At 37.2% G+C, this 268,407-nt stretch overlaps 1 protein-coding gene and 1 long non-coding RNA gene across 8 annotated transcripts in view; one reads left to right on the top strand and one right to left on the bottom strand.

Annotated features, from left to right (window-relative positions):
• LOC121233682 overlaps window positions 1-3,423 on the top strand; it is an 11,456-nt gene extending 8,033 nt beyond the window's left edge. Inside the window, exon 3 of the long non-coding RNA XR_005933637.1 lies at window positions 3,412-3,423. This is a non-coding gene — a long non-coding RNA (uncharacterized LOC121233682). The remainder of the gene's footprint in view (window positions 1-3,411) is intronic.
• Window positions 3,424-25,320: 21,897 nt separating this feature from the next.
• On the bottom strand, window positions 25,321-189,555 carry COL11A1 (collagen type XI alpha 1 chain). 7 transcript variants are annotated; one of them, XM_030033746.1, is made up of 68 exons: window positions 189,036-189,555; window positions 171,999-172,166; window positions 167,586-167,799; window positions 164,977-165,139; window positions 151,893-152,021; window positions 136,726-136,842; window positions 136,302-136,454; window positions 136,024-136,119; window positions 133,553-133,798; window positions 130,897-130,959; window positions 129,285-129,326; window positions 128,860-128,922; window positions 125,973-126,047; window positions 123,491-123,574; window positions 123,181-123,237; window positions 119,037-119,090; window positions 117,577-117,630; window positions 117,409-117,462; window positions 116,761-116,814; window positions 112,923-112,976; window positions 112,766-112,810; window positions 111,352-111,405; window positions 111,219-111,263; window positions 110,725-110,778; window positions 110,215-110,259; window positions 108,781-108,834; window positions 105,510-105,554; window positions 103,835-103,888; window positions 103,709-103,753; window positions 100,335-100,388; window positions 99,265-99,372; window positions 95,645-95,698; window positions 92,512-92,565; window positions 90,351-90,395; window positions 90,168-90,221; window positions 90,028-90,072; window positions 85,963-86,016; window positions 85,042-85,095; window positions 79,000-79,053; window positions 77,971-78,078; window positions 77,099-77,188; window positions 76,757-76,810; window positions 68,604-68,711; window positions 68,018-68,125; window positions 66,921-66,974; window positions 62,754-62,807; window positions 61,909-62,016; window positions 58,282-58,335; window positions 57,289-57,342; window positions 57,151-57,204; window positions 51,139-51,192; window positions 50,542-50,649; window positions 50,301-50,354; window positions 49,953-50,006; window positions 48,695-48,748; window positions 40,174-40,227; window positions 39,639-39,746; window positions 39,505-39,558; window positions 35,941-35,994; window positions 34,929-35,036; window positions 34,284-34,337; window positions 34,159-34,194; window positions 33,996-34,049; window positions 32,928-33,177; window positions 30,633-30,745; window positions 29,743-29,811; window positions 28,815-29,048; window positions 25,321-27,065 (listed from the first exon to the last, which is right to left on the bottom strand). In XM_030033746.1, exons 1-68 carry the CDS (start codon window positions 189,148-189,150, stop codon window positions 26,919-26,921), a joined length of 5,577 nt encoding a protein of 1,858 aa, XP_029889606.1. In that variant the 5' UTR covers window positions 189,151-189,555; the 3' UTR covers window positions 25,321-26,918. The 7 variants fall into 7 exon arrangements, with proteins under 7 accessions (XP_029889606.1, XP_029889607.1, XP_029889608.1 ...); XM_030033747.2 differs by having other exon boundaries at window positions 136,308-136,454; XM_030033748.2 differs by lacking the exon at window positions 136,726-136,842.
• Between the last annotated feature and the right edge of the window lie 78,852 nt (window positions 189,556-268,407).

Raw genomic sequence — 268,407 nt, 5'->3', positions numbered from 1 at the left:
AGGTCCGTTAGCATCAGAAACATAGACTATAAGAGCTTAGTTACTGTACAAGGACATAGATGTATCCTCTACTGGACAATGCTTCTTACTAACAAAATCACAATTCATGGTTGTTGTAGCTGGGACTAGTCTCTCTTGCTGGTTGGGAACTAGTTGTGATTTGACCCAGGTAATGGATTGAGGCATTCTGAGTTTGGGTAGCGTCGCTCTTGTTACTCCTCTCTGTATCTGCGATCATCTCCATGTACAGATATGTGACTGCTATGCCAGTGAACGATGACTAATTTCTAGCCTACCCGCAGCTTAGGCATGTTCTATGAAGTTCACTTTGAGCATCTTATTAACTCCCCTGTGGTTAATGTGGAAGGAGATTAAGGCATACAGAAGGGAAAGGAGTGCATATAGGCATCCATTCTTAATGAAGATGTTTCTTACCCGGTAGACATTTTTAGTCTTAAATGTATTTCAGAGAAAATGAAAATGACAAGTGTCTCTAAAACACACCTGCCTCTGATCTGATCTCACCAGGTCCTTAGCTTCTTCAAGCCCATCTGCTGCTGCACAGTGACAAATCACTTTGCTTCCAAAAGAGCATTAACTGTATTATCTATGCACAGACCCCATGAACTCATTGTATATGAGAGCTGAGGAACAACCTGGAGATGCTGATAAATGTTGATTCTTTAGTTAAGTGAGCAGTATTGAGTCAAATTAACATATTTCATTGAGCATGCATTTTTAAACTTTAAAAGGCAAAACTATCCTCTCCCATTCATACTCTTAGGCCTCAGTTACATTTCTTCTATTACCAAAGGTTGGAAGCCAAGGACTGGTAGTAAAAGAAGAATGTAATGTCAGAAGCAGCCCTGGAAATGTTGAGCATGATAAGTACTGGGGATAAATTTAACATACGGACTTTGTAATGCTGTACAGGATTAGTCTAGTCTAGGATCCTGACTCCTCAATTATCAGCACAAGCTGATTCAGAGGATAAACACAGCAGCTGGTACTTATATGAGACAGTATCTTCAAGAAAAGTTTTCTTTTTAGGCACAGTAGCTAGAGACTGTAGAGGTGCTTCAAATGGCCTTCTGTTTAAAGGCTCTGTTGCATCTTTGTGAGAACTTAGTATCTTGAACCTCTGCTAGATATTCAAAAGTGATTCAGATGTCGTCTGTAGAGAGGAAAACTAGCAAGGTTTTATAAATATGATCAGCTCCTACAATAATAACTGAACATCAGTGCCAGCATTAACGAGAAAAACAGAAGGTGTTAAAATGAGCTAGAAAGCTTTTAGGCATATTAGTCTCTCTGCCAAATGAACAGCTTTAACACACAAGCTTTTAGGATGCTTCTGCAGTTAACCCAGTATGTTTTATAATGCTTGTCTTGTCAGTGAAAGATAATGATTTTATTATAATAGAACCACTTTTAATGAAAATATCTGCTATTTCCTGATTGCTTAACTATTCTGATTTCTTCTGATTTTCAACCCCATAACAAGAATTACAAGTGGAGGAGAATTCCTATGCAGCTGCTTCAGAAATGGTTTGCCTGCAATGGCACATTTGTTTTCTATCTGAGTGTTCACTTAAATTGCATTTCATCCCTGGTTTACATTTCTCATCTATATGATAACATCACGCACGCTGTTTCTCCTGCCATCATCCACATGACTCTTTCTGATTTCATTTGACACTGTATTAAGGTAGACCACGTTCTTGTTAACAGTAATAAGCACCAAGGTGGTTGAGTGCTGCTTTGAATGAAGACAAATGAATGGAGGGAAATGTAATGACTATACACACTGCAAAGCAAAAAGGCTGTCTTAATGGGCCGAAATCAGTTTATGAGGATAAAATGACTTCACTAACATAGTCAAGATGGACTTGACTGATTCAGCCAACAGCTTGCTTAAGGTACCATATTATTACCATATCACCAAGATCTACATCGTAAAGGTTTCCCTGAGTCTGATAGCTCTGGTAGCACTCATGCCTGTAAAACCTGATTTTAGTCCTGGGTAGGTACCTAGTCTAATTTATTTCACTAACATATGCTTATTGCAGAGAATATATTTGGGCATAACATTTGTTCCTTAAGTACTTCGAAATAAAAAAAACCCAAAGCTACCAGAATGTCCTGTGAGAACAGATGTCATAAAGAGAGCGGCCAGTTCAGAGAATTGTTTTCAATGAAACTGTCTGTGAAATCACAGTAAGATTTTCTCTAGTCTAATCTTTATGCATTGCATAACTTAAACTGTCAGCTGCTAGATGGCACAATATGCTTCCAGTTGCAACAAGCATTCATACAAATGCTATATTATGCACAAAGAAAAAAATCATGAGAATGACTTTATCATAGTTAATGGAGCAGTAGAGTTCAACATGGTGGTACAGCATGTCTGCACAAAGGGTTTGTTTTTTTAAACTTGCTAAGACAGTTAATTTGGAAGGAATACTAGTAGGAAATAAGCTTTAATACTTGAGAGGTGGTTGAAATAAAAATACTTTAAATCCAAGACAGCATTAAAAAAAACAGTTGGGAGTTCTCTGATCTTTATTTTGTACTTCTACTGCTAACATACAAAACCATCACTGACTTTATATTTCCAAAGATATTTTTCTTATTATATCATTACTTTGTTGTGTATTCTAGCAAGTGACATCACTGGGAGTAGATCTATGTATGTATATTGACAATTTTTTCAATATTTTTCTCAAAAGTCTTGATAAGATGAAGCATAAATGTAGCAAGGATGTCTATTTTGTATCCCAAGAACTTTCCTAAGAAAGATGGGACACCTGTTTTCCAAGAATTCTGTGGAGAGACAGGACTTTATTGTGACTTTAATTTTTGACAGTGAATTGTATATGTTGGGCAAGCATTGATTCAGCCAAGGAGCAGACTTTAAGCAAAGCCTGATCTTTTAGCAAATATAAGACATACTGAAAACCACTCCTTTGTGTATCTTTGAGGATGGGCAAATAATTCAAGGCAACAAATCTATAGGAAATACATTGGACCACTTTCTGTGGCACATTGACTGTACTTGCTATTCATTTTAAATGGCTTCTTGTATTGTGTATAAAGTGCAAAAATTAGAAGTGGTAAGACCCTTGTAACCATGACTGGAACTTTCTGTCAGTTTGGCAGTGAACATGGAATGTTATTCAGATCCTGAGAATGTCAATCATTTAAAACAAATGGCATTAAAGATGTAATGTGAACTCCTTTTTTCATCCAGTCACGAATATTAACTTCTAGGATTGCTATGGTAGTGAAGCCCAATGAAGTGGATACACACTGCTAGAATTAGTGTTACCTGTGACTAGCAGTCATAAGACCCTATTGGTCTGAAGCAACTTGTGTGCTATGTTTTACGCAAAGATAAAGCACTTTATTAAGAGAGAAGTGCAGTAATGGATCAGTAGTACTGAACAAGGAACTCTTGTCTGGTCTGAAAATAAAGACGTATAAAAAGTAGAAGCACACTTGAGAAGGAGCAGAGAGGAATGGCATACGCATGTGGCAACAGACCGTGGAAATATTAAGTCACAAGGTTAATTGCAACTGATCAGTTTAGAACTTAAGGACAATGAGATTTTTTTTTTTTTTTAATAACTCCATTCAAAAGGAAAGAGGAAAACAGAAAATACAGATCTGATGCTGATTGGATAAATAGAGGAATAGCAGTTAACAGGGAGTAGGCACATGCATTCAATGCATTTTTATATCATTCTTCATAAAGGTTAATTATGAGAGATTGGTTATTCATTTTATTTAACAAGAGAAAAGCAGACCAGAAGTGGAAAGCATTTGTTTGTTTGTTTTTGGTACATTATCAGCATGCAGAAGATAATAAGATAGTAAGGAACAGGCAACACTGGCTTTACCTGACTTGCTCTTGACAAGTCTAGCCAATCTTTTACTTCAATGGTGCAGCTACTTCAGTGGATAGTCCAAGCAATGGCTGTTACATCTTGACTGTGCTGAGGCTTTTGATACTGTCCACTACTACTTTCTCATATGCCAGCCATGGAAACTTGCTCCAGAAAAATGCCATAAGTGGGTGCACAGTGGCTGAAAGGTCCTATTTGAAACAGCTTTCAGTGGTTCATTCTCCAAGGGCATGATGCTTAGATGAATGCTAGCTGGGCCTTAGATTTTTCTAGGCAAATTCCTAGTGCCATCTCCTGTGTTGTTAAAGAAAACACTGCTTAGAGCCAGATTTACTGTGTGTGTGGCACTAAGTTGGGAGAAGTAAGAAGGAAGACAGAAAGCGCTCAGAGTTCAAAATCAACTAGATAGAGGGATGAATTCGGTCTGAAGGCTGCAAGACAGAACTCAGCAATAAGTGCAAAAGTCCTATGTGTGGAAAAAGAAATTAAATGTGCAATACAGGTGGTGGCATCATCCGTGCATCAGCAAGGTAGAAAAGGATTGGAGCTTATAATGAGTCATAGACTGAATACAGGGTTAGAATGTGAGGCTGTTGCAAGAAAGAGACTGTCATAGATAAAGCCTAGGAAGTAAGTTTTCCTCTCCGTTCAGTACAGGTGAGGTCTCAGCTAGCTAATTCTGGCACCATATTATTTTTAAAAAAGACTAATTAAATGGACTAATTAAAGAGAATCCAGAAGAGAACAGTGAGAACTGTAAGAAGATTAGGAACAATTCCTATGAGGAAATCCTAAAGTGATTTCAATTGGTTTCATATTGTTTCAGGGAAGTGAAATCTCTGGATATTGCATAAGTTAATACCAAGTTTAAGCCATACTTGCCATGGTTGGATAGCATTCATAGAGACTGAAAGAAATATCCTTTTTGACATTAGTGGACATTCAAACCTCAGAGGAAAAAAGCATCACTAGCTAATGGACATAAGTAGTTTTGAAAATGGGGAACTTGCTGCAAGTTATAATAATGCCAACATGCAACAAGCTTTACAGAGAAAACCTGCACATGCACGTACAACACACACACAGAGATTAATTCTAGCTCTGAGAATGCCTCTTAATTGCTCTGTTCTCTGTTCTTACTGTCAAAGATTAGAGAGCAACATTCTGCATCTACAAAGGACAAATATGATCCAAGCAAAGCTTTAAAAAAAGACTTACTTGATAAATGAAAATATTATGTTAGCTTCCATTGCAGAGAGAGAAAAATACATACGCAGTCTTAAACCTAGTAGAGAGCAGCTGGATCTGACATGTTGTCAGAACAACGACCACAGATACAGCCTGTAGTAATGACTGAACACTCTGGTCAGACTGTGAATAACAAATAAGCATGACAAGCTCTAGGCCACTGAGGACTTCACAGTGATTGTCACTGTGCTGCACAACACGGACAACAAACTTCACAGAGGCAGTAGGAAAAGAGCTCACGTCCGCACCCCCCACAAGGATTTCACTGCTGTAGCACATGCTTCATCGGCACTCATGTTGGCAGTGTGTCAGCCCCTGCCCTAGGATAAGAAGGAAAATCTCTGGTTAAATGCAGAGATGCAGGCAAGCAGGCAATTCTCTGTCCGTTCTCAGCATAGGCCCACAATACAATGACATAAATTCCTATCCTGCAAATTGCTGTTAAGAAGGTATTTACAGAACCTCTGTCTTCCCTCTCGACTATATCCAGATTAACAGGCTTTGCTCACACCCTCATACATCCCCTTTGCTACCAGTCAGGAGAACAGGCTAAACGTGTGGACAGAGGGAGAAGAAGAAAAAGGTGCCTGCATGCCAAAATGGGCCTGCTAAAGGAGACAGAAATCTCTATGAAACCAGCACTGCTATAGTCCCAGCAGCCTCTTCAGACCTGAGATTTTTGGACTTCATCCATCTTTATTTCTGACTTTCTCTGTAGTTAATATCTTCAAATTTTTTCCCCCATGTATTTTGAGGTATCGTCTACTCCCTTTTCCAAGCTCTCCATAAAAATGAGAAAAGTAAGCTCACATAGATGAAATTTCCTTAGAAAGAATAATAAAAATGTGCATTTTTTGGCTGTAAAATCAATCACAATGCTAGTCAGAAAATCAGAATCTCTGGAAACCCTTACAAGTTTTATTCTCTGACAGATGAGAATTCATATCATAAACTTATTTATTGTAGCAACAATTTTTTTAAAATACGTTCCCTATTTCTGTAGAGTTGTGTTCTAATTTTTATTGACCCTTATTCACATAAATCTAGTAGAAAAGTTTCAGCCACCAATGAGGACATTTTCATATGAAATTCTTGTTGCTTCTAATCAAAAGTAATAAACTGCTATATTTCATAGCTAACACCTTATATACAGCAACTTACTGATAAATTGATGCAAAAGAAAATCAATAGCAGCTAGATAGGGACATACAATTTAATGAAGGTTTTGCATACACATCAATAAATGGAAGATATTCAAATTGGTTTTCTTACTGATGTAGATTTGAGAGTGGGAAATCTCATTCGCACAATCAGTACTGGTTTGTGTCACAGTAAAAATAAGTGAGCTTTGAAAAATATTTCATGTACATTTTGTTATTTTTACTGTGTTTATTCATGACATGCTACTGCAAATGCATTAAAAAAATGGTCCATGTGACATATTACATTCAGAGTCTTATCGAGAAAGTAACTGCCACACTACTTCAAACTTTGCTAAATATTCCCCTGTTCCTGCTACTGATCCCAAGCAAACAGGCTGCTTTACCCAGAGCATAACTATCAGAGACCATAGCTACGAATGCTGCTTTGCTGTTTATGATTTGGAATGACTTTTTCCCTACGACCACAGTCTTTGAAAATTTATTCTCCTTATTCTACTCTCAAATCCCTAAATAAAACAGGCAAAGTGAGGAGCTGCCAGCTGATTCTCCTGTGGTGGATAGTATTGCTTTATGTGCTGAACATGTCTGAAATGCTGACCCACTATTTTGGAACTTACTTTTTTTAGCATACTTTCTTCTCCAAAATCTTAGGCCAATAAGGAGCAAGCAATGGAGTTAAATAAATAGGTACTTGACTAGCCAGAAAGTGCAGCTACTGGCCTGTTTGCTAGGGATGATTTTACATTTCCCAGCATGCATCCATTTTGAAAGTTATTGAGGGGGGTGTGGACTTCCAGGCCACTGCAGAATGATCACTGAAGAGTCATTTGCTGGAGACAATCACTATTATTATGGCCCTGACTCCACATCCTTTGAAGGCACTGAAGGATTGGTATTCATTTTTGAGTAGCATTTGTAAAGGGCCTGTGCACCTGACAGCAACTGGACCATATCATTAGACTATCTAAGCGATTTTTCATCAAATATATTTCTAAAGGTAACGCTAATAGAAGAACTCTTAACCTCTGAATCAGAAGATGGATGTGTAAGAGGGGTTAGTATTTTAGAGGAAAGAACTTCAAGAAAACAGCTGCTAAAAGGCTGTTTGAAGTTATGGATCACAAGCTAATCCTTGATTTATGAAGGTAGCATAGTAAGAGTTTTCTAATTAATTAATCTGATTGTTCTCAAGGGTGTTGGATTCGTAATATTCATAGGAGTCAATGAATAGCAAAAACATATTTCTTGTCTCAAAAACAAAGTGGACCATCAGCAAAAAGAATGTAACAGCTGCTTGGCCACACTCATTGCACCTGTGGCAGCTGGTAACGCAGCATGTCAAGTCCCATGCTCACAGACTGACTCACCCAACCTTCTCCTCTGACATAGTCCTTCTTCTGTTGTATCTGCATTTTAAATACTCCTAGCACAGCTCTGAAACTCCCTGGCTCTGATGACAGTGGGAACGCAGGGCCACAGGCAGAGCGAGCTACCCACTCCACAAGCAATGCTGCAGCTGTGTGTATGACCCTTTCCCATCATGTAGTGTGAGAAACTTTCTGAATGTGCTGCAGAACAGTTCCTGGGATTTTGTAATGGGATTTTAGAATCAGGTCAGATTGAGCTAACTGAGATTTAGGTGAGATTACAGTAAATTTCACCTCTCTTTAGTTGAGCACTGATAGCACCTCAGCCAGAGAGAGAGTCTGTCACTATTTTGCTAGCAAGAACAGATTTCCACCCCCAAGTTACAAATAAAATTTTAAAAGGTTAACTTGGAAACAATGGTATCTATATCTGCCAAGCAAAGACTAAATTTATTTACTGCAAGGAGCTAGAATTTAAAAATCAAATTTTCTTTTTCTAAATTTTTCTTTTAAAAAAATCAAGCACACAACTTCAGCTTTGTCTTTTGCCTTTGATTACTTTTAATCTCAGGTTCTCATGCAACCTAACTTACTGTTGCAATAAGCAGAATACAAACAAGAATGCTAGTTTTTTGGAAAGAAAGTGCATATTTCCATGGTTCTACACTCAGAATCAAATGAAAACATGAGGAAATTAGTCTTCAGTTTTAGGACTTTCTTACTACAGTCTGGTAGTTATCTTGACCACCATCTTAACTATTAAGTTTACCCAAATACCAGTCAGGTATTACTGTAATTGTTACTGACAAAATGCTTATGAATAACTTCTCCAAATTTTTGAAATTTATTAGCAAGTGAGAAATATGAACTTCAGCCAATGCACTTTTACCTTCGTGAGTCTGGAAATGCCCTTCCGAAGGACATAGATTTTTTCCAGAAGCTTGGCTTTAAGAAGTCAAAAAGCTTTTGAAAATACTTACTTAAAACACAAAACTTTGCATGTGTTTTCCTTGTAAATAAAAGATAATGTAGCACAGAAGAAGCTTATTTAAACTACACATACAAATATGCATGAATGCCAATTGGATTCAATTTATCCTGACTTAATTTGAATTAACTTGATGGGTCTTTTGATACAAGCTGTACTGACTAATTGTTGCTTATTTGGGTGCGCTCTATCAGTGAGCATGGCAATCAAAAGCTCAGCCAGATGTTCATATTTTCTTTGATTGCCCACAGCCTTAGGTTTGAAGAAAAGTCAATCAGCAAAATGATTCCTAGCATCTGTCAAGGTACTGATCGCATTACCGCAATAGCAGTCAGAAAAGCAGAATGGCGCTGATTCCTCTTTCACTTACCCTGGTATCAGCCTTCAGTAGCTCTCTGCAGTCTTGGTTTGATATCATCACAAAACATGGAAATGATGTGAAATTAGACCAGAAGTCTGTATAAGTAGTTGATATCAGCACAGTGAAGAGTGAATGTATTTTTATCTTCATATGAACTTACATTTATGTGAGTCACTTCTATAAAAGTATTGTTTGTATGTTTTATACTGGCATATGTTTATGATGAGTTATTGACTGAAGGGATATTTTTTCCAAATATCATCTAAAAGCTTTTAAGAAGCTGAAAAATGAAATGTATTGCACCTGTGTGCAGGAAACCTAAGCTTACTGAAATAGTTTCTTTGGATTTATTTTAAAACTTTTGGAGACCTGTAAGATACATCAAACTTTATACTTACTGCACAAGCAATGTTTTTCAATTCAATGGTCTCTTCATGAAAGCATACACAGAAAATTAAGGTGGTTTTTTTTTTTCTTTTTGTGTATTTTTTTCAGAAGTTCTGAAAGCATCTAACAGATGGAGAATTTGCATTTATTTTCAGGAGGGATACAGCTGAAAACTCTCTTAACCTTTCTCTCCTTTGATCCCTAGGTGTTTGAAATGTGTCCTTGCATTTCCTGCATAACTGGATCCTAGCTCATTAAGGGTAAGACTTCTTTTTTTGCAATCCAGATGGGAACAGTAGCAGCAAGGGAGGAAGCACGGTTTGCAACTGTGTTAGTTTAAGAATTACCATGGTCTGGAGTTCTCTCCTGCTCAGAAACAGGAACATTTTAACTTAGAATCCCCACCTGCCTGTCTGGCAGCTGAATACTCTGAGAAAGAATTACCATTCCACTTCTTTTCCTAGGATACCCTCAGACTAAGACATTTCACAGCTAAGGAGAACTGAGGGGAAGAGAGCCTAGTCTAGACCATGACTCTTTATTTGCTGCTTGTCTATGTGTAGGACTGGTGCAGGTCTCTGTTGCACGTGTTACATAGAAACATCCTAAAACTGTGAATGTGGAAGAATCCTTGCCATGGTCCTTAAAGGTGGTGAACTGTGGAAGAAAGGATTCCTTATTTTCAACTGTTTATCTTAAAGGTGATGAAATGTCCTTTATATTTCAGCAAGTGCACTTGGACAGTAACAGCACTGTGTACTGCTTCTCCCTTTTGAGTTATGAAGCTTGTACTTACACTGTTTAATGGGTGTTGTGTCAAAAAGATGAATTTAACCTGACAGAGGAAGATAATAGGGGAAAGATTCTGGAAATATTATTATGGGTGATGAGCTCCGGCACCAGTGAATTCAGGAATGAGTTTACTGAGGGAAGCTCCCAGGCTCAACCACAAAACCCTGAATGTGGCTTAGTTTTCAATCAAAGCTTTCAGAAGAAGAGATTACATGAAAGAGGAGCTACCACATCTACTGCAAAGCTGCTTAATATGACTCATGTCTCAATGCAAGAGTTTTCAGTGTAAAAACTCTTTAAATGGTGTTTCAAAACTAATGACGCACATCCCTAGTTAGTTTGTGGAGTTGTTTAAATATTATGTTTGCATACCTGCTGTCAGAAGTCCCACAGCTACTCAGGTTTTGCAGAAGTGTGCAGCCCTTTCTATCACAGAAACGCCTAGGTAAAGAAAACAAATAACCCCTTTTCTTCCCTTTACTCTTTAAAAAGGTTTCTCGCCTTAGGTTGCATACATCCAGCTCTTCGGAGAAAAATCATCAGATTGGTGCTAGCGCATGGGAACCGTTTGCATGGCACGACAAGAGAAAACACAAGTGAGTGGGAGGTGGCACTGACCTCTGTACACCATGGACAGGGAGTCAGAGGACATGCAATGGGTTCATGTGTGTGAAGGAGAAGGTGGCAATGTTCGTATTTTGTGGGTTTTTTTACCTGGCCTATGCTCCTGCAGAGGTAATAACTAAACTTGAATCCATCTCTTCCACATGCAGAGATATAAAAATCTGTGGCTCTGCGACTCGTATGTTCTTAATGGCGTGATTTTAGGAGAAATGAGAATTGAAGGGAGAAAAAAACTGACGAAAAGAAAAAAGCAGGATTTTTTGTTGGCTAGAGATAAGTGAACGTACATCTCTTGTACGCACACACATGCAGATTCAGAAGTCACCCTACGAGCCTTCAAGCAGTCGCCCTTGAGCTGAGCTCAGCCCCCTCCCAGGAAGCGAAACACGACGGGCCCACAGGCCCTGTCGCTGGGCAGACAGGTGCCGCGGCTAACGGTCCTAACGGTCGCGGCTAACGCCCCCCCGCCGCAGCTGCCGGGCCGGTGCTGAGGGAAAAGGGGTTGCCCAGAACCCGCGCTCCCGTCGGTTGCCTGCGGGCGCCTGCCTGCCTGCCGGGTGGGAGCGACCGGTGTCGTTGGGTTCGGGGTGTTCTCCACGCACAGAGAATTCCGCAGGCGTTCACCCCAGTCATTTCAGGCTTGCTGTCCTCTTAGCTGCGGGCTCATCAGAGCCCTCTGCACGCCCTCAGCGGTGCCGAGCACCGCCCCGTCCCGGGGCACAGGCCCTTGCAGACGGCTGCGAGCCGCCCGGGCGGCCAGCCTTAAGGGCTGCCTCTCCCCTCCTGCCGGAGCCCAGCCAAGGTGACTGGCTGCTTGGCCCACCACAAACCCTTTCTACCAGTTTCAGCGCAAACTCCCTCCTTGGTGGAGGTGGAAGTTTCGCTCAGAAAAGCCATCCATCCAAACAAGTGTTGTTACTACCACCTGTTAAAAGAGGGCTTTAGTGTGTGAATGTTTCATCAACTGTACTTGGTCATATTTCTCTTCCTTTGTAATCCTCTCTTGTCATGTATGTGTGTAGTATTTGCAGGCCCTGGGCTTTACCCTTTTCTGCTTTTTGCCTTGTTACAGCCTTGTCCTCTGTGTGTGTGAGTTAGCCCACATTTATTTACAGAAGTTTGAAAGTGTCCATCAAGCTCTGTATTCCTGCACTGTGTTTAAATAGAAAAGGGCTGAATGTTACCTGGCTATTGCTACCGATGTCATGAAAATATTCTAGTGTTGCAAAAGCAAGAGAGCTCTAAGGTACTTTGGTGTTTTTGCTTCCTTTGAGTTATGCATCTCATTAGAGTTAAATGTATCATTTCATACATCATCACAGCTGAGTTCCACTTGGGTGACATGTATCCAAATTTGCTGTATATCCATATGAAGTATTTATTGTTGTGCATATTAAGAGGGTATTAAGTAACTGTGCTTGCATATGTTTCAGCCCTTAGTTGGCTTTCAAATTTGTGATTTTGCTTTCATCTTAGTTTTATAGTAGATAATTCTAACTTACTCATTAAATTCAATGAGTAATCACACTAGCTAGCTGCTGTTTCTACATGGTACACTTGTGCATACAGTACAGTGATTATGCAAAACATGAGAAATGAATGCACACATGCAAAACTGGATAATGTCTTGAAATAGTCAAGAATCATTTAATCAGGAAATTTTTCAGGTATCATCAGTTCATGTGTGCTGTCCTTTTTTTTTTTTTTTTTTTTTTTAGTTTTTTTTGTTGCTTTCTCCAGGAAAATTGTCATGGAAAGATGCAACGCTAGTTCAAATGTGGTTCCTCAAGATACTATGGCTTTGTTTTGAGGTTAATGTGTTTAGAAAATGAAATAGACCAACTTTGATGTGCAGAGGGAGGTTTCACACAGTCATCAATGTGAACTGATCTCCCTATTGTTTTCATCTGACTTTTGTTGCAGAGATGGTCCTCAGGAGGACTCTAGTACTGCCTGACCTCTCTGCTTCTCTGTGCTAGGAAAAGGACGCAGAAATTGAGCAGCCCTTGTCATTGCCTATTCCTAATCCGGATGTCTGGATAGCCCAGACAGACTACGTTTTGTAAGTCTGGCAGCATGTTAGCGTGGCTGTATATTGATTTCCCAGCCTGCTCACCTTCCCTCATCATCCTTTCTCCCTCCTTCAAGTACCTGAACTCAAAAGTTAAGCCTCTTATCCCCCTTTTCAGATGTCCTATACTTTTCAGTGCCACAATAAAATATGGCTGCTCCAGGAGAACAGAGCTCCTGCAGAGGAGGCAACTTCAGGAATGTCTGTTTAAGACAGAGGTGTGCTTGGGAAGGGAGGGGAGGGAGGCCAAAGGACAGGGACATGGCTGCAGCCAGTACTGTGGGTATTAGTGGCACAGTGTTTCCCACAGAGGCCGGCAGTCTTTGCTGCTCTTTTTAGGTACAGTTTTTGTAAACCAGTTTTGCTGCTGCCTTCTAACTAAGGGGGCTGGTGCACCCCCCACTTTGCAATGACTGTGAGAAAAAACCCTTGACTGCTGCTGTATACCAGCAATCACATGGGATGCTCCCAGACTGGGCCACAAGGTTTCTCACTCTCCTGCCCTAGGTTGAGGAGACGAGGGAACCAAGTCCTGCTCCCATCATCCTTTTCCCATGTATTTCCCCACTGCTTCCTTATTTCCTTTTTTTTGCCTACATTTTTCTCCTTTCTGTTGTACACGGAGAACTATTTCCGCTTGGTTTTATTGTGCCTTTCTTTTACACAGATGCCTTTATTCAACTGTCAGTATTGTACTTGGCTCTTGTCCCCCAGCACACGGGGCAAAAATCTCAGTGTGGATACCAGTGCACTTCTTCCTAACAGTCAGATATTTTCAGTCCGTTTGAAGACAAACGGCTTATAATTTCACATGGAAACGTCACAATTCAAAAAAAGAGGAGAGGTGGGCAGGTGAACCATACTTTTTTCTCTTCAGAAATGGGAGTGCTGTGGAAATTTTTTACAAATTAAAATTCCATTTTTGGCCCTTTCTGACAGTAAAGAGCTTTGATCTTAATATCTGTGCATTGAGCAAGTCTGCAGGCCTAGAGCAAAGTGGATATTTCTAAAATCCTTCTGAGGAATAACAAAGGGATAAGTGATCCCTATACATCCAAATCAGAAAGTTACTGAATAGTGAATGTTATGAAGATTATATATTTATGCATTCTCCAGAGCCTGAGCCTTCACATCGTTCTGTGTTATCTTGTGAGCCAATTTGGGCAACAGGACCACAAAGCAGAGCTACTTTCTCACCTGAGCTGCCATTGAGATGATATTCTAATAAAAAAAGGCATAGGCTCAAGAGAGTGTATGAATATAAAACATTACCTATTTTTTTTGTTAATATTTGACAGAAAGAAGCTTTTATGTCAATAAAATCTCTCCACTTCTCATTCACTTAACGTACTTTACGTGCTGTAATGAACAGTGCCTGCTCTAGAAGTCATTCAGGTCGGTGATAGTACCCTAACTGACTTCACTGGGCTTTCTGTGTAAGATTCCAAGTAAACTAACAGATAACAAATTAGTATCTCCTTTTCAAAACACTTAATTGTATTGGAATGTTGTTATTTGTTAGTCGCATCCTGACTTTAGTTCACAATTTAACATTTAGTTAATATTTTCCATTTAAAATCTCAGGTTTATGGCTCTGCTATGTTTACTTTTTACTTGTGCTAGGGAACTACAGAGATTGCAGGCTGGGCCTCTGGAGGCCACACAACACTATGGCCTTGTGTTGCTGCAGTGCATGGTGTGCTGTGGCCATTTTCAAGATCTCTGGCTATGAGATGATTTTAGGGTGAGATGGGAACTGAGTGGGGGGCTTCTGAGTTCATTCCTGGTCATTAGGCTGACCTTGGGACTCTGGACAGCCTTGTTGTCCCAGCCCTGTGGACTCAGAAAGGTTCTTTTAATTATGCATTACATCCTTACTATAGTGAAAACATAGCAGAAGATCCAGTTTAGAGAACTCCTGGGGCTAGAGAAGAATTAATTTGGTTTTCTTTTTGCAAATAATTTTACTGACAACCATTTAAGGCATAAAGCAAAGGCCAGAGCACAAAACTAGAAGATGGCTTTGCAAGCTGTTAAAGAACTCTGACAGGTACTTACATCCAATCTTCTTTAATGTACACAGAAGAAGAAATGGTGGTAAATGTTCCATCAGCTATTCTTCTTACGGTATCATTTGGGAAGTGATTAATTTCCCACTTTCTTGTTATCTGTTGAGGACTTATTGATGCTGTTTGTGGCAGATGTTTTTTGTTTTAAAATCATGAAGGAGGTTGAGTGGTTATCCTTGCTGAGCCTTGTGTTGCTCTGAAAATACCAGCTGAATATGAGAAAAAGCAATAACGTTTAGTCACTTGGGTGTAGAATGGCTGACAATCAGGAAATTGAAAACTACTGCTACTATTAGATTGTAATAGCTCATGAAATGTATACTAGACATTGAAAGGCAATCAAGTAGTCAACATCATCCACCAAAATGCAAATTACCAAATGGTGATGAAAGGAAATCAGATAATAGGTTTTTCCTGGGGAGTAAACTCTGGACATGAACAGAACGAGTGGCACCATCAAGAAGAGAAAGAGAAAACAGATGGATTGACTTCTTATGTGTGGATTTTATTATAACCCACTGACTGAGCCCTTGGTCATCTCCTATTTATATAAGTTGTGTTTTAGTAGTGTATAATGTAATGGCAGCGTATTGGATGGACTGAATTTTAATTTTCATCCATATTTTAATCACTATGTAAGCTGCATTTCTTTTATGTTTCAGCGAGATTTAGCTACAATGTCTTTTTGATGTTAAAAAAAAAATAATTCCTTAGATCATACCAGGGAGCAGAGAAGACACTTAGATCCCAGCCCCGCTGCTGAATTCTGAACAACTCCTGTCTGTCTTACTGAAGTTAGATGTGTTTTGATGGACATCACTTCTCTACCCTTGAGAAACTGGAAACAAAGCCAAGGTCTGGCAAAGCTCTTGAGAGAACTTAGACAAAACATGTGCATGGTAGCATTGTAGGCTTTGGCTCCATCCTCCCTCATTAGAACAGAGCCTTTATTCACATAGCTGATAAAAAAAACAAGCCCAATTTTGGCTAGAGCAGCATATCTGAATATCTCTATGCTTGCAACCTTCCTCACTGTAATGATCTTTGGTGTCCTTATTGAAAACAAAACGAATAAATAGCTTTAGAGCAGTCTACTCCTTTGCAATAATCTTGGCATTGCTTTTTACTGAATTAACAATGAGCCTCTTTGATAATTCATACGCCTAGAAAAGGAACACAAATAAGACACCTTTCCAGGTATATATAATAGACATGACACTTAATATCCTGTCTTTGTCATTCTCAAATTATTTTTGGTGCATGTACACTAGAAGATGTTCATTCACAGAAGAATGAGTGTGCCTGTAATAGAAAATCAATTATTATTAAGGCATCTCCTACCAGCCATTAGCATGTGAAGCTTCGTTTTAAAATTAACAAAGCTGTTCCCAAGGGGAAGAATATTAAGCAAATAACTGGTGCTTATTTTTTGAAACAAATGGTAGCTTTTTGTGTCACAAGGTGACTGTTGATGTTAGCTGTAATGGCTGCCCACTTAGACTGAAAAAATATCTTCATTACATTTTACGAAGTTTTCTAAGAGATGTGCCAATCATAATGAGTGGATATTGCCCTGTCCTGGATTAGAAAGAGGAAAGGGGCAGGGGGAGAGAGGGAGAAGAAACTCTACACCTACACACAGGACAGTTTATGTCTCTATAGTTGTAGGTTGTCATTTAACTCTCTATCATATGTCCATGTTAATTCTGGACAGGACATTGCCTTAATCTGTAATATTTGTTGGCTTGTGTTTGCTGTGTGCCTACTTACTCCATTTCCATGCAACATGACAGCAACATCTGTATTTGCAGTGAAGAAACTGTATACCATCTCCAGTATGGCCTTTCTCTGTTTAGAGAGAGGCTTGAAGCAAACTTTCAAGAAAAACTGCCTGGTCTGCCCTGAGATAGGGTAAAACCTCAAGATCCCAGAACATCTAGGTTCTGTTTTGTCAGTTTCTAGAGGTAAAATCCAGATGTCATGTAGCAATTTCAATCTTTTTGTGATTACACAGGTTTTTAATTTGTGGTGTGGAAAATACTGATCCTTCTTTTCTTATGGTCTTGGTTGAGTAAGGAATTTAGCTTGTATAGTTTTGGAGTTTTGTGGTGTGGTGTGTGGTTTTCTTGTTTGTTTGCATATGATGAATCTGAGGTTTTATGTTTTTATGGCTAGTAGGACTTCATAGAATCATTTAGGTTGGAAAAGACCTTTAGATCATTGAGTCCAACCATCAGCCATGCCCTCTAAACCATGTTCTGAAGTGCCTTGTCTATGTGCTTTTTGAATACCTCCAGGGGATGGTGTATTGGGTCTGGCTGAGATGGAGTTTATACTCCCCATAGTAGCCCTCATAGCGCTGTGCTCTGCATCAGTAGCTAGAAAGGTGTTGATAACACACCAGTGTTTTGGCTACTGCTGAGCAGTGCTGGCACAGCATCAAGGCTGTCTCCCCAACATTTTTGCCCCCCCCCCCCCAGTGGCAGGCTGGGGCAGGACAAGATCTTGGGAGGGGACATAACCAGGACAGCTGACCTAAACTAACCAAACGGATCTTCCATACCATACGACGTCAGCTCGGATACAAAAGCTAAGTAAAGGGAGATGGAAGGGGGGCATTTTTGTCTTCCGGAGCAACCACTATGCGTACTGAAGCCCTGCTTCCCAGGAAGTGGCTAGACATCGCCTGCTGATGGGAAGTAGAGAATAACATCATTTGTTTTTCTTTGCTTTCGCGCGCGACCTTTGCTTTCACTTTATTAAACTGTCCTTATCTTGACGACGAGCCTTTCGTTATATTTTCTCCCCCCTGTCCAGCTGAGGAGGGGGAGTGATAGAGCGGCTTTGGTGGGCACCTGGCATCCAGCCAGGGTCAACCCACCACAGTCCTTTTTGGCGCCCAACGTGGGGCACGACAACGGCACTTTTGTATTAAGCGTGCTATAGCTAGTTATTAAGTGGCAAGCTCCGGAGCTTGTTGGCTGCTTGCTTATCTCTATCTTGCTGAGTTTGGGAACATGGTAATGCAAATAATGGCTGTGTGCTTTGCCCTGGCACTGATGGCTTTGTTGTGCTGTGGGAGCTATCTTGTGGGGAGAATGAAGGAACTTGGGAACATGCTAATACAAATAATCTCTATGTGCTTTGTCCTGGCACTGATGGCTTTGCTGTGTTGTGGGAGCTATCTTGTGGAGGAGATGAGGGAACACATCTCCCTCTCCCTGTCGGGCATTGATGTGAATGGTTTTATTATGCAGGCTCCCAAGGTCCTTGTTCACCCTTATGTGAGTTGTTCAATACTAATAATTAATACTGGTGGTATATTATGGGTATTGTGGAATCTGGTCTTATCCTGGTATAAGAGAAGACAAGTTTCGGGTGAGGCAATACTGAAATGTGCCCTCAAGCGACCGGTCCCTGGGTGGCAGGGTATATGGAAGGATTTGGGCAGATTCCTAGGACGGTTATCACCTCCCATAATCTGGGACTTTACACCCAAACAGGCAAGTAACCCTGGCAAACTGACGCGCCACCTGGTAGAAGTGTGCCTTGCCTATCCCAATGAAAAACCAGCAGCTTCTCGCACTGTACTGGGGCCTGGCCTATGCCTACCGAGCCATAGTTCAACACTCTCAGAGGACCACGGTTGAGGCAGGGACCCAGACTGCATCTGAGGACACCATGCTCGAGATAGGGACCCAAACAACAACAACTACAGTAATTGCCCCAATAGTGAAAAAGAAACAGTGGACAAGGAGATCAACAGGTCCATACCATCGATTAGTGAGGGAAGAAGAAGAAGAGGAAAGGTTTAATCTAGAAGCTGGTCCTTTGATAAAGAAATTGGAGGAAGGAGTAAGGGAACTTAAACAGGAAGCGGAAACTACCCGGTCCCTGACGTCCTCAGAACTTCGGGACTTGGGGAAAGACTACAGCCACCAGCCAGGTGAGCGGATTGCTGCCTGGCTGCTCCGATGCTGGGATAACGGGGCCGACAGTCAGCAACTAGAAGGCAAGGAAGCCCAACAGCTGGGATCCCTCGCTAGAAACTGGGGAATTGAAAGAGGAATTGGAAAAGAGGCAGCAATTTGCAGTCTCTGGAGCTGGCTCCTCTCAAGTGTGAGGGCAAGATATCCATTCAAGGAAGATCTTGTGAATTCCTCAGAAAAGTGGACTACCGCAGATGAAGGCATCCAGTACCTGAGAGAGTTAGCAGTGGTGGAAGTCATCTACAGTGATCTAGACAATGAGGAAGTCTCCAAAGATCCAGAGGATGTCCTGTGCACGCAGGCCACGTGGAGAAAGGTGATTCAAGGTGCCCCAGCGTCGTATTCTAACAGCTTGGCAGCAATGTATTGCCCAGATATGGAAACACCAACTGTGGAGAAAGTGTTGTCTTGGCTCCAAAACTTTGAGGAAAATCTCTGTGTCTCCTCATCCCTACAGGACAGTGCCTTGGCTTTTAGGGACGCTCCAAGAAATCAGTCCTCTCCTGCCCCGGTCAGAGGGAAAGGGAGCCCAAGGCGTATGCCATGTGGTACACTCTGGTTCTTCCTGCGTGACCAAGGGGAGGACATGAGGAAGTGGGATGGTGAACCCACCTTTAAGCTGGAAGCCCGCGTACGTGAACTGAGAGGGAAGACAGCTGTTAAGAAGGGGTCACCCAAGAAGAAGGCTGTCAGTGGCATTGCTGGAGAGGCCCAAGAAAGCAATCAGCGATGCTCCAGGCATAGAAGAACTGAGACCACCTCCCTTGATTCTGGTGAGGGGACTTCTGATCTGGCACCGCAAGGGTCAGGCAGTGAATACTCTGATAAGGAACAGCAATAGAGGGTCCCTGCCTTTGGCCAGGAGGAGGAAAGGGATCACCGGATATACTGGACTGTGTGGATTCGATGGCCTGGCACATCAGACCCACAGAAGTATAAGGCTTTGGTAGACACTGGTGCACAGTGTACGCTGGTGCCATCAGGGTACAGGGGCACAGAACCCATCTGGATCTCTGGAGTGACAGGGGGATGCCAAGAAGTGACTATATTGGAGGCTGAGGTGAGCTTGACAGGGGACAAGTGGGAAAAGCACCCCATTGTGACCGGCCCAGAGGCCCCTTGTATCCTTGGCATAGACTACCTCAAGAGAGGGTACTTCAAGGACCCAAAGGAGTACCGAGGGGCTTTTGGTGTAGCCACTGTAAACACAGAGAAGATCAAACAGCTATCTACCCTGCCTGGCCTCTCAGAAGATCCCTTCATTGTGGGATTGCTGCAAGTTGAAGAACAGCAGGTGCCAATCGCTACCAGGACGGTGCACCGCCGGCAATATTGGACAAACCGAGACTCCCTGGCTCCCATCCATGAGCTGATTCATCAACTAGAGAGCCAAGGAGTCATCAGCAAGACTCATTCAGCTTTTAATAGTCCTATATGGCCAGTGCAAAAGTCTGATGGAGGGTGGAGGTTAACAGTAGATTATCGTGGCCTGAATGAAGTGACACCGCCATTGCTGCTGTACCCGACATGTTAGAGCTCCAGTATGAACTGGCATCAAAGGCAGCCATGTGGTACGCTACAATTGATATTGCCAATGCATTTTTCTCCATTCCTTTGGCAGCAGAGCGCAGGCCACGGTTTGCTTTCACGTGGAGAGGTGTTCAATACACCTGGAATTGACTGCCCCAGGGGTGGAAGCACAGCCCTACCATTTGTCACGGACTAATCCAAACTGCACTGGAACAAGGCGATGCCCCTGAACATTTACAATACATAGACGACATTATCGTGTGCGGCAACGAGGCAGAAGAAGTGTTTGAGAAGGGAAAAAGAATAATTCAGATTCTTCTGAAAGCTGGTTTTGCCATAAAGAAAAGCAAGGTCAAGGGACGTGCACAGGAGATTCAGTTCTTGGGAATAAAATGGCAGGATGGACGCCGTCATGTCCCTATGGATGTGGTTAACAAGATAGCAACTATGTCTCCACCAGCTAACAAGAAAGAAACACAAGCTTTCCTAGGCCTCGTGGGGTTCTGGAGTATGCATATTCCAGGTTAGAGTCAGCTTGTGAGCCCTCTCTATCGAGTAACCCGGAAAAAGAACTATTTTGAATGGGGCCCTGAACAACAACAAACCTTTGAGCATATCAGACAGGAAATAGCTCGTGCAGTAGCACTTGAGCCTGTCAGGACAGGACTAGATGTACAAAATGTACTCTACACTGCAGCTGGGGAGCATGGTCTCAACTGGAGCCTCTGGCAGAAAACACCAGGAGAAACCCAAGGTTGACCATTACGGTTTTGGAGCCGGGGGTACCGAGGATCAGAAGCCCACTACACCTCGACTGAAATAGAGATACTAGCAGCATATGAGGGGGTTCGAGCTGCTTCAGAAGTTGTTGGTACAGAAGCATATCTCCTCTTGGCACCACAATTGCCTGTGCTACACTGTATGTTCAAAGGAAACATCCCCTCTACACATCATGCAACCAGTGCTACATGGAGTAAGTGGATAGCATTGATCACGCAACGGGCTCCACTGGGGAAATCTAACCGCCCAGGAATTCTGGAAGAGATCATGGACTGGCCAGAAGGCAGAGATTCTGGAGCATCGCCTGAGGAGGTGGCTTGTGCCCAAGAGGCACCACCATATAATGAGTTATCAGAAGACAAAAGGCGTTATGCTTTGTTTACTGATGGATCCTGTCGTGTGGTAGGGAACCATCGGAAGTGGAAAGCTGCTGTTTGGAGTCCCACACGACAAGTTGTTGAGGCCACTGAAGGAGAAGGCGAGTCAAGTCTGTTTGCAGAAGTGAAAGCCATCCAACTAGCCCTAGACATTGCTGAACGGGAAAAGTGGCCAGTACTCTACCTCTATACCGACTCCTGGATGGTGGCTAATGCCCTATGGGGGTGGCTACAGCAGTGGAAGAAGACCAATTGGCAACGCAGGGGTAAACCCATCTGGGCAGCAGCATTGTGGCAGGACATTGCTGCCCGTGTAGAACACATGACTCTAAAGGTACGTCATGTAGATGCTCACATGCCCAAAAGCCGTGCCACTGAAGAACATCGAAATAATGAACAGGTAGACAAGGCTGCCAAAATAGAAGTAGCTCAGGTGGACCTGGACTGGGAGCGTAAGGGTGAGCTATTTGTAGCTCGATGGGCCCATGAGACATCGGGACATCTAGGGAGAGATGCAACATATAGGTGGGCTCATGATCGAGGGGTGGACCTGACCATGGAGGCCATCACACAGGTCACTCATGAATGTGAAACATGTGCTGCAATCAAACGAGCCACCAGAGTAAAGTCTCCCTGGAACAGAGGGCGGTGGCTGGGCTTCCGATATGGCGAGGCCTGGCAAATTGACTACATTGGACCACTGCCACGAACACGCCAAGGCAAGTGCTATATACTCACGATGGTGGAAGCAACTACTGGTTGGCTAGAAACATATCCTGTAAACCATGCCACTGCCTGAAACACCATCTTAGGCCCCGAAAGGCAAATTTCATGGCGACATGGTACCCCAGAAAGAATTGAATCAGACAATGGGACTCATTTCCAAAATAACCTCATAAGCTCCTGGGCAAAGAAACACTGCATTGAGTGGGTGTACCACATACCCTATCACCCGCAAGCATCTGGAAAAATTGAGAGATATAATGGACTGTTGAAGACTGTTGAGAGCGCTAGGCAACAGGACACGGAAGCATTGGGATACAAATTTAGCAGAAGCCACTTGGCTAGTTAACACCAGAGGATCTGCTAACCGTCCTGGTCCTGCCCAAACAAAACCCCTACATACTGTGGGAGGAGATAAGGTCCCCGTAGTGCACATGGGGAAGTGGCTGGGGAAGGCAGTGTGGATTTCTCCTCCCATGGGAAAAGGCAAACCCATTCGTGGGATCGTCTTTGCTCAGGGACCTGGGTGTACTTGGTGGGTAATGTGGAAGGATGGGGAGACCCAGTGTGTGCCTCAAGGACGTTTAACCTTGGGGGAAAAATAATCTCTGATGTGAGTTGTATGTTGTAGGAAGTAATGTAGCAGGAATGACCTGAACTGCAGAGGAGTGAACTTCGCAAGGAACCAGACAAGTGCATCGGTGACCCAAACCAAGCCGCTGTTGGTGCCCAACGATCAAACATACTGCTTCTGTCCTGACCCCTCATCTTGACGGATGGGGCCCAAGTCATAACCTGTGTGTGAACACCTGGAGGAGTGGAAGAAGCCCATGGAATATCTATCTCTTAAAGGACAGGGGATAGTAATTAATAAGAATGTATAAATCTGTATGTTGGGTATAAAAGTGGTTTAAGTATGCAGTTTCAGTTGTAAGTGTTGGTAAGAAGGGATTTCAGTAATGAGAATTAAATACAATGGCATGGTTAGAAGATATCTGTATTAAATTATGTGGGACCTGAGCATGACGCAAATGGTATGGAATAAGGGGTGGAGATTATATTGGGTCTGGCTGAGATGGAGTTAATACTCCCCACAGCAGCCCTCATAGCGCTGTGCTCTGCATTAGTAGCTAGAAAGGTGTTGATAACACACCAGTGTTTTGGCTACTGCTGAGCAGTGCTGGCACAGCATCAAGGCTGTCTCCCCAACATTTTTGCCCCCTCCCTCAATGGCAGGCTGGGGCAGGGCAAGATCTTGGGAGGGGACATAACCAGGACAGCTGACCTAAACTAACCAAACGGATCTTCCATACCATACGACGTCAGCTCAGATATAAAAGCTAAGTAAAGGGAGATGGAAGGGGGGCATTTTTGTCTTCCGGAGCAACCACCACGCGTACTGAAGCCCTGCTTCCCAGGAAGTGGCCAGACATCACCTGCTGATGGGAAGTAGAGGATAACATCATTTGTTTTTCTTTGCTTTCGCGCGCGACCTTTGCTTTCACTTTATTAAACTGTCCTTATCTTGACCCACGAGCCTTTCGTTATATTTTCTCCCCCCTGTCCAGCTGAGGAGGGGGAGTGATAGAGCGGCTTTGGTGGGCACCTGGCATCCAGCCACAGATGGTGACTCAACCACTTCCCTGGGCAGCCTGTTCGAATGCCTGACAACCCTTTCAGTAAAGAAATTTTTCATAATACCCAATCTAATTTGACTACAGAATCTGAAGTCTATTTCATAGAAAGACTAATGTGTGAGTTTTGATGTGAAATTTCTTTCTGTTATGAAGAGTGCTTTTTGGTGGTTGTTTTGTTGGTTTTTTTTTTAAGGACTGCTAGTACGAGATGTCTGTCAAGGGAAAAAATATATAGCATAATTTTTGCTTCAAGGCAAGAATATATAATGGCAATTTTCCCCCTTTAATCAGAAACTTGGAGAGAACAAGAACAGCATGCTGAAACAGAGAATGGACAAAGAGGAGTTAGAGTAACTAGCAGTGGTGAGATGTTTTCATGACAAGGATAAATAGTAAGGTACCTGGCTAAGGCCTTAAGAAGGGCTAAAGAATAAACCTGATGAATCCTTGCCTGAGAGGTGTAGAAGACTCAAGTTCATTTCGTCCTTTGGGATGTTGCCAACATGAACCTTGGCAAGATACTTTGACTAATTCTGGAAAAGGTCTGGGTTCATTTGGCTTCTTGCACTCTTAGAAACACTGTTTGGCTGCAGCCTAATCCTGACTCTGCCAAATCACCCTAAAGCACCTGACCCAGAAGTGTTGGGTTTTTTTAGATAGGGTTGAACAGCTCAGCTGGAAGTACTTGCTCTTCTGCCAAACTTATTTGAGCTGCTTTCACAGCTATTGTGGATCTAACGAGCATTTATAAAGAACAGTTAGCAGATTAAAAAAATAGAAACCATTTTGGAGGAGGCCCCAGGTGACATATGTCATATCTCTAGCTCAGACCCAACACTAGTTCTGGTTCCACTATCTAAAACAAAGCACTGGAAATTTTGTGTTCCAGTAGTTTCTAGGTCTTGGTCTGGTTCTTGTCTTCCGTTTCCTATCAATAAACAGGGTCATTTGCCTACCTCATGGGATCCTACAAGGATAAGCATGAGCCTGTGAAGCACTCAGACATTGTAGGTTGTAAGAGAGTGGCTAGGGAAAGAATATTGGGTTCCTATCTTGTGTTTGATAGTATTATGTGGACTGCTGCAGCTACAAATCCATACAAACTAAATGTGACATTATCAGCCTTGCTGCATACTGCCAATGGCCAGATCAGCGTCTTTTAACACTTCTCTTCCCAGTGCTGTTGCCCAGTGCTTGCCAGGACATGTAGTAAGATTACTTTTTTTTGGATGGTCTGGAGCAGAGTGAAATTAGAGTAATGACAGTGGGTGAGTTTTAGACATTGAAAAAAGAAAGTGACCAATCCAGGTAGACAAGACTTGATTTTATTAATAAAATTTGTATTTTCCTCTTTGAGGTGACAGTTACAAACTTTGGTTCAAAAATAAAAGAAAATATGAACAGCAAGAAGTTGACTTTTGAAATCTCACTTTTACATGTATAAACGTGCATAAGAAAATACCAGTTGGAAATGAGCCAGCAGAAACTAGTACTATTTAATTTAACAATTTATAAGAAATAGAAACAAACATTTCTTTTCAAGTCTTACATATATTATGAAAAATAATTACAAAAGGATTTGTGTTGTAAAGCTAAAATGTAACTTCTACTTCCAACTACCTGAATAAAATGTTCAGAGGTAAGGGCAAACCAACATTTTTTTTGTGAGATTTGAACAGCAAATTTTAACAGTTTGGGTCAAAGACAGCTCTGTAGGAAGCAGTCCCCTCATATGTTGCTTAGCAACTATGTAGAATCACATGACCTAGACATATTGCATCCCTGGCCTTCAGGTGAAATAACAGGAAAAAAATAATTCATATTAATGGGATGGGCAAATATTGTATAGGACCATTCTGTGGAACTTTTAGTATCCAGTTCAGGAAGCAATCATCCATCATTGCTTACATAAAAATCTAAGTAAACACTGCAAAAATCCATAAATAACTGTTTAGGATCCAGTTTTAATATTTATGCAGACCAAATAAGCACGATGGAAACAAATTCAGGTGAGATTTAAAAAAAAAAAAAAAAAAAAAAAGGAAAGCTGTATGACTAACTTATTTCACGCAGATTTTTAACAGATGTCTTACACAAGTTGTTTTTTTTTTCTTACATATTTTCCCCACCCAGAAATATAAACTTGTTTATTTTAGGTATATACAGGTATCTTATGAAATTATGGAATTAGAAAAGAAAATAAAAAGTCTGAGGTATAGCACCATGGAACACAGCACCTTTGAAGGTGCTTTCATTATTGAAATTCATCATCACAGAGTGATATCAGCAGAAGAGAGTTGTTTGAGTGTGCTGCTCAAGATCTTCCAGTTTTGCCACCTTAAGTTTTGTTGGCAACTTCAATTAACAAAGCTCTTCAACAACAATATATACAAAGGGATTTTATTATTAATCAGAATTGGAATTGGCTTCACTGGCACTTACAGCTTTATTTTTTCAGAATACATACACAGTATTGACAATGTAGTTTTGTAATTATAAAATAAGAGCCAGATGCAATTCAGAGACACATGCAAGTTTTGGAAATGGACAGAGGAATAACAGTATAGTACTGTACATAGAATAATTACAGTTTATTAAACACTTTCTTAACATCTCTGTTGCAATGGAAGGAGCACCATGTTTGGTTTTTTACAGCACCAAAGGAATCCAAAGGGGGGTGTTCCTAAAGTGAGCCCTATGATGTCTATCTGTGCCACAGCATCTTTGCAAAATAAGTTTAAGTCATGTGATTCTGGCCCTACAAGGGCAACAATTACTTTCTAGATAAGACACATACACAGCAAGACATATTTTCTATGCCATCCTTATTCAAAACTTGCATGTGGCATGAAGTGGGTTGGTAGCACCAAAGTGCAACATTTTTGTTGATCTGATTTTGTCTTACGCTTAACCAAGGAAGCAGACAGGACCGACCTCAAATCCAAACTTCTGGTTCTGATCACCAAAGTCATTGATCATCACATCAACTATAGGCACTTGGTCTATTTTGGGTGTGTTGATTTCGATCACTGTCTTTGCATAGCCCTTTCTTGACTGTTAAAAAAGAAGCAAAAGAAAGCAAACATGGTTATACATCAGAGCAGTCAGCATGTGCTGTAGATCTTCATAGGTTACCTCTGAAGTGTAGAATTTATAAATTATTGCCCCCTCATGCATGAGATATTAGAAACTCTAAAGTTTATGTTTTCTTAGGATTTTATTTTAAAAATGTGACATGGAGTGTTTTTTATTTTAGAAAGAGATTGTCCCATGGCTTTTTGACTTACTAAAATAGGCCTACAAATGAAAAATGATCTAAGACATTAAATGTTTGTTTGAGAATTCTGAGCTCACATCTATACTATTTAATAAATAATAACAATATTCTCATAGCAGTGCGCACATCTTCCATGTGAAAAAAAATCACTACTTAGTTCTGAAAGACAGAAGATCCACTTCTAAGGAGAAAGACTGTAACCGTCTCACAAAATATTACAGCAGCTGTTTGGACATGAAAGAAAGTAATAGTCTGACACGACTGCCAATCGATGCACTTAGAAACCAGGTTTGAAGGGGCACCCTTACTTCCTAACAAAGGCTCTCTATCTTCTCTAAATATCATCCACCCAAGTCATCATATTAGTTATCAGGACTGCACTTTGTTCAGATGATCTCTTATATCTTGCTGAGACATCTTTCAGCTATGCCAGGGTCTTGGAGTTTAGATGAGCATCCAAGTTGGTAGATCTGAGTGTTCTCAGTTTAGTGATGGAGCTACACCCTAAATCACTTCCAGCTCTCTCTGGAGCTCTACACTCAACCACTGTGGATAACAAAAGCAAAATAAATATACAGGACATACAGAAAGGCTCACATGAAGCAGTTAGTTATGTATTAGAATCTCATTACTGAGGGGAGGAGACACTGCATCTACCTGAGCTGCGTCTCTGTCTCAGAGTCAGGTATGTATCCTGGCACTTTCAGGTCTCTGATTCTTTATCACTGACATCTCAGGAACTGCCTTCAAAATGCTCCCATATCAAAACCCAAAATAATTAATGAGGCTTCAACTGTCACTTGCTCCATTGTTGTCTTTGTTTCAAAGTGTTCAGTACAAACCATTCTGTTTCTGAAAAGAGGTAACAGTTGCTATGCCTACAAAGACCCTGCTGGAGAGGTGGTCAGAGAGCTGATGCATGTCTGAACAGCTCTGGGGGTTTTAGCTGAGCTAAGAGACAATTCTGAAAGGTACAATCCACAAACTTCACCTGGCTTGGGCTACCAAAAAATGAGAAAATGAAATACAAAGTCACATATCAAACTATGCAATTAATTCACTATGTTTGGGTACATACATATGGCTTAGTTCATACATGTTTTTACTGTATTCACTAAATACTCTGTCTGCATATGCCTTGATTTTGAGTATAAATATATTCTACTGATGGGCTGCTGCCCCTGTTTATGCATTTTTGCTTCTGTTCTTCTGTGTATGTGTTCTGATACTGTGCTCATACTAGCAGATAGTCTAGTTTCAGCACATTGGTGCTGACAGCCAGTATCCATGCCACGTTTATTCTGTTTCTGTCACTTGGCTTATGGTTATTTTTTTTTTGGTACATAAAGGAAAATTAAATAAGAGAATAGTGTACTGTAGTTAAAAATCTACTAAAAGGCAGTCTATTAAAAATAAAGTGTTTAGAAAGCTTTTCTCAGAAGAAAGCTATGAAAGAATGAAATTGTTTTATTTCTACTTTAATTGACAGGTTGGTTTCATAAAGACTCTTCTGAACCTGTACTTACTGCACAGCCATCATGAAGAGCTTTGATGTAAGGATTGTTGTCATAAGACATTTCTTCATCATTTGATCCTAAGAACCTTAGCGCTTTGTCATAGCTGTCAGATGATGCATCATGCCAGGCTACAGACTGATGACAGTTGTAAGTGAAATTTTGTCTGGCAGAGGCACTCAGTAGTTTAAGGAATGTCATTTGGACCATATTAATGGAATTGCCTTCAACATCCAAATACGAAAGCTGGAAAATATGGAAAATATAAGAAGTTACATGAATATTTATCTATTATTTCCTTTGTCAAAATGCAAACCAAAATTATTGTTGACAAAAGAACCACATAACTGTCCTTAATAAATAAAAAAAAAAGTCAACCAACATATAACATTTTATGGATTTTTAAAGTTCAATAATGCTATGACTCAGTAAATAGATTTTCATGTTGTAGCAATATATTTAGGATGAAGAACTACGTATTTTAGCTTCATTCTGATGGGAAAGAGAGAATTACTCCTACCATATAGTGTAAACCAGCAGAATCTCTTTGGGAATCTGTTTTTAGTTAATTATAAAGTTATATAAGCCTGCAGTCTCATCTTTGCATACTCGGTACATTTCAGGTTACCTAGAATGGGGCAGGGGATCTGTGCTCCAGCTGCTTTACTAAGGTTCAGTGGTGATGTGTGGTCTGCCAGAATCCAGATCCTCACCATCAGCTGTGCAAGTGACCATTGGGATCATTGTGGGACAATGCAGAGCAGGCTCCTGCTGTCCAGTGGCAAAAGGCCGTATAGCTGCTCTAATATTTAGGGCAAAAAGGCTGGGGCTGAAAAGTCTTTTCATTATCTAAATATTTATAAAATTCCTTGGGATCTGTTGATCACTGATAACATGTACTTGATTTGTGAATAACCATTATGTTGCAGTGACAACTTACAAGTTTGCCTCGCTTAAATTCACTAAACCAAGATCCTGGATTCTCCTTTGGCCATGATGAAATTCTAACCTGTGTGGTAAAACAGCAGAGGTAGAAGTATTTAAAACATACGTTAACAGATATGAAGGTTTTACATTACCTGGGACAAGTTAAACATCAGATAGTAAAGAATGGTTGGTTCTTCTTTCTGAGATCTCAGCCTCTTTAAAGCTCTAAAATAGGATGTTTTTCTTCTACAGAATGCCTTCAAATTAGTGACTTTAAATGGAATCCAAGGTGATAGCTTATAAAGTGAGCTAGTTCTATTTAAGGGAAACTGTTGTCATCTAAGATTCAGGTAAACTGCTGGTATAAATTGTTCCTGTGAAGAGTGGCTAAATTAGAGTTTTCACTGATGTTGATGCAGATAGATCTCTCTCATTGAGGCAAGGTTTTAGAAAGCCTTCCTCTACACCATGTGCCCCATCAGAGGTAATTTATAACAATGAGTGAGGACACTGTTACTATATAGTGGTTTACATCTACTTTGCATAGGTATAAATTAATAGATATAAATGAACCCACAAGAGAAACACAGTAAGAGTTCAGCTTTAGGTGTCAAATGCTAGATTATGCACTTTGACTGACTGCACAGCTATGTTGCATTCTGAAATGCAGTGAAAGGTTAGCAAGCAGGTGCATAGATTCCCTATCTAAGCAAAAGAATGAAAATGCTGTTTGCTAACTCTATGTACCATTTTACCACTTTATTCAGATTTATGCAAATTTCAATGTAATCAGTAAGACAGATATATGAAGATGTGACGGTGTAATTATCCTGTTTAGTTCAACATTGCAACAGCATAGTAGGATCTGTCAACAGCTAACTGAAAACACAGATTGGTACTTACTCCTTCAGATTTCTTATCTGGGTAGATGCAAGTTTCCCCACCTGCTGTGAAATTGCAGTATACTTTGAAGGAGTCTCCAGAACAGCCCTGGTTAGGATCAATCCAATATTCCCCTAAAACAGATGAGGAAATATTTTCCTTATATAGTGGAAATGGTATTTGGAAGATCCAGGTTTTACTGCTACCTAATGGTCCTCCAAAGTTTGTAGGAAATTTGTTTTATCTCAATGATGAGAAAGCAACTCTTTCTTTTCTGCCTTGTGATTTGTTGCTGCTGTTGTTGTTTATGAAAGATAACACCAGGATCCAAGTCTATTTTTATCTGCGTCCTTTTGTTTTTGTCTAATTTTACTTCAAACCATGACTATTGCAGGATACTGCTGAGGTTTTGGAGGAACTGCAGAGACCTCAGTCTAGGGGAAGAAGGACATTATGTGTGAAACACACATTGCAGGTCCCAGCAATTTGGCCATTTCAGTATTTCAGCTAGAAGGATAATTTGTACCTGTGGTGGTAGCACTCTCAAAAACAGAGCGGAGGCAGCCTTAGGCAGAAATAAGCTATGGCTTAGGTCAGAGAGCAAAATCTAGAGTCATTTTCACACCTATCTACATAAAAAGGTGGCCACACAGGGCTTGGTGAGGTTGTAGCTGGCACAAATACCCAAAGCTTCCCCTGAGAGAGTATACCTCAAGCAAAGGTGTTTTTTACTGCTGGGTTATGAAGCTGCAACACTAGTGAAACTTCAGGCTGCTTTAGCTGATAAAAACACCTTAACTAAAGCTTGGTTAGGTGACATGGTGGGACAGACAGTTAAAACTTGCAGGAGGCTTCCCACAGTTTCTGCAGTCCTACCAGACTGGCATGATTGAGAATTCAGGCCCTACAATGCCAGGGTGAATGAAGGCTGGGCATGAAAGAGAGCCAAGGTCAATCCAAGGCCCATTAAAAATCAGCGCATTTTAAAATCTACCATTCTAATTACAGTGATTTCTGTCATGTGGGTCCTTATCTCCAGCTAGTTTCACAGCAGGACAGCAAATGATTTTCTGACACTACTGTTCTAATCCAGTTTCAAGCAAATACTGGAGGTTTCAAAGAGGAATACCAAATCTCTATTGTTTCAGGCTGTATTTATTGAAAACAGTCCTTCCTACCTGTAAGTCTTATCCCTTGAGATTTTGGATTTTAATGAATGCATTTACTTTTATTTTAACCAAAATAAGATTACTTTGATATGAAGAAAGCTCCAAATAATAAGCAAATACTGGTAAATTAAGAAGGTGAATGTGTTCTATTAAAAACATTCATTATTATGGAGGGTACTGAATTGTAAAATATGTACTTTTCATATAGCACATACACTGCTTAACTATTCCTCAAGGCAACCATCTGTTTTTATCTATCTAGAGTGAAAGCAATAAAAAATTATTAAACTGTCAAAATCTATTTTTCCTCCCATTTTAAAACAGAAACATACTTCTTTGAACTGGGAAAAATATCCATTGGAATAAAAAAAAAAAAAAAAAAAAGAAAGAATGAAAACTCTGTGAAGATTGGCTTTCATTTATAACCTTTCCAGAGGGGTAAACTCAGTTGGAAAAAAAGAAGAAAACAACAAAGAATAATTAAATCAAGATAGTTCTTCAGAACAGTGTGTTGTTCATAGTACTCTGCATTTTATTAAACTAGTACTTAGTAGCATTAAACAGTATCAGAGAAACTTGCATGTCTATTTGCTGAATGATATCGAACAAACAGTGGTCATGCAGTAGAACAAAATATTGTTTCTAAGGGTAAAAGAATAGTAATTTTTTTAAGTCATAATAATAAATCTCATATAATATCAATGCTATTTTATATTATCATGCTAAGCTAAAGTGTACAGCTACTAAAATAATTCTCATTTCTTTTAAAAAAAGCTAATAGCTATCCCAGCATGCTGACATTTGTGATTTTTACTTTCTGTTGATCTAAATAGCATCAATCTTTCATCCTTCTCCTATTTAGATAGTTCTGGAAATGCAAGGCCCACCTTTCAAAACAAGCACTTTATTTAGCACTTTAAAAAAAACAACAGATCAGGTTATGTATTTAAAGAATTTTGGCTTTTACCACGAGAACACATCTTACTCACATTTTATAAAGTTTTATAACTGCAAAAAAGGATTTAATGAGACTGTATCTGTTGAGCGACTATATTAACCATCTACCAGTAATTAATTATTCTGCCAAAGTATCTTAGCAGATCATAACTTCAGCCTTGTTTGCCTTTGTCATGCAATATTAACATACCATCTGGGAAGTCTGGATGGCAGAGTTGCAAGTCTTTGCAAGTTCGGGCTGGGTTATTCTGAGTGCCCATTGGATACTTCATATGCTCAATGTCTTGCTTCAGTGAATTCAATGACCCAAAGATCTCTTCCATGCCATCAGAATAATCCAGAATATTATCACCAGCATCAGATAACATGTAATCAGGAGATCTTCTTGTCTTTTTGGGTGACTGGATTGGCAGCGGCTGGATTACCTCACCTGGAGGACCCTGAGTGGAAAACAACATACCTGGTTACCTCTTCTGTTTGTTTTTCAGCTGCATAAATATGAAGCCACAGAATGTGGCTTGGAGATGCTTTGAATAGGCTTTCTTCAAAATCTTTATTTCACTTATTTCCTTCAGATTTATGCCTGTGTGCTTTGACTTGCAGAAAAAGATGACTGTAGAAAGGCCAAACCATTGTTGTACTCTAAGCTCTTCTCACTGCGTTGCTGTTTGGGGAAGAGTGTGCTGCCCTCACGTAAGTTAAGTGTGCAGAACTGACTTGCGATTGCCTCTTTATCCCTGGCAATTCCCTCAAGCACAAGCATAGCCTATGACAAATGAAAACTGTGGATGTTTCCTATGATAAAACTTTAAAATTCCACTTGGGGTCTATAAAGCAATATTTCATTTCAAGAAATTGAAACACTTCATTCAGTTTTGGACTGTTTTCATTTTAGATTGTTATGATATGAAAAAGAAATAGTGGAAACAGAAGAGTGTCAACAGAGGTAAACCAATATAATTCTATTTTCTGTGCTTCAATATAACACATTAAATAATTATTGCAAGTGCATTTTTTTGTTTGGGGCAGTTTTTGTGGGTTTTGTTGTCTTTTTAAGTTTCTAATGGCTTTTTCAGTGCAGAAAATACATTGTATTTCTGTGTCTGGTGGATCTGTGTTGCCTGAAAAATGAATTTTCAAACAATCATTAATATATTCCTTATCTGCAAGTTCACAAATGCTGTTTTCTACCTTTGTCAAAACAGGGTCATCGTGTCAGTGTAATGTGCATGCATATCAGATAAGAGTTCTTACTTACTGGAGGACCAGGTGGACCAGGTAATCCACTGTCACCCTTTTGACCAGCAGGACCCTATAAAGCAATGAAAGAAATGCAGTGTTGACCATGCTACAGAATGCTAAAAAATAACACACACAAAAGTTATGTAAAAGAACAAAAAATATGGAGGAGAATTACTCACGCTGGATCCTTTGGAACCTTTTGGACCTTGGGGACCCTACGGGCAAGAACATATAACTATAATTGGAGTGTATTCCATATAACACAGGAGTGTTTTGAACAGGAGGACTGGATGGAATTACTTACAGGTAGACCAGGAGGACCAGGGGGTCCAAGTGGACCAGCAGGACCAGAAATTCCCTAAGAAAGAGTAAGAAAGTAAGTACAGAACTAAAATATTCTACATACTGGACTGGATTAAAAAAATGCGTATCTGTGAAAAAGGTAGTCCTACTAAGCATCCAACCCTGATGAGTTTTGATTTAGGCCATTTGCTAAGGTCCAAAACAGTTTGTAAGTTTAAAATATTATCTCACAGTTTGAGTTTCTTGTAGTTGTTCTTACACTGCAGTACTTATAGTCACGACTGTGTTCCCCCTTGAGCCTGGCTTGGAAACCTCACTTTTTACATAGTGCCTTAAAACATGGCTTAATAACTAGGAGAAAGGAAGCTGTAGTGCAGTTAATAAACATGATGAGATTGGTGCTGCTAGTTTTATCTTGTCCCTAACTTGTGTATGCATTTCCTTCATCTTCTGAAACACTCTATGATCTTGTTTTACGCTGTTTAACTTCACTGTGTTTGTATAATGCCTAGAAGAGTTTTAACCTCTAGCAGGGGGTTCCGGGTGTTAAATGTTTATGGCAACTTTACATCTCTCAAAAGAAAGACTGGAATATGTACTCTGCTTGCACACAACTTGAATGAAAACACAAGTATGTTTTACTCACTGCATCACCCTTGGCTCCAGGAGATCCCTGTGGGCCAGGAAGACCCCTATCACCCTTTTCACCCTGTTCTCCTGGAGGTCCAATCAGGCCAATCAAACCAGGATGTCCCTAAACAAGACAGAAGAAAATATAGTTAAAACTCAAAATATATACAGTAAATGTGCTTTGCAAACACAGAAATTAGAGCTTTCAAATGTCAGCACTGTTGCTAGTCAACAGTTAACCCAAACCCAAATTATTCTGAAAGCATATTCATTATTGTTAGTTAGCCTTTTACACTTCGAGATTATTTTCAAGTTGTGACTGCTTATTCAGTGAAAGAGATCTAAGTGGAACATAGTTCTTACTGGAACAGATACAGAAATAACAATGCCTGTGGGTACAAATTTCATACTAACTTTCACATTTAGGTGCTATAAGCATATTATAGAGTTGCACATTTGTTTCTGCATGTAATATAGCTGTATAAACAGCTGATCCGAGCACATAAACAAAACTGAAATTCACAAGATATAATCATATTCATATCCCTTTCTCTATATAGTTTTTCTCTGATACACAAGCAATCAATAAGTTGTTGGGACTCCATTAGAAAATGCTATCCTATCCTGGATGTCTCGATCCATTATTTCAAAAGAAAGTAGTATAGCTGTTACATATTTATTTTGTTGTTTTAAAATAAAAATCTCAAATACTTTTTATGTCTACTTTGTTTTTGTAAAACCAACAGTTCTCTTTACATCCATATCTTTGGGATTTTCACTGCAGGGAGGAATCACATGGTCAACAGGTTATAACACAGGCAGTAGTCTTTTTCTTTCTGTATATCCAGGATATCAGATGTCGCTTAAAACTTCACAATTACTATTAAGGCTATGGGAAGCTGATTGATAGACATGGTAAATTGTCTTGCTTTCTGATACAAAACCCCTAGTGTTTCTTTCTGCTAATTTTATACAGACCTTTAGACTGGGTCAAAATTACAAAGGCACAAACAATGAATAAAGTATACCTTCTCTCCTTTGGAACCTGGATCTCCTTTCAGGCCAGGCAAGCCAGGTGGACCCTAAATAAATCAAGGGAACTAATGTTAAAATAAGTTTTAACATACTGCACAGATCATGTTTTCTTGAAATATTACTAAAAGCGGTGTAAGTCCAAGTACACAGTCATTCAGTGGTTGATGGTTGTGATTGATGGCATGTGATTTAGGGCCCAAAATAAAGTTGAAATGCATATTTAAAAAAGCATAATAATGCTACTGTAGCATTTAAATTACTTTATAATTAGAAATCTATAAAGTGTTGTATGATTAGAAATCTGTGAAGCAGAGGGTCAACTAAATTCTTAAAGAGCACTGAAAGCATCCAGTGAAGCAAGTAATATTAAAAAAAATATTCAAATAATTTTTGGTTGATTAGCCTAATTTTGTTTGTGGTTACATTATATGCTTTCAATTATTACTTCTACCTTAATTCCTGTACCTTATTTTAGTTGCTTATTTTAGCCCTTTCTTTCATAAGACAGTGGAAAGTATCCTCTTAATTTGTTTTCTCCCAGTTTACTACAGCTTAGTAAGATTTTTGTGGAATATAAATCAAGTTGCTTATAATAACTGCTCCTCAACATTGTTTTGTTGGAGAGCTACTTCATATTTTGTTTCAGCAAGGTGTTACCTTGGGATTATGGTTTCCTTGACTTGCCACCTGAAATTCCTGTATGACCATGAATAATGCATTTAAATCTATATTTTCTAAATATTCAAGTCTTTCTACTCAACATTGCCAGCTTACTTAATGTGATCTAGGTGTGCTAGCTCCACTGACGTGTACAAGCTTATGGCCCTTCGTCACTTTTGTAAATGTGGTTAGTTACACAAATTACTTAGGTTTTGCAATACTAGTCTGGGCAATCCTAAATGCTTCTACGAACAGCCTTAGTGTCTTTGAGCCTCCACTCCTCATTTGTTGGATAGGGATAATAGCCCTACCTTACAGAGGTGTTAAACTGATACATTTTTGGGTACTTACATGGTTCATGTCATATGAGCAGCTTACAATTTTTAAATTGTATTTACAAGCCATCCTTTCTGCAGCACAGTAAAGACATGTTACTTTATGAAACTGAGTAAGAAATGCTCTCCTAAGTTTTATCTGCAGTTGTCCCTAAACATTACTCCATGCAGCTACATTTCTGTAAACAGAAATATGCTAGGGCAGGACACAGAGCTGTGAACAATGAACACAGGGTCAACAGAACCATTCTACAAGCCCTTCCACATTTCTGGGATGGGCATGGGGAGGGGACAACCCAAAACACTGATTTTTTTATAGGTGGTTCCAATGTAAGCTGATGCTTAGAGAATCTATTGGAAAACTCCATTGTAGTCTTGCTACCTGGGAAACCACTGTGGAGAATAAACACATTCACATTGATAGGTCTTACTTTCTGAATATCCCATGCAAAAACCACTGAATAATCTTGTTCTTATAACTTGACACAAGCTTCTTTTCCCTGACAGTGCTTTTTTGATCTTTACTGGGATCATAAGAGCAATCCATTAAAGATACTGTTTTGCCAATAGTCAAAAATATAGCTGGATAGATGGCACAGAAAAAGGTTATATATGAAGCTTGTTAAAATCTCCTTGGTTTGTTCTTTCTCCATCTTTTAAAAATTATTTTAATCCTTATTTATAATTTTAGAAGAATTTTGAGGGATTTGAGAAATCTGAGGTTCATAAGAATGGCAATGCTGGTTTTGTGTAATTTGTACAGAATGAGGTGAAAAATTTCAGGCCATGCAGTGCATATGCAAGCACAGAAAAGGCATTCATTTCTCAGAGGCTATTAATCTCACACTGAACATGTATGCATTAGGCATAGAGCTTCTAGACTAAGTCGGTATCTCATCACTGCTGGTCTCCTGCTGGCAGTGGACATCTGTGAAGTTATGATATGCATAGCAGTAATAAGTGACCTTTTCAACCTGGCACAGATTCAGAAGTACCATAACACTTGATGTACAAAATATTATTCAGTGCGTATCCTTTCCATCTCTACTTCAGGTTATCATTAGATGCAAAAGCCTAGTGAAATACATAATTCATGAATGAAAAGTGAAATTTTTAAGCTTTTGGAATACAGAATCAGCCATTTTCACCTGCAGTGTGTTGTGCTCTACTGCAAATCTGCTTTCATATTCTTCTCCTGATAGCAATCTATTGTAGAGAGAGGGAGGGGAAGGAGGGAGACCTAACCTCAGCAACTTTTACATATAAACTTAAACTTTATTTTGGATTTTAAGAAAGTAAAGTTGCAGCAGTGCATCTAAAAAAAGTTATTGTTGAGCTGACAGGAAGCCTGGGCATTTGGGAGTATATAGTTCATTAATACACTCAGCTTCAGGTTTGAATTGAATATTTCATTTCTTAAATGTTGGAAGAGAGATATTTTGAGGATGTATTTGGAGGCTTCTAGTGACTGACATGTGGGAAAGGGATGCTTATTATTGCTGGATAATTGTTCATTGTCTTTTAGATTTCAGCACAGAACTGTAACTGGGGAGACCAGTTTTCAGTTGTCTGATTTGTCCCCCATGCATTTTATTTGTAAATTGGGCACATCATTTAAAAACTATGGTGGTGGCCCCATCATAAACTTTGGGGAGAAGAGGTTTTTATTATGGGCTTAGCATAGGGTAGTCCTTTTCCTTGCAGCTTCTCATTCATTGTTCCCAACCTCTGACTGACTTACAAGCAATATGTTATCCCTGAGACTTTAGACAAAATTAGAATGTTAAAATGAAGACAACAAAGAGCTGTAGTGTAAGGTTTCCTCAGTACATTATTTGCTCATTATTGTTTTCTAAGGGACAGAGAAAAATGAAATTATATGTAGGAGCCTTCCTTTTCTTCCCTTGCTTTAATCATATTATTAACACATAGCAGAACTGTGGTATGCCCTAGATGCCCTAGAAACTGGGAGCTTGGTTCATTCAGACCCTTTTAAACACTTTGGTCATGGATTATATTTCCTGGGACTGCCACAATGAACAACAGACATGATGCTGCTGTTCATTTTTATAAAACTAGCATGTTTTCTTCTTTGGTAGAAGTCCCTTTTTGGCCCTCCTTCTGATCTAATTTTTTCTTTCTCTAAGGAATAGACATGATCTAAACTTTTACCCTATGAATAATGTTTTCCTAAACTAGCAGTCATTAAAGTCAATGGATGTACAAAATTTGCCACTGCTAAGGAAACAAAATGATTTAAGGTATTAAGCTTTGCTGATGTGGGGACAGAAGTCGATTCTATTCAGGGGATTTCAAGGATTTGGTTTTATACTGCCTTATTCCACTTTTTACCTGCTATAACTCAGCAACGTTCAGCAGAGCTGCCTATTAAAGTGGAGCAGTAAAATTAGCAGGCAGTTGAGTATCAGATTTTACCAGCACAGAAGAACTTTGTGCTAAGAACTGACTTCCACATTCATTGTTCTGTAAATGCACAGACACATTAATGATATATTTTAAAGGGTGTTTTTCTGTTCTGGCACTGAAAGGAAGGGTACTCACCAGAGGCCCAGGAGGGCCATCCTGACCTGGTGCTCCAGGAAGACCTTGTTCTCCCTAGAAAAAACATAAAGTTTGCTTTACCAGAGGATATACAAGAAATGCAACATTTATTATTATATGCTCCACTTACTTACCACAGGGCCAGGAATGCCCCGGAGACCCTCTGGGCCAGGTTTTCCTGCAGGTCCCTGTGGACCAACTGGACCCGTTTTTCCAGGAGCCCCTTCTGCACCAGGTTCACCCTAAGAAGAACATAAGCAACACGTCAAAGAGGAAGAGCTGACTAAGCTTGGCACTGTAGGGATATACAAGTTGCAAAGTGAGAGCAAAGTTTCCTCACTCCATTTTCCAAAAGCTATTCTAAAATAGTGTTCTGCACAGGATGGTTTTCTGAACAAAATTTTGATAGCTTCACATAAAGATGGGGTGCCAGCAAAGCATACTCATTTTGCTTTTCCGCAGGGGTGAACTAAGTTGGGCCTGTACTGGTGAGAGTCTACCATGTACTCCATTATGTATTGCTACTAATTCTGGGTCTTAATTTGGATTTTACAGTTTACCTATTATTACTTTGATAAGTTTCGCACTCAGTGCATGATAAGCAATTTACTTTTAATTTATATACAGTTTACATTTCCATGCTCCTAAAAAAAATCTTGAATGTATTACCTTTGCACCTTTTTCACCTTGTCTGCCTTCAGCACCAGTTGCTCCAGGAGGTCCCTGTAAAACATGGAGACTGAGCTCATAATCTCGGTTTTCTAAAATATTACGAGTGAAAAAATTCCGAGAGTGCAATTTCCACTGTATTAATAAATAGTAAATGCTAACAGAAGAACTTTAAATTTCCTTCTTGACACTTTATTCACGGGATAAGAATTCCAATCTGTCATATCAGCCATTTTTCCCTTCATAAAATTTTCTGGGTTTTTAGAATATCTAAAAGAATATACATCATCTAACACCTCTGATATGATGAGGTTAAAAACAAAGAAATAGCTTGGAAAAAATTAAAAAGGATAGAAAAGGAAAAGAACAATACTAATTTACACATACAATAACAGTTTTAAACTTGCTTTGCATTGGCTTCTATCTATTCACTGTAGTTTAGCCACTGATTCCAAAAGGGCCTGTCATTCTACAGTGCACAGAATGGCATATACTTCTTTATTCTCTTAAGCAAGGATTGGGCTCAGTGAGCCTTTTGATTACATTTGGACAGCCAAAAATTGATACATGCCTTAATATTATCCAGTAAATATGAAAAGGAAAAAAAAACAATTGCATGACTAAAGATTGTAAGGAATGAAATAAAAACACTGAGTACAAATAGCTCTTGGTATCAGGTTTCATGCTATTGCTCCACAAAAGCTCTGTTTCACTAAGAAGATAGAACTCGGTACTGCAGGAGGATGTACAGATGGGATAAGATTCAGGTGAAGGCCACAAAACAGGAGTTGCAGTCATCTGGCAGCACTGTGACTACCTATTGCGGATGTCACCCATCTTTCATTTTCTTATGGTTTCAGTGAAAAATAAAAAGACATTTTTGTCCTCCAAGACAAAGGCTGATTTTCAGGTCAGGGAATTAATAGCCATAGCTTCAGTTATGAACAGAAGAATTATCTAGAATCTAATGTACTCTTCTGAAAATGGTTCTCTTACATAAACTTAGTTTAGAAAAGATGCGCTCAAGATAATAGACCAACTGTTTTCCTACAAGGTTAATTTTTAGCCTGGGAAATGTCTTTATTACAAGTAGCTATTTCTTGCCAACCAATGAGCAGCTTAAATCAAAAGGAAAGAAAAGTGACCATGATCAAATACAAGGTGATTTTCTGAATCTATAAAACTTACTTCCTAAGACTCATCTGTTCATTAATGCAACAAGCAGTTTGTTATGTAGAAATTAAAAAAATGTTCTAAGGATCAGGAACAAGAAAAATTCAACCGTTTCCATTTATTTACTGCTTTTACTACATAACAACAGCCAAAAAAATGAAGGCCCCTAAAAGTAAAGCACTAAAACACATTCTTAATTTTACAGACAAGAACTGTTCTTCCAGTCAAGCATCTACTGGTATGCTCTGTGAGCTCAGGGCTTTAGACCAGAGTTTGACCTAATAGCAATTTTTTATACTACAGTTGAATTTAACCAAAACTTTTTATAGCCTGATGTATTTCACCATCCACTACTATTGGCACATACCTTGAGCAATTCCACTGGTTTTAAGTTAATTCCTGGAAATTTATACTCATTTTATAACTATTTACATAGAAGTATATTAAGATAATTCACTTGCTTCTGAAGTTAAGCTTTTTCCAGTTCAGGCTTTCCATCAGACATAATGCAAAATGAATTGAATTACCCACAGTAGACTTTGGTCACTTGTGGGTATCAACAGGTTGTTCTCTTTGGTATTTTTAAGAGCTGTAAGTGGTAAAGGACTTAGTTTTAGCTTTCAAAATACAGAGAAGCTAAAAAGTCCTGGGCAGTGTGGTCCAATTGCTGACTTTAAAACAGGAAGAATAATTCAAATCACTACTGTTCCAATAATAATCTCTGATGCATATACCCCTTTGTGTAGGTTGTAATTCATTGGGTGGATTGCAGTTTGCAGTGATAACAAGAAAAATGATGAGCAGGTATATAAATAAACCCAGGAACACTTTAGACACAGGACTTTTTTTTCCCTTACATGAATTAATTTACATAGCCATTGTCTTTACTGCTTGAAAATTCCTTGCACTCAAGTTCCCATATGGATTATAATCTCCCCTTCCTAAGAAATTGAAAAGGGTTGAGTGTGGTAGTTTGTATTTGAGAAATATGGTCTCTGCATAATCTAGAAATGCAGCTGCAACATGAATTAGCAGGGCTAAAACCACTGTGATCGCTAAGTTACAAATACAATGAATCATGATCGCTAAACAAAGAGCGTGCATTTATTATCAAACAGTGCCAATGCTGCACCAAGCACAAAGCAGCTACATGAACTGCTTTTTCTAACAGGCTGTGATTGCTGGCATGGCATAGATGCAATCTACATTTTTCTACAATTTCTCTACAGAGAAAGACTGATAATTATTATTTATCTTACCTTCCTATACTTGAGTTGTTGGAGTGTCTGGTAAATTTTAACTGACAGAAAAGATCTCAATAACAATAATTTTAAATTAATGCATGGCTCCCCACCCTTACCACCCCAGCTACCATGGTGATTTTTATGATCATTACACTTTAAGTTTGGACATACTGTCTGATACATTTTATGTAGAAATGAGAAGACAAAAGAACCCATACAGAAACAAACATCCTCAATTTTTGTTACATGAACCTGTTGGACATTTTTGTCTGCTCTTCCATATTTCATTAAAATATTTTAAACTGTTGTTTATAGCTGTCATCCGACTAAAACCATGATTTCCAGCACAGAAAACCATTACCACATTTCATCCGTCTGTTAAGATATGAACCTGGCGTATTGTTAGGTGTTCTGTGCGTTTGCAATCAAGAGAGAAAATCAGCTTAATTTTTAAGTGGTGTGTGCACCCTGCTGAGGCAGCATGATGCTGTAGCCAAAATGGAAGAAATCTCCTTCATAGAAACACTTCCTTTTTTTCTAAGTCATTCAACTTTTTATATAAAGGCAACTAACCAAATAAACTTTTGCTTCTCAAAATTTAGAGACTGGCTTTGCTGCAGTATCGACATCTGTTCTTTTATTGAAAGCAGGCAGTATGCCCTCCAGTTGAGAACAAAAATGTATATTAGTCTTGCACTTTAAATTCTAACATTTTTAGATTGATATATGGAGCTTTATGTGTATGTGATCTAGACATCTAACTGACTAATAAAGAAAACAGCCAAACAGCAGAAAACAGCTGAAGAGCCTAGCACACTGAAAGTTTGAGGAACATAAGCAAGAAGTACTACATGTATTGATTTTTATTGACTGTATATGGTTTTTTTTTTAAGAATTAATGTTGTTTGATGGTGTCTCTTCCTCATGCTATTTTTAACATTTATCAGATAGAAATCAATGAATTCAAACTAGAGATGCTACCCAGTACTCTGTGGCAAAACAAAACAAAAAAAAGTCCCAAAAGTACGTGCGAAGAATTAAGTTTCAGAAAATAATAGTAACAACGTAGAGTGGTTCAGTCTTTGTATCTACATGTCCAGATAAGCAGGCTTTGGATCAGGAGGCCTTTTGAGATGTTCCATTTGTCATTGATCACAACTCCCTTATCTATCTCCTACATTAGAAGGAGAAGCTGGAAAACATTACACCTCGTCAGAAACACAGTCTTCACACAGTATGCTGTTGGTCAGTGCTGATGCTATTCTGAGCAACAGGAAAGCTGTAGAGCTGAGAACTCTCACTGACAAGCCCATAGGAATCTGCGAACTCCTTGGTTGTCTTAGATTGCTCCAACAATAAAGTTAACTTTATAACGCAGCTTTTGTCTCCAGAACATTTAAGAAAACTTCAGAAGCCACATCCTTCTGTGAGGTTAGCAAATTTCATTCTTCTCTTTTCTGCACATAGATAAATTCAGACAGCAATATTACAAATGTTTAACATGCATGTAATGGAAAAAGGATTAGAAAAGGGATTCCTAGTCCCAAAGATGTACCAGACTACTTGTCTGTTCAGCTTGGAGTGTAGTGTACATACATGTAATGCCTCAAGTTTTCCAAAGAACCTGGGCTGGTTTCCATCAGTGGAGAACGTGTCAAGGGATTTGATGATGTGCTGATGAAGAGCAGCCATTCTCAAATCAAACAGAACTGGTAAGGCTAGAATTGGGTCCTGGGTAGCTGAGAAGTCAAGTCAGCGATCTGCTGTGGACTACCTCTACCAAAAAGCCTATTGTGCTGGATATTTTTATAAAAGTAAAGTAAATATGACAGCTGATGAAGTGGTAGCCATTGTGTCTAGCCTCTGAGGTCTTGATCTGGCAAGATGCTTAAAAGGGCACTGAAATCTGCAAACTGAAACAAATGTATGTGTCCTACCAAGCTTGTGTGCTATGTTGAATCAGGAATACTAGGAAAGTTGATCAATTTTTCAAGCAGCTATAACAGATTTCTTTAAATAGTATAAGTTTACTTTAAAAGATCTTTCATTTTGTACTGGCTTCAGCTGCGATAGAGTTAACTGTCTTCCTAGTAGCTGGTAGGGTGCTATGTTTTGAGTTCAGTATGCGAAGAATGTTGATAACACTGATGTTTTCAGTTGTTGCTAAGTAGTGTTTAGTCTAAAGTCAAGGATTTTTCAGCTTCTCATGCCCAGCCAGTGAGAAAGCTGGAGGGGCACAAGAAGTTGGCACAGGACACAGCCAGGGCAGCTGACCCAAAGTGGCCAACGGGGTATTCCATTCCATGTGATGTCCCATTTAGTATAGGAACTGGGGGAAGTCGGGGGGGCGGGGATCGCCGCTCGGGGACTAACTGGGTGTCGGTCGGCGGGTGGTGAGCAATTGCACTGTGCATCATTTGTACATTCCAATCCTTCTATTATTGCTGTTGTCATTTTATTAGTGTTATCATTATCATTATTAGTTTCTTCTTTTCTAGAACGGTTCTATTAAACCGTTCTTATCTCAACCCACGAGTTTTACTTTTCCCGATTTTCTCCCCCATCCCACTGGGTGAGGGGGGGAGTGAGTGAGTGGCTGCGTGGTGTTTAGTTGCTGGCTGGGGTTAAACCACAACACATTTGCATCATAAGGGTTTGATGACAACATAAAAATATAATTTTTGGAAACACTGTATTTAACTGCTGCTGAGCATTCTTCAGAAAGATGATACAAAACTATTAGCATTGGCTGGCTAGAATGCTAACTTTAGCATTAAAATATTGTAGTTTAATTGCTCAAGTTTTTCCATCTGTATTTATGAAAGAACATACATATATATAAAATGCATATTATGCAATTGATATTGCATAATGATATTTCTGTTTGACTTCAATAACAGTTATGACATGCTTTTACTTCTACACTACTCTTATTCACATTCTGCTATCAGTATTCCATTAGCTGACTATTTCTGCCTAAGAAAGAGTAGGAAATGCTTCTGACTACATTCCTTTTATTTTAGAACTATTTTGGGCGGTTATCAAGTATAAGACAACTTTTTTAAATCAAGGGAAATATGTTTTCCCCAAATACTTCCAACATGTAATCCTAAATTTTTATCGTTACTATCATCTGTTATTAAAAGTTATAAACCAAGATAGAATTTGTATGGAATAAAAACCTGTCTTGACTATCTAAGTAAAGCAAGGTATATTTGTATTCTTGTATATAGGAAATATTGAGCATAGTCTTTTACTTCATTGACAAGATACTCTTTAAAAGAATTACTTTTTTTTTAAATTCATGACAGGGCATTTTATCATTTAATTAAAAAATAGAATTTAGTCAATACTAAACAAGTCCCTGAAAGCCTGATCCAATGAAAATGTATTTTTAAAACAGCAGTTGGTGTTTTGGGCATTGATCCTCTCTTGCATTGAACTAGAGAATTTGGCCTTCCATTTGTTAATGATAAAATCACTTTGGCTATATGTTTCCCTTGATAGATTTCATAGCTCTAATTTTCTAAACAGTATGTGCACAAATCCATGCTAGATTTGCACACATGACTACTTGCACCATAACTACATAGATGTATAAAGCCTTCTGAGCACGCATTTATCCGATCTGGTACACACACAGATCATTTCAGAAGTCAGGATCTGTAAAATATTAATTATGATTTAATGAAAAAAAAATCAAAATATATGTAATCACTTTGAGAGACTTTATCAATAAATATGTCACAAGGTTTGCCCTTCATAGATTATTGTTTTGGCCTATAAATATATATATTTAATCTAGTCATTCATCTGAACATAGGATTTTGTTCTGAAGATACTTTCAGTTTTATAAGGGAGAGACCAGTGTATCTGTGGTATTAGGACTTTCTGAATGACAGTGCTGAAAATATTTTTTGGAAGAGCAATTGTTAGGTCTGAAAAGTAATATATTAATTAGGATACACATTTTGTGAATGCTTTAATGATCCATTTTTGTTTCATCCACAGATTTAACCTTTTATTTTGATTTAGACGTGAGCTAAGTGGTCACTAGCATGCTAGTCAATTTTACCTCTTCAGAGTAGGAATCTGGAACAGGCTTATTGTTCTGACATGTACTTCCTAAGTGGTATTTCTTAAAAGAAATTCACCATGCTGCTTGTCCGTTGAGACCCTTGCTCAGTCTGCAAGGCTCTGGTACTTTAGAGCACCACAGTAAAACAGTTTTGGTATTTGCTTATCTCACCAACTAGTAGTAATCCTGTTACTGTTATCCATCAATAACTAGGAAAAATAGTTTATTCTTGGCCTTCACTTGATAGTTGAATGTCACTAGTAAGTATGCATCTGTAGCTGAAGTCTCTTAGATCCAATGGGAAAACTGTATTTATGTCCATGTCTTTCACTAGAATTTGCTTCCCAGGGAAAGCTGTGGGAAACTCTTTGTAACCGGCAATACTAAACACAGATTGCTCAAAACTCTGCAACTTGGTAATAAACATAATTTCAGAAGACTGGGCAGTGAAACTGAGTTCAGGTTGGTTCCAAAATAGAGGGGAAGAGGGGAATGAAAATGAGTAACACAATAAATAAGGAGACTGTACAGTTGAGGAGTTCAAGGGACTACATTTAAAAGTATGAAACCTGGGCTCTGCCAGCTTGTTGTTTCAGAGGCAGAAAAACAAAAATCAGAGTGGAATGTGGCTTTCTAGTAGTATAGCCAGAGCTGCACCTCCATAGGCAGCAGTATTACTGCTGAAATGGTATGTCCTTCTTAATCTGGATGAAAGGGCACTTGTTAGGGCTTTTTGCTGAAATTTATTCTACCAGACAACTGATGAAAACTAGCAAATAGCATTTTTTGTGTTCATTCTGCCAGCAAAGTATGAAGCTTTCAATCCTTCACTGTTTCCCTCTGGTATTACATCAATACAATAGACTCTCCACAAGCTTGAGACATTCAGGTACTAAAGTAATGTAGAATCTGATTCTACAAAATGTTTTCTTCAGCATTCAGGAATGGGATTACTTGGCAATATTTAGCCATACATTCTCCCTAAATTGGAAATGTGTCAAACCACAGGTGATGTGGTATTTGTGTTTCTAAAGTGTTTTTCGTCTAGCTACAAATCAGATGCAATATATCCCATCTCTTTGGAATGAGCTACTGCCTTTCTATATAATAAAGTAGGAAGTTCTAATCTGATGTCAAACAAACATACTAATTGCTAATATTCAATCGAGCCGTATCTCAGTTCTAGTGATAAGGTTGCTAATGCTTCCATAATCATTTACAGTATTATAAGTGTTTTGCAAGCTGGTGGAGCAAATAGATTATTGTGTAAAATAGATAAAACTAATTAGGCATGTCAGTTCACTCAAGCCTATTAAATAGAGCAATTTAACACATTTTGTTAAATAGCTCTTAGCTTATGTTTAATGATGCCCCCTCCCTTGTTTTTTACAGTGTAAAAACTGCATCTAATTTCTCTCTGAAGCAGACCTAAAGGTTGATGCATCTACTACACTTCTGTAAGTGTAACATTATTTACTGGTTTTGATTAGCTATATTTGTAAAGCCTGTGAAGCTTCAAAGACTTTAGAAATAATGGAATGGCTTCATAAGTTACAGAAATGTCTGCTTGTTAATTTTGTATGCAGAGGGGATGACATAGGTTTGCACAAAAGCTGCATTGAAATTATTTTATTTCAGAGGCTAAGGACACCAAAGCAGACACATTCTTCCTGCTCCCTGCCAGCAGTCCTGTGCCTAAGGATGATGTCTTGTATTACTCTCATAATCACTCACTCCTATTAGCAGACTAATCCAACAGACACTGAATTCACTTGGGTGAAAAGAAAAAGTGCATTTATAGATAAGGAATACATTCTTCCCTATGTATTTTTGTTCCTATGTTCCATGTAACCCACCTTAAAGGGTTTTCTCTGCTGTTTCTATTTTTTCATTTCTCCCATTACATTAAAGAAACTTCAAACATCAATATATGAGTGTCACCACATGGAAAACAAGTAGCTGAAATTCTCTAGAACATAGTGTCTCAGAAAGAGATATGTACAAGAGAAAATGAGAAATTACTTACTCTTTTTCCAGGTGGACCAGGTGGGCCAGCTTCACCTGAAGGACCTGGTGGACCCTGCAATGGAAAATGATACACTCAGTGGTAACAAAGTATAAAGTTATTATCTTTATTAAATGCAACAAACATCTGCAATATGTTGGCCCCTTTCAATGGACAGCAAATAAGTACCATAAATACACAGAGAGAAGTATACCTGCTTATTCAAAAAATCCTTTCTTAGGGTGGTGGTTTGAAATTTTTAACAGCTTTTGTTACTGTACAAAGTGCAGTCATTTTTTTTTTCCTCTTCCTCTTTGCAACAAAATGTTTCAAACCCGAAAGTGGCTGCACAGAAGTAACATATGGTCTTAGCCTACTATCTTAACTCCATTAAGAAGTTTCTTGCTTTCTCAGGTGCTGTAGTTGTTACTTTTGCTAAAATTTTTCACTAACATCTGTGAGTTAGCTACCATGGGTGGCTTTGTCTTGAAAAATCTTTTGTGCACTGATAGCCATTTGGCTACTCCATCTTGGTAGGCTGCGATACTCAAATATTTCAGGGTTACCGAACAGCTTTTCTTCGGGAACACAACACTCTAAAAGTACTTACTGTTAAGACATACAGATACTAATTTCCTGAAGTTTGCAAGTAAACCCCAGTTTATAATTTACTTCCAACCATATGTTCAATGTACTAGCATTTTTTATTTTCGCACTGCACTGTATAGGATAATTCCCTGATAATCAGAACTTACAAAGCTAGAAAGAGACTTTCCAAAATGGAAACCCTATCTTTTTCCAATAAAAAAAATTAATATAATGATGTTTTAATATGGGTATCTACAGAAATATAAGAACTTCGATGCTTAATATGGGTGTTGCTCAGATACTTCTTAACTTTCTTAAAGCAGAAACATCAAGATTTTGCTTCATGTCATCAGGTCAGCTAATGAAGACTATTTGGCTGCAGCATTCCTTTCTTATGCTCAGAGTTGCTCTATTTTTAGTGGTCCTCAGCAGCTCCAGCACAAATCCTTAACACATCATTTGTTTCTACTTCTAAAAGAAATTGAGCTCTTGCTTCTGGTTGTTACTATAATATAGGCAGTTCTATCTCTGCAAGGAAATAAATAGATATTTTTCAGTATAATAGAAAAAGCATTCACTTAGAAAATATTTTTAAGAGCATGAATGTATAGAAACCACTAATTCAGCAAAAGATACTTTCTTAGCATAGGAGAGAACATGTAGCTAAAATAAAATGACAGAAACAACTCACAGGTTGACCAGGATCACCATCTTCACCCTTTTCTCCACCAATGCCATCTTGACCCTACAGAATTCATGGGAAAATGAACAAAACAGAAAATTCAGCTAAATTCAGTAACATATTTTCATATATGAATATAAGAGCACTATTTTTCTACAGAGCATTTTCCTAAGGATGCTAGTTTTCAAAACTTTTTAAAGATTTCTAAACCTTTTTTAAGCCTTAAGAAATATATGAACAGAAAAGCAACAGAGCTTACAGGCAAGACCTCATCCCCAGACAAGGATGAAGCAGGGTTAATCAGGATTTAGTGCAAACCAAGTCTAGGACCTAAAAGTGTTTTTTAAGTATACTTACAGCTGGACCAGGTTCCCCAGGGGGACCAGGATCTCCAGGAAAACCAACTGGGCCCTAGATAAATCAGGAAAAAAACAAGGAATGTGTCATCCATTGACAAGCAGGTAGCAATCATCACAAATATTTTATGAAGCATAAAATGAATTTAGTTCAAATGTAGCAAATTAATACAGTTCTGTATATAGCACAACTTCAGCAGTACTTCACAGTGCTTTGTGTTAAAATTATTAAGCTCACTTACTGGGTTACCCTTAGGCCCATCATCACCTGGAGGTCCTTTAGCACCTGGTGGTCCAGCTGCTCCAGGTGGACCAGCCTCACCTTTTTCTCCCCTTTCACCTTTTGGACCCTGTAGCAAACATATGAACACAAAAATACCATCTGGAAATTGAATGGCTAAAAAATTATTACAATGGCAAAACTGTTTTTCAGACCTGGGCAATGTTACTTGTCAATAAATGCTGGCATGTGAATGGGATATTAGGACCTCAGCCTCAGATTGGAAAACCTGTGAATCTCAGGTCAAGTGCCAACATCTGCACCCAGTTTGCATCAATGAACTGTCTTCAGAGAGAAAAACATACATGTCAAAGTTAATACTTTTGGAAAAAAAATAGGTAGTCTCTTAGGAAGTCTTCAGCTTTGTCCTCTAGCTGTTAGTACAAGATGTGGCTATAATTATATGGAAACAAATTGCATTTTAAAGGTATAACTTCTTCACTGAAAATTTAAAGAAAACATACACAAGTAATCTGATTAAATGCTTTCTAAAGTAAACACTACCAGATACCTTAGTTCACAGTAATAAAAGTTAGTAAGACAAAACCAAAATACTCACAGATGTTCCAGATTCTCCAGGAGGTCCAGGGTTACCAGCTTCTCCAGGTTCACCCTGTAAATATGTGAGGATAAATTGATGAGTCATTAGGGAGAATATTTCTATGAATTTGCTTCTGTTGTTACTGTTATTACATATTCTTCTCATGCTTATTCATGTGAACAGCTTAAAAGAACTGTCTTTTCTTGGATCTACCTAAAAGGGGTTGAATTACATATGGTTTTGCAGAACTGGAATCTGAAATTTTAAGAGAGAATATATCAAACTAAGCTTTTTGTGAGTCAGGGAGACTAACCTTTCCTTTGGGCTTTGGAAGATCTTCCCCTTTATTTTCGCATATATTGCAAATTTCCTGTTTGTCATCTTTCTTTCTAGTCACAGAAAAGCCAAAGAAGTATACTGACTGTGTATATTTTTTTTCTCTAGAAGATACATTTTGCCTGGATGCAAGTTTCAACAAGTAACAGAATACTAATTGGAAATGAATGTCAATGCAGTGAAGGTATTATTGCTATAGTTACTGTTAGAATAAAAAATTATATAAAGAAAAACATAAGGATAAAATAATAGCATAACAGTTAGTAAAACTTTCACCACAGGCCACAAAGGTATACGCTATGTATTTACTGGTGATGGAAATTGTTTAGTAAAGCAGATGGCTTTGAGGGAGACACCATATGAAAAGAATCTGTGCAAGTCAAAGATTATACATTATTAAATGAACGTTTAAGTTAATTCAGTCTCTTTTTGAGCTAATACACAGCATTAGCTCAAGGACTGTCTTTGCAATTGTTAATTTTAAAGTTTAGTTATGACTGATTATTTTCTAGCTCAGTGGTCTGATAAATAAACCTTTATAGAAAACTACTCTGTTAGTAGAATGTTTAGCTATTAGCATCACAGACACACAGATCTGTCAAAGGATAACAGAGTCTGCTTTGTGATTGTCATGGAGTGCTGAGATAAGAACTATATATTTTTATTCCAAAGGATTTCTCAATGTAACTGCTAATGGGGGGATTTTTTCCCCCTCATATATATTCTTTTTCCAAACCAAATGAACCTTGCCAATAATTATGCCTATAAAGAAGAGTACTTCAGTGCTGAAAATGCATTTCACCCAATCCCCTCTACTGAACTCAATACAGGTTTGGAATAAATTTGTGTATCCTTAATATCCTGTATGACCTGCACGCCACTCTTCATTCCATGACAATTCAATTAATACAACACGCATGCCTGTCATTTCCACGTGGACAGTATAAAAGTATAAATCATAAACTACGAATTTTCAACAAATGTTATGGTGTAGATACTGAACTTTTTTGTCATAGAAGTTAATGGCAGCATGATGACCTCACTGGGACCAGAATTTGGCCCAATGTAAATATTACGTCAGATGAATGGAAGAAGATTGGAGTACCCAATTGAATTCCAGAATAGGATAATTAACAGATAACCACAATTTTAGGAGCAATATTAAGATGTCCTTTAGAAAGGGCACTTTTAAAGGGTGAGTTTGCCTTTAGAAACTGTGGGATGTTTTATTAGACATACTTAAACTTGCAGTAATCTTAAAAATTAATGATCCCTTTTAGTACTTTAATATTCATTTGCTTCTGTGATACAGCATTCATTGTTTAAAAAAAAAAATCTAGTGCATACTTAAGGTCAATAAGCATTAAGTATGTTTTCTAGGAAAATTCATAATCTTCATTTCCTTATCCTTTGCATGGGGTTTACTAAATCTGCAGCATCATTAGTATTGTTTTTTTGTCCATGTCTACTATCAATCAAATTAGATTTTTGTAGCAACAGAGAATGAGGTCTGGAATTAGCAAGCAAATTGATGTTATTCAAGTTAGTAGGTATATTAAATCTAACAGAGTCCACAATATAGACCCTTTCAACAGGTGTCCCCATTGCAGGACTAACTAACTGAGTGACATGAGAGCGCTAATTGTGCCAAGTCTTGCCTGACAAGCACTTGTGCCAGTATAATCCCCTTCTAAGCTTCGCAGAGAGCAAGTTCTTTTTCTGTCTTTCTGCCAAATGATACTGTAATTTATGATGATTCACGTTTGATTTGTAATCCACTCTTTACTCTTCCCATTGACAAACACATCTTCATTTTATGCTATCATGCAACAAGAGAAAAGAGTCTTTCTCTGACATAATGACCTATATTTGGGGACAGTGTGAGAACACTGTGCTCCTGGGATCTCAGGGGTCCCTGCTATAGCACACATATTGAAATTGGCAGATGCAGGCAGCCTATATGAGCTCTGGGCATAGTAACTCCCCAATAAGCAGCAGTGTGGAAGATGACAAAATTGGAAGGGCTAGAAAATGTCAAGATGCTCCCCTTAAAGGGCATCTGTGAAAGATGAGACCTGTTAATGTGTCATCTCACATTAATACTTCTAAATCATTGCTCTATTAAGAAATGTGACTCTTCCCTGTATGCAGTCCTTTTTTTTTCTGACACTGATTTTTATATTCCAACTATTAGGTACTATGAAAGGTTACACTTGTTTTAGACAGCTGTTAAAGGAGTTAAACAACGTTTTGACAGAGAAAATTGTAGCTGATATATATTTATAGAGTGCATATTTATAGCTACTAAAAGCTGTCCAATCTGTAGGTTATTGTTTGCCTTTGTATTTCTTTGCACTTTTGGTAAGGATGGTATTAATTCAAAATCTGGTGCACCTTCTCTATGGAAAATATCTCATATTATTTTGGGAAATAGATTTTATGATCTAATGATAGATTTATTCCACCTCTGGAATATTTTTCCTCTTTTGTTATCAGGTCAGATCTTTTAAAAGTTAGTGTGGTCTTTCTTAGGCAAAGCCTTCCTCTGACAGAATTTCAACAGGCAAAGACAGACTTTCTAAACTACAAAGAATCATGTCATTTCATGGACATGTTTAAATCTGAAAACCTCCTTCGATTAAGCAAGCAGAATGATTTCTATCAGGCTAAGGACAGTAGTTTAAAAGTCCTTTGTTTTCCTTATTATGACTGGTTGTAGAGAACTGTCCATACAAAGCCCAGACAGATAGTGGACGGAAGGCTGCCACCTTTTGGTTAAATTCTACGACGTGGTGATTTATTTTGCAAGAATGAGAGGCAACTTTGCAACTGACTGGGTTGTGAAAAGGATTCAGTTACACTTTTGCTCCTTTTTGCCATCCTCACAAAATAGAAAAAAGAAAGAGAAAAGTTGTCACTCTAGAAGACAATCCCTTTTCACATAGGTATGCATATGTGACTGTGTTATATATATTATGTCTCTGTGGAGGGCTAAATTAATCAAGAGGGAAATTCTAAAGCTGTGCTATATTTCCTGGGAGGGCTTACATTTACAAGCATGTTAGAGAGATGGAGAAGGATGAGAAGAGATCACAGTCAGTGAAGTCATGTAAAGTTATTACAAGTAATTTGTTAGGACAGATATTTAGCATAAACTGTCATAGACACATCTTGATTAAGTACCGTAGCAATTGTCTGCGTGCAGGTGTGTAGAAGAATGATATGCACACATAAAGATGCCTGTACAAATTTATCAGACATGTTTTTAAACTTAAGGCCAGAATACTCAATTGCTTTTGTCCTCTCACTTCCATCTGTGGTATAAATCAATGACAGATTAAGCATGTAAGCTATTGATTTCACTTGTTTACTGTGTTGGACTCCTTATTACTGTACTATTTTTAAATTATTTTAGAATTATGTAATAGGAAGGAGTATAAACCCAGATGACTGTAGTGGTTTTCTAACATCGGACTCTTTGATACAGTAAAACAGATCTAAACTCTGAGAGGTTACAGAAAGAATGCTTTGCTTAGGTTCTGCAGACATTCATTTGCATTACTTATTGACTCTGCCAGTTTAACACATGCTGTGAAAGGAAGAAAGGGTGGAAGAATGGCACAGTACTCAGTGCAGTTATCACAGATTAACCTAAATTAGGAAGGCAAATTTATTTTATTAGGCTTTGTGGAAGAGAAGTGTGAGGTTAATGTTACTTGTTCTGTTTCCTGTCTGTGTTGTAAATTCTTACATAATGTAAACCATCTAAGGTCCAGTTTTGAGAGGTCGTGAGAAACTTACTGGGTATTTAGAATATCTGCATGTTAGGCCTTTGATATTAAATTAGAGATAAGCATGTGTTGGTACATTTTGTTTTTCCACTTTTTCTTAATTATAAGCACAACAAAGAGAATAATCTCTGGGTGGAAGCTGGATTTAAGTGGTTCTAGTCGAGTGTAAGTCTCAGGACTTCTAGACTGCTCCATGGAGGCTATAGGCATTAATAATGCAAGGCTACATGCACATTTGTACTGCAGATGTCTTTGAACATTTAGGCCTTTGTGTGTACAGCAGAGGAAACAACAAGCTAGTTAAAAATTCATGGCACTAAGTGTGACAAAAATTGTTTATAATTTGCCAGAAGGGGGCTTTGAAACCCCGGTATTAATGGCAAAATATCTCCTAGTCTAACTATTCAAATATGAAAGTGAGCAAATCTATTTCACTCCCCAACAGTGACAGGGAGGATACCAAAATGTTTTTCAACACTCTACAATTAGCACTGCATTGCACTATCTGTAGTATGAGATGTCTTTCCTGAAAGGGATGCGTGCTGATGTAATAAGAAAAACATTGGGGAAAAAATATGTGAGAAGAAAAGGAAAAGCGAAAATGCATGTTTTGTTTAAAAGCATGAACTGTCCTCCTATTGTGGGAACTCTTCCTGACAAAAAACCTTTTTATGATTTCTAAGCTTGCAGAACTCATTAAATGGAATTGAAATTAAGGAGGAAGGTATCCTAACTAGGAAAAAACCTGGCATGTATTAAAACTTGAGGAGGAGGAAAGTAATTAGAATAAATAAAAACTTCCAAAATAATATACTTGGAAGCTTCTCTGTGTGAATGCAGAGAATATGGGAAATAAGCAAGAGGAAATAAAAATGACAATTGGTGATAAACAGTCTGAATTTCATGTTCTTGAATTAAATTTGGTGGGCTGATTACCACAAATAGAGATTCTAAATCACACAGAAGAGTCACAGGGAGAAACAAAGGAGTAAGGAGTTCAATATAAGTCAATGTTTTTACAAAATGACTGGAATATAATTTGATCATGGAACAGTAAAAATTAAAGAGGTGATTGAAACCAATGGCAAAATTCCTGTTGAACTTCAGTGGGCCACAATAGTATACAAGGTGTTTTTTTTTAAAGCAGTGAATATAATGGGTGCTACCCTGGATGTAGTCTTCTCATAATAAACATTTTTCTCAGTACCCTAATCATCACAGGAAGAATTTTTCTCCCCACAGTGCCCATTTTTCCCCGCCCTGTATTCCACTGACATTTCTGACTAGAGAACTTAAAATAGCAATGAAAATAATTTTGATGAATGAATGTCATACAGCATCAGTCTTAAGTCAGGTTTTCAATTAGCACAAATCATCCTCAAACCTTTGACTTTATTGGAACTGTATCTATCTGTATGAGGAACAGATACATATTGATGCTTCAGGTCTGCCTCAGTTCACAGATATGTTTACCACTGATACATTAGATAATAGCTTATATTCTTAATGTTGCAGAAGGAGGGCTATATGATATTCTAAGCTACACCAGTATAAAATGAAAAACACTTGAAGCCAATAATGTTATTGTAGGCATCAAACTATGTAGTTAAGGAAATAACCATAACCTTACTTTTAACCATATTCCTTCACCTGAAAACTACCTCTTCTGCTCCAAAACTCTTTCCTCTGGTTGTTAAATATTTTTGTGATGTGAAATAAAAGGACCAACCGTGGTAAGTCAGCCATTAGGAGTGTAGCTAGATCACTGTTAAAAATTACTAGGTCAATGAAGGATATTTGGGAACTGTAATATATCTATACAGCTCTGAAGAAGAATCAAAATGTATATTCATATTCCTATTCCAATGTTTTCTCTTTCTAGGAGGTTATTATCAACACTCACCTTTTCACCAACACCTCCAACAGAGCCGATTGAGCCTGGGGGGCCTTGAGGACCCTACAATGATGAAAGATGTTAGTTATCCCAAATATAGTGCTTATTACTAAATTACTGAGAGAAAAAAAATAGGTTAATTCTTACATCAGCTCCATTAGGACCCTGCGGACCTCTTGGACCTGGAGGGCCAGGTGGACCCTGTATCAAAGAGACAATTTGATATAGTTACAATCATAAAGCATAAGTCCAGTGGGGCTTTTTTGGCCAATGAAAAAAATATACTCAATCTGTAAAGGGTTTTTAATCTTAGCAGTGCTACAGAAACAGCAGGGCCAGATTGCTGCCCATTGCATGAATTCACAAGGTGACAGAGGATCCAGACTACGTTATACAGTACCTGAGCTGGAAATGATCTAATGCTTAGGACTCCTGAGGATTGGTTTCCTGCATTGTATTTTCCCTTCAGGTTACCTGCATACCCATTCCACTGTGCAAAGACCCTGGCGTAGCTTATGTGTCTGGTAACAGCCACATGACAGTACTCTGCACTATGGTGCCTACAGATGGGCAATAATAAAGCATCCAGGCTTGGCATGGGGTGTTGGAGGCAAATGTATACTGTAGATAGCTTGCATTTCAGTCAGGACCAGCCCAGAAGGCATTCTGTCAACAGTAGAAACAGTTGGAAAATGTAGTCTCAAGATCACCCAGAGAAACATGGTAAACATAGCCAAATAGTGTTTACCATCTTCTGGCCTGCAATTACCTGAAGCTAAGGTACAATGCCCTGAATTTCAGAAAAGCAGCTCCAAACTCGCTGGTGCAGTGGTCTCTCCATTTTCTCTTTCTTTCCTGAACCTGCTTGCCACTGTCCTGTCTCAGACACACATAGCATCTGCTTTGCTACCTACTCTTCAGGGTATTTCCTTAAGTTACATAAATCTTGATATTAAAGATGAGGAGATAGATGTGAGGAAGCAAAGTAGATCCCAGAGAGAGTTTATGTTACACAAGATGTTTCCTACTCAGGTGCCAAATTCAGCAGTAGCTTATCAAATTGTGAGCTACAGAGAAAAGACAATAATACACGGATGATCTTTATGTCCTCCAGAGTGACCAATGGGGAAGAAGCCTTACCATTGGCCCCACATCACCATTTTCACCCTTTTCACCTGGTGGGCCAGGCAGACCCTAAAGCATGTGGAAGAGAAAATAAAACTATTAGTAGGGTACCTGGAATGATGAGTTATAAATCAATATGAAACAATATAAATCAGATCTACATGTGAAAGTTGGGAACTTGGGGGGGAGGGCGGTGGCGGACAAGAAAACAAAACTTATTTACATTAAAAAAAAAAAAAGAAGGATTTTTTTTGTATTACAGCGAATGTATAGGTAGTCCTAGGATGCTTAAACTAGGTGAGGCAGAAATTTTTTAAAAAAAAACAGACACAGAAATGCTAGAGTGGCTGTCTTTAAAAACACTGCCATTGTTATCCAGAATCCAGCAGGGCATCTGGATAATTTGATTTATGCTGTGATACATATATATGTAAAGAAAACTTGATCAGTGCAGCACAATGAAGTGGTATGCAAAGATGTCTAAGCTACCTGAGTACTGGAAGCTGTATAACTGCTTTAATAAGGTGTCCAGTGGAGGTAATAAAGCCTGCTGAGAGGCATTGCATTGGGTTATACCAACATATCCTTAGAAGCAAAGTGTCCAGGTTTGACTAGTAACAAACACCATGAGAAGGAAACTGTAGCTGATGCTCATACTGATATCCAGTATAATGTTACCACAGCTAGAAGCACTGTCACCACTAAGCTGGGCATTCCTAAATGTAGGATCAAAGCTTGGCTTCTGTAGAGAGCAGATCCCCTGGATCTGGAGTCAATAGCATTATGTTGATTTATGTTACATTAAGATCTGGTTCTAAGTTTCACCTCCTGGATTCTGGTACTTTCAAAGTATGTTATCAAACTATAGCTAACCAGATTGGAAAGCACAATTTGCCATCTTTGCTACAAAGTTGTATAAAAAAGTGTGAAGTATAAACTTAGTCAACACTATATCCATTCCTCAGCTGCCCTCCTACTATGACACAATCTGAACAGTAGAAAGACTTCCCCAGGTTTAGAGATATACCTATTCTAAAAATGATATATGTCTCTGTTGTCTACTACTGTGAAAACTTGGCTGACGTGTCAGTGCATTGTGGTTGTGAAAGCCTGTTTACTATTAGATAATCAGCATGAAAAAAGCCAGCTTTAAGTCATGTGATGACACAGTGATTTTTCTATATAATCCTTGCTTATCTTAAAAAATACTAGACTATATTCTATTAAAATGGAAGCCCATAGCTGATAATACAATCTTCAGTAACACATATTGATTACAGTACATGCTGAGTAGTAATGCCAGGGTTATGATAACAGGTAGTTTTATTACTTTCTAACTCTCTTCATGTTTACTTCTTGTAACCTTGTAATAGTTCAACAAATGACATTTGAATTGACTTTAACTTTTTCCTTCACTGTGAGGTGTTTTAAATAACAATATTGTAGCTAATTGTTCTAAAGAGTGATTAAAGCAGAAGCCTAGGCTTGGACTAGTCTTTAGAGAGCTGATATTCAGAGAGAAGGATCCCACCTTGAATAAACTAGATCTTCGAGTTGCCAACAGTCCACTCAGTTCTACCCCGTGAACATAAAAAGACATTTAGCTTAAAAAGTTGAATGCCTTATCCATTATGACTCATGGTCACGGTAAACATAAACAGCTCATTCAACTGCTTGTAGAGGAGGTATTTATAAAACTTTGAAGGCAATTAAACATTTACTTGATATTTCTGTCTTTGAAAAGACTTTCCAAAGCCATTTGGTGAACTCCTGATTCAACACTGAAATAATCCCACTGATTTCACTGAATCAATATTTCATGCATTATTGGACATAGTATTTTGGGAGTACTTTCAGTTCTTTTTGGCAAGAAGTAACTGAGGTGTTTGTCATTTAATATTTCAAAATTTAAGTAAAATTGCCATAAATTGACTATAAGATAACCTTGATAGGCCCATAGAGTTTTTCAGATTTTCTTTACTTTCAACTCCTTTTGTTAGAAACTTCCTTATTTTTAAAAATACTATCAAAATTAAATAGCAAGGAAATTCACAATTAAGGTAATAAATATTCAAAATTACCAATGTTCATTTTTATGAACATTTTTACTTAATATCCAATGTAAGAAATATCAGTAGAATTTAACTGAATAAGTGTGATGTAGTTACCATGGAATATTATATATGAGACAGAGAAAGTTGTTACTCCCCAACAGTTCATAATTACCATGAGAACTGCATTACTGAATAAAAGAAACTCCTGATTTCCCAATGGTACTTCAATACCATTAGCAAATATGGGATCTCAGTCCATGGACCAACATATTCAATTAAAATCTTAATCAGAGAAATAAAATTCCTCATTTGAAATATTTCATTTGCGTAAGTCAACCTAATTGATTTTTATATTTATGTAGCTTAGTGCTCATTAAACTTAAAAAGTGAAGGTGGACTTTACTGAAAAACATCAGTTGAAACAGTATCCTAGATCTGAGAAAAATAACAAGGATAATTTTATTTCACTCTCTTTAAAACAGTAAAAAACTTAACAATTCATAATAAAATTTAGGAATAATTTTTTCTGAGTTATTGTTTCTGAAAATAAAGTTGTTTTCAGTTTCAAAGGCAATATGAATCTACAAAAGACATATGTGTTGGTGCAGTAAGGAACTGTTTATCTTCCATGGAGGTTTGCAATACATTATAAAATCCATTGTAAGTTTTGTGAACCGCATTATGTAATAGAATTTAAAAAATGATAGGTACAGGTTAAGGTTCGGCTTACTGAAAGAGATTAGTCAGTTCACACATGGTGGATAGAAAGGAGACATACTGTTTAATATATTCAAACACTATTGCTATAATTTTCCATTTTTTTAAAAGAGAGTATATATGATTCATATTACAGCTTAATGCATGGATTAGAAATAGTTTAAAAGTGCTCTGTGCTCTGATGTTAATTACATGGAAATGAATCAAAGGTCCTAAACTTCTTGTTCTTTGTTTTGTTATATTTAAGCAAATTGAATTTTTGAAAAAGCAGGATTTTTCAACTGTAATTCTCTGAATGCAGCAGTGAGAAGCCTACATTTTACTGTATGCTTGCTTTGTCTTTTTTGACTCATAACAATTTTAAGAGGAAGACACATGAAACTATAGGAACCTGCCAGTGATGCCAGCAGTGTATAAGCATCATGGAGTTCTGCTAATCTGTCAGAATGCAAGTAGTGTCTGTGATGGTATCACTGAGAAACACACTATGTTGCCAAAACCTATTGTGAAAATACAGTAAATAACTAGGACATGTTAAATATGCCTCCAGGTTGAATCTTTTCTTTAAAATATGTATCTCCAGTAAAAAGAAGTGCTCTTGTTAAAACAGAAATTGTTGGACTCTATAAATGAATGAATTACTGAATGAAATTCTAAAGCTTATGGTAGCCAGAAGTTCAGTTTCAGAGATTCCTACCAATCTCCTTCAGCATTACATCTGCTATTTATGCATGAACTCTATGAATATGGGATCTTTCAGTTCTTATTAACTGATGCTGTCATTTATTTAATAGAAGACAGTATTCATTCAGTTTCTGCCACAAAAATCAGGGTTCTTACAGGTGGAGGGTAAAATAATAAAGGAATTTACCTGTAAGCCAATAGGGCCTGGAGGGCCAGGGAAGCCTCGAGGACCTTCATCACCTTTTTGCCCAAACATCCCTTGCTGACCTCTTGGGCCTGGCTCCCCATCACCTCCCTATTTGGAAACAGTGAAAAGCAAAAATATTACAGGTCTGATAAAACTAGAAAAAGCTCCATAGAAATGACTGGAAAACAACTACAAGAGGGCTCAGAATCACTCCTAATGTCTTTAAGAATGCATGTACACCACCTTGATTGAATGAAATCTGTTATGCAAATAGAATACCAACATATGCCCTGGTTTAATGTAGGTCAAATAATACTGCATGTCTCACAAAAATTTTCCCTGAATAGCTCTTCTTTTTCATATCTGCATAAACATTCTAGCTGTTGAATACCTATATATTGGTAAATATGAGTAGCATATAGTTCTACCAGTCTTCATGGTAGAAGAATTCAAAGCCTTCTAAATAAAAATTAAAATCAATCACCTGTTATCAGGTGGATTTTAAAAAAAGATACTCTTAAATGCATCTGGTACCAAGCCGATTTTACCACTGACTGTCATATGAACCATCAAACAAGTTCAGTGAAAGTATGGGCCCCATTCACTATTTACACTATTTCATTTTTAATAATTCCTTCAAATTATTGCCCTGCTGTAAATCTTCAATAAAATAACACCTATGCAGGCTTGTTTACAATAAAAAAACTGCATGTAAGGGGACAATGATAGAACTGTTAATAGTGATTTGAAATATATTCCTGAGTAAGAAGCATGCAGTTCAAAGAACTTCTAAGTATCAGATGAGTTACGGCAAGATTGGAGTTTGCTCTGAATAAGCTACTTACAGCTATACCAGGGGCACCAACAGGACCCTGGAGACCTGGTGGACCCGGAGGACCCTGCAACAAACAAACATCCAAAAGGAAAAGTTAGTGATTATGGCATCTGGAATGAGATTAAAAGCAAGTACAGAGACAACCCTATTTGCACAATCAAGGTCTATTAAGCATTTCTACATTTCTCCATAGAGAATGTAGCATTATTCACAAGTCTTTTCCATTCAGTACCAACAATCACTATTTGTTTATCTCTCAAAAACTCAGATTTGCACATCTATAATAGACTTAATACTGGCATTTATTAAAAGCACACTTGTAATGTTTCAGAATATTTAAAATAGATTCCCATGCAAACATGACTCAAAATGAATTTTTGTTTTTAAATATCAGACCTTTCAATGAGATTTGTGCAGAAAACTTCAACCTTTAAAGCATCATCTAACAACCTATCTTTAAATGGAATTCTTCTTATTTGGGTTAGTTTTTTATGAAATTGCAACAGCACAAAGCTTATTTTGACCTCCAGGAGACATGAAAAAGTCTAAGTTCTTGTTGAGCACTGGGAGTCACATTCTCTTTGATATTAAGTCTCTCTTCAACAGAATGGCAAAAAATGTGTCTCTGAGAGGAACTTCTTAATTTTTTTCAGTCTCCTTACAGAATAACTTTCTAAGTTATATTGCACATAATTTAGAAGTCAGTTATGCAGATGTGATGTAATGAAGATATCTAATAGAGTATGGGAGTACAAGATACTAGTTTATGGTGGGGTTAAAATTATGTGGTAGGTTGAATCTGTTTTTTGCACCAGCTAGAGAGACTAGACTGATAAAGAGTGAAGCTAAGAAAGTATAAAACCTTACACCTGGCAATGGCTGAGTTCTAGTCTGCTATTTCAGATGGCAAGGAAGTTGTCTGCAGTTTCTAGGCTGGGAATTCTAATTTAGTGCAGAATAGTGCTTTGATTTAAAGACCTTACTAGGGCTAAAATTAGATTATTCTGCCCTTTATAGGGAGATTAGGAAAAGGGACTTCTTAAGCCTTGTAGTCTCTTTCTTTGGGTTCTATGTATATTTTAGAGTATCTTATCTTCTAGGGAGTTTGAAGTGTCAAGCTATGTATTTCTTCTCTTTTATAATTTTCTTTTCATCACAGACCTGATGGCAATAGGTGAAGCAAAGCTTTTTAGCCTTTATGGTGACATATCTAAATAAAAGGACTCCTAGGAATGCTCCTATGGACTGGGAAGGTTACCATGAGAAAGGGAATTAGCATGCATGATTTTTTTTTTTTAAAATCATATTGGAACAGATTCCTTCTACACTCTGCAGGATGCTTCTACCTGCTCCTTCATTTTACAGGGCCCAGAATGAGATCTACACATTTTTAATCTCATGTAAATACTCATTTTGATATAAAGTATTGTTGGAAAGTACTTTGCAATTGATTACTGAGAAGTTATTTGGTCACACAGCCAGACTCTTTTTTCCATTGCTCTGGAGGGCAAAGGTGGAGAGACTGATCAGAATCATCAGGAGAGAATCTTCAGTTAATAAAGGCAGCTGTGGTAGCTGTGGAGGTTTTGAAGCTCAGGAGAGGATGTACATCAACAATAAAATCGTGCTGTCCCTAGCTAGGATATGGCAACATAGTATTTTTTGTTAGGCACAGCATAATTAAACCCCCAAACATAAATCCTTGTTAGTTTCAATGGGGAATTGGAAGATGTTTCCAGCTTTTCTTAAACAGGAAAGAGGGATTAATTCTGCTTTGCTCAGGGTCCTTGCTGTGATTGGGCTCTAAATGCCCACCAAGGCTTTTGTGGGTGTCTAGGTATTGTGAGTATCTATTCTTTATGTCCTGTGATTTCAGAACTAGGTACTTACTTCCTCTTCAGAATCTTTCAGAGGTGACCAACAAGGCCTTTCCTCCCTGCCCCAATATACATCTGTCAACATGTTGAAAGGAAAGCAGATTTGAAATAAACACATTCTGAAATTGTCAGGGTTGAATGACTGCAATTGAGGGCAAATAGGATTCAATACACTTGACTTCAAATGGGGTAACATTCATTTCAACTGAGCAGGCCCCAACACTGAATCCTGTATTTCAAGGAAAACATATTATATTCCCAAATGCCTTAAACCTTGAGACTGAGAGTACAGGATAAGTTCTCAAATGATTATGCTGCTGACACTTCATTTGTAAAGCAGGTCTGCTGGAACATGCCCAGATACTCACTATGGGAACTGTGGTCACAGTCTAATGCTCAGCATAACTAGTTATGCTAAAATGATCTGAAATAGAAAAGTGCAGCATGTGTTTTTTTCTGAATTTCTCTGATGCAGAAGCATCTCTAATGAAGAGGCATGTCAAAGGGGAAAACAGAAGGGTATGCATGTGATCACATGCAAAGCCCAAAGTGGAGATGGACCACGACCTTCTTCATATGCTTCCTCTGCCCTTTCCTTTAAACGTCAGATTTTTCTGTGTACACAGGGCCTGTACTGTTACAAACCTCTTTAGGTGGACAAAGAGGACCAGCATATATCTCTATGTATCCCACAGCTGGTTTACAAATACAACAGCAAATAGATGAGGATTGATTTTCACTTAGCTCGGAACAAGTCCATAGTTTTAAAACTGACTTTAAAAAATGTTTCAGTTTGATGCATTAATTGTACCAAGTTAACCAAAGCATTCAGCTCAGATTATGCAGGAGTAATTTTAGTCTGAAGCAGAATTGATGTACAGCTTGGTTACATATAAGTTTCTTGGTAAACTGGGGTTTGTAATAGAAGTGCTCTCTCATTCATATGTGTAATATTACATTTCTTGTGTTAACAGGGAATTACAAATAGTTTATTATAGCACTTGTGATTTGATCTAATAAAATAAGATTGTGATAAGTATGTGTTTTCTGCACTGGAAACTGCAGAAGTCTTTGTCACATAAATAATTGAAAAGGACAAGCTTATCTTTAAAAAAAAAACCCTTGTCATTTTTTTGCACATGTTGTTGTCACATTTTTTTTTCTATGAAATTATCATAAAACTGTGATTTGCTTGAATTTGTAGGTATCGTTCTACAAAACATCATATGATTATGTGTAAGCCATAAACTTGGTGTAATTTTTAGAGGCAATCTACTTTTATGGTGCTCTATAAGTTGTTAATCATAAAAAGCACACAGTGTTTTCAACATAGTAAATATGCTTAATTATGAATACCCCTATGTTGAGTTCTGAGCTTTGCTAACTGTGAAAATTGATGAAATATAATAATAATAATAATAATAAACTTTCTGCAATTACTTGTCCATTTTTTCTTAAGGAAAATTATTCAACTAAAATGCCAGTTTATCTTGAAATTGAACAGAAGTGAAAACAAACCTTTTCTGAATTTTTGGGAAAGAAACCAAAACCAAACAGGAAAAAAATGCTAGTTTTATTCTTTCTAGCTTCAAGTTTTACAGTGGAAAAAGCTTATTTTTATATTTCTGGCCTCAATCAAAAGAGGAAGTGCTTGAACTTTAGAAACAATTTTGAAGACAAAAACATTTCAAATTAAATCAGTAGAGGCCTGAGTAGTCCTAAGTTCACTAACAGGCCTAGTGATAATATTTGAAAACTTGTATAAGCCATTTCATCTGATGTCTTCGCTGTTCTGAAAAGTTGCAATCAGTGAAATGTGCTCTCCAAGAATTAGATATTCTTTAAAAATTTTAAAACTATATTAGTACATTTCTCTACTGAGTCTTCATATTCTTCATCATTATGGCTAAGAAGCTAAAGCTGGGTATGTTCACACAATCCAGTCAGTGAAGTTAACTTAAACACAGTATGAGAATGTATGTATATTCTTGGTCTCTCTCAGTTCAAGTGTAGAATGGATGAATTAAAATTATATAGGAAGCGTGCTTAGGAATGTAGTTTACCTATGTATTTTTTAATGATTCTGTAAGCTCAAAGAATATGAGAAATACTAAATATATGCATGGCTCTATAAATACAAACCTCTAGTGTTGCGTTAAAACTCAACATTATTTTGAAGAAACATTTTTGAAGTGTGTCTTTGTTTCTGTTCATTGATGTAGCAAGGCTATCTGCATACTTCATGCATGAATACTTTTTATTTATGAAGAACGTAATGGACAAAGAATTTTACTACTCACGTTTTCTCCCTTGTCGCCTTTACTACCTTTCTGACCCGGTTCACCAATTTCACCCTGTAATTGAAAGTTGAAAGTTAAACTTCTTTTTTAAAATGGTTTCCTTCACACTTAGCTGAAGTCAGTATCACAGTATCTTTAAAAGTTCCCTTTGATATGATTATTCTGTGTTTTATGCTGCTGCTTCAAGTGTGAAGGCCTAAATGGGGCAATTCTGTATCGATCAATAGTATGTCATATTAATCCAGATATTGATTGCTATACTGCAAAGGGCAACAAGACCTGGCTTTGAAGTATAGTGCAACTGAGGTCTAAATAAAGGAAATTGTGTTCCTCATGTCATCTTCAGTATGAACTTATAATGAAAGCACCCTGATTTACAGACTCATCTAACTGTATGTGACCGAACTACTGCTTCTCACTGTATTGTACAATATTTCAAAACTTCAAAATTATTCAAATCACCAGGAAACCATGTCAGAAAAAAATGTTTTCTTTATACAATAAGAAAACACAATTAAATCACAGAAAATACTCTCTGTGGGATAAATAACACTCATGCATCGTAAAAATGAACCTCAAAGTTTTTACCTTTACCCTATGCTAACAGAACAGTGCTGGATCAAGCAAACATGCAAGATGATCCTGAAAGGTGTTGTGTCCTAAATTCTGCCAGAAGTCAGCAGAATACCTCTGCTGCTAACATATTGTTTTGACACTCTCAACATATCAACAGTGGTTCCAAATCACTATACCTTACTGAGAATATTTTCTCTTAGTCATTCAGCAAACCACATTTCTGAAATAGGCAAAAATCAATTTTTACATCATCTGCCTTGATTTATTTTGCCACACTTTCACCCTTGTTTCTTTGCCAGGATAAATGTTAGTCTACTAGTTCTTGAACACAAATCCCAATGTCCCATGGCATCAGATTATAGAAGGGTTCTTTAGGTTTTTTGCAGTGGACGGAGGCAGTTTGGTGGAGGCAGGGGTAAGAGTTACTTCGTCGCCGCATTTATTGCGAGGAAAGCTACAACCAGAGAACTGTACTGACAGATTTTCTCACAGATGCACTAATACCAATTATAATGACTCACCTTGTCACCATCTTCTCCGGGAGAACCACTAGGACCAGCAGGACCAGGAAGTCCTACAGGACCCTGTACTCCATCACGTCCAGCTGGACCTTGAGGACCTTTTTCACCCTGGTTTTGAAGAAAAGGAAGTGATCCACATTATCACAGGAGACTAATGAAGATTTTGGTACAGGGAGTCACATTACCAATACAAAATTAAAAAAAAAAAAAAAAACAACAGAAAGGAAACCATAAAGGGAAGAGAATGTATTGGGAAATTATACTAAGTAATAATGAAAGCCGATGACAAATACGCTTGTACTCTAATGCAGAGTGGCTGGGTACAAAGTTTTAATGAAAGACTGGTTTGACAAACTTTTTTATTATATTCACTCCCTGCTGTGATAATAATGGATTTAACCCTTCTTGGGTGTTAGAGGGTATGACAACAAATGTATTACTATTTACTTAATTGTAAATATAAAAGTATTAGGTCAGGTATTCTGAGGATATGTTTAACAGGCAAATACTAGAGTGGGAAAAAGTAACATTCTGGAATAAAAAAATCTGTGCTGTGATAATTTTATGTGACTCTCTGATTACTTACAGGAGCACCCTTCTCCCCTGCGGGGCCTGGAGGACCCTGAGGTCCAGGACGACCTGGTAGACCAATTGGGCCAGCAGTGCCTGCTGCTCCACGTTCCCCTGGTGAACCCTGGAAAGAAATAAAAAAGTATAAGAGAATTCTGATATAGCCCTGATAACTGTTGGTGGTTTTCATGACCCAGGTCAACAGAGAAGATACCTGCTATTCAGTGAGATTCCAGCTGGTAGAAAGGTATACATTCAGCATGTGTGCAAGTAAAGAAAAAGACTGAAAGAACTAACCTGAAGTTCATACTCAATAGTTCTTATTCAGTACTAATTTTATTTTTTTTTCCTAAATACCCCCTCCTGTATTTTTTCTTTATAATAGGAGTGTGCTTCAGCCTGTTTTCAAGAACTTTTTTCCCTGTGTTTCCAAAATACATTAACATACTACTTTGATGAAAGAATATTCACAATATTAAAATACAGAACTAACCCACACCACAACCCAAAGTTAATAATCTAATATTGCAAATTAAAGGGGAAAAAGACAGGTGCTGTATGTGGAAAACACACTGGAATTGTGTATTCTGGAATATATTTTTACAGACAATAATAGCAGAGAGGAATAATTTTTACTCTAATGTCAATAAGCCTCACTTTTAAATGAGTCATATCATTGTCATTACTGTATTCCTTTAATTGTCTAAATAAGTTTGGGGTTTTTTTTTCTATCTGAAACTACCAAAGCCTCCATAAGTGAAAATTTAGTTTCTACCTTCCCTGTCGGTTCTTTGTTTTGAAGCAGTGTAGGGCTTATGGCTGTTCCATAAAAAGCCAACCTTTCTTTTAAATACGTCAATCTGCCACAGAGCCAAGCTCCATAACCTTTCAATCTGCTGAATTGAGCTGACTAGACAAAATGGAGGGAATGACTAGGTATGTAAAAATCTGCAGTGCTCTAAAAACTAAGAGGCACCTAGGGTGGACTAACTTTTTCCTGTCTTATTTATTGCGCTTTCTAAGAATACAGATGGCATATACTTTTAAGTAGTGCTGAAGGGGAAAAAGGAAAGGAAACAAGGTGTTCTGGTACTAAAAAACCTTCCTAAAAGGATACAAGGGAATAGATAACAGCATAGATTAGAACTTCTGCTCAAATAAATGGAATTTCAGAATCAAAATGTTAAATTTTGGTCTATCCATATTTGTTCATCATTTAGTCAAAAGCCACAATGTGGAGTACTGATTTTAAATCCTTTCTGCAAGTTGGGTTGATTTCCAAACAGTGATCTATAACCAAAGTTCTCTGTAACTCATAAGCAAAGAAATGGACACCTGTTTGGAGGCACACCACAGCAAGAAATGACAGGGAGCAAAAGACATTTACACTCAAATTCCTAATATCTCCTTGATCACACAGACAGATTCTGACCAGGTATTCTTTCTGTATTTGTGAAATGGATTCATGATAGCACGGGGGAAAACTTCCTGGGTCTTGATACAGAGGTTAACTGCCATCTAAGCTGCTGCTTCCTCTCTCCACAAGAGCCAGCATGTGCAGGGAGACAGAAGCATATTGCTCTCCTGTGTGCAGGCAGTGTGGAGAATGGTAGAGCTTCTTTGTGCTTTTTTGTACCATCACTGGCTGAGAACTCTGACAGGAAATCCAGCTTTGCCAGTCCTGATACTTCCTGAGGATTCGAGATGCTGTACATCCTTCCTGTGGATAGGGCAGCATGGGAACAAAGACAATGGAGTATTCTGTTCCATTATATACTACGTATGAGCTAGTCTTGTGCTTACAAGTCTGATGGGAAGAACTATTTCACTAATAGCAACACAGTTAACCTTGACATTTGTGGACTCACTGGAAACTGAGAAGCAAAGCAAGCTGTCCTCTCCCTCTAAATTTCTATATTTTCGCACTTTTGCAGCATCTTTGTTTTCTGTCTTTTAAATAATTTACATTTTTTGTATCAATAGAGCACTGTTAAATGTTTGTTTGCTATACAGTAATATTCCCCCAGCTTTTCAGCTTAAATAGTTTGTAACACTTCAAATTTACTGATAATTTCACTTTTCCAACTGAAATACTGGAAGAGGGGTGATACATTATGGAATGGCTTGAATTAAGGAATGGAGTTGAGTATGGCTTGAAGGTTTGCTTGACATAACTAGGCCGCTCTTAGCATAAGTATGAGTTAGCAAATACTGTGAGTTCTTGGGGTTTTTTTTTAAGATGTTTTAACTTGGCTAACCATAAACAGTGGCCTACCCCTCTGCAGAGGTATGATATGCTGCCTTTAGGCACATATGCCTTGCTATCTAGGAAACCATAAAACTAGTTACAATAGACAAAATAGAGCACTAAAGTTTTGTAACCACAAACTGTTTGTTTATTGGGGGATTAACCACAAAATGTATGGAATGTTTGATAAAAATGCTATATAAGCTGACTGAAATTTTACCTCGGTGGAGGTGCATTTTGTAGGGTGCAGACCCTATGCTCTCCCTGTCGGTGAAAATAAAGGTGCTTTGGCCTACAGTTCGTCTGTGAGTCGATTCCTTTGAATCAGGCTAAGTAATGTGTTGTAGCCTGAGGTTCTGAATAGCCAGTTTTTTTCCATGTTTAAGCAAGATCAAATTTGCTGGCTCTTAGAACATTGGAATTTTAAGCTACTTTCACCCATGAGGGACCAATTTTTTGCTTTTATTCATGACATACTTTTCCTGGACTGACCTCATCAGCATAACTAGTACTAATTACATAATAAGGTGCTTTTCCCTCCAGATAACTGTGGCAAAAGAGAATGCTGAACGGTTGCTCCACATATTTTTGCAAATTATCTCAGTAAGACTTAATTTTGCATGAGTGTTCAAAAAAGATATTTGTGCAGGACTCATAGATGACTTTATCCTTCCAGATGTTGGTTGGTTTTTTTTAAGTCAGGGTAGATGCCTAAGTTTCAGTCTTATTTCTGTTATTTTAGTTTCTAAGACTCAGTGAATTCAACAAGAAAAATTCACTACCCTGCAGCCATACTACCATGGTCTCTGATCTTGTCAGCTCTCATAAGCTAAACAATTTTAGGTCATCTCATCAGTAGGATGCAAGAATAGAGAGGAAAAAATTCTAGATAACTCATAGATCTTTCCTACATCAGACAGCAGACACTAACAGTGGCCAGAATTTCTAGTAGTTCTTTTTACTCAGCCAACTTGTTAGGTTTATCTTTGTATCATTTTTATTTGTTATACTTAAATTTCACATGAGTTATGAACAGGAAGTACACCTTCTGATTTCAAGGATCCTCTCATTTCTCTGTGAGAATGGCCTCTGATCAAAGCAGAACACATTAAATTATAGTCACAACTCAGAAAAGCATTTTAGGCAGCTTCTTCAGTCTGTTCTCTCTTTCTATGTTCATTATCTTTCTTTGTCGCTCTGTCCCACTATGAAACAATCCCCTTATTTTACTAAACTCCTTGTTAACCTGTGGTCTTGCAGAGGTACTCACATCCTGGAATCTTTTTATTAATTTATGGGGGTTTCTAAGAACTTTTCTACAGAATGGAATTGTCATGCTTTGTCTTGTATTTCTCTTATACAGACTATAAACTCATTAGTAACCCATTTTTATCTCACTTTCTGCGGAGAGATATGTAATTACAGGTATCATATAGATCACATAGTAGTAGCAATACTTTTTACTGATGTTTAACAAAATGCTCAACAAGTGAAGATCCCCATGACTGAAAAATGTTATCAGATAGAGGAAGATAGTTCTAGATAGCTCAGTATTGATAATTGGGTAGCCTACAGCTGGCTTATTCTGAGTCCAATTTGGGCATCCTTTTCCCAAATAAGCTAATGAAAAATGACTGCTTGACATTCCAAAGAGCTTTCTTTCATCTGCATTCAGCATTCCACACAGTAGTATGAGAAGGGAAGAAAACAAACAGAAGATAAAGATAGCAGATAAAAGAGAACTGTTAAAGAAAAAAAAAAAAAAAAAAACAAACCACAAAAACCACAACAAAAAAACTTGCTCTGGAGTGCATTCATGCATCTCTTTCTTTTGTCCAAATCCCTCTAAGCACAGTAATTGGCATTCACAGTATTTGGAGCAGTCATTTGTTTGGTATGCACTAGCCAAATAAAGCTTATAATTGACTGTATATGCTAGTTAGAAGCAATTGGTATTGGCAGGGAATTGGAGGAAAATCATCCAGTGGCATGAATTCTCTTCCTATTATAAATGGCATATGAAGACTCCATTATAATTACACTTCTGTGTGTAGCCTCTGTTGTCTAAAAATAGATGGGAAAATATTTTAGGACTATTTGATGCTCATAGTCTGCTATGAGCTACTGTGAAAAAAAGCAAACTATTGTGGTTTAATTGTGGTCCTTGCAGATGCACAGAAACCCAGTATTAAGAGCACCTATGCATCTTTTTTCACTGAAAAACACTTTGAAGATAACAAGTTAGTAATTAAAGATGAAATAGAAAGAAAATCCCACTAAGAACTTCTGGAATGCTCTCGGGTCAGCTTGGTGCTGTTTGTGCCTTAAGTGGCCTTCTTGCACTACAGTGAACTCAAAGTATATTTAAAAAAAAAAAAGTTTACCCTTCAAACTCTCTTTCCTCTCTGCTCACAATTCCTGCTACACCTACATCTATTTCTCAAAGATCAGAAAAACAATATGCAAAAAATTCTGAGCTTCCTAAGTGATTCTTTCAATGACTATGTTTACCTTAGCAGGAAGTATAGCCACAACAGGAATGGATTTATAAAGTGAAGAAGCAGTTGGTAATGTGCTCCGGACACCCATACTCTGTATATTTCTGGACTATACTTCATGATAATTCTAGTCTGGCACTGAACTCCCATTAGCTGGTGGGTATTAGAAGTGCTCCTGGAATTTCTCTTCCAATTTAGTTTCACATGAAAGCAATACTGTTCATGAGCTCCAAGAGAGCTCCATGATTTGAAACAAAGGATGGTAAATGAGGATGATTGAGACATTAACCTCAAAAAGGTTCTGATGTTTTGAACTAAAACACTAACGTATACACAACCTATAAGAATTAGAAAAACATGGATCATCTGAATTTAAATTCAAACACATGTATTTCAGAATATGGACAACCATCACTAAACAAGATATACGCTTTTGCCTCACAACCTTACGTGGTGCATATTTATGAGAAACTATGATACTAGCAGCACAGCTACTGTGTGGGCATCCTGTCTGGGAAAGTGGGGTGTGTTAAATGTCAGGTATGCTTGTGCTGTCCAGTTTGTCCATGCTCAGAAGAGTTCTGGTTCATTGCACCTGAACTAATTATCTGCTTGAGAGGTTAGTGCAGCCTTAGGGCCTCCTTTAAAAAAAAAACCAAGATATGACCTTGAGATTGAAGAGACTATTCTGGTCTATGCTTTCTTGATTTTGATTCATCTTTTCTTCTAACAGTTCAGGTTCTTCAGATGGGGTGGGATGGTATCCCTTTTGACTCTCCCTACTAGCTTTCATTCCATTCCATTCCATTCCATTCCATTCCATTCCATTCCATTCCATTCCATTCCATTCCATTCCATTCCATTCCCAGCTACCTTGTTTTGGTGCCTTTTGGGAATGTATATGTACTGCATGGTGTAAAGAAGAACTGTAAATCACAAATGCAAGTTCTTGACTTAAAGAATAGACTCTTAAGGGCATTAAGAATTTGATAATTAATTTTAAGAATTCAAGTACCAAGTATTAAGAAATCAAGAAGTAAATCTGAAAAGTGTGCTATAGCAGATCTTTTCCAATAATGTAGAAATAATCCAAAAGCAAGAACCTTTATATTAAGGTTTTTTTCCCTCCTTGTTTAATGTATTCTAATCTTAATATGAATTGCAGCAACATAAGAGAGCTTTATTGTTGAAATACATAGAATTTCAGCTCCTCCATTACTTTTTTATGTAGCGGGAATAGCTGTGCTGATTTTTTTTTTTTTACTTCAGTTGCACTGAATGAAAGAAATAAGTTGACAAGATGACTGTCAAAATCTACACAATTCACATTTGGGAATAACTGTACCATGTTTTCAACACCAGTGCATCCTTGTAGAACTTCCTTGCATAAAAAATGACAACAGAGAATAAGTAAGTTTAAGCCTATCGTACTTCAAATAATACCTTTCAGTGGATAACTGCCAGAAACTGACGTGAAAGAAGCAGCAGAGGTATAAATAGTAGAAGTCCAAACATGAAACAAAATTCTAAATGTAAACAACTGTTGAGCACAGGACCATCCAGAAAAAGCCCAGTCACACTACTGAAGGGAGAATTATTTACTGGTTTTGAGGAATGAGTACGTATCACTGCTTTTCTCTCTATCATAATCATAAAGAAAAAAACAACTACAACGACACAAAAAGTTGGCAAAGAGATTTTTATGCCTATGTTGAGCTTAAAATATTGAGAAGGAATATTACTGCATGACATGATTTACATAGCTCTTATTAGCCAGGCAAACATAATTTGTAAGAGTTTCATTGATCATGCATGTATAGGCATGCTCCACACAAGAAGTACAGTAAAGATAAAGTCTTCAAAGTAATGGATGGTTTTAATCATCTTATCTTCTGAAATTCTTATGTAATTGTATAATGCATCATTTCTTTACATATTCATAAAATGGTGTTGTTAATAAGCCATTCTGATATTCTTGCATGATCTATTTTCCCTTGGATTTCAATGGGAGATTTCAAGTTGCATGTTACTATTTTCCAAAATAAGATTCTTTTTTACAATGATCATCATACTTTCTCAAAGTTCTTAATCTTGCTCTACAGTTTTTCCCTTTTCCTACAGAATCTAAACTAATTGAAAAATATTTTTTTCAATGTAGATACTGTGGCAAAAAAAAATATGTACAATGCCTGCTACTATATCATTCTCTGTTCCAATTTCAAAGCACTTCAAAACAGGATTAAGATGTGTTCTCTTCTTTAACTATGTTGACGTCTCCTAACTCTGAGTGAAAAATCTCAATAGAGTCTGAGGACTGTCTTCAAACTTTTTTTTTTTTTTTTAAGATGATAGCAAATAAATAAAAGATTGTAAAATAGTGGTGGAAAGAAATAGGCTTTGTGACATTTCCCAACTATACAGAAATTACTGAAGATGAGTAGAATATTTATCAGTTTCATTCTTTATGGATGAAACATTCTGCTACCCAATGTAAACAGAAAGAATCTGTTTCACAATGGGTTAAAATGAATCAAAACTTACACATAGGCCGGTATATGGTTCAAAATATTAGGTACAGTAATAAGGGCACAAAAGTAGTGATGCCACATATTTAAAAGCTAGCTTAGGCTATGCAGAACACCAGCAGTATTTTTAACATTATGTGGGTCAACTGTATGAGTGAACTGCTGTTGTACAAAGGGGACGCAGCTGTATTGGGTTTGTGTGGCAAGGTTTTGGTAGTGGGGGGTGCTGCAGAGTTGTCTTCTGTGAGAAGATGCCAGAAGCTTCCCCTATGTCCCACAGAGCCAATGCCAGCCGGCTCTAAGATGGACCTGCCACTGCCCAAGTCCAAGCCCATCAGCAACAGTGGTAGCGCCTCTGTGATAACAGATTTAGGAAGGGGAAAAAAAAGTTACTGTGGCACAGAAACTGCAGCTGGAGAGCGGAGTGAGAACATGTGAGAGAAACAGCCCTGCAGACCCCCAGGTCAGTGAAGAAGGAGGGGGAGGAGATGCTCCAGGCGCCGGAGCAGAGATTCCCCTGCAGCCCGTGGGGAAGACCATGGTGAGGCAGGCTGTCCCCCTGCAGTCCATGGAGGTCCACGGTGGAGCAGATATCCACCTGCAGCCCGTGGAGGACCCCACACCAGAGCAGGTAGATGTGCCTGAAAGAGGCCGTGAAGTCATGGAAAGCCCGCGCTGGAGCAGGCTCCTGGCAGGACCTGTGGACCGGTGGAAAGAGGAGCCCATGCTGGAGCAGGTTTTCTGGCAGGACTTGGGACCCCGCGGGGGATTCACACTGGAGCAGTGTGCTCCTGAAGGACTGCACACCGTGGAAAGGACCCATGCTGGAGCAGTTCATGAAGAACTGCAGCCCGTGTAATACTGTTTATATTTCCATAAAATTATTATGTTTACTTACAACTGGGCCAGGTGGGCCTTGTGGGCCTTCCCCTCCTTTCAGACCAGCTGGACCCTAAAAAATTAAAAAAAAAAAAGCTTATTTCTTACACTGGAAAGTTCCAGAGTTATTTTTACAACACATGTAATAGGAAGAATGTAAAAATCCAAAGACAAAAAACTGAAAAAAATTCCTTTTTGCTTATATTGCCAACGATATTCAACAATGTTGGATGCTTGATGTCTGTTCTCCTATTGCATTCATTTTTAAGCACAGTAGAAGGTTCCATGAAATAAAAGACTTAATCCATTGTTTCTTGCATTTAGAAACATCATGACAATTGTTCTAGTGCTTGTATCATACCTGAGCACCTGGAAGGCCTCTCTCTCCAGGGAAACCACGAAGACCTGCTGGTCCATCTTTCCCAGGAATGCCTTGAGGGCCTGGGTCACCCTTGGAAACATATTACATTTTGATTAAAAAAAAGATGTTTAAAATGCTTATGTTAGTTATTAAATAAGTGCCGAAAATGAAATACCAGATCCCAGTTATAGTAATGACAAAAAAGATTATGCCCCCACCTATTCAACCACTAATTCTTTTAATATTTTCAGTACAATAGTCTATCAATATGGTTAAATTTATAACAAGCTTTGACAAAATACAGTATTAGTTATAGAATATAAATAGTGAAAAACACAGCAAGCCATAAAAATATGTTTAAAGATACATTCATTAAAAATTTACAATGCCCATTTAAAATGGAAGGTTGAACAGAATTACATAGTAACTAGATAAGGAATATTTTTCTTGTCCCCCAATGGTGGCCAAAAAGTAAGCAAAGAGTTAAATGTGGTCAGTGAAATTCCGCCTTGTAGCCAGTACTACACATCCTACTGTAAATGCCAATGTACAATTTTCCACTTTGGTGTGAACATGTCATTACTATGTATTTCCATAGTGAATGTGTGGTATATGTAAACTGTTTTTTTTATTTTTTATTATAAAAAACTAATTATTGGCTCACGAGAATTCTCATTATTTCAATGGAAGCAGAACAGCTCTAAAATTGGAATATTTCAGTCTTCAAAATCCTTCTGGGTGAAATGTGCCAATTGTGATTTTACATTGTATGTTCTGATTTTATCCTGCATGTTCTGCCTGATGATTTGAAATGTGAGACTGTCAGCAATTTATCTGTCCCCTCCAATTTGTTCCCCAAAGCCACATCATACCTTAGCACCTTCTTTTCCTGCAGCACCTGGGAGGCCTTGTTCACCTGGTGGACCAGGAGGACCTGGATGACCTCTTTCACCAATTGGGCCTGTCTCACCAGTAGGACCCTGAGCACAAAAATAAAACTTCAGTCATCTCAAGGTATTTAATGTCTTGTGGCGGGGGGGGAGGAACAACAGATTCTTAATATTCAGCTGTTATGAATAGCTGTTACAAAACAATATTACCATGGGTTAGCATACATTCCTCACCTTCCCTCCAGGCAAAGCTGACTTACTTACAAAATATCTTTGTCCTATAAAATAAATCTTGCATTGCATTCTGCCTGCAGACATGTCTGTACAGCTTTCAAAGAGTGAAATCCTGACCTTGCTCCTTAAGCAATGAAACTTTAAAACACAGCGTGTATCCACGTATGGGAGGAGATTACGAAAAGGACGTGGGAGGGAAATCCATGTACTAAGCTTGTCTTGAAACACTGTCTGTACTGTTGTTTTTCTGAATAATATGAAGTGGAAGGTAGAAGAGTTGAAAGATATCTCTTCAGATTCATTAGCAGAGAATTTTCACTGAGGGAATTATCTAAAAAATGCTCATGCAATCCAAATGCTCTATTTTGTTGCAAATAAGTAAGATTAGATCAAATGAAATGTTGACAGTTAATCTCTTCATAATCTAAAAGTGACTGAAATTTGGCCTCTGACAAGAAAGTCACATGTTGTTCTTTCTAAACTATTTCATGGTAGAGAACTCTGCCGCCTTGACTTCTGTAAACCACCAACTTCATAATCACATGAGGAAAGCACACAAAAAAGGAAGTGGAAAGGTAACCCCAACATTTGCATATTTTGTGGAATCACTGATGAATACTAAGTACACGTTTCTAAAATTGTTATGCATAATTTGTTACAAAAGTTAATATAACTATCAGTATAGTCCTTTTAATACAACAAAAGCAACTGCCTCAGCCATAATGTGACCATTAAACATTGGTCTTATGAAGTTAAGCATGAAATTAAATGGTGTACCTGAGGGCCAACAACACCACCAGGACCAGGGGGACCAGTTTTTCCTTGAAAACCCTGTGAAATAATTATAGAATACTGCATTACCGAGGACAAGATATAGAAGAGCAAAATTAATATCTGTGTTGAAGAGGAGAAAAAGAAATTCCATGTCACACATTCCTTCTCTTCAGGAAATAAAAATGAGGAATTCTTTTTTCGTCTGTATACTTAGAAGTGAAATACTGATTAATCTTTCTTATCTCTATCAGTTCCAATCTCTCCGAGGTGGTACAGCAGTAAAAATTCCGGTAAATTTTACAGATTTCTCTAGGTGAACTTGATTAGGTGAGTCTGAATGTGTAAATGATGCAGCTAAAAGACAGCTGAAAATACATTTTTACATATATACATTATGAATCATAAAGCCAGACATACAAATGCTTTTTAAAGAAAGACACAGATGGTGGATTAAGTTGGAGGAGCATTAAAGATAAAGAGGAGGTTAGACAGAAAGAAAATGAAAAGAAAGAGAGATCCAGTGAAGATGAATTTTATCTAGAGACGGTAAAAAAGGCAGCATGAGTGCCACAAAAAGAATGAAGTTAATGAGAAATTGATATGATGACAAAAACTGGGAAGCAGAGAATAGAATGGAAATGGTTTGGGGACGGTTTTTCAGAACACTGGCAAATTTTACAGAATTTTCATTTTCTAATCAGTAGCCCCAGACTTCTGTCCAAAATTAGCCAATAAGCTGAATGAAAACCTCACTTAATAGTAGCACTGTTTAATGTATCTTTGAAATGTGCTAAATTGTTTCTTTCAAATATTGGAAGTGTGTTGCTGCATAAAGTTAGGAGAAGGCGTTCACTGCTGCATCACATGTAGGATTCCACATAGTATCCCCTGCCTAACAGCCTCTGTCTGCCTCCTACTCTGCTCACCTGTGTAACAACAAAGGTGTCATCTGGCCCATATTTCTTCCAAACATTAGGCCCCGCTCAGCATTCCTCTGGGCACAGTCTCATTGACAGTTGCCCCATTCCATCAGACACGGTTTCAGCTTTTTTTTACCTTCCTCAACCTGATTCTCTTCTTGCTGCCAGCCAGATGTTATCATGGTTCAGTTTGGCGCATAACTGTTTACGCACTCTCTCTCAGACCTCTGAAATGATCCACATTAAAAACAAATACAGAAGTACCCCTTTGCTCTAGTGACTGAAAATCAGAACTGCTACAGATGGAATCATTCATGGGCCCCTTCCTTTACACACTCAAAGCTTCTTCTGAAGCCTATTGTAAGGAAAGACAAAGGAATGTTGAGTATTACCCATTTACTGAAAGTACCTTGAGAAGACCTGCTATTCCCAGGTTTGCAGAATGCATTGATGCTTTGCAGTATATTCAATGATTCTTGATGCTAATGATGATTTTACTACTCTGCTTTCTCTCTTATGTCACCAGCTTAGCTATTCCTACAGATTCAGATTTGTAAAAGAAGCAATAAGCAAAGATTTCAGCAGCAAATACTCAAGATGACCTGAACATCCCATGGTTTCATCTACAATATTTAGTACTAAAAAATTTATGCTAATGTCTCATGCATGTGTTTTTAAGTGCCTAATTAGCCTCCATTTTTTTTTTGTTTTCTGTGAAAGACAATTTATTAAAACTGAGTTTACTGTAGTAAGAAGGTCCTTGATTAATTCTAATAGATGAAACAGCTAGTGTATTTCTATTTTATCCTTTCACAGGCATGAAACACCAAATTCTTGCATAACCAGACAATCTAACAATCTCTGCAGATAATGCCTCCTGCCAACCTGAGACTGATATCACTGAAATTGATAACCACTTCTAAAGAGGAACTAACTTAATACTGGTTTTCAGTACCTAGTTTATTCCTACATTTATATTCCAAATTATTTATCATGATATTACTGTTCCCATGTATAGAATTCCAGCAAACAATGGCAGTTCTTCAAAGTGCATATGGCTTAGTGGGCGAAAAAGCTGTAGCTTTTTCTCCACTAATACTTACCTCAGTTGCTGTCAACATATGCTTATTATTCCATAAGCAAGCTCCAGAGTGCAATCTGGGAATCTGGCTCTAATTTGTTAAGCTTGAGTATGTCTCTTAGCCTAATTCCCTAATTGCTGTAATGCCCACATGTGCAACTGAACTTTAATGAGATATATGCCTAAATAAAAAAGAATTCTTAAGACTCTGATTTACCAGTGAGCGCAATGAAAGTTTTCTGATTTATAAATTTTTAAAAAATCTGAAATGGAAATGTTCATCGGATAAAAAGTCAACAAGTCTACTTTTTGCTTTTAAAAAAATCTGTTTTTCTACAAAAACATATGCATGAGAACCCATGGGGGAAAAATATTTTTAAAATAGTTCTGGCCCAAGTATACATATACACAGGGCAGAAAACAATGCTAATGAAAAGCTGTATTTGCTCCTAAGTTACTCAAGTTTTATATCAGTCTAAACCTACTAAACCCAAAGGAGATACAAAATTAGAGAACCATAGTATTGATTGAACCCAGAGGGACCTGGTCCAAACATCACACAGTAGCAGTGTCCATAGTTTCATTGTATTTTGCATCTTTCATTTCTAGTCATGAGTGAAATCAAGCAATCATAGAATCATAGAATGGTTGAGGTTAGAAGGGGCCTCTGGAGGTTATTTGGTCCAACTGCCCTGCTCAAGCAGGGCCACTGAGACATGGCTGCCCAGGATTATGTCCAGCTGGCTTTTGAATATCTCCAAGGATGGAGGCTCTGCAACGTTTCTGGGTAATCTGTTCCAGTGCTCAGTCACCCTCACAGTGAAAAAGTGTTTCCTTGTATTGGGTTTGCGTGGCAAGGTTTTGGGGCGGGGGGGGGGGGGGGCAGTTACAGGGGTGGCTTCTGTGAGAAGCTGCTAGAAGCTTCCCCTATGTCCCACAGAGCCAATGCCAGCCGGCTCTAAGACGGACCCGCCACTGGCCAAGGCCGAGCCTATCAGCGATAGTGGTAGCGCCTCTGTGATAACTTATTTAAGAAGGAAAAAAAAGCTGCAGGGCACACAGAAACAGCAGCTGGAGAGCGGAGTGAGACCATGTAAGAGAAACAGCCCTGCAGACCCCAAGGTCAGTGAAGAAGGAGGGGGAGGAGATGCTCCAGGCGCCGGAGCAGAGATTCCCCTGCAGCCCGTGGGGAAGACCATGGTGAGGCAGGCTGTCCCCCTGCAGTCCATGGAGGTCCACGGTGGAGCAGATATCCACCTGCAGCCCGTGGAGGACCCCACACCGGAGCAGGTAGATGTGCCTGAAAGAGGCCGTGAAGTCATGGAAAGCCCGCGCTGGAGCAGGCTCCTGGCAGGACCTGTGGCCCCGTGGAGAGAGGAGCCCATGCTGGAGCAGGTTTTCTGGCAGGACTTGGGACCCTGTGGGGGACCCACGCTGGAGCAGTGTGCTCCTGAAGGACTGCATGCCATGGAAAGGACCCATGCTGGAGCAGTTCGTGAAGAACTGCAGCCCGTGGGAAGGACCCACATTGGAGAAGTTCGTGGAGGACTGTTTCCCCTGGGAGGGAAGCCACACTGGAGCAGGGGAAGAGTGGGATGAGTCCTGCCCCTGAGGAGGAAGGAGTGGCAGAGACAATGTGTGATGAACTGACCGTAAACCCCATTCCTCATCCCCCTGTGCCGCTGGGGGGGGGGGGTTAGGTAGAGAATCCGGGAGTGAAGCTGTGCCCGGGAAGAAGGGAGGGGTGGAAGGAAGGTGTTTTGAGATTTCATTTTATTTCTCATTACCCTGCTCTGGTTGATTGGCAATAAATTAAGTTAATTTTCCCCAAGTTGAGTCTGTTTTGCCTGTGACGGTAATTGGTTGAGTGATCTCTCCCTGTCCTTATCTCAACCCACAAGCCCTTTGTTATATTTTCTCTCCCCTGTCCAGTAGGGGGGCAGGGGCGGAGTGATAGAATCGCTTTGGTGGGCACCTGGCATCCAGCCAGGGTCAACCCACCACACTCATGTTCAGATGGAACCTCCTGTGTTTCAGTTCATGCCCACTGCCTCTTGTCCTGTCACTGGGCACCACTGAAAAGAGCCTGGCTCCATCTTCTTTACACCTTTCAGGTATTTATACACTTTGATAAGATTTGACCTAGGCCTTCTCTTCTCTAGGCTAAACAGTCCCAGCTTTATCAGTCTTTACTCATAGGAGAGATGCTCCAGTCCCTTTATCATCTTAGTGTCCCTTTGCTGGCCTCTCTCCAGTAGCTCTCTGTCTCTTGTACTGAGGAGCCCAGAACTGGACACAATACTCCTGGTGTCACCAGGGCTGAACAGAAGGGAAAGATCACCCTACTGCAGCCCAGGATACTATTAGCATTCTTCACCGTAATGGCACATTACTGGCTCATGTTCAAATAAATAAGAATAAAGGGAAAATAGTAACTGTGCTTTTTCTTATCAGACTAAAGAACAATTTTGAGCTTCCTGCATTTTAAACAATGATTCAAATTCATTCTTATGGTACACAAGACTAGTCTTTGCATCATCGCAAAGAAAAAGAACAAAGTAGTAGTCAATAATGTTTCTCTCACACACAAAAAAGCCACTACCATTGCAAAGAATTACAATGCTACAGTACTAGCAGAAGAAAATACAGTTTTTCAGAATGATGTGTTACTCCAAGCCTCTGTGCTACCCCTTCTAGTAGTAGAAGTGACTCAGCAGTCACTAACAGATTTCCAGTGAAGTTGGAGCCCAAAACACGTTCTACATACTGAGAAAATTTCTCTCTAAATTCATTTATGGATTTCTCTAGCTCTGAAAAATCTGAGTAAGAATTTTATTTTATTTCAGTGTGTCCTGGTTTCGGCTGGAATAGAGTTAATTTTCTTCCTAGGAGCTGCTACAGTGCTGTGTTTTGGATTTAGTATGAGAATAAGGTTGGTAGCACGCTGATGTTTTACTTGTTGTTAGGTAGTGCTTATCCTAAGTCAAGGACTTTTCAGTTTCCCATGCTCTACCAGTGAGGAGGTGCACAAAAAGCTGGGAGGGAGCACAGCCGGTACAGCTTACCTGAACTAGCTAAATGGATATTTCATAACATAGAACATCATGCTCAGCATACAAACTGGGGGAGTTGACTGGGGGGGGCGCACCGATCACTGCTCAGGGACTGGCTGGGCATCAGTCAGTGGGTGGTGAGCAATTGCATTGTGATCACTTGTCTTTCCTGGGTTTTCTTTCTTTCTTTTTTTGTTATCTTCCTTTTCATCATTATTATTATTGTTGTTGTTGTTGTTGTTATTTTGTTTCAATTATTAAACTGTTCTTATCTCAACCCACGGATTTTTTTTCCTGATTTCTCCTCCCCATTCCACCAGCACCGGGGAGGAGTGAGCGAGCGGCTGCAGGGTGCTTAGTCGCCAGCTGGGGTTGAACCACCATACAGTGGGATATGAGTAAGGTTTTGGCACTACAGAAGTAGAGAGGTTTTTTAAATAAGTCCATTAAAACTGTTACATGTTAATTTCTTCATTTTGCTGCCAGAATTAAGTCATTGTGATTCTTGGGAGGATTACATAGGATAAAGTTTCAAAATTTAAAGTTTTTTTCACAGGTTGAATCATTCCTGGTCCTACTTTCCAAAGGTGTTGGCTTTTGAGTTTCCTACCTGCTTACCATTAGTAAGACTTTTTATTGTTATCTATGTTACATGGCATTCAGTGAGAAAAGAACCATAGAGTAATTGTGTGACAAATCTTTATTAAAATTGAGATCTGAGTATTAATTTCTGTTACTTCTATTGACTATTTAAGCTCATTGTGATGTTACTAACCAGGCATAGCAAAGAATAACCTCACTCTTGTAGCATGGAAACAAAACAAAGCTTTCTCATGCCTACCCTACCAACCATAAGAAAACTACAGTTATATAACCTCTTCATCCCAGCCTCTTCCCCTTTTCTCTGTTGTCTCTATTTCTTTAGTTTTGATCACACAATCATGACCTTTGGAGGTTTACAACACTAACACAATAGAGTACATTTACTTACAGTCTCACCCCGCTGTCCTGGGTGCCCAGGCAAGCCATCTTTTCCAGGTGGCCCCTGAAATTGTAAAATACATAAATCAAAACATTTCTTAGCCATCCTTAATTCTGAAAAAAGGTGTGCTGTTAGCTGTAAGAATCTCTGATCTCTTTGTTTTTTCTAGACCAGTATTCAGCACAGCTTAAATGCTCCTATATCAGCTAACTATGATTATAATAATACATTTTCCTTGGGTCCTCCCTGGTGTGCATTAGTAATTGCTTGGAGAGTGACTGTTAGGTTGTTAAGTGCATGCATGTTCAAAATGGATTTCTGTAAATTCAGAAATCATGGAAAGTCCCTATACTTACCATCCATTTTTCTTTGCTTAATGACTCAGTTAACACAAAACTAAACATTACAGGAGTACTTGATGAAATTTCAGGTTTTGGCATTGGAAACAAAAATAACAAATGCATGGGTGAAAAAAATCACAGGTGGTTTGATGCTTTTGTACTTCCTCCACATGAGCAGAAACACAGTGGAAGACCAGTATAACTAGTTCAGGCTGCAGCTCAAATGTGCTATTACTTCTATACATTTCTGCTATTAATGAGTGTCTCCTTCCTCTGAATTTTTTCCTCAATGAATCAATTGTTAAAGGAAAATATACACCGGCAAAGTAATATTTTGCCTAAACTCAGTCTGTCACTGGACATTGCAATCAGCATACTAGAAAATTTGCAGTTTAGTATATTACGCTGAATGTCATATGAGCTGCAGCAATGATCATTTCAAATATGTGAGTTCTTGCCTTAGCCTTGAAGCTCAATAAGCATATTTGTAATCCATCCCTTAAATAAATCTTTAAATATTTTTTTCAGAAACACTTTATGAAAAATAACATTCCTGTTGTTGCACATACTTAATTAAGAAGATACTTACTGGAGGTCCCTTTGGTCCGGGGAATCCGACAGGTCCCTGAGGCCCTTGTGGTCCCTAGTATAAAGGCAACCAAACAAGTAAAATTTTACTCTTAACTGCCATGACACTGGACTGAAAAGTTTGTTTCAATTATAAAATATACGAGCTTCAGTTATAAAATATATGAACTCTGTAGATAATGTCTGCTTATAAGTATAAAGCCTCAGCTCCACTGCCATAAATATTGGTAGTAACAATTCACATGCATAGACATTGGAGGGGATTTCCTAAAAGCAATACTGCCTGTGTTGGAATGCAGTAAGAAAAAAGAAAAACTACTTATATAAAGTATGTCTGTGTCTGACCCCGAAACGGTGCATAATAAAGTAGGAATCAACTGTGAGTAAGAAACATTGTTTTCTATGTTGCATAAAACATAGGAATTAATTAATAGTCTGGTGGTCTTTTTAACTTTCAGTCCAACATTCACCTTTGGTAGTTCTTACACTCTGACAATATTTCAAGCCAGTACAACAGTACAAACTTCCAAACAGACTAAGCTTTCCAGAGTTACCAGGGACTCAATACAACATTCTTGCTATCATGTAAAATAGTTGAGATAGCTGTAAAAAACCCCATGATGCATGAACATTTTATTTATATAGTTCTGTCTATACACATATATATGGAGAGAGAAAATTTTCATGCAGCACGGTTTTACAAATTTAGTTAGATGATCATGTGAGTTAGTGCATTGTGTATGTACATGTACAAATATATACATATACATGTGTACATACATGTATGCCCACATGCATCTGTACACATAGATATTTACACAAAGTACTAGCTTACATGACTGTTTCTAAAGTTGTCACCAAATAAAAAAGAGGCAAGCTTTTAAAATTTATTGCTGATATGCTGACTACGTCAACTTATTAAAAGAATTTGTCCTGTTTAGTTTTTAGTGTGCTAAGTCAAAGAGTAGCAACCTGAAAAAACTTATTTATTCTACATGGTCCCATAGCAGAGCAATGTACCCTAGTCATATAGTGCAAGACTTTATCCTATTCTACTTGGTATATGATGTGTAGTTTTGCTGAGACATCAGCTGTCAAAATATGTTAGAAATGTTGGTTTGATGTGAAAGACTTGAAGCAGGAGGTCATATCTCCCAAATTATGCTACCCTTTTGCTCCTCTGATAAAGTACCAACTGCTTCCAAGTTCCATAAGCCTCGTTCAATAGAGCCCAGGCTCACTTCCAGAGCATGGCTGCCTCCTGCAGTAGGCAAAGCAGCGTGCAAATGTAGCTGTGGGAGAGGATCCCTTGTGCACAACCTGGGAGAACATGCCCTTAAGTGACTCTTATTCCAGAGCAGACCTTGGTTATACTGTAATACTAAATCTGAGTCAACTAAGAAGTGCTAGGCAAAGGAAGAAATCTTTGTGATCTTACTGCACTATCCGTCATTTTTATTTTCTTTTCCAAAACAGGTGTGGGGTTATTTCTGAAACCTCTATAACACACGAATATGTTCCGTATGAGGATTTAGGTTTTTTTTAATTCTGCTGTCTCTGTCAACAAATGACCTTTCCTCATTTGCTTCTGGGTATAACATAAAGCATAAAGTCTCCAAAAAAATGGAGGAGTTTTACAGAGGAAAACTATTAAAATTGACTCAGCTACTGTACAAAATATATGAAAGAAATTGGTCCCTCTCAGGAAATGGGTTATAAGAGCACAACTCAAAGTTTTACTGTTAGTTGCACCTTCTTTCTCATAAATTCCCACTGTACTTTGATCCTTATGTCTTGAGGCTTTTTAAGGAAAGAAGATTTGCATTTTTTTTATTTACAATATGGCTTGCAGATTTCAAGGCACTGGACTGATGGATTGTGAGAAAAAGCACTAGAATACTAACAGCATGTTATCAAAATTACATTTTCTTTTTTGTCATTAAATTTCATTTTAACAGTAGCTACACAGGACAGATTATTTAATGTTTGCATGTCTGGTACCTGAAAAAGTCTCAACGGGGTAGAAATGACAGTTTTATTTTTTGACTGACATTCACCCCTATTGGGAAGCAAATAGATACCTCACACTTATATTACACAAGTAATATGAGATGTGGTGCTCTGTGATTCTTCATTTCTTTGCTCTAATCAATTTCTCTCCAGGGATGCCTTCATCTTGCATTGATCTGCTCATTGTTTTCAGCCCCCTCAGCTTCTCTTCCTCATAACCTCTTGGAGCTGCCAGCAAACTCCTCCTTCACGAGGCTCTGCTATTCAACTTTTGGGAGTCTGCCTCTGATGTTCCTTCTCGGTGTAAAACAACCTACGGTTCCTTTCTTGGACTACGCCTAGTTCTTTACATCCAACATCCTAGTTAACTCATTCCTCTCTTGAATCCCAGCTTCCTGCCCCTGTGTCTCTCTTACTCGCCATGTCATTCCTGTTTCACTCAAACTTTCCACTTATTCCTGCTGTCCATGTTCCACTTAGTACATTGTCTTTCGCTTGATATCAAGGTACTTTCAATTTCTTACTGCAGCCTTCCTTGGAGTGCTGCCTTCCATATGTACTGGCTACAGTCTAGTCCTCCAGTCCTCAACTTTCCTTCTGTTCTATCCTACTTCTCCTCCTTACTGCAAGAACCACTATCCTGCTCCACTAACCAGTCTCTTGGAAAGTTAAGTAATATTCTGCTTCAGGAATGAAAGAGCTAAAATGATGTGTATGAAAGGTTTTTAGTAAACTAAAACTTTTGTTTCCAGTGTACTTGATATTAATTTTTTTGGCACATGCTTTAATGGCTTTCAGTCAAAAGGAAAGGAATCCTTTTCTTAAGCAGAAAAATGTCACCTTAAATATGCAGGTATGTGCATTCCTTTGCATGTTTATAGTAGACAGATGGTTATTAATATGGTACTTGCAACTGCTAAGGATAATCCAAACAAAATTAACCTTAATTGCTTTCTGCAGACACACAAACTGAAAATTTGAGATTTCTAGAACACACCCACGCTATACCTTTGTTATTAGCTTTATGGATGTCCTTATCTCCAGTAATCAACTCAATCAAACCATGTGGTCTGATCCTATGGCCTTTTTCTTTTTCAGTTTGCTTAGTCATTCTAGCAAAACCAGTTTGCTGTTGTTCTGCCACGATTGTTACACCAAGTGTGCATGTGTTCAGCAAGGAAATAGTGTAACAAAGCAACATTATGGAGCAGGGGAAAATGCACAAGGAGCTCCCTCCTGAAGCGTAAGACTTCTGGAGATCACTGGGACTTGGGGGTGGGTACTGGGAAAGGATTTATAGATTCTCTACATGGAAAAGGTTTGCAGTTTAATGAAATATGACTACAAAAGAAAAGTTTCCTAAGCTTTGCAAAAATACTTTGGCAGAGAGCATGTCTGCTTAAACTATCTGAGTTGGTTTTCAAGTGCTGCTATTACAAATCTGATTTATTAATATTGTTTTTCTATATACTGCTGTGTAATGGACTGACTGTATATTGGATTTGTGTATTGATTCGTAAGATAATAGCAAGCAGAAAATTTTATTTTAGCAAGCACAATAGGATTTCTCAATCATGCAGAAAGTAGGTTGAAGGGAATTCTTAGCTGATCAGAATGAAAAAAATCAGCTGCTTCAACAAAGAAGCATCTGAAGGTGGCTTGAGTGATTTGCAAATCCAATAAACAAGCAGTAAGCTGCAGTAAATAGGGAATTCTTAAGAGCATAAGCTGGTAAGTACAACTGTAATTTACACGGTAATTTACAGGGATATATACAAAGTGCATGGATATAATACAAAGTGTGTATGTATTCTTTGTGTTCTTTGTGTACAGAACTGAGCTACAGATAGGAGAAGCTTTTAGCAAACTTCAGCTACTCCATTCATAACTTTGTGAAAAGCATCACTGGAATTGAGGTTTTGTTCATTCTGGTTACTCTGGACAAAGAAGGGTAAAGACGTGAGAGGGAGAACTAAAAATAAAACAACCCTCCCACCCTCAAATCACACTCTTACATAGTGGGAAAAACAACATTACATAAATAGCATTCACATACCCTTTCACCCGGTGGGCCAGGAGGACCATCATTGCCTGCAGTACCCTAGAAAGGGAAGACAATATGTTCAAAGATTAGACCTCTATTTTATTTAAAAGAAACAGCCTGCAGCCAATCTATACAGCGTGCTTGACAATTACCTTTGGACCTGGTTTGCCAGTGGGACCTCTGGGACCTCTTGAGCCTCTTGGACCCTGTCAATTTAACACAGATGCACTTGATGATAATTATTGGATACTATAATAAAACTGAATAATTCTTCACAGTATAGTGGAGGTAATTAATCTAGGAAAGCCTCTAAATTGCAAAGCAAAAGTACATACTGTTGGTCCTCGCTGTCCTCTGGGGCCTGGTTTGCCATGTAATCCCTGTGGAGAAAAGTTCACAGAAATCATCTTAGCAGACACTGTATTTGTGAGATAAAGTTTTTTTACTGAACTGGAGGCAGAACGCAACTCCCTTAAGTTTAAATGTTATTTTATCTTTAAGTATCTACTTTGCATTTCAATTTACAGAATCATGGTCCTTACTAAAATTTATTATCTTTCTGAATTCACTGGGACTTCTAGCTAAATGCACTAAATTTGCCTCAGAGTCAGCTTCTGTCATAGGCATTAGAACATCTTAAACTACGTTAAAATAGTAGTGAAGATGTTGCACAACAAGCAGAGTCCCTCTGCAGTAGTTTAAAGGACTTGGCATCTTTTCCAATGTAATAATAGCCTTGAAGAAAAAGTCCCCAGGTTCCTATGGACAGTTTCACAGGTTAATAGAGAAAAGAAAGGGCAAGCCTGTCTTTTTTTTTATAACAGAAATAGGGACTGTAGTACCTACCAGGATTGTGCACACTTGCACAGAGATATAGAACTTGCCAGAATACTAGCCCTTAATTTTTTGCTTCAATATATCTCCTAATCATACTCAACAGATTTCTTTCCTTAGACTCTGCATTAGTATTGGATTCTAATACAAAGAAGCTTAAAATTCAAGAGAGTAGAAAAAGAAACCTGATGACTGGTACTTTCTAATCTCTGAGGTAAACACAACAGCAACAGATATCAGCAGAGATTCTTTAGCGTAAGGCTTGCTTTCATTGGAAACCAACTAAATGCACACACCTGTTTTCTTGAGGGTTTTCTTGTGTCTTTTTTTTAAATATTGATTTTATTTCACTTATCAAAAAAAATTATGTGTTGTTCTTAAAATGCTACACAGCTTGTGCACTTCTCAGGGACAATGACTGTCTTTCCTAGTACCAGTACGCGACGTAGCATAAAACACAATGATATCCCTTTAGGCAAGATTAATAGTAATACCTGATTCACATTACAAAACCAGCAGTTATTGTCTCATTGACGATCAGCATAATACTTAAGTATACATGCAGTTTGATGGTATTAATTATGTGGTTAGTACTCTAGCTGAATTGAAAGCTTTATGAAGGCCTAATAATGGATTGATATAATTAGATTTTCATAATTTTAAGTCTGCTCTTTGATGTTATCATTTTGCTTGGTTTTTTAATCTGACATCTTTATTAGCAGTCATGTCTCATTTTTCCCAACAAGGATGAACTGAACATTGTTTTATTGCTTGTGTCTGTCCATAACAACATACTTTACCTTAGCTAAAATAATACAAGAACAATTTAAACCATACATAAGCAACACAAATGCAATTGGATTTCATATATTTCATCTTAAAATCATGAATTTCTGCTTGTTTTCATGCTGCAAATTAAAATGGATTCTTAAGAACAATGATATACATTACTTCCGTTTGACTTTACGTTGCTATCATCTATGAATTCAGACTCATGCTCTTAATTTCATCATCCTTCTAACAACACATTCTGCTATGTTCAACTGAGCTTTAGAGATAACAGCACAGTGACCTTTCTAACCTATATTTCTTTTTTATAGCTTGAAGAATATGCATAACAGATTTTCCCTCACCTGCTTCAAGTAAACAAAGCAGCAAAACCTGTCATTTTACATCTATTTTTTAATGTATGTAGTAGTACATGTTCTTCATCTTGTCTGGTATATTTTGCGTTTTCGAAGCTTGTGGCAAATCAGAATACTTATGAAATACAAGTTGAATTTCCTTGAGGGTAAATTGCATGGTAGCAGGGTAATTCATGGGATACAGGAAAATAGTCCTTGCCAACTCACTCAGCTATACTGTCAAAAAATATGCTTCATCAAGGGCGGTTTCTTTTCTCTTTTTCAAATATATAATTATGTTAGCATGCGCAGTGAAAAAGTGTCCAAGTTCCTGTATATTTAGATTAATACCTTAAAGAATGAGAACTAGTGTCTCAGTATGCCCTGTTTTACATAACTGTAGCGCTTCATCTTAAGTGTGAAAAGCCATTTTTTATAGTTCTTTAGATAGTAGCTTGTATCCTTAGGTTTCAGTGACTTCCCATAGCACTGAGTTCCAAAACTTAATTAAGTGTCATGCAAGCATGAATTATCATACCCTTGCACCTTTCTCTCCATTGGCACCTGGAAATCCTGGGAAACCAGTTGATCCCTACGTAAGAAATCAATGCAAATATCAGAGGATATCAATAGCAAAACAGTAGTATAGCCAACATTTAATTTAGATGTAAAGCACACCTCCAAAGTCATGTACATTGTAAACGTCAAACTTGCAAGCATGACAGCTCTGATGAATAGCTGTAAATTAACTTACCATAATTCCTCAAGTCCAGAATGCATTAAAAAAATCAATGTATAGAATGGACATTATTTGTCATCTTATTAAAGTATTCATTAAATCTGCACCATTTTGAAAAGTAGGAAAGAAATTATCAGTAACAGCCCACTAGAAACAACTGTTTTGTAATGAAGAGGAACAAACAAGGCCTTGTTACCACACAGTATAATAATTCTTTTACAAAATAACTTCATTCAAAATAATTGTGAGGTATTGCCACATCTGAACAGTGTTGTGGTCCTCTACTTACTTTACTGAGCTGTAAACTACTTCAGGTGCTTTATTCACTGTAAGCTGACTACTGGCCAGTTTAATTTAACTGATACATGCAATTTGTACATGTGCTTATATGCTAATCTCATAAGCAGAATTTATGAGGAGATTATCTGACTTGAAACCGCTTCCAGGCAACATTCCTTTCTCCTTTTTTCTCCCCTTTCCTTCTGCTAATTGCCCAGTCTAATCTGAACAGTACTATTTTCTTTATTTCTGGTATATAGGTCCAGAGGGACAGCAGGCTTGTTACCTGTGAAGGTGTTAATTTGTCATAAGGGACTTGGGGTCAAAGAGGTGACAGACTTGATAAAATATACTTTTAAGTGACTGGAGATGAAAATCAAAGCAGTGTTTGGTTTGGTCAGCCAATAGAACTACTGGCAAGACTCCCTGCTGTGATAATGCTTCTATATCTGTGCAGCTTGCTATTAGTATTTTAGTGGCAAATAAAAAGCATATAACAAAAACTTAAAATAGAATTTCTTGGTGCTCTTTTTTGAAAAGTCAATAAGTATTTTTTCCTTTTTTTTCTCTTGTTCTTACTTATGTTTTCCCTTTAATGATTCTTGTTTTACACAATCATTCCAATTATCCATTAATAACTTAGGGGCACTATAAGTTCACTGACACCGATTCTAATGAAACCCTGACTGATATTCACTGGTGGGAGAAAAGTAAGAGATTTTCTTTTCTTTCTTCCTTTGTTCCTTTCTTTTTTAATTCCTTTAAAATTCTTCACCAGTTATAACTTAAAATGTGAATAAAACTGTGAAAATTCTACTCTTCGAAGCCCGAGCATGTTCTTCATAATTAAAAGGCCAGAGGAAAAAACAATCTCTAATGACCGGGTATTAATAGGCATGACTTGGTTGTAAGTATCTTGTATATACGGTACTTTTTGCAATTGTGTTAATCAAGAGGGACTGAACAGGATTAAAAAACATGGTGAAAATTATCAGATAATGGCAGTACTCTAAGAACAATTCTCAGAAGAAAAATAATGAAAAGCAAGTAAGCAACAACAAAAAGAATGCTGCGAACCTTCTTGACAATAGTGGCAAAAGATTTCTTATTTGCTTTACACAGCTAATATGTTTTTCTGCTGCTTCTTTTTTTCTCCCTCCCTTATGTTCATTTGAACTGGACTGTGAATTCAAAACAAGTCTATAGTGAGTTGACATATTGTAGCTGTCATTACTCTTTCTTGGAAGTTTAAGCAACAAATTAGAAGGGCAAACAGTGAATGCAGCTTGAGAACTATTTTCAATTTTAATGTGATAAAAATTTAATGTAATGAAATTCTTGATCAAGTCTTTGCTGAAAAAAGAATCAACTTTTATTTGAAGTGTTACATCATTTTTGTTCTTAGAACTGAATAATGTAAGACCTCTTTGATCTTAGACTTTTCAAAAGACAGTTCGAAAGGAGAACAAAAAGAGAGACTGAAATCTCAGACATATGAGTTAAGAAACAGAAGCAAAACCCCATGTCTCTCAAGGTGAATAGTTTTCATGCATACTTTCCATAGATGGTTTTGATATTTTTCACTAACACAGAGAGTTCAATGAATAAGCATTCTTCAGATAGTTCATTCACTTGACTGAAAAGGGCCAAAGTATAGGCCAGAGTCAGAAAAACACTTTGCTTAGCCAGCCAGGAAGTTGTATTTCTTCCAAAAAAAGCATAATTTCAAATTTGAAAATAAAAATAGATCCCAAAGTAGAGTAAAGTTGAGGATTTTACTGCAGGTTGATTGTTCATTTGTGTAGAAGGGGTAAGGGATTCTTTTACTTGTGAAATTTCCCTAGATGACTCATCTTTGAGACAGTCTGGAGATGCAATGTCTCCCTAATGGCCTCCTCTACTCTAGGAGATGTCTGTAACATTATTTTTCTTTCTTGCTAATCTTAGAAAAGAGAACTTGCAATTAATTTAGCATGCCCATTTCCTAAAGCTGTGTTAGGATGGCCTTTTTAAAAATATGTTTCATAAAAATGTTTTGAAAATATAAGCCTTCACTCAAACCGGAAGCCACCTATATGGTTTTCTTTGCAATCAAAACATAAAAGATAGCTGAAGGATAGATGTAGGCACATAAATCAACTAAGGGTTGGGTTTTGTCAGGTTTGTCTTAACAGAAGCAAAAGGAAAACATGATGAAAATTGTAAATTATATGTTTCAAAGAAATATGGCTTATTCTATGGAAGAAGCAGTGATGACACAAACGGAATCCTCATACCACATGGAAAATTCCCATCACTATCAGCATCCATTTAGCGGTCAATATAGTGCTCATTGTCTTTCAAGTGTATCAGCAGTTCCTTTGTTTTCAAATGCCAGTCTGCTGCTTGCACAAAAACACAACTCATGAGAGGATGGCAAAGGTTTGAGGGCAGTATAGTTAAGAATAGGAAAGATAGTGCTCCTTAAAGAGCCTGCCTTACAGAATCCAACGTTTTTAAAGATTTTACTTTAGAACATGATTGTCAAGAAAGAAAAAGTGAAAAATGGACCTTGCTTTGATGCCCACACCCTGCTTCCCCAAACACACTAATAAAATAACTGCCATTGCAACTAATGTCAAAGCACAAGATATACAGCTCATTTACAGCTCACCTTTGGGCCTTGTCTTCCTGGATATCCTGGCAATCCAGGTACACCAAGCTTACCCTGCAATAAGAAGGCAGTGTTAAATTTTATTTTATCCTCCTTAGTGGTTCAGCAAACTTTTATAGAAAACACTTTTTCCACAACTTAGTGATGATACTTCATGGAATATAATATTCAATTAAATCAATTTCTCATTTTTCCTATTAATCACCAGTGGGCTTAGTTCCCCAAACTTGAATAAAAATCCCACTCCAATGAATGAGTTCAGCAAAGCCAATACCTCAGTGTCTTCTTTTTTTCCCCATGAAGTGCTGTGTACTGATGTGGGGCTGAGGTCATTAAATTATTAATATTCTCTAAGAAATCAGGGTGTTAATGGGTTTAAGTGAGAAGAAATAGTTTCTAATTTATACTGTGTGATGGCTGCTTTGTTTTCCACAGATTTTTCATTGACAGGCATTTGAAGATTCAATTATTTTCTTGAATAGTTCTAAACTGTTTGAGACTATGATACATCATACCTCACTGACTATTTGCTGACAATAGTTTTGTCAACAAATATTACCAAATTGCTACGTTAAGAAAGGACAACAGGATGAACAGTCTGATCAACACTGACATTAACCATTCCTAGAAAATAAATACAGTACCGTATGTCATTGAGTTGGACTCTTCAGACCTCTAGAGGATGAGTGATGGTTTGCTACTTTCAAAGGCAAGGGAAAGCAGTTTCAGTTTTTGAAAGATGGGAACTCTGGGGAAGAATTTGTGTATTTGCCTATGTTCCAGTCTATCACATTTTGGAGAAGATCTCAATGAAAAAGGTACGATTATACAATATAAGATGGTACTCTGCAGTAAACTTAGATAATGAAAAAGAGGAAGGAGAGACCTGTATGGGAAAGGAAATCTGCCAAAATAAACATGTCTATTCGTAAAAAAAGCAGCACATGAACAAAGATGTTGTGTATTATCATATTCATGTAAGTGTATGTGTCTGGCTGAGACATTATTAAAGAAGAATTCTTCGATTTATGAAAATAATTACAATGCTGCCAGTTATGTGCCACACTGAAACAAGCTGCACGCGTTGCAATGATTGAAATGTTTTGCAGCATGACAGTGCATCAAATTCTTGCCAAATTCAGTGAAAGTTTTGTCCCTGATTTTATGATTAAGCAAGCCCATTTGCCTATGTTTCGAGTGTGGATTCAGATGGTTTTTTGATTATAAGCTCTTTTCTGATATGTTCCTCATTGTTTTGGCACCATACTTGGCATTTCCTTTACTAAGCAAATCCAGCCCTAGACCTACTTGGGAAAGAGAGTTTTCTTATCACACGATCAGGTGAATGTAGAGAATAAGAGACTACTCTGGTACTTTCATTACTATGGAAGAGTAGTACCTTTGCATTAAATAAGTCATAGGAATGACAAAGGAATAGGACATTGATAACTGGTCTTACAGACACTTCCCTAATATTGTGGGGAGATCTAAGAGTTCACAGAGATTATTCTAGTCTTTGCACTAAAATAAATATCACAGGACCAACATCACAGAATTCTTCGCTGACCCACTCCGTTCTGGCCAAGTATCCACAGAATATTCGCAGATGCTTGACTTTCAACAGGTAAGAAAAGGCATAAAAATTTGTAGAAAAGGGAAAACTTCGGGTCTAAAATTCCAAGCCCAGCTAACAGTGTTATCAACACCAATAATTTTTTCAAATATCTTCTGATATTTAGGGCTTCAGATTCTGGACTTGTGAGACTTTGAGAGTCCCATATATGTCATAGTGAAGAAGAAATGCTTGAAAACATGAACCTATATTCACATTGAGCAATGTGAATAAGAATTAGAAATAACTCAAATTCATATTTAAAAACTAACAACTATAAAACAAAGTTTGTTTTGGCTTGGTTTGGTTCACTTTGGTTTTTTATTTAGGTTATAAAGACTTGAGAAAGATGAACTATTTTGTAGATGTCCTCTGTCAATTAATTGTTCTGCAGATATCATGATAACAATATAAATTTTTGTAAGATCCCTAATATTCTTACATTTTTGTCAGGTCAGCGATACTGAAAACAACCATTGCCATGAAACATACAGTTGTTTCTGGAGAATACAAATATATTGTGGGTGGAGATTATATGCCCCTTATTATACCAGATTTTTTTGCTGATCTAGTTAAAACTGAGCACACTGGCTTTCTGGTGTGAACTCAGCTTGCATTCATGTAGGACAATAGTTTTGAGTTTCTTTTTTTATATGTTTTTTGATTCATGACCTAATGAATCAATTCAATGGTCTAATGGCTGGTATCTTGCAAAATTGTGGAGAACATTAATTCATAAATAATTCCCAATACTGAAGTAAACCTGAGGATAAACCTTTTTTGTAATGAATGAACTGGTTTTGGATATATACTTTTCTAAGAGTTTATGAATGACATTATGCTCAAATTTTAACCCTAACATCTTTCTGAAGTTCTACTAATGATGTACTTGCAAAAAGTAGCAACTTTTGATGAAAAGAGAGTTTGTTCCCATGTTTGCTGAATACATTTTTTCTTCCTGGCAAAACTCTTAGCTGTGAACCTTGTTACCTTTTTAGTAGTACCACATACTTACTAAGAATTCAATGTATATTTCAAAGACTGTATATAGATAAAAAGACAGATAGAATAATTAATCATGCTGTCAGATGGGGTGTTGCTGGAAAATACTGTTCCTATTTCAAAGACAGTGAAACTGAGAAAGAAATATAAAATGCACCTGCTGTCCTATTCTTTTCAAGGCAGAACTAGCATTAAAGCCACAGTTCACCAAAAAATGTGAAGGGAAATACTTTCATCAGCATCTCCTCACTTTAGTGAAATATAGTATACCCATTTCTGAACTATCATTTTTATTTTATTTTCTCATTCTTTCCCAGTTATCCAAAATGCCACTGCTGAAATCACATTTCTTTTCTGATGCTGTCACCCAGTGAACTATGGTACCCGCACAGGCATTCCTCAGCCTCCTTTCCTCCTCTATATCAATCTATCTCAGGTGTTTTTTGTTGAGGTCAGGATTCTACAGAGATTCTACAGAGATTTGTACTTATCTTTGTGCTTGTTCTCTCCTGTATTTCATGCCACCATCCTTTTTTTCAGTCCTCCCTTTTAACAGCACCTTTCACTTTTGCTAACCCTATTTTGGATTTTTATTAGGGATATGTCTTCTGTTTAAAAAATCTTCATGTCACAGTTTGTCATAATATGACTGAATATTAATTCAATCTCCAGCAGCACCTTTATCCTCCTTTATGCCCAACTATTTTCTTTGCATCATATTTTCCTTAGCTGGCATTCACTGCATGTAATTTGGGATAAGAATTTAGCTGCCTTATGTGCCGATGAAGTACTATAATGCCTTTTTGTATACTTACAAAATAATGATTCCCACTACTTGTTCAAAGGTGAACTCCAGTGGTCTGCTGTAGTAGTGTCTCATAAAAGCTACTGTTAGGTAGCTAAAGATTTTGCAGATCTAGAGGCTTGGTTTTTTAGTGATGAAGGTCATGGGCTCCATCTATGTTATGAGGCAATGACATGTTTATGTTGATATCTGGCTACTGACCTTTTCCCCAGCTGGACCAGCAGCACCCGGGTCCCCAGATGGACCTGCTCGACCTTTTGGACCTTCTGGACCGTCTTCTCCTCGTGGACCTGGCTGACCAATTTCTCCCTAAAATACATCACCTTATAAATACGGAACAATAGCCTCTGTGCATATATTAGAGAGACTACCTACAATTACTTGAAAATAAGTTTTCAGTAAATGTAAATAGAAATTAGAATCATAGAATCATGGAATCATATAATCATAGAATGCTTTGGGTTGGAAGGAACCTTTAAAGGTCATCTATTCCAAACCCCCTGCAATGCACAGGGACATCTTCAACTAGATCAGGTTGCTCAAAGCCCCATCCAATTTCCAATTAGGAAAATACCACTGCTTATGTTCATTATCTAAATGCAAATACATATAAATTAGGCACTGAATATTACTTTCACAAGTGTAAGAGCCCAGTTGCCTTGCCTGAAAAGAGCTGCATTTGGAAACTGTGTATTCTTATTCTTCCTTCTGTAAAGTCTTGTGAAGGCACTCTGGCAGTCCATAGAAAGAAAAATGTCTGTACCTAAGTACTTATATGGATACCATCTTCACAGTTATTTATGTATACAGGCAACAGATACAGGCCAGGAGCCTCTTGTGATAAGTTTTTTTAGACCCTCCACACTTCTTATGAAAGGAAGTAAGCTCCCATTGGGCTAAATAAACGACATTTTGGCAGAGATTTGCAAGATGCTAGGTTGAAATCGAAACGTCTTAATCCTGGATAGAGTAATTTTCCTCAGGCAAATACTGGGGATCTTGGAATCTGGAAGAGGAGATTCCCTAGAAAGAAGCTTAATGAAAAGGATATCCAAGACTGACATTCTCTGCCTCTTTATAACTGTGCCGTTGTTGATTCACAAGAACCAAATTTTTGGCTCAAATCTGTGCACGCACAAGAAATCGAAATAATTTAAGCTAGTAGTTTTTATTTTATTTTTGGTTTAAATTTATTTGTTCACTTCATTGATTATTTCAAAATAATAACACTTAAGCTTTTTAAGAACATATGGCCTATGATAAATGCTTACCCGGTCACCTTTAAGGCCCATGTCACCTTTAAATCCTGGAAAACCGTCTTCACCCTAAAAAAGGCAGAAATGCATGTAACGAATTCTAGTAATAGAGAGGATTTTTTTTTCTGCAGATGGAATAAGAAAATACATACAGTACATTAAAATAATTTGCATAGATAAAGTGAGAACTTCAGACACCAGAAAATCTAACAGGGCTATTGCTATTTTAGAGAAAGTATATCAGTGCACTATACAAAATTACTTTTGTCAAAATGAACTGAAAGTTCCTAATAACAGCTGTTTAAAGCTGTTTAAAATCTGTTTAGAGACAATGTAATTCTTCTTTTTTATTATGAATTATCTTGCAAAGTCCTTTCTTAATTCCTAAACTTTTTTTGATTATCACTCTTTTTAATAAGGTCATCCATTCAATTACCTAAAAAATTGGTGGCAAATTATTCAGTGTTGTTCTTTTTGATAGCAGAACCTTCCTTTTAACTAATTTTTCTTTTAAATTAGTGTCTATAGTACCATGAAAGGAATTAAAAAATTGGCTGGTTGTGACATCTCAATAAAATAAAAAAAAGACATATTAATATTCATAACCCAAAAGAAGAAGTAGTCATCTCTATATAGTAGTTCGATGTCCGGCAATACTCAGCCCTGCCTACTCTCATTGGCTGACATGATTGAAAGAAAGTAGAAAAAACAATGGACATTAAGATTGAATCCATATACAGTGGCAAAACAGGTGCACATTATTGTTATTCTTAGTGAGAATTACTTATTTACTGCCTAGTAAATTCTGGCAGAGAATTACTCCAAGCATTTTAATAAGTCTCCATGCTGAAGTACAAGCAGACAGTACTCAGACATGTTTCATTTACACCTGTATGATTTAGTTCAGAAACAAACAGAAATCTCCAGAGTTGTTCAGTGGAGTTGTTCATGACTTGCTCTAGCATAACGGATCAGCTTTTGGTTCCCGCTTTCTTCAACTAACTCATCATACATCTACTGTTCCAATATCCAGACAACAAAGATTATTGACTGCATTTCTATCTGATGCTTAGTTATATCCTGGAGCAAAGGTCTTTGTGATGAATAGGCACATAGTAAAATGTTTTACTATGATGCTGTTAATTTTTTTATTTGTGGAAGTAATATTGCTGACTTAGAATCTGAGTAATATTTGGACAGTCAATAAGGCCAGGAAAGAGCGATACCGTGCTCCATGTTGCTGAAAAAAAAAACAAGAAAGGTTTTATATTTCATCCTCACTTTGAAAAAGAAGTTTGCATTTTGCATTCCTGGGGCCACAAAGGCTTTATCTTCTCCCTGATCAGTAACTGAGACAGATTGCAAGGCTAAAGCCATTTTGACTGTTCAGAAGTAGTCATACTGCATGCAACAAATAACCCTAGAAAGGATGATAGAAATAGGTTTGCTAGTGGTAAACAGCTCAAAATAGCTGAGGAGACATTAAAATTACAAAAAAAAAAAAAAATCAAACAAGCAAATATCGTTTCTCAATAGTATGTGTTCATGTAAAAAAAGATGAGGTAACCCATTGTGATTCATTGAAAAAAATATACTAAAAACCATTCTAAAAGCAGGTTTCCCATGTTTTCTAGATGGTGAAACTAAGCTTCATATGGTCATCTTATATTGCATATATTAAAATGTCAAGGTGGTCTTTCTTAAAATATAGAGAGAGGTGAAAAAGGCAGAGTGCAGAATACATGAAAAAAGCTTTAGTTGTAAAAGTTGCTCAGTTATGGCCGTGGACAGTAATAATTATATGAGAAAACTTTGCAACACATCAGCAAGGACTGACCATGTGCCAGCTACTGACCAAATGGCTGCCAAATGAACTGAAACACTTCTTCAGCTTTCACAGTGAGGTTCCAGCTATTAAGATCTACAAGAGGTTGAATTTATTCCATGTAGGAGGAGAGAGCTGGATGCTCTATTTCCTCTTCTGCTGTTAACAAAAAATAAAATAGCTAAAGAGTTCTAGTCACGTTTACTGGTTAGTGCAGAGATGGACCTCCTGTGCTGTCTCTGGGACCATTCCAGATCTACAGCAGCTTTCCTGAATGATCAGTTTATTTCTGTCTCTTACAGTGCTTTCCCCCATGTAATGGCATCTGAATAATTTCAGTAAAAAAGGTCTATGTAACAGACCTTTAAAGCACTGTGAGGACAATCTATGAAATATCTTTGTGTTACATTTTGAGGTATTCAGTAGAGTTCAGTGTCTTACTGCAACTGAGAGATCAGTTTTTAGGAACACAGAAATATTGTGGAGTATATGCTAATTAGTGTTCATTGATACACACATATATTAAGTTTATTTATACGTGAGTCCTGTATTTTGTCCTAGCTGGATATTAATCACTCAATAAGGCACAAGAAAAAGCTGGTTTTTTGAGCTGTCCAGTCTCTACAGGTCTTAAACACACTCTTTTTCAGCTTAAATCTAATGAGCAACTCTAAAATGAGTATGCAGACTAGACAAACTGTGGTTTAGGAAAGCCTGAAAATGTACAGCAGCTCTTGGCACCTGAACCTGAAAGACAGATCTCTAGTGCTGAAATCAACACTTTTTTGCAAGACTGAGTCTTCTGCTTTAGAAATAGGTACAAATATATACACAGTAGCCACCAGAGCCACAAGGTTGAATTTACCTGTGTGGTCAGGTGATATGACTGATGGTGTTTGTTATCTGTCTCTCATTCCGAGAGCTGAGGAAAGTGGGAATTTAAACCAATACTGGCTGTAGTTTCAGCCACTGCAGACCATCAGAACTCAGTAGAGATTGCAGTAGTTAGTGTTTGCTCTAGTAAGAGCTCTAGGTACATAATTAATGGTATCAGGTGGATGTAAAAGCTTTCTTCATGTTCATATATATGCATCTGACTGGGGCTGTCCATCACTTTGGCAAAGCCAAAGATCTGGGACAAAAATACCTGGAACCTAGAAAAAATACAAAATCTAGCCTACAGCTCTATCAAAACAGATAAAATAACTATTGTCACCACAAAACTCTCTGATGCACAAGCTTCTCAGTATCCACTCTAGTATCTATTAACAAGAGAGGGGATGTCTAATTGTCTCCTTAAGAGCACCTAAGAGAGAAGTTACTTTAACTGGTGCGAAGAGGATCCAAAACCATTCTAATAACTGAAGAGTTTGTATTCACTTTGTACCAGTGTAAAAAACCATGAAGGTCACTGTTTTATGAATTGGGCTTGGTATGTCCTTAGGGTAAGGCAAAAATAAACCCACTGCTGCGAGAAAACACACTGCAGTGAAGGAGACAGAAGATGTTGCAGTGAAACAGGAACACAGAAAAAGGGAATGGAATTAAATGCAGTCAAATTTACCTTTTCACCTTTGGATCCCTTGAGACCACGGACACCATCAGCTCCCTAAAGAAAGAATATAAAGAATTACCCAGATGTATATATTCAAAAAGGAATGGGGGAAGGAATCCAGTAGTTAAATCTTACCTTTACACCACGAGGACCTGGATAGCCAATTGGACCCTGAGGACCTGGAGGCCCCTAAAATATATTGGAGTAAAGAACCTTTGTTTGTACAGTACTTGGTTAGCAAGCAGCTCTCTTCTGAATCTAATCCTCATTCTTTCATTATAATGCAGCAGTCTTGTGTGAGACATCAAAATAACAGTGGGCTGCCTGCCACTAAGAAAAGTCATGGCATCACAAAGCACCCTTCAATGTCACTATAAAACTGTTAATAGAATTATGAACTTGGTTCTACTTGTGTATTTGGGAAACATCTATCCACAGTACAAATTATCTGAAACAATGGTAATTGGAAAACGTAACAAACAAACAAACAAACAAAAAGATGCCAATTAGAAACCAGTGGTGTCTTACTGGAGAAAATTTATGAGTTAATTATGATGATGATGCAAGTCAAAAGTAGAGACTAAAATAATGATAATAATAAAAATCATAGTCTTTAAAAAAAAAAGAGATTCCAAACCTGAAAGCTAAAAGGCTCATGGTGCTATCAATACTGACTGGTGTCTGGATGCTGTTATTTATGGTTTGCTGAGCATTTTAAAGATGCTTAACTTCGATACTATGCAATCTGATGGTAGTGTCTAAAGAAACTGAGTTCTGTAAACAGTGGAAGTAAGGAAGCCTGGAAACATACATATCTGTGTCTGAGGCTGAGCTGCTTTATTGATACTCCTATGCCTGAGATGGACAGATAACAAAATCTTTCCCTAATGGGTCCATTGATAAGGTCTTTTTCCCCTTTCTGTCTTTTCACAAAATCTTTAGACTGTTAACATCTCTGAGAAATAAAATTTTCAATCAAATTTGGCTGAAATTGATCAGTAAATTTAAAAGACATAAGGAAAAACTGACAGATGGTCACACACCTGTACATTAAAAAACATAAATGCTCTGTGTAAACTTTATTTTCTTAAGAATTCAAGATAAAATCTACAAGCCTCTAACAGATAAGAACATTTTGGACAAATAGTAATATGCTGCTGTCAGTGGAATTGTACTTTCTGAAATGTCCTATTCATTCATTCATTCATTCATTCATCCTACTTATTCAGAATACAACCTTTTAGTATTGCTACTGAAATCAGTACCACAACTGAAACTGATTTCAGGTGCTATAAAGGGTGATATTCTAGATAAATAAGGGTCAATATTGAGCAAGCAGAACACTTTAAAGAGCCCCAAGACCCTTCATTTCTTCATAAAGAAATAAAGAAATTACTTTTCACTGTCACTGACTTGAAGGTGACCTAGAAAATACAAGGTATATGCATGCATTTGTAAATCTTAAAAAAACGAGGTTCTGAAGAACCCTAGTGGGTACTTTATACAATGGAATTGTAAACTCAAACTATTTGCAAGTTACTTTTATGAAATGTATGCAACTTTTATTGATTGCCATTCTGTCAACTCCACAATCAGTTTTACTTTAAAAGAGTAATCTCTATATTGTTTAGAATCTCTATAATATTTAGAATATAATATGTTTGTCTGCACACAGAGGCTTTGAAAGTGTGATGGGTTTTCTATTATCTTCCTAAATAGTTCTTGGAGAAACAAATGTGTCATAAAGCTGAAAAACTGCCAAAGGTTTTCTTGAAAGCTATGTAAATAAATGGAAAGTTTTAAAACTCACCAATGCACCTTTATCTCCAGACTGACCCTCTTTGCCAGGATGACCCTGATTTAAGAGAAATGTATCCGATTTGGAAAATACTCATTGTAGTGACATTGTATTATAAAAGCACAATTATTTAAACACTTGAATTTCAGGTCACTAATCACCCTTCTTCTGTGTTAGGGCACACACACACAAAACTTTGAGGAAAGATTTTCTTTTCAATACAAAGGAAAACCTGGACAATAGTTATGTTAATATTCATGTTTTCAGGAATATCCTGATTACCCTTTCTGTTAATGTTTCAGCAGTAAGAGGTTTTTCATGCAAAACACTCTCAAATTTGATTTTGAAACAAGCAGGGTGATTAATATTGCAGCATGAAGACATTCCTAAAATTATTTAAAATATTATGGAATTTATTGCAAAAGCCAACAGAAGGCTGATATAGTTTTAACATTCTATGTCTTTGTTTTAAACTGTGACTTGCTTTTAAAACAAAATATATTTACGTCTTAGTGTTTGTTCTATATCACTGATGTTAATACTGCAGCGCTCAAAACATTAACCGATCCATTGTTTTTCTTTCTTAGAAAATTTACACTAAAATGCTGCAAAATGTAAAGGCAATTTAATGAACTAAAGATTAATAGAAGATTATTGCTTATGTGAATCAGTCAGGAATCCTTTTTCTATTTATGTTCATCACTCTTATTAGAGGAGCACAGTAAATCTCTAGTTTTGCCAAGCATGTGGTCCCAAATATCATGTAGTCAGTTACTAAAACCATTAATGTGTAGGTGTCATTGACATCCCAAAATGTTTTCAGTGTGTCAAATATGATATGACTTTGATGTGGCTGTTATATGACAAAACCCTGGAGCTTATATTCAATCTTCTGGTCTTGGAAAACAGTTTAAAATATGTTCTCTATTAAAAGAATGATTAAAATAAAAAGTATTTGATACTTCCTTACCAGTGATTGTTAATTCTCCTTTAAAGAGTTTGTCTTATTAACATTGAATATTTGTTATTTGGTTTTTAAAACATATGTATGTCAGTTGTTTAGTCCTAATCTGCCAGAATATGCTTTCTTGTGCACAAAATTTTAAATCTCCATCCAGTATCAGAGGTCTCTATAACATTAAATGACTTCAAAAATGCTGCTATTAAAGAGCATATTTGTATCCCTTTAGATTTCCACTAATTCCAGTATAATATACCACTTTTAAAAATGTCTCACCTTCAAAATAGAAGGACATTTCCCCACATAGAAGTGAAATGAAATAGCTAGCAAGAATTTTCCTGATCTCCTGAAAAAATGGTCTTGAGCTTGCACTTGATCTTAACACAGATATCATAGGAGCAGTTACAAAGCTCATTGCAGTCAGGAAGGTACTGCTCATTACCTTCAATCACTAGTGTAATTCTGTGGTTGTAAATAGGTCTTGTCAATTCGAATGGACTTAGTTTAACCTGCCTCTCCTGCCCTTCTTCTGAACAAATCTACCTGTGCATGAGAGAGATAATTTTGGGTAGGTGTACTGGGTCTGGCTGGGGTGGAGTTAATTTTCTTCATAGCAGCCCATATGGTGCTGTGTTTTGGATTTGTGACTAAAACTGTGTTGGTAACACACCAGTGTTTTTGCTATTACTGAGCAGTGCTTGTACAGCATGGAGGTTTTCTCTTTGTCCCATTCTAACCCCTCAGTGAGTAGGCTGGGGGTGAGCAAGAAGCTGGGAGGGGACACAGCTGGGACAGCTGTCCCAAATTGACCAGAGGGATATTCCAGACCATATGATGTCATAGTCAGCAATAAAAGCTCAGGGAAAGGAGAAGGAAGGAGGGGACATTCACGGTTATGGTGTTTGTCTTCCCAAGTAAACCTTATGCGTGCTGAAGCCCAACTTTCCAGCAAGTGGCTAGCCATCTGCCTGCAGATTGGGGGTAGTGAATGAATTCCTTATTTTGCTCTGCTTGCGTGCGTAGCTTTGCTCCACTTATTAAGCTGTTGTTACCTCAACCAGTGAGTTTTCTTGCTTTTGATCTTCTGATTCTCTCCCCATCCCACTGTGGGAGGAGTGAGTGAGTGATGGGGTAGGTGCTTAGCTGCTGACTGGGATCAACCCACCACAGTAGGGATGTATATCAGCTACAGAGTTGTGCTAACACCTGATTATCTCTTACAGCATTTCCCCCCTGCTTTTAAGGTTTAACAAGATGCAAATTTTAAAATAATGTTTATGTTTAGAAATTAATATGCAGAAAAGGATAAGAGGGAAAGTTCAAATGTTTAGACAATGATTCAAGACATAGACTTCCAGCTGGACTATCATTGCATATTTAACGTTCTCCTTGAAAATGGTACTTTGGTGGGTAAAAGAGAGATTGTGAGAGCCCTGGGTACAGTTCTGTATTTGTAATATAAGCATCTATGCAGTGAAACCCCTGCAGTCAGTTCTGTTGTTCTTATCCTAGCAAAACCCTGCTGAAGGTCAGGTTTAAGAAATGCAGATTTAACCTAAAAGAAAAATTGCAAGGGAAAATGGCATGGGGAAGAGAGACATGGTCTGAGAACACACACTGACTGTCTAATGGCTCTTCATGGTGTAAAAAGATGATGGTTTTGATGCAAGAAAACTAGTGTATATGCATGTCATATTATGAACAATGATTTCATTTAAGTTTAATGCCTGAACTGTAAACAATGCTACTCAGGTGGTTATACTCTCTGTTCACGTGAGTGAATGCACCCTCAGAGCTAAGCTGAATTCCTTAGTGATCACAGGATTCTAAACCTTGGCTTAGGTCTGTCCCAGTGTAGACAATGAAAGAAGCAGCCCAAGTGTGTAATATGCATCTTAGGTCAGGAAGCAGAGAAAGATCTAGTCTATTCTATGTTTCCTCAGAGAACAAGTGGTGAGCATTTTTACAGATGATTTGCTTTACTATACTGACTTATTAGGACTACAGTGAAACAGCATCTGTCCCTTTGTGTGTCATTTAGGTTATTTACACATCCCTGCAGATGTTTCAGATGCATTTCATCACCTGGGACCACATTTTAAAAGCGCACAGCCATTTTTAGCAGCTGCTTCAAAAATGTAATACTCTTAGTTTTAACAGCTCAAATGATACAGGGGTTTTAGATGGATTTTATGTTGTTGCCAGCTAGGACTACCAGTGCTTTTACTCTCCGTTTTCTTTTTGCAATACAAGTATCCAGAAATATTTATTACTTGATAAAAGTATTTAAACATTCAAGGGATGAAATATTTGGTTACTTACAGGAGGCCCATCAGAACCAGGAAGGCCGGGAAGGCCAGGCTTGCCTTGAGGTCCCTAAATGCAGTAACAGAGTCACATCTTAAGAACAATAATGAACATTCTATCATTTGCTAGGATGATGGAGGATCATTCTTTCTGAGAACTATTATGCCTTAAACCAGGAAACTACCTTAAACCTTTTTAGTATTTTAAAACAACTGGCGAACCCACCCCAGGTGTAGAGTAGCTATAAGGAAAATAATAATAATTAAAAAAAAACCAGGAAAGAAAAAATAAAAAAAACCCCACCCATATCCAATACATTTGACTCTAAGAGCTAAGGATATAAAATGTAGTTATACCTAAATCCCTTGATATGGATATCAGGGATAAATCAAAAATATAACAAAACTAAACTAACAAAGATACTGTCGTACAATATGTAGTAAGCTCAAGGCCAGTTCTTACAATCTTTAGTCAACACAAATCACACATATTTTTCAATGAGATGCTTGCCTGAGAACAGGCTTCAGGAATTACCCCCTGAACATGCACACACACAACACAAGGTGGGGGACAATTCTCCAGCATACAAAATTACCTATTAATTAGAATTTCAGGAATAAAAGGATTCACCATATGAAAGAAACCAACAAGATCAAGAGGCAAAGAGTACGGGTTACAGAACTCCAGCACTCATAGCTGAAAGGCATGGTACATCTTTGTGAAAGCCTCTGGAATGTGCATATTGTGGACTTAGCCCATTTTGCTGGAATACTTCTGAGGCACACAGACAGGTAAAAAGCATGTATATTGTTAGCTAAAATCTCCTTCAATTTCTCCTAAAGTATATACTAAACAGTGAAGAGGAGCAAAATCAAAGAAGAATCAATAGAGCAGGAATTCAGCAAAAAGGGTAGAAAAGTAAAATTAGTGTAAAATTCAATAATGACATTTTTTAAAATTAACAGAGGACATGTTTCAAACCACAAGAATGTGTACAAACAGATCAGGAAAAAACCACCAAGTGACGCTACAGTATGCCAATTACACTGCAGAGTTATGTCAAAATATAATCCTTGAAAAAAGACCACAGAATCAGACTTGAGTAGGTAAAACACTGTTATAAAAAAGAGATTAATAAAAATAATTTTCACAGCTTGCTGTGAAATTAATTAACATACAGGTACACACTGCTTAATATTGTAGATGGGATTTTGAAGCTCATAACAGAAAAATAATCCAAAATAAAGGGAGGAAATTATGTTTGTGAAAAAGTGTATAAGAGAGGAAAGCCAGGCCTCCATTGGTTATTCATTTACTTGATGATTTCAGGAAAATCTGCTAATTTTTACATCTTAGGTTACTATTCTGTAAAACATAGCAACGCCGTTAAGCACATAAGCAAGGTTGTTGCACAGAACTGTGAAATACCAGAATAATGCTGTAACTTACTTTTTCACCAGGAGGTCCAATAGGACCTTGCGGACCAGGAAGCCCCTATTAAAAAGAAACCAGTGTGAGAAACCAGGGAGAACAATATACATACATTCACCCTACTAAAGGTCCCTCATTAATCTGTTTAAACACACTGGTAAACATAAGTGGCCTTTTTTCCCTCCTTACGAGTTAGATCAGGAGTTTTGTGTGAGCCTTTTGCACAAGCCACTATTCTGGCAGTAGGTCTGTAACAAGATCCTATTCAGAAACCTCCTCCAGGTGTGGCCGTTCCTGCTGCATTCCAGGAACACTGAATGAGTCATTTTTCTCCTGAATGAAAAATCCCTCTGAAAGCTTACTTGAAAACTCTGCTCCCACTGCCCTCGGCACATTTGCAGCATTATTTATAAAATCCTTGAAGCTTTATCAGTTTTGCACATGAAAAGCTAACCTTTTAGTAATTTCCATTTATTCAACATTTGCTGCACATTGCATCGTATTTATTGGGAGTTATTTTACACTTACTTGTGGGCCTGGAATTCCTTGCTGACCAGGAGGTCCTGGTTCCCCTTGAGGACCCTACCATGCAAAAAAATACCAGCGCATTAGGTTTGCATTTCTGCACCACAGATCTTCATTGTCAGGACTAAAAGGAATACAAACTCATCTTTGTTCCTCCCTCTTTAAAGGTTACTACCAACTTTCTATCCAGTATGATATTTTTTCATGTTAATGAATATCATGGCCTTTTATTTAATACACAATAACAGCCCACACATAGGACCTAAGCACTGGAGTCCATGGTGCTAAAGGAGCTTGAGAGAAAGCATGATTAGGCCTTTTGGCTGAAGACTATGTAACAGAAGGCTTCTCTTTTCTATGTAAAATCATGACGAATCTGAATATTTTGACAGAAAAGTTTAATTAAATGGAAGGGATGGCATAGTGGCAGGGATAAGAGAATGTGGAAAGGATTCTTAGAATCCACTCCCTTTTTAATTCCCCGCTCACTTACTCACCATGTTTCCTTTTGGGCCTGAAGGTCCATCAACACCTGCAATGCCCTACAACAAACAATATAAACATGAGCAACTTTCAGTGGACTTCCATTTTTCTTCTGGAAACTGCAAATACAAAACAGTTCATACGTACAGGTTGTCCAGGGGGACCAGGTGTACCTCTGGGGCCCAGTAATCCCCGTGGACCCTGTAAGAGAAGCAACACTTATTAACACCTGCATGATTATTTCTGGACAGAGAGGCCCAGGAGCAGGACTGGGCAAGGAATGTAATAAGGAGTAGGAAGGATGAAGGGAAGACAGGATGGAGGTTGAGGGAGAAAGAAAGAAAGGAAGAAAGGAAAAAATTCACTGATAACAGATTCTCCTGAAGGCCACCATACATCTGAACAGGATGTCAGTGGAACGGCAAGCTTTGATTTAGCCGCTGTATAGTCATTTCAGAGAAAGGTAGGAGATAACTAGTTATATTTCCTGGTGCAGAACATTGGCACAGCATCTTCCACTAAAGTTTCAGCTGTGTCTTGCCTGAAGGTCTGACCTGAGTAGTAGCATACATGTTTGTATTCCTGTCTTTAGAAAACATGATGGTCTGTCATACTCTATATTACTATTCTAAGTGTAAAACAGTGCTTTTATCTGTAGTAAAGATCTAATAAAGAATTAAAAATTACTAATACTTTTTTTTATAATAAATGCAAGGCATTCTGGAAACCAAAATCAGGTTTGTTCCTCTTGCCCCTAAAAAATTCCACAAAAGACCAAGGGCTATTGTCCTAAATAAGGCAAGCAAGATTTGGTCTATAACATAATCTTTTGGATTTATACTATGTAAATGAATATTAGTTTTCATCATGTGTGTCATCATTCATGTCATGCTGCTAAAGTAGGCAGGACTGAGTCTCCAGTCTCCTCATGTATGATACAGTCACAAATCACTAAGACTCTGATGCTGTAGCAACTTCTTCCCACTTTGTGAATAGGCAGCAGTATATCATACATTTAGGGTAAAACTCCCCTTTCTGAGGCTTGATTTCTTGCCTGCAATGCAGAACTCTGCTCTGCAGTGACAGCACCTGCAGAATTCCAACTGACAGCAGTGGAAATTCTGTATGTGAAACAAGTGTAAAAATACACAATGAAGCACAGTAGTGTGGAAAAAGAGGAGAAGCCAGGCCTCATTTTCTAATAAATAACTGTTTCGAAAACATTTTCAAAGCAACATGGACTTGGTTATATTCTTATGTATCAAGGACTGCAGTGACTGATTTTACACAATAAGATAAGAAATAGCCTTTGTGTTTCTGGAAGTTGTGTATATTTGGCTGGATTTGTCCCTGACTTAATTCTAATGCTGTAATTAGTGTTTCACCCCTAACAAAACTGTTCATTTGTTTGCTTTTCAGCCAGAATCATGCTTTTCTCTATATACACACACATGCAGTAATTTGTATACCTGGAATTCAGAACAGTTCAAGAGAAAGGAAAAAAATCTGAGAGTGACTTTTGTTTGTAACAGAAACAGAAAAATAAGAAAGCATTGCTTACAGCTTCACCTGGGAGACCTCTTGGTCCAACTTCCCCATCTTCTCCCTGTTTTTGTACAAAGGGAATAGAAGTTTTAGAAAAAAAGAACATGTATCATGACCATATTCCCATTACATGAGGATTGACTCCAGATTTTACTGTGTAAATAGCAACTTACTCTTGATCCATCTTCACCAGGTAAGCCAGGAGGTCCCTGTGGGCCACGGTCTCCCTGTAGAATGAGGGAAGTCATTAAAATAATACATCTGTTGCTGGAAATAATAATGGACGGGAAGGGAAATGAAAACAAATGTGTTAGCTGATGTCTGATGTGTCAAAACATGTCTTGACACAATAATACAAATCTGTAGGTTATAGTACTCAGTAAAGGCTTTTATAACATTGGTATCAAAACAAATGAACATTATTGAAACAATGAACTATTTGTGTTCGTAAAATTTCACTCTGTAACTGTTCTTGGCCCCAGAACATGCACAAACTACTGCTACAAAAGGCAGTTACCCACATTTTCTTTTGTCTCATTGGCACCTTCCCCCTCCCCCTACACAATGTATTACTGTCACTAAAATAAGGCATGTGTACTGCGGTCAGAAGTAAATAAACCAATTGCTGGGCCCTGGAAAACACATAGTGAAGTTCACTAACCACCTTTCAGAACCACGCACCCTGGCACCAGTCATTGAGAGCCTTGGGACTGATTTGTCTGAGGCTTTGGAAGGCAGCCAGACTTCTACACTTCCCCTCAGACCTTGGGGCTTTTCAAGTCTATATATGCAGATCCTCAGTAGATTCTGGACCACACTTTTAGGATTTATTTTTCTTTCCCCATTTCTAAAGAGAACTAGTGAGCTACATAGCTCAAACACCACTGACTGACCTCTTTCTGGGCAGCAGGTTTTTAGACTGTAGCTTCCTTCTGGCATTGGACAACAACCAAGTATTCATGCTGTTTTCCTTAATTTTATCAGTGTCGCCAAGGAGCCTGACCACTGCTGTGGATCCTAGCAGAGATATATGGAGTCAGTCTTTAGTGGCTCCATTCTTTACTCTTTTCAAACTTTCCTAGGGAATTTTAGGTAACTTGCTTTCTTACTCCAGATATCTAATATTAGGGATGTCAGGATTTTATTCTACTGCCTTTCTGTTCTCTGTAAGTTGGAGTTGTCATAGGAGAGAAAATGAAATGCTATGAACTGCACTTTCATACCTGTAAGATGAATTAATACAGCGGTTTCTATATTTTGCTAAGTTTTGGAACTACTCAACGTGATCTGCTGCTAGAGCATGTGTTTTTCTACATGCTAAATGACACTCCTGAAAGATGACATATAAGACACATGATCTATGCTCTGGCTTCCAATTAATATCCAGGTGAAGACTGACTTAAGCTTTCAAATATTGAAATAGTTCATCCCCTCAAGGGCTACTCTTCTTGTCTTGCAATCACATGGCACATGGAGTTAGATTAGGAGCTTGTCTTCAGTGTGCTGGTATTGTCATGCAGTAAGAACAAAACTTCCTATCATTATCAGCATTCTCAGTTCTTCAATTCTCTAATACTTTCCTTCAAATGTTCTGTTAAAGCCTGATTTTTTTCCCTTAGTGTCATGGTTTAACCCCAGCCAGCAACTAAGCACCGTGCAGCCACTCACTCGCTTCCCCCCCACCCAGTGGGACAGGGGAGAGAATCAGGAAAAAAAGGTAAGACTCGTGGGCTGAGATAAGAACAGTTTAATTGAACAGAAAGGAAGAAAATAATAATGATAATAATAATAACAATAATAAAATGGCAATAATAATAATAAAAGGATTGTAATATACAAAACAAGTGATGCACAATGCAACTGCTCACCACTTGCTGACCAATGCCTAGTCAGTTCCCGAGCAGCAATTCTCCCCACCCTGCCCCTCCCCTTTCCCCAGCCAATTTCCCCCTGGTTTATATACTAGGCATGACATCACATGGTATGGAATATTCCTTTGGCCATTTTGGGTCAGCTGTCCTGGCTGCGTCCCTGCCCAGCTTCTTGTGCCCCTCCAGCCTTCTTGCTGGCTGGGCATGAGAAGCTGAAAAATCCTTGACTTAGTATAAACACTACTTAGCAATGACTAAAAAGATAAGTGTGTTATCAACATTCTTCTCATATTAAATCCAAAACATAACACTATACCAGCTACTAGACAGAAAATTAACTCTATCCCAGCCCAAACCAGGACACTTAGACCTTTTGTTTTAGTGTATACTGTCTTGCTTTTATACTGGAGAAGGGTTATGCATCTAGTAAATCTAAATAAGAAAAGTTCAAAATTTTTGATGGAGGCATAATCTCAGAGAGACATCCAACTTGCCACTCATAGTTCAAATATGACTAATTCTAAAAGTAGTCCTAAAGCTTCTACTCTAAAGTTATGGGTTTTCAACATCAATTATCTTACAGTTGAAACATAACTACCACAGAAAAAGTGTTTCTTTTGTCTTTCTGTGCTCTTTATTGCAAGCCAAAGAGAACTGACTATTTGCATTATATGCTGTCAGTATATATGAATCTGAAAAGCTACAGCTATCTGATCTGGCTTTGAATTGAGCTGCTTTCAGAAAGATCATAGTTTGTACTTTTACAGAAGATTTCCCTATGGAAAACACGAGAATGCAGTGATTTTTAAATAGTGGGATGAAAGAAATGATGAAAAGAAGTCATTATTTTCATTACTATTTTGCAAATTTCAACCCAAACTGATTCTTCTATTTTAGCTTTTTAAAATTTGTTTAGGAAATATGAAACAAATAGAATATTTGAAAAAAAAAAAAAATTTAACTTCTTCATGACTTGGAAGGTCCCACAGACAGACAATTCTAGTATTCCAGGTTGGAAAGCAGACACACATTCCCTGACTGAACCAATTTCTACTCAGCCTTCAACAAGTGTAGTGGCAAGAGCTTAATGTCTAGCCCCCTCTGCTGGTCACCTGCCAATCAAGCTGGATTTCAATTACGTGATGCACTGATTGCTTTACACTCTAAGAAAAAGGGGATGATGAAAGAGGATCAAGACATTTCTGTATGACACTAGAAGTTCTTTTCCTACTGCAAACAGAACTCAAAAGAGTATCCTTAGATGCTATTACAAAGAACTACATCACAGGCCAGTAGCCAACACAGTTGAGATTTTCTGGGAAGCAGAAGGGTGAAAGCTATAATCATTCCTTGGTCATCAAGCTTTAGTACATATGGGAATGGTTCTGCTGACATTCCCACACACTGTTTCTTTTGTTGGTGCATTGCACTTACCAGGACAACAATAAAGGGGGGTACATTCAGTAGAGTATGTTGTTACTAGCATCTACATTAGGGGTATAATTTCAAGCAGAAATCCCCTGCTGTGATTATTTCTACACTTTGTAGGGAAAGATGCAGTCTCATCCTATAGATTGGTATGACATAAGGAGCAAGAACATTAGTTGTTTTAAATATTAATTCGTTTTCCTAACTTATCTGACCTGACTCTGATCTTTCTTTAAGCTGCAGTTGTTGGAATAAGCCATACTAAACAATTCAGTTTGCAATTCAAATATTCAAATGCATTTTTTGAGCGAGCTTTTCAGCAGGTTAAAATCTGTGATGCTCCTGACACAGAAACTTCAAGCAAATTTCCTTTTCCTGTTACTATTTCCTTTAACAATCACTTTAAATCCAACAGGCAAATTCCTTAAATAAGAAAAATTAGAGGAAAACCTAGCTGAAGATGTGAACTGAATTGTGAAAATATATTTAAATCATTAATATATATATATGAATTGCTGTCTGTTGATTGATATTACTAAAATGTTTCATGAGGAATATATTACCAGCCAATACAGATATTACTCTGTTGCATGAAAAGCTGACATTCTCTTTTAACTTTCCCCATAGTCCTTAGTGCTATTCTTAATGAATAGTGCATTATTTCTGTGTCAGTATCAATTTGTTGTTGTATAAATATACATGTTTTTCTTACCCTGTTACCTTTGTCACCAGGGAGTCCAGGAAGACCATCAAATCCTCTGTCACCCTAGGAAAGAAGAAATCACAGCTTTAGTAAATGACTATTACATTCTGTATTACTCTGAATAAACTGTGCTTTGCCTCTGAAAGTTAATTTCTACCCTTCCTTATATGTACACTTTTGTTATTGAATGAAACACATGAAGGGGAGCACATAGATCAAATTCACAAAATTTGTTTCTATGCATTAAAGCAAGAGAAGATGCCACACCAACTTTTTCACTGTGCTGCAGTTATGCTATTTATAAAAAGAAGTCTACATTGAAATGAAAAGCTTTATTCTAGCTGCACTTTGCTGTTGCAAAACTGACTTTACTATTACTGATACTCTGTAACTAGAAACTGACTCAGAGAGATAGGAATCATGCCCCAAGAATCAAGTTACTTCAATGTCAGACTACTAGCCATTACCATTAATTACCATATTTTAAATGGATGATTCATTCTCAGCTCTTGCATCTGACCGAGCTATCTGAAACCTCAGTATTTTCACTTGAAAGAAGAATTTTGGGTTGGCCTGGAAGAAACTGTGGTACCTACATAAAATCTGTCTAGCCCATTCCAAGACTGAAATAAAGCCTTAGGTCTCATTATTATTTACCTTTGCTCCAGGTTCTCCTGGCATTCCTCTGGCACCATCGGCTCCAGGACGTCCCTGAAAAAACCCAAAGGGGCAAACATTTTAAAATGCAGTGGAATCAGTTAATATTTACAAATATTTAAATAGAAACTATTTACCCAGAGCAGGATTGATCCATATGCTACCTACCCTTTTGCCAGCTTTTCCACTTGGACCAGGTGCACCTTGAACACCACGAGGACCCTGAATTTAAAGAGTGTAATTCTTAGAATCACATGTATGTCAGCAAAAAGCTAGTTAAACATCTCAGCTCAAGAACCAGATAATATTTTTTTTTAACACAAAGCTGCATTTTTTCCCAGGAGATGGATTCTGGTTTCCAAATTCCCATTAGTTTTAAGAGAACATGGGCATCCAAACTGGCCTTAGCACTACCAATTTTAATGCTAGTTTTCATGAGATGACACTATACATGGCATAAGTGGTCCTTTTAACATAAAAGCTTCTTACATTATTTTCATGGCTTTGAAGACCTCAGTCTTGTGGTTTGAAAACCCTTCTTCCTCTCATGCCAAAATTATTTTAGTCACATAATAATTATTTGATGAAAACTAAAGAGTGCTTATTTCAGATCCCTAATTCATACACAAACGTGAGTTGTGCTGGTAAACACCTCACATGCTGTCTTCGCTTTACACAGCACAGTTTTAACTAGAGGGAGACCAAATTACCCCAAACTGCAAAGCCTAATTCCACTTTTCAAACACATGTAACTTTCACTGACAACTGCATGGGCATATGTGTCTGTGGAGGCTTTTTCATCCCCCATCCAAATGCATCTTCTTCAGGTGAAAATAGCAATGGTAAGGACTAGCCATCCAAAAATACTGAGTAGGAAGAGACAAAATACTAAAAATGTAAGTAAGCAAACTGGAAGACTGACTAGCTGTTCAGAGTGCTTTTTTGTTTAATTGCTTTATTTTTCTTCTGCAAATATCCATGTGGAGTTTTAAAACAGGCACTTAATAATGTAGCAAATCCATGATACCACTTGAGATCTGGCAAAAGCATTGTTCCAGAGACTCCTATCATGATTTCTCATGATTTCTTTAAGAATCCCCCATTACTTTTAGGTTTAAGCTGAAAGATTTCAATGGGTTTCAGTGCTCTTTAACATCACTGCACAGGAGCTGATATAATAGTAAGCTGAGAAGAAAAGCATGCACTGATTCCTAAAGAGTTATTCTTGCTATGTCACGTCTTTCCTGAAAATATCCTGTTTAATTACCAACTAAATTCAACCTCTCTCACCTTATGAGATTTGATAAGATCAGAGCCCAAGGTCATACAATTGCAGACTGATGTATGATTATTTAACAGAGAAAAGAGCCTGAAGTGACAATATTAAAACAAGTTTTCAAGTGATGACACTCTACATGTGATAATTATTCTTTGTTATATAAAAATTGTTACTTTCATATTTCAGAATGAACAATCAAGCTATTGCATTTAATGAGGATAGTACTGTAAAAGCTATTTTTCTTCAATTGCACATGGAAAGCATATCATTGATTGATTTCTTCTAAGTGATATGAATGGATTTTCTTAAAGATAAACTCATTCAAACATAACAGGCAATATTATTGTACCTGGGGACCTGGTTCACCACTTTCACCCTTAGCACCTGCTGCTCCAGGTCCACCCTTGATGAAAAAAAGCAAAACATATTGTTTAAATAAGCAAAAAACTCTTTAAATGAATAAGTTATTTTCTATTTCTATACAGTAATTACAGGGATAAAAAACAAACAATCCCCTCTTTATTAAGGTGTGTGAATTCACCATTTGAATCTGCAGATATACCCTGATATATCATTGTCTAGACACTGGGCCTAACTATGCCAAAAATCTTTCTATTAGCAAAGAAAACTCCAATTGATTTGCATGGGATCAAATATAACCCTTTGTTCTATATTAATATTTGAGAGCTAAAGATGAGCACAGTAAGAACATAAGCAAGGAAAACAGGAGTGCATCCGCTGTAGGGAAGGCAACAGAAATGAAAGCCACCTCTTTTTACGTTTATCTATTTCTGTTGTACAGAAAATAACGGTCTCAGAGTTCAGTCAAAAAATGACTACAGTCAATGAAAAATACGCTGTCTAATCTTGTCATGAACTTCAGCAATGTTTTAATCAAGTTTTTTGTGCATCTGGCCCTGAAGAAGTGGGAAAATCTATGTAACTGCATCTCTTTACTGTCATTAAATGATGAAGCAGATTTTCAGAGTAAGTTTTACTCATAAACAGACCTAAACCAGATCTTCATCCAGGGTAAGATACTGTACATGGAATCTGGGCAGAACTAGTCAAAGTAAGTTTGTGTTTTATTAATAGTGGTCTCACAAAAATAGACAAAACAAAACAGAAAATCTCAACATGCTCACATAGAATACAGGCTCAGGGAAGGAACATACTGGAGTTTACTATTATGAGCAAAAGAATTTTTGCATTTCTGATGTCTGAAACAGGTTGTGACCAAATGTATGTATTTAATATGAAACAAATCTTGCAGGCCTTAGAAAACTGATAATCCTCCTATATTCACCATAGTGACCATTCAAAGAAAGAAGTGGTCTCTTGGCTTGGCTTAGTGCTGAGTCTGGCATCCTGGAGTGGAAAGATTCCTACTGACCTTGCAGGTATTGTATCAAGTCCTAAGCAAATTGAAAATCAGATCCTGAGCTGGTACCAACAGTGGAGATAACAGTGGCTTTGGTAGGTGGTGACTGTCTGTTTGGGTTTCCCTGATGTAAGCTCTGCTTTTAATTAATATAAGTGATTACACTTAATATCTGTAGGCAGAAATTTATTTTTTATGCTATGTTAATTAAGCATGTGAACTCCAGACTCAGCTGAAGCTAGACTAGGGCTTTGACACTGCTATGTTTAAGACTTTTAATAACTGATATGTTTCTAAATGTGTCTTATTGGCTACTAACTTAATTTAACAAAATACAATTCATATTAAGAGTAAAAGCTCCGACTATTTCATTCTTAAAATAAGCTGGGCACACAAACAATTGACAGACCAAGAATCTGTAGCTGCTTCTGGAACTGTAGGCTGAAAATGTTGCCAGGTCAGAGAGCTGGATTTCTAGAGCCTCCTAGTGGCTTAGAAGCAAAAGAACTATTAATATTCATTTGGTGGACTTTGCATACAGAAATTCATGAAGGCTTTTAAAACATGAAAGCATGAGTATAAGGCCAGGTTATACCTCAGCTAAAGGTACACAGCCCAAATTATAGGTCATATTATACCAGTCTTTACAGATGTATTCCTTGCTTACAGCAGTTCTACAGTTATTTTGTCTGTACAGACTGAATCTTATCCTGCAGGTCTCTTGGTTCAAATACACTGCTGGAAATAGTGTATTAGTTTGTTCAATAGACCCAACATGTTTGACTCTTTGTAAGTATTGCATACCTAATCATGATCAATCAGGAGTCTGTGAGCCAAACTGCTTGGTAGCAACTATTTACTTTGGAAGAATCACTCTAGAAAAGAATTGCTTTTGTACAGGTCTGCTTAAAAATACAAGTCCAGTAATTTCAGTTTCTAAGGTCCAAGTGAGATTCTGGTGTGATATTTAGCTAAAATTCACCTGAGAACAGTAAATTTCATCTAGATAAAAAGACTGGGTTAATGAGACTAGCCACTTTGGAGCACAGCATAATCTGGAACAGATTTTTTGATGCTATATGAAGATGAGGCAAAGCACTACCAAGCCAACCGAGAATACAACTTACAACAGCTTTAGTATCACATAGCTTTCAAGAGTCACTGAAGAGAATGTTAAGCTGCTAGGATAAGGGAAGAACATGATCCAGAGTATTCCTTATGCTCCCTAAAATATTCCTTCCACAGTATGAAATTATCTTATGTTGCCCCGGGTTTTCTTTGTTAATAAAAGTGGTCACTGGAGTGAATAGCAACGAGAGTCATTGAGGCAACCTTTCAGTTGCATTGTACTGCTGTAGTTATACACAATGAAATGGACAGTAACCTGGCCAGTATTTTCTGTTGGTAATAGTAGGATGCTATACTCATGTTTGTCCATCTGCCTCTCCTGCTTTCCAACTAACAGACACTGTACATTAAGGAGGATGAGGATGAGAGGGAAAAAGAGGAGTTTGGAAGGGGAGGAATTGTTTGTTACTGTTCAGCTATGGGCTGTTGCTGAAGCATCAAATTAAAGAAGGAAAGAAGCGCAGAAGGGAAAGGAAACATATTTCTTATACTACAGTCCTACCACTTCTAAGTTATGACCAAATCTCCACATCTGGAATGAGTGGAAGGAAACTACTTTGGAGGAAAATGCTATTGCATTCTGAGGCAAGGAGAAAACTAGGTGGCCTCCAGCAACTTCTGTTCCTGTCTTCTATGTAGGCTGCTATAGTTGTGACTGGCATATCTCTGCAGTTACTTTTTCTTCACACAATAAACCAATAGGAACTTGCTTCATCCTTTTCTTCTGGTTACCCAGCAATCACTTGTTTTCACTTCTCAATAGCACAATTGTATTCTTGTCTCTGTTTTACAACTAGATGCTTGTCTGATCTAATGAAAAATGCTAACATCACTCTTTGCATTCATCACCATAATGACAATATAAATAAAAATTATGGCAGACATAGATCAAAATTTAAGAGGCCAAATATTTGCCAACCTAGCTGTGCCATCACAGTAGACAAAATAACAGTTTCCAAATTAAGTGGATCTTTCAAATATAGATGCTGTACTAACTGTAGAAGAGAATTTCACTCTACATCAGAAGATAAATACAATCACCTGGGAGAAAGTTAGAAAAGACTAGCCTTCTACAAAGCTTACAGTCTTGGCTGCAGCATTTTTTTATTTTGTATCATGGTACAGATGCTTTATAATAGCTTTTTGAAAGATGGTGAATGCTAAATTATGCCATTTAGTAGACTATTGAGTCTGAAAAGTATCCACTTCCTAAAAGAGGAAATTGCAATTGCAAGATTGTTCAGGTGGTTTTGGCTTGCTGAGATTCCTACCTGGTTTTATTCTTTCATTGTGAGTATTGTCCTTTTAAAGTGTTTGTAAGGATTACAGAAGCAAATGTATTTGTGATCAAAAAGTTGTTTCGCATGTCATTAGAAAAACTGTTTTGTTCTATGTATAGACTTTGTACAAATATTAAGCTTTTTTAACATCCACAGGGCCATTTTCCAGATCATTCGGTATTAGCAGTCAAGACAAATTCAGGACTTTTCAGGATTTTTTCAGGATTTTTTGTAAAAAAGTACAATTCTTTTAGAAATCTGTATGGCTTTTAATTGCTTATAGGAATGCCTCTTAAGAACTTTCCACACTCAGCTTAAATAGTGAGCCAAGGTCAGTCTTCACACTCTTGCTTTAGTATCTCCTTCTGTAGAGTTTCATATTTACCACAAGAAATTTTATAAATATTATTATGGAGATGACTGACTGTAGAGGCATATGTAATTATTTATGTAAAACTATTCTCTAGTTTTGTAAGTCTACCAGTGTGCTCTATCCAAACACCCCAAAATCTACAATAAAAAATGATTTAGTATTCAGGTTGCATTGCAGACCTTGAATAAGAATATACACTATGGCTTTAACTGTATCAGTTTCTTTTCAAGTAAAATAAGTACAAATACAGAGGTGTAGGCAAGGCCATAATGAGATCCATGGACTTGCGTTACTGTGTTCTTAAACCTGTGCCCCTGTTTTGTTTACATACCACAGGACCTGGTCTTCCAGTGAGTCCCATGGGACCAGGTGGACCTCTCATCGCAATCTGAGAAAACAAACAGAACAAAACAACAGGTATCAGGAAAAAGCTGCCAGCCAGCATACAAATTCTATATTAATACAATTTCATAATGCATTAGCAAATAGCCCCTATCATTGATTCAGTTGTCAATAAGGATAAGTACTGTGATGAGATGATGCTTAGAGCTCTTTACTTCACATCCTGCATGATATAAAATGGAAATTTTTTTGGATCTGTACCCGTGTGGCAGTTTTGTTTGCAGGCTCCTTGTGCTCACCCTAGCTTGCTGAAGAATAGCTTGTGCTTGAGCTTCCTGGGCTGAGATTGTTGGGCCCTTCTCACCATCTCCACCAAAGCGGAACTGCAAGTATCAAAACAAGAAAAGGATTCAGAATTTATCAAATTAAAATTATACTTGTTATTTGCTGCAACTGTGTAAACCACTTCAAAGACACAGGGTCTCAGTCTTTAGTTCATTCCATGAAGTTCAGAAGACTGCTGCATTGAGGCCACTGGATCCAGCATGAATACTAAATAATTGGTAATAGTTTAGAACTGAAGTGCAAATCTAATCCCTTATGAGCAAACATTTTCTTGATTTCATAGGATTTTGGTTTTCATTTTGTTTGCTGCTTTGTTTGTTTCAAAAAGAGGCCAAAATAGACTCTAATTGTCTGCAAAACCTCATTAAAAATATGTATCAAAATTAATTAATTCTCCCTCCATTAGTAGCTACACACAGAAAAATGCAATTCAATTTAAGGCAGACTTCAATTTGAAAAATGTTTGGTATCTAAAATGAAACAGTTTTGTGTCGTTTCTGACAATTTCAAAATAAATGACAGAATAAATTTAAGTACTCGTTCCTGCACTCCTGGACTGTTATTGTTCATGAAACTGCTAGCAGAAGTTTTGCAACGTTGCAGAGACACTAAGCTGCAACAAGAAGCATGGCTTTCCAAAGGTATGGCATAGGCACACTGGATATCAGGGCCATGAATCTTTCACTGCCCACAACAGTTTGTACAGTTTGCCTACTCCCAGAGTTGGCACGATAACTGAGGTCTTTCTCCTGCAGTCATATTATTATCAGAATGGAAGGACTTTTTTGGAAAGTGATGGAAAACTTACTCCTTTAAGCCCCCACAAATGAGCACCTGACTTTTTCTAAAATGAGAACTATCAAGTCTTCTATCATTTGAAAGGAGGCCAGGTGGTTTGTAGGGATCTGCATAATGTGGAATCAACCACATTTTCAAAATATTTTTCCAAGGAACAATGCCTAAATTCATTATCTTGCATCTATTGAAAGGGTGAATGCATTTTGATGAATTCATGATGATGAAGAGCCACACATCCCACAAAAGGTGTCTCCCACATGTTACTTGGTGTTTTGAATGTATCTCCATGACAAGGCAGTTTGGCATTGCTAGATTCAATTCCACGTTTACTCCTTTATACCAGGATGGCTCTCAAGCTAGTGAGTAGGTCATCTGTTATAAAGGATAATGGCTTCTCACTGGGGTTTATAACTGTGGAAAAGAAGTCTGGATGGTGGTTAAACTATTAGGCTGGAATTCAGGAGACCTGAAACCAATTTCTTCCTTCCTGAGAAATTTCTGGTTTGACTTGGTAAATCGCTTGTGGTGAGACTCATTAACATCTAAATATAAAGCTAGCGAGATTTTCTAAAGTGACTGATAGGTTAAGTATTAGTCCACACTTACTGCCTTTAATGAAGCAAACTGATAAATTTTCCTCTGCTGGCACAGCAGTTACAGAAGGAAAAATGATTTGGGAATAATTCCCCTGAGGAGTAGTGGCATTTTTCCATCAACTAATTACTGGTAAACAAATATTTCTGCTATACAGCCAGCTATGATAATAGAACTTGGTGCAAACATGAGGTCAAAAACATTAGCTTATTTTAATAAACTTCCATTGATTGTTTCATAAATAGAAAATAAACTTCCCCAAATCATGCTTTCTTCATTGATACTGATGGAGTCCTGCCTCCTGTATCAGAACTGCAGCAATTACAGCTCTGAGACTTTTTACTTACTTTGCTTTACTTACCAAAAATACTGCCTCTTCATTTACAGATGGTTTATCAGTTCTCTGGGATGGTAGTACTTATCAGGTCTTTCACATACACACATACACTTAGGAATAATGAATTCCATGCACATAGTACTTTTCATACCACAAAGCTGCGAGATACTTTAACAGCTTTGGGCTTGTTCCTCCACCTGCTAAAACAGATGGTGTTTTGCTTTGACTCCAGTGGGAGCAGACCTGGCTATGTGCATATATTTCTATTCAAAGGATGCACTGACTCTTCAAAGACGACACTGAAGTCCAATTTTAAGCATGGAATGCTTAAAATTCTCCATGTCAAAGAGCCCTGAAAGCACACACGCCTACTGGGAGTACATGCCCTTTGTGCAACAGCAAACTCCTTGTTTAGGACATATAGTAGCAAGTAATAGTTGCTGTTGAAAACATAAGGAGGATTTCAGTGAGTGTAATACGTTCACATAGGTTCCAATCTGGCAGCCAAGCAGGAGATAAAGTGTATGTTTTGTTTGAGGCAAAAGAGGTACCATATGATCTTCAAATGCTTGCACCATACAAGAACCTCTGTATCATCTCTCATTCCAAAGACAAAATCAGATGAAAAAAGAAAACACCTATACATTTCTTGAAACACACTTCCTCTTTTTGGAGGCTGGTTACCCTGTAATCATAATACAACTTACCGGCAACATTAACATGGTACCTGGGGGACCTGCTAAACCATCAGCACCAGGGAGACCAGGGCGACCCGGTGGACCCTAAGAGAACAAAGGGATGAGAGGAAAAGGGATGAGAACAAAAAGATAGTTATATAAGATAAACCTCTTGAGTCACTCGCACACACTTACACTTGTATTCATAATGATGCACTTGGAGGTCTAATATTCTCTTTGCAAATGATTTGGGAATGTTATTCATTATTAGTAAGGTAATTAAAGAACTGAGTTTGGGGAAGACATTCAGCAACAGGAAAGCAAGCTATTCTCTTCAATTATTTTACTTACAAATTATATTAAAAATGGAGTATGGAGTACCTAATTATGGAGCCTTTGCTCATGATTTCATAGGTTGGGCTGAGCTATTTGCATTGTGTTCCAGTGTTTGCTTTATTTGATATAGAGAATTAACACTGCTGATACTCTTTAGACCCTTTGAGTAGGCTTAATTTTCAAAGGTTACATAAGTTCTGCAGCTATGATGTGAAATCTGTTTTTTATGAAATCTAATTCTCCCTGACAGTTTAAAAAGAGCTAAACTTTTTGTGTAAGCTGGAGTTGAAGAAATGTACCAATGTGTGTGTGTACATGATGCTCATGAGTATTGACACAACGTGCTGCATAGATAAATATTGCTGTTGTGACAACAGTTAGATTTATAATTGCACCTTTCCTCCCAGCAATTTGCATCCTGCATTTTTACTATCTGAAGCTGTCAAGGGCAGGAAGGCCCTGCATCAGGAGAGCTCATTTGCCTGCTGCATGTCTGCCAAACAAAGTACTCATTCACCAGAATGACCCTCTGCAGGGCTGCAACAACAGACCAACAAACATCAGACTGTCCTAACTGGTTCCTTCTGCTGCTCAGGAGCTGAAAAAAACAATGGGAAAGCTGATCTGAAAAATTTTGGTATTTTTTCCCTTCTTCAAGAATTAAGATCAGTAGTCTGTTATTGAGTCTGAGCTCTCTTTTTCAAAAAAGCCTGAAGCATCAAAAAATAATTTCCTACCAATAACACAATACAGATAAATCTTAAATTGAGAAGAATTTCTAATTCAGATATAAATATAGAATAAAATGTTGTAATTGTTAAAAAGAACCATTATATATCAGACAGTTTTGAGTTAAGGTTAAAAAATAGAAAAATAGTTAAATGCACTTGCAAGGCACCCAAAGAACATTCACTCTGACCTGCAGTGACTTTATGCCATATGACTGTGAGTCTTTGTGAAGATTAGAACTGAAAGATTAGATCAGAAGATGAAGATTAGATTACTGAAGATTAAATTGAAGATTAGATCAGTTTTTCAATTTCTTCTTCCATTGCACCATTTTATATGAGTGAAATTCATCCCTACAGTAAGTAAAAGTGGGATCACTTTTGGTCCTCTCCAGAAGAGTATGTTCCTTCCTTTCTCAATTGTCTTATACCCGTTATTAGGATTAGAATGGTATAATAATTTAGTACAAAAGCTGAAGCACGATGGGCAACTACAAAAAGTGGTGGATTTCACAATTAATTGTTCTGTAGTTCTGTGTTTGAACAACATTCTCAATTATTCTAGGTATTAATGCAGGATTTTAAAAATTAAGCAATGTGCTTTTCTTGAGTGGTAATTTTCTCAGAATGTTACTTTTCTAAATTTTTTACCTAAGATGAAAAGTAGTCAGAATAGCTATAGCAAGAGCTAGAGCCTTTATTCATCTACACTGATTGCTGTTTAAATAAAAAAACAAACCTGTCCACATATGTTTAAAATTTAAAGTAAGACATGTTATTTCATTAGGATGGAATCTGACAGCAGAATCTGGTTGCAGAAATCTCTATTGTTCTCCCGAGTTTGTTAAGTCATTTCTACAATTATTTTTTTGTGTAATGTGTCCTTTTTTATATAAAAGTTGAAGTCTGCTCCATGACAGACACATGATGTGTTTAGTCAAGAATTTCCTTATGATGAATTCAGTAAGCAGTTAGTTAAAAAGCTGAGTACTATCAGTAGTTATTCCATTACAATGTGTTAAAATTCCCATTTAATACATTTAAATTCCAAAATATGTTGTTTAGTTGATCTACAGGAAAGAAATATGAAAGAAGTGTGGATGCCAACTTACTATCAAGGCGAAGCGTTGTTGGGATTTTAACATTATCTCATTATTCAGTGAAGTAATAGCATCTTCTCAACATCTTGTATACACAAATACAGCATGAACATGCTAGACTCACCAGTAAACTATCACTCATAAAACTCAGGAAAGTTTTTTTGGTAGCATATTTTCCTCAAATAAATATATTTAGGCTGTTATAAAATTGTGTTAGTTGTAGCAGTAAGAAAAGGTTTGTGAGAACATTTAAGACTGAAATAATAGCTTAAATTTCATTTATATTCATGACTGGATTGGGTTCTCATGCAGTATGTTATTTGATATGGCCAATAAATTCTGCCTAGATCATCTAAATATTATCCATCACTTTCAATATTTCCATGTGTATTTTGATTCTGCAGAACTTGTTTTTTTCTTTATCTCTACATGCTATAGCTGAGGTCATACTGATTTTTTTAAACCTCATTCAAATCCATATGAAATGTTTGTGCCTATTACTTTATTATACTTTAAATAATTCACATCAAAACAGAGAAACAAATAGGAACTTAACATTTTTCCTGTATTTACAGTACATATTTCTACTACTAAGGAAGTGTTTATCCAGATTCTTATAGATCAGCCTCAGTTCCACTTAAGTTTCTTAACCTATGTGTATATATTTCAGATCAGGATCTAACCCACTTACTCTCATAGCAATTAGTGCAAGACATGCCACGAATACTCAGGATAATCTGTCTGTTGACTTACCCTTTCACCAGGGTCACCTGGAGGACCAACAGGACCTTGTAGACCTGGGGGACCTGTAAGGCCCTATGGAAAATGAATGACATTATTATGCTGAATGCTTGCAGCATTTTTTAACTATTTTTCCTCTGGAAAGTTATGTTGAACACATATTTGGATAAAATAATTTATAAGGCGGCATACTTTTTTTCTTACACAGATTTATAGTCAACGTTCAAAAGTTTGATTTTCATGTGCACTCAGCTTGTAGCATGCTGTCCCTGAAAATGCTGGACGTGACCCTTCTTTACTCCCTTCTAAAAATGCTAAGTCCAATATACTATTTGGGAATTATGATAAGACCAATATTAATTGTGTTAACTCATGAATACCAAAGCACAGGGGATAAATCAAATGCCATAAAAGGAAATTGTGATTAATCTACTTACAGCGGGTCCTCTTGGTCCCGGTGGTCCTTCAATGAGCATACCCTAGTGGGGAATGAAACAATATACTAAATTCCTCATGTCTTGGAGAAAAGTATAAAACATCTTTTTAGCTGAACTACTGAAGTTAACATTTCTTAGTGTTTTGATAAACTTTTCTGTGGATCTTCTCTCCACAGTTACTAGAATTGGAATCTGAATTGTGTGGCTTTAAAAATGAAAAAGACTTCTAGGCTGGAGGGATCTCTTAGTACTTGAGTCAAAATAACTTTTTTTCTTTTTTTAAAATGCTGTTAAAGAATTTGATGTGAGTAACTCTGGTTATTTCTATGTTGTGGGTCTTATAGCACCTCCTAGTTCCTTTCTTTTTTTTGAGTGCAGTTGCTAGTCCAAATTCCAGGTCATGGTAAGACCTATGAATCTATGATCCTCACTTGTACTTGGCTTTCCGTACGAAGGAGGACTGGACAAACAAGCATGAAGTTAGCTGTAGTGAACTCCAACAATGTTGGAGATTGGCAGTGGATACCTCTTCATTATTATGTGTGTAAACTAAATGTATCTTGCAATGGTTTAAAAAAGCCATGCATTTTATGAGCTTCTTCACAGATCATGACTGAGACGTCACAGTCTTGACTTGTAACTTGTTCATTATTATTGTCCTTTAACTTTGGTGATCAGTAACTTAACAAAATGCTAATCCTGGGATAGGAATATAGAATTAAGAGGGAGATTTTGGAATACAGAATTCAGACCTTTGATATTTAGGCAACAGTGACACATCATAGTATTTTATCAGTCTTCAACTTAAGCTAATTTTTTCCCTTGATACTTCTGTACCTAATTTTCTATGAAATAAAAACCAGATTAAACTTTAATTTCTATTTGGGTCAAATACATATTTGAAAGCAGTCCTTGAAAACTCTAGAAGAGTAAACCACACTGGCATTCAACTTCTGCTAGACATTATAAAATGATTATTTTTGTATAATCTGTGTCTTTTTAAAAATTCAGTTACATTTTAGTTTCTAACCATCAAACATGACGTCCTACTGTAAAAGCCACTTAGCTACTATACTACTACTTAAAGATGAGAAAAATTCTGTCAGCTACTGATCTATTAATGTGCTTATGACCAAGTTTTGTAACCTCTGAAGAAAGTATTTAATTAAACTTTTAGCAGTTTGATTGCACCAGCACAGTTTAAACATACAAGCATTTATTTAACCTCTCAGAGGGACTTCCTTGCCCTTGCTGAAACCTGTAGTTACAGTGTTACCTGTGCTTAAGCTGGAAGCTATCTCCGTAGGTCTGTCCAAGCTGTAGTTACTAAATGGCCTGAAGAGCAGATCTATGCTCTGTTTTTCTCTGCATAAGAAGATTCTCCTTGTTTTAAGGAACATGTGGTTAGTCCTTTGTGTAACCAAAAGAGAAGGCTGAACACGCTACTGTCTGTTATCAGTTTTATACTGTCCACACTGCAGATGATTGTTTCAGAGATAATGGATAAGGTAACTGTCATCCTATCATGAACAACGTGGTCTGATAATGATGTATCAACAGTTTACATATGTTATACAATGCTAAAGAAAAACTCACCCACATCTGTACTTACAGGTTCAATTACAGCTGGTTCTCCCTTTTGGCCTTTTTCTCCATAAGCCCCATGTCCAGTCACCTGGCCAGTAAAAACAGCCCCCAAAATGAAAATAAGTAGAACGTCTAAGGACCTGGTACAATAAGGAACTGTAGCAACCTGTAACTGAAAGCTAAAGCTGGAATTGATCTGTGCTCTGAAAAATACATCACAGGCACAAACCATAGCAGTCAAAAATATTTAATATATGAGAAATGGAAAATGCAAAAACTGCATGCATACTTTTGAAATTATTGGATATTGTCAATTTGCAGTTTTCGAATGAGATGCAGTAGTTTGCATCCCATGGTTTTCATTAGTACTTTGGACTTAGAATCTGAAACTTCTGTGTGCAAGTCACAAAGTTGTTTCTTTTCTTATTTGAATGGACATATTCTTGGCAATTAACAATGATTCTTCATGGCTTTCTGAGTTAAGCAGGCCTAAAGTAAGCTGGAAAGAAAGATCCCTTGGTCCCATGTGGACAGTACCCTTCAAGCTCCTAATTTCATTCATTAGACATCCACAACACGTAAATTAGTCTGACAAGAGTCTACGACTTCATGGCATAAATGGGAAAGGAGTTAAGTGGCATTGTAAACTTTAAATGATATTTCATGGATAGCCAGTTATGCCTCCTAACTATATGAATTAGCATCAATGGCAAAATTATTTTAGGATCAGGTCTGTGGGAAGTTTAGGGTTCAGGATTAAGGTAACAGAAGTACCTAAAACAATAGGTCAATAACACATGCTAATGGAAGAACACAGACAGATTCAAGTTTCAAACAAAGAAAAAGAAACTGAATTTTTTTTCAAACCATGAGATATATATTTTTCTTCAGAAGTACCTCTCTTGATTGCTAACATATCCACTAGAAATTAAATTCAGCTCTGATCAGATGAAAATTTGAAATGCTTTTTTTTTAATTTCAGTAGAGTGATTCCACATTTACACTAAAATAGCTGGGGATTTGAAAATGTTAAGGATAATGTTACAGTATTTCAATATGAAATATTTTAGAAAGGAAAAAACAAAGATATAGATTCATGGCTTGTGCATTTTGTATTGATTTATAAAGGCACAGATCTCACTAGTAATGATGCAATAGTTCACAAAAATCAAATGGCAAGAGGTATAGATAATTATGTTTTATTATATTAATGAAAATTGGTTGTAAAAAATGACATGAAGTCTCCATCTTTGGAAATATTGCCCCTTTTTTGAAAGTTTCCAGGTACTGAGTACTTTTCATCTTGCCCTTTTTATCAAAGGTAGAACTTCACTTGTTCTAAATACATCCATATGTCAAAGGAAAATTATATGATATCTCTGGTTCAGCAGATGAGAGTTGTAATAAAGCTGGCACAGGTCAGACCCTGGGTTCCAATTCAAGCTTCCCAACTCCTTCAGTTTTGTAGCAAGGCATTTGAAGTTGAAATTTATACCAGGGGATAGAGTCTACACAGTCATTTGCTTAAAGCAGGCACAAATGGTGCCTTATGGGCTCTTTGCTTTGCAGATAATCTGACCTTTTCTGTGTCATTCTGCCACAGTGTCCCCATCTGGGCTAGGAGGAAAAAAGTGAGTTTGTATCACATTGCATAGATAAGTATCATTAAAAAATACAATGACCCCAACAGGGTTTAGAAAGGAGTGATAAATGAAATACAGAAGTATGGGTTTCAAGGTTGGCAGAGAAAAGCAACTTCACGGCATTCACTGTTATTTCTTGGATCCTTTGTAAACTGAAGTTTTGAATTTGTAAGGAGCAAATAAAGATAAGACTGAGCAAATCCTGCAAGCAAAATTCTCCTTTCCTACTATATTCAGGGCCTTCCCAACTAAAAGTCCAAATGGCAATTAATTTTGCTTCCAGTCTTAGTCATATTAGTTTTCTTTGCAGCTTCGACAGTCCTTTTAAACTGGTAAATGAGGATCTTGGCACAACTAAAGGAAAATTAAAGCCTTGATGTTAAGCCTGTGATTAAGTCAGAGCAAAAGAGAGAGCTATAAAACACACAAAAAAGAGCATGATCCACAGGATTCGCCATGTCATCCTATCTTCCTTTATATATACTGAGCTGTTAAATCACTCCTGCAAGGTCATAAACCTGTCACCATTGACTAAGCTTATTTTCATGAAAGGGTTCAGACCTTCACCTTCCCAGTCATGAATTTTCTCATTGGAAAGTAGCAGAAGCCGTAGGATTCTAGACACTTATATGCATTTCAACTTCTTAAGGTAATCATATAAAAATATTAATTACAGTACTATCACCTGCATTAGAACTTACATTCTTTCCAGCTTTAGCTCTAGTTTAGAAAGATTTTTAAAACTGTTCATTTCATCATTTGTTTTTGGAATTCCACCTCTTCTTTCCTTTCCCTCCCATCTTCAGCCCTCCCTTAGTCACTTCACCAAAAGAGACAAAACCCTTGCATTTAATAAAAATAAAAAGTTCAGGATTACTAAAACAAGAGGATAGGCTTGATCCAAAGCCTATCAAAAGTGAGACTATATCTAATATGTACAAGGAGCTCTGGATCAGGGTCTGTAAAGTTCTGAGACTGTATAACTATAGAAGAATCGCTAAATTAACTTAATCTTCATTATGCCTCCAATCAACTTACGCTCGTTTCAGTGATATCGGTCTCTGCAGGAACACCTGGACCAAACTCCTCATTAGTGGAATCAGTTGGCTTCTCTTCATATTCTTTATATTCATAAAAATCATATTCGCCTAAATCTCCATCTACCAGCAGATCAGATTCACTGAGGTCTACTCCTCTGCTTCCATATTCAGTTTCCTCAGTTTTTTTATCATAATCCTCTCCAGTTATGTATTCTTCAGCAAATACTTCTTCAGCAGGATTTTGCTATTCATAACAGTAGCAAAGGTTTGGAAATAGGAGGAATACGTGGGTTATTGTTAGTAAAGCAATGTAAGCATATGCTGATCCACCATAATGACTTGTCAAAAGAAGAAAGAACAGTAGAACTACAGCATATTGTCTTTTAATTAGAGTCTGAAGGAATGGAAGTCCAGCCTTTCAGAGTAATTAAAAGATCTTTGTATAAGTAGTACAAAGAAGTAATGCTTTCATAAGCTTTTTTTTTTAATTATTTCCAAAAACATTGAATTCAATATATCCAGTACACTGTGTGTACTGCTTACTTAATGTTACTTTAGTGCCAAATATAGCTAAATTTCCCTGCTTGGTTTCACACTTACAAGCATTCATGAATGAACATATGCACTGCAATCAGCAGTGAATAAATTCAGGCCTTTTTACAGTAACAATGTACAGGAAGTGCAAGCAAGCATCACTTTAGTTAAGCCCAGCCTTCTTCGTTATTTTGTGCCTATAAATACCAATGCTGAGCTAAATGTTTCAACTTCTTTTCTCTTGTTAATGATTTTGCAGTTTATTTATCACTCTGAAAGTCATGGTTCATGTCTGTCATGGCAAATTATGTATTTTTTGTGAGTCAAATTCCACCTGCAAAACTCAGATTAATTTTAACATTTCTGAAATCTAAGCCTTCATCTTCAAGTATGTAAACTGTCAAACCAAGCAACCAACTTACAAGCACCAAAGCAGTTTAAAGGAATGCTGTATTTGAGATGTACAAAACCACTTGGGAAAAAAAAGAGGATTGCTTTATTCTGTTACAGAGGTCTCTCGAGAGGATAATTTTGAAAGAAATCAAAGTTCAGATATTGCTAATATGAGTTGGACTTTCTAGATGGTCAGACAAGATGAGCTAGTATGATCTTAAAAAATATATTAAGAAGCTAATCAGCATCCAGAGTAATTAATAATATCTTGATCAAATCAAGATATCGAAATATATTGCAATTAAAATAGAAGGTCAGATTCTGATTTAACAGTTGCCTAATTCCATTAGCTACAGGACTATGACTTTTACCTTACAGCTAGAGTAAATGCAGATCTGAACAAATTCTAAGTCAAATTTTGCCGTTATGCAAAACTGTTCTCACTAAGGAGAGCATTTAGCACTTAGGATCAACCTCATTAAAACTGTACTATTTTACAATTGGCCTAAAATTGCCCAAGAAACAGAATGACTTAAATATGCCTCCGTCAATCAACTTGTGAGAAATAAACATGAAATTTAACACAAGAATAGTTTACAGTAGAATAAGTAAAATATACCTTAATTCACTTTCACCTTCCAACATACGTAGGAGGAAAACAACAAAAAAAAAGGGGGACTCTTTTTCTCTTTTCAAATGTTCAAGGGGGGGCAGGGAGCAGTTTTGTACATCTTTTAAGCAACATAACTTCATTTTGAAAGGAAAATGTAAAAGAAAAACAAAACCAATATTACTTATAATCAGCCATCATTTTTCTAAAACTAGCATTAATTAATATCCAGACATATTAATCAACACTGGCTTAGGTGTAGTAATCTTAACAAAATAATGTTTCAGCTTGTCATTGTGGCTTTCTAAAAAGGTGGTTTCTAACATAAGTCAAAATAATAATTTTATCTTTTTTGACAGTTCAAAATACTATGTCTCATTTGAATAGAACCTCAGTGAAAAGCAAATAATTTGGTTTTGTTAGTTGAAGAACTATTAAAAAGAAATGATGGCTTCTGACTCAACTTCAATATGCTGCTACGGCTGCAGCCATTCTTTGTCTTGTGTTAGGCTTGTTTTATGCTGCATCTTAAGAATTACAGGAAAAATTAAAGACTTCCCTTCTTGTTAGATCAGGAGGACTATGCCTATTATTTAACCCAGTTTATACTAGATAAAGCTCCATTCACATCCACACTGAATGCAACAATCCTGCATTCCCACAGCATATATCACTGAATGATTTCCAGAATCATGAACTCTGCAGCCTAAAGTTTCAGCAGATCTCTAAAGAATTAATGGGAGTTCTGCCCAAGAAAATAGTAGGTTCTGATATTGGCTGAGAAAGCATAAAATCGCATTAACTGGTGTTATAGATATGTATATTTACACAGACGGACATTCATCCTTTTAAAATATGTTTGTGCTTTTTTAATCATTGGCACCTGGTGGGCAAGTATTTTTGCTTATCATTTTCTTAAGAGTCCTTATTACCTCATTTGCTTCAGTAGTTCTGGAGGGAGCTTCCGTCTGGGGCCCATAGTCATTTTCAGCTATGCTATACTCTTGAAAACCGTCAACAATGTTTACCTAGTATTAAAGAAAAATATTGTTAAAAAAAATCCTGTAGGAAAAACTCAAAAGCTATCACTTTTATTCAGGTTATGGTATTAGCCAGATGTAATCATCTAGTGGGGTTAGGTAAATTTTTTCTTATTATCAGAGATCTTCCAGTCTTGGCCTGGGAAAGATCTTGATTATTTCTTGGCTACCTTTACCCCTAGTTTGCCTTTTGTTGCTGCTTGATAACTTTTCTTCTTCTTCGATGCATATTTTTCATATTTTTTTGTTATGGCCTTTTGGGGTTTGTCCTTTGAGCTAGCGGCCACTGTCCTCTTCCTCTTTTTGACCATGCCTTTCTTTTTCTGCAAACGTTATGAAAGATGGAATGGGAAAACATAAATAAAAGGAAAAGAAAATTCAGAAAGCATGAATGAAAGAAGGGTAACCAAATGTGAGATGAATGCTGTCAGCCGTGAGACCTTCCATCTCTAACTGAAAGCAAGTGTTACAGCTACAGAATAAAGAAACAAGTGAAAGGAAAACATTAAGCTTATATACAGAAGACACAAATTGACAAACCATATGGTAGGGGACAGCTGGACACCACATGACAAACAGATCAGATTCTATTACCTCTGTTTGTGCTATTGTCTCTTCGAACAGTGGGGGTCCCTCTGTTACAGAATCAGTTTCTTTATAATCTGCATCCCCATACTCATAGTCATATTCGATAAAATCTTCTGGTGTGTACTACATTGCAAATGGAAAAATATCAGGCATTCCCATGTTAGTGGTAGCAAACTAGATTAGCAATACTGGAAAGCATCTTAACCTTTATTGGGAGTAAGCTTAAGAAAATTAAGGTAGTATGAACAATTCAATATAGTTATTCATTTTGGGGGAAAAATACAATTTCTTATTTCTTTCAAAGCACAACACAAAAGTAATAAAAAAGCAAGTAGTAGTGCCAGGAAAAAACTATCTTTTATTGGACTGCACAGAAGAATCAACTATAATTTGGATTACTGGGAGCACCAACTGATTTTTGTGAAATCATATATTTGTTTAATCTTTAAATTGCAAATAATGCCTCTTTTACTTATACTCTTTTACCTGTGTTTTTTTCAGGTGACCAGAAGAGCAGAGAGATGCCAATATCTGACATGAATAGGGTAAACAATTTCAGATACAGGGAAGAGGCCATAACTCACAAATAACCATGGCTATCCTCCTCTTGTTTGCTAGAGAGTTCTTAAAACCAGGGCAGCTCCATAGTACACATTGCCTGAGCAAATGCTTCACTGGCATAATTTCATTTAAAGGTCAGATCCTCAGCTGCTTTAAATTGCTCTATAGCTCTGTATCTATAATAACTAGTATCAAACGAAGATTTGGCCCACAAAACTTTTACAAGAGAAAATGGGTTTAGAATTGGCTTGTGTAATGTTGTGAACGTGATCTAGGGAGCCAGGAACTCCTGAGCTGTAATCTTGGCTGTGCCATGAAGATACTGGTCTAGGTATTACGTGCACCAAGTACTACTCATCATGGCTGAGAAGAAAGGGCAGCTTTAAACTATCTTACCAATCCTGTCATGCTTGAAGCTACAGGAACTGGTTGGTCCTGTAAATTAAAGCAGTTTCATGGCTGCTACCAATTCTCTTTATGTCCCCAGGGAGCCAAAGGAAGGTGGAATTGTGGCCAGAATCTGGCCAAGTGTCTGCTTTCCCTTGTTTAGGAAGAAACATTCTAATGTGCCTCATGTGAACTAGCCACTTCTGAAATCTCCTTTCTCCTGTTACAAGTCACCATCATGTCTGTAAAATGAAGACAATATCTGTTTGTTTCATTAGATTGCTGAGAGGATTAGTACATTACACTTCCAAATGACTCTGAGGATTCATAGAAGTCATAAATATCATCAGCATCAGAAAGAGATTGACATTTTAGAAGAAATTATAAATGAGATTAAAACAGATCTCCATATTCCAAAATATATTCTACTATGTGACCAAATTACTGGTTTAATGATTTTCTCTGGTGAAGCCTTTTGATACAATTCTTGTACTTATGATTTTAGTGTGCAGAAAATATGGAGAAGTTGATTTCCTCAGGAAGTATGAGAGTAACACGGAAAGGCCTTAATCACTTCAAAATCCTTTACGTGGGTTTCTGCTACTTCACTCCTGTGACTCCTCAGAGTTGTACTATGTACTATGACCAACAGCTTTTCTTGAAGATACAGATTTTTTTATGATATCAAATGCTTTTTGTTTGATAGTCCTTTTGATTATTTCTACACCAATGCACATATAACCTGGTTAGTCATGAGATTTGATAAACATATAGAAAGAATGTAACATACTTTTGGTAATTGTCTAAAACTATATTGCACATTAATAAGAAAACTTCAAACTACAAATTACAAAACATTTATCATTTTAGGTGGAGAATATCCTCTCTGTGAAGTACATTGGTGCTTCATATCTGCCTGTTATATAATGTAAGCGATGCTTTGATTTCATCAGTAGTGTCATTGGCATTACAGAAATAAGCTGATTCTATTTATACTTTTCAAAACCAGCAGCATTTCAGACTTAAAACTGGTAAGTAATATGTGATTATTCTCTCCCTGTTCAGTAAATTGAGATTCAGTCCTAATCCCAGTGAAGTCAATGAAACATCTTTGACTTGTAAATAGTTTTGTCCAAGGGCCTCATGGGCAGTGACGATACATTTTTACAGGTATGTAAATTTATAAAAAGATGTCTTCTGGCTTGTGCATTTCTGGAAATGCAACTAAATACAACTTGTTTCTAATGAAGAATGCCACTGACATCCGAAAAAGAAAACTCAGTGACAAGTTTCTAGGAGACCATAAGCAGCCACATAAAGGAAGTAAAGAAAAGAAATAACCACATGGATAAAAACAGCCCTTTTGAAATAGTTACAGAATAGCATTGAAATTGCTGTATTTCTTTGGAAATCATAAAAATGTGTGCAAATGCATAAAATCTCATTTACTTATCTTCTGTCAAGAAATCTGTGCAAACTAGGTTGATCTACAAGAAAAAAAAAGTCTTTAGTGGAATATACCTCTTCAAATTCAGTCATTCCGCCCTAGCAGTGACAACCCATTACATGTTTTTAAATGCTTCCTCAGCCAAACAACACGAATCAAACACTCTGCTGTGTCATTTTTATTGGTACCAAAACAATAGACACTACCCATGTTAAATATTATCCGGTATCTTAAGGGATAAGTGGAGGAACATTTTGGAGAGAATCACTGTTTCATTAGCTGGATTTATGCTGCTAAAAGTTTGTTTCAGTAACTCCCAGACATGTAGATTCCCTTTTAGTAAGCATTGTAGACCTATTCTAAAACTGGAAGCGTTCATGCGAGCATTTATTTTGACCAATAACAATTAAAATAAAACTCTGTGTTGCTCAGTATTATAACTGTTTTTCAAATCTCAGTAGTATGGCTTCCCTTAAGGTAGGCTGAATGGCTGTGCTGAATTGTGCCAACTATGCAACTAATAAAATTACAACAGTGGGTTACAAAAAGTTCTTCAGAGGCCATAAACTAAACATAAATCTTGTTTGGAAAAAAAAGAAAGGAAAAATGTCTTTGCCAAGTATGTTAATATTAAAAAAGAAAGTGGTGAATAAATTGATATTTATGCTAAGATCTGCCAGAGGCATAGTTTGGAAAGCCAGACATTTATGAATGAGAACTAGAAAACACTCATACAAAAAAGCATGAGTATGTGGAGAGATCTATTGCATCATGCATAATCACACAGGAAATATTTTACTTTTGGGTACTGTGCTTCAATCATTTCTATTAAAGAAAATTAAACTTTCTTGACATATGCAAAATATTATTACAAATACATTTGGGTTACAATGATACACAGGCACACAGACAAAAAGAACAGGAATGGATGAGAAGTGGGGAATGCCAGTTTCCATGCTGGAATCAGATTACTGCCAAGCAAGTGAAGATCTTCTCCATGGACTTTTTTTATTCCTTTTTAAGAGCACAGTATCAGAGGGGTATTATGGAAATTCTTGAACCTACAAGCTAGGACATGTGGCCACCATGCTGAAACCATATTCAAGTAGTTTCTAATTTGCAGTACTTTGTAGTCCCCCTGGTACAAGGGGGACAAGTGGGAATATGCGGTAGCCCTACACTTCCTACATAGAAAGACCTTATTCTTAGCAATTCTTCCTTTCCAGACATTTCTTTCTGAAAGACCAGCAACCTTAGTCTTTCACACCAGCCAATAAACAGAGAGAATATGTTTTGTACTGTACTGCACAGGTCCTGTTGCAATCAGTGAAATATAGATGCAAAATCTTCCAGGTGTATTTCCTGAGGCACAATCTGTCCAGATGGAGGAATGCATCTCTACACCCCTAACTGGTATAAAGATCTACTTTAGAAATATGATTTACTTCACAGCATGATTTTATCAACTCAACCTGATAAAGGCTATTCCCCATTTTTAAGATGAGACAACAGGACTGGTGAAGGACTGGCCACTTAAATGAGGACTAAATTTACAAACACCAGGAACAGATTTAATGGAGTGAATAATGGGGCTTTAGTCACCTGCTGTGAAGTTGGCAACTCATACTTACCCTGCCATTAACAGTCAAGATTGGATATGTGGCACAAATCCCTTCTTTTTCTGAAGCTACACAACTACAAGGTCACCTTTATCCGATGACCAGAGACAGCGGTATGACCCACTCAGTCTGAGGACTCAACAAACCTTGAGAAAAGTGCCTTTACATTTTGGATGCTAACATTTCTGAGTGCAAAACCCATGCTATCTCAGGCCTTTCTATTAGTTCACAGAAGTTGGGGAGTTCACAGAAATCTGTCATGGTTGCACTGCTAATCAAAGGAAAGAGAACAAGTAGACTTTTGAAAATATAGGAGAAAGGACCTAGAATTTCAAAATTAATTAATGCTAATGGAAAAGTATCTTCTGCCACCTTCTGAATTTAGTCAAGACTACTAATGCTAGCAAGAAATCAAAGCAGGGAATGAAAGCAAGTATGACAGATATGAAGAGTGTAGTTGAAGAGAGCATCATTTGTTTTGTTATATACCAAAGGAAGATACTACTGGCCAGGAATGCAGCCAGAGAATCAAGAAGCCGGAATGGGATTTAAAGGGCCATTCAGCCTGTGGATCATTCTGATGATCCTTCTACGGGTCAACTTAGCCAAGTGCAAAATATACCTACCACAGCTGTGCACCGTTACTTCAATCCTGCTCAAGAGATCTGTCTATGAAAGTTTACCTAAACCTCAATACTGAAAGATAATGGGATAGTAAAGATCTGAGACAACAGAGATAAGATTCACCATGTGCTCATAGTAATAGCAAAAGATATACAACTGTATTAACTTTCCCAGTGATTTACCATGAATATAAAAAAAGACTGACTCAAAATTTTATCTTCAACTTGGACAATAGCTGGAACCTGGTGAGAGATTTTGGCTAAGAGACATCAGGTAACACATACTTCAGATGTGATGCAATTTTCTGTTGTTTTTCTTTCTTTTCTTGTAAGACCACCAATAGTTACAGAACAGCCATTCTTGTAATGAATATTTCATATGACTGTTTTCTTACAAATGAAAGGAAGAATAAAACTTGCTGTTCCTTGATGGGACAAAATCTTTCCACTATGACCTCATGCTTTCTTTACCAGAGTGATTATATTACACTACCAGATCATCATGCAATTCCAATTAAAGAGATGAACTGTTTTCTTCATCAGATGAATTTTAGAAGCAGAAGATCAGCAGCATGCAAGGCCTATTTCAACTGTGGAATGACTTAAATATTCTGAAGACAGCCTTACTTTGAAAATGGATTCTTCTGCTATCCCTACTCTAAAAACCCACCCCCCCCCCCCATTCCAAGATGTAGATTTTAGCAATTTTTGCTTTATCTTTCCAAATTACAAGGAACTAACAATCTAAATACTAAACCAAAGAACTGTCATAAGCTCAATTTTTCCATTGCCTAAAGATTATGCTAAATCATCTAGCTAGCTAAAGAGGCAAAGATGACTTTGAAACATTCTAGGCCCCCCTAACACTTTACAAAATGCAATAAAATAAAGGATGCCAAGCAAAATGAGAGTTTTAAAAACCAGATGCAGTAATATAAATAATTGAATGGTAGTAGATTTCAATCTTAGGGCAGAAAGAAAGTTAAAAAATTTAAAAGACTGCCTCTTCTACTACATAGTCCTTTTATTGTTCATAAAAGTGATAAAAGCAAGGAGATAAAAGGAGATAAGAACAAAATCTTCAACTTCCAAAGACAGCCTCTGTCAAAAGGACAACAAGACACTTAAGGTTCTTTATGTTAATTGCTTAAAGAAAAACATCTACATACCTATACAAGGAAAAAGAGAGCTAGGAAGATCACTTTAACAGCTGCTAAGTCAGCTAACTGCAGTTCTAAACATGGCATTAAACATGAAATTAAACATGAAAATAATTATCTTTCTGTATTCTTCAGAAAACTTGTCTTTCTGATCAGTCAAACACCTGAAAGGACACTAAATTAACATGATCTGAAAGGATGCCTGAAGCCTCCAAGTTGACATATTTGGGGGCCATTGGCACCTTTACTTTACGAAGTTCATTTCATTAAAGGCAAACATTTGATTTCTTCAAGTAATGCATTAGTTTGGGATAGGTCCAAAATAAATGAAGCAGAGTTCCTTTGGGGAGCAATTCCTTCAGCAGAAGTCAGACAGTGTGATTTATTGCATTGCAGAAGAATCTTCCAAGAGAAGATTTGAAAGCCTGATAGCTGGGTCCATTGAAAACTAGACCTGATGACACTCCAGGAAATATACTGCCCAACATCAAGGAAGATGAAGACTGGCTAGGTCTTTCCCTGCTCTAATTTCTGTGAGCTGGCCAAGCATATGTGATTGAACTGGAACAGAATTTAATACATTTCCATTTATAGTAGAAAAGGTTTTGAAAACAAAACAGAGGCCAGACTATTCACAAGGTATTTATAAGAAAATCATAGGTGCATATCTTCCTTAGGAAAAGTAATCTTGAAAATTTTAAAATACAATTTCATCCCCATATTTGATCCTTAAAACCTAATTATACATTCAGCATGAAACAAACAAACAAAAAAAAACCACCCCAGCAGAATAGAGCAAAAAGCTTAAATAAAATCAACAAAATAAAAGACCCTTTTCTCCCAAAGACACTATTCAGCCAACTGGCCAATTTGCCACTATGTTCATGAAACCTGCAATATATCTGAATGGCTAGCACCAGTGGCTCCATAGTAATTCATCCTATCATTTAATTCTAGCATTCAAAGAGTTACTATGGAGCCACTGGTGCTATCCATTCAGATACATTGCATGGTTTGTAAAGATGCCATGTCCTAATGATCAGACTTCGTTCTGTAAAATTCTATGATGGACGGTTAACAATGTACCACAAAAAACTCACATTTCTCACTCATTTCCTCTCCCTACTTCCTACTAGTTTACTTGTTTGCAGCTCTTTGCCCCTTAGTTTGTCTGCTTTCTCTATGTAAAAATCTTCCAAAATTTGCAGACCATAGGAAGATTTTGCATGGTCAAATGACTGTGACACTAGACTGAAATCATGCTAAAGCACTATTCTAATTACTTTCTAAAGTTCTTGGCCAGTTTGTTCTCCACTTAATTCTCTTTATCCAAAAGCTATTTAATTGCACCAAACATTCTGAACTCTCTGGCAATGCTCTTCTGACATAAGACAATAACATGCAATACTTAATGAATATATTTCAGGATACAATACATTCCTTAAAAGATCTGGCAACGTCCTCCCTGTTGTAAATCAAACACAGTGACTTTTCTTTGCTTGGAATTTCTGAGAACTGAGAGTTGTGCTTATGAAGTAATAATTTAGTTTGGGAAGTACTCTCTCTCCCTTGCTGTGTTCAAATTTGAACATTATCTATAATCAGATACCCTTCCTTTTTCCTCCAGAAGCAACCACAGATTCAGCACAATTTTTTAAGCAACTTCTAGGCAACACCTTTTTGGTGTAGTGAGAGCTGCTGAGGTCATCACTCTGTACTTGACAAGTTATGGAGATTCATATCTAGCTATTCACAAGCAAGAAGAACAGGGACAACTGATGTATACTTCAGTTAAAGCATGGAAATAAATGATAATAAACAACAGAGTAAAGTGTGTGGATATTACTATTAATCTATTGCTTTCCCATCTTCAAATTTCAGACTGAATGACACTTAGGTCTGATGAAGTTGGAACAAAACACAGAGGTATAAAAGCATGCTGTACAGGAATGTCATTCACATGCATCTCTATTTTAATGGCTTAGCCTGAACTGCCCACGGAAAGCCCCACAGTTCTCGCAAACAGCCAAGTTCAACATATTTTGCAGAGCCTGTACACAAAAGGTTTAACCAGTTAAATAAACCTTGTTTAGATGTATATCAGTCACTTGGATCCATAAAGGGACTGACATAATTAAAATGGAAGTGAAAATACAGCATCCAGGTCCAAAGCTTATATCTTGAAGTCCTTAGGTCATGCCTACTTAACCCCCTATAGGAAGGGAGAGGTGATGGAAAAGGATGCAGGAGGTTGACCTTGGTTGGGTAGGAGAATGGTACAGGGATCAGGATAGCACAGCTGAGTAAGTGTATTGGGTTTGCATGGCAAGGTTTGGGTAGCAGGGGGCCTACAGGGGTGGCTTCTGTGAGAAGCTGCTGGAAGCTTCCCCTATGTCCGACAGAGCCAATGGCAGCTGGCTCCAAGGTGGACCCACCACTGGCCAAGGCCGAGCCAATCAGCAACGGTGGTAGCGCCTCTGGGATAACAGATTTAAGAAGGGGAAAAAAGTTGCTGCGGGACAGAAACTGCAGCCAGAGAGAGGAGTGAGAACATGCAACAGGAACAACCCTGCAGACACCAAGGTCAGTGAAGAAGGAGGGGGAGGAGATGCTCCAGGTGCTGGAGCAGAGATTCCCCTGCAGCCTGTGGGGAAGACCATGGTGAGGCAGGCTGTCCCCCTGCAGCCCATGGAGGCCCACAGTGGAGCAGATATCCACCTGCAGCCCGTGGAGGACCCCACGCTGGAGCAGGTGGGTGCCCGAAGGAGGCTGTGACCGTGTGGGAAGCCCACACTGGAGCAGGCTCCTGGCAGGACCTGTGGACCCGTGCAGAGAGGAGCCCACACTGGAGCAGGTTTTCTGGGAGGACTTGTGACCCCATGGGGGACCCACCTTAGATCAATCTGTTCCTGAAGGACTGCACCCCATGGAAGGGACCCACGCTGGAGCAGTTTGTGAAGAACCATAGCCCGTGGGAAGGACTCACGGTGGAGAAGTTCATGGAGAACTATCTCCTGTGGGAGAGACCACACGGTGGAGCAGGGGAATAGTGTGAGGAGTCCTCCCCATGAGGAGGAAGGAGCAGCAGAGACAACATGTGATGAACTGACTGCAACCCCCATTCCCTGTCCCCCTGCGCCGCTGGGGGGGGTAGGTAGAGAATCCAGGAGTGAAGCTGTGCCTGGAAGAAGGGAGGGGTGGGGGAAGGTATTTTAAGATTTGGATTTATTTCCCATTATCCTACTCTGGTTTGATTGGTAAGAAATTAGTTTAATTTTCCTTGAGTCGAGTCTGTTTTGCCCATGACTGTAATTGGTGAGTGATCTCTCCCTGTCCTTATCTTGACCCATGAGCCTTTCATTATATTTTCTCTCCCCTGTCCAGCTGAAGAGGGGGAGTGATAGAGCGGCTTTGGTGGGCACCTGGCATCCAGCCAGTGTCAACCCAAGAGTCAGCCCACCACAGTAAGCCTGTAGAGAAGGGTAGAACTTAAGATATGTCCTCCCTTTGTAGGCTGGCTAGGTCCATGTCTTTTTTCACAGCTTGCTGGTTTTGTGAATCCCATTATGAGATGCTTGATTCTTCCTGAGTTTTATTTAGGGTGACCTTAATTTAGGGTGACCTTAATTCAGGGATGAAGGGACCCTGCAAGTAAAAAGTAGGCATTGAAATCCTCTCTGTTGCATCACCCAAATTGCAATTTGAATCTGATGCTAAGGTAAAAAGAAAATGCAAGAAAAAAAGAGAAAATCTCAGTGCAGCACTTAAGGTATCATCAGTAAAGACACTGTGATTACAAATCAGTGTCCAGTAAACCTACATATGAGAGCAAAGTTAAGGTTTAAGGTCTTGAGACAAAACCAAACATTTTAAAAAGGAAATATTGCACTCCTGATGTTGCAATGATGTGACATGCTTCCGCAAGCTCATTTAATGGAAGATCACTACAATATATTCCATCATTTTTCCCATTTTATGGTTGGTAAATTATTTTTAGTCTCGATGAAGTCTCAGACTGTTGTGGTCTAACCCCAGCCAGCAACTAAGCACCACATGGCCGCTCATTCACTTCCCCCCACCCAGTGGGATGGGGGAGAGAATCAGAAGGAAAAAGGTAAAACTCATGTGTTGAGATAAGAACTGTTTAATAGGACAAAAAGGAAGAAACTAATAATGATAAGAATAACAATAATAAAATGATAATTATAATAAATGGATTGGAATATACAAAACAAGTGATGCACAATGCAGCTGCTCACCACTCTCCAACTGATGTCCAGTTAGTTCCCAAGCAGCGATCCCCCCAGGCCAACTCCCCCCAGTTTAAATACTAGGCATGATGTCACATGGTATGGAATACCCCTTTGGCCAGTTTGGGTCAGCTCTGGCTGTGTTCCCTCCCGACTTCTTGAGCCCCTCCAGCCTTCTTGCTGGCTGGGCATGAGAAGATGAAAAATCCTTGACTTAGTCTAAACACTACTTAGCAATGACTGAAAACATCAGTGTGTAATCAACATTCTTCTCATACTGAATCCAAAACATAGCACTATACTAGCTACTAGAAAGAAAATTAACTCTATCCCAGCCAAAACAAGGACACAGACCTTGCCCCCAACAAACATAAACAATTCTACCAGCTGAACTGGAAAGATGGCATTGGGTGGAAATGAGTACAGAAAAGGAAAGGACTCATTTAAGCCAGCAGTGCTATTGAAAGAAATGCCCCAAAAACTACAATGTTTGGTATTTGATTGTTTGCTCCTTTGCAGAAGGAAACACTGTCTAGAGCAATGAAGATTACACTCAGTTAAGCAAAGTACTTTTGCCTTTAAACCTACATCAACTTAGCCAAATCTTTCTCTTTAGATGTTTCTTTAGTGGCCTAAAAATCATCCAACTTTTCAGAATAACTCCATTCCCAGGCTGTGAACTTGCCAGGAGACTACAAAAGTGTGCGATATCAAAAGAAATACTATTCAGCTTCCTAGGTGTAACTCCACAAACATAATTTACTATTTCACTGACAAAAGTCAAACACTTCCTTTGGGTTTTGTAGTCAATGCTGGAAACACACACTAATAGGCTCTGCAATCACATAACTTGTCTCTTTCCTCTAAGCCAAGTATCAGTTTCTTATGCTGGTCTGCAATAATTCAAAGGCTCAGAGATGTAAAGCCAGAAGGGACTATTAGATCACCTTGACTAACTCTTGTATACTTTCAGACTTCAAAACTTCTTACAGTCACCCTGTAACTGAGCCTACTAAAGTATAAATTATATTTCCCCAAACTTTTAGAAAGGTATCTATCCTTGGCTTGAAGATATCTAGAGATACACCATTTTGGTAACTTGTTGTTTCATTCCTAAAAATTTTAGTAGATCTTTTCCTAACTGAAGTTATCTCACTTTCTTTTCTCCCCACCCTCCATTCGTCTGCAGCCAGCATTTTCTTTTTGTGAAGGTTCTTTGCATATGCTGAGCAAAATTTCAAGCTTTTGTCATTATTGTGGACAAGTCAAACACATTAAGTTTCCCAGTTCCCAAAGTCACAACAATTATGTAGCTTTTATTTGAATCATTTCCATTTTTACAATATTTGTTTTAGTGACTAAACACCAAGACCATATGTGATGTTCCAGTATATGTTTCAACCAACAGCATACAGACAAGTAATATCACATCTGTATTCTTATTCCTTTGTTTACAAACCAAGACATGCACTGCATTTTTTTGCCAGTTTTGCTTTGAGTGCTCATGTACAAACTGTTTCCCTACTTTAATAACCAGAACCTTTTGAGGCTACTGTCCAACAAATATTCAGCTTCTGCTGGCTTAAGCCAAAGCTGACACTGAAAGACACAATCCTGCCTAGCCTTTAGCCCAGTGTTCTCTCTTCCCTCTTTCTATTACAAGAGTTTGTGTGAAAACATGGGAGATCAAACCTGGAAATCAATCAAGCTAAACAGTAATCTTTTCATGTTGGCTTTCAGTTTGATTAGTATTTCAGTCTGGTAAATCATGTACCCCCAAAACTGCTTTCACTGATACAGCAGCAGATGAAGCCCACAGATGGGGACAGGTTCTTTTGTTAACACAAGCAAGCAGGCTGTATTGCAGTGTATATTTCCTAGTTCTTTATGTTTGCCCTGCATCTCTTCTTTCTTGTATGTGCGTAACATTGCCTTTAGTTGTGTTATCATCGTTTACTTCTCTGCAATATCATGACTCTGACAAATTTTAATAGCATCCATTTTATACTCATTTCTATATTGCTAGCACAATTCCTAAGAAACTCTACTAAAAAGTTAATTCAGCAATAGCTCTCTATATATAGTAATTTCTGAAATAAGGCAGCCAGATTTGAATCTGCTTGTCAGGTAATTTATCTTTACCAAACAATGCCTTTTTTTTTCATTCAAATATCTTATGTTGACATATCAGAAGCTTTACGAAGGTCTAAGTATATAAATTCTATCAGATATCACTATCAAACTTGTAATCTCAAAACACACAATCAGGCATTCTGAAGTAATTGTTTTCCATATAGACTGGCTGTAATTGTATTTTTATCTTTTAACACCTTATTTAATTTTGCAATCAACAGTTTAAAAAAATCAGCATTGCTATCTTTTATGACTTCTTCCAGTACTTAAGTAAGACTTGTTTCATTTATTTCCTTAAGATGAATTATCTATGTGATTTGATAGACTGCGTCTCAAAAGATAACAAAGTAGCCTGCTTTAACAACCTGCTTTTTTATCATTTAGCAGACAATTCTATAATTCTGGGCAATTCAGCCAACCATTTATTCTATTGCATATTCATCACATTGGTAGCATGGCTGATGTAATTATTTCAGATTACTATTACACAACATGTTAAAGAGATCCATTGACTTCACTGGGAATATTCATACAAAGTTACACATATAAACTCATGGATAGCAATGAGGAAATAGCTCAGAAAGCAAAATAATTCAATCACCACTTAGAGCAATAAATAGAAGCAAACAGCAATGGCAGTTCTCCAGTTTTAATCTTTTAGCTCTTTTCAAATTTTTTCAAATTCATTTTAAAATGTTGCATTACAAATTAAGATCTTTGATTTTACTTTTTTCTGTGCAGGTACTCCCACAAACTATATGTGTTATCACAGGGCAAAAAAATAGACCTTAGAAAAACACATTAAAAACCCACTAACCCCAAGAGCATTTTTGCAATGGCTGCTGAATTTAATGATATTTGCTGACTCCAGTGGCAGTTGCATTAGGCTATAGATGATCTCCACTCAAGATGCTGGAGGAGAACAGCACCAATTGTTAGATTTTACAGTTGCCTTTCTTTATTTGGTACCCACAGACTGTTTTCAATAGATGTGCAGTATGTAACTGGGAATTCTATATGATGAGCATATAACTATATATGTGCACATAGTTTTTATAATTATGAGGCTTATTTTTCTTTTGATCTACAAAGGAGTGCTCTCAACTGATGCTAGTGTTAAACAGCTTTGTTATAGTATAAACATAATATTTGACAGCAAGAGATTTAGCTAGTCATCCATTATGGAGGGAATGTAAACCCTCAGCTTTTTTATTCATATTCTACATACTTAAGAAACATTGAATTACACTCTAATAATTCACCAGTAGTTGTTGCTAATAACTGAGTGCAAGTATTCATTCTTCTTTACCTTGAATAGGTTTTGAATCTGCCTGATCCCAACTAATTTCTGTGGACTACGAGCTTTGTCCACATGCATTACACCAAAGGATGGGAGCCATCATTGCCATCAGTGTTGGCCAGAGCAAGCAAATGTTTGCAGTCCCTCTAAGCCATGTTAACTGCTGCTTAGGAGTTGATGTGAGTTTGGAGGTGACAGTACTCCCAACTTAGAGCATTTTAAGTATTTAGATATATTCCTCTTCAAGAAAGAGACCAAGGGATGATTTTAACAACTTTTTCCCACAAAGATTAGTTTATTAGATTGAATACTCTTCAGACTTATTTCAAAGTAGAAAAGCACTAGCCTATTCAAACCTTCCAGGTCTTCACACAGGAAATAACAGAAAAAGAATCAGAGAAAAAGAATCAGGCAGCAAAGCCCAGGAAAGTTCTCAAGCAAAATGTCAAATTTCTTTGAAATTTAATAATGAGAAAAAAAAATTAATTTTATTTTGCTATCTTTTATTTTCTTCCACAAAAATATCAACAATATGCTTTCAGCTTGTTCTCTTTTGGAATATAGTGTCTGGAGACGCACGTAGCTGGGCACACAGACAGCCTACAGGGTCCTCATGAAGAGATTAGGCTCCATACACTGTAATGTAGTGTAAAGGCCTCTGTCTATGTGTAATTGACTCGACACATCTTGACGTGTACCTCTGATGCAATGGATGTGGGAGTCCCTTTGAACTAAGTTCTGCGCCCTATGGAGCTTAGTCACTTGATGACAAAATTTTCAGTCAGATAGAATAAATAGTAACAACAAATAAAATTATTATGTATTTAGGAAAAGTTCTGCCTCAAAATTGGCTCAAAGCAGGCATCTGAGAACAATTCAGCAAGTTTTTAATGGTGATCTCTTGAGCAATCAGTAACAATAACCAGTCAGATCACACAGAGTTGAGGGAGTACTAACTGTCCAGAGCCAAGTTCAATTAAGACTAGTTACGTTTTGCAAACGCTTTCCACTTTACACTGTTTGATGCAAGTATTTAGAATGTGTACAACAATACATACAACTGCTGACCCTCAGAGGTCTAATCTGAGGAACTGTCTTACCCTCAGTGAATTACTCAGTTTATGGCTGTAAGAACTGTCTACAGTGAAAAATGGCTTCTGTAAACATTTTTTATTTCTGGGAAAAATTCCAACTCTGTTTTGTCCCTGTTGATATCTACCTGCTAGGAGTGGAGCTGGCTGAAATAATTTTGTGTGTACATGCATTTGTACACCGGACACAGCTCATTAGAATACATAGCAATTCTAGCTGAAGAAGTTTACAATTGCAGAATACTTACAGCTCCCATGTTTTTCAAATGTGGCATTTGATAGTACTCAGCATCAGTGAAATCATAAATGTACACAGGAAGAACAAATAGGTACAACTAAACAAACTTATATTGCTATCATTTTTTAAGGAATTACAGTTTAACTTCATGGAGCATGCTGGTTATTCAAATACCAGTGTGATATGCTCCTCCAAATGCTTGACAGAAATGACTGGACAGCAAAAATGAATGCACTTCTGCAATCTTCCTCCCTCATATCTAGAACAATGCATGCCATTTAGCTGTAAATGCTCCTTGGGTAACTTATACACAGTACAACCACTAAAGTGCAATAAATCTAGTAATACATGACTGATTACTCACCTCATCAACTTGAGGATCTTGAGCCTGAGCAGCATTGGGCACTGGGGAATCACAGTCTGGGCTATAATGCTCACAATAGTCATATGCAGCTCTGGGGTCAGCTATAATCAACAGCTGCTGGATGTCACCCTGCAGGAAAGCATATGCAGATTAAATAAAAAACCCACTGATTGTCTACAGTTCATCAGAAGTACAGAGTTTTTATTCAGAAAACAAAACTAGGCACATAATACTTAGATATCATATTAACATTTGTAGTTATAAATAACATATCTACCTAATTTCTGCTGCTATTCTGGAAAACATCTTAACTATTGTTCACAAGGCAAAACAATGCAAATTAATATCGAATGGACTAGGTGCAAAATTCTGGCTTTAAATGCTGTCTGGTTTGGAAAGGAGAGGGTGGGAAGGTGTAACTCCTGCTCTGTTATTTTCATGCTGTTTGTTTACTTCTTCACCAGGAACCAGTCTAAATTCCTAAGATTTAATTCAGGGCACTTCCTATTACCAGCATGCAGCTCAGCATGCAAGTGATCAACAGTATAATTCTGAGAGTTTGCATCACATCTGTACTCTCAAAGAAGGGAGAAAATAAAATAAAAAAGGCTGTACGAGAGACAGTTATTGGAATAAAAAATAATTAAGCACTGTGTAAATACACACTATAGAATGTGTTGAAATAAAAATTTTAACAGCTAACAAATGTTATTTTCATCTCTATTTCCATATATCACATGTAAAAACAACCCCACAGTAAAGAGACCCACTATTCCAGATAATAAAAATGGCTCTGCTGAGGTCCCCTACAGAGACCTTGTATGTTTATCATTTTCCACAGAAAGCTGTCTAGTATCCAGTGTATTTCTTAACATAGTGGTACCATTTAAACAGCATTAAGTAAATTCCTGCCAACATTTCCACTATAAATTTCCTCATTCAGGAGCTTCTTATGCTGTCATAAAAATAAGGTTGTTGAAAATTGGCACATGTTCTTGGTCAAAACCCATTAACTTCTCTCACTATTTCCGCAGAAGTTTTATTTTGTTTTTATCAAAAATGAGGGCAAAGGAGTAACTTTGTTAGTATACCTGTGCACATTTTGTCTTTAAAGAGAAAAAATAACTGATGTAAATGTACAGCTGGGAAAATTCACAATTATCTCAGTATTTCCAAAATTGCTTTACATCACTCAGAACAGTAGCCTTTAAAAAATTCACAAAATTGGAGAATATTTTAAAATAATAAAGAATAATTTGTAACACTCCTTCCTTTCAAAAAGAAAAATCACAGAAAGAAGCAAAAACCCCTCAAACTGAAAAAAACCCCAACTTTCTGCAATTTTCCTAGTTCTACAATTTTTTTTTTACTAACTTATTTAACATAAAATACTCAATACTTAGTTTCTTAGCACATAATGGCTATACATTACAAATCTGGTTTTTATAATAGTCTCAACTCATTTTACTTCATAGACTCATGTGTGTCTCAGATTAATTTAGAATTGGAATATATATATTTTTTAAGCTTCCAGAAATACTACAAATGCAGAAGTTTGTTCCCCTGCCAGTGGTTCTGGACTGTCTCTTTTATTTTCCTTAGTTCACTAATGCTTCCTAGTTTGGACATCTTCCCACAAAACCTGCTATACATACAGAGAAATTCCTCCTTTGATTCCTTACATGACTCCCTCAAGAGTTTGAGCGCTTTGAGAGGTTTTGTACAGTCATTGTCAGCCTGGGCTATGCATCCCCCATGTCCAGCAAAGTGTTTCCAAAGTGCTCTGCCTTTCCTCTTTCACTAGCCAAATTAAAACTAAGTGAAGCAGAGGAAAAAATTAGAGGGAATTAGCAACTGAAAGACAAAAGAGGTAACTCTTTTGGAGCAACCATTAGAGATGGATGCGTCCTCACCCTGTTGAGCTCAGGTCATTGTCTTGCTATATGCCCCTGAACATACATGGCTTTCTGAGATGCCCATACAGATCACCACGTATACAGTGTGCCAGGTAGTGTGAGTAATGCCAAAAGGGCTCCTGCAACTACTGCTGTTTAGTATGATATGCTAAGAGAACCCAGGGAGGGGAATATAGCCAGTATTCTGGAGCTTGCTTTGTGCTCATCTTGAATGCCATGGAATTTTGGCACTGGGTTTTGTTGGATTGTGTGTTTGCAAGAAGCACTCAGCATGCTGTTACCACTTGGTTTAGATGTCCCTAAATTGGTTAAAGCTGTTCCTGATCCATTGACTGTACTTCCCAGCCTCGCCTGTCTGCCTGTCATGGGTCCACGTAGAAGGAGGCCCTCAGAAGTCTTGCACAGTATACATAAATTGCTACTGGCTATTCATGTGCAAGAAGTTTACTGAGGAACTGATTGATTTTACATTTGGCATATCAAATGTTCATTTTCCTCTTTTTCCTTCAACATCTGCTATAAAAGTATTTCCAGTAAATTATTATTTTTCTTTTTTTTATTTTTTTGTTTCTATTTTTCTGTCTTTGCTAATTAAATGGCTTCTTTGGGTATTTGTATGTGATGTATTGGCAGTGCTGTTTCACTAGTCAGTGAACAGCTTTTATTTCAGATCAGATCAATCATCTCAGCACATGAAATTCCACATACATTATTGCGGACTTCATTATTGTGATATAGTTATCATTCTAAGGCATTTGTTGGACAAATCTACACTCTTTGAGAATTTTTCACAGAATCACTTCAGTCTTCACAAACACTTTCTTTGATTTTAACTGCTTGACTTCGTGAGACTGAAATAGAATTTTATGAAGTTCTTTGCAAATAAACTACAAATACTTAACCTGGCCATACTTCATGACCTGCAATCACAAATTAGGCACTTAATGATCTACCTGCATGAGTCCCAGGCACTTTAAATGAAAATATGGATAAATGGAGTCATGGGTTATTAACAATTCTAATTGGTCTAGTTGGTCTCTAAAACAACACTGAGGTATCTAAAGATATATGCATATGTGCATGATGTTATTCTTATATGAAAATTGCAGGAAATAAGGAAGTCAGGATAAAATGATGAAAGCAAGAGAGGGAGAGCAAAGATAGGGAAGGAGACAGGAGAACAGAGTAAAATTTACAAATCCACCTCAGGATCCTTGAAGTACTCTGAAAAGTGCACAGAGAAAAAAAAAGTACAAAAGGCAGCTGTCTATATAGATTAGTTCTATTTCCTTCTCTATGAAATTGTCATGACCACCTTTGCTGGGAAAGACTGATCAGGCAATTTCACAAAGTAGATAGATGATATCTAGTGTGTTGTACAAGTCAAATGTTTGATGTCTCTGCTGAGCCAGTCTTCCACCATCATTTGATGTCAGAGATAAGTGGCCTGACAGTGGAAGGCAGAGAACTTGTGGTGAGGTATCAGACACATACACACAGCCACTTTTTCATCTTATTACTTGTAACAATGTGCATGCTTAACTTGCCCTCAAAAGTGTTAAAGCCTATTTAGCTGTTAAGAAGAAAAATCTGCTGCCTTATAACAATTTTTTATCCAGGATAACACTTAATACAATGTATTTTAAACAGTTTAACGGATATTTAACATTACTTGCGTATTAGGGAATGTGAAAGCTGAGAGCTATGTCTCTGCCTTAGTTGCCCAGAGGTGAAGGGGAATATCCAGCAAGGTATTCAAGCATACCTAACATTAAGCATACAAGTACTGCTTGTAAGTAAAATGGACCAATTTGGAGTCTTAATATTTCGTTTGGATCATAAATACTTTATTGAAATAGTCACTAAGTTGTTGTCAAAGCCAACATATAACTCACAAAGTCAATGCATAGTTGAGTAATTCATCACAATATGGAATAAAAATAGTTAAAGTCTACGAAGGTTTTAATTCCTCTTTATTTTGGGAATGTGCCCATAATTAAAATCAGAGGGTTTTGAATCAGCCTCATGGTTATATGAAAAAAGCTGCCTGAGAATCATAAAATATCTTGCCCACCAGTTATGCCTAAGAATGAAAACATGGTACAGAAGGATTACTTCCGTAGCGTTGTCCTAAAAGGTACTCCACCAAATAAGCTACTCTTTGCAGAATCCTCCAAGACTATTGAAAGGAGTTAATTAGATCTGAGGAAACATTTTTTTGTGGCATGCCACAGCAAATGTGGAGAACCAGGCTACAGAGGTGCAAGGAGAATATGCTCAAATCAGTTGAATGCCTGCCTGCTGGAATAGCTGCACAGAAATTCACTCAAATGAACTGTTCTACAATGAGGAACAGCTCAGCTAAGAATGGAAGTGTGTGGTGAATTCAGTCATTGAAAATTCCTCTGTGAATCTCACAGACATTCCACAGTGACATTCTAGGATAGGAAAGTTTATGTGTATGTACACTTCCAGGGTTTGTTGAAAAACACACCTCACAAAGTAGTAATGCACAAGGTGGGGTATCTGCACAGAAAACGTAACCTCTTCATAAGAAAACAGTTTGCAACACTGAAAAAATAACATTAGCATTGACTAACAAAAACAGGAAATGGAGACGCAATTTGCAGGAAAGCAGTAGACTACCAATTTCTCTTTCCAATTTTACTGACTTTCTTTTGATGTAATTATTGCTTTAGTTAGCCTCATGATAGTAATCACTATATTTGATTCCACCTTTTTAAAGCCTTTCTTAGATTCCACAGCAGAAATTGGAATAAGGAAAATCTCCAGTTAGATATGGTGTCAGATTTTCTCAGTCATGTAAATCTTGGAGGGCCTGAGAAGTAAGGAATGAACTATTTTATCATTATAAGCAATAAATGTTAATGGCTTCTCATTATCTTAATTTTGACTGCATAAAAAGTCTTAGCTATTATATCTCTTCTTGAAACATTCTCTTTTCAACTATGTAATCTTCTAATGCTTTCTAAATATGGTGTATTAGAGAAGTATAACCATAAAGTAGTCCATTTATAGTCTATTTATCAGCTAAAAGTTTCTATCATTGATAAAAGATATCTCTACTATTACCTGCCAGCATTGCTAAAAAGGCAAAAGTATGAATCCTTACAAGGCTGTAAGGGCACTATATGAAGGATCATTGCTGAAATTACTGTTTTTTCCAGTATTTAAAATTTTATGGTCTAGTTCACTAGTTCTATAAGAACCTCAAACAGTTCAGTTGTAAAGACAGATTTTTGGGATATCTCTTTCACAAGAATCTTAATAAAACAATAACCCTGCCAGGTGAAAGTGACATTTGTCCAGGGAATAGCAGGTAAGCATTACTGAGAAGCGCTGCAGGACCCCCTCCAGAGGAGCAAACTTCAAAAATTATTCAAAACATTAAAAAAAAAAATTTCTAAGAAAAAGTGATCTTGGTAGTTACACAACTAGGGTGTTACATAAGAATGTGACTGGACCAGAGCTCAGAACTCAAGTTGTAGTTTCTTATTGTAAAATAATCAGATTTTCTAGAATGATTTCATTAGGAGAAAGCTTATTGCTCTTTTTCCAGCTTGACAAAAAAAAAAAAAAAAAAAGAAAAATAATGCAGCAATTTATTAAATATCTAATTTATATATTAGAGGTTCAGAAAGACTTTCCACAACTAGAGTGGGAGGGTTAGTGTTAGCAAAATACCATCCTTCTGATTTGTATTCTGGATAAAATGAGTATGTCTTATGTGCTTATAAGGATAAATAGATTTTAAAGATGACTACCTAAATGGTGATAAAAGCATAACAAAACCAGTGCTAGGCACTATATCAACTCAGAATAACATCATCAATATCTTTCATTTTCATATGATGGCTAAAGCTTAAGAATTACAGAGCGGACTCTTCAGTAAATCAGCAGAAACCCTAACCTGTGTGTATGTACCAATTTTCTCTAATTAGTTATGTGACAGTACAACTATAGACTCCAAAGAACAAAAGTCTAGACAGCCTGGTTATTACTACTATAGAATTTAGAAAAACCTGCTGCAGAATTCATTTAATCTTCCTGCAAAGATTTGAGGGATAGAAGAATTCCAGGAGCCTTTAATATAATATTCCATAACCTAGGCCCATTGCATAATATAGTTAAAGAAAGATATTCAGAGCCTGCCAGACTGAAACACTGTAAAAGCAATAAATTGTGAAAGCAGAATTCTGTACAGGTCAAAGTTTCCATAGAAATCAATGTCATCTTGATTCTTTGAAACTCCATGGTTATAGGCATATATATTCAGCTTGGTTAAGAAATAGGTTGATATACCAATCATAATTTTTAACCTTCAAAACATAACTGTTCACAGACCAAAGTCTACTGTAATTCTTGGCTGAGAGATTAGATTTTATTACAATGCCTGTATATACAGCACATGTACATAACACACACACATACACACGTGTGACCAAGGACATTCTATTTTCTTGATAAAAGACCTGCAAATCTGCTACATTGTCATTTATCTTTGAAACCTCATTTACAGCTGTTGTTTAAGACTTAAACATATTATACACAATGTTAAATGAGGTGATAATAAATCCTATCTGTAAAATCTGCTGGAGCTGATGTAACGGGCAGCATTTTTTGAGCCCAGGTTGTTAATTTTAAACGTAATTACAAACAGTTTAGTTAAATGACCGTTCCTTTGTTTCTTGGGAATATTCCTTGAAAATTAACTTGAACTCCAATGAATTACAAGAGCTTTGCTTTCTTTTTCTCCCCCCCTCCTGCTTTCAGAAGTAAGGAAGGGAAACAAGGAAAACAGAATTATTTACTTTTGTTCATCAAGCTTAAGTTTGGAAATACTATAAAAAAATAAAAAACACCAAATCATCATTCTTTCAGATCAAAAAAGAAAAAAAAAGCAAAACAAAACAAGCCAAATAGAAAGCTTTTGTAAAAAATGCTGGTTTTTTATTAGTTGCCTCTGAAATGGAAAAATTATTTACTTTGCTTTTATTTTTTGTGTTGATTTTTTTCCTCCCAATGCTGGAAGTTGGCCACTTCTCTGGTGTTGATAGCTAGAAGGTTGCTTCTAAATACTTTTGCCTGGAACCTATTGCATTTTTTGGTTTCTGTGCCATTTATGTTAAACATTACTTTTTAGTCTGACTGACACTAAACATTTAGTGGGTCCCTAGCAATTACTAAAGGTGATGTATAACGGGAATCATTTTGGCTGTCTACATTAGCTAGTAGTGCAGCTCAACTGGATAGTACGAAAGAAAGGATACTGATGACACATCATGCACCCTACATGTCTTTGAGGGAGTTTTACTTTGGGCTAGCTTCCATATTCTACTTCAGCTGTACAGCAATTTTGGTCATTCAGTAAAAGCTCTACCCATTCTGCTACTGCTACCTTCTTCAGGGATTATGCACACAGATGAATGGCCTTTCTGCACTTGCACACCTGGACTTCCCATGCTCACAGATATGTGAGGGATGGTTACTCACCTGAAGGGATCTGTAGGTTAAATCATATTGCTGTCAAGGTACTGTCACTCTATCTTTAACTGCTCACTCTGGCTATTTAAAGGAATCCTATGTTGCACATAGGTGTATGACTGCTTTTTTCATGAAAAAGGGTTAATGCCTAGTATCAAAATCTAAACCCGTTATTAACAAGTATTATTGCAAGGCCTTAATCTCATAAACTGTGTGCAGTTAAAGCTTTCATTGGCTTTAAATGAGAGTCTTACAGACATCAGGTTTTGTCTTGTTATACTCATTTACAGCACAGTGCCTAAAAAAATCATTGTATTGGTCTGACATGGAGAGTTTTGAAGGAAAAAACTCTCTATGGGGAAATATCTGCATAAAGACTCTGTTAGTTATTAATTTATTATAAAACACTTATTATAAAAAACTGTTGTATTGTTCACACCAACAGTACTAAATGAGGAGTGACAAATCCTTAAAGCTGGCAAAGAATAAAACGATCCCTGCTATTTATCAAACATTTAAGCTACAAACATATTTCAATGAATACAATTCAAAATTATTTTACTAGGTGCCATGTACCAGCATCTGACTAATTTCTTCTTTTTTTTTTTTTTAATTTTTGTGTGCTATTGTAGGAATTCTCTTCTATACAGCAAGCACTTACAAATCAGCCCTTCTTGCATTACATATTTGAAAACACAGAAGAGATTAATTTCAATTGACACATGTAAAAGTTTGAGGTATACTGTCAGTCTTTCATAAACAAGCATTTACAAATTAGTCCCACTGATATGAATAGATCCACTTCAGTGAGCAAGTGCTTAGCAGTGTAAATGAAGGTCTCATAATTTGTCAGTTAGTAATAATACAGTTTCTAGACAGCATAATTTTATTATTTTAAGACACATTCACAGTTTATAATTTGCTGCTTAAACATTTTATGCACCTGATGCTTAATGCTTGCTTGTATTCAATATTTTGTTTGTGATATCATATTGATTTCCATATTAATTGAGCAGTATGGCATAAAATCTCAGATTAGCGCTTACATTCAGGAATGAGCAGCAGGCAACTCCAAATTAGAATTTCCTCATATAAAACACACAACCCCTGCCCAAGATTTGGAAAATACTTAAGATAAATTTTTTCTTGCTTTTAAATCTTAAACAGAAGATCTTTCTGAGAGCACTACTGAAAAATGCCTCTTAGTTTTAGCACCAGTAGGTAAACTTACCAAGGAATATTGTGTTTGTTGAATACACAAGAATAGCAAATTAGGTAGTAATTTATCATACTCTTAGACACTAATCAGCCCTTTCCTTCTTTCAGTGGTGATCTACCTGATCTGATACTGGACACTCAGTATGCTTACTTACTCAGAAATTATTGATCATCAGGACAGGAAAGTTACATCAAAGCAGTCATGTCAAACTGATTAAAACGTATGCATTTAAAATTTCCCAGTGTACTATAATATATTGTTGTGTTAGCAATACTCAGACTGCCAGAATCAGAACAAAGGTGGGAGAACTGCATAGAAAACAGAAGTTAATATTAGGAACAGAAAAAAGAAAAGGAAATTGCCAAGAATTTAATTTCATTAAATTTTGTTGTATTACAAATTTAAAATAACACTGTTTGTTAGAAACAAAGAAGAATATTTGATCCACTGTGGTGGATTTGATCCACAGTGTGATTTGATTAATAGATAAATATGATAAATAGATAAAATAAGTGTGAAGTATTCCTCATAGGAGCAATATATATTCTGATGATTGTAAATGAATGGTCCATGCAAATATGTTAGAGCAATATGACTGAAAACGTAATTCTTTTTTCCAAAGATACAATCAAGTTGTGAGGAGATCGGGATAATATCAGGTAATAATATCCATTTCTGACTTAGAATTCACAGAGGTTTAGATGTACTCTTTAAGGGAACAGGAACATATGAGGTATCTAATTGCTTACAGCACTGATTCTGACAGTACTGAATTCTGCTTTCAATGGGAGTGAATCATCTTAATGGTGCAACTGGGTTTTTTGCAGTTGTGTTATGCTGTATAAGTGGGTTCAGGACCAGAAGAAACCCTGGCATCTTCAGCCAGCAGGTCACTGAAGCCTAAGTTTTCATTATATTTATCTACAGGTTCATTATTTCCACGTTTTGTATTTCCATTCAGTTTGAGGAGACTGAAGAGTGCTCCACGGTTCCTGTGATCAAATCATTGGCTTATTATCACTAAACCCATGATTATTACCCAAGATAAAACAGCCTTTGTGATGCATGGATACAATATTAATCCTTATGACACTCTGTGCCATGAATTCCACCAGGTCACTATACACTTAGGTATTTCTTCTTATGTGCTCCCTACACGTAAGCTAATAAAGGCATCAAATGTCATATGGAAAGTCTGTTTTACACAGTTTTAAGTCTTAAACGCTTAAATCTAATGTCATGGCTAAATAAGTTCATTTCTAGAATTTTCTGCACATAGAATAAGACACATTGTGCTATGTGTTTCTTCAGTGCGTATTGTGGTCTCAGGATACAGCAGGGTTCACAACACAGAGATACTACCAAGGAGAGCCATGGAACCACCAAACATCACTCTGTGCTACCATGAACGAGATAAACAGAACATTTAAGACACAACCAGGAGACTCTCAAGCAGGAGACAAATTTCAGGGAAAAGCCCCAAACTTTAGAAATTGTATCAGCAGTAGCTAAAGGATGGATATAGTCTTGTTAATGAAACAAAATGAATGCTGTTTAGAGAGTAGAAAAACATGAAACAAACTCAAAGAGAACTAGATTATGTCTTGCTTGGCCAGACTTTGAAGGACACATATCATTAAAACCGTATATGGAACTTTGTTTAAACTTCGAGGGACATCCTAATTGCCTATTTTCAACATGCACGTTTCTAGCTAAAGATTAAAATAACCGAACATAGGTATAAATGTACTCATGGTGGTGTACAGTAAAAGAGAAAGCAGAAACCTATCCCAAAAGAAAAGAATGTAAGCTTCTAATTTAAGACACTTCAGACTAAATCTAAAACCCCAGCAATTACAAAAACAGCCTTACAAGAATGTAACTGATTTCTCTGAATAAAGCTAGAGAAAAAGGGTGCAATCAGTTAAATAAGGAAACCTAATCAGTGAAGGAATACAGAAATATACAGTGATGTTACAAATGGTAGAAACGTTGCTGTTCCCAGTGCTGAATGTTAAGATTTAGCCTGTAAACTGATTTTACAGACAGCTGCACGATTCTTTTGTGACTCCAAAGCCATGTTTCTTCTTAGTGGGTCTTAGCTGAATTGAAGCACCGAGTTGCCACATCAGTATAGGAGATTTCAGTGAAAAATTTCAGAGGATCACTAGCTTCCTTTTTCATCCTTCAACACATGAAAAAAACTCTCAGAGAAAAGTATTTTTATTTAAGTCATTCTAGCAAATTCTGTTAAAGTTATATCCTCATGTCCCTGTTGACGTCACATAAGTTTGACTTCAAGAAAAATGTGGGGTTATTTTGGGGGTTTCTTCAATTAATCTGCTAATACTGATTTTTAAGTACCAATTTCAATTTGCTAAGTATGACTTCATCCAACCTTACAGACTCTTCCAACAGTTGCTAACCAAAAAATAATTGCATTCTACCACATCCCTTCCCATCTCTTCTTCCTCTGGAGGGCTTGAAAGAGCAGAGGGAATTGTATATACAACTGCAAAAGGTACGGATGGAGGAAACTATCACTGAAGATGAACTGCTAGAGTAGGAATTATTTTGCCTTAAAATAGTCACTCTTTGTCATGACTCGAATTTTTGTCTTTCTTTCTGAGTGGCTAATAACCTTTGTGACAGAAAAATGACATAGCAGGAAATTTTCAGAACTATCGTTTTATTTACACCTTAGATAGCCTATGCTCCTTTTGTATTCCCATGGGAATGGTCTTAATCTCTCTTTGACAAAATTTTTTTGGAGGATTTAATATTTAAAACTGTTTAAAATATAGAGGACAAATATCATATAATAGTCAACAACTTCAGAGATGAAAGGCCCCTAGCATGCTTCTCTTTTATTCAACATGTTACTTAATGCAAATGATTAAAACAAATGTCTCCCTTTACGCACGTATCATCAACCACTGTACTTATTTTCAAACAGCTATGTACAATCATTTCAACACCTCTGAAATTTCAGACAGGTCTTTTTATTTAGCAATTGCACTGAGTAAAACAAACCAAACACCAATGTTTACTTATTGTGCACTTCCCTCCTTGACAAATTTTAAAAAGGTTACAAACTTTGCAAGAACAAGCCAGGGCCTGTTGCCTTAGTTTCTATTAGAATCTAAAATCACTTGTAAAACACTAACAAAATATCAGTTTAAATACTTTTATTATATTTTTTTCAATTGTTTTTACTTATGTATATTAACATTGCACCTATTTTGACAATTTATTGCCAAATACACATATTGTGGGACTTGGTTTCTGACCTAAAAAAGAAATACAAATGAAAATCAAAAGTCATTATCCCATGTGGAGACCAAAAATACTCGTCCCACCCCAGATAAGGCATGTATCGAATTCATCTTCAAATGGAAAATAATGTCCCTCAGATGTGCAAACTGTACTGGGGACTACAGGTAAATTAGGCTGTGAATACCAAACATATCATACTGGTTGACCTATTAAATCATCCCAGAAATTTACCCATTCAAAAGGCTCATGTTTCATCATGTCCATGGAAATGAAAGATAACAATGCCACAGTGTTACACTCAAAATTCATATTTCCTGTCTTGATACTTATGCAGCTTCTCAAGCATATGCTCTGCTTAAAGCTAGGATTACAACTCTGCACATTTATGGAGCACAGATGTTCTCAGTATAAAGTAAGTTAACTACTGATCTGTACTTTCTTATTTTTCAGTTTTAATTTAAATTTGACAGTTTTGACTGTTGCATAACAATATTATAAAAGAAACTCAATAGTGTAGATTTAGAGAAGCTTCATTATTAGCCTGTAGAAATAATCTTTGACATAAGGATTCTACCTAGAAAGGCCTCATGATTGGCAGTCACATACTTCCTCGGAGGCATTTTACCCTTCCTATATGTACTTTTTGGCCAGTAGATGATGGAAACATATACATCCTTATTGCCAAAGTATGTTCCAGTTACTGGAAAGAGTAATAAGTAAGTGAGATAAACAATATAATGGATTCATATTACACAGAAAACTTTCCAGGTCCTTCTCCCCCTCTCTCAAATACTGTTAGTATGCACAAATATCTGTAAATGTTTAAGAGAGACAGAAATAAAATGATTCAGTATCATATTACTCAACTTTTCAAGATTAATTCTCTTAAATATCTCAGGTATGTCAATATTAGGCAGAAAGACAAAAAAAGCAAGCCCCTCCAGATACAACATAATCTAAAGGACAGAAAAATGCATCATATCTTCCAACAACAGGGACATTTCCCTCTTTTACTTCTCTTTTATTTCAGCCTATCCTAACAGGATACTATAAATCGAAGTTTCTACATTATACCAGCTTTTGCCCTAAAAAATTTATTCTGATTTTCATTAAGCACTTCACTCAACAGAAAACCACTCAGTTCCATTTGTTCAGTATTGATTTTTACCTCAAAAACTTCTTCATCCAGAATCCTGGTTCCAAAGACAGTGATGCCATTGGTGTCCACAACTGTTTTGTCACTTCTTTCAAGTGGTTTTGTAGTTTTTTTGTTACAGTCAACAATCATTGTAACACTTTTTTTCTCCACACTAATAGCTACTCGATGCCACCTAATAAAAAAAACAAACCATAATTCTACTGCAATTTATGTTTTTAAAACTAAGTCATTGTGTTCTTATGAAGAGTTTATTGCAGATTGTGCACCAATCAAGTCACAGATAAAATTTTAAATGTCTCCATTTATTTCCTTCTTTCATATGTGCACAAATGTACACGATGTTTTGTCTATTCACTGTATAACTTCTGTCCCTTAGTACAAAAGAATCTTATCCATAGCTTATTGTGAATATCCTATATAAGATGAAGTTCAAGCTGACCTCTGAAGCTTTACCCAGAGAACATTAGTAAACTCAAGTTAGAAGCGAGTGCACTGTTTACATTTTATTAGATTGAACGATCTGATAGAAGATTTTATTTTTATGAATGTGTTTGATTTTTCAAATTACTTAAGGAATTACTTGTGCAAATATATTTAAACCAGCAGCTTATCTGTTGTTATTTACATTTTACTATTTGTTCTCTGTGATCAATCACCAAAATTTTACCATGTTCTTTTGCTTATTTGAATGTATCCCATAGCTACAGAGATTTTTCAAAGATGTACCACAGTTCCAACAGATGCTTTTCCAGATACATATACTTACAAATGTTTGCCAATATTCCTGCAACAATAGCTTTGCCTACATAAATATTCACCAAAAAGTGAATGAATTGATTCAGAATACTGACAAATTATTTTATTTTAAAGACATTTGAGAATAAAGTTTTGTACAGTTTGCCCAACTATACTATGCTCTTTATTACACTTTATTATCATGACAGACCACATTAATTTAGTGAGCCTCTCTGCTAGGACAACTTAAATATCTAAGAGCAAGACCAGGCCACTCTGTAATCTAATATGGAGAAAAACATCAAAGAATCTTTGACAGACCAGGGCAAAAAGTGTCAAAGTATGTCATATTAGTGACTGGTAAGAGGAAGGCTGGAATCAAATTATTTTAGTTGGCATTTGTAGCACTAAGATTGTCTAAATCAGAGAGACAGATTAGATCATTGTTACAAAGAGCTTCTGTATATCAAAAGGAACACCTCAAAGCTAATGGAATCTGACTGCTAAACAGTATCACTGAGCCAGAACTCTAATTCCATGTTTTCTCTGGAACGCGGTTAAACATTATCGTTGTAAAAGCAAACTGTCCATGCATCCTCAGGCACATTACACTGTTTACACTTTTTAAATATATCTCATTTTGCAATGAAGATTGTTGTCCTAGATCCTTCATAAAATAGCTGAGTCAGAAGAAAATTGTTGGTCTATCTTTTGAAAGCATGTAGAAGCTGAAAGCATGAAAACAGCTCACTGTGGATAGGACTGACTCTAGTTGATTTAGAAGTTGTATAGTCTCACTGCAGGAAATTGTACCAAACCAAGTTCATTTTGATTTCTTCATTTTTATAAGTTTCTCAATATTTTGGGTGAAATTCTGAAACCCATGTCAAAACTTTGTTATTTAGAGGAAGTAAATGAAAAAAAAGTTTGCTGCTTTGTTTTATCACTCCTTCTGCTAGGGAAATGCATCGAGTTTAGGTTTCATGGTATAATTCCATTCTCTGGTAATACAAGGGCTAGAAGACAATTACTTTTTTCCTTTTTTATCCTTTATTGCTTTATAAACATATTTCATTACAGTTGAATTTTTGCCCTTCCTTCTCTACTGATTTGTTTTCTTTTGCTTTAATAAAATCTCATTCTGTGTATCTCTGAAGACTGTGGCTGCTCTTCCTGGACTGCAGCACAATAAAAAAAAAGGCCTTTAAAAGAATGAATGTCCATTTACAAGCACTAGAATGACATTCCCAGAGAACAACTGCTTGTCTACAAAGGGAAGTTAGGTACAAATAATTAACAACTGCATTAATAATGCAATAGGTGTTTGAGATTAATTGCCTTTACTGACTGTGCAGTATAAGTCCTTGCAGCACTTCAGATTAATTGTCCAGCTTATTCTTCCCTGATTTCATTATACATAGACATCTCAAACCATCTTATTTGTTTTGGTTCAGGACAGGACAAATTCTATGCTGTCTTGTCAACTTCACTCTGCCTATCACCTTCAAATGGACAAGACAGCCCTTCTAGTGAGAATATTCCTTGAGTCTTTTTGAAAACAGAGTTTCTTTCTATATTGCACAGGAAGAATCTTTATAGGTTTAGTTTTGGTGGGTTTAACTTCTATGACTATTTCTTCACTCTTGATTTATAGAAATGGCAAATAAGAAAGGTGGTTTGGCTTTATTTGTAGCTGTATACGCCATTTGAAGCTGGAACTGTATTCTGTTGCAAAGGTTCTCTGATTTGTACCACAGCAGTCCAACTAGCTGGAAATCATGTTACTCATTTATTTAAATATTTAAGATGATTGTTCTTAAAGACCATAATCACCTATACAGTGGTGTGTGGTATTATTTTTCGTCTTAAAATTTTATACTTACTTGCCATCAGCAATGTTGACTGTTCTGAAAAGAGGATAGTCTTCTGGGGCAGGTTTTCCATTTTGGTCTTCAAACAGGAAGACAGGGGATCTACCAACTTCAACACCTACTTGCTGAATTCCTTGCTCGTTGTAGATAGACAGAAGGAAGGACTGGATACCCTTTTTAGGCTTTACTGTCATTAATATTGAAAAATCTTCTGGAAAATCTCCACCTGTAAACAAAGTGATATATACAGTTACAAATCCAGAAAAGATGAAACCATTCTTTAAAGGTTTACATTTTTCTATAATCACAGAGGATCCCACATACAAACTGTTGGGGTTTTCTAATTCTCCTAAATGAATACATAAAGAATCACACCAGGAAAATTTTTTCTCTCTTTTTTGTCTTTCTGGTCTCACTTTAATTCCTGAAAGATTTACCTTAATGGTTCTTAAAAACATGACTTGTAAACCTATTGTGAATTTATGTAATAATACAATATATGCAAGAACTATGATAGTTTCACATTCATTATTTTTTCTATTCATCTTCTTTTTAGCAATCTTCTAATTTAAAAGCATGCACTACAATTTCACTCAACAAAATAAGTATCTGTATTATAGCAAATATGTTCCCAGGCCCTTCAACTCCTTTGATAACACTTGTTTTAATTTCTCTCTCACAATATATATTTGAGTCCTTCTAGAATAATATTGTGCATAACATTGAAAAAATACATAACTGGTTTGATTTAATAGGAGCTTTAGGCAAAATCAAAGAACACTTAATTTTCATTTATTCCCTGATACTTTCTCTTTGAAGTAGAGATTATATATCAATCATTGTTTCATCCTTTACAACTAGAAATAAACAAAATTAAAAGTGGGTATAGCTTGTTTATAAAGGAAGGACGGAGGTTTGTACTCGGTACTGCTCCTGTTGAATCTAGTGGTAAATCTGCATTTCACTTGATGTGAAAGTCTATTAGGCTTAATAACAAATGAAGTGTAAGACTGAGATTCTAAAATTCAGAATAAACACTGATCTGTGTGGATTCAGCTGCAATTTGACATGCAAGAAATACACAGATTAGAATCTAATCATAATGTTGGCAACAAATGTAACTGTAACTTTGTGTGCGTGAGAGTGGGTAAAATGTTCTTAAACATTTTAATAATATAATACAGTAAGTTTTAATAAAATAATATGTTACATTTTTGTAATGAATAAATGTATGTAAGACTCCAACATCAAAAGCCGATTTAGGAATTCTTCTTCCAATGGAGAAAATATAAGACTGTTTCCAAGACGAGTCTTGTGGGAAAACTCTTTCATGATTCTATGGAGCCTTCCGTGAAGACAAGGTATTGATGGCATTAACTCTTTAGTTACAATATGAAAACAAAATGCATAAAATCTTCATTGCTTTTTAAATGACATACTACTCTTCTAAAACAGAAAATCCCTAGTCTTACGATTACTATATTGTCTGCTGCAATGTTTTATGCGCTTTCTACCATCTTTTTAACTTTTTTCATAGAAGGTTGTTGAAACACTGTAGTGATAAAGAACACTTTAGGGCTTGTTTTAACATCTTATTTTGAAGGGATCAAAGCTCAATAAATAGGAAGCATTTCATTTACTCTGGTGAGCCTTTGGTCAAGTTTTTTAATGACAAAGCAAAGCCGCTAGTTTACAGATTAAACTGTACGTTATACCTTTTAACATCAGAGTAAAGAGATGTAAAAAAAGGAAAAGAAAGAGAAAAGTTGACTGTCAACAAAGGCCAAAGAAATTATTTGAAAACCACTGAGCACTTGCCCTGTCTGCACTGTTAATCTGAAAGATATGTTGAAAATGCTTATGGCAGGTGACACTAATTCAACCAGTCTGGGCATGTGCTCTTCAAACAGATAACATCCTATGAAAAAAAACCTGGAAGCTTTCTAAGAAAGGTAGCTGAAAATGAGTCATGTGCCTCAGTTCAGCAGTTTCTGTTATTATTGCTATGACATAATATTCCCAAATGTTTTATCTTGCACCTACATCATGTACTTATAAGTAAATTTCCTCCAAACAGTTTTGATTGAAAAAGTAAAAAAATGAATGACATTCTAACATGTAAAACTTTATGTATTGCTATGTATATATAGTTCTTTGACACATGTCTGGAATAGTTATTGAAGTCTTCTCAACTACTTTTAAATTTCTTGTTTACTGTTATGGTTCTATTTGAACTATAATCAAAAATAACAATAATAATTGGAGGGAAAATTGCTAGAAAAATCTTTGTATATATCTGGGTTGCCACTCCTGTCATTCCTATATGCTTTTGTAAAAGATAACTAAGAGCATATAAACAAACAGTACAACAAAAATCCAAGCAGGTATCTTTACAATTACATAATGCCTTCCAGTCAGTGAAATCAATGCTTATTATATTCTGGAAAGTTGGAAAATATTATCAGATCCATTTTTAAAAGATGGATATATTGATGTTCCCAGCTTTTGCCATTCATAGATCCCTTTGAGCTACAGTAGCTAAAAGATGCGTATACTTCCTGATGAGTTACAGGAGTTAGATGAAGGCAAGCATAGGATGCATTAGAACTTGTATTGTTTAGCTAAAATGATGTCTCACAATTTGGTCTTATCTGGGATATCTTCTGTAGTCTTTCCACTACTACAGAGTGTGAGTGAGTAATGCTTCTTTATTTGTCTCCTGCACACAGAAGTGTTACAACAGATTGGTAAAATCAAGCAAACTCATTCCAGTTGTAAAGCAGAAACTGAAAGCATTAATAAGAAGAGCACCTAAATTAAGGCAGTCAAAGGCTATAGAAATTTAGATGTCAGCCAACAACATGAGGTACTTATTTGTTCTGGCATTCAAGAATTATATGAACAGTTATTACTGCAGCTGCCAAATCTCTTTATGCTACAATTTGATTCACGAATAAGTACAAGACAACCCAAGCTCTCAGACTTCCAGCTCTAGACTAGGCCTGAGAGCCTAGACTCTCAGGCTTTGATTTAGCATAAGGTGCTTGTACTGTTCTAAACTTTCAAAAATACCAGTGATTCCAAGTCAATTTAATCTTCTGTCCAGTTGTATTTCAATGCTAATTTAAAGTTTTTTTGTTGTACCACATGGCTTTAGTGACACACATTGTAAAACTCAGAATATAAATGTGCCAACTTATTACACCATGCAACTTGTGCACTTCTTCAATACAAGGGATCATTTTTGTATTTTTTAAAGAAAGAGCAGCCCTTATTCTGCTAACCTTACTTAGGTGAAGTAGTAATTAATTATACACATAGTCACACTAATATCAGCAAAACATTGTAGACTGTAATGTGCCATTCAGTGAATGATATTTTCAGCTGGATGGCTCTGTTAACTATATGCATCTTAGTTGAGAGGATATATTAAAAACTGAAGAACTGTGTCAAAAAATAATATAGATATTATATCTGTAGTGAATTTTGCTTTGATCTTCTTCCATGAACAAAAAAGTAGACTGATGAGTTAAGTGGACATGTAAGTTGTGCTTGAACTGTGTATAGCCGTTTCCCATGTTGCTCTGGGAACGCACTATTATTACAAAATAATGTTCCACGCTCTTATAGATCTTGGATGATATCTACATGATTGCTACTCTGAAAGACAAAAAAGGAAGTATTTTTCTTTCCCAACATCTAATCTGTATGTTTATAGAGAGACTTGTTCAAACTCTGCATGATGTATCAAAGCAGAAAAATTAAATGTTCCTCGATTTTTGTTTTTAATATTCTTATGATCATTTTCCTCAACAGTTTGGGTCAAGTGAACAAGTGACAGCAAAATAATGGAATAAAAGTCTCTCCTCAATGTCTGAAGAATCTTTTCCAAATTGTGATTATTTCATTCTAGAGAAATTTGAGAGAAGATAAAATCACATTACCTGCTATCCACAACTAGCCTTGTTTGTTTAGTCCCCCAAATACCCAGATACTCTTAGTTAATTCTTAACAGATGGTACTTCTGGGAATGATTTTGCAATGGCTAACCACAACTCATTTCTACCACTGCAGCATTACTCCAGGAAGTACTGCTTTTAAATGGACTGAAACTGGAGGAAACTTGCCAAAGCCACCAAATAAGCTTTCCATCAGACAGCATCATGAAACAACAGGTAATATGGCTTACAGACCAATTCTGCCAGTGACACAGAATTTGATGAAGAGCTTTTTAACTGAAGCCAATAAAAACTGATTCATTCAGCGGATAAAGAGCATGTCCTGTCATCCATATGCAGGCCCAGCTCTAGGGATAACAGAATTGTTTTGTGGTATTGATGATGGACTGCACGCTGTGCTTTAGATACCATAAAAACATAGGCAGTAAGATAATCTACCAAAGTAATAGCTTTCTGACAATCTTACCTGGGTACAGCTGCTTTGTTGGGGCACTCAGCTGTGCAGTTTTTGAAACTCTGTAGGCAACATCCGATCCTTTTGAATCCCTCCTGTTTGTGCAAAATCCTGCTGTTCTTGATACTCCTTCTGGTGAATTGTGAAATTCTAATGCTTTTAGCACATCAACGGGTTCAGCTGGCAAAGGAAAAAAAAAACCAACAAAAAGAATTACTCATCCTGCATCTCTACAGTATGCAGCCTCTAAAAAGGATATTAATTTTATTGCAAAAGTATATGTGTAATCATAGCAGTAGCTGCATCCTATTTTGATTTATTGCAGATTACTCCTACACCAGAATTTTATTTTAAGATGATTATTCATTTTTAAATGTATGAGTTCATCACATCCAATGTAATTGTTATGATCAAATTTTCAAACTACTTGACTAGACTGAAAATCACTGTTTCCCAAATGCAGAGAAACTTGGTGATTGAAACTTACAACACATTCTTTTAATGTGTGATTTCTAAGAAGCAGAACTGATTTTAAAAGTGCACAAAAGTATCAGAAGTATTCAGCTACAAATAATCTACTATCAGAAACTCGTCTGTTGCTAACATTAAAATATATTCTGATTACATATGATTGCTTTCTCAGACAAAAAGTTATAAGAAAGAAGCTAATCTTGTTTCTCATTGAGTTAGAGAAAGAAAAATGTACCTGCTTTGCCTGCAAGGAGTCAATGGACTGAATCACAGTCTTTCATTATTTCCAAGTTAAAATTCAAATGGACTTGATTTGTACTTTAGAGCCCAAGTACAATCAGGTTGCATTTATGCTCAGTGTCTAACAATTTAAAGTTGAAATCCAGAGCTGCTATTGTACTGATATTCATACATTTTTTTTTTATTTTTATATATATATAAATAAAAAAGCCAACAACAAAACTTCGATCTATAAAAGTTCACCATGGCAAAAGGGCCAAGTACTGAATGGACAAGCACTTCAACAGAGGCAGTGAGAGAATACAGTTTGCCTACTGTATATCTTTTCTCTTAGAAAAAAAATAAGGTGTTCATTCTCATACTCCCTACAGATCATGGCTTCAGTAATGTATTTTTTTGAGTGGAAACAGAATTTCAACCAACCATTTTTTCACTTGGACTATTCTGCATTTTTTATGTTGGCAAACTCATAACCACTTTACCTAGAAAGACAAAGTTTTACATGACTTTCAGTGTTAAAGCTGAGAAATGTGTTTGATAAATCTGACCCTTCTTCACATTTTTGAACCGCACTGTGGCGTTAACTATAGCTAATTTATTTTCTTATGTGTCAACAAATATCAACTTAAGGCCCAAAATTCACTGTGTGCAAATATTCAACTATTTGAACAACTATTTGCAAACAACAAGTGAAAGAGTGTAAAAACATAGGCACAGTGATATTCTGATTACACTCACTGATAGAAACATATCTACCTTTTTCTTACTATTTGTACAGTTCTAGGCAGTGATACTATTTTTTTTGTCACTGTAATATCTCAGAAGTCACATTAGTATATTCACTATCACATTAGTATATATCACTATTTAACCAGCTCATCCTATTCATCTCTTGGCATTGCCAAATATGAAGAACTCAACTTTATGGTTAAACCTATCTTTGAATAACATGAAAAGTATATTCTTTAAAAAAAAATCTGAGGTTTTCCCAGCCTAGAATGTACATAACTTGTCGTAAAATATATTCAGAAGAAAATGCTTGTGAGCTTCTTTAATTTTTTTCACATCACACAACTTCTCATTTCATTTTTCCATCAGATCATGTTATCAAATATAAACCCAACAGCTAATGTTTGTTGCAAGCTAATACATTTTGAATGAATGCTATAGTATACTCCTGAATTTACTTAAAATCTACATACCCTGCAGATTCAAGAAATTATGTTTAAACATTCTAAAAAGAAAAGTTTCAATAGCATGCAAATTCTGAAACAGTCTTACCTCTCTGTTAAGTACTGACTAAATGATTTTAATGGATATAATGTATTCTCTATAGGTATTCAACGCAATTCTAGAATTACTACCATACTGAAGGAACTGCCACACTTTTTTTCTGGTAACTGATGGCTATTCTTGCAGTACCTATAATAATTTGAACCAGTAAAGTAATGTAGAACCAGTCACTGGAAATATTAGTAAAAATTCCAAGTTGCTGTATAAGTCAACCACTGCTAGATTCCTTTTTCCTTTGCTCTGTTCTATAATTTATACCAGATTCTTCATTATTTTTTTGAATAATGGCTGTTCTTTGCCTGGCTGACTAGGAGAGTATTCACCCATAAACAAGATTATTCATTACTCCCTGCTAGCTCTGCTGCTAAAAAGCTTCCAGACAAGAAACAGAATAATAATAGAAGAGAACAATCTGCAAACCACAAACTCCAAATAATAAAACAAACATTTTGTTAATAGTCCATAGATGACATTTATTTCTGCAAACTGTGATTCACAAAATGTAAATAGCAAAAACATTAGTCAGTTTACAAGGATTTCTAGAAATGTAACTTGTCATAGAAATGACAAGTTATATGAAGTAACTTACGCAAAAGAGGCAATTAGTCTATCTCCAGATATAATATGGCTGACTTACTAAATATTTACAGATCGCAAGTAGCAGAAACTGCTTCCCTAATTTATATAAAAGATTTCAGATAGCCACTCCGACCAATAGTTTAAAAGTAAAGAAGTTCTTTAGAAGTCTTTGGATAAATCAGGCAGGAATGTATAAGGTTTAATGTGCTTCTTTACAAAAATTTGCTTTTGATAGAAACCTACATATCATTCAGTCTATGAAATAAACAGACTGAGTTTGTGCCTCTTCCTCATAAATGTTTTTGCAACATTCTTGTGTGTGTCATTATTTAACCCAGGTTTGACTCTTACCAAATGCCCAGATTAGGATGCAACCAATCCTGTATTTCAGCTGGGAGGTAGCAGTCCTGGAAGTCTCCTCACAGCTGTTATTGCCACCTCCCAGCTGCAAACAGGGCTCACTGTGTAAAGCACTTCTCCCCTACACTCCTCCTGTGTCATGCATAGGGCTACCACATATTGGGGTTTCTGCAGGAACACCCTCTTTTTGCTAGTGGAAATTTTGTCTCCGTGAATTCCAGGATTTTTATTTACATTTTCTGGAACTATGGCAACCTAGCTGGAGCAAGTGTTCAGTAGCCCTGACCAGGCTGCCATGACATTAGTCTCAAAATTCTTGATGAGTTCACTGTGCCTGTTCAGATGACCTGCTCAATGCCTCTACAGAAAGCACTAGACACAGTTGCTCTCAATATGCCACAAAGCACACACACGTAGGAATCCACTCAAAAATAAACAGCTCTTGAAAAACAGCAGTGTAAACCAGCAGTGTTTAGATCCTAACTGGTTAGAGCTGTCCTGTTTGAAGTATAAAATATGATGAGAAGTCCTTGCACAGTCAACACTGGCCTGCTTAGAAGACTGGGGTGGAGAGGTAGGAAGACAACTCACAGAGTCAGGGAAGAGCATAGTCTGGAAGCTATCAGCTGAAACCGTGGCTTCTCTCTGTCAGCTTCTGTAGGTTCTGCAGTGCTCAGTGTCACTGTATCCTGGGAGCTTCAGTTCTTCCTGAAAACTGCCTCTTCTCTAGCATTCTGCTCCCACACAATTTCTGGGAATGGTTAAGAAATAGCCAGAAAGAGCACCACTGCTAAGGCCATGCAGTTTGCCTGTTTCCATGGCCCACAAATTAAGATTACAACTTGTATTTATATAGAGCAACATTAATGTAACCCATATATTGGCAGATCTAGGGTCTCTCACAAGAATTTCCTTAGAGTGCATAAAGCAGCTTGCCTAAATGATTTTACCTTCTAGTCTAATTTTCTTGGACAGTTTTCTCGTAAGAGAAGTAAAGAAAACTGCAAATTAATGATATATGATGTAACGCTTTTGCATTCTTCCAATTTGGTGCTAAGATTTAAGATGGCAAGGAAATAACCAACAAATAAGTGTCATGCAAACAGCTCCGTTCAGCAGTTCTTGGGGTGCAGTTAATGCTCCTTATGAAACTTTGACATCAGCTTTGAAAACTCAACTCTGTTTGCCATGGCAAATTTGACAAAATACAAGAACCAGACCCTAAAAGTGGGTCCTTTCATGCAGATGTTTATGGCCACACTGCACCGCTGCTTGAAGGCCACCTCCTGCAGGCAAGCCAGACAAAGCCACAAGATAACCCTTTGAAAAGAAGCCTGTGTTCATCAGGGCAAGCCTGCATTTTTCAGATTAAGCTCTCCTGAGTTTCAGACTGCAATCAAAAAGCAAGTTTCCACTGTGCTACTTTTCCACTGATGGAGAACAAACTGCAAGAGATCATTCTTCTCACTAAATATTATAGTGCAAAGTTCAACAGCATATGTCCTTGATTCAAAAAAGTTCAGAGAGACATGTGCGACTTTCACTGCCACTAACAGACTACACAGTAGTAGCCAGAGGAGAAGTGTTTAAAAGTGCTGGGATTTCTGGAATGGCGAGAAGAATTCTTAAAAAATCCGGTTTTAGAACACAGAATTGTGTGAGATGGGAACCTGAGTGCCCTAGTATCTTTCAAGACACCAAACTGCCAATCATTTAGCTCCAGCGTAAGTTTGTTTTTCAAACATAAAGAAGGTAAAGCACAAAATTAAAAAAAATTAGTGGTGTAACATCTCAAGACCTGAAATAACTTGTAACCTGCAATATTTAAAATTGTAGAGCCAAATTCTGGTCTTCATTACTGTGGTGTGACTGAAGTACATCCATTCACTCAATGAGCTTTCCATATTTGTAGTGGTATGGATAAGAAAGAACATTTATTCTAGAGCATTTCATATTAAATATAACTCCAAACCCATATTTAATCTTCCTTTGCTTTCCCTTTACCTTTCTTCCACAGGAACTAAATAGAAACCTTAGGGGGAAAAAAAAAGACAGATTGACAGAAATATAAAATCTTCTAAGCTACTTTAAATGGTACTAAAATATGTGTAAAAGCATGCTAACTAAGAAGAAGAAGAAAGAAAAAAAAACTTCTGTCAGCATATCTCTGCTGGAAATTAAAAGGATTCAGTAGAGTTAAGTAGTTATAAACTGGAAACTAGATCACACTTTTACACTGCCAGGCCAGGACAGAATATCAGGAGTGAATTACATGAGGGAAACTTCATGTTTTTTCTATTTGTTTGGAGAGAAGGAAAATGCATATAAATACTGACTTCCACTTTTGGTTAGCATTTTCAAGCCTAGGCTTCCTATATATACAATGATACATTTATTTTAAAGGCTATGACAATGCATTCTATTCAATGAATTAATAACCACATCTTTCAAAAATATAATGCAATTACAGATTGAAAAAGAACTTCTGTAAAAATCTAGACTACATTTTGATCACACATTCACAGTTAAAAATATCATAGCTTTCATTTCATTCCACAATATCTAAATTGAAATAATATCTGTGATATATCATTCCTATTAATACTGATACCACACATATGGATCAAATTCCGATGCCTTTATATTGCATTATACCTAACAACTACTGCCATTGTTCAATGTGATTTCTTCTGGAGTTAAGTAGAAGCTGGTGAAAACAGCAGATTCATTTCTGATAGGTTATAATGTCATAAATATATACAGCACTTCTTATACAAGATCAGAGGACTTGCTTCCTTCGCTTTGACTTCCTGATACATTTGAGCTGGAATCTATTATGTAACATGGCTCTTCCTCTCTCTTGGTGGAAACTGTCCATGGAGGAGGTTCCCAGGGACCATAACAATACAGGTTATGATATCAGAGAAATGAGGGACTGAGAAACTGTACAACAATGCAGAAACTGAAGTCGTTTGGACACACAGTCTGTGCTGATGACTTATTCAATATGTAACATCAAGCCTCCTTGTCTTAAGGATGACCTTAGTTTTCAGTATAAATGCTTAGCATTTCCACATCTCTCTATGGGAATGCTTCTTGTAGGTGACCAGATAAACCTAGCTAAAAGGATATACGTTACAAGACAGGGACAAGTTGTATCAAATGCAAGAAAATTTGCATTGGAATGGCCAGGTCTGGTTCATAACATATGGATTCATTTAAATGTAGATGGTAATTAAATGCATGGTGGTTAATCGTATCTTCTTACTTTATAAAATAACTGTCTGTAACTGAGATAATGGCAAACTTAATATCTTAGTAATAGGCAATAAAATTTCTTGTTTGTGCTTCAGCAGCCACCATCAAAATTCTGCATTGTGATAAAGCCCATCTGACCCTCCAAAGGCAAACTGTACAGAACACAAAAAAGATGGATCAACAGTGCACCTAATGGCAGCAATGTTGCTTTTGGAATTACACCAGTAGCAATCATTTTGGATAAAAGAGTAAAATCTATACATATTATCTTTCTAGTTACAATCATGTTGTAAGGTTAATTATCTTTATTTTAGTGACTTTGCATTTATGAAAATGTTTTGATTTACAACAGATGCTTTTTTACAATTTTCTACCTACTGACCAACTGCAGCAATGATCCAAAACCAAAAGAAGTTCTTCATATAGGCTTACTCAAATTGCATAGGTTTACTCAAATGAACGTAGTGAGTGACATTAATGTAAATGCTAGGTATGTAAATGTTAGGACATTAACACACACTGAAAATAGAGCTGTATTGTTTCACACAAGTAGAATGTTCTGTCCCATATCACTCTAAGCAGCTAATGTGTATGTTTCAATAAAGTTACACTTAAGTATATGAAACACTTGAGCTCCTGTTTCTTAGCACACATTTCAGCTTCCACTCACAGTATCTTACTAGTAATTTAAGTCTGTTGCTTTCACAAATCAATTGACAAATTCTGTATCAGATTCATTTCATTGATAGAAAATGACCTGGACGCTCTGTTACTAGGAATTTTTTTATCTGCAGAAGAAAAAGAATTCTGCATACTTGTGAGTGCTTCCTCAGAAATTCTTTTTTAATGTATATAGGCTAATTGGTTATCAGATAGGTTTCTAACAATCCTTTCCTACATAAAGCTGTATTGAGAAACAGTTTATAGGTCAGTTCCATGAGTGGCTACAATTCTGCACTACTGTGGATCTTACCCAGTATTTCATGTCTTACTCAGATCTTAAGAGGTCAAACATATAGAGTGATCCTATCACAGATGCATGCAGTGGTCCTCAGTAGACTTGGAATACATGCAGATTGGACAGGTATTATTCAGTGAATTGAGAGTTCTTTTGAGTGAATTTGATTATCCCTTAAGAGAGAACCAAAGAAGCCAGAATGGACAACTGTCCTTCTTATCTAGAAGGTCCCATACCTTGAGTTTTCTTCTATTCTACACAGAACATACTGCAAGCCACTTAGAAGCTGCAGTGAGAAATTAATATAACCCTGAACATTTTTAGATAGGCTATACCAAACTTGACATCTATTATCTTTCTATAAACTGTACAGCAAAGCATTTTTAGCTGCAGTTAAAGGTGCTAGTGACTAAGGACCAAACAGTTCAAGACAGACTTTTACTGAAGATAGGGTATACAGAGGAAACTATCATCTGCATTTTCAGAAGGAAGGACTTCACTGTCAGGCCTTGAAGTGAAACTCTCCAGGACTGACAGGAAAGTGACTGTGGTGGCAACTTCTGGCTACAAAATTCATTCCCATAAGAAATTGTTCAGGGGATGACTCATTTAGATGAAAATATTTTTCTTTCTGTTCAAATGCCTAATAAAGCATAGAAGTTGAAATCCTATTATATTTAGATTTTGGTCTGGTAACTCCTGGGTCTTAGTCTCTTAATTTTATGAGAGAGTTCAGGCATGATGATCCTTCCCTATTTAAAGGCTATGTTCACCTACATAATTTACAAGATGATCCCAGATTGCATAGCGGGGGACATACTTTAAATGCAAATAAAAACTCAAGGGGAAAAAAGCCAGTATTCTTTACTTTACAGATACACCTTAGCAAAATGAGTGTGCAACTGTTTGCTATACTGTTAATAAATTTGGCAACTGTGGCTCTTCCTTTTTCAGATATAGTAAACCATCTTTTTATAATAAACAGTATTATATATTTTTCAGATATAATAAACAGATAACTTCTCGAATTATCGTAATTCTTCAGCAACACCCTTCTTTTGATTAATGTGGAAGTGAAAATTTATCAGTAATGACTCCACAAATAGCCTGTAAGAGTTACAATCAATAACTCATAACTGATGAGATACAACCCTGGAGTAGAAAAGAGCTTAATTTGCCCCAGTAAAAAGCATTATCTGAGAAATTTAAGAAGACTAATGTTTCTAAATTAGTATGATTTTACTTCATATTTTTCCATGGAAATATGTTTCATTCTGCCAGTAATCTGTTCCAATGGAACCACCACAAAACTAAAACTTCAGTGTTGAAACATTAATATTCAATCCTAAATGGAGTGTTTTTTTAAAGTTTAGTCCAGTTTTATTTCACTTTGACAGATCATTTAAAGAGTAGAAGCTATTATAGCCTGGTAGGCTAAAATATGCATATTTGGTGGGTACTGATGAAGGAACTCCTTATATCTGTGGGCAAGACTTTCAAAATAGGCTACCTATGGTTAGATTTCTAGGTATATATTTAGGAACTTAAACAGAAGGTACTGCTGTTCCACAGTTTTTTGAAACTATGCTACCTATTAAAGGCATAATAGCCTACAGTTATTTAGTTTATTTACTTTTCTTAAAATTTTGAATCTTCATAGCTGTAAGTGCTCGTTCTAAGGGCTCTCCGTGTATTCTATAGGTGAGTAGAGGTAAAAACTACTATGATGAAGGTTTCTAACTGACACTCATTTGATGGTCCAAGTCTTAATGAATGTAAGAGGTGAAAATATTTTCATGAACAAGAAGAACTCATATGAAGGTGTAACTAGTCTTCAGTTTCTGCTCTTGAACCCTCAGAACAGTGCTGTCAGGCCAGAAGAAGGGAGAAAAGTTTTTCTTTTAAAAACAGTCTTAAATACAGATTGTGTCAAAGTTCTTCTACATAGGTCTATTTTAGCTACCATTTGCCAAGCTGTTTCAGCAGTTCTCCTACTGTGAAACCTGATAACTTTTCCCCTCCTTGCATTCCTTCTCCCAGATTATTAGTCCAGTTTCTGATTCTATCAACAATTAGCAAGCAGTTTAGTTTACCAGCTAGACCTAAGTTTGCTAGAGCAGAAAGAGTAGTGAATGCTGCCTCTTTGCCAAATTATCAGTAAGGAACTCTTTACTAGCAGTGTTAGAATCTGGATTTGTTAAACTGTTAGTTTGTTGACCTTTAGGATACAAGACCCATCTATTACCAGAAATCTGTTCTATTTCTAATGTGGTGGGAATATTTTTGTTCTTATTTTACCCTTATGCGCTTTTACTTATTGTGGGCAGCTATGATGGGTATCCTTTAAAAACAGAGATATATATAATTATTATTTTCCGTACTTATTAACTTACTGTGTCTTCATCTGTTAAGCATTAATACAGGGGTAAACATCAAAAACCAGGAATTCAAAAGCATGTTATGCCCAAAATGCTTCACTGAGCTTACCAGTTCTTAGAAAGGACTCTACTGCCTTCCCACTGCAGGTTCTGGTGTCTGTATCCCAAGCAACGATTCCCTGCAGTTCTGCCATAGGTGTCTAAGCACTAGAAAAGGATCAGGCACTCTTCTGTCCTTAGCATTTCCTACTGGCTAGCTCTGGGCAGATCTGCACTTCCTCACAGGCTTTTGGGATTGGCAGTCTGAGAATCGCCTGTCTCGCAACTCTCTACTGAGAGCTCAGACATGTTAACAGAAGACTGTTCTGGGAGCAAGCATCAAAAGCATCAGTTCTGCAAGTGTCCTTTGTGAAGGTTCCTATACTTTTCATAGATGTTAACCAAAGGGCTTTACAGAATTGGATATGAACTCTCTGTTTTCTGGGCTGCAAAACTGAGTTAGAGAGCATCTTCTAGGTACAAAAATGAAACCAATTAAGCTGCCTAAAGTAATTACATAGTGCTCCTGAAAATCAAGCTGGTTTTTTTCTAGGTACCTAAATATAAATTTATGAGATTAACTGAATAGATATTGCCCATGTATATATTTCTAGAAACATACTTCAAGGTTGATTTACCTGTTAAAAATTTTCCTACATGTTAGCTTTTAGACAAATTATGTAATTGGGATCTTGGCTGGTGACAATTTTAGAAGAAGGTGTTATTGCAGTAATTTCATACTTAATGATTACAAGAACTAGAGATTATCCAGATGCGTAGAGGAATGCTTTAACCGGCCTATGATTGACTATTTCACCAACAGAGGGCTTGAGTAGAACTGCTCAGAACTGGCTACTTCTGTTTCCACACCAGTTATTTGAAAATTTTTCATTGACTTCCTATGCCGCAAAATTTGCTAAATACATAATAGTATTTCAAAGACAATAAAGACAGTCTATGCATATATGGGATGCATTTTTGATACTTACCAACTACTAACTATATCTCTTTTTAAAGACCAATCTCTAACACTCATACAGTAAAAAAGAAAAACAAACACTAAAAAACCTCTTAAACCCCATATTGAAACCAGTGGAAAACCTGCCTATATACAACTACACACTCAGATCTTTAATAAGGTTAGCTTGCAGGCTTATTTATTTACTGGAAATAATCAGCAAAAAATAAGAATAGTTATTTCTGGTTTCTGTTACATTGCACAATTCTGGAGTGTAACCTAGATTTTGAGATTGACATTTCATATTTGCTTTATATATTTTGCCACAAAACATGACTTTTTTATTACTGAAAACCTTCTGAGACTAGATAGGTTGTACTTTCATCACTTGTTCAGCAACATTGACTACAATCAAGCACTAAAGACCTGATCCTGATTCCATAAAATGTTTCACTTGTTACCCACAAAAGATTGGGCTAGTTCATCACCTGCTGCAGGCCTGCATTGATTCATCAGTCTACAATATTTTAACATCTGCCTCAATACTTCTGTGGAGTTATTCCTATTTTACACCACAGTAGATTATATCAGAACTGCAGTCCAAAGTGTCTAACTATGTTGAGGTCTCTGCTAAGATTTAAAAAGTTCTTTTTGTACAGACAGTGGAGACAGTACTTCCAACTGTGAAAATCAGCAAAACACATATTAAATTCTTGGAGTATCCTGCTTCTTTTACCATATCAAAAAAACACACAGTCTAAAAATGGTCACTGCTACAGGAAGAGACAAGGTGTTCCCTCAGCAATTAAGCATGAAAGAAATCAAGCCCACTTAAAAGCTTTGTCAGTCAAGGTATTTATTCAGAAATAATCCCAATAGACTTCAAAAACATCTTCTAATAAATGGGAGTTTTCAAATGTGGAACATTTGTACGTTTTTCAGCAATCAGCATATAAAAAACACAAAACACAGCTAAGCACAAGATTTACAAATGGTGCCATTTAAAGTAACCCTATTTAATTTGATAGGAAAACAACTAAATGATTTTTTTAAATCATACAACTAAAAACTTTCACCATACTTTCACTGATGTCGAGGTATTATCTCCCTTCTGAGAGCAATGCAAGGAAATCAGACTCAATTCTGTATCCTACTGATATTAGCAGGAATTCCACTTAAGCAGACAGCAAAGTTGTAAAATGTTGAATTTTATTTTTTTAATAAACTATGAATGTTTGACAACCTATCAGCTTACTATGATAATTTGAGTAAATACACAGGTAAGGGACAGAGTAGGTAAAACTTAGACTACAGTAACACTTTAACTATGTGACCATAATTTGACTCATAACAAAGTTAATTCATATTACAGACAAAGCTTAGCTGCCAGTGACATTGTTCATAGCACAATCAGGATCTTCATTTTTTTAATCATAATTTATAATACATCTTTCAATTTGCTTTGCAGCAAACACTTTACTTCCATAATATCAGCTCTGCCAAGTAACTTCTATTTCACATACTGTATGCATTAACACTTTGACATACAGTGAAGTCCCAGACCTAGAATTTATAAAGGTTTTTACAACCCCTTATGTGTGATAATGTGCTAAAAAGAATTTAAATTCTGCCAGATTTTACTACTATTGTAATAACAGGGTCAACAATTAATCCTTACATTTACAGTCTGTAAACTTGGTATTTAATACTGAGTAGTACAGTTATAAGCCCTTGCAACATGCATGTGTGTTCACCTAATTCCTTTTAAGCCACTGCTCTCTATTGTGTCCATCCAGAGGGCAAATCTTTATCACTGCATGAGATTTCACATTCTTAGAACATTAGAGATTTCTCCCAAGCTCTGCTTAATTTATTCCCCCCTATTATCAACAAATACTCAGAACCTATTATCAACAAATACTCAGAACAACAATAAATTAACCAATGCTGGGAGGATTTCTTCTGAAAAGAAGCAGAGAGCTCTACAGAGAAAAGAAAAGCAACTCCTTAATCTTGCTGGCAGATGGAAACCCTACTGTTCACCACTGTACAAAACAAATCCGGGAGAGACATAATTGCTCCAGTGTGTTTTAGGTATAACTTCACTTCAGTAGTAATGTCACGGCTCTTTTATTATGCTGCAACCTTGTTAGAATTAAGGGCCCTGTTTGGAGGAAACCAAATAACTTTGGGCAAGACAATTGTGCAACTGAGTATGACAATTTCTTTCCTACATTTTACAACTCCTACAGACACCAATTTTACCAACAAAGTTTTTCTTTTTTTTTTTTTTTCTTTTTTTTGTAATCAGAAAACACCATAGCACCAGGAAAGGTTTTATATCAAAGATTATTTTTTCTAGTGACATTCCAATAGCAGGTGCTAGGCACAGAGATCATTTCAAGCCAAAACCACTGAATATTTGAACATTTGTGGGTATTCTATATGTACTTATATACAGTTACATTTGTTAAGATATACACAAAACTGAAGTTGAGAAACTTCTTTTCTGCAGGGCTAGTAAAAAGACACAGTTTCCTGCAGCCTGAATAGTCCTTTCTGGGATCCTTGTGAAGTCTCCTTCTAAAGTAAATGCAAAGATTCATGCTCTAGAGAATCTACAACACATACCAGTCATTTTTCTGTGTCAGATGTCTGCTGCTGAAGCTGAAATAATTATTTTACCTTAGAAACAATTAAAAAAATCTAAATTATACAGCAAAACAGACATATACATGCAGGTCTCTCTTGCACTATTCTGGGAAGACTGGACCATTTCACCTGCTGATCCCTGGGACTCAGAAAAGCTTCAGCTAGGACCACTAGCTGAATCTAGTGAAATCACCCTTTGTTTAATCGCTTTTGCTCACTTTGTGAATACTCATCTGAGAAACCCCTGTATGTCCTCTGTTTCTGAAGGTTAATGACATTTTGTTAAACTAAAATTAGCACACAAGACTATTTCACTGTAAAATAAAGGAACAACAAAAACATTTATATCCTTTTCAATCTTAAAAGTAAATTGATCAGTTAAAATCAAAAGTGTTTTACGTCACTAACAGTTCTGAGAAGAGATTCATACTTTTCTAGTTTAAAACACCTTTTTGTACAAGTTTAGACTAGCCAGATACATTAAACAGTTTTCATTCAAGAAACAGATCTGTATCTTCCCAGTGTAACTCACTAAGCAATTACAAACAAGTAACAGTGTTAAATGTGCATCCCCAAAGAAAGCTCTCCTTTTGCCATCACTAGTGGGCCCAGTTCTGCATTCCTTCTGCACCTAGAACTCCCACTAGTTTCCAAGCCTGTGTGTGGGAAGTACAAGGAACCTTTGTATTTCCTAAGATGACTGTAAAAAGTATCTATTCTATATTAGAAACAAATCTGCTTGTCGCTTACAGAAGGTCCAAAGTGTATTTTCTATATATAGCTTCATAGCCTCATTTTCAGTAAGGATTCTTAAATCTTTTTGCACTCAGATTAAGAGCTGGATTTCCATTTGCTTGAAAAAGCTCATAAATAATAAAAAGACTGATTTTTCATTTCTTGCCCATGAAATTTAAATCAGCATCACAATAGTGCATTGATGCCAGGCCCTTACAAAAAATTTATAGTGTTGAAGCCATGCCATTTTGACTAAATGAGTTTATTCATTCCAAACACATTACCAACAGATTAAGTATTAAAGGTGAGGAAGGGGAAAGGAAATCAAAGGATGTCTTTTAAAATACTGAATTTTGTTTGCTTTAGCCAAGTCATAAAGCAAAAATATTTTCTAAAAGGAGCTGCTTAAGAGGTGGTGGGCACTGAGCTGACCAAATATGAGTCACTAGTTTTCCCATTCAGTTGCTTCTCACTTCTGTAACTTTTTCTACCTAAAGAAGAAATAACTCAAGAGCTCAATCAAATCTTCTCACCCCCTTTCTTGGTACTATGAAAGACACCTCATACTTCTCTTTCTCTTTTGTGTTAAATAAAGAACCTTGAAAAAAAGTCAAGAATTTTAGGAATCTTTTGAGGTTTCTCTACATGGAATGGATTCTGTTGTCTTAAAAAGAAGTCACTGCTATATGAGTAACAATTTATATGAATACACCATTTCTTTACATAGGGGTATGTAATTTTCTTTACATAGGGGTAGTTTATGAAAAGTCAGTTGAAGAATATAGCATTTAATTTAACAGAGTTTATAAGGGCAATGATTCATATTTTACCCAGCACTGTCATTTAAGTCATGTTGTTTACCTGCTGCAGTATGCTCTTTTATTTTATTCCTCAATATTTTCCCTCTCCTACTTTCAAATATGAATCATTATGTCCTATTTTATCTTTTAACTACTTTAAATAAGATTAGAATACATAAAAGATGATTCAGAAATATCTCCCTTGTACTCTGTTAGGGAAAATAGGTCAAATTCTACTCCCTCTGTAGTCAATGGAAAAACTCTTGCTGACTTCAATAACAGATCAAGCCCTAAACACACAGCTCCCTGTAGTTTCTAAGCAAATGGCATACTGTATTTCAGAAAAGTTCAAGAAGTAAGTTCTTTTCAGAATGCTTCTACAAACACAAGAAGCCTGTAGTTTTATGTTTCTGAAATGTCCTTTACACATAAGGCTAGAGGGAAAGATTTTTAATATAGCTTTTTAATTTTTAATAGAGTTACCAAAACCAAATTAGTCTGCCTAATGTTGCTGAATGTATTTCAGTAAGTACCAGATAACTTGTGTTGATTTTTCCTGGGCTGCTTGGGTTTAGATTTTCTTTTAATTTTTCATTTGCATCCAACCCATTATGTAAAGATAATCTACATAAATCCTACTTAAGTCAGTTCTACTGTGAATGGTCACATGAAAAGTGGCATAAAAAATCTATCATGCTTTTGCGAACAGTATTGCTTCTTGAAGAAGTTTAGTTTCGACACAGTAATTGAGGAGACGCATCCTGGGAGCTCTGCGAGGTTAATTCACCCTGGGTGTAACTCCACTGGAGTCCGTGGAATTGCAACAGGGATGAAATTTGACCCCTTCCAATCCCTGTCAGAAACGGGGCCAGCAGGGGGCAGAAGCCCTGATGGATCTGACACCGTCAAGCTTGTGGTCAGGTATAAAGGGCTTGAATGGAAACTGGTCACTCTACTGTGCTCCCTCCAGGACGCTTGTTGATTCAGAAAGTGGGAATTCAGATAGATAAAGACCTCGTTAAAATAATGAATGCGTAAAAATTGAACCCTTCTTTTCGGCGAGTTAAACCCCTTCATGGATGTCAGACCCACAAAAAACCAAAAACCTCAATCCCAGCCAGATTGGCCCCCAGATGCGCCTGCGGACTCCGGTGGGAGGGAGGGATGGAAGGAGGGAGGAAGAGGCAGCATTTCCCCCCCTCGGTCGGAGAGGAAAGCGCTCCCGCCACCGGAGATCGTACACTGCAGCTCCGCGAAATGTGCGAGCACATCTCAAAGAGCCGGAGCGCCTCGCCGACGCCCGGATGGGACGGCGCGGCGGGCGGCCGAGGGCTGAGCCGTGCCGGGTAGCAGTGCGGAGAGGAGAAGTGCGGGGGACGAGAGGGGGCAGCGATTCCTTTCTGCTGAAGCTGCCTGGCTCTTGTTCCCACTGCAAGTCCCGCGCGGGCTGCACCCTACCCACCAGGTCCACGGACACCTAAGGGACCACTCGACCCCCCCGCCCCCCCGGGGAGGCTGCAAAGGGGGAAGGAGGCTAGGGACGGCGCCCCGGCTCTGACACCGCCCGTGTGGAGCCCAGCCACCGTCAGGCTGAGCCTCCCGACCCCCCCCCCCCCGCCCCCGCCCCCGCCCCGCCGGGGCATCTGCGGGCCCGGCGCTGCGCACACCACCTGCGGGGCGCCGCTACCGCCGGGAGCTGCTCTCCTCAACGTCTGGCAAAGGGCCCCTTCAAACGTATTTTCTCCTCCCCTCGCGTCCTGGAAAACTTTTTGCCCACTGAAACCCTTTGCAAAGGGAAAAAAATAAAAAAAGCGGAGAATGGAGAAAAATGAGAGCGGAGAGCCTCCACCCCCCAACTTTCCCTTTCCTCGCCCCTCCGAGGAGAAGGCAGATACTTGTCGCTCCATTTCAGCCACTTGGTGAACTTGAGCAGAGTAACCACTCTCTAAGTTCAACAAAACCGAAAATCGTACGCACGCTCCACAAAACTGAGTTCAGCGCTGGAAGAGGAGAAGTCACTCTGTTCAACAAGTATTTCTTTCATCTTCCCACCCGGCCAGTGCATCCCCTTCACTGCATTAAAACCACATCCAAAGTTAAACGCTGAGGCTGAACGGGAGCCTCCCCTTCGCGGCACCTGGGAGGGACGTCCCCTGCCCGCGCTGCCGGGGGCTCCCAGCGGGTCTCCGCGCCCCGAGCCGGCCCCAAGCACCGGGAGCCGCTCTGACAGGTTTCCTCTGAAACGCGGCCCCAGCCGTGCCCTGGGTCCTTCTGCCCGAGGCGGAGAGAGAGGCGACTGGACTCCCCGGCTCCCCTTTGCTTTCTTACCTCCTCTGACCTCTGCAGCCCGGAGAAGGATAGCGAAGGTGATGAGCATGGTTACAGCCGAGTCCCAGGGCCACCTTCTCGTTTTCCACCTTGTGGACCATCTCTGCATCTCCATGCTGGGCACCCACAAGTGTGAATTAAACCCGGGCGCCTTCAGTTTATACCAGCTCCGTCCTTTCCACTATATTCCCAGAGATGATTTCTCCTATAGAGCCATACGTAGTATACCAAGAGGGGGTTTCTCTCTCACACACCCCTCCCTCTCTGCCCGGCCTTGCGCAGGCCCCTCCGACCCGTCCTCCCCGGTGCCCTGCCTTCAGACTGAAGGGAGATGAGGGGCTTTAATCAAAACGCAAAGAGCGCCGCATCCCCCTAAAGGCTTCATCCCGTCAGAGGGCTGGGCGAGAGGCTCCCAGGGCCACCCCTGGAGCCCAACTGACAAGCCAGCCGCCGGGCGGAGGCCAATCGCGCGGCTCCCCCGGCCGCCCACAGCACCGCCCTCCGCCTCGGCGGCGGCACACCGGCCTCTGAGCGGCCGCCACCCTCCCGCGGCACCGCCGGCCCCCGGGACGGCGGAGAGCGGCCCTCCCGAAGGCGCTTGGGGAACGGGGAACGGCGGGGCGGGAGCGAGCCGTGGGAGGCCGCTGGGGTGCCCCGTCACCGGGACACCGCTGCCCCCTCAGTCCCGCCGCCGCCGCCCCCCGCCCGCCCCACCACCGCGCCGCGGGCCCCGCGCGCCCGGAGCATGCGCAGTTCCGGCCGCGGCTCCCCTCGGAGCGGAGCGGAGCGGAGGGGCGGGCGGCGCGAAACGGGGATGCTTGGCGGGGAGGGAGGGATGGGCAGGGGGGCGACACTGGGGACAAGCGGAAAGGCGGGGGAGGGGGACGCCGGGTGGGGAGGGAGCGGGGGAGGGGGGGGATGTTTGAGGGGGGCAATGCGCGTGAGAGGAGCCGGGGCGCTGAGGTGAAGGCCTGCTGCGGGGTGGCCCTTCGGGCACTCCCGAAACTCTGCCTGCTAGCGTTGGTGCGGCGGCGGGTCTGGGCCCGGCGGCCCGTACCCCCTCACACCCGCTGCCAGGCGCAACTCGTTCTCACACACCCTTGGGGGACCTCCGGGGACTTCGCTTTAAGGAGGCTGTAAGAAAGGAGGGAGCGGGGTGATGAAGGAAAAGCCCGCCACCAAAGAGCCGTCCCCATTCCCCGCCTCACCACATCCTGGAAATCGGGGAGCAAGGTTTCACAGCTCCTCCCCGAGAAACCTCCCGCTCTCACTCGTGTCCTGCTGTCCCACTGGTGCAGCAATCGGTAACGGGGACCGACCTGTAGGTAAGGTAGTGGAAACCTCTGGCAGAGCCGAGTCGTGCAGCAGGTCTGGTCGAGATCCTCCGGACGGATCAGGTTCTGCCCTGGCTCCTCTGGGAAGTCGAAGAAAACTAGCATTGCATTTTAACAGAAGTGTATATAAAATTTTTAAATCTTGCTGTGATTGAGATCTTTAACACCTTACAGCACGTAATAAACATATGGTTTATCTACAAAATACATGTCGCTTTTATATGTCAAATGAAATTTCAGAAGTGCATTTTCCTTTCCTACAGTATCTGACATTTTAAGATACCTAGCTCTTTCTGTCCTTGATTTTCTGAAATAGTTGGTATCGTTGCCATTAGATTTGCAAATGAGGGGACTGAGGTGCATAGCACAGTTACATCTAAGCTCCCTTAAATGCTGTGGATTGGGTGCCATTCTGTGAAGAGATAGATACACAAGGTTATTGCGGCACTTCAAGTAGGTAGCCACAGTAGAGCTGTGGAGCACCAACATGCCATGTCTATTCCACTTTTCTGTATCAAAGCTTACTCCTTCAGAACTGGTCTTACAATTGTCTGTTTTAAACCCTAACCACATACAGGTCCCCAAAAGTCAGGAACTGATTATTAGTACTATTATTGCTGCCCTACCAGTCTGTGTTGTTCTCAGTTGTTTACTAGATGCTTCCTAGAACAGATCAAGTTAATTCATTATGTTTCATCCTCCTTCATTACAATGTCAGTAGGTAGTCCCAATGGCAATTTATTCTTTTCACTTAAATCTTTGTTACTGGAAAATCTCATATACTATGAAGTTTCAAGTTTCCTCTTGATGCTTATAAATTACACATCTTTCCGTCACCAGCATTTTTGCTACTTCCAGTCTCTTATGACATGTTGTGTCTCTGACTTTTTTTTTTTTTGAGCCTTCCTGTTAGCCTAAATGAATACAGCTAAACTGTATCTTAGTAAAAAGAAAAAATTCTGTCTCTGCCAAGAGAGGAAATGGAAGCATTTGAGATAGGTGGTGAAAAAGGACAGGTATTCTCACAGTGCAGAGAATAGTAATTTAACACAGTGCCTTGACAGCTATTTAAATTTTAGGAGATGTGGTTCAGCCCCCAAAGTGTCAGTGGAAAGATACCCACTGATTTTTGTGGTCCTACATCAATCCAAAGCAGAACAAATAGGACAAAATGCTGAGTATTTGGCAGAATTTTAGATCCCTGAAAGGCATTGGAAGGAAAACATATTAATCCAGGTGAGGCAGCATGCTTATATCAATATACAATTCTGTATAATTCTATATAAATTCTAGTACCAGAACCACATTTCTTTAGACCTAGCTCAGTTATTTTTGCATGCCAGCATATCAAGCCACACAGACGGGTAATAAATTACCATCAGGTTCTGCGGTTACGAGAGAAAAGTTACATGTCATTTAGGTGAAGATCCACATCTTGCAGCCCTCAAATTCAGTATTTAAGGACTATTGATTTTCATTTAACTGATTTTCTTAGTTATTGTTTGTAATCTTCTTAATTGCCACAATGGTGTTCCAGAGTGAAGTAATTGCAGCCTAGGTGCCATGAAAATATGTCAAAGAATAGATAACGGTTTAGAGCATGGATAAGCTTTACGAGTGCCATAAAATTATTCTTAAAAGATTTTTGGTAGAAAATTTCAACACTTAGATGTAATTTCAGGAGAAATATGTTCTTTCTTGAATCTGAAGCAGAGTTAAAACATGAAAATGTTTTCAGAGCGAAACAGAAGTGAATAATGTTATTTTTTAAATCAACTGTGATCCACAGTAGTTTGTTCTTTCCGTTGGCTTTCTTGTTCCTCATTACTCTTCAAGACAGTTTTAGTGAAAAGATGAAGCACTGTGACATTCATTATGTTCTGTCCCTGATACATCAACGTTGGCAGATTAGCCCATGTTTAAATATTAGGAATTGCTCTCTTGTATGGGCACAGATGGGTCATTGTTGTATTTTGGGGCAGAGAGGGGGAGGGGATTAGGAACTATGGAGAAGAGAATATGTTTCCTCAGACCACTATAGTTTACAAGAAACTCACAGCAGCAGCGCTTTCACATTCTTCAGACTATAGGCACCATAATTAAATGCAACTGTAAATGTAATGTTCTTTGGCTGTCTTGCAATCATACTGTGTTTTTCCTAGCATATTCCTTGACATCACCAAAAGCAAGAGACTTCTTTCTGTATATAAAGGGGTCATTTCACTGGGAATAACTGTATCAGTCCTATTGGAACTAGTAGACTATCTATTTAGGAGGTAGATATGACAGTTAGGTTTAGGCTGAAGGTTTTAGCAAAGAGCTCAGGGTATGATACCTTTCTACAAGGTCCCCCAAAGTTAAGTGTGCTGGTAGAAATCATAGACTAAGATCATCTTTAACTATGGGGGTTACTCCCTTATATGCTAGTTAATTCAAGTTATAATTAGTGTTCGAGTAATAGTGTTAGAGTTTGAGAATCCTACCTGTCCTAAACCCTGAGTAATGCTCAACTATGCAAGACTGCCAAAGATGAGTAGCAGGGAGGTATTAATAGAATCTGGTGTACTGTGTTGCGATTTCCTGTAGAAATTGGTGCCCTTCCGAAAAATAAAACTACTATTAGAAATGAGTTTAACACTGATACTAGCATTCTAAATTGTCACAGTTTCCACTTGCATTTTGAACCTATGGGAAACAAGGAGATGAGAAGGAGGTAGCCATTGACAGAAGCCAGTGCCTTATACCAACTGACAGAAACCAATGCCTTAGTCTCCTATAGGCTGAGAATAAGTCTAGTGTTAGGCAGAGGGTTTAAGGTTTAGGAAAATAAAGCATCAACAGGTAAATTCATTTCTTATAAATGCAAAAATCTTGGCAGCAAGCTTTGTGTTAATGTAGTTAGCAGCCAAAGCCTTTCATCATTTTCTTCCTCAAGAGAAAATAATATTTCTACACCAGATGCAGAAATAAGCTAAGGGTCTATATTTTATTTTACAGTTGGAATTCATTCTCTATATCTGAACAAGGCTTTTGGTACACTTGAGGTTAGGTTTTTTAATATAATATGTCTGCATCCCTAAGTAATGTTCTGCTCTACAGGTTCCCTTGCAGGTAAGCATAGAAACAGTACAAATGGAAACTGGAGACCAATATTGTTTTATATTACATAAGTAGGTTCCTATGAATAAATTACAAATTGGTGTTGGACTCTGCAGAGGCTACAGAGGTGAGAATTGGACAGATACTGCTAGAAGCCTTATATTGTCTTATATTGTCAGTCTCTGTAGGAATACTTGCCCTAGGAGAGTATTGTTAGTGTTTAAAACAGGTTAAGTGTAGGGTTTTGGAAACCAATGACTAAGTATAAAGAGCATACCTTATGGTGGAGTCTACAGTGTTCCCAGAAATAAGAATTAATAAGGCTCAGGTCATATGAACAGAAGCTGTTGGCTTTTCCTCTAGTAATTGATCCTGCAGTTAATAATAATGCAAGAGTTAGAATTTGAGGTATAGGAATTTAGGATTAATGTTTGGGAAACTTTAGACTAAATCTAGTAATTAAAATGGGCCAGGGACTGTTCTGTAGCCCTGTGGTGTCTGGTCTTCTGGATAGGGTTGAGATTAGATTTACCATCTAGAATCCAATTTATTGCTAGTCTCTGGAATGTTCTTAGGGGCAGGAAAGAGACCAGTGATGCTACAAGCTGATGCCATTTGTTGTCTTTCAGTAATGATTTACTATTTTTCAGATTAAGATTAGGGAACTGTCAAGACCCCAGTTCATCATCAGTTTTTACATATCTGAAGAGTTAGAAAGGTTGCTGTCAACAGGCGGAGAGGTTTAGGTGAGGACTCAACAACATAATTCATAGACAACCCAGCTGATTGGATCTAGAGATACAAAGTGGTCTGGTGCCATCAAGATCCAGTACCTTCTTTTCAGTTTGCTATCTTTTTCGTCTGTCAAGCCTATATACAGTTGTCATTAAGGTTACACTACAAAAGATGACTTCAGGAGACTGGGTTGTTGCTGGGGAATAGAAGCAGCTTATTGCTATCAATGGCCAATGCCTTGTTTTCAGGACTGCATATAGTGAAGGTTAGGGATAAGATTGGCTTGAAGATTAGGGTAGAAAAAAGAATATTTTCAAGACCAACACTTATAGTCAGATCTGCAAAGCTTGCAGGAATAGGACGTATGGAATCATCATGAGCTTATATTCTTTTGGATAACCATATGTATGCATATAAAATTAGGGGTTGGGGTGGAGTTGGGAGGTATCATTTGGGAAATGAAAACTTGAGCATGCTGGATGGTTGTTGGATTCTGCACAGCTCATTGAGTTAAGAACAGCTCTGATGTTTTCATGGGCCATTGTCTTAGTTCAGATATGGTGTAACTGTTGCCAAACAGACTACACCTAAGGTTACAACTTAGCACAGTTTGTACAGATCCATCACCTTGCTGCAATGAAAGTAAAGTTTAGGACTGGGGTTATGTTCAGTGCTTAAGGCAAAAAAATCCAAGAGTCTTGCTTTTCCCCGATACTGCAGGGCTTGCTATTGTTATGAGAATGTGTCATCTTTTGTTTTGTTACAAGCACTGGTTACCTAGCTATGTATTAGAGTTGGACTTGAGAAGAATTAATCTGGAGACCCTGAATTATCAGTTGATTTTGTGTGAGCTGCAGAGATAGTAATAGGGGTCAGTCTCTTAGTTTCATATTTGCTGTGGTTATTGGTCTGATTATGGTTGCAATTTAGGAAGAAGGTTGAAGAACCCTCCCCATGTGGATTCTCTGCGCATCAAAGGGAGAGGAAAGAAACTGGTATTATCAGGAGCTAATGCATTATTTTCATAATTTTTTTTTGTTGGTGTTGTTTACTTAGTCATAATAGAGATCAGGATTGTTTGGAAGAAACCCTAGTTTATTGCTTGATTCCGATCTGTCTGTGCAGACAAAATGGGGGCATGTGTTCTTTCCTAGAGCCCCCTACCCCCTTGCTACTTTCATGCACACCTCCATGTCACACAGTTGCCTTCCTTCACATGTTCTACTCCCCAACCCTCCTTTTTATCAGTGTACATCTATATTGTTAAATGAGAGGAATAGTAACTGACTGCATTTATGTAAAATCTTGCCACAATTAAGGAGCACAATTTTTTCATTAACTTTGTTCTTTTCATTGATAGATGTAGTCTGACAAATTTGTAATTCTCCATGAAGTTCCTCCTGTCTTGCTTTACACAGACTTAATACACATAGAAGCAAGCACTGTTCTAATGCTGATACACATGACCTATTTGAAGAGCTACAGTATATGGTATGACTGGGACGTTAGTTTCTCTGTGGATTGTGGATCTGTAGGACCACACATTTGTGAATGGAAGATTTTCTGACTGGAATTGTTCTGGGAATGTGCTATGTGTTTGGCCTCAGGATAAAAGAGAATGTTAAAACTGTGAACCTATGAAGTTCATTGAAGAAAAGCAGCAATCACTATCTTTCCTGGTCTCATTGACTTTGTTGGATCTTAATCATGACTGTCTTGTAGAATAGTCTGGTCTTCTTGCACATCGCTCAGTAGAAAGAAAAATATTGCTGAAATATCATTTTGCAGCATATAAAGAGCACAACATTTCCATCCTGTTCAGCAAGCAGCAGGAAGTACCGAGTATCATGCAGCATTGCCAGCTCTGCTTGGTAACTCAGTTGAAGTTTTTGGGGCTTGTTCCTAATTTTTCAAGGTTCATCTACTGATACTTTATAGCACAGCACAGTCTAATTGATACAGCAACCCACCATTCCTTTTTCATTTGCATGAATTTCTTCTTGGGATCATAACCTCTTGTAATCATAATTATACTTAATTCAAGAGAAAAAAAAAATAAGCAATTAGTGTAACGTGTAATACATCTCCTAAAACATGACGTATAAAGGACACCAGAATTTTCCTTATTTAAGACAACTGAAAAAGAGACATACATATTTGATGGGTGGATTAGTTTCTCAGTTTCTGTCTAGTTTTTAGATATGGCCATTACACACCAGAACTGTCAAAAATCTACATTTTGATTGCCATTTCTGAATTTATTTACTGGCCAACTAAAACTTACCTTTATAAGTCTGTCATGGTTTTGCAACGCAAAACTTTCAAATATTTGCCTTTAATTGCTGGTATCTAATTGGTTCCTTCATTGATTTGTTTTTATGATTTATCTGAGACTTCCTTTTGCTGCAGACCAGTTGAAACAGATACGTGGGCTGGGGGAACTATCAGGGGACAGTTTGGACAGGCTCAGTTACTCTCACAGCCAACTGTTTATCTTATCAGACAGAGTCTCCCTGATCAGTTCTGCTTTAATTAGTTTTGTTCTTGAAGCAGTGGGCCAATATCTACATACCACAGTCCATTTTTAATTATGACTTGTGACAAATTAAGAACGCAGATGTTTAAGTATAAAAAGTCTCTTACAGTCCCTGTTCTGCATTGTTTTGTGGCATTGTGTTGTATTGGGGGAGTACTGGTGGCCTATCTAATACACAAGGAGGCAGTGCAGGCACAGACTAATGGTCTGCATGTGTCACACACTTGTAGCATGTTTATTAGTTTCTGGCAACACTAATGCTACCACCCTCACAGTTCCTTTTAACTGGGGGAAATTAAGACAGGGAGAGAACTAAGAAGGTGAATAGCTAACAGCAAATTAATTTATGCCTAGTCATGACAGTCCTGTACTTCCTATGCATAGACTCCTCGCAACTGAATCACTTGTTGAAGTACTGTGGAGTGGAATAAAAGTTTATCCAGTTCTAGAAGAAAGAGCACTGAGAAAACAAAGGTAGCATTTCAGGGAGGCCTTCTGCCTCAGGTAGCTCCCTGTCTCATGCCTGCCCTCTCACTCACCCAAGTTTGAGAAGAGGAGGACTGAAACATAATGTGCATCTAAATAAATAGAAAATAAAAGAAAGAATACATTAGTAGTTTATTATTCAACAAATACTTAAGTCCCATTATATTTAACTCATTCCTCCAAAACAACACATCCTGTCAAAGGACTCACAGGGGTTGTCAAATGACAACTGCTTTGGAATATGAGTGTGCTGGCAGACTTGTTCAAATATTTCTCATTATCCACCTCAAATAATGGCCATTTTAACAGTACTAGCTGATGAAAACTGAATCACATGCATTATCATGCCATGTAATAATTCTTCATTAGACATAATTCTGTATTTATCACAGAAAAAAAAAAGAAACCCCATTGAGGAAAGTCGTTGAGTTATGTGTAGTAGCTTTAAAATTAAGACATGGCAAAGCTTTTAATTTGATTTGGTGCCTTTTCATTGTTTAAGATTTGAAAACTCTGTTTAGGGCTGACCATGCCCTTTTGAACTGTGAGGCAGCCTTCGGTACACAAGTCCTATCAAAGTCTTGGGGACCAGTCCCAGGAGGCCAGTGGGCTGTGTGTGTTAACAGCAGTTCCCAGAAGGCATTGAGTAGTTCATGTGACAAGGAATAATGAAAAAAGGATTGCACGAAAACTGCCAAATTGCCTTGAGCTTCCTGTCCATGGGCATAGATTTCTGCAGAGCACGTAACTCGTCTCTCAAAGGCTGTGTATTTACATGTTGTTTGTGCATTTGTATGGATGTTGAAAAGGCAAGTCTCTTGAAAATATTATTTTAATCATTGTTTAATGTAATAAAATATGGATATTTGCTTGTGATATTAGGACAAACAGAGGAGAATACGGCAGCTCTGTGAGAATCACAAAAGAATAAGGAAATGCAGGACCAGCAGCACATCTCTGCATACACTTTGTCCTATTTGATGATATCTTGAAATTGTGAATCACCTTTTTTTCTCTATAATGTGTGTTATACTAAATGATCAATATGTTGATTGCTACTTCATTCACTCTTAGTAGCATTCATCTCCCTTTAACACTTTAAAAAACCTACCAAACAGGTGCTCACAATGCTTCCATAACTCTACTGCAGTCTATAATAATCTCAACTGCCCATATTTTGATTTTTTTTTCCAGAAAGTGTTATTTTTTAGTCAATACCATGAAAATTATTAACTTTATCAGAATAATGTCAAGTTTCTCTTTCAACATGTATCTTCAAAGCAGCAGTGGGTGTCCAAGCCCTGCTGTCTGCCAGGCACATTGCCCAAACAAAAAAATAATTAGATTCATTTGTAGCCAGACTGGACTGAAGAAAAAAGTAATGAGGTCTACTAGCGTAGTGATAATTGAGGAAGATGAAAACAGTAAACTAGAAAAAGTGCAAAATGTAAAACTCTACATTAAAATCTAGCTTTATTAATATTAATTTCACAAGATACTATAAAATAGGCAATAAAAATATAAGAAGGTGAAAGTTCACATTTGGGTTCTTAGTTAAAGAAATGCAAGTTCCATTACATTGCTTTTTCCACTACTATATTATTTTATGAGTTATGTGATCTGGACACTCAAGATTAAAGATTAAGGCTGCTGATTATTAAGTTATCATAGTAATAAGTAAATTTTATACTAGATAACAATCTTCAGTAGATGCTAGTGAGTCCAGAATTCAATTATTTAAGTATTAAATTTGTTCTGGTAATTTTTACATAGGTGATGAGAATGTAAATATTTTCCTTATTTATATACTGAAAGTTCTATATGTATAATGAAAAAAAAATGATGAATTTATACATGATGCCTTGAGATTAGATTGCTAAACCAAAACATCAATCAGAATAAAATCTGAACATTCAAAAATGCAGTACTGTCAAATGAGTATAAAACAAATTGCAGAATTTCTGAAATACAGTGAGCAAAATAATGAAGGTTGAAATACGCCTATTTGTTTGTACTGCTGTCAGACATGAAACCAGAGATCAGTTCTCTCTGCCAGGTGCACTATTAGTGTAGATTCTCAATGTTTGGAGAAATCAAGATTCAGATATGCTTATAGAATCTACAGTGTATGTTTGCAGATTCTGAAGTGTAGGAGGCAATGTTTACTCTATTTTATGCTAAGGATTAATTTATTGTATCCAGATTGATTCCAGATGATGACTGCAGTAATTTTCCAAAATTTATTATATGGTTTAGTCTTCTAATTCTCTACCAAATTATAATCAGATATGAGAGCGAGACTGAGAAATGGAGAGAAAAAAAATATTTGAATCCAAATATTGATTATTTAGCTACCTTGTTATCATCCCTAGATTGCTCAGAATCCTTCAATCCTCGTAAAGATAGACCTTAAGGTTCATCACATTTGCAGACAATAGCATTTTCAAAATTAGGCTTTGTTATGTAGGATTTTATACATCTGTTTTTGGTTTTAGGTATGTAAAAAGCACAAAATTCATTCCAGATGATATATAGCAATCTTGTCTTTTACTTTCCCCTAGGTAAGAACATCCAACCTATCTTAACCATAAATACTGTTTCTATTCTTTCTTTATTCCCACATCTGCAAGCCAGCTATGATTCTGATCTTTCTAGTATTTTGGCAGGTGCTTAATTTTTAAGTATGTAAGTATATCTGTGCACCCCATTTGGGTATATAGATATATATATGTATCTTTTTCTCCCCAGGACTAGTTCCAACTACTACAAGGTAGCTAGACATTTCTAAAATCATTGTATGTAGGTGGTGGTTTTGATATACAAAAAGTAGAATCAATATATATTTCTTGGGCATCTGTATGGTGGCTCAGGCAAAGATAAACCGGAATGATGTTACTATTATTTTGAGTTGGAGGAGAGTTGAAGTGGATGAAAAAAAGGAAAAGAAAATGGAAGATTAGTTCACTGTAGATACTATTCTGTTGGACCCAAAATGATTATGGTATTGAAAAACCTGGAAAGACCAATAGGAAGAGGGGAGTGAGAAAGGCTTATTAGCAGTGCTCTGGTTTGGGAGAGAAGAACCACTCAATGAAAATGGACATTCAGTCTCCACCATTCAGTGTTGCCAGTGCTGCTAATGCCCAGGGAAAGAGATTGATGAAATATTGAAAACCCAGTAGAATAATCTCAGTTAGTATCTAAGATAAGCTCCAGTCTTACAGTTTTAACTTTTGAAATAATACCCTAAATTCCTGCAAACCCATGGTAAATTGCACCTAATTGAATAGGATCAGAATTTCCCACATTTTAAGATAGAGACAAATTTCTTCATGAATATAAGCAAGCATAACTATTGACTTCAGTGGACTCATGTCAGATTATATTAGAGCTCTGAATTTGGCCTTTTTGCTTTTGGAGCCCAAAGTGAATGTTTTGTGGATGACAGTGTTTCAAGAAAGATGCATTTTGACAGGAATGAGAATAATGAACAGGCAGCTGGAAATACCTGGGCATGTTATACTTCTTGGCAGACTTCACAAGCAGTAGAGCTGCTGACTTTGGAGTTGCCTGTGGGTCTGTCACTTTGTTCGTCTCTGTCAGGATTGATTTTTCAGAACTACTTTGTCTCCAAGGCGTCATTTCCCCGATGGCTCACCTTAGCCTGTAAGGCTGTTATCTGTTTTGAGTAAGTCTTAAACTCCCAAGAAATCTCTGGAGCAGTTTCTTTATTATAAAAAGAAATGGGAAAGGGATGGTAGCTCGTCATCCTATTATTTGTGTAGAAACATAATTTATGATAGCATATCTTTATGATATGTTTCTGTAACTCACTGGACTTAGTATTTTTGAGAAGAAATAATTTAGAAAGACCCATGAAGTTACCTTACAAAATGAAGCTGTTAATGTATTTAATATTAGGTGCCCTTACACTGTTAGTCACATTGTGAAATTTAATGTAATACTGCATTGAGAAAGAGGAACACAATGTTTTAAAAATTGTGGTGGTTGAGAAAGCAATAGTACACTGTCACAGCAGATATTCATAAAATTTCAAACACCTACATCGATCAAACAATAAAAAATGGAATGAAAGAATGCATAGTCTGATTTCAAACATGTCAAGCTAGTACAATCTACCAACTTTGAAACCTGACCACAAGTTTGCATTACCCACTTTTTCTGTTTAATTTCCAGCTGTGGGAGCCACAGGAATGGGCTGCAGGCATGGGAATGCTGCTGCTGTCCCTTCAACAGGGAGTTTCCCTGTTCCCAACTTCCCCTCACCAAAGGCAAAATGGTCTGGCTTGTAAAACAGTGGCTTCTTTCTATGCAGAAGACAGCAGGAAGAAATGCAAGCATTATTTTGTTTCTGAAAAATTCCCCTTAAAAATAGATGTTCAGTGCTTTGCTTCCTCTCTTACTTGTTAGGTCTCACTTTAAACAATGTGTTCATCGTCATTTCTTAAAAACTTGCTGCTTTTATTTTATCAGATTAAAACTGTGTATTCTGAGGGTCATAATTTGGTAGATAACTCAGATCCAAGGCTTTCGACAATTTGTTTGGAGAAAAGTTGTTAAGTGTCAAGAGTTAATAAAAATTAAAGCCCGTGCCAGCCTTCCGTAGGTCTATGCCAAACCTATGTCTGGGGAATTTAAAAAAAACAAAACAAATCAGCAAACTCTCTTAATACCAGTGATGGCCATTTCATGGGAGAAGACGACCTGTCTCAAAAAACAAACTCTGTCCTGCTGTTCCTTCTCCATTAAAGCATTGTTGCCTGCAACAGAAATATGCTTTTATATCCATGCAGCAAATACTTCCACATGAAATTAAAAAGTCTTATTTTAAGTGAAAAGAGTAGAGATCACTGAGCTCTGTTTGATTAACCACATGTTGAAGAAAAGCCTTGTAATGCTCCACATATGAGAACTTCCAAGGATTCTCCACTGTTGTGGTACTGCCAGGAAGAACAACCGGCGGGGGCTGAGTGGTACAGAACATCCTGCTGCACTGTGAAAGTAAACAAGCTAAATTCAGCAGTCGCATAATTTTAAAGTTAACAATTAACAGTTGAGCACTGTCTTTCATCCATGGTGTGATGAAAGGTGTATTGTGTCATTTGTTTGATCACAGCTTATAGCGTGCTATGCTTTTATAAAAACATGAAAATAGGCCTGATGAGGGATTCAGTCAGTTCAGGTGAACTTTTCCAAAGGGAAGGGATGGTGGAGCTTCCTTGGAAATAGTTCTTGTGTGTTACTGGCCATGCTCAGCTGGCAAAGCTTCCGCAGCTCAGTGCAGGTAGCTGGGGAGTTTGCAGAGGACCTGGGAAATTCTTATAAGCGGCAGGGAGCCGCCATATAGCTATGTATGAAGGGACAAGGAAAGGCTTCTTAGGCTTTAAAAAGGAATGCTGAGTTTGTAGCAATCCAAGAACTGAAAACTGCTGGACCTGGGAGCAGAATTTAGAGGTACAGGCACCAAGGGTAGGGAGGAGATTTTTTATGAAATGTTGTATTTGAACCTGTCTCTTTCAACAGATTTGTATTTTGTCTATTTGAAAAGCTACTCTGTTCCAGTTTGGGTACTACTAAAACCTAGCTTAGGAATTAAAAACTTTAGCTGCTTTTGAAGTGCTAATTCTAAGGAAGGTGCAGACAGTTCTGCCCTAAAGTCCTGCCTTGCTTACTGCCCTGTCACACAGGGTTATAAAAGCAGTCTCCTCTAAGGCAAATATGTTGATGTGAAGCTAAGCTGTAACTCTTTGCCTGCTTGTTAGCCTATGGCTGTTGGTACTCCTATGATGAATTATGGAGTCATGTGATAAACTTCACTTATCATGCATCTTTGATTTCACCTGCATTGGCCTCTTCAGCCAGCCTCCCACAACATGCCTATAACATTCCAAACCTTCCAGCATTTTCAGTCAGCTGACTTTTTTCTTTAAAAAAACTGCCACAAAAATGCACCTTTCCCATCTTCCCTTTGCCAGCTATGGAGTTTCATCTCAGTTATGCTAACCTGAAGCCCAGAAAGGCAATATTCCATTTTTGACCAATGTTGAATTGCTTTGAGATGGTCAATTAGAGCAAGAAATAAGCAGTGAGAACTAGAACTAGGAGACTGATATCATTAAAAGGGGGAAATTGCACTGAGTTAATGAGTCCTGAGATGCCAGAACTTAAAGCCTAACATTCCTACGTAAAATAAAACAGATTTGGCTGCTTTTAAAAGTAACCAACAAATACAATTTCTCAGTTATAATATTTCTCTTCTTCCAAAGTATGCAAAATGAGACTCATTACACTAAGGCAGTCTGTTTTGCAATCACAGGAATTTTAAAATATAACTCAATTTAAATGTTTTAAGTTGAGGAAAATACCTAAAAATGTTATGTGCTTGCTCTAAAAGAATATATATCTGTGTGGTTTACCGTGAAGTTTTCATCACCGGGCCATAACTCAGACTTTAATTCCTTTCCACTCTGTGTATCTAGGTATATACTGTATAATAATTATTGAGAAATTGGTGGTTAAGAAGATAGCTAATGACAAGCTTGAGTTCTCAAACACAAATATCTCTGTAAGAGAATTTTGATTCAGACCATAATCTCATCGTCCTATCAGTTTTACATGGTTGATTAAATAGACTTAAGTCCATATAAGTCATCAATAAGTGATAGCAGAAGCACGGGATATGCTATTCATTAACTGAGGTTATGCTATTCATTTTCTCATAAATCTAAGAGAATCTATTTATCAGAAGTATAGATTTTTTTTCATGTATCTTTATCAGCATAGATTACTATAAACATATTATAAAAATTTGTGTTCCTTGCCGATATGTTACTAGGAGTCCTTTGCCTATTGTTTTTTCACAGGTGCAAAAATGGATCCTTGTTTGCTGCTTCAGTGTTGTATTATTCAACAACAGTCTTAACAGGTAAGTGAATTCTGTATGGTTATATTGCACATTTTCAGTTGCATTTTCTTAAAATTTACTGGGTTTGTAATTCCTATAATCACTGCCATTTAACATTGTTCAGGGTAGCGGCAAGAGGCAGGCAAACTCTTCATAATTTTCTAGCATTTCAATTCTACTTCTTCACAAGGATAAAACAAACAAAATTACCAATTATCTATAAAGCTTATAATAATTTTTTTCCAAAACTATGAAGAAAGAAAATATTTGGTGAGAAAATAGAAGTTGTTCCTGGGCTCTTTCCTATTTTTAGTTGTGTTGTTTTTCCTATTTCTCACTTGAAAAAAGGTTTATGGTGGAGGAAAGGGAAAGGAAACAAAAAAAATTAAAAATATCTACCTAAATAATTTTTAGGCAAATACGCTGTTTCTGTTCCAAAAGGTTTTCGGTGTAGAACATCCATTTGGATTTACTAGTATCTGTTTCCCCCTTTTCTAGTGTTCTTCAGTTACTAACACTGAATTGCATGTTAAATGAGCATTTTTTAACTTATCTGTAAAATGACAGAGGAAAAATTAGTTCAGATTTATAAAAGATACAAGTTAAAAATTAATTGAAAAACCTTATTCCTAGAAAATGCTCTCATTCAGAATTAAACTGTGTGCATAACTCTAACGTGTTTTAGAGGGAAAGTGAGTTAAATTACACCTAATTATGGAGACTAATTCTGAATAAATTTGTCTGCTCAGCCTTTCATTATGATGTGTGCAATGCTATTTTGAAATTTACTTTGGATTGTTTTCCCAAGTGACCCTGTAAAGATTAACTTAGATGTAGTCCTTAATCACTAGTTTATTCCTGTTACTTGGGCAGTATAGAAAATTGACATTCTCTGTGAACTATCCACAGCAGAACCTGTAATTTTTTTATTCTGCAAAGAAAAGGTTCAATTTCATGTCTGAAAATAACTAAGATAGTGGTGTTAATAATCTTATATAACATGAGATTGTTAAATAATTTGAAACATTAGGAAAATCACTTCACAGTAATAAATGTACAATTTGACGATAGTAGCTGGTAGTATATGGGTTTGATGAACAAGCAGCAAAGGAATCATTATCACAACATTTTTTATCTCTGTAATGTTTAATATCAGAAGAGAAGTAAGCAAATTCTTGCTGTAGCAGTGGTACCCTGTTATAATTACCCATGAAAATATATAAAATAATTAAATCAGAGGCACTTTCCAAGTATTTTAGAACTTTAACTTTTTGCTGTCATCTTTGTGGGAAAGAAAGGGGTGGGGAAAGCTGAGAAGAGATTTGAAATGTATAGGTGAAGAAACCACAGCAAACCATATAGCCATAGGCTGATATTGTGAATATTTTGTAAGTTGGGATAGTAGTGTGCATTTTGATGAGTTATTCCCTATAGGCGTTTACAGTAATATGATAAGGAACAAAATAGTAGATCCTTGCCTTGTTCAGTAGTGGTGAAAGCAAGTAAGACTGGGTAGTGGAGTTCACCAGGCTTTCATTCAAAGCAATAAAGTCAGGGTTCTAAACTTGTATTTTAGTAAAATGCCAAATAACCTGATTTATAAATGAATAAAATCAAGCTTGTGGATTGTTGGAAAACCTGCCTAACAAACTGGACAAATTATTTACTCTCTTTTCTAAATCTTAACTGTATTTCCTTCTCAGGGCTGAAAAATACTTCAGCCACCGTGCTGCATGTAAATTGGGTCTGTATCTGCACCCCTTTGTGACTTCTTGCCTGGTCTTTCTATTCACCTGTGCAGGATTTGAAGACTGACTCACATTGTGATTCTCTAGAAAGCGGAGCACATATCTCCCTTGGGAATGTATAAAATACAAGTCACAATTGTGTCCATCAGTACAAATAAAATTTCTTTTATTTGCTGTCAGGCAGGCATCTGTCTAACCATATTTTTAAATCCCAGTTACAGTATCTCTAGGTAAAGCTTCCCAGCCCTTCTGGTATTTTGAAGAACATGAAGTCATGGCTGATGTAAAAGCATTTTAAATAAAATAGAAACAGCTTCTGCTTGCTTTCTTCTTCTGTTCCTGAGCAATGTTCCTAAGTAATTATTATAAATCATAGATTCAGGCTGTAAGACTGAATTAGTAGAATGTATCAAGCATTCTGCTATTTCATCTCCAAGGTAATTTCACAAATGTTATTTTTGTGGAACACACTGGCTGAAATTTGCATGTAAAAAGGACTGTTTCTATAACCTTTCCTCACACTGACTTGTACTTCCACATTCAACTAGTTATATTAATGCCCAAGGTGGGTATATATTTAGGTTGGAAATCGCCTTAAAATAATAGTAATGACCTGAAATGGGATGCTTGGATTGTATAAAGGAGTTTAGAACATGAAAGAAGATGAAAATGGCGATGGGAGAAGGAAGATGTTGGTAACTGAAATATGGAATTAAGAACTGGTCATAGAGAGTTTGACCCATTTACCAACAAGAAAGAAGGAAAACCCACTATGAATTGCTTTAGAATGGGGTAGACCAGTCATTTTGTGAGAGCTAGTATGATAGTAGATCTGTCTTCTGGATGATTGGAGATGTGTTTTTATAGCACGATTGGTTTTTAGATATTTTAAAGGGAAGTCTGGTTTATTTTAGATTTTTAGCATAGGGTAGTACACAGACAGCCACACCATACTGTAGAAGGTATGTGGACAAAACAATACACATCTGGAAGTCTTGGTAAACTCACTATCAAACCTACACAGAGTTGATTCATTTAAGAATTCGTTGCTGGGCTAAACATAGGGTCTCCAGCTTCTGAAACAAAAGCTCTGTTATGAAGCAAAAGAAACAGCTCCCTGAGCTCAAGCCAGCTGAGTTTGTTATATTCAGTCCAGACTGCTTTACAACCAATAATTCTTCTAGTTTATATACAGTACCCTGCTATTTCAAGAGGGATGGTTTTATTTGACTATCCATTCACCTAGGATACAAGTTTAACTTAAGCTTGATGGTGCCAAGTATGGCAAGTTGATCTTATACCACATTGATATCTCACTTTGCAAAGCCAAAACAAGCATTACCAAGCTCTACAATTGTGGCTTACCAGACTTACCATTAAATGCAGCATTTTAAAACTTACTGTGGCATATCAAAGGAAAGTGATCATTGAGATGCACAAGACGAAAATTACAGTGCCAGAATCATATCATTATGCACTGTTTCCTCCATTTTCTTTACACTGTCATGAAACATAAAATGGATAATACAAAACATAGATTAACCAAGAAAAACATTAAAACATTAGGAAAGTATTCCTGAACTTGAGAGGTTAAGAAGTTTGTAAAACCTCAAGAAAATTTTAAGTTTCATAGATATTTTTAACATTTTTTTTTTCTTTAAAATGCTGATTTCTATTTGTGGAATGAGAATTAAGCAAGGTTAATCTATACCAAATTAAATATATGTAATGCCTGGCGTGAAAGCAAAGCAACTTAATACAGAAGAGTTGTAACTAAGAGAGGTTACTGCTCATTCCCTGTATTTTTCATTCTAGCTGAGGAGATGGGAGCAGATGACACTTCAGTGCTAGCAGAAAGGCTTAAGATACTCTTCCACACTGGCATGTGTTCTTAATCACACAATAGGGCTGTTTTCCGTTCCTCCCCCCTTTTATGTATTTTGATGTTGCCCCCTCCCACAGAAGTGTAATGAGGGAGAAAGAGTATGAAGCTATCCACAGAGACTCCAATACAGCAACTTTTCTCTTGTTAAAGGATGCAAACGAGTTGCAGTGTGGTTTTCATAGACTGTGTTTTGAGCTGGTGTCACATGAGGGGAAACTGGTCTGTGGAAACATGAGGGGGCAAAAACTCCTTCATCTCCCCTCACTGTCTGTGCTACGAAAGGATCTAATTGTCACAGTTGTGTCAAATCTGGGACAACTATCAACAACTACAGTCACCCTCTTGCGGTCCTTCCATTTTTGGAGAGGATTGTTTCCTCCAGCTGCTATAGGTGTCTCATTAGTAGTTTGAGGTGTGAAGAAGTGTTGGCATTTAGGTTTATACGGTTAAAATGATTTATAAAGTGCCTTTTTTTCTGTTCTTTTTTAAAAGTACATGCAGTTATTAGCTAGTTCTAGTATAATCAAGTACTTTGCTCAAAGTACAGCCAGCTTCAAAAAGCAAGCAGAATGTTTGAATGCATAGGGATCAGGATAATGTGGAAATAAAGGCACAGGATTACACAAAGGGACTTCCCGAAGTCTAATCCTCTGATATTTCAGGCAACTCTTAAAATACAGTCTCTTTTGTGAATTTATCAAACCTCACCTCAGATGAATTCAGTTGTTTCTGTAACCAAAAGATTGTTCCAGAAGTCCATCCTTTGATGTAAAACAAAAAACCAACCACCAAACAAAAAACTTTTAATCTGCTGACTACATTTATTCATGGCTAATTTATACCTATTTTTATGCAAATGCATGATTACTCTTCTTGCCTCCATCCACTCATACACCTGGTATATTGATAGAAAGTTATCATATTCTCTGTTAGCATCAGCTTTGGTAGACTGAATCACGTTGTATTTTTAGTCACTTGCAAAAAGAGCTCTCGTTTTCCCTGATACTTCTTTGCATCCATTTCATTTTAAATGCATCTTTTAAAAGAAATGCTTAGGCTCTTTAGGTGAAAGCCTTTATCTGGAATACTTGTGCCTTACAGTTTGATAATATATACTGCTTGTGGTATTTTTCTTATTTTTATGTGTTATTTTTGTTACAAAACATCCTTCAGAATGCATTAAAAAATTCACAGCCTACTGTAATGTCTCATTTCAAAGCACGTGAATTGTCTTGATCCAAATTTCCTGGTGCAATGCAAGTCTTGGATACTTTTTCTGCCCTTAGCAGATTTTTTTGTGGATTGACAAAGTATACCAGAGTCCATGGTTTGGTCCTATGAGTCTTATTCTTCTGAACCTTTCAGGTGTGAAGGAGGAAGCTATGCAACAGGTTCCCAAAATATGTATTATTTCATATTTACTAAGATTTGCTCTCAATTTGCACTATACTTTACAAATACATAGTGATAAAACTCATCCCATTGGGTTTACATCCCAGCTTCATTAAAATGCAGAAATTAATTAAAATGTGAAGGAAAAAAATTGCAAAAAATAGAAAGAAGCTTCCAAAAGACCCACATGTCTTGGGACGTAATACTAAACTAAAGACCTTGTTTTAGGCTTAAATCTCATTAATTCCTTTCACTGGGAAGTACAGATTTAAAAACTTTAGGATTGTTTTTAGGAAATCTCCTGATATAAGGATGCTTGTTTTGCTGTGTTAAGAAAAAAAATTATACAGATCTGTTCTACTTTCAATGATTATTTACAGGTGCAGCTGGGAAGACATTTATTAGCTATGTATTAAGTCTGAATATGAGAACACTGAAAAATGGATACTTTTAAGGGAGGGGGGAAACCCCCTCATCCATGTCATTCCCAAGGTACCCCAGCTGACGGTTTATGACAGCTGACAGAAACCAAGTGCAAAGACAGGTAAAAAAATGACAGATGGTAAAAATCTACTTAATTATTCTGTCAGTCCTGTTGTATGCTACAGACCTCATTTTTTGAATCATGGGCTGCCTGTGTCAGCCTAGGCCAGATAAATTTATTACCGAAATGTTGTTTTTAACATCAAAGACTAATTATTTTTAACTTCTAGCTTCACCCACACTGTTCTTCAATATTTATTTTGGTAAAATGAATAATGAATGAGGATGAACTATGTAGTGGCTGTGCTACAGTGATATTAGAAGAGGAAATATTTTTGATTTATCAAAAAGTATGTAAGTTTTAAAAATAGTATGTTATTGCCTCTTTTGCTATGTTGACTCATCTTAGTCAAATATTATAAGACAGGCTATCTTTAAAGTGTCACATGAATTTAAAATAAACATACTACATTGGCACATGGATTTGAAGAATCTGCGAGAGTAATTTCTATGAGAAGAATTGATTTTTTAAATATACATTGTGTATTATATAAAGGAGAAGAGCAAATACTATAGAAAAATAGGGGAGGGAAAATAAATTTCTACAAGTAAAATAAATTTCTAGAAGACAGATATGGGGAAAAAGGGAACAGCTCGATGATATATACAGAACAAGAATTGAGCCGTCCTGGATGTTTTCTTTGACTTCTTTTCCTTAGTGGGATGCAAAAAAGACATTAAAGCGAAGTGTACTATTTGTCTGTAGTGTCAGTACTGATACAAGATAAATACCCTGTGGTGCCTTTCAAGGAGTGGAGGAGATACTTGCTTTACATAGCCAACCTTTTTCAACAGAGAAGATTCTAATTTCTCAGTTGTTTCTGAGCCAACTGGTGATTGTATAATAGTAATTTTGCATAACTACTGCATTATTAGTATTTAACTTAGTACTTCATAATGTGCATGATTCAATTGCTTTCATTCTTAAATGTAGAGCAATTCTGTAGGGTTTTCAAAGTTGATTTAAATACTAATTTCTTCAATATTTCTTCAGGATTTTTTTTTGTGTGTGTGAACAGCTACAGCTTCTCTAGTCTTTGTGCCAGGTCCTCTTGAATTACTGAACTTCCTTAATATAAATCAAGGCTTTATCACCTCAACAGGGCAATTTTTCTTCGCCTAAAAGATCTGAAACCGCAGCAGACATGTAAATTCTGCAGACACTAACCTGTTATTCATAAATTCCTTTGTCCTTGAACAATTGGAGCAATGTACTATGGCTAATACTGAGCTGGACAAACAACAAGTCACTTCAGATACTCCTAACATTAAAATAAATAAATTATTTCTATTAATAATCTTATAATTTCATGCACTTCTGTATTAAAAGGTAACTGAATTATTTTAAGCCACCGATTTTACTAGTATGGATTTAGTCTCACCGTGCAAACAAATTTTTTTTTTTACATCAAATCACAGCATCAATCATAATCTTACTTAGATAATAGAACACTTCTATAAAAAAAAAAATATTGTCAGCCATTTGGTTCTGTTTCCACATTAAAGCTAGATCCATCTCAGTTATTTCTGTTCATAAAAGTGAGATTGATGCAGGCAGTTGTCTTGCTCTCTTAAGGAGTTAGATTTACGGTATAAAATACAGTAGCGTCTAATTTTGTGCCTACATCATCATTTCTTCACCTGATTTATTTGTGGTAAATAGTCATGTCTCTCGTGAGTCTAAATGACTTGCTTTGCAAGGCTTGCCGCCTTTAACAGTTCGTATTGTACTACTGTACTGTCTCTTCTAGTTGTACATTCAAAGGAAGACGCCCCTTGCTTTAACATAACATGTCTTCATAGAAGACATCCTGGGATTACCTGTTTCTGTTGCTTTCATATTTGGTAGAACTTCAGTAAATGGGAAATGTAAAACACTGCATTGTCTTTTTGTTCAATTAATATACAGCTTTATTCATTAGTGCTATTTGCTAAAAACTGTGACTTCATCCTTTAGAAAGCATTTTAACTGACGCTTGCTTTTCATCCTTGGTTGCCTTGCATGTATATATATATTCTATGCATCTGTGCTTTTTTCAGTGGTTTCTGTTACTACTGTATTTGCATCAGCTAATTTAAAACAGACTTTCTGCTGTTTTCAACTATAATGGGTTTGTGGCTTAGTATGCAAAATAGAATTGACTGCACAAAATGTGAAATTCTGATGCTAGACATTCCAGCTAGGTCTTTACAGACAGGAATGTACATTTGTCTGGGCAAGCATTATAGTCCTAGGGGTGCTTAGCTCTTTTAGTGACATCCTGAATATGTTGAAGTCATTCAATTAAAAAACAAAAGAAAAAGAAAAAAAAAACCCAAACAAAAAAAAGAAAAAACCCCCAAAGATGGAAGCATTCTTTTTAAAGAAAAGAAGAAACTGCCTTGGCAGAGCTCCAGCATTTGCAGTGCAAATCTCACACAATACAGACTGTGGAAAAATTTGTGAAAGAATCATTGAAAGGAGAATAAAATATCTTAATCATATAAAGCCCTGAATACTAACTAAACTGTACAATTTAAAAGAAATGTTTACTAGCAGGGGTAAGTCCTATTTAAAGAATCTCTGAAGCATAGATGGTTCCTAACCATCATCTACTTCTGATACTTAACTGTATCTGCAAAGGAATGCAAACACATTAAATCCACAAATTCTCTAATGGGTTTTAAAGTTTTTAAAGCATGAGATGGCTTATCCCATTTTCCAGTCTCACCTCCAGTTTTTGGAAAAAGCAGATACTTCATGTTGCTCTGGTAGTGATAAGCACAAGTCACTAGAACAGCCACAAGAATTTCATACACAGAGAGCAAGCTGTTAAGCTGGAATTTTCCCTGTGGGGAAGGGATAGTGTCTCCAGACAAGGTTAGGAGAGAATGAAGAACGAGGGAGGAGAAACTCCTACTCCTAGGATAGGGGAGAGAGAGAGATGGGAAGGAGGAATTTGGACTCCTCTCCAACAGAAGCTTCTCAGGGTGGACTGATGGGAGTTATGACTACTGAAAGTCTGAGGTGGTTTTTTTTTTATTTAAGTTCAAGTTTCAGAATATAGAAAAAATCTTCTCTTCAGCTAGCTGTTAAGAACCACGTCCTTCCTCTGCCTGTAGCAATTTCAGTATGTCCCGTTATGGGTTTGCATTCTTGATCACCTATAAAACCTTTGGTCATGATTCCCAGCGACAGGAGCAATTGAGCAAAACCCATCTGACGGACACACAGATACGTAGCATGACCATGTAGTCCTTCCATAGGAAATCAGCTGAAAAACACTGCATTCCTGATTCCTGGCCCAGGCAGTGCCAGAGATCTTATATTGCCAACTCCTCTTCTGTTCTCCAGCAGCCTGGCTATCTGAATTGGTAGGACTCCTCTTAGCAACATCCAAGTCCCAGGCCACCAGCAGGATTTTTCTCAGAGGCTCACTGCAGCTGTGCTGATGGCTCCAGTCATCTCCTGGAGCAGCAGGCACAGTGTGTGAGATGGGAGAGAACAGGCCATAGACTAAAACTCTAGTTTAGAAATAATTAATTTCTGTCAGTTTCTGTAATATCAGTTTTACATGTTGGACTCCGTGGTTAAAGCAAGTGATGGGCCATTTGTGCTACTAGTTCTTTTAAATAATGTAACGAAATGAAAAAAGAATACTGCATGGTTTGGATCCATTTTTATCACTGGCATAAAACTCACTTCCAAAGTAATATGTTAACTTCATTTTAATTGGATTTTTTATGATTAAGGAGACTGATTTTACTATGAACTGAAATGAAAAACCTAAGAGAAAACAGAACTCATGTTTATATTGTATTATACACCAAGGCACGAGGCTCCTGAAACACAGGAAACTGATTGTTTGAGTTGGTAATTCTCAGGTTTTTCAATTCTGAAACTCTATCTACTCCCAGGACCCTTCTTGTGTCTACTCAGGAACTAGAGAAGATTTCCTGTCTATTGAGGAAGCATACTGTAGCCAGAGGCAGAACAACTTAAGTTAAAGACTTACCTTTTTAAATACTGTATGATCATTGAAACAGCTGGATCATGCAAATTCCTTTTCTAGGAGCTTTAGAAAGCACTAGGATGCTTTTGTAGCATTCACATACAGTTATACAAAAATGAGCATGGCTACACTATGTCAGATCCAAGATCCATCTAACCCAGTATCCTGTCCCAGATAGTGGCCAGGAGTGGAAGCTTACAGGGGTATAAGAACATCTCCCAGTGCACTGTCCCAACTTCTAGGGATCTACTAATAAAGATGTTCTAAAGTGGAAACATCTTCACCATCACGTTTAAAAGCTACTGACAAACCTATTTTACACCAATTTGCTTAACTGTTTTTTGAATCTATTTATACATTTGGCATTCAAAATATTGCAGCTATGAATGCTACCATTTCAAGATGCAATATGTGAAAAAGTACTTCCTATTTTTAATGTTAAATCTACTGACTGATAACTTCTTCAGGTGACTGCCAGTTTTTTGAATAAGAAACAGTAAGAAATAATTCCTGACCTCTTTCTTTATTATAATTTCTAATTTTTTATGTCTAGAGCAACTCATAAGACTTTTGATCTTTTAAATCTATCCTTGTCCAGAACCCAGTCCATAATTCTGGTTAAACTGGTTACCTTGCATCTACTTAGTGTGATACTCAAACATCCTTTTGTGAAAGGTGATCACTAGCAGCAGTGCTCAGATACGTGCTAGGGATCTAGTCAGTGTTTAATGATTTTTCTCTTTTTTGTGTTACCTCATTCCTATTAATTTTTAACTTGTATTTGTTTTTTTGTCAGCATCTAAGTACTGAACTATAGTTTTCAGAAAATTATCCAGATTAATTGTAAGGTCTTTTAAATTTTTGGTAATAGTTTAGATCCCAATGTTATGTGCATGCTTATAGTATATTCAGTCTGAGAAACACAAGTCTCTTTACAAAGGCTTAAGTGTTCTGCCACCTTTACACAGTGAAATCACACTGTAACTGTGTGTAGCAGGGAAGGGTTGGCATTTAACGCAGAGCAGATCTCACAGGTCACAGTTTTTGTAAGCACTGCAAAATTTCGATTGCAAATGGGAACTATGTTTTTCTAGATGAACCGTTTGAAACCCCTCATGCTAACTGCAGATTTACTATGACTACTTTCTAGTTTTGATTAGCCATGGAAAAGATGTATTGGTGTAATATGCAGTTAAGAAATTTAATATTCCTCCTAGGTTATCTAAAATATTTCAGTGTATATAACAGAATTTTTGTATGCCTTTGTGTGACAGAAAGCTGTTGAGAAATCAGTTTGGAAGGTTTCCAACTGATACATGCTTATGAAGTCTGCTTTCTTCAAGAGCTTGTTAGATGTTGCCATCTTGAAAGTGATATGGTATTACATCCTTTTTTTTTTTTTTTTTTTTTGTATTTGTCACACATTCATGTAAGACAGACCCAATTTTTAGGAAAAATGAAGATGTAAATGAATACCCAGTTCATGAACACATGCATCAAAACTGAATCCTAGTCTAATCATTTTATGCATACATGCTGCAGTTAGTGAATCGGTATCTTGGTGTCAGTAACAAAGAAATACATATTATTGTAATCCTTAATACTTAGTGTTTACCAGTAGCCTACTTTATGATCTAATTCTTAAATTATAAGCTTTACAATAATTCTGCTTTTATTCAAGCTGAAGTTACTATGCTTACCTAGTAAGTTTCTAGCCACATTTTCCACTGTGTTAGCTGCATGAAAATAAGGCTTTTTTGTAAGGCTACATATTTAGAGAATATGTTACAAAATTGCCCCTGTATTAATAGAATCCAGAGCATTCCTTGGTGGTGGCTCAGCACATTACCATGTGAGTTGCCTGCCCTTGAAAAGGCATAATTTAATCTTAACAGTTTTCCTGAATTCTCTGGTAGTTACAGAGAACAAGTGACCACAGTTCAGCTCCTCAAGCTGAAAGCTGAGTTTAGAACCACAGTGGTGCTGACTTACATGTTTCTGAATTTCAACAAGAGAAGGAAAATTCTTTCTTGCAACTGAGTCTCTCTGATTCTAGTGAAGAGCTGGAAAACTGAAAATAGCAGAGTGGTCCCAGATGGAGGTTGTGGGGATTTTTTTCTTTTTTTTTTTTTTTTTTTTTTTTTTACAAAAGGCTTCTTCAGTGGTAAGAGCTGTCTGTCAGCTTCAGTAGGTGTATCTGTGTAGGGTAAAAGTAGGCTGGATAGTGTTTTGCTAGACCCAACAGGAATGTCAGGCAAACACCAGAAAGGGCAACATTTGTACTTTTGAGCCTACAAAAATTAAACATTTAAGAAAATACCTTCAGTATTGTTCAGAGTTGTTTTAGCACACTGCTTATTTCCCCTTCTAGATATAAATCTTAATTACCAAGGAAAGGAGTAATAGTAACTTAAGTGATGTCCAAGGAATAAATTTCCCCAAAGCACAAAAGAGTTAATAAAGTTTGGAAAGCTTAGAGTAAATAACCACATATTTCCTATCAGCTGCTTTTAAGCAAGAGAATGGAGTTCAAAGGCCACATGCTGATCTTGGCTACAGCAGGGCAAATCCAGAGCAGCTATCTGTGAAAACAGTAGAATTGCTGAAGTTTCACATCAGCATGAGTAAAACTAAAATTTGGCTATTAGAAGCTTCATTATGAGGGAGTGTATACTTATCCTGCTAAGTTTATTTCATGTTTCTTATATTAGAACATAGGTAAATTCTATTTGTAGCTATTTCTGCAGGTTTCTTAAGTTGATTTTTTTCTTAACTTGTCTTTGAGTCTAGCAGCATAAGGGTGGTATGCTATTAGGTTTTGATTGTGTTTTATTTAAGTAATGATGGCATTTGGATTAGTGAGATAATGTGAAGTGGTATGATTAATGAACATTGACCAGTAATGAAACAGAGCTGCATAGGCAGATCTCTAGCTGGGATAGTGAGGCAAAAGTTGGAAGCCTGCCTGGAGCAGAGGAGGAGCGAGCCTCACCAGGGCACAGCACAGAAGATGTCTCTGGCAAGTGCATACAAGTAGCAGCTGAGACGATTTGACAGACAAGCATAGATGACAGATACCATATCTCCCACAAGGATAAACAAACAGAATGCCAAACAGATAAACAAAAAGATACACAGCTTTAAGTTGAAGGAGAGCTAATGCAGATCATTTCTATAAGGATGAGACATGCAGGTGCCTATTTCTTTATTACTTGCCACAAAGCTGATTCTTCAGTGAACAGATATTATGCAGAATTCAGAAGATAAAAATGTAATAACTTCTAAGCAAAGAGCATAGGATGGAGATATCAGTTTAATTTGTAGTGAAACTTGTTACATTTACATTGAATAGCCTATGTTTGGAACCGTATAGAAAGATTGGTTATGTTTCCAGCAGAGGAGAAGTATGATGTATGGACCTAACTCCTTTATGCTCGCTTTCTGCTTCATTAAGAATTAACATTAGAAATAAACAGTTTCTAATGATTTCATTAAAAATTGATACATTGAAAACATTACATACAACAGTTTCAGCAGGAATCCTAGTGGGCTATCATTAAAAACTGTTAATGGGGAGTTTCTTAACCTTCAAAACACAGGTCAAATCTTTGTTTGACCACCATACAGGTGTCAAACATAGGAAAAAGAAACAATGGCAGTTGATCCCAGTCTCTACCATAAAAATTAAACATCAGTTCTAGGTGAGATAACGAGCATCAAGACAGTGTCATTGTACAGTCAAAGTTATCCATGAGAAAAGCAGCAAAAAACCTATGTAGAGGCATACTATGTGGAAACTCCTGTAAACATAATTCCCAGTGAGGTGGTGAATTATGTTACTTGGTACATAAACTTGTTAAACAGCTGTGAATGTTACAGTTTGCTTGCATACATTCAGCTCTGCAGCCAGTCAGAATTTGGGTTTAAAACCCAATATTATCAAATTATATATTTTGAATATACTTGTAACAAGCTGGTATTTTGCAGTAAATTATGCTTTCAAATGGTATTCAAAAAGAAAACTTCTTTAAAAGTCTAATCTTCAACTGAAAGCCTACCTTATGTTTAGAAAAATAAATATAGAAAACTAACCTGATTATTTAATTATTAGTTATGGAAACAATAAATATCAAGGTACTTACAAGCAAGCTACTTTACAGCAGACTGACCTTTAATTCCCATCACCTTCAGATGTTTTTGCTGTTTACACAACAGTAGACTAATGTTTTTGGACACCTGGTATCCACTTTGGCACATCTGAAAAAAACAGAAGTTGTAGTTTACTTGTGGTCTAGCTAAGAAATGTGCCATAATTGGATGGGCTAGTTATTTACCTCATAAGCAAATTCTGTGATGTAATTTTATCAAGACGGTGTTAACATTTTTATCTCATGAATAAAGGTAACATTAATGTAGAAAGACAAACTTTTAAGTGTTTATATGCAATGGCAAGTTGTATGGTATGTATGGTTCAGGTTATGGAAATATCATTAGTTAATCTGCTGTTCAAAAATACATTATTTATATTATAGATATATATTTTAACTCTCAGTAATTCAATTCCATTTCTATATTTGATATAATGAGCCTTCCTAAGAGCTGTTTTTGGTTTGTTGTTGGCTTTTTTTTTTTTTTATTATGAAGAATTTAACACCTTATACTGAGAAAAGGTTTATGTGTGATTGTTTTCTGGAAGTTTGCTCTAGGTTCCTTTTTGGTGTGTTCCTCTGCTGAATAATCGGTTACCACAAACTCCAAATTTCATGTGTCTGTGGGAGCACACACACACAGATGTATGCACACAGTAATATCTGCAAGGCAAGACATATTTGAAATGTCAGAATTAAACTTGTCATTTATTTCTCCCAGGCACCTCAAAATTCTGTCACCACCACCCACAGAGGAGACGAGTAAGAGTGGACGGTACGTGAGAGGGAGACTGAGGCTCATGTTATAAGAGGAATGCGTGCAGGGGACAGGGCCTGGTGTGCAGGAATTTTTTGTGCTGGAGATTTACATGGATGGAGGTGGAAACGGAGCTTTAGGGCAGTCTGCCAAAGGCCAGTGTTCTAGTAAAGAGGCAGGTGGTTTCGCTGATACTGCCACCTTAGCACTTTGCAGGGATGCTGGCAAAGACCCTCTGATGTTTTCTTCCTAAAATATTAGCAGTCACTGGTAAAAGCAGTGCCTGTAAAGAATAAAATATCCAACTGGACTGGTGAGGGGTTGTCCCTGGGCTGCAGGGAAATACCTGCTCCCCCCCTCCTTCTCCAACCTTGGGGGTCGCAGGGCTGTTTTCTCAGGCTTTTTTTCCCTCACTCCTCACCACCTTTGTGGCATTTTGCCCTTTCTTAAATATGCTTTCGTAGAGGTGCTACCGGCTTGGCTCAGGGGCTCAGCTGTCCCCCGCTGTGGGGCTGTTGCAGAACCGGCCGTGTCCGGCCCCGACCTCTCCTCACGAAGGCTGTTCCTGCAGCCCCGCACTGCCAGCACCTTGCCACAGACACCCCGTACAAATTAGAACTTGGAACATTCCTAGGAACATTTTTAATTCCTGCTCATAAAATCCTCTTGAGAGCTAAATAGAACTTGTAGATATCAATAGAGAAAGGAATGGAGGAGACATGCCATGAAAACTGCTTTCATTTTTTTGTACCGTTAGTATGAATAGAACTAAGTCTGGGAGAATAACGTCCGTGAGTAACTTTCAGCAAGACTCCCCCTATAACCAAATATAACCCAAAACCTAGCAGCTTATGATTTCTCCTGTCCTTTTGTATATTTATGATTCAGTTCCTTTAGTGAAACTGGAGACCTACCTCAAGCTTTGTTGGCAGACCAGGCAAGGCTGCTGGGGTGGAGGTGGCATGCTGCTGGCAGTCGAGGTGGGCAGCAGTGGAGCTGGGGCAGAGGAAGCCCTTCTGAACAGGGCTGCCTGAGCCCCTCTGGGACAGTGAAAGCAGCTGTGCCAGCTTTCTACAGCTCTGGCAATTGTGAGATCGACAGTAGTGGGCAGCCATAGCTGTCTCTGGTTAGACCCAGGCCTGAACTCTGCACCCTGGCGTAGTGTCACCTGCCTTTTGTATCTTTGGGGTTTCTCAGGTAGAACTCATTAACTGATTTAAGAATTAATGGTGAAAAGGTGGTGGTAGGAATTGACTTCAGCTCTGTGTGATGTGCTATCTGGTGGGGTAAACTATTTTCTTTGGAATATACTTCACAGCAAAACAGGTATAACTTCAAATTATACCCCAAATTTGTAAATTCTCTCTTTCTGCATGTAATATAACCAGAAACACTTGCATAAGATGTGGTGGATGCTGATTTTATGCTTTTTCTTCTACTTCTTGTCACTGCTTGCACAAATTAATGTGATGGAAAAGGGAGTGAGGTGGAGGCAAAGAAATGCTTCCACTACCAGGCTGATCTGTCATCTATCCATTGTTTTTATTACTTGTTGCTTTTGGTTTCATTTCTTTTTTTTATAATAGAGGCAGAGGTTCATAAGGAGATGAGGATGCCTATGCTGTTAAGTGGAAATGGATTTGTTATGGATTGTGGAATTAATTTCTGGCATTTTGCTTGGTCAAGGATTATCTTAGTCTGGTTTTAATTTTGTGAACATATATGTTGACATACAGAAGGCAAATAGTGGTCAATGCCAGATGCTTCAGAATTAAGTGGGAAAAGCTGTCTCATGCTTCTAATTACATCTGAAGTAAAGCTTATATGTTGGAAAAGGGAATTCTACCTAAGAACTGAAATTAGAATTACTACCATTATGACACGAGGAAGACGATGTTGGTGGTATTGTTGATTTTTAGTGAGGTGTATAAGTGCAATTCTGAAAAGACAAAAGGAGGACAAACAGGCTGGATCACAGTTAGCTGAGAGGGCAAAAAACAGAAATGGGAAGAGCAATCAGCAAATTATATGGTTTATGCACACATTTGCTTGACGCATTCCAAGTAACACAATTCATGAGTATTAAGTGAAGCCAAAATGAGAGCTTTGTAGATGAGTTCCTGGAAGTTACAGCATGTACAAACCTGACCTGTGAAGTTGGGATATGGGCCCTAAGTAGGGGTTAATATGAAACCAGAGTTTGGGGGTACCCACAATAACTTGTTTCTGCATTTTGTAGAATCTGTGTTCTACTTGCGGTACTTTTGAGTGAACTTTCTTGCATCCACTCGCATCTTTTGAAGCACAGGAAATCACAAAGATTTGAGATGTCTTCTTGACATTACAGAATATGAGGGAATTGGGCTGCTTGCCCTAAGTGGTTTTACTTGAATCATAAGACACTAATATGGTCACTAACATGATGCGCCTTAAATATATAGGATAGAATACAGTTTTCAAAAGTATCTAGCTAATCAACTAACTTGAGTCTCATTTTCAAACCTGATTAAGACACCTACATTCCTTCGGCACTTGGAATACTTTGCCTCTGGGGCAATTTGTGAAATATTTGGCAGAGATCATGATAAATTCAGAAGGCAAAAAATGTTGATTCGTAACCATAAAATACCTATTTGAGAATATTATTGTATATTTTTCTCTTTGTTTTGTGTTATTCTGTTTGTCACAGTAAGTGGAAGGAATTTTTTTTTTTTTCTCTTGCAGCCTCTGGCATACAGTAGTTATTCAGCTAACTATTGGCATATGTTCTTGAAATAGTTGCCCAGAAGATGACCTGTAGACTAAACAAAATCTGTGGAATCTGTTGCTCTACTTAAACAAACAAAACAACTGGTACTTAAAAAAGCAACAGGTAACACTACAGTAAGAAGTTATCTTAGCCTTATTTCTTACTTGGCTGAGAGGAAAAATTGTTGAATGACTTGCGTATGGGCCACGTAATCCTCAGTCCCTGATTTTGAAGGTAGTCCAAAACCACTCTTTCATCATCTAGCTATGTTTAATTTTGGTAGCAAAGGGCTTCATGGCTGTAGTAGTCACAGCGCTGCAAATATTTAAACACTTGACTATATTGCAAAATTTAGGCGAGGCACTTGTTGCAGGTAAAATGCGCTTGCAAAAACTACAGGCCATCTAAAATTATTTAGCATCTTGCCTAGGTTTAGTGTTGACCTTTCAAGTAGGTGGGACAAATAAGGAAAAGGATCAAGTCAGAAATATTCCAGAATTCAATATTTTGATTAGTAATTCTGGTAAATTGATTATTATTGTTTGTTTCTATATTACAATAACACAGAGGTATAGAATTTTTTAAACCAGTTCCTTTCGTGGAGGCAATCTTACAGATATATAAGCTCTGTAATCTTAGAAATGCCATCTAGTGCAATATTTACTAACTCACTTCCCTGGTGGGGCAAAGAGTGCTCTACATCGGAAGGCTGGAAATTTGCCATCAAATGTATGTAATCCAAGTGAGAAGATGCAGTTTGGGACACTGGCTAATAGAAGCAGAGGTGAAAAGAGAATTTAGGGTGTTGAGTTTGGGTTTTTGTTTCTTCAGAAAACTTTGGCCATATTTAGAAATTTAGAATGAGATAGAAACTATATCTCATATTTAGGGCATGCTAAAATCTAGCTAGTTCATTGGAACAGACAGGAGGCTTTGGCTGAATAGTTTTTTAAACAATACTGAGTAGTTTGACAGCTATTTCTGTTCCTTTAACTACGAGACCTCAGAAAGGGAATGGACAATAGGAATGGCTTAATAGGAAACAGTCATGGGTAACATTAGGGATAAGTGATAAGCAGAGTTGCCTCAGACCTGCAAGCTAGATAACAGTGAATGTCATCCAACTTCTAGATACAGTCAGCGTAAGTCTCATGACACCTGTCCTTCCATGATTCCCACCAGCCTACCACCAACACTGCCTAATGGGCAAGCAGGAATGGACCAGCTGGTACCCTTCTACTGGGCTTGTTTTGCTTCAGAAGAACTGTGAAGTAGCAGAAAGTAAACAAGAGACTTTTAATTAATAACAGTTTAAAGAAATTGAATATCATTTGAAGAATCATTCCTTGAAGACAAATATTTTTAATTTTTGTAGGACACTGCTCATATGTATACCGATGTGAACTGTTCATCTAAAACCTTGGCTCTGATGTGTCATTTACAACCTATGAAATCCAAAAGTTCTCTAGAAATATCATGTCTTGCTTGAGTGAAAAGAGAAACAAATGTCTGTGAATGAGGAAGTATTCTGTGCCACCGAGGAAATAAAACAAGTAAAGTAGATTCTTCCAAGAATTTAGACAGAGCCCACAACTCTTAGGTATAAAGATCAATAGATATTTACTGCTGAAATCTTAAAGTTCTACTTCTGTTTTAAAATCATACCTATCAAAAGTGAATTACTCCTGAGGTTCAAGCAAGGTCCACAACTCAGAAGGAGGCTTTGTGTAGTGTTGGGGAAAAACTATGGAGTCATGTGTGAATGTCTTCAGTTACACATTATTAGATGCCCCATCTCATTGTTTCTTAAATTAGAAAATAAGGGGTGTTTATATTTTTGCTTCTCCTTCAATATCTAGGAGACTTTCTTCCTTTTCCCACAGGTATCAATTTTCCTTGTTCCCTCATTTATATTTATAACTTGCTTTGTGGGCCATTTGGCCTTCCAGCTCTGGAATCTCAAAAACTATCACGAGTTTTGTTTGATCTGAACCTGTATTTCCCCAAGGACATACTTTAGCTGAAAACATTTGTCTGGTGATGATTTTAACGGCCTTGAAAATATTCTTAAAACACTATTCTTTTTCTCCTTTTGTTTACTCATTTTTGCCAGGTGATTGGATCATATACAGGTTGTTGACTCCCCTTGTAATATCCAGCCAGTTTAAGTACCAGAGATAACACAGAGGTGAGGACTGACTTCAGGTTTGGTCTAAGGAGATAGCTACCTCAGACAAAACACCTGTGTCTAGCCCAGATTCCTGCAAAACTGTGTTCACTGCTGCTGCAGGTAAAGGATGTAAAGGTGTGTAATGCAGTAGCTGTTGCAATAAGTTTCTTCTTACAGCAATAGCTCCCTCTACCTCATCCACTGGCAAGATCCCTGTGGCTCATTCACAAGCAAGCAAAATTTTATTTTTACTACATCTGTGAAATGCCTTTAGCTACTTCTGACAAAGTAACAGTATGCCAGATGTAGACTGGAGGTCTATGGAGTGGATTCTGGGGGAGAGGAAAATAAAAAAGGCCTAGGAGGGATGGTGGCTGCTTTTCCTTCTGGGGTGTTCAGAGGTTTCACAAAATGTGATGCCACTTGCTCAGTTCAGATTTTAAATTCATGACCAAATACTAAATATATGCACTTTTACTATTCTATACACTGTTGCCAGCATGATTGCTCTTCCACTGGGCTTTATGGTGGAGGAAGAGAGAGAAGGAGAGATTGGGAACATGTATGGAAAATTGCTAGGTTTGTGTTTTTGGGTGTTTTTTTTCATTTTTAACACTGTTTTGAATGAAACATTTGGGTCCCATAAAGCTGTTTAAAGTTCAGTTTTTTTCAGGGAACACCATGTGGACTGCTTGATAGGTTTCTCAGATGTGAGGAGGGATTGGAGTTGGGATAGGTTAAAAATGAAGTCTTTCCACTTGGTTCACACTTTTGGGGAAAGGAGATCCAGGACTCTGGTTAGAAAAAGGGAAGCTTTCCAAAAACAACCAGAGTGCTAGTAGTTCTGTTAAGTTTAATTATTAGTGAAAAGGGAGTTTTTCAGAATATCATGCCTTAATTTCATACATAAAGACCTGAAGGTACTCTGTCTTTATAAAAGGTCCTAAAGAAAGGATTGCAGAAGTAAATTTAGCATGTGTGACAAATGATAGCTAGAAGAATATCCTCCTCACTTGTTTCAAAGCCACCATGAACATCCAGCTGTAGCTAGATCTCTAAATTAAATTGTAGGTATCAGTATCACAGTGCAAGACAGGAGAGCTAGGAGTTGCCTGTGGTGAGGATGGTATCTGGAGAACTAACTGAAAGATGGAAGAGAGTGAGAAGACTGAAGGAAGGAGTCTGGCATTTGTTGGAAAGAATCTGATTGTTTTAGAGCCTTTAAAAAAACCAAAACAAACCACCAGATCAACAAACAGCCTTTCCAAGCTTTTAAAATTTCTTCTTCAAAAAGATTCATCTTTTAATGGAGAGTGAAATAAATGCCCAGTGTAAAAGTTCCTTGGCAGAGCACAGGTCTTTTGGAGGCATTAACTGATGTTGGAGCTGTAGCTCTGAGCACCAGTGTGAGCCCGGGCCGGCTCACTTTGGGGCTGTGCCAGCTGTGGCAGCAGCTGTGTGAGCAGGGCCCTGGGCCAGAGGTGGGCTGTTTACCCCCGACCCTCACCGTTCCCTGCAGCCCTCACCTGTCTGGTGGTGTGGCAAAGCACCCATGCTGCCTGTGGTGCTGGTAACACTGTGGTTCTGGCTTAATACAGGTGAATAAAACACTGAAGTATTCAAAAACTGTATCATTTGTGTATGAGATCACCTGAATATTTTGCCATATAAAAAAATATCTATTTTGCCAGTTTTACCCCATTATTTTACTCCCTGCATTGCAATACTAGCATTTTTTTTTTCCCAAAAAACCTAAACGTAGCTTAAGAGTTCCTCCTAAAAATGAGATATATTTATTACATTAAATGTGTCTTATGCCTGGGCTTTATATAGCATTCCAAGTGGTATTATTTCAGACAAACAGGATGGAGCTTTTTTCTTTCCAAATACACGTAAAAGGAGGGAGATTATTTTCACTTGATAAAGTACCTCAGTCCAAGAGATAGCAATTGATCCAGTCTTTTTATATTTAGAACAGCTGGAAGTTTAATTTAAACTAATGGTCAAAAATACAGATGAATGCATATTGATCAATACATAGTTGCTTCCTAAATTAATTTTGAAAGTATATTTTAACTCAGCCGTTAGACAAGGCCTGAATAAAATAGTCTGATTTATCTGCATTTACTGAGAAGAAATATAAGGGTGGGCTGGATATATGTAGAAGTTCTTTATTCACTTTTCAACATTCCAGCATCTTGTCCCCTTAGTAAACTAAGCATGTGATGTGATGCCAGGCTTGTATCTTGCACAGGAGGAATCTCCTGAAAGACATCTCTGAGGTGTTTTGTCTAGAAAAAAGAAGCTAAAGCAAGATTGTGACAGTGTATTTATTTTTAACTTGAGAGGATAGGGAACAAATTCATTTCTTGATGAAAATGTAAGCAAGGAAAACCAATTATCCTAATGATATAAATTGCTGATTATATACTTTTCCTTCTATTTTTTCCTCTAAGTTTAGATCTAATAAAGTAAAAAGAGCCCTGATACCAATACTGAGCCCATGAAAATGTAATTGTTTTTAAATACTAGAAAAGTTGAAATACTAAATTTCATACATGATTGACAAATATCTATGAGGCAAAAGCATTTATGAAGTTCTGTCATAAAGCAATGTGTCTTAAAACTTTAGCATTCATGTTTTTCTTCCACCCCACACTGCTTTGTTTCTGTTGGAGATGTTGATATCTTGGCTTCCTTTCTACCAGCTGCATATCGCTTAAATTTTTCACTATTTTAATATTTGTACAGAGGTAACTGCTTGATGAAAACTTGTGAACAATTTATTATTAATAACTTTTTACAAATATCCTTTCATTTCATTTAGCTTTTATTCCATAATATAATAAAATTGGCTCTGATGCATTTATTGTTAAGTTTTTACTTAACTGGCTTTCTGACAGGATCATTGCAGAGGACAGCTATTTTGTCTTTTTTTGGAGGATAATCACAATCTATTTCTTGAGAAACTTCTGCATTTCATGGATTTTTCTTCTTTGGTAGGAAAAAATAGAGCTTTTGGTGATATTAATATTGAAGAAAGTGCTTTTTTTTTTTTTTTGAAGGGTCTTCAGTGAAAAGTAAATCATGCTACTTTTGACAAAAACTGATTCATATTAATTTACAGTTTTTAATCAAAAGGTCACAATTTCTATGGAAAATTTTCCATTTCAGTTAAAATTAATTTCTTTTTATTATTAACTTCGTCTGAGAGGGGCTTTTTTTTCCAAGTAAATCTATTGCTTGCTTAGACTTCTTTAAGCCAGGTGTAACAGCAGATGTAACATAAAAATTTTAAAGGTTGATGTAGAAGATTCAAATGCTGCTGCTTAACTTTCTTTTATGTAATATTCTAGATCTATAGACTTTGATATATGGTAGATTGCATTTTTTGATAACTTTTGTCATGCACTGAACCTGAGCGTTTTGTAGTGGGTTTATTTGCATTTTATATACATTATGGCAGTCTGATTACCCAAGGTTAATGAAGCAGTCTTCTCAGTTTGGCACATCTGTTATGTCACTAGACTATATTCAGGCTACTATATTTTTACTTTCATATTTCATACAGTTAATTAGATCATCACATAATGGTTTACGCTGACCTTATTCTAATTTGCTCAAGCTTTTCCACGTTACTTGTTAGATTATCCTCTGGGACATATTTTGAAAATGGACTGGTACTTTCTGTGATCAATACATCTGTTTGTTGAAAACTAAACTGCTTTTTTTGCATTAAATAAATTTGGGATTTCCCTCTACTTCCTCCCCTTAATTTCTTAGATGGATTCCATATACAAAGTTTGATTAAATTAAATTCTACTAATTCTTTGTGGATCATTTGTTTATAATCTTGAATTTCATATGGATCCAATATTTAAGTTTGAATACTACAACACCTTTTCTCAGAAATGGTGATTCTTCTTTGTTCCACCATGAAATATTACATTGTTCTGGCTGCTAAACATGCTGCTTCTGCTATTTCTGATGTATGTCTTCCTCAGAAATCACCTTTTAAACCCCAAATTGTCAACTTTAGGAAAAAAAATGTAAAAAACCAAACCAAAACAAAAAACTAAAAACCAACCCAAAACCCCCAAAAAACTTCTGGAGTCTCAATTTACTTGCTCATTATAAATTTTCACTTTGTCCCAGTAAAAGATGGATAGATTTTGCATTAGCAACTGTGTGGAAAATAAAATGGAAGTATACTATAGAGCCTTCTCTGAATGTCTTCACAGGAACAAAAAGTAAATGTAACCCAGAAAGTATTTCTGTCAAGAATCAATAGCATATAATTAGCAGCCAAAGTGTAGAAGAGGTTTCCCCTGATATATATCTAGCTGCAAGGCATTGACTTTTGTCTGGAAATTCCATTTTATTATGTAATATATTTTGGAGCAAATCAGCAATTATTGAGCCAAGACACAAGTGCTACAAGAATTGGAATTTTCATTACCGCAAAACCACTGCTGTATCTTTCAACTGGTTTAAATAAATCACTGGAAGAAAAATGTATGAACGAAACCTGGTACTTAAAAATCAATTTCCATAGTTTGCTGTATGGCTATTTCAAGTATATCTAAGAGTATAGCGTACCCCATTGCAAAAAGCACTAAGCTAGGCATTTTAGGAAGACAAAGCATATGACTTTAATTATTCTTCATTTTTCTCTTCAGAACATGATTAAAGATTTAAGAATTCCAGGAATGAAGGTTATTTAGTTCCTTCATGTATATGCCTGTCATTTCCCACCTGTGAGAACCCAAGAGAATCCCTACTTTCCCTTTTAGAATGGCACTATAATGTGTTTGCGTTTGGTACAGCATAATGTTAGTGACAAAATCTTATCAGGATTTAACTTTTTTTTTTTTTTTTTTTTCAAATTTTGCTTTACTAATGAGTATGTTGGTCCATGAAGTTGGCAGACAGTGAAGTCAGTGTATCTTTTACAAAATGCTTATTTTTACAGGATTCTACTTTTTTCAGCTGTAGAAAGATAAGAATTCAGAGGTAAAGCAGAAAACTTCTCTATAGTTAGGAGTATGGCTGGACAGAGGCAAGTGGTGGACATGAATATTACTAGTTATAGAATATCCAGGCTATGTATGTGCATGGGCAGGAGGTGTGAAATATGTTAACCAGGTGAAGAAATTGGGTATATGTCATGCTAACTCAGCCCTGCTAGCTTCTGGTAATAAGCCACAGATGCATACACAGGAAACTTATTACGATCATATTAAATAATCAAGCAGAAGTTTCAGACGTGAGATTTGGAAACAAAACTGAATTTTGTTTCACAAATTCTCTGGTCGTGCAGTATAAAAGCTTAGATTTATTCCCAGATTATTCCCAGATACTTAAATTCCCAGATTTTACCAATTTCATGCCAGACTGACTAGAAGTTGGATTGCATCTTTCATGTAGTGTTTAAGTATTCCATAATCCAGTTTGGGGGTAACTATATGATCTAATAAACCATAATAAACAGTACCCAAATAGACCTGACAAATGCTGAGAAAAATAAATGTATTTAGTACATGAGAGAATATCCAATTGCTTCTAGAACACTGTAGTAACGTTGACTAATAAATGTATTAAAAACAATATTTTTTAGAAAAATTAAACTTGCAAAACCCAGGAAAGCTTAACATATGATTCTTACTGCAGAACAAGCTTGGTCATACTTACCATTGAAACACCCATTTATGAATAATTCGTCAAGCATCTGCAGTTTTTATTGTAACAATGTTACAATGGGCCTAGTAAAACTACCTTATTAGCAGTGTTCCTAAATGTAGTGATGGCTTTTTTGCACATCTCTTGATATTCAGTGTTAACTCCCCTGAAGATAAGTTTAAGAATATATATGTATACTGTTTTGTAACCTCTCTCAAAGTAAGAAAAACAAGTGAAATTCATAGAAAGCTCTGTAAGAGTTAAAGGTCTAGCCCCAAGTTGTCAGGAAGGCTTGAAAAAACTAGTCGTAATAAAAGGGTGAATCTACAGAAGAAGATTCTGTCAATGGAGAAGCTTTCAGAAGAGAAACTATGTCCTGTGAAATTCCGTCTCTGCATGTTAATGTGTGAATAAAAGCTAATATATCTTTACTTAACAGCAAAGTTGATTATATTCTGTCACTTACCAGAATGAAATGGCGCAATTCTAGTGGTCTCTCTAAACTACTATGCCCCATGGACTAGACTAGCACTCAAGATCATTATCTTCCTGCTTATGTGTTTTGATTGTGGTTGTTAAGCTGGGATATAGAAATGATGGAGCTAGACTTTTCTCAGAGGTGCACAATGATAGGATGAGAGGCAATGAGCACAAGTTGGAACATGAGGAGTTCCAGTTAGAAGTTAAGCAAAAAGTTTTTACCATGAGCATGGTTAAATACTGGAATATGCTGCCCAGAGTCATGGTGGGATCTCTATCTTTGGAGATAGTCAAGACCCAACTGTACAAGAACCTTGAGCAATCTGTTCTAATTAGACTTGTTTTGAGCATGGGCTTGGACTAAATGATCTCTGGAGGTCCCCTCCAAACTACATTATGCTATTATCCTAGGCTTAAGGGAGTATAGACTTGAAAGTGGAGTAATTCACTCCTCTTGCTGAGTAACATTTCAAGCAGGGGGTAAGTTAGCAACTACTACGATAGTGTTGTAGTGTGCTGAGGCACTGTGAGCTCATTTTACTCTGTCTTAAATTGATGAAGCCCTGCTTAGGTGTGAGTTGCATGTCACATTCCGTGAAGAAGTAGCTATATACTAGCATTGAGGTTGTTGATTCCTGTTCAGGAGAATACTTTCCATACCTATATATGCATCTGTATTTATGTTATCTAAGGTTCACACACGTTGGATCCAATCTTGTTTTATTATGAAGTCTGTGACAAATAAGGCTTGAGGGACCTAGAACATTGTAGTTTGTCTCTCTGGCCCGAGGGAGGAAAACTACAAGTTCTGAACGTACCATGCAATGTTCTTTTTTCTGTCAGTGTGATTGGCTTTACAGCTAGAAAGTTCCCTTGCTGCAGATTAAAAATGAGATCTTTTGTCTTACTGTGGATTTGAAGAGCAACTTACTCCCTTGCTTTTTCAGCATGTTTGAGAGAGTGCTTTATTGCACTTTTCCTCAGTCTTCTCTCAGAGAATAAATCCAGTTCTTTCAAGCTTTCTGCACACCTGAAAAGCTCATACTTCTTCTCCCTTCTGGATTCTCTCCACACATCTTACATGAAGTGGAATGCCCAGAGTGTGATGCAACCTTCTAGTGAAGTCTTTACCTGTGCTCTGTAGAATAGAAGGATTTCATTTTGTGTTATGTCTGGCGTCCCTGTCTATACTCCAAATAGGATATGTCTTCTTCAAATAAAACTTTCTCAAACTCTTCGATTTAGGTTCAGTCTGTGATTTTTAGTGTAATTGCTGTTCTGAAAGCCTGTCAGCTCAGTTCAAGTAGTTGCTTATCTGCATCTATATGTAGCACTTTACATATTTAAATGTAAATACAGTTTGAAGTTGTTTCTTAAGATTAATCTCTGTTAATTTTCAAGGCATAGAAAACTGGCATTTTCAGCCGTGCAAGATAAAAATGCATTGTATTTGTGTTCAGAGCTATAACAATAATGTCAATTCTAATTCCCAAGGCAGCTTGGGTATTGGAGCTGGTTTTGAATGCCATCAGCGACAGACTTGCTCTCTTGGCAGCTGATTAAAATTTCAGTCAAATCAGAATGAATCATGTCTGTGACAGAGAATTGGCATAATGTACTAATGTGTGTTGCCTTAAAATACCGCTTAATGATGAAGGACCTGTCTACAAATAGAAGACCAATTTCACTGAACTTAGCTTAAAAATCATACTTCAGTTAAAACAATATAGATATGCATGCGAGTCATCTGTAGGATTTTGGTTTGACTGTTTTTACTGTGAGGTAGTAGTATTTGACTTTTTATCTGCTAGCTTGCACTTGTTTAGAGCTGCATTCAGGATATAATGAAGTAAATGAGGATTTTTTTCCTTTGCTTTCGACGAGCTGAATGAAGTCCTTAAAGAGAAACATTTATTTGGGGGTTCTAGCTACTTCATCTGGTTTTGCACACTAAAATCCTGATCTAGTGGAAGGTGTCCCTGCCTATGGCAGGGGGGTTGGAACTAGATGATCTTTAAGGTCTCTTCCAGCTCAAACCATTCTATGACTCTGTAAAATGACTAGAGAGGATTTTTAGCAGTAAAACTCCACTTTAAACATGAGACTTCCTTTGGCCCTAAGATATCCAGACATTCAAATAAAAGATTAAAAAGCATATTGCAAGCTTTGAATATTTCTCTAAAGATTGTTAATCTGAAAGTTGTCGTGTTTCTTCCGACTAGCTTTTGCGCAGAGGATCCAGGGTTCATTTCTTCTGATAATCCAATAGACAAAACTAAAATAGCTATGCTTGCAAACAAAGACTTCACTTTGATGGAATGCCAACAGTCATTGTAATTTATAGTTTGAATTTAAGATTACAAGTTTCCCAAAACAATGGGCTGTGTCCCAGAAGGATGTTGTTATCAGGTCCTTGTTAGTAAATGGCCTTACTGTATGTTAAGTGCTCACATTCTCTTTTTAGGAGTGTTTGTAAGTAGTCTTACTATGCTGTGAAATAACATTTCATAACAGTAATGTGACAGAATTATTAACTCATTATATATTGTAGTAACTTTATGCATTTAAAATACAACTTGAGAAAAACAGTATATGTGGAATAATCACAGAAATAATTTCCTTTCTGATAGTGAAGAATGTCAATAGCTCCATTTGTCCTATTTATAGTAGCAAGTTGAAAGGAAGTCTTCCAACCTACTGCGTAATTAGTACATATTTTCAATTTTTTTTTTTTTTCCTGACCTGCTATCCAGTTCTCAGAGGAAGAAAGAAAATGATTGAGACCTAACAGCACAAACTTCTAAAACTGCAACAGGAAAGTAAAATAAATATGAAAAATTAATCCCTTTGGGCCCTGAAGTCCAATTTTCCAGACACAAGCTCCACTGGAATCCACTGATACCACTGCCAAGGAGTTAAGTTCCCTTAATATATTTTGTTTACTTATCCAACTCACTTTAACTTTTTGGTCTAGTGTGTTTGATTTCCTGCCTACTGAAAACATATCAGCCTATTATTTCATTTCTAAAGACAAACCAAAATAAGCACCCTAGCTGCATGGGCAGGAAACAATCAACTTGAAGCACTGCTCTCTGCTTCTCTTTTATGCTTTTGGTTTTGGCAACAGTAACTCAGACAGCCAGGTAAAATGCTATGGGAGCTGGCTGATGCATGACCTCAGTTATCATCAGCCTCTGTGGCTGGTCAGAAGTGCAGTGCTATGACAAATCTTCATACCCTCTCAAACACTTGCTGAGCTCTTCTTGGGGCAGGGATGTGGTGGATGTGAAAGGTTGTCTTAGTAGATACCAAGAAAATGAGACAAAGAATGTAGTTCCTAGTATGTACAACTCCCTATGGTGATGCAACTGTTTCTTTCTTGACTTTTGAAAATATTGTTCCCCATGCCAAAAAAAAAACCAAAAACCAACCCAAAACAACCAACAAGCCAACCAACAAACAAAAAAGAATACTTAGGAAATATTTCTGAAAGAGCCATAGTTGACTCCACAGCTGTAAACCGCTGACCTCTTTCTTGATGGGGCAGAGATTCCCGCTGGCAGGAGAGCTCATGTTTTTTCAGCTTTACCTTCTCAAGAAGGAAGAAAAAATTGTGGTGCAGAAATCAGACATTAAGAGGGAAAGCTATTCTCAAATTCTACCTGAGCAATGCAACACTACCTGTATTTGTAATAGAAAGTTGAACAACGATGCTTACTTTCAGCAGCTATATTATCTGAATTGGGTTTTTTTAAGTGCTTGGAAAAGCAAATTATGTGCATTTTCCTAGTGAGCCAAATAGTAACACTGCTTGGAAACTAACTTTATGGTGTTCAAATGCTAATGTTTGCCCTCAGGGAAAAGAAAGCATCGATTGTTTAAAGGAGATGTGAAATGTATTTGACCCCATAGTGGCCTTCCACTGGAAGAAGCAACATTTTTATTTGAATAAATGAAAATCAGTGATACATAGGATAATTGTTTGAATAACCAAATTGGATGTATTTACAGTAAAAAATGCTGTACATTTTCAAGTTATTTTTCAAAAAGCTAGTGTATCACACCTTAAATTTAAAATGTCAAGTGATTTTAATATGCAACTTGTGAATGCTGAGGAGGGTTCATTTTAGATGTTTATGTAATGCCGAATTCATATTTAGTCATATGTAAGGGAAGCTGGAAATTGCAGACAGTGATCTAAATAATTGATTTTCTGCAAGCTGCATGTGAATGATTCTTCCATGAAGAACAGACCCACAGACTCCAGCATCAAAAGTAGGAAGAAACTTTGTTTTAGAAGAACAATTCTTGTAGAGAAGAGAGTCAAACAGCCTCTGAGCTCACTGCAAGGTTGCTGGTTCCAGTGCAAACAGGGACTGATTTCTTCTGAGTGAACACTTACTCTGAAAAACATCCTGGTATCCACTAGGAAGATGAAGCCCTTTCTCAGCGTTTCATTCCTCTAATACACCAAATGGCTCAAATTAAGTTCATCCATAGGTAGTGTAGCTTGAATGAATTTTGTTTGGAATAGATTGCCCAAATAATCAATACAGCAAAAGACCAAAAATAAAAATAGTTGTAAAATGGCAACTGGAATATGAATGGTACAGATAAACTCGGTAATGAAAGTAGACATTGGTAAGGCTTGGGGCGCTGCTAAATGAGCAGTGTTGTGTTGTCTAGATTTCCCTTCTTTACTAGGCTGGACTGACTGACACAAAACTGGTTAACAGTTGGTATTGTGCTGTTCTGTTTATTGACATGGCTTCTTGTATAGTGATGAAATATCTTTCATCTAATAAAAAGTATATGTACCTGGTATGTGATGTGAGGTCAGCAGGGAATTCCTTGTACTATAACTGGCTAGTCATTTGTCCATTTGGTCCAAAGAAATATTCTCCCACTGAACTAACAATAGATTTCTTCGCTTAGCGGTTCATTGGAAGATGGAATCCAGCTGCTTGAAATTTGAATAGTCAAAAGCAATATTGCTTAAACTACAGTTTAAGTTGTGGAGTCTTTGTGGGTCAGTGGGATAATTCCTGGGATCTGTGATACACTAATAGTGATGCTTTTTCCTGGGAAGTCAGCAGTCCCCTCCTGTCGAGTAACTGGCTGCAGGTCTGGCTTTATGCAGGAGGCAGTCTGGCCAGGAGGCAATCATGGGGCTCTGGGGAATGACAGCTGTTGGGAGCTGGCCATGTTTAATTGCTCTGGCTTTTGCAGCCCATTTCCAGCCTCTGTCACTGTTGGGCCAAAGAGTTTTGGGTGTGGGCTGAAAGCAGACTCTGGGCAGATCTGTTGCATATTGATTGTACTGCCCACAGACCAGCATGTGTCACACAAGCTAGCTTCATACTAGGGTTATAGTCCACATGCTGATAACATGAATATGTCCTGCCTGCCCTACCAGAGAGATAAGTTACCACTGTTGAAATGCAAAATCTATAGCTTTGATTTAATTATTCACCTCAGTTGTATTTTTTCCAACTAGTCTATTTTTCTCCAGGAAACTACAGTATGAATCACACTAATCTGTGATTCGGCGGACACTCATTACTGTAAGACTGAATCAGAAGCTGTCTAATTAACCCCTTGAATATTTTGGAGTGTGTTCATGCATAGAAATTAAAGTGTGGGTGGAGTAATCAAAATTCCTGCTGCCTTTTATTCTGGGATGAAGAGCAGCTTAGATGCTAATTCACCACATATCTTTGCCTTGCAACCTTTTGCTCTTTATTAGCAGAGAATAATATTTTTATCCCAGAGTATAATTGTGTTCCCAAGGTTCAGGTCATTCATATCAGTCCAAATAGAAGAAAGCTGGCCAAGGGCATATCTGGAAAAAATAATAAAAGCAGAAAATTTCTGTATGCTGAGCTATTTGGAAGATCCAAAGTTGAACAGAAAGGACTCACACCTCTGATGTTCCAGTAGAGTACTAAAATGAGTTACTCCTGTAATAATACCTACCTCTTGGACTGCTCTCAAGAGCTGGATATTTATGTTCTTTTTTGTTATTAAACTTTTAATCACAGGGTACCCTTCTAATTAGAGTAATTGATCTCTTACATGCCTGTATGACGCCACGCTGTTCATTTTGGGAGACACACATGCAGTAAGCCAACTTATGAAAATAATGCCCATAACAAAATCAGTGGTTTCTTTATATGCCCTTACAGCAGCCAGTTGAACCAATTCCATCATTAGCTTTAGTGTAACGAGAGAGTATTTTTCTAGCACACTGCTAGGCTCACAAATCCCAAGCACTTTAGTTATATCATTACAAGATCCCAGCTTTCATACGGAATTATATATAGCTTTTTTTGTTGCCTTGTTTAATTTTTCCCCAGCTTTTCTAAAAGTTAATTTGGCAGGCTGGCCTCTTGCTACCTCTGCAGCAGATACCATTTTTTTTCTCCTGGACATCACAGCAGAATATGCTGATCTAGGGTAGTTGAGCTGTCTAAAGCCTAAGCATGGCAATTTTATGATGTGTTTAGCCAGTGCCACTCTGGTGCCCAAAACCTGACATTGGTGTCTGACTTCAGGTTGTTAAACTCATGAAACGAGGCAAGAGAATTTTGTAGTACCACACTTCCTTTACTTTTGCAGTCTTACTCATTCTTGCATGCCATCCTCTCTGTTTATTCTTCAACTTTTGTGTGATGTTTTTTAGTATACTTAACAGCTGCCACTCTCAGGCAGAAGCACCTGCCTTTTTAATGCCTAGTTTCAGTAACTTCAGATTCTTCAATGCATTCTTCAAATGCATCAAACATTTTTGTGCTTATCAGGAACCCAGTTAAAAATCTTAGGGCTGGCAGAGGGGTAATAAAGGTGGAAAAAAAGGCTGTATTTTCTCTAGTTGACTGGAGAGCAAGACTGTAGATCTAAATCTTATATTTTTCTCTCTATATTGCACCCATTTACCTTTGGGATCTTAATTTCCTTCCTGCTTCCTTTTGCTTTCAGTTCTGCATAGGGGCTTCATTCAGTTCAGTATTATATTTCTAACAGGAAGAAAGGAAATAATTCCACAGATTAAATGATTCAAAGAAAAATATTTTAATACCCTTCATGTTTCTACGTTTATAGATGTTATTGTAAACAGTTTTTCATTCTTTTAACTATCATATACTGGATCTGCATAATTATTATAGGTGCTTGGATAATTTCAGGTCGTTTCTTTTTCAGAATATAAGTAACTCTTCTGCAGTTTTATAGAGCATACATTGATGTATTTTATTGGTTTTTGTTATTGTACTGCCATCATTAGAAGTTCCCTGTGGGATATCCACAGCTCCACGTTGTCTTTTTCTTTTCCAGATCACTTCAGGGTTTTTCAAATTCACTGTTCAACCCAGGGAACAGGATTTGTTAGCTTGGTTTTACTGAAGTTTAAACTAAAATCAGAGTTCAAAGTACTAGTAAATGATTGGCCACCATCCTGACTGCAGGCCTGGCTAGGGTCTTCTGACATGAATACTGCAGGTGCCTTTCCCTCTTGACTACTCCTTTTTCTGGCAGTCAGACTGTTCTGCATCAGCCCTTCCCATTTTGCTTTTTTGCCTGCTTAAATCCTTAACCTACATTCCCTATTGGGCTGTAACACCTCATTATTTCTGCTTTGTCCCAACACTGCACACTTGGCTGTTATGCTTTGCCCGGATCAGACTGCTGAGAGAAGTGCAAAAGTAACAGTTCAACAGTCTATACTGAAAATTACACAACTTGGCCACTGCACTTAGCACTGCTTCTTTCCAGGTCTTCTGTTTGGATATATCTTACTTGTCTTAACGTTTCATACAGGAAGCGATAGAAGGGTTTTAAAATTTGTCTACCTGAGAGCTTATCTGTTTTCATCTAATGCCTGAGTCTGAGCTGGCCACTATTTTTCTCATGAAAACTTACTCCAGGGAGGCAGATTCTCTCTTGGCAGAAAACATCCCCCACTAGTCCCTGTTTTTCTCATTAAAAAAAATAATAATAAAAAAAAAAATTAAATGAATCAACATGAAACATATCACATAAATCGTCACACACTTTAGGAATCACCATAACATTTGTTGGACTATGCTATGGCAAAATGGTTGAAGGAGCTTTTATAGCAGAGAGAGAAAGAAACCAGTAAAAGTAGATAAGAAGAGGTGAATGATGGGGTTCAAAAACTCTGGAGGGATCGTTCTGAGGAAAAGTGAACTGCTAAAAAGAGACTTTGCATACAATTATTTCCACACATCGCATATTTGACTTTACGAAACTGACCTGATTACAAGTAAAGAACACTAGTACCAGAAGGATCTGAGAGAAGCAGACTATGCTAGTGATCATGTCCAAAAACTTACTTCAATTAGTACTTCTGCTCGTCACAGTTTCTGGTCTTCCTCTCCTGTTTATCATGATGGTTTGCGATATTTTTTTCCTGTTTAATGGAAATACTAACATTGGTTATATTGTCTTTTTGTTCTGGGAGGACAGAAATCTATCAGGCATAGGCATGTTATAAACAGAACCACTTGACAAGTGATAACAAGGTGCTTGATTCCTTTTTAACTTTTTCTTATCTTCTGAACTCCATCTCAGCTGAGCTTTCCCCCTAAAAGTTTGTGGTATCTTTTAAGTGCATTTATTGGCTACCTTCTGATTTGTGTGTGTTTGTTTTTCTGTAGCAAACTCTCTGCTTGGAGAGCCTAGCTTTTCCCATTCCAATTACAGTGTAGATGAAGCCCTAGCAAGCTGAGTTTGGCAGATGACCAGTATTTGTTATAAAGTCAGGAGAGTGTGCATCCAGAGTCTGGCCTAGTCATGCTGGAGACATCATCTAGTCTATGAGAATAAAATGGTTGTAGAGAGTCCAAGAAACATGTTAGGATGTAACTAAATAACAACACTGAACTTGGTTTCTTTTGTAATTTAGACGGACTCTAGAAGAAAGAATCATTAAATGCTTTTCAGTGTTTGATGTCAGTCATTAGTGAAATTCTGTTGGATTTCATAATTAGAGTAATCTAACAGGTAAATGAGTAGAACAAATATAAATAAATATATTTTTTTGCCTACTTAGAAAGGGAAAATAATGATAAATTATTATATGGTTCAGTTAGCTAATGTGAATAGTTCAGAGAAGAGCTTAAAAGCCCATGAAACTGAACAGTACTGTATTAGAGAATTTTGCTTTTTAACCATGCTACTTTGGCTTCCTTCATGCTGGCAGATTCATCATCATAATTAAATGTGCTTTTTTATGTGTCTGGTACAAAATAGTTTTCCTTGGTTAAGTGGCAAAGTACAGCTGTTTAAATTTCTCTCTACTTCTAACTGGACCCCCTGAGCTTTGCAAAACTAAGGACTGTGACTGAATGGATCTTGTTTCGTTTTTAAAAAGGTATCAGCCAACAGGATACAAAATAAAAGGAGCTCAATAAAGAAGTCTTCTTTTGTTAACAGAGATTAAATCTTTCCTACTACAGTCAAGAGTGCAACTCCCCTAAGCTTCCAGAGGGGGCAGGATTTCATCTCAAGTGAAAGTAGGATGTGAAACTTAGATTTCCTATTGGCTTTTGTCCAATCTGTGTCTTACTGGAAGTAGGCACCTTGCAGTTCCTTAACAGAATATGATGTTATTGCCAGCCCCAAATTAGACAGTATCCAGGCTAAAATTAATGTAAATTATAATGAAATTTTAACTGTTTTGAGACACATTTCTTGACACTCGGATGCTTTGATTAGTGTAGAGTCTGAGGGATACATAGGTTGGTAGTGTGGTTCTCAGGTTCTTTTGAAGATCATCCTGCCTCTGTAAAAAATATCAGCTTTGAGGTACAACATAGTGTTTATCACTTCCTGATGAAACTGGTATATTGTTAATTGTAATCTTGGTAAATGACATTTTTCTTTGTTAGATTAATTCATATTAACTATGTAAATGAATTCATGAACATTTTAATGGTATATTTTTATATATTTTAAAGACTAATTTTAGTAAATTTTAGAGATTTCTGATAGTGGCAATACTTCAGATGCTAAAATAAGTAGTAGTCAGCAGTTTTGATAGTTAATGCACAGACTCAGACATGGAACTCTTGCACTGAATTCTGTAACAATATTTTGCCTTTACAGGCCTTATTATCTGGCATCCCATGTTGATCCTAGTGGGAAATAAAATAAATTTACATAGATACATAGCACACTGACAATATTTCCTATCTGTAAAAATAATTTCTAATTTACCTGCTGCAGGATGTTTCTGAAGTCCAAATGCAATGTTTTACGTGTTAGATTGCTTCAGCAGAAAATGTCAATCCATGGAATGACTACTATGTATTAGTGGGGTATTCTTTCTAGCCTCTAGAGTGTCAGGAGAGAGACCCAGTCATGTTCATTTTGCCGTTAGACCTAACAGTTTACATTACAAGTGTATTTACCTCCCTAAGCAAAACTGTACTCATTGTATAACCTATTTGTCAATAAGAAAGTATGTATCTCACTTTCCCCTTATGCTAGAACTTCCATTATCATAACTCCTTTAATAGTTATTTTCTGTGAAGTTGATGTACATTTAATTAGAGTGTATACCAATTAAGAAATACAGAAGAAGAGACAGTGTTGTGGTCAGGCAGCATTGATCTGTGCAAAACTCATCTACAGACTGGGCTCGTGCAAGGAGCTAAAACAAGGCAGGTTCCATCGAAGCATCCTTCAAAGGCTAAATAATATTTACCAGCAGCTTTAAAGTTTAGAGCCAAATAAATGTCTAATATTAATTTTTAAAAGTCCTGTTTGCCTTTCCTAATGTTAGACCTCTCAAATTAGGCCTCACTGCACATGGTCTTAATTTTTAAGTCCCTGTGTGAAACACACTTTTTACCTCCAAATTCCCCCCAGTCCATCTTGAAGAGTAAATGTTGCCTTCATAAAATGGCTGGTAATTATAACCGAGACATAAAATCTGTGTAAAATGTAGAGCAAAACTTAATGACAAATGGTTTTTTCATTATATTCATGCCTGTGTATTGTCTCCTTTAACTGCAAATACATTGTGGCAGGATCCCTACCATTTCCATGAGCCACTCAATTGCTTAAAATCCTTTCACTACTGCTGAAGGATATGACATGGTCATTACTATCAGAGTAAACACTTGATAATAATCTTATGTGAAGTGGGTGAACAAGAAATAACTTTTTAAAGCAAAGAAGAAAAAAGATTCCTAGGCAGAGAAATACAGTCTTGTTTCTCACTCCTTTTGTTTAGAAATGTATAGTAGGAGGCCTAAAGGACAATATCTATCTATCTATATATGTATAGATATAAAAAATCCAATTTTGAGGACCAATACATGGTGTTGATGGATGTGCTGAGTCTACTGACTTTATTTGCTGGCACTAGTATTTCATACGCCTTTCAAGCTGAATTTACTTGTCACCTTAGACATTAAGGCAAAGATATGTGAGCCAAAATCTGGAGATATTTAATACTGGCAACATCCAAAAAGATTATTCAATCATTATTCACTTCTGTAGATGGAAACTGCTTGCTCCTTGACCTTTAAAATAATTCATTGTGGCAAGCTAGCTGAATCTAGCTGACTGAGAATGCAAACATATTTCTGTATTTAATAAGGATTCCATCAGCATTCCCAGAACATCTTCTCCAAAAATTACATTTTTTCTGAAAGAATTTATTGCTCTTAAAAGTCATTTTCTCTTCTTGAATTGAAAAGTAGGGAATTTTCAGGTGGTGCAATTGGTAGCTCTCAATGATTTTTTGTATTGAAGACACCATTTTATGTATCCAAGAACAGGTTGAACAGCAGTATTTAGTTACAGAAATTGAAGGCTTTTTTGGTGGGCAAAAAAAGGAAAATGGGAACTGGATTTATGCAGCATACTGTGACTAGCTGGCCCAGAACATCAATTACATCTAGAGCATTTTTCTCTTTTTTTCCTCCCTCAAAGCTGTTTAATTTGAGTATGTTAAAAGGGCAAAAGAGAGTAGAAAAAACTTTTTTTTTTCCTCCTTCATGTAAATGTTGTATTTTCATGTCTGAGAATCTATTTATTGATTATGTTGATACTGGCAACAGCAAAGCCATTTTAAAAATCATCAGCATGTATATATCATGATCAGTACATGAACTGAGTCCAATCCAGTTCTAGAGTTATTTATGTCTTCTCTTATGGGAAAATGAGTAAATAAATGCAGACATGGGAAAAACTCGTGGTAATGCGCTTCTCGTGAATGCACACTGGCTTTAAAATGATGAAATAAAGCTATCAAGGCAAACAGGAAAAGTAGAAAAGAACATAAAGAAATTCTTGTTCTTATATTCCCATATAGACATAAATGTCTGAGAAGCTGAGGCCTTACCAACGTTCTTGGCAGTAGCGAGTCAACAGCAGTAGTTGCAAGGCAGGAGTAGTGCCCTCACCCTCTATTTCCAGCCGCCTCAAATAATATAGGCAGCCTTTGGTATGAACAGGCATCAGAACGACCTGCTTCAGCATACCTGAGCACTAGGGTAAGAGTGGTAGGGACAGGGAAGAATAGGCTTTCTCTTAGTTGCTACATATTGCTTGCATGCCATGCGAAGTTGTACTGGTGACTTACTGAACTAAGGAATGAGGCCAGTGCATGAATTGCAGTTTGCCTATTGAGAGAGCAAGCAAAAATTCTTCCAGTTTGCCGTTATGCTTAAACCAGAATTGGCCCTATGCTATGCTTTCTTTTAATTTTGCTTCCTTTAGAGTTTCATGGGTGGGTTTTTTACATGTATGCAGGTCTACTTACTTTGTGGCAGAAAGCTAAGGCTGTAAACTCTGAGATGAGACCAACTTTTTGTTCTGTGTTTGCACAGAGACAAACCCTGTGGGGTCCTTCTTGTTCGTGACTTTATGTAAAGTCTGGTCCTGAAAAACAAAAGGATAAATAAAATATTTTTTAACTTTTACTCACACAAGCACCCTTTAACAGTTAAGGTTCTCTCACAAAAGGCAGCAGAGTCCTACACACGATAAGGAAGATTTGTAAGGTGAGTCCCTTGAAGGTAGCACTTTCACAACACAAATTTCTGCAGTTTGCTTGGACAACTGATGAATGAAGGAAATTACCAATACATGTTTTCCGTGGTGTGCACACAATATGTATTTACCTGTTTGGAACAGGTCCGGTTTTGCCACCCTTACTGTATGTCGAATTGTACTTCATTTCTGAAATACTCCCACTAATTTCAGAAGGACTTCCTCCTCACAAGGAAGGGAGTGACTTGGTGAAAAAGTGGCAGGAAATGAGACACCGATGGGCTCTTTAATTATTATTTTATCACACAGTCACCCTGGAATAAATAGACTTCATTCTTAAAAGCTGCTGATATTTATCTTCTGGAGAGTTAGGCAGAGATTTTTCTCCTGAAGCTGTCCTGTAGCTCAGCTCTGCTAGGTGTGTTGAAAATTGTTGTGATAACCATGGAATATAACACAGGGAAATAAATCTACTCTTATTGTGTTGTTTTTTTCTTCAGACTAATCCAAAATCTAGATCCATTCAGAATAGAGCTCAACAAATATTGAAACATGGAAAAAACAAGTATCATTCCCACCTTATGATAATTCAGAATTGAATACTCATCCCTTCCCCCTGTTCCTCCAGCTCTTCCATTAACTGAGATTAGGAAATGCTTTATTCACAGCTAAGTAAACTTGTGAAATGTTTCACTATTTTAGCTCTCAATACTGTAGTGAGAGGTATTGATTTAGAATCCTTAGCTAGAGCACAATATGTGTATTTTGAACTGTTCAGGAGCTTTTAATAGGGTTTTTTATTTATTTAAAAATGCCTGTTTATTGAAATCACATCTCATAATGGTTGCATTAAAAAAAGAGACTGGTATGACTTAATATCTCATTTTGGAAAAAAAGATGACTTTTTTTTTTTTCTCGGTTCAAATCAATGTTCTTTTCACAGTTTATTCTTGGTGAACAGACCTTTTTCTGAATCAGAAACAAAACCAAAACCATACTCTGATCATGTAGAAAAGCACTTAGATTGCTGCAGAAGTTGCCTCCTTCTTTTGTGAATAATTAGATTTTTCAAAGCAACTTTTTTCAGAGCTGATTGGCCAGGGAACCCTTCTCTGCTGTTCATACCACGCTCCATACCAGTATTAAATGTGGAAAAGGAAATATGAAGAATAAAAGAATTCTGAAGCAGTTCTAGAGCAAGGTTGTAACTTCCTTGGGTAAGTCCCTGTGATTCAGATGAGCTAATCTTTATTCACATCTATAGATCTGGGCATGCAGTATTCCCTGAGCCTGGCCTGGCTTCCCTTCAGAGGTAATAGAGGGGGACCGGCAGTAGAGATCTGTAGTGTAGTTTGGTAGATACAGACTGGAAATGAGGGCTATCCCTCACTGCTGGGGAATCAAGCCATGGTGAACCCCTGAAGAAGTGTATCTTAAGGTACAGTATAGAATATCTTTCCAGAGTATAGGCAAAGTTAAGAGCTTTTTCTGTGATTACTGCTCCACAGTCTGCCCCAAAGTCATTCTTTAATTAGTGATAAATACTTAATCATGGAGCTGATATTGAGAGAATACTGAGGTGGGAGAAAGATTAGCTAAAGAATATTCTTCTAGGAAGAGTTAAAAGGTAAAGGAATTATTTAACATGAGTAAGAGTACAATAATTTTTCTCTAAGCCACTCGCACGTATGCCTAACTTCAAGTATCTCTGCAATTTCTTGTGTGATTATTAATACTTTTTTCAGAATCGCAGTTCAAAAGCCCATTATTCGGTTCTGTCAAATAACATGCTCTAAAAATGTATTAATTTTCTTCTTTGTTTAATTTATATAGTAGCCACATTTAGGAACTGAGAGTCTGTTCTTGCTGTTTTTCACTCTGCCCAAACCCACAAATGTTCCTTCCCTCAGAAGTTTGATTTAGATATGGGTTCTGGAGGCATATACTGACTCTAGATACGTAACTGACAATTTCTAGTGGTAGCAGCATTCAGATGAATAGCCCGACTGATGTCAGTGGTATTTTTCACTAGAGTTAGAATCATAGACTCAGACTTCTTTAATATTTTATATATATTTCAGGCTCAAGCGCCCTTTTGTAAATGTGTATTATATGTCAATTTATATGTTTAAGGATTATTTTTTCCAACTGAAATCTGTAAATGTTTTACCTGAATTAGCCCAGCGTGCAGCTGCTTGAAGTTACCTCACAACAAATGCAGAAGGCAGATATAAATCTCAATTCCTGCCTTGCAGACAGTTTATTCAGAGATGCAGGGAGATGCATGGGGCGATTTGGGATTTTATAATCCAGAGGTAGGCCATTCAAGCACGGTACCTCATGTTTAGTTCCTTCTTGCAGATGAGTGAAATGTTAATAGCACTCGTTTAGGAAGCAAGTGCTTTTCCCCTCTTTCCCTGAGTGCATTCACCTCCTTGCCTGCCTTGCAGGGGATGCACTGCCAGTTCATAACCTGTTCGGTGCTGGTGCAGTCCTTCCTCGACTTTTTCCCTTTCCAGATGGTTTTCTCAATTTTAGCCTATGTCTGTTTAATGGAAAATGCACACCTGGTCATGGCAATGGGCTCCAACATCCCCATCTCTCACTTGGGAATACACATTTGAACCCTGTCAGGCTGAAGAAGAACCTGCTTGGAATTTCATGGGCAAATAACCTACAACTCTTTTTCCTTTTTTTTCTTTGCAGGTGACACTTAAAAAGAAGGTGGGGTAGGGGTGGCTTTTACTGCAGCTTGGCAATTTTCAAAACTCTTGTAATGCAATGGTTGAAATAAGTTATAAAGCAGTCACCTGCATCGCGTGAATGTTTTTGGCTCTTTTAGATCTTTCTGTAACCTAAAAGCCTCAAGTTGAGTAGCTGGAGAATGGAGATCCATATATAGGAAAAGTGTCTGTGTGTCTCTTGAGTTTGTTGTTTTGTTTTGTTTTTGTTTTTTCCTCAGGCAGGGCTTTAAGGGGGTGGGGAAAGTTGTTGGCCTTCACTTCAAATAGGTGAACATCTGCTGTAACTCTCAGAATGGATGTAGATATTTCTGTTATATAGTTCTGTGGCTGGTTTTGTGCAGTAAATATACGATTATGTTGTACTTCATATTGTAATCATCTGTATCACTCTACTTGCAAGAGAATGCCTTCCTCTCTTTTTTAACATTTGTTCTTTCATAAACCCACAAATGACAACCTAAAGAATAACTAAATACTCACTCTGGCAAACCCAGTGCTCTTTTCATGAATGTCGTGCCTTTTGCATTAGAACATCACATGGTAAAATGGCTTTGTGCTGAAGGACTGATGCATGTCTAATTGGCAGAGGCAGCATTTTATACAATGTTTAAACTTGAAATGGTTGGAAGTTTCATGTGACGATATATTCTCAATCGATAATGCAGTTTCTATTAATGAGACTTTTTAATGGATGTTAATTTTTTTAAGGTTGTGGGGTTTTTTTTTCTCCAGATGAGGAAACTCAAAATTAGTTCAACTCTTTAAAATCTGCTTGACCCAGATCAGAACTTACTATTCCTTATCTGAATTAAACTGTTATTTCAAAAGGCTCTAATAAATTACATAACTGTATTGCTCTCTTGTTACATTGCTTTGAGTCTTTATCATCTTAAGCAAGACTCCCCAGTAGCCCATAGTTCCCATAATTTATGTAAGATTTGCAAGATCTGGAGCTGCAGTACTACTGCAGTATTAATTTATTAATTTATAAATTAGTTTAATAAAACCAAAATATTTCAGGAGACTTTCACAAGTTAAAAAAAAAACCTATTCATTTCTAGGAATATTAAAAAAATAACATGAAAAGACTAATGTTTTGAAGTTGATTTTTTTGGAATTGCCATTTTGAAACTATTTTCTTCTATCACCTATGTCAAGATGGAGCAATTTAGGTGTTGAAATGCTGGAATTTCTCAGATGATGAAGATTCTTTGTCTCCAATTTTTGAACATTGTTGCTAATGTGCGAGATCTCAAAAATTCAGTTAAAAAGAAAATGCAAATTGCATCAACCATTATGATGGAATCTGTATGGGGTATGCTTATAAACTAATTAACAATAAAGGAGTTTATTAGAATAAAAGAAATACTTAAGGAAATAAATTTGAGCACTCAACATAACAATTACTTGAGAAAATCCAGCATGTGGTAAATGATAGAAATACGCCCTAGTAATCCTTCCATGAATGTTAATAGTTGTGTATTCTGAAAAAAGAGCTTTCAATAATTTTTCTTCCAAATCTGTTATTTTTCTCACGTTTTAGGTTTTTTTTATTTCACTAGATAATTCTGAATATAAATACATACCCAAATGTTATGTCAGACTGAAGTGATTATCCATTAGATATAGTACAGATTAACTGAAGGAGAAGAAAAATATGTCAACAAGACTAAATAACCAAGGTATGGTACAGTTTGAGTTCAGGCCTTTATTGGGTGTTTAATCACTTTGACAATGTCAGGATTTTGTATTCATTTTAAAAAGTATGTTGGCCTACAGTGTTTCTAGCAATGTAATCAAATTCTTGTACTTTATCTAAAGGGTCTGCAAAAAGGTGCTGAAATGTTTTACTTTTGGGTAAAAATATTTTTGTGATAAAAAAATATTCCTTACAGAGAGAAAAGTTGCTCTTTCCACTTTTCACATTGGAAGTTGAGAAAGGTTTTCAGTAGTGTCCAACAGAAAACAAGCATACAACTGCTTTTCAAGGGATGATGGGATATTTTGCTGCGTTTTTGCTGCTCTACTTCTCTGAACTTTCCAAGCTAAGAAAATAGCTGCTAACAGATGCCAGTGTTTGTTCTAAATTTTATATGGTTTGACTTATGTTACTGATGAACCTGTTTAAATAGCTTTCCATGGACATTTAATCAGATAGAGAGAAACAAACTGTTACAACCATAAAAAAATTCAAAATCTGTGGGCAATTGAGAAATGATTTTTTTTTTTTTTTTTTTTTTTTTCTTCAGAGACCTGCTCCAAATCAAACAAATTAATGGAAAGATTCCCTGTTATTGCTATATGCCGGAAGTTTTGACAGTAGGAGCTCAAGTAGGAGCACATCATGAATGCTTCTCAATTCCTCATTATACCACCGTGAACAATATTTTTAATATTTTTAAGAGTTATCCTGAAATAAGCTAAGCCTCAAGAATGCTAATCTACTTCACAGACATATCTATTCTGCTAGCTCCTCTGACTCCTGCTGAAGGTGGTATGCAGATATATGTTGTAGCAGATGGTGCGTAGTTCAAGTAATTGCAAGCTTCTATTTGATTTTCTAGAAGCAGAAGACTAGGAAAACATTTGTTTGTGGTTTAGTGGAATCAACTTAGAATAAATATAGAACTACACCTTTCAAATCTACAATTTTCACTGACTAACCTTAGCTAAATGTAAAGGACCACTTTGTTTTTCAAGTTTAATATTTAGTAACCAATAATTTAATGCCTAAAATGCTTTACTAAGTAGAACTACAACTCCATGCTTGCATTTGTCAAGAGAGATTTAATGCCAGAAAATCAGCTTGAAGGAATTCAAGGTCCTGTGGGCCTCTCAAATGAGCTTTCCAAATAACACTAAGTGGACACGCAGTTTGGGGGTGGGGGGGAAGACAACGGACACAAAAAACCCAAACAAACGAAGTCTTCAAACAAATAATGAAAAGACTCACTTATGAAAGAGGAATTTGACATAGTTATACCTAAAAGTTGGTTGCAGTTGTTATTAAGACCAAGATATATGGCCTTTATCCAGGCTGGAATTAGAACTTTGTATAGCTTTGGCACATATTATGAAATTAGGCTAGCTGAAAGATTATCTCATGCCAGTCTTCACTAAGTCATATCTTATTATAATATCTTTAGAAAATGAAAAATGTAGTGTTTGGACAGAATGAAGTAATCAAAGTATTCTATCTAAACAGAAACCTGGCAAAGAATGAGAATAGGGGGTTGCAATTTTTCTATCACTTGGGAAAGCCACCCAAAATTATGAAGTGAGAAAGGTATAACATATCTACTAAAAATGGTCCACAGAGGAGAGAACATTAACCACAATGGTATAGAACTGCAGAGTAAAACAAATATTTGAATTTGGAGAGTTAGCGGATGGGCTAATAGGTGAATGAAAGTGGAATTTTAATAGTGACAGTCCTACTGAAATCCTTTCCTTTGTACTTGTCCTTCTGACAGGGAATTACAATTCCATTTGTGTTCTGTCATTGTTACTGCAACACAGGACTGTGAATTTTAAAGGGTATCTTAAAATAGTGTTTTGCAATTGAAGAGTTAAAAGAGCATCTACTTAAGAAATATGAACTGATCATAAAAACAAGTGATAAATGGTCAGCAGAGAACAGATTTGTTTGTAATAAAAACAACACATTAAAATGGTTGTGTGAAGCACAGCATGCATCTAGCAAAGCAACCATCTACAAAAATGTGTTGTAAGCATGATGAACTGTGAAATAGAGAACTACATTAAAAAACATACTAAGCAGCACTAACCGGTGCTGCTGCTAATAAAATGACAGAGTTCTTTACTGATTTCTACAAATTAAAATAATATTCAAGTAAAGCAAGAATGATTGATAGAAAATCCTTGATAGAGTCAAAGTGCCTTGCAATCATACTGTTTTGAGAATTAAATAGCATAAAGAATAAACAGAGCAGATTTGAACAGGATAGGTTTATTTTACAGGGCAGAAGGTTGTGCATAGGTTGGAATGAGACAGGTGGAAATGTGTGTGGTGATGTAGGTATGTAAGTGGAGGTGTATGGAGCAGATTGTCAAACACTTTGCTAATTACCTTATAGAAATATTTAAAAGATGGGATAGCAAGGAGACAGCATGTCAAAATGATGGAGTTGCGTATACATTAATAATGCACTGGTAACTGTTAGCAATAATAAATTGAGTTTATCTGTGTACAAACCCCATAAATCAGACTTTCCATAGGAGAATATTAGAAGCTGCTGAGGCAAAACATATCACAGTTGGCACAGTTGAAAATGTGATCGTGTGTTGGCAAAGTCAAAATTATTAAAGATTTGTGGAAAAGGTCATCAAATATTATGTTACAGTGTGAGACCCTCCAGTGTACAAAAGTTTGTTAGAGAGTTGATTCTCTGTGTCCTTTAACTATAAAAATCATAAGAACACCACTCTAATTTACAAATAAGGAATATTTAGCTTATATGTCAGGAAAATTAAGTAGGAAATCCCAATTAGGAAAACTATTAAGAATACCTTAATGGGAAATAAACAGTACACCAGGCTACCCTTCGAGGCTATACAATCCTTCATGTTTGGGTATAAGGCCAGATAAAACCTCATTCTATGTGTAGCTGATAATGCTTCATTGTGCTAAGGGGTGACTTCTGCAAGGAAGATCTCTTACAGTTGTATATTTCTGTCATATGAAAAGGGCTGAGCAGAGCATGTCCTGAATGCTGCAAAACTTCAACTGTCTTTGTGGTAGGTTTATATTTCAGTGGTTTCTGTGCACTATTACTTTGGCAGTTAAGGATGCCATACCTAATATTTTAGAGATGCTGGATGGATTGGAAGCAGTAATGGATGATCTCTAGCTTGCTTCTGAAATTATTAGAAACAAAAGGACTTTCTAATATATGACAATGAAAATAACCCAAAGGTACGCCATGTTTCACATTGTTGTACCTTGAAAGGTATCTGAGCAGTTTGCTTATGAAATCAAGAGCAAACAAGAGCATTCAATTCCATATGTATTTCAGGATATGTCAGCTTTCTTTTGGTTTTAGGGTTTAATTTTGTTATAGTATTTTTAAATATTGCTTACTAGATTGTGGCAAAATACTGGCTTTGTATAAAGGTGTTCAGACAGACCCAAACAGGGTGAAAAACTAATATACAAAGGAGTACCCTAGAACATAGAGATCTTTTCAGCCTGTCAGGATACCTAAACAAACTTATTCTTGCTTTGTCTGAAATAAATCTTATTTGAATTGTTCTTTGAGCACAGTGCAGAATGGCAGTGGGATGACTGACAAAGTCTCAGAGAGCATTCAGTGGAGAGTCTGAAGTGCTGATGAGTACAGAAAGACTGAGATGCAAACTTACAACTGAGTCAAATGTGAGAATTACATTCAGAGTGTGGAAAAAGTCATGGAAGTGTGATCGAGGGAGATGTCATATGAAGGAGAAAAGCCATATTTGTTTTTTTTCCTCTGGGATTTTAAGACAATATTTTCTTTGAAAAGATGTGATTATATAGTTGAACCCTGTGCCCTCCTTGTATTGCGATTAACTTTTTTCTTTGCAATTATACCACTGCCTCTCAAACCAGAGAGCATCCTGAAGAAAAAGATGTGATAACATTTGCAACTGTAGATGGTGTAAACCCATAGGACAGTGCAAGGTGGGATTAGTTGAGAAGGTGGGAAGAAGAGCAGAGTTCACTGAGGAGCAGGGCACAGGGAAAAATAACTTAGGAAGTGTTGAATTAATCTCTCAACCCACATGCTGCTCTCTCTTGAGTCACGTATCTCTTGTTCCTTTGTGTCTTCTCTATATGTAACTAATCTGCAGTCAGCTCCTCTGCTTGGACCATTTATCCTGGTCAGTGGCCAAAAGAGCTCTGAGCACCCGCTCAGTAATATCCCAACTAATATTTTCACAGTTGGATAAACTGTGCCACATGAAAACCTTCATCATACCTTTCATAAACAGTTGCTATTTTCTGTCTTAACCAGGTACTGCTTGTTCCTTCACTCTGTCCTGGATGCCTGTGGCTTATAAGTTATGCAGACATTTACCAGTACTCGGCAAAGAGGACTATTGATTAAATCTGTCTCGGAAGATGAGGGAAATGTAGACTAAGTGTCAAAGGCTAAAAGGAATTTATCTAAAATTTTCTATTCTGCAATTTGTTTAGATTTTAAATTTTTTTTAAAAGGCGCAAATATAACGCTCCTTTTCCCCACAAAGATCTTGTTCTGCCCCCATGAAAACAGATAGAACATCCCTACTGCTCTGTCTTGAGTGACAAAATGAAATCCATATATCCTTGTGACAGGAAAGACAGAACAGCTACTACATTGAGAAAGTATGCATTAACCACACTACCATCTGAAATAGCTTCTCCTGGCATTGCTTAATGAAGAAGACAGAGGCATTTCTTAAAAGGCAAAATGCGTTTGAGAATCTGATCAAATTAATCTGTTGTGCTTGCTTTATCATACAGCGATCTCATACCGTTCTTGACTGACTGGGTATGTCATTACTGTGCTGCATTATGATGGGACTACCATTACATTTATATCTCTGTTTCAAAATGGCTGACAACTGAATGTAAGACCAATGCCATCAAGTCTGACATCCTTGCACTTTTCAAATGCCCAGGATTTTTAATAGGAATTTGTTGAAGAAAGAACAAGGCCAAGAAAAGTCTCAGCCAAAACCAGCTGAGTCAGAACCACCAAAATTTCTGAACTGCCTCCTATTTGCATTTGAATCTACTATTTTCAGTTATTTATCGACACAGTTCATATTGTTTAAACACATGATTGCCCCCAGAAATCAGATACAATTACTTGCAACTCAGAAACTTATGGAATCAGATGCCAACAGAATGCATCTCTACTTCATGAGCTTTCTGATACTGCAAGTTAAATGCATTTATGGTCCTACATCACTCAACCAGTTTCATAAATCTTCTTCCTTTATTTCACTTATATGTGTGAACCCTGTGCTTCTAGACTTGGATCCATATTCAGCTGGAATTAGAAATAATAGTCACAAAAAAGGGTGCCATAGTTTTGTACAGACCTCTGTTGCTTCTTTTCGTCCCAAGAAAAGAGATTGACCTGGAACACATTCTGATCTGAATGATTTCACTGGTAATCAGGTAACCAGAGTTTCTAGTAGCCAGTCTTTAATGGGATGCGAATTGCAGGGGTAGGTAGAATCCTGCCTCTACCATCTTCTATACACCAAAGTACAAAACGGACACTGATTTCATTTTGGCAGGAATCAACTTCAAACAGAAGGCAGCACGTTGAAAACCTTTAAACAAAATAATGTATTAATCTTTACTAAAGTGATATGTGAAGGAATACACTGCTATTCCAAATCTTGTTTGTCATGTGTTGCTGCATGTTCTTTATTTATATATGGAACTTTATACTGCTTAAATGTAACATTGAGCTGAATTTATTTACAATACTGAAGAAAAAAATCAGGCTTGTTGTTTGAAGAAGAGATTGTTTGATAAGAAAGCATTATGGAATACTCTAGCCTGAATAAATGCATTAAGGTTAGTTTATGGTAATACAAGTTAAAAAATTCCTAGGATGAAATGTGGACAGCTACTTACAGTTAAACTCTGTGAAAAAAGAATATAGGTTGACAAAGGAACTGATATTATTCTGCATGAAAAAAGCATAGCTTAGCTTGATATTTATCCTAGACTTGTTCATTGATATTCATGTTTATTCAAGCACTTGCTTGAGTAAGAAATAATAATGCAAGCACTCTGGTCAAAGAAAAATGTATGCATTTTTCCTCTAAAAAGGTCATTGCCAAGACCAAGAAAATGAAATCTTTCCTACTTTCTTGCATTACGCCTATCAAATGCAGATTTTGTTTGCTTACTGAGGTGAAATCTCTCTTTAAACAAATCTGTCATCACCAAGGCAATAGGTTCCCTCATGGAAAAATGGGGTGAGTAGATAAAAATTCCATAAGAAAGAAAAGTTCACACCATAAATATTAGCAGAGGTAGTTTTTGTTGGAAGAGACACTGGGTATCTTCTCTTTTGCTGCTATGTTCTTCTTTGGTTCCATGCTGCACTAATCTAGAGTTAGAATGATACTAATTTTAATTTCCATTCTGTTTTTACCTGGAATCCTCACCTAGTGAAACATGGTTGCATGAATGAAAGAAAATTTTCTGGCTTTCTTAAATTCTTTCTCAAAGAATTTTTTTTTTTTCCTCAAACCATTAACGTGTAATGCTAGGTAGGTACACAAGCATTCTGTTAAACTACTTTCCTAAGGCTTATTTCCAATTTTCCTATATCCTGCCGTGATTTGAAGCACATGTAATCTGAAATGAAGATTTTTGCAAAAAAATTTACTACTGTTTTATTAAATCAATGTATGGTGTATATGTAAGCAGATATATTAACAAATATTCCTCTGACCCAGACTACAGCAGGATCTCAGCACTGTGTAAGGAATAGTAGTAAGCAACAAGGAAGTATAGTATATACCATGAAAAAAATGCCTAGTAACAGTGGTTTCTAATCTCAGCTGGCAGAAGCATGACAAATGCCAGTGCATCCAAGCTGAATCCAGAGACAGTGGAGCTTGATATACTTCATAGCACTGAGGATTCACCTCTAGAGCAGCTTAGAGAGGAAATATCTATATGGGCAGGACATAGATGGCCACAGGCTGGCCAAACCTTACTTAGATTCTTGCATTAAAGACTGTTGCCTACTAATGCACTCTTCAAAACAAAGCCAATCGGGTACTATCAAGTTGTTTAAATTGGCTACTTTTTAACTCCCTCTGAAATACCAACCTGTTTATTTGAAATAACGGAATTCATAGAAAGTGATCTTAAAAGGTTTAATAACAACATAGAAATATGTTTTGTCCAAAATAACTGTTTGGAGATTTCATACAGTTAAGATCATAGAAACAAACTGTAATTGCTAGGATCCACAGGATAGCATAGGCATGTTTTTGTGGTTGGGGCATAACTGAAGATTTCAATTTAAAAAGGCTAAGCATGGTGGTTTGGGTTTTTAGAAATGACAAATTACAAAACTGCAGGAATTGTGTTTCCATCCAAATCTTTTTATATATCCATAAGCTCTTTCATTCAGGATTGGCAATACCATAACAAAAAGGAAAAAAGACAACAGAAGTTGTACATTCTGCACAAAAGAGGGGAACTGAGCCAATGCCTCTCGTTGTTTCTGTATATCCATGCATGACATTCAATGGTAATTTCTGATTATATTAATCATAAGATGATGAAAGAGGTACAATTCTCTCCATGTTAGTGGAAGGAGAATCCTTCTCTTCACAAACCGTTTTACGCTAAAGTTTTCTAATGGAAGTTGTGTCACTCCTGTATTATTTCTGTCCCATTCTCCAAATCTTTTAGGTTTTTTTAGTTGAGACCCAAAGGGCTGTGGAGCATCCTTATAAATCTAGTCCCAAACAGAGGTCCAAAATCAAGCGTGTTAATGCAAAGAGGCACTGGAGATACTGAGTGATGCTGCTGTAACCCCTGGGTCCCTTTCTCCTTCTCAGTTCCCCCTGGAGAATCGGCTCAGCCTGCAGATAAGGCAAAACAAATGCTTCTGCAGGTTGCCCTTCTTCCTAGTGCACAGGACAGAAGGACTAAGGCAAATGCTCCACAGGAATCATTATATGAGGAAAATTTTCTCTAGCTTGAAACACTTCATCATGAACAGAGAGCAGACATTATCAAACTGACATAAGTAACAGCTTGATATATAAGGGCCAGTTAAAACGGTGTTATAAATGCCAGACTCTTGAGCTGCCTATGCTGTCATTGCAGCACAGATACCACCTCAGGCTAACATCCAATTATCTGACTAGCTTTCTATGTAGGTTCTTGAGTTTTGCCATGGCCGGCTACATAGCCAGTAATGCCCAGATCACTGTGGCTGTGCTTCTGCCTACCTCATCTTCTGTAACGTAGTGTTGTTCTCAGATGACTTCCAGCAACAGAGAAATGGTAGCACAGATGTAAGCGGGAATGCACCATGCTGAAAAATCATATTTTGTAACAAAAACATTGGAGTCTTGCACTCATTAAAGACTTTGTGCTGACTCCACTACTGTGGACAATAGCTGGAATAAAAATACTAATTTTTGCACAAATAGGAGAAAAGTGATAGTGACAGATGAAAGTAGTAGAGCATTCTGGAAAAAAAATGTGGCATTTTGGAAATTTCCTTGTCTTTCCAAATGACCTGGACAAGGAATGAAGGAAATACCCTGCACTGACAAACCAATCGACCTAGTGTGTATTTCCATCCCTAATTACCTGGATACTCTGGTTTGACAGGGGCTGCTATGGCTGCAGTGTGACAGGGCTGCTGGATAGACCTGCTGCCATTCCTCTGCCATATGAAAGGGAGCACATGTGCTACAAAATTGAGTATTGCTCAGACAATCTACCTCCCCAAGCAAATCAATGCCTGCCTGCACTTGAAACACCTGGGTTTGTTTGGTTAAAGGAACAGAAGCCAAGAAGTTATAGTTGACATTCTCTAAAATCTCTCCCCTGTTTGTCCACAAAACTGGGAGTTTGCTTTTTACTTCAGTTTCATATAATAGTAACATTTCTTTCAGCTTCACTACTTTCTCACAGTAACAGTAGATATATAAACTGGTTTTCAGTGGATTAGTAGATAAAACAGGGTTCTTTTTTAATAATATATGATTAATGGCAGGCAATTCCTCAGCTTGAAGTACTTCTGTTGGTGGAACATCTGTGCTGAGTGCAACAGCTCTAAAATGTACATTATCAGTATACAGTAGTACAGTACAGGCTCATGAAGAATTATTTGGAAAGCCTGTTCACCAAATCACCCTGAGTGAGGTCCTTTGTTGAAAAATGCTTCCAGCTACTATAAGACTATTCAAATAAAATAAAATTCTTTTATGTGTCGGGGAAATATCTGGAGCCCATCCGTGAATGGCTGGAAATAGTGAACAGTGTATTACCAGTGTCAAATATCAAGGATCCAACTTTAAGTAAATGCTTTTTCTATATACAGAAGAGTCCAAGCTTTATATAAGAGTTAAATATTCAAAAAGTTGATCCCAATACCTTTATTGGGGTGTTAAATATACTTGATAGCATCAAGTGTTATGTCACGTATTGTGGAATAAATAGGAGAATGAGCTAGTATTTTTCTGACTCAAAATACGAAACCAGATTCCAGGGCAGATTATGACTTTTAAAAGGAGGTTCACTGTGAATGGAAGAAAAGCAGCCATGCCAGAGCAGGGTTCCCAGGAGAACTGTAGCTGAGTCAAGTTTCTTTTTCTGGAGACTGTAGAGTTAAGAGGGTGAACAGAAGAGCACGAGATCTGATCACTCCTCCACCCTAACACATTGCACTATGCACAAATTTTCCTCTGTCCTGGGTTTCAGTTTGAGCTAATTACCCAAATTATCCTTCTGTATAGTCCATTTTAGTGTAGGACAGAAGGAATTTATAAATACTAGATGTGATATTCATTGTTTTAATAAAAGTTTCAAGTATAGATAGAAGTCCTGTTTGCTTTGGAAACCAGCCACAAACAGTTTATTCGCTACTTCAGTGCCAAGCTGACCTGCAAATAGAGACAGTGATTCTCTTTACCCTGACCATAAAGCACATAAACCCTTGAGCCAGCTAAAGGAAGTCCCTATTTGTGAAAATTAATGCGAACATTTCAATTTATGCAGTCTATACACATTTCCTTGTTTGTAATAAAATTCTCCTCCAGGATTTTACAAATATTTTAACATCATGAAACTGCAACTCTGGCTATATATATAAAGGTTTAAAGGCTGCAACGTGACTAACAGCTGGTGACAAAGGTGTCAGTACTATCTGCAGCTTTGACATGGTTCTCTATAAGCTTGACTATAACTGTCATTGTCAGTTAGCGTTTCCATTCCTCCTGTGGGAGTGGAACTGCCACAGGACCACTGTGCTGCTGTACCCCAGGTAGTTTAGATTTGAAGAAAGAGTAAATCAGAGGTAGGAAACAGGGGCCTGGGTTTTTTTAGTGTGTTGATAACCACTTATGAACATTCTCTCCCGTCTTTCTGTGATGAAAAAGATAGTAATACAGCCCAGCTTGTATCCTCTCAGGCAGCTCATTTCTATGCATGATTTTAATATGCTGTGAAAAATATTTGGTGCACTCTCTCTGTATTTAATTATTTTGATCCTGCAAATCCTTGAATTCACTTGATGTGTGCTTTTATGAATCTTTCATCAGCTTCATATTTCAAGACAGATTCTTACTCTCTCGAATGGACGTGTGTTTCTAGTGTTGGCAACAGCATAGTCTCTGTAAAAGGAATATCCAGACTTTGGTTTACAAACAAATCTATTTTTGACAAAAGCATAAACCTATATACAAATACGTCATTCACTATATTTAATAGCAATGGTAAAGGTATAAAATGTTGAACACAAACACATAATGTTGGCCTTGTATAAAGTTTATCTCATGGTTGGGACTTTTTCTTCTTGTTGCTTGTCATTTCAGCGTCACTTCTAGAAACACTAATATCTTTCAGAATAGCTTTAGCTTTTGGGAAAAGTGATGTATTCTATTTATAAATAAATTCTGGTTTCACCTGAAAACTCTAAGTGAGAGTATACGTAAGCATAAGGAAATGTTCTGGTCTCCTGGTAAAGGTCTCTCTAGCATCAGCATTTATTTTCTATTAGAGCTTTCCTTAGCAGTTGTGTATCTATCTAGAAAGTTTGTAAATGTATTTCCAGTTTCTACCCAGATATTGGAAACAAGATATCTTTTTGCTTAAGGGTCCCTAAAGCAACGTATAATGAAGGAAAACTCAAAGTGCAGTTTCACAGGGCATTTCCCATGGGAAATGCCATGACAGCTGTGATGTCTGAGGGGTCCTTTGGTAGAAGAGTTTGCATGAGCAACTCTTCATTCTCCACTGCAGAGAGGGAGGTTCCACGGCATATTTCAGTGATAACATATTCCTTTTCACACTCCTTTCTTCTGGGTGCAGAGTGTGGTCATATGCATTTACACAATACCTGCCTGCAAAATCCTAAAGTATAGAAGTAGGTAATATTGGAAAAGAACAATTTCAAATGAATATTTGTCAAAATAAAATTATTATGCTGATATTAGAAAGTGTATTGAGGAATGTTACATGCTTCATATGAAAAATATCTGTATTAATTTACTTACACTAATCCACAAATCGGCAAGTATGTAATCTGGAATTTTGCCACCGAAAATCTTCCTGAATGTGCTTTGCTCTGTAGTGTCTGCTCTGTGGCTAGAAATTTTTGCCTTATTTTGAGTCCCAATCCTTCTTACACTGACTTCAGTGGTGCAGACCATATTTCAATATAAGCAGCCAGTTACTGATTGTGAAGCAGTTTATCTGGGATATTTCTCCAGATTTTTGAGGTTTCCTTTCCTAAACATTAGGACAAGCTTTAACTTTGGAAAAGGTCCATAAACCAACAGGCTGAAAGAGTTTATAGATGAATGTAAATGACTTCTGAATTTTTACCATTTCAACCTGGTTGTTTCTTTGGTGTTTGGTTTTTGGTGGGGTTTTTTTTGTTTGTTTGTCTGTTTTGTCCTAAAATAATAACTTGGTATGTCAAAAGAAGTGTTTGAAAAGGTACCTATCATTAGTTTTGGAATTCCATAGGATTCTTTACAAAAATTAAACATCACAGGAACATGCCTGTTCTTATGAGCACTTTCATTTTCCACAAGCTAGTGTTTTCCAGTAAAAAGTGTTTTTTACAAAAGTTTCTGTATGCACTCTCAGTGTGAGATGCACCATCTTCTCCACTGGTCCTTACCACTTGTTAGCAAAATCAACTGTAGACATTGTAAAGATTGTGTTAAAGACGAAAGCTGAAATTACTTGCACTTTATATTGCATTTTATGATTCCCATTTTTTATTCTTTATCAGCTGTTACATTTTCTCGAGTATGCCAGCACACAGGCTTTTATTTAACGTTTCCAATAAATGGTATGGGCTTCTGCTTCTTAAGATTGAATAGGAAATATTTTGATAGTCCTTCCTGTCTTGCTGACTGTGAGGTTGTGCAGCTGTAAGGAAAGCCAGAAAAGGTTTAATTCATAACACTTGTGCATTTTTTTCATAGAATTTTGCAGATGTTCCTTTCTGGTGTGGCTTTTTTATTTGGCTTTGCCTCTGCTTTGTTCTCATATTTCAAATTTCAGTATGAAGTAATAAATGACTGTGGTACACAGAGAATTTACAGATGGATCATGATTTCTCTTTTCTTTTTCCATACTGTTTTGGAAAAGTCATATTGCATTTAACTTCTGACAAAATACTTTAAAAATACTAAGATCATTAAGACTTCATTGGTACACATTCCACAAAAGCTGAAGTGAAAAATATAAACCACTGATAACAAGAAAAATTAGTGTTTTTTTCAGAGTCAGGAGCACTGAAAATGGCTAGTGAATTAAAGTAAAAACTGTGATGCCTTAGAGGACAATACTTTATCAAAACATTGAGTTACATTATGCTTCCCATTGTCTCTGTTCAAAGTATTATATACTTCACAGGTTTCCTAAACTGAGATATTCACTGGGATTAGGTAGTCAGAGACTGCTAAATTCTCTGGCCCCCTCTGCAGGCATGTAAAGCCCAAGAAACAATGCAAATGTCACACTGCGTCTACACTGGGACAAAAGGGGGGGAAGACGAAGACCCTCCATGCAGGCAGTCATACAAACCCACCTACCTTCTGCATGTCACAAAACGGTGAAGCCTATTAGCTCCGTGCTGATGGGTAGGAGGAGGGAATGAGACTGCAGATTTCCTGACAACATCCCCTCTCAGGCAAATGGGAGCAAGGGCAGCAGCTGTGACAAACTGGAATCCCTGTCCATGGCCCAGCATCCCGCATGGTCAGTACAGGGTGCCCCAGGGCTGTACTATTGAACCTATGAAGGGATCTCACCTGCATATTTTGCAGGCAGTAATCAAGACCAAATGATTGACATGGTGAGAGCATGGGCTTTCTTCATGAGGGTGGCTAAGTACTAAATAAGATAGGGTACCATCCCCTCCTGGTTTTATGTCAGACGTACAGATGTAAGATGACTTCAATACTCTTTAAATAAATCTGAATTTCCCTCAAAGCCATACAAAAGCACTCTCTCCTCTTTTTCTCTCTTCCTCGCACACACACAAGGACACTGCTGCTTTCTTCCTCTGGATTGATACCAGGACACAGTTTAAAGCAATTTCTAGGATTTGGAATAAACAGGACTTGCACAGATAATGAGATAATACTAGCACAACGTAAAGCTTGGTGAAAAAAATACCCTGCATGTTGAGTTCTGAAAAGAATAAATTTTGTATTAAAGAGGAAAAATATGATGACGAGTTAAAAGCACTACACGATAGTGTCGGTTACTGAGCTGTTGATTTTTCCTGCAGAAAGTTTATCCCGTAGGAATGTGTCATACAATTATAAAGATTTACAGAGCACGTAGTGTTTTTTAAAATTCTTGTTGGCTATTTTTTCTCTTGGAGAAATTTTGCCTTGCTGGGTATGAGACACAAGTTCTTACCAAGATCCCCCCTCTTTTTCCAGAAAGTGGACTGTGTTGACTAGTATTAACAAGCACCCCTTTATACCTTTCCTTCAGAGAGCACAAGGATTCTTTTGAGCTCTGTAATGAAGGTTTGTTCTTCCTGAAATTTACACATTGGGCTAAGCTCTGCTCTGGCTTGCAGAACTGCGACCCCATTGAGCAAGTTCAGCAGGGTTATGTGGGGATAACTGAATCTGACCTCCTGACTGTCGTTATAATAAACAGAAAAAGAATTTTCTTTTCTTACTTGGTTTATAAAGGCCCGTTTTCATTGAGATTTTTTAAAGGTACATCTTAGGAACTTAATTCATATTCTGAGCATACCAGTAGAGAATCTTAAAAGCAAGTTGTTGATATAAAGCAATGATATTTTATCAGATATTCTGGAGTACCCCAGCAACAAATTGCTTTTCCCTCAGTAACGTGGAAATGGGACTGCAACAGAGTCCAGAAAAGCCCATACCACTCACACTTCTTCATGTGTACCCTGTGAGCTGGCTCTGGCCTCTCACTAGGAACTATAGATATTTCCTGTTTTGTAAGATGTTCTTGAGCCAGCAAGGGAGCGAGGAGATTTGAAAGTAAGATCTTCAAGCAAAATGCATCCCTAAAAGATATGAGTTAAGTTTTTTTATAAGATGACTGTTCTGACTGGTTTTGGTTTTTTTACAGTACATTTTCTGTAAATACCTATATCTTCTCCAATACATACAGCTGCATATGAAAGTATATGTACACACCCAAAGAGGCATGCACTGGGAGATGCGTCAGGCAAAACATGACCTCCTCATCTGTAGCAAGGATGGATGTTTTGTGTCATCAGCTTTATGCTCCAGAACAATTTCTGAAATAATTGTTGCCTTTCTGAGTAATTTTGCACAACAGAAAGTGTTGCAATTCAAAATGCTTTTTTAAACCCAAATCATACTCTGTCCTTTGCTTCTCTCTCTCTCCCTCTCCTCCCTCACCTCATGCTACTGAGTAGTTTCAGCTTTCACAGGTTTCAGTTTATGATTTATTAAAGCTATTGCTATTTCCTGATTATCTCCAGATTCCTTTCAGAGGAAAATTCTGACAAGTCCTTAGAAAGACAGCTGGAAGCTACTTAAACCTGCTCCATCGAAATCCAGCTGTAAATAAAATTAATCCTTTCTCACTGCAAACAGGTACCTTTCTATATTGGAAAGAGGTGGTCACACATAGTACCCATGTAATCAAGGTCTAGTAAGAAAACAATTTTTTTGTTGGTGGTGGTTTTTTGGTTGCTATTTCCATGCAGATATCAAATTGTGTGCTTCGTAGGTCTTAAATGCACCTCCTTAGGGGGCAATCAAGTATCAGGGGAATTACTCCTATGCAAAGGAATAGCTCGAGAACTGTAGTAATTCCAAAATGTGCTCTTAATACTTTTCTCTGTTAAGGTCAGCAATGTATTAGGAACTACACAATTAGAAGGGAAACCGTGGGATAACAGAAAGAAAAAAGGTTAATTCAACATGTAAGCTGAATGATTAAACAGTCATTGACCTTGCTATGATTTGTTATGGACTTTTTTTTTTCAATTCAAAATTATTCCTTAGTTGTCTCTTTACTTCTTCACTAATTATCAGCTTTGCTGGAAGGGTGTGTCAGGGAGGAACTATCTTCATGGATAACTCCTAAGAATTGGGAGCTGCACAGAAAGGAAAAACAAAACCCCGTGGCTAGGGGTTTTGAGATGAAGATGGCAAACATTGTGTAGAGGCTGCCAAAAGAGATGGGACCAAAAAGGGACAACATGAATAGAGGCAGTGATGGATAGATGAGAAGGAGTTATTCATGGCTCTGAAAGCATGATGAAATCTTAACTAGATGAGAGACAGGCAGAGCTTGTAAGGAGGAAGCCATTAGGCAAATAAATGTCATAAATTTACGTGTGTCCTGTGTTCCACTGTATGAGTTAATCATGTTAATCCTTGGCATGTCTTTTCAGATGCTAAAGAGTATTTAATCAAATCCTGCTTATAACTGATACTGAGGCTGTGGAAATACGGTGCATGCGGTGGCAGAAAAGTTAGATCTTTCAATCTGAGTGTGAATCTGAGAGTGCATAAGCACTTAGTTTTATCGTTTTTGTTGTTTCAGTGAAGACCATATTGAATGTTTAATGATGGGCTTCCTTACATTCATTTTCTTTCTTGACATCAACACTTAGAAGTCATGTGCCTTTTTCCATCTCTGTCAACACTGCTGTACATTGGCCTAGGCAAAGGAAGATCAATTCTTCTTTCTTTTTTTTTTTTTTCTAATCTATTAAAAGTATCCAATTATTTGGTATGGCCAATCATTTAGTTTGTTTTAGTCTTTGTAGTGGGTGATCTCTACTGAACCACTTTATTTTGCGTCAAGGCCATCCAGATTAGTATTACAGGCTGCCTAACATTTGGGATTCTACAAACATTTGCTACCTGGAGCTGTGTGAGTTGCTCAGACAGCTTTCCAGACCCACACAGACAAAAGTTCCATTGAAATGAATAGCTCTATTCATTTGCGAAAAGGAGGGAAAGGACTGAGCAAAATTTTAAAAGGGCTCTCAGTGCATTTATATAGCTCCTACAGAAGTCACCAGCTTTAGTTATAGAACAAACCTTGCTATCTTAATTGTTACAGTGCTTTGGACTTTTCATAATTGCTCCCTTTGGACTTCTTTACGCTCCTGTCTGGGATATTTAAGTGTCTCCCTTACTAAAATACTGCCAGCACATGGCAGAAAAAGTGAAGAACAGGTCCAGGCTTCTAAACTCCTACATACATGAGGAATTTTAGTAACAGAAATAATGCCAGAAAAGTAAGTGGGATTCACTATGCAAGTAAAATTACCTACATGCATGTTTGCAGGATTAGACCCAATACATTTATTATTAGCTGTAAGGTTTTATAGTTTCTACTTCTTGCAGGCTTTGAATTTTTAGCCAGAAGGGCTGATTTGGCACCTCTGGAACCACAGTTACAAAAATAAGGGAAGAAATATGGGCAACAGCAACAGTTGTTCTAACCTACTAATTTTGGTGCAGTTGCAAAAGATGTAACGTTGTCACTAGCATTCCTTAATTTCAGCCAAGTGAAACTTCACCATCTTTTTTGCAAATCGAGATTTTATTGTAAATATGGTGACATTTCTTTCCTTTAAACAAATAGCAAACCTATATCCATCCATCCTACTGGAAATTTATCCACTAACTGAAAAAATATACTTTTCCAGTTCTTTGTTTCCATTTTCACAAAGTGTTGAGGCACAACCAAAAGGGGATTTTTTTTTTTTTTTTATAGAAAGTATAAATCTGGATATTACTAAAGAATAATGTCTTTTGCTCTGACATACATCCACATTAGCCACAGAAGCCAAAGAATACACCCCAGTAAAGTAGATTCAAATCTGGCCAGTGTGATGGGTTTCTGGAGACTTAGTCTTATTACTCTCTTCAGTTTTCCTGCACTGTTGCTTCATCCTCATCACCTCCTTGACAACTCTTGCTGCCTTTCCCTGGCTAGGTTCTTTCCCATTCCAGTTCAAGGTGTTGCTGCCAAAATCATCACCATAATCTTCTATTCTAAATACTTTTCCTTTCAGCATCTTGAACCCATTTATTGACTTCCCACCTACTCCCCACATCTTTCTTCTTGTTTTTACCTTCAAGATGCTGCACAAAACAGAATTTGCTTTGGCCCACACCCTCTTTTTCTTCCATTTCTTTTTCTGTTCTTTAATATCTCTCATTACTGCTCCCTTTGCCTACCCTTCCCTGTTTTAGATTTGTTGCTTACCACCCCTGTCTCTTGGAAATACAATGAAATACAGCAGGAAGAAAACATAATTTTTTGCCTGTGTACAGTTGTCTCTCCTTTTTAAACTCAACTCTTTTTTTACAATCTTCCTAAGGAAAGCTAATGCTGTCACTCTTCACCCTCCAGTAACTGAACTTCCCAATTTTTGTCTGGCCTGCATGAACTCAGTTGTAGGATCTTTGGGACCTTTGCTTTAATGTTCTGAACAGCTCTGTGTGTATTTATGATACCACACAGTGATCTTGAAAGCACAGGTAGTGAATGTGAGACAACAGACTAAAGAGAAACACCAGTGTTAAAATTCAGCAGGTGATCGTCTTGATCTCATTTCCCAAGCCATCACTGCAAAGTAACAGTGAGCCGGGCCCGCCTTCCTTTCACATCCACATGCATCAGGCAGATTTCCAGTAAGACGACTAAAGAGGCGCTGGGGATGCCGGTTAGGGGAAAGGTGGTCTGCGGTCGTAGCCCCTGTTCCAGGCGCAGATGATCTCGGAGGAGAGCTTACACCCTGAGGCCACTGCTCATGGCCCCTGCTACCCGAGATCACCAGCCTTCCAGCAGCCAGTCAACTGTACGTTTAACCAGTTTGGTTTGGGCTCGGGGTGCAACCCCTTTCGCAATTTTCTGTGTCAACAGGACTGGATGTGACCACATCTTTGACATAATATCTTGGAGATCTGTTACTTTTGTCAGTATTTCACTGTTTAATCTTATAATTCGAGGGGAGAGGTTAGCTCTTTGTGTACAGTAATCACAACAAATGAGTTCCATTTAGCTTGTTGAGCCAGCTTGATAAGATAGAAAATACATACAGCAAATTTTAATGTCTGTCTATTTTTCCCTGTGTCAGAACAACCTCATGATCCTTTATTTCTGAAGTGAATAGTAATTAGCAGCAGGGCTGTAGCTTGTACTGAGACAGTATTTCCAGATGTAAAAAGATGACCAATTCTGGGAAATTTAGACCTTTGGTAACACTATCCTGGTGAGTAGAAGCCTCTAGCAGAGGGTGATAAAGCATAGCTGGCACTGACCACTGAATACTGCTCTCTTCAGCCAACACAGCTGTTTACAGAATATCCTACAGCTACCCTTATATAGGTAGCTCCTCTTCTGGACTGGTTCTTGTAAGCATAGCACACCCATGTGTGACGGTTCAGCACAGCACTGATACCTTTAAACAGTTCAAATAAATAATTTGCTGATGTGTTTAAATAAATCAGCAAATTACCTCCCCTTTTGCAAGCCTATACGCTTCGGTGTAAGACCATATAAAGAACCTTAAATTTGCCAAGATGGCAATGTTTGGCAAACTTTATTGTATTATCAATGTTATCAATTATCAATATTATCAATATAGCTAAATGACAAATGACCAAATAATGTAATGTCATGCACAGGCCATTGTTCTATTGATAAAGACTTAAGTGTTTCTAGGCTCTATTTATCATGAGATGTAAGGATTTTTGCTAATTTCTTCAGAATATACAGAATGAAATCCATTGGGATTAGACAAAGTGTCTTCAATGAGGCCAGGACTTTACCCATACTAGGCAATGAAATTGAAGTCACTGGCAGATTAAGTATAACTATCACTGTTTTGCACAAGTTTTCTTTCATTTATAGTATGTATGCCTTCATTGTATTTTTATTGGTAATTATTACCATTTCAGAGCAAGGATATTAGACTGATGCTAGGTATCTTGAAGCAGAATCATATTTAATTTTTTTTTAAAATGGATTATTGATTTTAGTGTCTCAGCATGTGTGCAACATACTCTTCAATCTTATAAAAGCAATTTTTACCTGGTTTGTGGATCATAGATTTTTAATATGTAGTAACATGATGCTGGGGCTAAATAATTTCCTTTAACTAGCTCTTCCAAGTTCTGCCTCTTCAAACCAACAAACATAGGCTTGAAATGCACATTACATCATTTTAAAAGGGTTTGAGAATAAATCTTTGAGAAAATAACTCTTTTATCTTTCCTTTGAATTTCTCTTGTGTAGAGGCCAATCCAGGAAAGGCAATCCTGCATAGTGGAATTCTAAGAAATTAAAAAAGCCTCTATGTAATGTTGTTTGGGTATCAAGTGTCAGCAATATATTTTCCATGATTTGCTTTGCTAAAAAAGAAATAGATATCTAAGGCTAGGCAGGTGAGATGAATAATGTGATTCAAAGGCTTTATCAGACATGGGGTTTTTTACAGTGGACTTAGTATTACTTTAAAATGTCCAGCTAACTAAATATAGCTGGTGAGGCAGTACAATATGTGAAAGATATGAAAAGGCACACAATAAAAATCAATATACAGAACTTTCGATGAAGATATTCTTTCCCCATATATTTGGGTGCTTAAATATCCAAGTAACTTTAAACACTGCACTTTATTATTTTCTCTTATGCATATACCACTTGTTTGACAAAAGGTCTGAAAGGTTAATTTCCAGAATCTTCTTATTGTTAGTATTAGTATTTTTGCCATAGCTGTTAGAAACATCATACAAATCCTATCTTTATGACACCAAGTCTCAGAAAAGAGAGGAAAGATACCACTTTAGTTTGTTAGTAGGCAAATGTACCAAAGACTTAAAGTGATAACATTGTCTAGTGCTTAGGCTGGACAACAAAAATTAGAAAGTACTGATGACAAAAAAAATCAGTTTTACCAATGAGAACATACTTGATTCAGGTTACCAGTGCATTAATAAGAATGATAGAGAAAGAAAATAATTGAATCTTGCATACTAAGTATGAATTGTTTGACTTTGTGCTTCTTCTCTTGAAAACAGTTCTTCGCTAGTCTACATTCCAGTCCTCCATGAGGAGACCTCCCCTTTTTTACAGTCTTTTTCTTTTTTCCATTCTTTTCCTTTCTTTCCATAAGTATCTTAAAAGTACAGCTACTAAATATGGCCACATTTGTAGAATGTATTTTACATTTGAGCAGATCCTCTAAGCTGCAGAGAATGGGAGACTGCTTTGCAAAGTCTGTTTCCACTCAAGGATTCCAGCCTCTAGTTTTGCAAAGCCTTCTGGGAATACATTTTCCCGGTCTGCATTCCAGTAGCTTTTTATTTCCTGTAGCTGTGTCAAAAGCAGTAATAGTAAGTCTAAAGAATGGAACAGGTTACTTTATAATATATGTACCATATGGCTTTGCAGCCTTCTTCCTTCATTTGTTTGGAAATGATTGCAGAGGATAATAGTGACTCTGTTCACTAATTACTGTCCCATGTGCCATATTCATATATTTGAACTGGGCTGTCAATGAAGAATTTATGTTTTCTTTTCAAATTTTCTCTTAGATCATTACATGATCAGAGGAAGTTAATTGCAATTTTTCAGAAAGCACTGGCTTTGACAGCAATGTCTTTTGGATCATCAACAGCTCCATACATTATATATGCATTTCACACTATTTATTGCTTTATATTCAAGTC

This window comes from Aquila chrysaetos, chromosome 12 (genome assembly GCF_900496995.4).
Source record: "Aquila chrysaetos chrysaetos chromosome 12, bAquChr1.4, whole genome shotgun sequence".
NCBI lineage: Eukaryota > Metazoa > Chordata > Aves > Accipitriformes > Accipitridae > Aquila > Aquila chrysaetos.
This window is presented reverse-complemented; position numbering and strand designations above follow the sequence as displayed.

Excerpts from the sequence above, each read along its gene's own strand:
- COL11A1 (XM_030033746.1), bottom strand. The coding sequence starts at position 189,150 with ATGGAGATGCAGAGATGGTCCACAAGGTGGAAAACGAGAAGGTGGCCC. Across the intron at positions 79,054-85,041 it reads CAGGACAGCGGGGTGAGACT|GGTTTTCAAGGAAAAACTGG; the intron begins GTAAGTAAATGT and ends ATTATTTCACAG. Across the intron at positions 50,355-50,541 it reads ATGGGCCTAAGGGTAACCCA|GGCCCAGTTGGTTTTCCTGG; the intron begins GTAAGTGAGCTT and ends TGATTTATCTAG.